Source organism: Sus scrofa, chromosome 15 (genome assembly GCF_000003025.6).
Source record: "Sus scrofa isolate TJ Tabasco breed Duroc chromosome 15, Sscrofa11.1, whole genome shotgun sequence".
Taxonomy (NCBI): Eukaryota; Metazoa; Chordata; class Mammalia; order Artiodactyla; family Suidae; genus Sus; species Sus scrofa.
Window position 1 is genome coordinate 8,815,312 of NC_010457.5, and position 288,358 is coordinate 9,103,669.

The 288,358-nt window shown below is 35.9% G+C and overlaps 1 protein-coding gene, 2 long non-coding RNA genes and 1 pseudogene across 16 annotated transcripts in view; 2 read left to right on the forward strand and 2 right to left on the reverse strand.

Annotated features, from left to right (window-relative positions):
• The window catches only part of LOC110257184, a 27,955-nt gene extending 7,814 nt beyond the window's left edge, over positions 1–20,141 (forward strand). The window contains exons 2-3 of the long non-coding RNA XR_002339459.1: positions 16,028–16,098; positions 17,580–20,141. This is a non-coding gene — a long non-coding RNA (uncharacterized LOC110257184). The remainder of the gene's footprint in view (positions 1–16,027; positions 16,099–17,579) is intronic.
• On the reverse strand, positions 32,024–167,640 carry KYNU (kynureninase). Of its 13 annotated transcripts, XR_002339334.1 has the most exons (18): positions 167,386–167,639; positions 162,006–162,182; positions 135,135–135,255; positions 127,274–127,356; positions 114,648–114,709; positions 112,715–112,786; positions 111,482–111,556; positions 107,727–107,873; positions 78,328–78,426; positions 77,226–77,299; positions 76,845–76,908; positions 76,064–76,092; positions 75,918–75,960; positions 48,467–48,519; positions 45,921–46,006; positions 41,934–42,112; positions 40,568–40,798; positions 32,024–39,313 (listed from the first exon to the last, which is right to left on the reverse strand). XR_002339334.1 is itself a non-coding variant. In XM_021075833.1 (17 exons), exons 3-17 carry the CDS (start codon positions 162,172–162,174, stop codon positions 39,188–39,190), a joined length of 1,491 nt encoding a protein of 496 aa, XP_020931492.1. In that variant the 5' UTR covers positions 162,175–162,182; positions 164,873–164,947; positions 167,386–167,637; the 3' UTR covers positions 32,024–39,187. The 13 variants fall into 13 exon arrangements, 8 of the variants coding, with proteins under 8 accessions (XP_020931492.1, XP_020931493.1, XP_020931491.1 ...); XR_002339332.1 differs by lacking the exon at positions 75,918–75,960 and having other exon boundaries at positions 167,386–167,640; XR_002339333.1 differs by lacking the exon at positions 41,934–42,112.
• On the reverse strand, positions 212,117–215,463 carry LOC110257095 (annotated as a pseudogene).
• On the forward strand, positions 218,055–240,923 carry LOC110257033. 2 transcript variants are annotated; one of them, XR_002339189.1, is made up of 4 exons: positions 218,055–218,173; positions 219,031–219,151; positions 238,062–238,125; positions 240,608–240,923. It is a non-coding gene; the product is annotated as an uncharacterized LOC110257033 (long non-coding RNA). The 2 variants fall into 2 exon arrangements; XR_002339190.1 differs by lacking the exons at positions 218,055–218,173; positions 219,031–219,151 and adding an exon at positions 235,930–236,294.

Genomic DNA, 288,358 nt, shown 5'->3' on the forward strand with positions numbered 1-288,358 from the left:
AAGTTGACTGATTACAGTCTTGGTACATGTAGTTCAGGTAATATTTACTTGTATTGTATTTGTGTGTTTGTGTATGATTGGGGGGAAAAAGCAGAAGTTTCTAAGGACTCTGAAGAGATGTTATGAGTTGGACACTAACAGAGGATAGAACAGAGAACAAAAGTTTGACTTAGACTGAGAAAGCATTAGAAATAATGAGACAGGTGGGTTTTCCTCATTGGAGGAGAGCTTGCTCCACTTGCCAGAAGCTGCTGAGCACTGGCAAACACTTTTATCTGGAAGCAGTAGCTATTCATCTATTAAACACTTATTATGTGCTAAGCAATATAGTAGGCTTTAGGTATACTGTATATTAGAAAAAAAAGATAATTGAAATATGTAATATATTTGGTAGTAATCATTGATAAAGAGAGAAAATAAAAGCAGTGAAGTGGCACAAAAAATGTTCAGAAGACGAATGAAAAGATAAAGAGGATGTACATATGCACAGTAGTATATTACTCAGCCATAAAAAAGAATGAAATAATACTACTTTCGGCAATATGGATGGACCTAGAGATTATCATCGTAAGCAAAGTGAGCCAGAGAAAGACAAATACCATATGATATCACTTACATGTGGAATCTAAAATATGACACAAATAAACTTATCTACAAAACGGAAACAGACTCAGAGATACAGAGAAAAGATATGTAGTTGCCAAGAAGTGGGTAGGGAAGGATTGGGAGTTTGGGATTAGCAGAGGCAAATTAGTACATATAGAATGGATAAACAACAAGGTCCTACTGTATAGCACAGAAAACTATATTCAATATCCTGTGATAAACCTATAATGAAAAAAAGTATGACAAAGTGTATGTGTGTGTGTGTGTGTGTGTGTGTGTATGTACACACGCTATATGTATATACACATATATATGTGTATATATATATAAACCGAATCAATTTGTTGTACAGCAGAAAATTAACATGATATTGTAAATTAACTATACTTCAATAAAGTATGTTTAACATGATATTGTAAATTAACTATACTTCAATAAAGTATTTATAAAAGTTTAAAAATTCTTAAAAATGTTCAGAAGGTAAAAGATTTTAGGTCAGATGAGAAATAAGGTTTCACCAAAAAAAGTAAAGATTTAAAGAAAGTGACAAATATAGCTATGTGGATTTAGAGGTGGGAAGCGGGTATTCCAGGCAGAGGGAATAGCAAATGCAGGAGCACTGGATGAGGACCATGTCTAGGATGGTTGGAAAGCTGCATGAAGGTCAATATGGCTGTGGAGTACTGAGAGAGAGAGAGGGGAGTATAGGGGACAGTGCCAGAGAAGTAATAGAGGCCTAGACTACGTAGACTCCCCTGCTTTTCTTGAACAATATGTGTGAGAAGGAGAAACATGAAAATAATTTGACTCAAGTTTTACAAGGTCTTTCTGTCTGTTGTAGGAAAAATGGAGTGGGGGAGGTAGGAATAGAACCAGGGAAACCAGTCAGCAAGCTTTTGCAATAATCCATGGTGGAGATGATTGAGATTTGGACCAAGGTAGCAAGTATAATGGAGAAAGGGTCAAATTCCGGATTTGTTCTAAAAATGGATCCAACAGTCATTTTCCCTTTGAAAAGCCTAAATGACTGAAGAATGGAGTTACTATTAACTGAAAGAAAAATTAAGAATATATGGTATGTTGAGTGAGGAATGATGGTTTGAGTACACGGTAACTGAGATGCTTATTTGTTATCTCAATGGAGTTGACTCTTTTGCAGTTAGACATGAAAATCTGGAGGTCAAGGAATGAATCTAGGTTAAATATAAATTTGGAACTCATCAACATATAAATGGCATTTAAGAGAGGATTAAGGATCCACATTATTACTGTAGCAGCTTGGTCGCTGCTGTGATGTGGGTTTTATCCATGGCCCAGCATCTTCCACATGCCATGGGTGTGGCCAAAAAATGACATTTATTGCCATGAGACTGGATGGTATAGCCTATATAGTGAGTATATGTAGAAAAGAGAAAAGTTTCAAGGGAAGTGTCTATACTTAATTTAAGATTAGAAGAAGAAGTTCCCATCATAGCTCAGTGGTTAGTGAATCCGAGTAGGAACCATGAGGTTGTGGGTTCGATTCCTGGCCTTGCTCAGTGGGTTAAGGATCCGGTGTTGCTGTGAGCTGTGGTGTAGGTTGTAGACGTGGCTCAGATCCTGCATTGCTGTGGCTCTGGTGTTGCTCGGCAGCTACAGCTCCGACTGGACCTCTAGCCGCGGGTGCGGCCCTAGAAAAAGACAAAAAAAAAAAAAAAAAAAAAAAAAGAAAGAAAAAAGAGAGAGAGAGAATGAGATTAGAAAAGAAAGGAGTTCCTACTGTGGTGCAATGGGATTGGCGTAGTCTCTAGAGTTCTAGGATGCATGTTTGATCCCCAGCCTGAGGTTGCAACTGTGGCTTGGATCTGATTCCTGGCCTGGGAACTTCATATGCTGCTGAGCAGCCAGAAAGAAAAAAAGAAAGAAAGAGAGAAAGATGTCCTGGAAGCCAAGTGAAAACATTTTAACATTTTTTTTAAGGCTGAGAGATTTATAAATTGTCAAATGCCCCTGACAATTTAGGTAAAATAAAAGTGGCAAAATTGCCTTTAGATATAGCAGCATGAAGGTAATTGTGACCTTGATAAAAGCAATTTTAGTGCTATAGGAATGAGAAAATTGTTTATCAATAGAGTGAAGATAGCAGGTACAGATATCTTTTAGGAGTTTTAGTCTCTTGGAAAGAGTAGAAGTGGAAGAAGTAGTGTGGCTTTTTGAGGGAGAGATAGAGTCAGAGTTTTATTTTTGTTCTTGGTATGTTTGTTTTTAAATGGGAGATTAGCAGCATGTGTGTATGCCCTTGGGAAAGGAAATAAAAATTGATGATGCCAGATAGAAAGGAAAGTGTGGGATGCTGTCCTCAAGCAGAGGAGCAGGAATGTGATCTCAGCAAAGGTAACTTTATGGCTTAAGCCTTGACTAAAAGCATGGAGAGTTCTTTTCATTGTAACAAGTGAAACCAGAGTATACAGGCAGGGTAAAAATATGCAGGATTTGAGGGTGGTGGTAGGTCTCTTCTGCAACAATATTGTCAGTAAAGTAGGAAGACGGGAATGAGGGAAAATGAGGTGAAGAGTCAGAGGTTTTAAGAGATAGAATAAAATTTGAAATAGTCCAACATTGTGAGGCTTCTGGGGTGAAGTATGGATGCACCTCCATATCCTCCATTTTGCCGGGAGGATCAGGTTCAATTTTCAAATTTTGCCCCTGAACTTGGACACAAAGTATTTGAGTATTATTCAGAATGGCCTGAGGAGCTTCCCTGAGGACTATGGAAGCATCAGGAAATTCTGTATAGTTTCAGGAGCTGGAAGTTGGATGTAGAACTGGTGGGCGAAGCATGATGGAAATTTAATTTTTTCACCAAAGAAAGTAGGTAAGAATAAGACTTGACCCTAGATTAGTTATATGAAGGGAAATAAAATAAATGTGAAATTTCTTACAACCAAGTGTTATACTGTTAATAGAAAAAACATGTCCATTCAGTTACTTATTCATTCAACAGGTATTCGTTCAATACCTATATGTATTTACTTTACTCTCGGCACAACACAAAGCTCCAAAGATACAATTTCTTGAACTTATTTTAATTCATTGGATGAGGTGATAGAGAAAATGAACAAATAAGAATAAAACCACACTAATTAATGTCCAAGGACAGTAAGAGCTATGGAGAAAGTGAAGCAATATTAGCAAATAGTAAATACATGCAACTCTTTAAAGAAATCATAATCATAAATCATCTTAGATATATGTTAGATATGCAGTATCTTGAGGGGAAGGAGGTGACAAAATGTTTTTCAGATCAGAGAATAGTAATAAATAGCTTGATACTACATTTTGGTTGGAATGATGCAGCAGAAGGAAAATTTGTTGATTTAACACATGAAAGCAGTGGTCCCTGAAACAATGACCCTGAATAGGTGAAAGGGAAGGAATTGGCCTTGGCACTAAGTCATAGATGATTCATAGAAACAGGAGAAAAAGGAGAGCATCTGGATAAATGTGGAAAGGTACAGGGTTTTCTGACAAGGTGACTTTTGACACAAGACATGAAAAAAGTCAAGGAGGAGCCTGATGTATATGGAGAACAGTGGTCCAGGCAGGAGAAAGAGTAAATGTAAAGTTAGGGCAAGTTTGGCAATTTGAAGACTATCAAAAATACTTGTGGCTGCTTGATGAGAGAGGGAGGGAGTAGGAGGGATTGGGAGCTTGGGCCTATCAGACACAACTTAGAATAGATTTATAAGGAGATCCTTCTAAGTAGCATTGAGAACTATGTCTAGATACTCATATTGCAACAGAACAAAGGGTGGGGGAAAAATGTATACATGTAAGGATAACTTGATCCCCTTGCTGTACAGTGGGGAAAAAATAAATTAAATACATGTGTGCCTAGAAAGCAGGCGATGAGGGCAAGATTTTGTAGGGCAGTGAATGCCAAGTAAAAACAATAGTTTTTAATGCACATTTTGTAAGTTACTATGCTTGGAAATGAAAATTTAAAGACAAATGTCTTCACCTCCCTTCTGTCCCCTTCACTTCTGTCAAGGCACTGTCATCACTTATTGGCTTATTTTCATTTTACACATTTGGTTACTGTAAGCACCATAAGGACTAGCCTCTTTTCGTTGACTTAAGTGGCCAGAAGGAGAAGTCTCAAGGCTCCTGGCTCAGGAATGTACCTTGGAGACTTAAGATTCTGGGTACCTATATATAGTCAGGTCCCAGGAACACAGGCTATACCGCCTGGCCTCTGGCTCTATTTGAAGGCACCAGAGTATATTACTCTAATTAAGGAAAGAGGAAAGGAAACAAGCTAGTTACAAAGTGTGCAGTTAATGCTGTAGGAGTATGTGAAAGATGGAAAGACTTACTGTGCTAGCAGCATTGTCTGCTGAGCTGTTAGGGTTCTTCCATATCATGGGAAACACTTACACATGCAGAAAAAGCTGTGAATTAACAAAATATTGAACACATAGCTAAGTATCCCAGAAAAGCCAATAAAACTCACTGAAAGACAGGATTAAACAGGAAATCTGAAGTAAAGAAATAAACTTGCAGGTGCTGCTATGGCAGATTGAGAAGGCAGGTAGGGCCTGGGGTCAGATTTTTATGATCAAGAAAATGAAGAGATGGCACTGGGCTTGCCCAAAGACAACAGTTAGATTCCTACTTAAAGATAGGACCCTAGAACAGCTACAACTACCACAAAATATTAACTAAAGTAGATAAAAATGAGAGAGCTTGTTAGTACTAGAATCCTTGGTTTAAAAAAAAAAATCTTTTGTAAGAAATTAAAAACTGAGTCATGTTGAAGACCCAAATACATAAGGTCTTCTCCAATACTGGAAACTCCAAATCTATACATTCATGTAAAATTGCTTTTAGACCAATGAAATCAAGTAGCCTGTGAAAGAAGTAAATGCAAAACTACCGTCAGAGTGCATGGAAATCCAACTCCATCCACATAAGGTGCTTTTCCAATGAAAATGACACTGCATATCAACAGATCATCAACCATTTGCAAAAGTCAGCATAACTCAGAATTTGAGATTATAGGAAATCTTAAAAAAATCTACAAAATGAGTCTATTTCAGTTGAATGCGAAGATTAGAAATGAAATAAATTCAACCAGAAATCTTAAAAACTGAAAAAATGACTGACATGTTTTCATAAGAACCAAATAAATGTTTAAAATACATACTAAGGACTTATAATATGTTCTTGCTTACCAGAGGATTTTTTTAGAGTAGAAAGATGACCCTCTCTTAATCGTACCATTGTAAGTATTTCTCTCTTGCATCATGAATTAGAATGGAAGTACTGTATTATTATGCCTTCTAACTGAAATATTCCACTAGTGTTTGGTTTTCCTTGATTAAATACATAAGCATATCATTATAAATCAAAGGTCGAATCATTTATGTAGTTATTTTCTGGATGTAAGTTTTATACAGTAGGTTTGACCAGCAAGGATATTTTTTTTTCTTTTTTCTTTTCTATTTTTTGCTTTTTAGGGCTGCACCTGTGGCAAATGGAGGTTCCCAGGCTAGGGGTTGAATGGGAGCTACAGCTGCCTGCCTATACCACAGCCACAGCAATGCAGGATCCAAGCCATGTCTGCAGCCTACACCACAGCTTACAGCAATGCCAAATCCTTAACTCACTTAGGGAGGCCAGGGATTGAACCCACAACCTCATGGTTACTAGTTGGATTCGTTTCCGCTGCACCATAACATGACCTCCTCTCTTTCATGTCTGAATAATGGCCTTGCTGGGTAGAATATTATTGGCTGTAGGTATTTTGTTTTGTTTTGTTTTGTTTTCTGTTTGTTTTTTAAATTCCTTTAATCATTTAAAATATATAGTGCCACTCCCTTCTGGCCTAGAAGGTTTCTGCTGAAAGACAGCTAACAGTCTTATGGAAGTTCCCTTGTATATAACTATTTGTTTTTTTCTTTCTGCTTTTAAGATTCTCTCTTTAATTTTTGACATTTTGGTTATAAAGTGTTTCTGTGTAGATTTCATTGGGTTCATCTTGTTTAGGATTATGTGCTTCCTGGATTTACATGTCTGTTTCCTTCTTCAGCTTAAGAAAGTTTTCAGGTATTATTTGTCCAAATAAGTTCTCTTCCTCTTTGTTTCTCTTTTTTCCTTTTGGGACACCTATAATGCAAATGTTAGTAAGCTTGAGGTTGCCCAGCCCTCTTTTAAACTGTCCTAATTTTTAAAAATTCCTTTTTTTTTCTTTTTTCTGTTTAGGTTAGTTGATTCCACTACTTTGTCTTCTAGATCACCTATATTCCTCTCTGTCACCAGAGCTTTATGTTCTAGGGGTATGCCCTATGTGGGCTGTGTGTGCTTCTGTTGTGGCAAGGTTGACTACGATGGGCATACTGGTGGGTGGGCTGGCCCCCCGCCCAATTCACTGTGAGACTGTGCCTTGTGTTGTGGCCCTGGACTACTGGGAGGTGGGATAGGTTTCCCATGCAGTTGCCTGCCTAGCCAGAGGCAGCTTGTGGGTGGTAACAGGTAGCTGTGCGAGTAGCCCAAGGGTGGTACAGGGCTGGTGCTGTCCCACTGGAGGGTAGGTATTCCTGAAGGGCTGTCTCTGTAGCCAGGAGGCACTTGGGCCTAGTGCCACCCTGCTGGATGGCAGGGCTGTAACCAGGTACCAGTAAGCTAGAAGGAGGAGTCCAAGTTAGCACTTGACAGTGCTGGTGTTATCATAGTAGAATGACATCCTAAAAAGGACTGCTACCAGTGTCTCTGTTCTTCCAGGGAGTCCCAGTTGCCGCACACCTCTCCAAGAGACTCTCTAAGATCAGAAAACCCCTCTTTGTCTACTCTCCATGCACTGATACTCAGATCTTGTGAGATTTTCATATACCCTTCAAGAGTGTAGTCTCTGAGAATTTCTTTGTGGTTCAGTGGGTTAAGGGTCCATGTTGTCACTACCGTGGCTCACATTGCTCTTATGGAAAGGGTTTGATCCCTGGGCTGGGAACATCCACATGCCTGGGCCCAGCCCAAAACAAAACAAAAAAAAAAACAAACAAAAAAAGAATGTAGGCTAGGAGTTCCTGTTGTGACTCAGATGTAAGGAACCCTGCTGGTATCCTTGAGGACACAGGTTTAATCCCTAGCCTCACTCAGTGGATTAAGGATCTGGCATTGCCATGAGCTGCAGTGTAGACTGCAGATGCAGCTCGGATTTGGCACTGCTGTGGTTTTGACATAGGCTGGTAGCTGCAGCTCTGATTCAACCCGTAGCTTGGGAACTTCCATATGTTGTGGCTACAACCCTAAAAAGGAAAAAAAAAAAAAAAAAAAAGAATGTAGTCTCTGTTTCTGATAACCCTCCAGCTCTCCTGAAAATAAGCCCTGCTGGTTTCCAAAGGCAGATGTTCTGGAGGCTCATCCCCAGTTCAGGACCCTTGGGCTGGGGAACACAGTATGGTGGGGGACTCAGACCACCTTGCTTATAACAGAAAATCTGTACGATTGTGATAATTCTTTCGTTTGTAGATTACCAACCCAGGGGTGTGGGTCCTGACTATCCTGCATCTTTGCCCCTTTGACCCATCCTGCTGCACTTCTTTCTTTATGTCTTTTAGTTGTGGAAATTTTTTTCTGTTGGTCTTCAAGTCATTCTCATAGATAGTTTCTCTGTAAGTAATTGTAACTTTGGTGTGTACACAGGAGGAGGTAATTTCAGTTTCTTCCCACTCTCCCATCTTGGCCATCTCCCTCCAGGTTATGTAAATTATCAGAAGCAGAGTTTAGGTTATTATTTCAAGATTTTAGATTACAATAAATCACTACTGTGATCCATGCTGAAACACAATAAAAAGCATTCCTGTCTTATTAGGTTCAAATGTACTGTTACCGCCTCTGTGAAAGAACACACTAATGAGACTGAAGTGCCTTGTTTTTGTTCCCTGCCAGAAATGAGAATGATCAGGACATGGAGAAAATTATAAAAAGCAGCTTAAATCTGCTAGACTTGGCAAACACCACAATGATATATTTTCCTCTAAAAAAGTGACAACAATAAGAATAAATAAAAACAATTAATTAGAATCCTTTAAAATGACTTTTAAAACATGGATGATGAGAAAACGTAAAAATTGTTTTTATACATTTGTTGTGGACCATATACACCTGTGTGTGTTATAAATAAGCAAGACATTTCTGCTTGCTCTGTTCAGGAAGAACTCAGCTGAGCAAAGTTGTTAAAGATCATATGGAAGAAAATTTATGCCAATAACATTTTGGTCTAATGAAGAAGTCTATTAAGATGTAAAATGGTAGAATGTTGTAAAATGCTAGTTGAAATTGCTGTACATTCTGCATCCTCTTGGGAGATAGATTTCCAGGGATCTCTTGTATTTCTGCCATCTATAAGCCTACCTTTAGAAGGTATACTCTGTTCCTCTGGAGTAGAGGGGAGTTTCGTTCATTGCTCAGAATAATGAAGATTATATCTCTCTTTGGGGCAAAGGTTGGTTGAGTAGGTTTGTCTTTATACAATTCATATTTTCTAACTTTAAGGCTCCTCAGCTGTGATGCAAACCCCATTGTATGTACTTTATCCATTCAAGCCCATCCTCATGTTGCCTCCAGGGAATCTGCAGAGCAAGGGAAACTGATGTGGCCATGAAGCACACTCTGCTTGCTGTGCAGTGAGTAAACGTTCTTTGTCTCTGACCCAGGAATCTCCTGTCTTTTGCCATCTATGAAACTGCAGCATGCTGATTTGTTAGCTTGTTAAGTAGTACAAAATCTCAGACCCTTTGCAGTTCTTAACATATCAGTCTTTCCAATTTTGGCTTGTTTTTTTTTTTCTTGCACAGTTCATCATTTCGGTCTCTGTTCATCTCATCCCTTTCTTCCTCCTTATATTCTGCATCACCTTATTTCTCATTATTCCTTGTTTATTCAAACTAATCTCGTCCGCTATATGTGAAAATATCACTTAGTACAGAACTTGGCTCATGATATATATCTGTTAAATGAACCAGTACATTTATAAGTTTCTATTTCTGAAGAGCATTTCTCACTTGGCTTATCATTGACAACTTGAATTAGATGTGCATAATGTTAATTCAATTTTGAGTTTCAGTTGTTAATTTCCCTTTAAATTGTAGGATGTTGAATTGATCATAGGAATTCTATGAACTATATTTTTCAAATGTTTGCTGCACTATTTTCTTCTTTCTAGGGGATTTTTTTTCTCTCTTTCTCTCTCTTCCTTTTGATGTACAGGGCCATTTAAGTCCTACATGCATTTCTGGAAAACTAAAACCCCAAATCTAAGCCTGTTGAACCTCTTGTCACACAAGTATTTGAAAGAATGATACTTAAGGGAAATAGAAAATGACACTTTTTCCCTCGTCTTTTGAAGACGAAATGATCCACCCCCCTTCAATTCTACCAAAAGAGATCCCCAGCTCATTTTCCTTAGCAAGAGCTTTAAAGTGTAAAAAACTCATCAAACATCTTTTCCTCTGAGACAATGTCATCTGAGTTCAAAGGATGTACACAGCTCTGCAAAACTGCTGTCTTGTTTCAGTGATAAGGCCTTGGCTTTCATTTTATATTTGATTCCAAGAAAATCAAATCTGTTTTTATGTACACTATGACTATAACTAAATCAGGAAATTAGTAAGAAATAATCTATTTCCACAGACATTGGGGGGAGGAGTTTCCAGTTTTTTTTTACAAAAATCCTAAAATGACTCTTCAGTTAGGTTACATTTTCACTCTCAAGATATACTCAGTTATTAAAACTAAATATATATATATTTATCCTTCCACACAGTGGACAAAACCTATACTGTTACTCTTAAGAAACAATATTGTCTTCTTCCGTGAGGTTAACTCTTTGGAAAACCCTTACTGGCTAACTAGAAGATTGAGGATAATGCTTTGTTTGCTTATTTTCTCCTAAATATGGTCAAAACTTCTGCACCATGATGATGATTATTTTTTAAATAAACATTTTAATGTTTATTCAGTGACTTAACTGAATCAGCTTCTGGACACGGGGCACTGAAAATCTAAATAAAAAAAATCCTAGGACATGCGATTTGATCACAGCATATTCAGATCCATTCAATAGAGACAGAGTAGGGAGTTCTTGTCACCTTGTCGCGGATCAGCAGTTAACGAATCCGGCTAGCATCCCTGAGTGTGCAGGTTTGATCCCTGGCCTTGTTCAGTGTGTTGGGGATCCAACATTGCCACGAACTGTGGTGTGGGTCAAGAGACATGGATCGGATCCAGGGTTTCTGTGGCTGTGGCATAGGCCAGCAGCTTTAGCTCTGATTTAACCCTAGCCTGGGGTCAAAAAAAAAACAGAGACAGAGTAATACTCATTATAATGCTTGAGCTATATTAGGTTAACTTTCTTATACATTAAAAAATAATTTCAGACATTATGAAATAAACTTACCTCAATAATCAAAATGTGAAGAATTAATAACCTCACTAATATTTGGTTATAAACATTCACTTGTGAAAATTGGGCAAAATAAAGATGTAGTTGTAAATATTTTGTCTCCTCAAGTTCATGTATCATGGATAAATTAAAAATACTAGGACGATCTAAAATATATGAGTTAAAATAGTCACCAAAATGACATATTTGGAGTAACTTTGTTTTAGGTGAAAGATTCTATCATTTTTAACCTCAAATATCAAATCAAATATTTAGAAATTTTATGGAGTATATGCGCTGATCAAAAAGAAGTGGATACTACACCTTGATTTCTCAAGAAAGTTCCCCTACCCCAACAAACTTCATAAAACCTTTTCAGCATCTGTTGGGACATGACCATGCCCAGAGCAAAGTGAAGAAAAAATTGAAAATTAACTTGATTACTTTTGTTACTCTCATGCCTTTCAAACTCATTTATAGATTCTGATGAGTTTTGTGCACACTTTAATAAATGAATTAGGAGTTCCCGTCATGGCTCAGTGGTTAATGAATCTGACTAGGAACCATGAGGTTGCAGGTTCGATACCTGGCCTCGCTCAGTGGATTAAGGATCCGGCATTGCCATGAGCTGTGGCGTAGGTGACAGATGTGGCTCGGATCCAGTGTTGCTGTGGCTGTGGCATAGGCTGGCATCTACAGCTCCGATTAGACCCCTAGCCTGGGAAACTCCATATGCCGCAGGAAGCGGCCCTAGAAAAGGCAAAAAGACAAAAAAAATAAAATAAAATAAAATAAAATAAAATAAATGAATTAATACAAACAGTACTCAAAAGGTGAAGTAAAGTGTGAGAAAATATTACCAGAATCTGTGTTATCAGTGAGCTCCTCTACTGTTACCTAGTTATTATATTTTAGTTTGTAATAAGGAGAGTATTATTGGTAAACCATAAGCTATAGACTCAAGTTTAAATATTGAGCTATTTTAACATATTTTTTTTCAGTTCAGTCCTAATTATAATAGATTAATTATATGGATAGAATTACTTCATTGTAGATTTTTAATAAATATTTCTTGAGCATTTATGACATGTTAGGAACATTCTGTTTTGTGTATTACTTCATCCCCATTAATCTTCCCGTTCCTTGAAAGTGCTAAATTTTCTCTTTCTAATGGCATTGTTCTAGCTGTCTGCTCTGCTTCAGAGGCCCTGCACCCCATCCTCATGCCTACCTTCTGTTGTTCCCATAGCTAGTTTCTCCTGACCTCAGCTTGAAATGCCATCTCTCTGTTGATCTCATCCTGTTCCACATTTCTAAATCTTGGCCTCCTATTTCTTTTTTATTGTACTGGATTTTTAAAAAATTCTATTTATTCATTTTACCTTCTTCAAGAATATGAGCTCCGTTTCTTCGAACAGGATTTTATGTAGCTTACTATGTACTTCAAGCACTTGCTTCAGGGCCTGGTACATAGTTAATGGCTAATAAATAATGATTGAATTACTTGCAGTTTTGCAGTATTCAAATAAGATAATATACGTTAACTCAGTTTATAAATAGTAAAAAAAAACCTGTAGAATATTAGTTTGATCCATTTCAATAAATACTTATTGAGTACTTCATGTTGAGTTTCAGAACACCTGTATGCTCATGACAGGTTAAAAATGCTGGCTGTTTTCCTTCTATATAAGTCAGGATTAATTCAGTTACATATTTTTTAAAAAGATGTAGTGGCAGTGGTTGGACACATAAGGGTTAATTTAATCTAGAAGTAAGGGGTTGCTGGCACTGATTCAGTAGCTCAAGATGGTCAAGGTCTAGATACCTGTGACACTTTTAGCTTTGCCATTATAGTCTTAAGATGGTTGTCTTAGCTTCTGCCTTCATGTCTGAGTTCCATGAAGCACAAGACAGATGACCAAAAATGTGCTCTTCCAAATGTTCCATGTAACAATTATGCTTATACGTTGTTGGCCACTACTGGCCAGAAAAATAAATTTATAACTGTAATCTTTTAGCTGAACACACATAGACAACCAAAAAGAAAATTACTGTTCTCTTTCTTAGGAAGAAAGGGAAAATGGTCATTGGATAAACTTGTTTTTGGTCTTTAAAATCAGAGTTAAGCTAAAGAGCATTTGAGATGATGAATATGATTGCTTTTAGTTTTTTCTGTACAGGTCGCACGATTTAGCAAGATTCAGAATCTAGCAAGATACCCTATCTTTAGAAATTAAGATTTTAGTACATAATTAATGAAAAAAAATTTCTCTTTCTCTAGTGTGTGTGTCTGTGTGTCTGTGTCTATATATAGAGAGAGAGACATGCATACATGCACATGTTAAGAAATCAAAAGAAGGCCAGGATCCAGTTTGAGAATAGGTTATCTTAGATGTTCACCTTATATTCTTAAAGGGGAGCCATCAAATGTTTATTATACGGTCTGTAGATATGTTGTAACTACTTTTATTATTCCATTTAGATCAGGGAAATATTTCTTGAGATATTGGCCAATACAGGGCATTGTCATACAGTAAGAAAATGCTGCCCATGTGGGAAATCGTAACTGGGTTCTTCTCCAGTTTTTAGAATTGCATGTAGTCATTTTTCAGAGATAGTAGACATTCTGCTGTCCAAACTCAAAGTTCTTATGTCTCTTTCAACTCTTATTATGTGCAAAACTTTCCTAAGTTGCCTTTACTGACTGATTGATGTCTTCAGCTCCTCTCCTTGTTTTATTTACCTGTGGACTAAAATCCCTTTAAGTCAAGATGAATAGAATCAAATAATAATAAATAATCCAAACAATAATAAATCATGCAGAACCGAGGATTGTATTGTTATGAGGTTAATGAAATGACAGGGACTGTCCTGTCATCCAGCCAGCTGGAAATCCATTTACCTTCAGAGTGCAGTTCATGTCTGTTTCATCCATGGTTTGGTGCCACCTTGTGGAACTTGTTTATTTTAAATATAGGTGAGAACCATTCTTAGTTTCCTGGCTGCCTGAAAGTTTTTGCATGGAGACTGTAAATTCAGAAATCTCAGTTACATGGTTCTGTAGTTAGTTGAAGGCTACCTTAGTTCTGTCAGACAAATCAGGTGAGATTTGGGCAGAAAATTACTGGAAAGGTAGAAGGTATTCTGTCTCCTTAGTCTCCTTTCTGCCTACCCTCCTGAAAAGATTTTTAAAAACCCACTTTCTTATGAAAGGTTGAATATTGGAGGACCAATAGCACTCTTTTTATCTCTGATTCTGATTTATTACAAGCTCTTACTGTATTTAGAATACATTTCTTAGTTTCTGGCATACAGCTTATTTGAGATCACATTTCAGGTCATTTATTTGATTTGCCCCAAAAACAGTGAACAGATCCGAAAAGCAGGGATGGTATAGAAAATGTCCAAATAGTAGTAAGGCATAGATATTGACTAGATGACTATTGCCCATAAATATCAGATATAGCCTTGGATCCATGCTGGCTGGATGCCAGCCATACCCAAAGACAGTGCTCCGAGTTCATACTGACAAAACAATATATAAGACCAACACCTTGCTCTTTAAGTTCTTTTCTTGAATTACAGTGTTACGTGAGTTAAGGAGACTCTGATCTGCATAGTCCCAGAATACTGACAACTACATGATAAAAAGTTGTAACCAAGAGACTTCAAATTGTATAACAGATTACAATTAACTAAAAGACTTCTTGATTTATTTTTCTTTGTTTTATGTTTTTATATATAATTTTACTAACCAATGTTGTGAGACTAGTGTCGTCTCTCTCTCTCCCATTTTTCAATAGTGTGCCTACTATACTGCAAACTAAGTAGGCCTTGGCTGACCCATATGACAATAGTATTCCAAGTTTTAAACAACCGCATTATAGGTGGATCTTTAAAATTCAAAGTTGATGACCTCATTTATTTCAGAAGTAAGAGTCCGTATCACCTGCATTGAAAGATTGGTATCCTTAACCATGCACATAATAATATGAACATTGACCATGCATGTAATAATATGAATGACCTTAGTTTGCCCTTCCCTAACATGTGATTGAGACTGCAAGAGCCATGCCTTGAGATGAAGTCCACATTTCAGAGGACTTGGCGGAAGGTTCCTGCCCCGGTTCTCTTCCAGCAGTGCTCCTCCCCACATGTGAAGAATATGAGGACTGGGGGCTTTTGCCCATCTTGAATCAGTCTCTCTGATCCCCTATATATAGGTACCAAAACTTTGGGAACTTTCTGCCCAAAGAGCTCTGAGCCTGTCTCCAGACCTTGTGAAAGCTTCTTCTCTGTTTCCATTTTTCTAAGGGTAGGCCAAACTGCCAGCTTTATGCATCACTAACCCTAAGCCTTGGCTGAGGAAAAAACTGTTTTAAGGAAGGGTTTAGAAGTAGCCAGACATACATACAAATGAAGTTTTTTCAGCTGTGGGCCAGAGTCTGGGGTGGGAAGATAGGGTAGGGCTCAAACTGAAGACCAAGGTCAAGGTGTTGGATTCCCTGCACCCTATTTCTGGGTGGACTCCAAGAACATAGAATCTGGTTTTCCAGGTCATTATAAATGAATATATTTCAAGGTAGAAAGATAAAACTAAGTTTTATTTACTAACTTATTTACAATATATTTTACAACTTTGAAATATTTGGTTGCTATTTGTCATCCTGCCCTGAGCTCTGTAAATATTAGGAGGCAGTAGAGAAAACCAGTGTTATTTTAGTGCTGGAGCACTATGTGGTCAAGGTGGTTTTTCAGTGGAGGGTTTTAGAAATATAAAGGCTTGTACACTAGAGTTGAAAGACATGGGAGAATGTGTCCAGAATTTGAGTTGGGTTCAGAAATTAAGTTGTAAATGTGCCATGGAAACAGTTTCCATTATAATACTTTGCTAGATCTATGAAATCAGATATCCTTTTCTGGGTTTAGGCACAGAGAGGCAAATGAACTTTCATACATTTCCATACAATTCTTCATTTTCCCTCTTGCCATCTCTAGAATCTGCCAACTGCTGCCAACATTTACTCATAAGTGCCTTGAGCTTTTTCAAAGAAAGAAGCTTGACTGAGGTAAGTTGGAAAATGGAGATTTGAATCATGGTAAATTTAAACAGGTGATTAGAATTAATGAATCATTTTGAAGCCACTCGATCAAATTCAATTCAAAGATAAAATGTACCAAACTAAGCTCGTTTTAATGCAGTCAGGAATCTAAAACTATTGAAAACGGATTGGGAGGGCAGTGTATGAAATGAAACATGGAAGTATTTCCTGAAAATAACCAGTAGTCAGTAACGTTTTTCTGTGTATAGGTTTTTCCATGGTGTGCTATAAAATATCTTTTTCTTAAATTGTAAACTCATCCTCAAGACAGAGAAGTCTTTGGTGGTTTCTTTAAAAGTCTTCAACATAAAGAAAAGTTGACTGGCTGCGTAAATAGAATTCTCAATCTCACTTTCCCCCTAGAGCTCAGATGACACAGAACACCCTGAGAGTTAACCAGCATTAAATGCAACAAGCAAGGTTTTAGAATTTGAACATATTCCACTAACACATCTATGCAATTAGAGAAAGAGCAGGTGTTTTGCCTAACTCTGAGATGCTTCATAGTGTTCTATGATCTTTTATTAAAAAAATCTAATGATGTTCTTCTTATTAGACGAGAAACTGATATTTACTGGATTTTATTACTTTATACAATTAGTGTTAGTATGATATACAATTTTTATGACACACAATTTTATTCTGTGTAATTTCATTCTTAAAGAAAGGTGTTGACTTATTAGGAGTATCAACTTGCTTTGATAAATGGCTCCAAAAAATCCCCCTTAAAATGGGGTCTTTCTGGAATTTCACATGGGAGCCATTTTCATGTTCACATTATGCACTGTAATCATTTACAAATATTTCCTCTCTGTATGTAATTTCATATACCCCGAGTTATGTTAAGTATGGGTTTCATGGTTTTTATTTATTCTATTTGCATTTCATGCCACTGTATATTGAGGTCCTAAAAAACTTTTGATGCCACATTGGTAGGAATATAGTGTCTTAGTCAGGAAATGAAAGTGTTGTATGTGTAAATCAACTACTGCAAAGTGTATTAGCCATATTTAATAAAATTTTAAATGCAGAATCATTTTTTACCTTTGCATATTATCTGATTCATTACTTAAAATTAAATACAAAGACAAAGAGAACTTTGAAATGCATACCTTACAGTCTTAACAAGTACTCAGTTCTTGATATAAATGTCAAAGAAAAAAAGCAAAAGATCTGATGAACCCTCTTGGTGGAATACTGAATTGTTGCTGAATAGAATTATAAATGCCATGGAGATAATGTTTCATCCTGAAGCAAAATAATTGTAGTGCCATTTACTTGCTATGTTATTTTTGGCTCAATAGTTATGCAGTATTGTTCTAGAAGTAATTTAGGAAGGTGGGACCATCATCTAACTGGCCAGTTTACTCTTGTGTTATAATGTCTTAGGTTAGAAATTGTCCAGGAAATAATATTTTTTTAATTATTGTATTCTTTTTTTTTCCCAGCAAATTATAAGACCATAAGTTTTCATTTTCCCCAGTGTCTTTTCTGCCGTGGTAATGGCTTGAGGACTTAAATCCTATGCTGTTATTGTGACTTCAAAGCCTTAAAAATGCAATTGAATGAGGCAGTTCATCTGTCATTATTCAAATATGAAGCAATTATGATGAAATAAAGATAAAACTCTATTGGGAAATAGTCCTGTCAGTTTTCACTTATATTTAATTCAAAACATAAAATGATACTTAGAATAGTAAGTTGAGGTAATAAAATTGAAGAATAAAAAAACATGGATTACTGATCTAAAACTGGGTCATTTGTGGAAGTTTCGGGGCATGTAAATAAAATGTGTCACCAAGATCAAATGAGAGTTTGGTGCATGATAAAAACAAAACAAAAGCCATTCCCCTCCCCCCGCCAAAAAAAAACCCTACTAATCATTTAACTTGTCAAAACATACCTAAACAAGTGTTACCCACTAGAAGTTTGAAAATCCTTCAAGATCTTGGGTCTTTAGATCTTAAATGAAGTCATGTTAAAATAGAAAGAAATGAAAAACCAAATTTAATTCCTTAGTAAGGATTACAGATCTTGTTTCATTAAAAAATTTGGTAGTGATATAACTCAAGTCTAAGAACATGGTCCAAATGTCCACTCATTTTAAGTTAGAAAGACTGTTGGATCCTCTTTATATACAATGGGAAGTCCATCAGAATCCCAGGTAAGAACCCATTGGTTTTTGGTCAATGTATTCTGATCTCTAAGAGCCAGAAAAGTGAAAGGCAATTCTAAAAAGCTCATGGAAGGTAACCCCCAAAACTGTATTGGGTGACATAATCATTTCAGTACCTGCAACATTTTTTTTACACCTGGTGGCAGTTGTGGCTTAGATCCTCAGTTGCTGTGGCTGTGGCATAGTCCAAGGTTGTGAAAGACCTGTATATTGGAAACTATAAAATATAATAAATTTATGAAAGAAATAAATGAAAGAAATGGAAGAAGACACAAAGTTCATGAAGTAGAAGAATTCACGTTGCTAAAGTATTCATAATATGCAAAACAATGTATGGATTCAACACAATCCTTATCAAAATTGCAATGATGTTTTTCATAGAAATAGAATGAACAATCGTAAAATTTCTATGGGACAACAAAAGACCTCAAATAGGAAAGCAATCTTGAGAAAGAAGAACAAAGCTGGAGGCATCAAGCACTCTTATTTCAAACTATGTTACGAAGCTATGGTAGTTAGAATGATATTAACATAAAAACACATAAATTAGTGGACCAGAACAGAAAGCCTAGAAATAAACCCATGCATACATATATCAGTTAGTTTACATCAGTGGTGCCAAAGGGTATTCAATGAGAAAAGAGCATCTCTTCAATAAATGGTGATGGGTAAATTGGACCACCATATTCTAAAGAATGCAGCAGGACCACTATCTTATACCATACAGATGACCATTTAAAACATTGTTTACATTTACTTTGAAATTTTAGAAAAAGTACTTTTCTGAAAAGTATATAGCTGCTAAGAAGGAAGTAATACCCCAATTAAAGTAGACAAGTTACACCTGTGAGAATGTTGGGTAAAAGTTATGAGAAGGCATTGTTTCTTGAATTTCTAATATTAATTAGAATAATAATCTATTATAGGTTAGATAAAAATTTGTGCATAGAGTGCAATTACTCTCTTTCCACTAATTTCCTACCTGTGTGTTCATTTCAAAATTTGGGCTAGAAGGAAAAAACTGGTATATGTCTAAAGGCTGAGAGACTTTTGACCTAGAGAACTAAGGATCAGGGTGGTTGTGGTATTCAGAAAATATCTCCCTTTCTCCATAGGTTTCAAGAGGTAGGATTAGGTTAGTATCAAGTATTTTGAGTGGCAAAATGCTAGGATTATGTTCAAAGCCACTGTGAGAGTTTGAAACAGGTATGAAAGAATGAACCAAGCATTCACACAGGTGATACCACCTCCTCTTGGCTGGGGTGGAATCAAGTGCATGGAAAGAGTTGCTCACGCACTTCTTACAAGTCAATGAATAGATCTTGCTCTTCATGCTAAATTTCCCGTATTTGAAATGTGTGTAGCAGTTGAAGCCAGATAATCCTCTAAGGTGCTATTCAGTTTTCTAACAGTAGAGAAGCAGGTTTATGAGGACACTTGACCTGAAAACAGAAACATCAGCAAGGCCTATTTGTTATCTCCACTGAGAGGGTTGTGTATCAGTTGAGAATTGCAGAATCTTCACAGAAAGAGTATAGAAATAGGAAAAGTAACATTCAAAGAATGAGAACTTTAGAGTTCTGGTAATTGACCGTGCTGGTCCTGAGTTTCTGCATCTGTAAAATGTGCGGATTAGGATGGATGTAAGGGCCCAGGTGACCCCTAAACAAACCGCAGATCCACAAAGAAGGTGACATTGAAGACCTATATTCCTTAATTAAGTTCAATGTGAATATGTTTTCCTCCCTCCATTATGGGATGCTATTGTTGACTTCTAGATAAAGTTCATGGCTTATATTTTGTAAAAATAAATATTTGGAAATATTTATTTATTCATTTATTTATTTGCTTTTTAGGGCTGCATCTGCAGTATATGGAGGTTTCCAGGCTAGGGGTCGAGTTGGAACCATAGCCACTGGCCTGCACCACAGCCGCAGCAATGTAAGATCCAAGCCACATTTTCAACCTACAATTCTCACAGCACACTGGATCCTTAACCCACTGAACGAGGCTGGGGACTGAACCTGCGTCCTCATGGATCCTAGTCAGATTTGTTTCCTCTACACCATGAAGAAAACTCCTGGAAATATTTATTTAAAAATAGTCCTCATCTTTAAGCACTGATCTGGGGACATGCTTGTGTCCTGAGAGGCATCTGGAAAGTGAGGAGTAATTGGGGTCAACCTTGTCACATTCTTTCTGGGTCCTAAGCTCATTCAGTAAAATATAAAATATATTTAAAAACTCTGGTGACTCAGAGGGTCAAGGATCTGGGTTGTCACTGCAGTGGCTAGAGTTGCTGCTCTGTTATGGGTTCAATCCCTGGCCCTGGAAATTCCAAACATGTGGGCAAGGCCACAAAAAAAAAAAAAAAAAAAAAAAATCTAAAGCAATTTCTAATGATAGCATTATTAAACTACTCTCTTATAGTTATACATTTTTTATTCCAGTTTTCTATCTTTGTAAGTAATACTTAGATAAGCTTACCTGAAGATAATGTTTTTTGAATACATCTGAAATCAGTTGTTATCCCCATTTGGCAAATGGGTAAATTAAGGTGCAGAAAAAATAAGTAACTTGCCCATGATCATATACTCGTAACTGACAGTTGAAAATGGAGCCCAATGGTCTGACTCTAAAATAACATGTTTAACTGCTACATAATATAGGCTGTCAACACTTCATTTTAAACTTTTGGGCTACTTGCAATTTAGAATTGAGAATTTTTCTGAGTTTACAAAGTAATATAATACATACATCATATAATGCATAATACTTTCAGTAGAGCCTAGGACAGTATCATTGGAGTGCTTTAATATAACTGTAGCCAAATATATGTATATTTACACTAAGTGTAGTAAATAAAAGCAATATATAGGCTTATGTAAATTCACATCAAATGAGTTCATACCAGATCAAGTTTTGGCATCAAGTGAGTTAATATTCTTAATTAGGAAGTTTGAGTCCCCTCCAACCCTACTTTTAAGCAGAGCTTTTAAGCAACATCCTTATTGGGAGTAGAGGGGTAAGAATGTTACGTTTTTTTCTTAATGTTTAAATTCTTACTCTTTTATTTTTCCACCAGCAGTGTAAAACATTGCGAATTGTCTGTTCTAATTATCTTTTTGTGCCTAACAAATTACCCCAAAATTTAGAGGCTAAAATTAATACACCTCATGAATGTTTGGTCCAAAATTTGAAAGAGCTTCTATTTTTTGTGACATCAACTGAGGACACAGTTCTATTCCTTGGCAAATGAACTGGTGTAGCGGAGCCAGATTTTAATGAGTTTTAAAATTCTTCCTTGGTAGATATCATAAAGAACATTATTAAAATATAGAAACAAAAAAACGTAAGCATTTTAACAAAGTTGAAATTTTCCAGTGAAAATGCTGTCTGTAATAATATACTTTTTCATTGACACACTCTAAATAATATGTAAAATACTGACACCTAATGTTAACTCTATGTATTATAATTTCAGAAAAGTTTTTCAGTATCTTAAAATAGAATTTAGAAAGCTATCAAAAATTAATATTAAAAATCATTAGTTTTTCTCAATAAAATTATTTGATTGGCGTGCTAAAAAGTAAAGGCAGAAAAAGCAATCATTCACATTTAAAGCTTAAAATAAAAGTCATGGATACACAACTGAATTGAAGATGGGTGGCGTGAATATGCTAATGATAACACCTCAACAAACCAATGTTTTAAAGTAAAGGTTGGTAAACATTTTCTATAAAGGACCAGAGAGTAAATATTTTAGGCTTCGTGGATGGTAACATCTCTGTCACAAATACACAACTCTGACCTGGAGAGTGAAAGAAGCCACAGAGAGCACATGAACAAATGAATATGACTGAGCTCCACCCCCCTAAAAAAAGTTGGTAATAAAATTTGAATTTTATATAATTATCATGTGTCATGAAATATTATTCTGTAATGAAAAATTTTAGCCATTTGAAAATGTAAAAAACTTTGCTAGCTTACAGGCTGAACGAGAAGAGATGTTGGACTACATTTGGCTGGCCCATAGGCCATAGTTTGCTGACCCTGTTATAATGAGCTGTAGTTGAATGATCAGTGTATGACAATTTAGAGAAACACTTTTCTCCCTTAAAAACATTAAATAAAAACATTATTTATATAATGAACTGTAGCTGAATGATCAGTGTATGACAATTTAGAGAAACACTCTTCTCCCTTAAAAGCATTAAATAAAAGGAACATTCAAAGATCAAATACATGTTTCAGTTCATAAAGATAACTACTCACCTAGATTGATGTTGCCCTATGGGCTGTTATATAATCACTGGATTAGCCATAGGAACATTCAAACTAACTTTTAAAACTACATTCATAAATTAATTTTTTCATTATTTCGTCAAACTATATAACAGTCAAACTGGAAAAAAAAAAACTTAGAAAACTTCAAAAAAAGTTTTTGAACTTTTAAATAGGAAATCTTGCCTTATATGTGTTTCTCAGAATATCTAAACTTATTTCCACATGAAGCCCTTTTGAAGCACGTTCAGAAAGCTCTATCCCTGTGCTGTGTTCCCTGTGTCTCATCGTCCACGTCTTGGTTAATCACTTCCTCAATGGAGGCCTTTCCTGACCAGGTGAAAATTTCTCCAGGTCAGTCTTCCAAGGTGCATGTTGCCCTTTTTCTCTACAACTCTTACAAAAACTCAACTCCTTTAATATTTGCAAGGTGTTTATATTATAGCTTTCTCCCCAAGACTCTGATCTTTCTGCAGCTGGCATGGCTGTGCCTTTTTTGCTCATCTTTGAGCATGGCATGGGGAAGTGTCTGTAGCCAGGGCTCAGTTAGTATAGGCAAACTTTGGTTCCATTCTAGATTACAGCAATAAGGTTAATATTACAATAAAGCAAGTTATATAAATTTATTGGTTTCCCAGTGCATATAAAAGTTATGTTTCTACTATAGTGTAGCCTAGTAAGTCTGCAGTATCGTTATGCCCCCCCAAATACATATTTTAATTTAAAAGTGTTTATTGCTAAAAATTGCTAACCATCACCTGACCCTTCAGTGAGTCATAGTAGTAACATCATGAATCACTGGTCATATCCATGAGGATGCAGGTTTGACCCCTGGCCTTACTCAGTGGGTTAGGGATCCAGCATTGTGAGCTGTGGTGTAGGTCACAGATGCAGCTTGGATCCCACATTGCTATTGCTGTGGCCCGCAGCGGGATCTCCAATTCTTCAACCCCTAGCCTAGCCTGGGAATTCCCATATACCATGAATGAGGCACTAAAAAGCAAAAAATAAAAATAAAGAAGGAAGACTCACTGGTCAAAGATCACCATAACAAATACAATAACGATGAAATGTTTCGAAGTATTATGAGATTGCCAAAATGTAATCAGACACAAAATGAGCAAAAACTATTGGAAAAACAGTACCAATAGATTTGTTCAAAGCAGGGTTGCCACCAAATTTCATTTTGTGGGGGGGAAAAATTGCAGTATTTGCTAAGCACAATGAAGTGAAGTGCAATAAAATAAGGTATGCCTGTATTTCTGAAGGATGAGTGTGTGAATCAGATGAAATCATTGTCTTTGGTTGAAGTGCATCTTCTTTTAGGTTGATGGAGTCTGGAAAACTTAATGTAATTAAGACTACAGTAAGAAATAAAAAGATGACAGTTGAAAAGGTATAAGGTAGGGGAGTGGCAAGATACTTTGAGACAGAAAATAAATCATGGATATTATTGCCTGTGGCAAAGGCCTTGTGATAGAACCTCAGAATTTAAAAATGCTTCCTTGTGTATTTTTCTGAGAGGTGAATGGAGTAGTTATTTTATCTGATTTTACATCTGAAGAAATGACATGCAAAGTTGGTATTTTATAAGTTTACTGTGCATTATATTATATGTCCATGAAAAGTGAGGGCGGTGAGCAATTAAACCAAATTAACAGTGTGCTTCAAGAGAGAGAATATTGCATGTTGATAAAATAAGTGAGCTCTAGAGACAGACTGCCAGATTTGTATCCCAACTCTACCATTTTCTGGTTGTTGGATCTTAGACACATTACTTAACCTCTTCTGCTTTATCTTTAATATGAACAAAATAATAGTATTTATCTCATTGGTTGTAATAGGGCTTAAATAAAGAGGTTTTGGACAATGCCTGGCACATATTAAGCAGTTAACTTTGGCCTTCATTGAGCTATTATTTATCATGTTATCCATTAGATTCCTATTACATAAAACAGTGAAACCTGTTATAAAACACTTGAGGTTTTTAACTTCTAAGAACTCAACTTAAATGAATAAGAAAGAAAAAAGTAATTGGACAATAGCTTATTTTCACTAATGGAATTCTCATTTTTTCAAATATTTTCCATATCTCAGAGATTGATCACTTGTTGTACAAGGATTTATTCATTCATTTATTTAATGTGTTAAGCCTGATGTTAAAGATATTCCCAAGTGAAAAACTTCCCAAGTGGAAAATACTCAATTTGGACTAGAAGGAGAATCTTCTAGGCAAAATAAAGTTTATTGGTTGGAGAAAGTTAATTGAAATTAACTAAAGAGATAAAGGTGAAAGAGTAGTATTCCATGGTATGAATGTACCAAAATTTGTTTAACTTTCATCCATTAAAGACATTTGAGTTGTTTTCACTTTTTATATATTATGGATGTAATAAAGTATGATTGATAAAAGTACAACATGTTAAATGACAACAATAAAATCATTTTGTATTCGTTAACATGAAAATTGTTATATATATTTTTGTCCATATCTTTGCATTAACATAAATTTTAATTTTTCTGGTATAAATTCCCCAAAGTCCCATTACTGGGTTGTATTATAAGAACGTTTTTGGTTTTGGAAGAAACTGTTAAACTATTTTTCATAATAGATGTACCATTTTACATTCTAACCAGCAATGTATAGTTGTTTTTCAGCATCCTCACCAGCATTTGATATTATCTCTATTTTTTACTTTAGCTATTCTGTACATGTTTTTGCATTAACATAGGTTACACAGCTTAGGCGTTCAATACATAGTGTATTTTATACAAATACCTGTATTTGCAGAGTTCTGTATTAAGAGATGATTCACTACTAAATTTCTAAAAATTGTAAATGAAGTGAATTGAAATTTATGACAAATGTTTCAAAAGAAAAGAAGCATAGCCACAGCAATGCTGGATCCTTAACCCACTGAGCAAGACCAGGGATCGAACCCACATCCTCATGGATATTAGTCAGCAAAACTCATCATATCTATCTGCCAAACCCAAATTCAAAAAGACTTTCAACTCATTCCAACACAAAGGCAATTATGTACTTTCTTGTACTGGAGAGTCCTCCAACAACATCATGCTAACCAGTTTTCATCAACTGAATAAAGTTGGGAAATGTAAAATCAAGGAAAGATTTTTGGAGCAAAATGACATTTAGAGCAAAAAGTCAGTGAAGAAATAATGTTCAATATTCCATGGAATTTTCTGATCTAGAAGTCTGGGAATTAAGTGAGATTTCAGAGAGAAAAAGAAAAGAAGCAATATGCTTTATCAGTCCTTTAATCCATTCCTCCTTTCTTTTTTTTCCTATGTTATTCTTTTCTGTCTTTATTCATTTTTTCTGTGTAATGAAACTATTCATATAATTTTAAAATATTCACTAAGCTATAAATAACTAAATGCAATATGAGTTGAATGAACAGAGGACTATGAAGATTATTTTTTTATGATATAGTTTTACTGTAACTCCAAGTTTCCTTACTAGAAATGTCTTTAAATATTACTTTATATTTGATAAGAATGACTGGATTAAGTATTGTCCTTAGATAACTTCTGTCTTTCTCTTAGCACACACAATATATATACACTAACTCGATTTAATCTTTTTCATAAAATGTATATTATTCAAAGTTTTCAGGATGTACCTAGTTTGAAGAGATAAATATGTCTCACTGTGATTCTTCCTTGAGTTTCTGATATTCAGAATAAAAACACTTCTATTTCTGCACTAGCTGTATGATGTTGTACATTATCATTCCATATCTCTCCTCTTGTTCAGATTATGTATGTTAAACACAGAGAGGGAAGAGCAGGTTTCTATTTATATGACACCATTCCTCCTCAGCTTGCTCAAGCCTGGATTACAGTATGTTGTCTAGCTTCTCCAGAAATACTCCTTTTTCGTTTACAATAATAAAAATTCAATTTTTTTTGTCCACATGTTTAAAATGTTTTAAAGCTGCCATTCAGTAACAGCCTTAGTTTAGTTACACACAAACTGTTTGAATGCCATCACTTCTTAAGTTACAGCTTTCTTCCTAATTATGAGCCATACATTATTGTCTATATCATCTATGGAATAAACAGCTTTTGTGCTTGCCAAAAGAATATCTGGAGGTGTTCTTATTTACATTTTATGTTGAAAATATAAATAAAAACAAAAACACGGTTTATTGCATGTTATAATTAATAAAGCCACAGCAATCAAACATTACCTGTTTTTTACCCAATTAATAGCATCTCTTTAAACTGTTAATTTTTGAAAAAGAAGAGTGTGTCCTTCTAATGAGAAGGAAAAAAGACATTTAGTATAAATTTCGTTGAAATTTTGGACTCCTATATGTACATGAAAGAATAGTGGCATATCTTAAAATGTATTGAGAATTTAGGATTTTCTTAATATTAAATTGAAGCATAGAGGCATACCTGCAATTGTGTAATCATAGCAAAGCAAACATAGTACTGGTGTTCAGCAGAAAAGAAGGAAACACTGGGGGAGGGAAGAATTGGGAGGGTGGGAATAACACATACACACTACTGTATAAAATAGATGATTAATGAGAACCTGGTACACAGCACAGAAAATCTACTCAATAGTCTGTAATAACCTGTATGGGAAAAGACAATGGACCTGTGTATATGTATGACATACACTTTGCTGTACACCTGAAACTAACACAACAATGGAAATCAGCTATACGTCAATAAAATTAAATTAAAAAAATACATTAGCATAAGTATTAGCCTTCTGACAAACATTGCTAGTTTTAAATCACTTTCACTTGTCTTCATCTCTTTCAGTGAATGAGATTCTGATTTTCTAGAAGCCAATTTTAATTCATATCTTAGGCAACCTGTCCATATGCTGATGGTTACAGTGGACAGAAATTAATTTTTCATGGTTAAGCATAACTAGTGAAATGCTCTTGTTTAGATGTAAAATAATAAGAAACATGCTTTAGTAGTTTAAAATAGCTTTGTTTCATCAATGGCAATTCATCAATTTTTAGTTTTTAAATCTCATGATTCTTATTGACTTATTTCTATGTATTACACAATGTGTTATGTTTTGCTTTTAATTATTTTATCAAAGTAACTCATGTAGATACTTAATAGTTATGTAGAACTTCCAGCGCTAGTAATGTTTGCCCCGTACTATTTAAATGCTTCTTGTACTAAAGTACTTAATCTATAAGATAACCCTATGAGGTAGTACTGTTGTTATCTAATTTTATAAAAGGGAAATGAAGGCATTGAGCATTTATGCCACAAGATTACATAACTAGTAGGTGGTAGGCCCAATATATGAACCCTCTCTCTTGGATTCAGAGTCTATGAAATTCTTTTGTTTTTAAAAATTTTTAGGGTCACACCCATGGCATATGGAAGTTCCCAGGCTAGGGGTTTGAATTGGAGTTGCAGCTGCCCTCCTACACCACAGCTGCAGCAATGCTAGATCCAAGCCACATCTGTTACCTCTATCACAGCTCATGGCAATGTCAGGTCCTTAACCCACTGATCGAGGCCAGAGATGGAACCCACATCCTCGTGGATACTAGTCAGGTTCTTAATCCACCGAGCCACAATGGGAACTCCCAGTGACATTAGTTCTTAACAATGTATTTATTTGCATGCTTCAACTTTTATCCTAAAACTATAATCCTCTGACCCATCCACACCCACCTTTAATTCCTGCCAACCAAAAGGTGACAGCTCTAAACTGTTTTACATATTTTTGATTTTATTTATTACTTTTAAAGAAATTATTAGTATTTTTTACAGCTGTACCCACAGCATGTGGAAGTTTCAGGGCTAGGGGTGAAATTGGAGCTGCAGCTGCCGGCCTACACCACACCCACAGCAGTGCAGGAGCCCAGCTGGGTTTGCAACCTATATAGTTCACAGCAATGCCAGATCCCTAACCTCCTGAGCAAGGCCAGGGATCAAACCCAGGTGCTCATAGATACTTATCAGGTTCATTAACCACTGAGCCACGAGGGGACCTCCACTAATCGTATTCTTAACCCACTGAGCCACAATAGGAACTCCATAAATGTTTTTACTTACATTTAGTTCCATATTTTTAAATAATATGAATTTATAACTATTCCTTTATCTTCAAATTTGCAACATTATCTTTTTCCAACTGTGGAAATTGAAGATTTAATTATTATAGATTTCCTCTTACCCATGGCCCACAGACTTATACACGCAAATATACTTTCTCTTCCCTCATCCTCTGAATATAGTGGAATCATGATTTAGATTATATCAGTATTCATTGTTTGCATGTTTGTGACTACACAAATATTATTTACAGCTGGTGTTGTGTGCATATGAAATAATCCAGACATATGTTAAAATATATTGAGAACATGGCATTTTTGTATATTAAACTGAGAAAAAGAGGGCATATCTTCTACACCACATGGTTTACTCTGATAATGTTTCTTATATTGTAAAATCTTATTTTTTAGAGTTAATAATTGCCTTCTTTTATATTTGCTCAATATTGTCTTTGCACTAATTTGGATTTTCAAATTAGTTCTAACAGAACTTAAACTCTTCTCAGAATAGTGAAATATGTGAGGCATACCCCCTGCCTGCTCCCCCACCCTCACCCCCAAATCCCGAGCAAGCCCTCTGAGCTTTTATTCTGGTCTAGAGTGGTTCTGCTCTAGGAACATGTTGTCATGAGAACTCTTTTCATGCTCCTTTTGGGAATCCCATTCCGTGTGTGTGTGTGTGTGTCTCAGTCTTTTCCAGTAGACTCTGAGAAGCAGTACATGGAAAGAAAACATTTTAGGACCTTGTTCACCTGAAAACATCTTTATTCTATCTTCATATTTACTCACTGGTTTGGTTTGCAATCAATTTCTTAATTGGAAATAATTTTCCATCCAAATATCAGAAGTATTCTCCATTGTTCCCTATCTTTTAGATTTGGTAGAAAGAATTTCTGTGTCATGATTGCTGATATTTTTAATGTAACAGTTTTTTCTGTAATAGTTTTTAGAAACTTCTTTATATTCCCAGTGTCTTACGTTTTTCCCATAATGTGATTTACATTTAAAAAAACAAAAATATTTTATTTATTTATTATTTTTAAATTAATTATTTATTTTAAATTACTCAAATGAATTTATCACATCTGTAGTTGTATAATGATCATAGCAATCTGATTTCACAGGAGTTCCATAAAAATATGGAATGCTTCACGAATTTGCATGTCATCCTTGCACAAGGGCCATGCTAATCTTCTCTGTATCGTTCCAATTTTAGTATATGTGCTGCCGAAGCGAGCACACACAAAAATATTTAGTATTTATTGAGTTTCTTCTTTCTGAAAGCACATCTTTATTTTGGGAAAAGTTCTTGAGAGTTTTCTTTTTTGATAATTTTTATCCTTTCTATTTTCTCTGCTCTCTTATTTTACAACCACTGTTAGAAGGTTGTTGACCTCTAGTATTAATCCTTTAATTATCTAACCTATTTGTTCTACTTTTGAGATGGTTCCTCAATTTTATATTCCAAAATTCCTTTGAATTTCTTCTTTTTTTAATTTTCAAGAGCTTTTCTTCTTACAAACTTGTAATTGTATAATTTTCTTGTTGAAAGTTTTTTTTCTCTTTGAAGCTTTTAATTATACCTTTTTGTCCTCTTCTTTTTCCATTTTATTACTTGTTTTCTATTCTTTCAAATTCTGTCCAGAATTTTAAATATTATTTTTGAATGTCCGGTGATATTTCATGTCCATTCATTTAAACCTGGAACTCTAAACACCAGGTGCAAACATTTTATGCAGGGGCAGAAGATTTTGATTGGTAGGTGGCACCATACCACAACAAGAATCTTGTAAGGTTTTGTAGTTCATGTCAATTGGACTAGACAGTTTTCCCAGAGAGAGCTCTATAATCATATTCCTAGGGTAGGCTGGAGAAGAAGTGAACATGACCCTGGCTGCAATACATAATTTCTTGAGAGCCTGGTGGGGAAGGGAATAAGTGCTTTCACCATTTAAAATGCAAAATTTTGCTAAGTATTCAACGTGTAGTCAAATGACATCTCCTCAGCTGTCCTCATGCCCCTAAGTCTAGTACTACACCAATTCATCCTCTCTAGAAAGTGAACTCTTGTCTTTGTGGGTGTGGGAAAGGTATAGTATTCCAGTTGCACAGGCTGTGGAAGGGATCATGGCCCAGCTGTGACTTACATAGACTTTCAGTCATTTATTTCTCATCCTCTCTGCCTCCTGGTCTTTAGTGATAATGGCTGTCTCCAGTTCCTCAATGTTTCAGTGGTTCTTTGACCTGAATTAGAGTAGTACTCTTTGATAGCCTCCTTTTTCACATTGTCAGTTGTACTTCAGTTTTCTTCATCCTAATAAGTTAGTTTACTTTCCAGTTTTGAAAAAGTGTTTTGACATCTTCCATGAATCTTACCCCTTATCATTTTGGGGGTATTTCTGTGTTTATGCCACAGTTATTCATTTACTATCATTTTTTGTAAGATAGATGACTAATATTACCTGGAAATATAGATTAGTATACAGTAATTTTGCTCCCCTAAAATGATAATGTTACCCAACTTTCCCAGAGAAGTTAATTTAAAACATTTAGTTTTCTTTTTGTCTTATTTTATTTTTACATTTTTTGGCACAATATACATTGAAATCTTGGAAGAAGATGAAATTTTCTGATAGATAGGTAATCACACAGGTACTAGATATTGAACTGCACAGAAGTGCATGAGATAATCACAACAAATGTACTAGCTTTGGTTGCATTGAAAGCCATTCAGAGGAATTGTTTTCTAATTTTTAATATGCTTTTCTTCAATCCTGCTAAGTATTATCTTGAAAGAAACACATAAGAAAAGAAAGATAACAAAGTTTATAAAATATATAATAAGTTTGTTATAAAATAAATTAATATGGCCATCAATACGACCAAATAACAGTTATAAAATAGCAATATTACTTAGAATTCAGTGCAAAATGCGACATGTGGAGTCAGTTACCAGTTTCAAACAGTCTGGTTCTGTTGTTGCCACCTAAAAAAAGACTGTCTGTGATTTTCTCTTTCTGTTCTTTTTTCTCCTCTTAATTGCAATTTTTTTCCTATACCAGCTGTAGCATCTATGTCCTGACTTTGATCCAACTACTTACTTTAACCCATAGAGAAAATGTCTCCCATAGACTCTGCATATATCACTGCAGTGTCTCCATTCTTGACAAGCTTGCTGTTTTAGCACAATAGAGTGCAAGGGGAACTGCATGAAATGAAGCTCCCACACACTGGGAAAGAGTAAATTAAGACCTCTGTTTAGTAAATATTGGCATTCAAATGCAGTTCATTTCACCTAAAATAATATTATGAGTATATGTGATTGAAATTTCAACTGAGGCCCAGGAATCCAGTGTTTGTTAGGATCTTTTTTTTTTTTTTTTTTAATGGCAAGTTGTGCTTTAAATCATTATTCTTATTTTGTTTAGGACGTTACACTAGTGAGAAAATATGTAAACACAAATATCATGTCAGATACAATGTTCCTTTCAAAATCCATCATAAAGAAACTATGGAAATGATTTGATATGTGGAGACAGAAGGGATTGTTTTCATCATATATGTGATGGGAAAGATTATATACATGATCTTATTAAAATCATGAATTTTGAGGCTGGTGTCCTGAATTCTCATCTAAGTCATTTCCATTGATTGTTTTGTCCTTAATTTTCAAACATTAACAAAATTAGGGAGAATTCCAAATGTTGTCATCCAGTTTTCAATGTGTCAAGATTTTATCACACTCTTTTTTTCTTCTTTCCTTTTCTTCCTTTTTCTTCCTTTCATCCATCCATCATTACTTCTTACAATAGAGGAATAATGACCCGCAAAGATATTCATGTCTTAATTGCCAGAATGTGTATATTTTACATTATATGGGAGAGTAGAATTATTATTGTAGATGGAATTAAGGTTGCTAATCTGTTGGCCTAAAAATAGGGAAATAATCTGGCTTATCCATTGAGCCCATTGCAGTCACAGAGGCCCATAAAAGTGGAAGAGCAAGTCAGAAGAATTAGGAGGTGTGATTATAAAAGAGCCATCAGAGAGATGCAACATTGGTGACTTTGAAGACAGAGGAAGGGGACAGAATCAAGGAATGGGGCAGCCTCTAGAAGCTGGGAAAGTCGAGGAAAGGTATTTTTCCCACAGAGCCTTCAGAACTGAATGTAACTTGGCCAAAACCTTGAGTTTGGTCTAATGAGACCCATTCTGAATTTCTAATCTGCAAAATTGTAAGATGATAAAAGTTTGTTGTTTAAAGTCATTAAGTTTATAACAACTTGTTTGCCATCATCCTATTTTTTTCAGAGGGACAGAGGAATTTTAAAGCAAATTCCAGACTTTGTATCATTTTATTCCTATGTACTTTGTATATATACTAGATGTATTAACATTTTCTTACAATCACAGTAGTTATCACAGCTAACAATGAAATATTGTTTTCTCATTCAAATGTTTTCCGTTTTGTATGTTTTTATAGTTGTTATATATTGTTATATACTGGCAATATGTTTTTATAGTTTTTTTTTTTAATAAAGAGCCAAACTAAGTCCACATGTTTCATTTGCTTGCTTGTCTCTTCAGTCTCATAATCCAGAATAGTTCCTTCTCCCTCACCTCTTCCCTGTTTTATTCATACTGTTCATTTGTTGAAGAAACCCAATCAGCTGATGTATAGAATGTCCCATATTTGCCTCTCTGTGGGGTGTTTTAGTGTGTTCTTCCATTCCTCATGTTGTTATAAACTGGAAAATAGCCCTAAAAGTTTAATTAGATTCAGGTTTATTATTCCTTAATATATAGCCTAGGTGGTGCTTTCTATTTCATATTTTATCACGCGGCACATAGTTACAGGTTATTCCATTTTTAGTGGTACTAAAATGGAATCAGTGAATTTAAGTGATCATAGTCTGATCCCCCCACTATGTACTTTCTCCTCAACTTTTCCATTAATTTTGCTCTTTGCCTAAATCAATTATTCTAGTAAGAATTGAAAATGAATTGTTTTCTATTATTCCTTAAGTGTTAACTATAATTTTCTATAAAGTAATATTTTTCCAAAGTGGAAAGTATTTGTAACATGATGCTGTATTATATATAAAAAAGAGAAAATATATACAAATATTTACCCATATTTTATATATAGGCATTACTTTTTACATAGGTATTACGCATTTTATATATATGAGGTAGATAGGATAAATCAACACATGAAAAAATTAAAAATATGTGTAGATAGTGGGAGGAAATAGGGCTAAGGGAATAGGGACAGAATCTAGGCTTTTCTGAGTATATCATGCTTATAGATTTGAAGTTGAAATTATCCAAGTATTTTACACAATTATGAAATAATTTTTAAATTTAAAAGGAAATTTATAAAGATTGAAAATCTAAATCAAAAGCAGTAAATCAAAAGTACTGAACCTGTGTATACAATTGGTGATGTAATCATAGAGAGAAGAGTTATTACAAATGCCTTTGAAACACAGTAATCTGAATTATACTCTTCCTGTATTCTAAGATATATTCTAAATGAGATATATTCTAAGGACAAAAAGAAAAGTTTCCAAGAGATCTTAAACTGTTTTAATCATATTATTTATAATCGCCTTGTACTAGTAATTCTATATGATAGTATATATTATAAAAGTAATTAATATTATTAGAACCAACATTTTCAGCATAAGAGATAAAAATATAAAATAGGTTAAGTTAGGTAAAAAATTCCATTATCCTAAATTAAATTGAAAATATGAATATGAAATAAAGTTATGAGTTCTCTTAAAAATATGTATTTCCTAACTCTTTTAACTGAATATCCTGGAAATAATGATCAACTCAATTATAATGAGCACTCTGGCTATTAAGATTACAGTTTCTAAATACCATTTTTCCCCAAAAGGAACTAAATAGTCAAAGAAATGAATGATGCCAGATTCGAAGTAGGAATATATTACTAGGCAAGCCTATACCTTCTTGGATCAAAAGCAATGAAGCTCTCAAAAAAATAGTTGAGGTAATGTTGAAAGGACTCAGGAACTACTTTAAAGAGTCAAAAATTGGAAAACTAGAACATTAATATTAAAATAAGAATTGCAATAAGCCAGAACCACAACAGAAATGTTAAAATCCATTTTATAATGATCCTCTTTATTATTTTATTCTTTGTTAATATGTCTTGATGATTTCAAAAATAATATTACTAGGGGGCTTGGAGTATATCCTGTATCTTTTTCAAACTCATAATGGGGATGCTAATGGCTCACACAAACATCAAATCCATCATCTGAGTAACAGTGCCCTAATTCAGTGATTACCATGTGGTGTTTTATGATGTGCTTTCAGTGTGCTTGCAGATTTCTTTCTTAAGATTATACAAAAATCCATTTACTTAAAATTAGTGCTCTAGCAACTCAATTTATGAGACAAAGACATGACAAAGTTTAAATGTAAACCTAATAATTTTGAACTTAAAAGTAATTAGAAAGTTATTGAGCAGAGAATAGCTGTAGAAAAAGTTTTTGAAATTTGAAAATAAGTTACTGACCCCACATGCAGCATTTTTTCTGGTAAGTTTTGTATAATTATAATTTATTATTGCACAGACAGATCTATGTATAGCACCCAAGGGCATCACTATGAAATAATTGATATTTATATAAATGTGCATGAGTTATTAAGAAAGCATAATTCATTTTTCACATATTTTACTCAAGAAAACAGGAAGTATATAATGTACTTGTTTTCAGTCATAAACTATTAAATGACAGTTTAGCATGTTGTGGGGAGTGGATATAAGGAAAAAAAAAAAGAAAAGCAACAACAAAAAACTTTAAAATTAAATGGCATGATACAACAGAAATTGGCATAGTATTGTAAATCAACTATAATTAAAAAAATGAAATGGCATGAAAGTGAGAAATTCTCAGAACCCCAAAATAAAATAAAAGCAGGAACCTGGGAAGTAAACAAAGATCAAAGTAATCTAGCTTCTGCCAGATCCTAGAGTCATTGAGCTTTGGGGTTGATAACTAAATAGAACATGGGACAAGCCTAGAATTGGCTGAGGTAAATAAGCTGATAGGATAGCCAGTATAATACTATTGACAAGCCAAGAATACATAAAAAATCAGCAGGAAGAAGTATCTTCTGAGAATTTATAACTATTAATTGGTCCTCACATGGATTAATATATCAAGTTTCATGCTGTGCATGTGATTTGAAAAACCTGAAAACAGTTCAAAGTGTTCTTGGGAGTTTCTGTCATGGCGCAGTGGAAACGAATCCGACTAGGAACCCTGAGTTTGCTGGTTCGACCCCTGGCCTTGCTCAATGGTGTTACCGTGAGCTGTGGTATAGGTCACAGATGCAGCTTGTGGCTGTGGTGTAGGCCGGGAGCTACAGCTCCGATTAGACCCCTAGCCTGGGAACCTCCTTATGCCACAGGTGCGGCCCTAAAATGACAAAAGACAATAAGTAAATAAATAAATAAAGTGTTCTTGTGTCAGAAGTGACTCTAGACAACAGGCAGAAGCAAACATGAATATCTTTCAGATAACACTTTAACCCAATCCTCGAAGAATTCCAAAAGAGTCAAGGTAAATGAGCACTTTAAAGTCAACAGTTACAATATATTTACAAGGAAACGAGCATTATGTTTGAAAACCAAAAGAAAAAGATACAATCTATGATATATTAGATGTAGAATATAAAATACTTATGATTAAGACTTGATAAAGGAAATACTGTCTTAGATTGGGTTCCCTAGGAATTGAACTTGAGACAGGCATTTGGATAAATATGTTTTACTGAAGGAATTATGACCAAAAACTTGTGAAGGAGAAAATAGAAAGGCGACGAAGTAATGTTAAATTCAGGTAAAATTCCAGTTTTGGCTTGATCCATGAATTAAGTGTAGTGTCTGAAGTAGGCTTCTGGTATGTTTATGTGTGTGTGAATGTCTTCGTTATTTTTCTCAGTTTGCCCGTGTGGAATTTATGTATTTATTCTCTGTTATTTTATTATCACCTGGCTATTTTAACATGGATTCAGGACAAAGGCAATCAGTAGTGATTACTAACAAGGATGAGGAACAAGGGAACTCTCACATCCTACTGGTTGGCATGGAAACTAGTATAACTCTTCGGAAAAGTTTGATAGTACATAGCAAATTGAACATGTGTGTAGCCTCCAACCCAGTGCTTGCACATTTGTACGTCCAGCACAAACTTTTGAATGTCTGCAGTAAGAATGTTAATAGCAGCATTATTGCGGTATTACAGATATTCGGAACAACTCTTCATCAGTAGTAGAATGAATTAATAATGCCAATTATATAATAAAATACTGAGAAGCAGTGAAAATGGATGAAAAGGTATGTGTGACAAATGGGTGAATCTCAAAAAAATAAAATATTGAGCAAAACAAGCAGAAGAATATATATATATACATATACATATATACACATATACATATGTATATATACACACACACACACACAGTAGGATTACAGTTACATAAAGTTCTCACACAGGCAGATTTAGCTAATATATTTTTATGGGTTCATACATAGTTATAAAATTTTAAAGAAAGTAAGGGAATGATTAACACAAAATATAATTTGATGATTATTTCTGGAATTGGGGGAGGAGGGGAATGCAAGTGCAGAAAGTGAATTTCTAATGTTGTTTCTTTATCTGGATGATGAAGACAGAGTGCTGATTATGCTTTGAATGGTTTGTATACATAATTTGATGTGATTTTAATGTGATTAGCATGAAATATTTTAGAACTTAAACTTGTAGGCAGCTTTGTACACCTTCCGTTACTCAACCATCTAATTAATACCCCTGAGATTTTCTCTCATAGTATCATCTTTTATCTTTCATAGAAGTTATAATTATGTATTTACTTGAGTGTTTATAGGTTTACCATCTGTTTCCCCACTGAGCTACCTGTTCCCTGAGAGCTGAAACCATGTCTTTTTTTATCACTGTGAGGCTCAAAAACAGTTTCTTTTACATGAAGTCATTTATGGTCAGATTTTAAGGTTTTGAGACTCTTTCCATCTACAAAGATGAGTTTTGTCAAAAGTAGGGGTGGTAAGATTTTCTAAAAATTATACAACCAGTCAAATTAGTGAGATAACGTATAAATAGAATAGCACAGTACATGGTATGTAGGAAGTACTCAATAAATATCTGTAGTTGCCAGCTGGCATTGATGTCAGAATTCCACAACTTTTTAACTCTACCATTCAAAGGGGTTGGCTAAGTTAATTTCATTCCAATTTGCTTCATTAGGGGCAATAATTACCTTGTAGTCACTCTTTGTTTCTGCTCAAGTATACAAATGTAAAATATTTTGCCATTAATGAATAGTGGTTATAGCATCAAAAGCTGAAAACTAGGGGAATCTTTAAAAGGCTGAGTGTAACTGTAGTTTTTTCACAGTGGATGAGAAAGGTCCTTACACTTAGGATAGAGGTTGAGAGATGAAGTACTCATTTCCTAATTCTAATCCTCAATCACAAATATCTTGGGTAATTTATTTCACTATTGTAAAGTCATAGTAACATCTGAAGTCTTTTATCAAGAAGTTCCCTTTAAGCAAACTCTAGAGATTATGATAACATTAAATATAGGGACATCCTTGAAAATGGATTCAGAGCTAAGAGTGAGTAAAGAAATCAATTTAATGAGCTTTAACCAGCATTTGCTGTAATGAAATAAAATAGAATAATAAATATGAGAGCACAAGCAAATTTTTATGCAACTTTTGTTTTTTCTAGATCTGCAATTTTCAGAATCAGATCTAGGATGATATCTACTCACTATGAAATGATGGTAATGTCAGGGATGGTGACGTGAAAGAATGGCCAGTGGCAGTTGTAGGAAGCTGTTGAATGAAAGTTGAAGACATTTCCTCTTATCAAATGTTAAAATACTATAAAAATTGCACTGTAAATCAATGAAATAAGGCTTACACACAAATAAATACTTTGATATTAAATGTATTTCTTAGTGTGGGTTGTATCCAAAATATTTGAAAGTCATTGCCCTGGAAAATGTGTTTTCTGTTCCTTAGAGTTGAAGTTAGATGGAACATTGCAAATTTCATACATATGTCACACTATATTCAACTACAATGCCAATAAGAAACTCTTTGGTAAATTAAAACTGAAGTAATATTTCTAAAACTGACACCAAAATTTCCCCATATATGTAATTCGAAGTTTTTAGTCAAATTATAAATTAAGCCAACATAAAACATTTCACTGATCATGAAATGTAATAGCTAAAGACTGTGTACATAATACTTACACCAGTAAACATCTGATCTGCCAAGCAGCAAGAAATTGGACAGCAATATAGATTTCTCAAGGCCACAGACTCTTAGAAATTTTTCATATTTTTCTGTATTGCCAGTTATGTGTAACCAGTTTTGAAAATACTTCAGATAATTAAAACAAATAATAATAGTAACAGCAGCTTTCCATTATTTGCTTATTTTGCTGTGGAAAGCATTGCTATTTTTTTGATTCTGCAGAATCAAGTACAGAAGTGAGCAGATTGATAAATTTATAGACGTCATGGAAAGAATTGTAGAGAGGAACTGGAGCCACTCGAATGCCATTTGGCTCACGTTTGTCACACTGTAGGGGAAACAAAACACAGTAATGTTAGCATTATTCACACAGTAGAAGTGTACATTAAAGATAAATTTACACACAGCATTCATACTGATTTTCCTGAAACTTAATATGTGAGCAATCTTTTCACTTTAAGTAAAATATGGTATTTCTGTATTATTTGAAACTCTCCTCTTAACAATAAAAATATTAAGCGGGTGGTACGTGAATATCCAAAATACTTTCCTGAACCCAGTCAGCAATCATCTTTTTTAAGCATCCAACAGATCGAGTATAAAATTTATCTGTGGGGAGACCCTAGAGATACTGAAACCCTTGGACACATTCCAGTGAATGGGAAACTCACTGAGATCTGGAGAGTTTTAGTCAATTATACTTCCACTGAATTCAAATACCCCTAATCTCACAAATTGGGCTCAGGTAATTGAGTTTAATCTGAGATCAGTATGATTAAGAAACATCTGTTTTAGGTTAGACAATATAATAAATGGTGTATATGTGCTGGACATTTAATTCCACAACAACTTTTGAGATAAGTATTTTTGTGCCCAGAACTTGCCCAGGAGCTCATGGGTGGTAAATGGTAATGCTTGATTTAGAAAACTGATATTCTGATTTGTGTCTCTGGAATCTGGGGTAGCCTCTCTTAAAGGTTTGGAAGACTGCATGAGTGCAGTAGTTCCTAAATTACATCATCACTGGAAGTAGACATGTCATCACCATTTTTTCCCCTGAAATTACTCAGTAAAAACTTACTAGTTCTCTTTAAGAGACTAAAAGGGCTACTTAGGCCCAATGATTAAAAAAAAAAATTACATACAGTGTTACATTCCTCAAATGTGTCTACATGTCTTTCTTGACTTAAGTGACAAGGTTGAAAACAACTTAGTTCAATCAACAACTAAATAAGAATGATTTCCTTTTTCTCCCTCTACTATATTGACACTCTCTTTAATTCTATTTATTCAATAAATATGTATTGGAGTTTTCACTAATTTTTTTTGCCCATACTGTAATGAAAAAAATGGATAAGTTATGCAAAACTGTTCCCTATAACCAAAATTTTGTGGTGTCTTCCCTTTTATGAGAAATGACAGATTTCTGTCCCCTTCAGTTAGGACAATGCTGAATTCTTAATTGACATCAACTAATTGATGTGAAATATTGTGAAACAATTGATAAGCCAGAGAATCCAAATTTTATCCTCACATGAAACCCAGAGAGAAAACCTGGTAGCAAAGTAAGAGATATGCTTACAACCACTCCTCTTTTTTCTAGTTCTTGGAAAACCTGTTTCATTGGAACAGAAAATGTTAGGGTTAGCTGGCAGCCACGATCCTCTATACTGGATGGAGTAATTATGTTCACAACTGTTTTCTTGGTTTCTGCTTTGTCCTGGCTGTAGTATTGCTTGATCATGTATTCCAGATAACCAGTTAGCAAAATAGATTTTCTTCTTAATGCTTTCATAGTTGCTTGTTTAAAGATCTGCAGAATGAGAGACAATTAACAGTGTCTTGCTGATTTATAAAAAAGAAAAATTTAACCATAAATCACACATAAAAAAGAAAAATCTCACTTTTGACCTTTCCAATAAAGCATCCCATTTTAGATAATCTTTTTGTAAAAAAAAATTATCTTTCAAGTGCGTTGCCTTTAAAAATTGAATGCAAAATTTCCATGACAGGGAACCTGTACAAATGTCATTTAAACAATAGTTGTAAAAGCAGAAATAATTAAGTTAACATAATGTTCCTTTAGAGTTTTATTAAAGGAGCTTCATATAATTAATATAATATACATTCCTTAATAAATGCATTTAAATGTTATAAATTTCAAAAAAATACCCCAAACCATTTTTTATAATCATAGAAGTTTTTTTTTTCTATTGTGATATAAAGTTTTGTTAGTCCACAAAAAAAAAAATCTAAAAGCTTATGTGGAAGGCAGTGTTTTCAATATTATTTATAATTGTTTTACCAATTCCTAAGTCTCCTCCAGTTTAACTGTAAGGAAAACAAGCAGTTAAATAATAATGCTCTTTTGTCAGACAGAGACACAAATGTTAGATAATACATTAATTAGTACAGAAGCATTTAGTCTTTCTTTCTCTTTTTTTCTTTTTCATCATTTTTTCCCCTGCTAAACTCTAACACTGGTGTGAAAATACTGCCAGTTGCTGCCTGAGGTGTCTTATATTAAGATGAGTGACAAGGGCACACAATAACTGGTGTTGGAACATTAGGGGTCAGAAAAGATATGCTTTTCTAGCTTATCTCTTAAGGTCAAGTAGAGTTTAAAAATATATCCTACATATAAGAACTTCATGAACTGCAAACAGAGAATGATGCACTGGCATGCCTCTTAATGTCCCTTTTCTATATCATGTTATGCCACAGAGCAAAAATAGGGTCATTTGGTGATATCTATTCTTTATGAAGTCTATGAAAATAGCCCCTTCTCTGTATACACGTGGCATGTGTGGGCAGGCATTCTAATAGGACTCAAACCATTCAAGCATGGATTTTCTTGACCTATTCCATGGAGGCTAAGGAGAGGATGCAAGTTGTACGAAGGCAGTAGTGTCAAAGGAAGAGAGGAGAATCAGAGCATAGAAAGGTACCTGCCTCTCTCCCCAACCAGACCTCACGGGTTTATGGCTACAGCCTGGGAAGATAGCTGCAAGTTCAAGCAGATGTCTTTGAATCAGAAGGGATCTGATGTCTTCAGAGCAAATAATACTGCTTTAGCACTCAGGTGACCCGGTTACACGGAGTTTAGTAGGAGGCATCTCTTCATTTCCTTGTGTGAAATAAAATTGTCAGTAGATCTGGCACTATGAGGACTCAAGGGAACAATTCCAAGTTTTGTGTCTAGAACTGAATTCAAGAATCAACATTCTCACACAGCATAGGAGCAGGGACAGGTAAGCCAGGTTTGGAAATTTTAGAAAATGACAGAAATCTTTCCAAGCTTCTCTTTGGAGATTAATAATTTGAGGATATAATTATTTAAATAATTTTTGAGCAGCTTTGAGCCCCATAAGATGAAGATGGGAACAATGTGTAAAGTAGAACTTTTAATGATATGTCATTTGTATCCAAAGAAGTAAGACTTTGGAATAGTCTTTAAGTTCATAGTTTTTTTAAAAGGAAGTTTTGCCCTTGCAAATTTTTTTGGTTGTTCCTATGCTATGTGTAAGTTCCTAGGCCAGGGATCAAACCTGCACCACAATTCTGAGCTGTGGTAGCACCAGATCCTTAACCTGCTGCACCACAAGGGAATATTCTGCCCTTGCATATTTGATAAGAGGAAGTCAATTTTTATGAAAAACATCTCAAATTTAACATATCATTCATTACTCTTTGTTAATAATAGAATAACTTTTAAATGTAGAAGTATTTTCCACATTTTAACCACAAGAGAAGCTGCTTTCTGAGTCATTGTGGAGTTCTTCTCATACAGTGTAAAAGGCTCTTCTGAGGCCTCACGTGAAAATATTAAGAGAGGCTAATAAGAGTTAACAGGAAATATGATAAATGTCTTCTTTTATCCCTTTTTCATTATTTCTGTGCTTTCAGAACTGAAATAATATATTTTAAATTAGGAAAAATGAAAATTATAGTTTGAAAATATTCAGCTTATAACAATTTTTGGCAGAGTTTCCACTACTGAGATTATTTTTCTTACTAAATAAGTAAATGTAAAGCTAGAAAAGTTAAGTAAGTTTAAACAGGAAAAATAAGTATAGCATGATATTTTCAATTTTTAAATTCTTAAAATTGGCTCCTTAATAACTTTCTGAGGAAATACAGAGTACATTTCTTCTGACTGGCCCTGTCTTTTAGTTGAATGCTCCAAATTTTTATTTTGAAGCTGTTTATTTAATTACATATTCATGTACTGAAAGGGTCTAAAGTTGCTACATACAAATATGACACTTCAAGATAGAACATAGGAATTGTTTAATTTCAAGTTAACTGGAAGATTGAGGGGTATACTGAAGTAATCTGATCCAAACATCTTCATTCAAAAATTGAGGCAGATGAATTAAAGAGTAGTTTTCACATGTGTTAAGTTACACTTAGTGTTCCAATAAGGAATTAAGTATTTGTCTTCCACTTCCTATATTATTGCTCTTTCTCTTGATCTCACAGTATTTTAAAGTTTATTATATAAATGATTAAATAGGCAACAATATAAAGAAACAGTATTTGAAACTAAAAAGGTGCTGTTTTCATGGTATCAATCAAATACCTATTAATTGTAAACAAAGCTATAATATTTTTAACAAAGTCTTTGCATTGCAGATCTGAAATAATATCTATTTACATTGATTCTTGAGTATAGACTCTCCTTAGGTTAGCATTGGACTATGTAATGTATGTTTTGAGATAGAAGTACAGACAACAAAGAAAGGTAGTTTGACTCATACCTATCTCCTGTATGCATAACTTATAAATAAATAAGTACTGAACTGGTTAATTCACTGAAGTTTACTCACATGGAAAACTAAGAAACATCTAAAAACTACATTTTAACATAGTTAAGTAGAGAATGGGAAGCACTGAAATTTTTTTGTTGTTTCAGAATTTTGCAATGTATAATGGGGAGCAAGAATTTATAAAATACTTTTTTCAACATAAGATTTGATTACTTAAAGATAATTTTGGTTAGAACATAGCTTCAACAGTGAATGGCTTAATAAGGTATTTCCAAGAAGCTACAGAGAAATATGTAAGTGATAAGCTCCAGAGAAGTGTATAGCCCTCTTCTGTGGCCTCTAGGGTTCTTTTGCTAGGTTTAAGTTTAGATGATAAAGAAGAAGATAAATCAGTCTTTTTAGATCCCAGCTGAGAAAAAAACAATGTCTAGGTAATTATAATACAGTTTGGAAGGAAACTATTGGTAGAGAAAAGAATCTGACTTTTCTTGTGGCAGAACAGGTGAATACCAAAAATGAATCAGTGTGCTGCAGGGAACATACCACAGTGACAATGTCTAAAAGGAATTTTCTAGATATGGCTGGGGAGTCATATGCAAAGATAAGGATATAGACTTATGAAGTATTTTCTTTTAAAATGTTTGACAGAAGTGTTCCTCATGTCAGATATTTTAAAAACAGGTCAAGTATCATTATTTGATTCACCAAGCATATTTGCCACCCTCCCCCCAGAAAAGTCAAAACTTTAAAATATGTATCACTACCTGAGAAATCTTATTAGTGGGTCTATTTTAACTTAAAAATAAAACCCAAAAAAAAACAAAAAAAAAGCCTGCTCAGTGAAAACAGCACAAGCTCCATCTAGTGGTCACACTGAGTAGGTGCTCTTTAAATTGGTATGAGATGAAACAATCTAGTGGTGAAGCTATATAAAAACAAAGGAACTTGATGCTGCCGTCCAGTGGCCAAAATGAGAAACTGCTTTGAGTGTTCACAGAACTAGAATTTTGGAAGTCTATCCAGTCACTCATGCTGGAATACACCACACAGAATTTCCTAAATTAGGTGATTTTAAAAGTCTTTCAATTGAAAAAAAATCAAAATTTTATTTGACTACCTATAAACTTAAAGTCTCTACTAGAAAAATATGTATATTTACTTAAAATACATTTTATGTAAATGTGTGTATATAAAATATATTTACTTAATGTATGTATTAATGCTATTATTATATAGTATGTAATTATTAACAGTGTTATCTACTTAAATAAATTTAGTCTCACTCAGAAATTAATGAATATCCAAATAATTAGGAAATATATAAAAATGTTCACTTTATAGTGTGTATGAATGAATAGATATAGGATTTGGTAAGTACTTAGATACATAGAAATTATGGACATATTCATGTCCAGAAAATTACACTGATTCCTTGGATATTATTATTTAGTGTGAGACTTATTTTAAGTAAAAATAGGAATGAACTTAAAAATATTGAGCCAGTAATAGTAGAGATAACATATGGATATAATGTCATTGAAACCCCAATGGGGGGAAATAATCCACCCTACCTCATGGGACAACCTTATTCAATCTTTGTTTTACTCTGACTCTTCATACTCTCCACACACCCCCTAAAGTAAATCATTATTATTTTGTCACATAGAACTTTGTTGTTTCATTGACTCTCAGAACTAAAAGAAACAGAGTCCTCAGTAATCACAATGTTGTCCAACACACACTAATTTCTTAATAGGTATGTATTTGAATGAGTGAATAAATCAGGAATTAAATATTGCATGCTTATTTTGTATATAGAAAGACTAATAGAAGATTAAGTAGCTTAGGTTCACACTGATGTTAGGTAGAACTTAAAGTATATCACCCCAGGTAAGTTCCATAGAACATCTATAAAGCACCAGCAATGTGCCAGTTGCCAACAATGTTGCCAACAATGTTGCCAGCGATGTGCCAACAATTGTGCTGGGGGCTGGAGATACAAATAAAAGTATCAGTCACTATCATAAAGGAATGACCCTGCCCTTTGTCCCTTGTTTATGCTTTGTGCATAATAATCTAGCCAATTAGGAAAGTACTACAACATGTGTCACAATCAGGTAAAGAGAAAGGTAAAGATGAGGGAAGGTTGAAGCAAAGATCACTTACCTCTAAACTGGCGTGTAAAGGACAGACCAACAGAATGGGAGGATTTGAAATTCGAAATCCAGTGACCCCAGGGATCAACTGCAATTCTGAAAAATTGATATCACATGATTTTTATTTAATGTGCCTAAAAAAGTGCCCTAAGCATTTTTTATGACAGTAGAGAGAAACATATAGTACTTAAAAAACTTTTATTCCTAAGATTTCTGAGAAATCTGAGAGGCATAGATCACAGCTGTGGCTCAAATTTGATCCCTGGCCCAGGAACTTCCATTCACATGTCTTTGCTGCTGCCATAATTAAACGAGTGAGAGAGAGAGAGAGACACTCCATGGACCTAAAAAACTGGCATGTTTCTCCTTTACCTGCAATTTCTATCTCCTCTACCCCTACCTTCATAACAGCCTACCATAAATTAGAGCCCTTAAACAGAAGACAAACATAACCTCACCTAGACCCATCTTCTCCCTCTCATCCCCAATCCATCATTCCTTGTCCTGTTCCGTATTTTGCTCTTCTATTATGAAGCCATGTCAATGAGAGGAAAACATCAAGATTTGAAGGCTTGTGATGACACCCAAAGGCAGAAATATGGATGAAACGACCTTCAAAGGTGACTTTAGCACTAGGATTATTAGGTCAAATGGCTTCTCTTAGGGGAAAAAATAAAAGCTTTTAAAAATGATCTGCCTAAGTGTGATATATTTAAAATGTAAATTAATAACAGATATTATCCTAGTTAGAATTAACTAGACTGAATAGTGGCAATTTAAATCCAGTAGAGTTAAAATTGCTATTATAGATCAAATTAAAAACTAAAACTGACTAAGAATGAGAGAATTATCTGGGTGTTTAGAAAGTCATCTAATAAGGGCTAGTCAAGCTATGTCCTGTGGGTCAAATCTGGCCCACCATTTGTTTTTGTCAATAAAGCTTTATTGGAACATAACCACATTCACTCTTTTATGTGTGTCTATGGCCATATTAACACCACAATGGCAAAGTTGCATTTTTGCCACAGAACAACATACCCCCGAAAACTTGATATATCTCCAGTCTGACCCTTCACAGAAAAACATAGCACACTTCTGGTGTAATTTAATTCCCTCATTTAGAGATAATAAAACTCATAGCAGACAATTATAAATAACTAGCATAATAGCAGAGCTCATGATTTCAGCAACCAAGATAAAACACAGGTGTCCTGATTTGACTGGAAGCACCCGTCTTGATCCTTTGCATCTTAGATGTTGCACAGAGGACTATATTTAAAATCATATCTCAGGGTTGGAAGGAGTCTGAAGGATCAAGTTGAAGTTAAACTTTCACATTTAGAAAGCATTCTGTATCCTATGTGATGAAAGAATAAAGCATTTAAGAAAAAGAAATAGGGCAGTTTGAGAAGGCCCTGTGCATGCTATGTTTTCACTACCCACTGGGGTTACTGGTTGATATGTGGTGAAAGCCATTAAAGGAGGAAAATTTGGGAAAAGAGAGGGATGAAAATGAACGTTTATTAAATATTACGCTACTTGGTTTACAGCTTTGAACTTACTTTACCCTGAAATAGACATTATTCACATTAGACATGTGAGGGGAAAAAAACTCAGATCCCAAGATGATAAAACCTGCGCAACATCACAGAACTGTTAAGAGCAGATTGATACTTAAGTCTCTCTGGGTCCAAATCCAAGCCAGCAGTTTCTTCCTGTCCTCCCTGCCTGATGTTTTAGGGACTTCATATTGATGAGATCTGAACAATGTAAGATTAAGTATTTTAGTATGATTTTGAGTGTTTTCCTTTGTAGGGAAATAAAGAGGAAGAGAAATAGAAAGGGAGGAATGTCATTTCTTATTTCTTTCTTTTTCTTTTTTTTTTTTTTTTTTTTTGCTTTTCAGGGCCTGCACCTGCAGCATATGGAAGTTCCTGGGTTAGGCTAGGGATTGAATCAGAACTGCAGCTGCAGGCCTACACCATAGCCATAGCACCATGGGATCTGAGCCACATCTGTGATCTACACCACAGCTCACAGCAGTGCCAGATCCTGAACCCATTGAGGGAAGCGGGGATCAAACCTGCATCCTCATGTATACTAGTTGGATTTGTTACTGCTGAACCACAATGGAAACTCCAAAATATCATTTCTTATATTAAGAATTCTCAGAGTTCCCATCTGGCTCAGCCGTTAACGAATCCGACTAGGAACCATGAAGTTGTGGGTTCGATCCCTGGCCTTTCTCAGTGGGTTAAAGATCTGGCGTTGCCGTGAGCTGTGGTGAAGGTCACAGATGCGGTTCATATCCCGCGTTGCTGTGGCTCTGGTGTAGGCCAGTGGCAACAGCTCCAATTGGACCCCTGGCCTGGGAACCTCCATATGCTGTGGGAGCAGCCCAAGAAATGGCCAAAAAAGACAAAAAAAAAAAAAAAAAAAAGAATTCTCAGTGGCTTTTTCAGAGTGCTCTTTCCATGAGGCATTCTTTTATGTATCATACAAAGACAGATAAAATTGAAAATTAAAATGATGTGATGTAAAATTGAATATACTTACTGTTATCCATTTTGAATCTGGTGCTTAGTTCGTGGCCAAACCATCCCACTAACCTAAAACATTAATAATAATATTAGCTGTTTTTGTCTATAAATATAATCACAATTAATACAGAACTCTAGGGCTTGAATATTAAAATTATTCGTGATGTGAATCATTAAATACTTAAGCATATAATGCTATATCACAAGGCAAATTTATAACTGTCTCAAGAATGAGATAAAATCAACATATTACTAATTATCTTTGAAAAGTCAAATTATCTGAGAAGCTATATTTAATGAATTTGTTCTTATTTAAAATAAAACATACAAAAAGTCTACTTATTTAAAGATTTTAAAACAAAGTGAAAACTCAAAAAAGACAAATAATTAATACAATAATGTATTCATTGGCAATAGAATCCCTGAAGAGAAATAGTATAAAATTAACCTATATAATTGTTGAAAATTTTAACAGTTTTTCTTTCTTTTTTTTTTTTTTTTTTTTTTGTTGGTCTTTTTGCCTTATTCTAGGGCCATACCCGAGGCATATGGAGGTTCCCAGGCTAGGGGTCTAATCGGAGCTGTAGCCTCTGGCCTACGCCAGAGCCATAGCAAGGCTGAGTCTGTGACCTACCCCACGCTATACCACAGCTCACTGCAACGCCGGATCTTTAACCCACTGAGCAAGGCCAGGGATCGAACCTAAAACCTCATGGTTCCTAGTCAGATTCGTTAACCACTGACCGTGACGGGAACTCCCAACAATTTTCCAAAGAAAATGGTTACTTTCAGATTTTAGAAAGAATGTTAATTGACCAGAAATAAAATATCAAACATATGGGAAAAATCATGTGTATGTGTGCTTATTAGATGAAGAAAATAAGGATAGTATAAAGAAAAATAGATTTGAAGAGAAATACAATATTCTTTTTTTTTTTTTTTTTTTTTTTTTTTGTCTTTTGTCCTTTTAGGGCGGAACCCATGGCACATGGAGGTTCCCAGGCTAGGGGTCTAATCGGAGCTGTAGCTGCTGGCCTCTGCCAGAACCACAGCAATGCGGGATCCAAGCCGCATCTGCTACCGACACCACAGCTCGTGGCAATGCCAGATCCTTATCCCACTGAGCAAGGCCAGGGATTGAACCCGCAGTCTCATGGTTCCTAGTCAGATTTGTTTCCCCTGCGCCATGATGGGAACTCCCGAAATACAATATTCTTGATAATCAGTTCTCCCAAAATAAATTTCTAGTATTTTTTGTTTTGTTATGTTTTTGTTAGGGCTGCAAGTGTGACATACGGACGTTCCCAGCCCAGGAGTTGAATTGGAGCTACAACTGCCAGCCTACACCACAGCCACAGCCACATGGAAACTGAGCTGCGCATGTGACCTACACCACAGTTCACGCAATGCCAGATCCTTAACCCACTGAACAAGGCCAGGGATCAAACCTGCATCCTCATGGATGCTAGTCAGGTTCATAACGGCTGAACCACAAGGAGAAATCTTCAATTGCTAGTTTTAATACTGCCAAAACTAAAAATTTCCAAGGCACTTTTTTTCTTGGAATTTGGCAGAAAGTTTTTAAACTTATACAGAATATACAAGTATAAGTAATACATTTTGACATAGAGGGGTATAAAGGTGAATATTTACAAAATTAAATGAATGAGCACAGTACTCATACACATTTAAAATTTTGTATTTAAAATGAAAGATAAAAGATTTTATCTTTATTTTTGATTGGAACAAGGAAACTGTTTACCACATTTAAAAGAGTTTTCATGAAGAGTTTTTTTCATCAGAGAAAGGACAGTGCCCTCAAAGATACACAACCACAGAGCAGGGATGGGGCATTTATAAAAGGAGAAATGCAAATGCCCCATGAATTTGGGAAGCTGGGGAGGAAACTCAATTTCAATAATAATTAAAAATATGAAACAACATAAAGATGAGACCATACTTCACATATCAAATTGACAAAGTCATTTAAAATTTAGATTCCTTTTTCATCAAGGATTCAGTAAAAAGAAAATAAGCTCTATGTCAAATAGTGATAAAAACTTTATAGGGTACAGTTTGAAAATATAAATTAAAAATAGGTATAGTTCTGTGTCCTGATTTATCCAAAGGACTTGTTCCAGTTTATCCAAAGGACTGTTTGGATTATACTATTTGGAGTGCACTAAGATGTATGTGCCAGGACAATGAATACAAATGCTGTTTACAGTGTCACAACAACTTTGTAATAGAGAAATAATAAATATGCAAACTTTATATAATGGAATATTCTGTGCCACTATAAAAATTATATTTTAAAGAATATGTATTCAAAAATAATAAAAAGGGAGATAACAATATTTAGAGTATGTTTCCAATTTCAGATAAAATAAGACTTATTCATTTATATGTAATTATGGCTAGAATGTTAAAAATTTTATTTTCTGCTTTATTCATATACAAGTCAAACTTGGACTTAATAGAAAAACACCAAAGGAGCTTTCATTAATACTAAGATTTTGCAGTTAGAAAAACTGGAAAAAGAGTTCCCTGGTGGCCCACCCAGTTAAGGGTCCAGTGTTGTCATTGTTGTGTCTCAGGTTGCCACTGTGGCACAGGTTCGATCCCTGGCCCTAGAATTTCCACATCCTCTGAGTGTGGCCAAAAACTTGGAAAAGAAGTAGTAAATTATTACTACTTTCAAATTGTATGATTTTTTTTATCTGGTATGAACAAAAAGGTAATTTAGCATGGCAGTCTGGTACAAAATTTTAAGATGAGAAATATCTGAAATTTAAAATTGCAAAAAACTGATATATTAACAGTGTTACAGACCTGAGATAAAAATATTTAAATTCTCCAGAATCTTAACAAGCAGCTTGAATAATATTCAACATCAAGAACATAGAGTTCCCATTGTGGCTCAGTGGTAACAAACCTGAGTAGTGTCCATTAGGATGCAGGTTTGATCCCTGGCTGCCCTCAGTGGGTTAATGATCCAACTTATCCAGCCAATAAGCTGTTCTGTAGGTCACAGATACAGCTGTGATCCCACATTGCTGTGGCTGTGGTGTAGCCCAGCAGCTGTAGCTCCGATATGACCCCTAGTTTGGGAACTTCTATATGCCATGGGTGCGGCTCAAAAAAGACAAAAAAAAAAAAAAAAAGAAGAAAAAATCAATTCTCTTCAAATTGATGTATAAATTTACATAATCTCAATACAATATACAATTAGATTTTATTTGTCTTCACTTGGTACTTGCAAGCTGATTCTAATGCCCTGTGGAAAAACAAACAAATGATACTAAAATATCCCTAAAAAATAACAGCAACAAAGTTGAATATTTCTACAAAATTATATTATCAAACTTCAAAATGAAAACGTGTTACTGTGTTAACAAATTAGTATATAATTCATCATATTAATAAAGCTGATAAAGTTACAGGATCCTCTCCATAGACTGTTGAAACATAAGAGGAGGTTCTATCAAGTAACAATGTATTAAAAAAATCATCTGCAGTTTACATCACAATAGGTCAATCTTTCTAGTATAAAAATATATAGAGATCAATAATGCAAAAATAACAACCCAAGAAAATGACCAACATATATGATTAGATTATATAGAAAAGGAAAATGGCTCTTAAATTTTAAAAAAAGCTTTTCTACTTAATAAGAAAACTACAAATAAAACTACATTAAGATTTTTGCTCACCTCTTAGATTGGCAAAAAATCAAAAGTTCTTTTAAGCACTTTTTTATTTACATGTTTTATAAGTAATTCTCATGTATTATTGTGAGACTATGTATTATTGATGCACCTTCTAAAGAACAAATAAATAAAAGCTATAAAGTTTACAAATATGTGTACTCTTTGATCTGGCAAATTTACTTCTGAGAGTTGACTCTCCAGAACTTGTACCTGTACGAAGTGAATTATGTATAAATATAGCCATTACATACCTTTTCGCAATAGTCCAAGATTGAAATTAACCTAAAACTCCTTCAATTAAAGACTAACTTTATAAATTATAAGTTTACATTATAAAATATCATATAGTTGTTACATCAAAAGTGAATGAAGGAGAGTTCTTGTACTGAGAGTGAATGATTACAAGAGAACAAGAGAAAAGAAACCAAAAAATAAAGACATAGGATAGAACATAGAGTATCTTTTTTTTTTTTTTTTTTTTCCTTTTTAGGGCCATACCACGGCAGATGAAAGTTCCCAGGCTAAGGGTTGAATTGGAACTGCAGCTGCTGCACTATACCACAACAATGGCAATGCTAGATCCAAGCCACATCTGTGACCTATACCACAGCTCACAATAATGACAGATCCTTTATACTACTGAGCGAGGCCAAGGATGGAACCCACATCCTCATGGATACTAGTTGGGTTCGTTAACCCTGAGCCATGAGGGAACTCCCATGTAGTATCTTTTATGAACTGAGTAATTAACTTGCTTATTTTGGGTTTTCTTCCCCAACTAGAATGTAAGCTCATGAGATCAGGGACTTGTCTCTTAAAGTTTCTGGAAGAGCATTTTTATGTGGATGATATATCTTTAGTGAAAGATAGGGAAATTGTGGGTTAGGGCAAGTGACCAGTGTGGTGATTGTCAGGGGAGGTTCTCACAAGCAGAAGAATGAGTATATTTCAGCAAAAGAGGAAGAGTGTTCCAGAAAGTCAAAGCAAAATGTTCAAAGGCTCAACATGTATGGGAGCCTAGAGGCTCTACAAGACTCCGAGGGCCAATTTCCTGCCATCATTCTTCCCCACTTTTATTTCTCTTTTTTGTGTTATACTGTTTGACATTAAATGAATCCCAATTTGTTAAGTTTACTAAATTCCTAGGTGTACAATTAATATTCAACTTAAGAATTATTGTCAGGTGATTTTTCCAGAAAAAAGCACTAAAACTTTTTAGTAAAGTTTGGGTCTGCTTCTGCCGCTTATATTTTTAATCACATATTAATTGCTGATTTCCCTTGACTTGAAAAATCTATGGCTTCAGGGATAACTACTGACATAATATTGTTTGGGAAAAATGTTTGGGGTGGTTAAAAACAAACAAACAAACTTTGAAGGTATTAATTCAAAACGTTCTCATCATTTACAGATGGTTTCCTAAAACTTTCTTCTCCACAGTGAATTAAGGAATTTTATTGCTTCAGGGTCATTTGTTAAGTGGAGAGCACCAAAAGATGTATGCAGTGATAAAACTCATTTTAGCTTTCATTTCCAAAATGGGCTTTTGAAACTTATAGCAGAGTCAGTCATCTATAGAATCGAAGTATTTTGACTTGCAGTAGATAGACATTTTGGAATGCTAGACATCACATGTCTCATATAATAGCCAAATATAAAATTTTGCTGTGAACAGCAAAGAGAAAATAAAAAACAATAAACCTAACACATGAATACAGTAACATTTGTGAGTGCTGAGGAATGAGAAGCTTCAGAAAGGGAAGATGAAGATTGCATTCATATTCCTTATACAAAGCTGGTTGCACCCCCGTACCCCTTGTTGAGTTGTTGGGGATGGGAATTGGGATGGTTGAGAGATAAATGGAAGTTCTAGATATGTTTGGGAGGCTCTAAGAAGAGAAGTTGCCTGAGCCATGTGCCCTCAGCCCTGGGAGGCAATCCAAAGGGTTTGTAAGAATTCCTTTATGCCAGCTTGGTACCATGGTCTTCATATCCAAATGCTGGCAGAATGGACCTGTGATAGCACCTCAGTTTATAACATAGGATTGTGCTAAACCAAGACCAAGAGAATATCCTGAAATTCCTGTGTCCCCAGAGAAGGGGGTTTAAGTGACTGAGGGATTCACTATCCCCACTGGAGCTGGAGGGTTGAAATAAAGGGCATTGGGTTATGGTAGACCACAGACATCATGGAGGATACAGCAGTAACGGAAGCAGAGTTGCCAGGTATATTTTAATAGATTCCAGGAGACGACTGTGAACCAGATGCCTCTCCTTTATCTATGCCTGGATTCTCTGTATATCGCCTACCCTTGCAGCCTTAGATGCCATCCTAAGGAAAAAAGGATAAGAAAAGAACTCTGAACTGACACCTAAACTCTGAATTTACTGAGAAAAATAGCAAAAGTCATTAAGTATATCTCAGAGTTACACGATTGAATTTCCTTCATCAAATGAGTCGATGGATGAAAATAAAGAAAATTATTTGTCCGTTTAAGTTTATGGCCTGATGATATTTATACTTACATAATTTTTTTAAAAAAATTATCAAATTTCCTATGACAACTAGAATTCTATAATCAAATGAAAAATATATTTATCAAAGTACTCATATGTTTTTGCACTAAAAATCCAGAATCAGAACCTATCTTAAATTAATTTGAAAACATAACTGAATAATATCAATGAGTTAAATTGAGTGGGAAAACAAAATCATTGTACAAGGTAATTGTTTATTTGAGGTACTTATGTTTATCATGATGTATATTTATTGAAAACCCATTCTTTCAGCAGAAACTGTACTGGGTCCTGAGGGGAACTCAGTGTCTTCCCTTCTAGTGAGGCTACGATTATGTTTGCATAAAAATAGAGGAATTAAGAAAGGAGTTATAATCTGAATGAATTAGACTTATTCATTCACTATCATTTGGTACAGAGGCATTGACTCTTGTTTTATGTTATTTTTATGTTTTGAAGAGAAGGAAAATACTGCAGTTTGTTGAAGAGAATGTTTTCTTCTGTAGTTACATATCAAAAAATAATTTTTGAGTCCTTTTGCACATTTTGCTTTCTGTGGAAACAAATTCAAAGTTTTTCTTTTAGCATTTTCTTTTTTAAAAAATATGAGGCAAATACAGTGGCTAAAGAGGAAATTAAAAAATACAGAGCAGCAAATGACAACAAAGATATGACACTCCAAAACCTATGGGATGCAGTAAAAAGCCGTTCTAAGAGGAAAGTTTATACCAATACAAGCCCACCTCAGGAAACAAGAAAAAGCCCAAATAAACGAGATAACGTTACATCTAAAGCAGCTTGAGAGAGAAGAACAGACAAGACCTAAAGTTAGTATAAGGAAAGAAATCATAAAGATCAGAGCAGAAATCAATTCAATAGAAACAAAGAAAACCATAGAAAAGATCAAACGAAAAGCTGGTTCTTGGAAAGATCAACAAAATTGATAAACCCCTAGCCAGTCTTATCAAGAAAAAAAGAGAGGACTCAAATCAATAAAATTAGAAATGAAAAAGGAGAAGTAACAACGGACACCACAGAAATACAAAGGATCATAAGAGACTACTACATGCAACTATATGCCAATAAAATGGAAAACCTAGAAAAAATGGACAAATTCTCAGAAAAGTACAATCTTCCAAGACTAAACCAAGATGAAATAGAAAAGGTGAATGGACCCATCACAGCTACTGAAATTGAAACTGTGATTAAAAAACTTCCAACAAAAGTCCAGGACCAGATGGCTTCACAGGTGAATTCTATCAAACATTTAGAGAGGAGCTAACACCTCTGATTTCAAAACTATTTCAAAAAATTGCAGAGAAAGGGATACTCCCAAACTCATTCTATGAGGCCACCATCACCCTGGTACCAAAACCAGACAAAGATTCCACAAAAAAAGAAAACTACAGGCCAATATCACTGATGAGCATTGATGCAAAAATCCTCAACAAAATACTAGAAAACCGCATCCAACAATACATTAAAAGGATTGTACATCATGATCAATTGGGATTTATCCCAGGGATGCAAGGGTTCTTCAATATCTGCAAATCCATCAGTGTGATACACCACATTAACAAACTGAAGAATAAAAACCATATGATCCTCTCAATAGATGCAGAAAAAGCCTTTGACAAAATCCAACACCCATTTCTGATAAAAACCCTTCAGAAAGTGGGCATAACAGGAACCTACCTCAACGTGATAAAGGCCATATATGACAAACCCACAGTGAACATCATTCTCAATGGTGAAAAGCTGAAAGAATTCCCGCTGAGATCAGAAACAAGACAAGGATATCCGCTCTCGCCACTACTCTTCAACATAGTTCTGGAAGTCCTAGCAACAGCATCAGAGAAGTAAAAGAAATAAAAGGAATCCAAATTGGAAAGGAAGAAGTAAAACTATCATTATTTGCAGATGACATGATACTATACCTAGAGAAGTCTAAAGACTCTACCAGAAAACTGTTGGAGCTCATCCACGATTTGGCAAAGTCGCAGGATACAAATCAATACACAGAAATCCACGGCATTTCTATACACTAACAATGAAAGAGCAGAAAAGGAAATTAGGGAAGCAATCCCATTTACCATCACATCCAAAAGCATAAAATACCTAGGAGTAAACCTACCTAAAGAGACAAAAGACCGGTACTCTGACAACTGCAAGCCACTGATGAAAGAAATCAAAGATGACACAAATAGATGGAAAGATACACCATGCTCATGGGTTGGAAGAGTTAATGTTATCAACATGATTATACTACCTAAGGCAATCTACAGATTCAATGCAATCCCTATCAAACTACCAAGGACATTTTTCACAGAACTCGAACAAAATAGTTTAAAGTTTGTTTGGAAGCCCAAAAGACCCAGACTAGCCAAAGACATCCTGAAAAAGAAAAATGGAACTGGAAGGAATCAGGCTCCAGGACTTCAGACTACACTACAAACCAACAGTCATCAGAACCATATGGTACTGGCACAAAGACAGACATACAGATCAGTGGAACAGGACAGAAAGCCCAGAATTACACCCACGCACCTACAGCCAACTCATCTATGACAAAGGAGGCAAGACTATACAATGGAGAAAGGACAGCTTGTTCAATAAGTGGTGCTGGGAATACTGGACAGCCACAGGGAAAAGAATGAAATTAGAACACTCCCTAACACCATACACAAAAACCAACTCCAAATGGATGAAAGACCTAGGTATAAGACCAGACACTATCAAACTCTTAGAGGAAAACATAGGCCGAACACTCTCTGACATAAACGACAGCAACATCTTCTCAGATCCACCTATCAGAGTATTGGCAAGAAAAAGAAAAATAAACAAATGGGACCTAATTAAACTTCAAAGTTTCTCCACAGCAAAGGAAACCCTGAACAACACAAAAAGACAACCCACAGAATGGGAGAAAATCTTTGCAAGTGAATCGACGGACAAGGGATTCACCTCCAAAATTTATAAACACCTTCTACAGCTCCATACCAAAAAAACAAACAACCCCATCCAAAAAATGGGCAGAAGATCTAAACAGACAGTTTTCCAACGAAGACATACAGATGGCCAAGAAACACATGAAAGGATGTCCAACATCACTCATTATTAGAGAGATGCAAATCGAAACCACTAGGAGGGACCACCTTACACCAGCCAGAATGGCCATCATCCAAAAGGCTATAAACAATAAGTGCTGGAGAGGATGTAGAGAAAAAGGAACCCTATACACTGTTGGTGGGATTGTAAATTGGTGCAGCCACTGTGGAAAGCAGTATGGAGATGCCTCAGAAAACTAAACATAGAACTACCATTTGATCCAGCAATCCCACTCCTGGGCATCTACCCAGAGAAAACCATGACTCGCAAAGACACATGTACTCCAATGTTCATTGCAGCACTATTTACAACAGCCAAGACATGGAAACAACCTAAATGTCCATCGACAGAGGAGTGGATCCAGAAAAGGTGGTACATATACACAATGGAATACTACTCAGCCATCAAAAAGAACGAAATACCAGCATTTGTAGCAACATGGATGGACCTAGAAACTATCATGCTAAGTGAAGTCAGCCATACAATGAGACTCCAACATCCAATGCTTTCACTGACATGTGGAATCTGAAAAAAGGACAGACTGAACTTCTTTGCAGAACAGATGCTGACTCACAGACATTGAAAAACTTATGGTCTCCGGAGGAGACAGTTTGGGGGGTGGGGAGATATGCTTGGGTTATGGAATGGAAATCCTGTGAAATCAGATTGTTATGATCATTATACAACTACAGATGTGATAAATTCTTATGAGTAATAAAAAAAATGAAAAAAAATATGAGGCAAATACAGTGGCTATGAGACAGAGTAATGGAAAACAATTGCAATTTTTTTTTCAATGGATTCAAAATACAGATTGGGGTCCAATCATGGCTCAGCAGAAATAAGTCTGACCTAGCACCCATGAGGATGCAATTTCAATCCCTGGCCTTGCCCAATGGGCTAAGGATCCGACGTTGCCATGAGCTGTGGTGGGGGTCACAGACACAGCTCATATCTGTCATTGCTGTGGCTGTGGTGTAGGCCAGTGGGTGCAGCTCCAATTCGACCCCTAGCCTGGGAACCTCCATGTTTCTCGGGCGTGGCCCTAAAAAGACAAAAGACAAAAAAAAATGTGAGATATTCAATACTTTTTTCTTATTTAGAAACTTTTGTTTTTGCATATTTGTTAAAAGACTAGGAATTTGTCATTTCTGTTTATGGAGTGATATTAAAAACATCTAGAGTATGAGTTATGATGGTTGCTGGATGTATCTGACAGAAACATCGAAGACCTGGTGTGTGAGCATGGTATCAGGAGGAAATATAGCTTATGCTTAAAAGTACTAATGGCATGTTCATCACCCAAATAGGAAAGAAACAAGTGACTACGCAAAGGGAAAATATGTTCTTTTGCTGAGGAGAGAAAGAAAAAAACTTGAACTTGATTCCACAACTGAGGTCACAGCATTATTTTCATGCTTTACTTAATGAATCCATAAAAGTACTATAACATTTTATCTGGAAAAGTACAAATACGGTATTGTAATTGTTTCTAAGATTGCCTTATTATTGAATGATGATATGCCTCTTTTTGAATTTATTCATCAAGGAAATATTTGGCTATCCACTGGGTTACTACAAATGATACTGGGAGACTAGCCCAGAAACAGCCCCACTGGAGATTTTAATTGTTTGCCATCCATAACCCTCAGCCATTACATCCATGTCACCCTTGGAGGAAAATTACATAATCCAATAGAACATTCAAGAGTGGTCCATCTAACAAAATTAATTGTTCTTATGCCAACAGGAAATCCTATTCAAAAGGCATGGTCGAGCAAAGCTTTTGTATAGTGAACTGCTAAGAAGAAAGGGGCAGAAACAGACATGTTTGCTGGAAAATGGGCAAGATAGTTTCATGTCATCTTAATCTTTGCAGCAACACTCTGAGGTGGGTATTATTTCTATCATTTCATATTTGAGAAAAGAAAAGCTTAGAGTTTGATCATCTAAAGGAACAAAGCTAGTTAGGCCCATATCCTGCTCAATAAGTAAATAGGAACACTGACCCAAAGCAAGAAGCTGTGGCATTATCAGGAGGAAGTTGAAAGAGGGTGTTCAAATCAAGTATCTTTAACAAACTGTTCACTAAAATAATACACAACCTGAAAGTTGAAAGTTAAGTTTTATTTGGGGTGAAATTAGGACTTAAGTCCGGAAGGCAGCATCTCAGGTAGCCCTGAAAAACTGCTCCAAGGAGGTGAGGTGGGGAGCCAGGATATATGAGTTTTGGAACAAAGGGAAGGTGGTAGGAACAAAAGATATATAGATAATCAGATTTGTAGAAGAAGATGTAAAGGTCTGGGCCTATAGGAATCACTCCTTTGATATGTACCTCAGCTGTGAACCAGTCTTTTATGCTTCTTTCCTGATTTCCCTCAGGGTTCACTGGCCCACCCGTGAGAGTGGCTGTTGTGAAAGTTGGCCATGACATCCCCTGTTTTGTCCACTAACTACAGCCCAGGAGACAGTATTTCAGAGCTATCTGAAAGGGGGAATATCAAGATATAAGTCATAAAAGTGAAGGGGGAGGTGCATGCAGCCATGTGCCCATTTTACAGAAGTTTGCTGCTGGTCCCTTGAAGGTTACTAGTACTCAGAGACATAAGTCATCATTGAGGGATTTTAGTGTTTTTCTGATAAGAGAAGACATAAGAACTGGGCTCATAAAATCTTCTAAAAATATCTAACTATCTCAACACCTGTTGTTCCAGTTTTCCCAGAGCACAGAGTGCCTCACTCCTGGTCTCCACCCTATGTTTTGCTCAGGGGGTGCTGTGGGTCAGCAGCTGCAGTAGCTTATGTTTTACTCTATGTAGAAGCTGATGACAAGTGCCAAACTTCAGTTCACAAAACCAGTAAGCAAGTAGAAGCTGAGATAGTTCCTTGAAACTAAGTGAAAAAAACAGAAACTAAAAGTGGATTCATGTAAAGGAAAATAGTTTAATGGAAGTTAGAGTTGATGCTTGTTACAGCTGACTTTATTTCTACCCTGTGTGTTACTAATTATCTTTCTTTGGTCAGGATTTTAGAGTTTTTCTATATTTCAATCATTAATTCTTCAAAAGAGGTTGAGACACTGCTAGAAGCAAGTACAGTAAGCTAAAACAGAAATGTTTCCTGCCTGCAAAGTGTTTATTGAGTGTGACTAGGGGTTAGAAAGTAGTTAAACAAATGTTAATTTAACAGAGTGGATGGGTGACACCCTGTCTCTGCCTCCTGGTATTCATGTGTTTGTGCAACCCCTTCCCTCTTAACTATGGGTGGGACTTATGACACTTCATCAAGAAGAGTGGAATCAGGGGACATAGCAAAGTGGAAAGAATTGAGGGAAAAAGGACTCCAACCTGGATGTTTGATATTAAACAGGAGCTAAGAAAGACAGATTTGCTGACAGATTCTGTTAGGAATGAGACATTAAGTGGATTGAAACCCTGAATGAAATGAAATTAGAGACTCGGAAAAGTAAGAAGTTTCAGTTTTGTCAACATGGATATTGAACTTATTAAAAGAAGGAAGAGAAACAGAGCAAAGGAAACCATTCTTTAGAGTGACTATTTATTCCCTAAGAGTTGTAATAAATTGGGTCAGAGTATTCCAGAGCAAGAGGATAGCATATATGGCACTAAAGTCTAACATGTACATATGAAAGTGACATCATTGAATTCTGTTATCAAAGCAGTTACATGAAGAAAATATTCATTAAAACAGCTCAACAAAACACTCTTTACAGTTTTTAAAAGAGCGGATGGAGGAGATATTCCATGTTGTACGTGCTTCAAAATCCTGAGGCCAGTGGTGATTGTTTCAAACTGTTACTGAATTTTCATACAATGTTTTTCTTCCTTTGTGTCTTTAATCTGACATAAAGTATTAATAATTTCCATATTCTTTTAATCATTTGTGGTATCTATCTCCAATCTTAATGAAATTCTAAATGTTATTCCTTCTGGAAATAATCGCAACTTTATAAAATTAATTGCTCTATACTTTAATTTGATAAAAAATAATTGTTTAAATGGGATATTACAACAAGAGAATGACATTGTTATCCTACTTTTTTTTTTTTTTTTTTTTTTTTGTCCCTTTAGGGCCATACCCAAGGCATATGGAGGTTCTGAGGCTAGGTCTTTAATTGGAGCTGTAGCTGCCGGCCTACACCACAGCCCAGCAATGCAGGATCGGAGCCACGTGTCTGTGACCTACACCACAGCTCATGGCAGCACCCAATCCTTAACCTACTGAGTGCAGCCAGGGAAAGAACCCGTGTCCTCATGGATCCTAGTCAGGTTTGTTAACTGCTGAGCCATGATGGGAACTCCAGACATTTTCAATCTCATTAAAGATTTTTACCCACAATTTCTTGTGAAGGAAAAAAGTCTTCAAATCTCTTAATTTCTCACAGTTTTCAGGTTATTTTGGATATTTTCATGAAAAACAGCATAAATGATATATTTTAAATATAAGAACCCATACTAATATAACTTTCACCATAACTGGATTAAAATCTTGGAAATCATTGTTAATTTAACTAAGAAAAAGAAAAAGAATTCTGTTTACTAAAATAACATGTTCAAGAGATAAAGTGTGATCTGTGTGTTATCTTTCAATTAATGGGAACTGAACAATGTGAAATCAGATGATTAACTCCTCAAACATTTAGCAGAGGTATTGTAAAAAATGTCAAAAAATGCTTGACTTAGGATGTGTGGGTTCTTCCTTATTTAGGTTCTTATAGTTGTCTTATTAATTTTGAGAGCAATGAAACAAAAGTTATTTGAGATATCTTTATGAGTCAGAAATTGTTCTAAACAATTACATAGTCATCAAAAGAATTCTGCGATATAGATACTATTATCATCTTCATTATACACATGAGAAAATTGAGGTTCCAAGACACTGGATAAATAGCAGAAGATAATACAATTATTAGTCCTTGTATCTCAAATGTAGATACACACCATCATGACCACATATATTCACAAACATATGCAAAATCACCTGGAGTGGATTTTTTTTTTTTTTTAATGCATCAGAAATTCTAAAAAAAGTAACATTCCCTAGATTTCTTTAATACTACACTTAGGGTTCTGACCTAGCAAAACACCAGGCTAAATGACAGCCACATTCTTTTTATATACAATGCTTTTTTTTTCCTCCTTCTAATAAAAACTGTTCTTTTGACTTTCTCTTCTTTTGTAATCTCTGTAGCCAGTTTCCCTTCTTTAGAATGCATAGACCTAAGCATCTAGTGAATCTAAGTAAGCATATCATTGGTATATTATACCTTGAAGCTTTGATAAGTGGAATGGGAACTGGTTAATGTCAAATAAATAATTGATTATTTCAAAAAATATTTATTCAAACTCAAAATACATTTCAAAGAACCTAGGGGAAAGTTAGATTCCTTTTAAGATCTCACCACTTGGAATGCAAGAAAAATAAAATCAAAATTAAAAAAAGAAACATAATATAAATGAAATCTTAGCATGAAATCCAATAAACAGATATTCTAAAGCTAATGAAGTAAAATTAAAAAACATTAAGTTAGTTTATAAGTAGATATTATCACAAAAAGCTTATATATCATTTCTGTGGACTGAATATGAACAATAACAATTAAGATAAAATTTCATCATACTTGGACTAGAAATTTGAAACTTTTGCCATCAAAAATTAAAAATCAAGCAGGGAGTTAATTGACTTAAAATAAAGCTATTAACAATTTTGAGAGAAGGTGTTGGAAGAGATCCAATAAATAATGAAAAGTAAAGATTTTAATATGCTTTTTGTTCTTTGAACATGATAAATTTCCTAAAAGGAGTTTCAAATAAGTATTATCAAATGGAAACCATCACTTATTATAAAGGCATCTTTGAGGCGTAATATTTAGATTCAGTAAGAAGAAGCCACCAGGGATCCACTGAATATGATTTTGGATGCTAAGAGTTATGAAATGAAATATCCAAACGCTCCTTGATCTCCTTAGCAAGCCTGTAATAGCAGAATTTCCAGTATGAATCCTTAAATATTTCATGCACTGAATTAATTTAACTTATTCTGCAAATCCCTTACCTCTCTTCACCTCATACCTCACCAAAACTAAACAACTTATCCCGGTTTTCTTAGCTCACGTTAAAAATGCAGTTAATCATTGGAGCAAAATCTAACATAAAGAAATTAGATCACAATCTTTTCCAGGAAAGTGCATTTGCATTAAGGACTGCTTTCGTGATGTCCTTTAATTTGGCAGTTTATCACCACACATTTAATAAGTTAAGTCTGTGCTTGGGAATATAATTATAATTGGGAGTAAGCTTCTTTTTTGTCCCTTTTCCTCTTTTCCCCCCTCTTCCTCTTCCCTTCCTCTTTCCCTCCTTTCTTCCTCTCCTCTTCTCTTTATCTCTCTCTTAAGGTCTAGAGTTAAATACAGTTGTCTTACTGCATCACGGCATCAAAAATGTGCTGAATCAAAAAAAAAAAAAAGTGGGAGTTCATGTTGTGGCTCAGTGGAAATGAATCTGACTAGCATCCATGATGATGAAGGTTTGATCCGTGGCCTCACTCAGTGGGTTAAGGATCCAGCGTTGCCACAAGCTCTGGTGTAGGTCGCCGACGTGGCTCTCTGGCATTGCTGTGGCCATGGAGTAGGCTGGCAGCTGCAGCTCAGATTCGACCCCTATCCTGGGATCTCCATGTGCCACGGGTGCAGCCCCCCCCCAAAAAAAAGGAGAAGAAGAAAACTGCTACAGCATTATAAAAAGTGCAAAATTTGGGATACACTGTAATTGTTTATTCTTAAACAAAATATGTAATAGCAATTGCAAATAAGTTTGAATGTCCACCATCTCACATCCTAATGTCCTGATGTCCTGTCTAACCTAACCTCAAGTGAAAGAATATTCCTTAAAATCCTTAACAAGTAATCGAGTTTCACAGAATCAAAAGTTCCTCAAAAGTTGTTTCAGGAAATAATGAGAAATTTATTTATTCAAATAGCTTTTATGTAGTCTAGTTTTCATAATAAATTTTTGGCAACTGAACTTTAAGAAATGAGAACATAGTACTCTTTTATACTTGAGAAAAGCAAAAAGAAGAGAAAGTTATAGTAAAATTTTTTACCGATTTGTCTGAACTTACTGGGCTTTAACCACCTATTACAAAAAAAAGTGGAGTGGAAGAAGGTCATCAAAGTCATTAATAGACTCGATTATGCACAGATTTCCATCAAATTGTTTTAGTTTCTGAGTTATTTCTACCAGCAATTTACTTTATTCTGATGCTTCATGTTTATTATTTGAAAATCAGTTTAAAAACTGGAAGGGAATTTTAGAAATCCCCCAGAACTGTTTATTTTCCCATAATCAAAATAAGAACTAGGGGAGTGATAAGACTTGAATTTTCAGTCTTGTTGCTTGTGAGTAGTTGATAGCCATAAAATGAGATACTTTGTGATAAAATGAGAACTCCTTGCTTGCAACACAAAGGACCTCAAAGATTATGCCTGGAACACCCCACCCCTGCCTTTCCCCCTTCAGTCTGATTAAGAATTAGGAGGATTTCTCCAGTCAGCTCAAATATCACCTTTTCTGCAAAGGTTTTTATCTAACCTGTCTCATTTTTTTCCCCTCTCACACTGAATGATAAATTTCAGGAAAATAGAGCTTACTCATGTCTGTATCCTCAGTGTTTGCATACTGCTTTGCCTCTAGTAAATGCTCAAGAATTTTTTTAAATTAAAAAATAAGATAATTGCATGACTTTTGGGTTTTGACTATTGGTTGAATAGGCATCAAATTAATCTTTGATTCTCCCCTCATTATTTTCCTTCTGTCCAAACTTTTTTCTATGTCTTCTTGATTTGGTTTCCTAATAAATTTTTTTTTTTTTGTCTTTTTTTGCCTTTTCTAGAACCACTCCTGCGGCATATGGAGGTTCCCAGGCTAGGGGTCGAATCAGAGCTGTAGCCACCGGCCTACGCCAGAGCCACAGCGATGCGGGATCCAAGCCGCGTCTGCAACCTACACCACAGCTCACGGCAACGCCGGATCCTCGGCCCACTGAGCAAGGCCAGGGATGGAACCCACAACCTCATGGTTCCTAGTCGGATTCGTTAACCATTGCGCCACGACAGGAACTCCTCCTAATAACTTTTAACACTGTCCTACTTTCTTTATCCCATTTTCTATTACTACATTTTAGATAATAAAGTGAATAACTTGTGTATGATTACAAATGTCTCTTGACTGACATTCACGTCTCAGTTCTTGACTTCCTTTAGAATACTGCCACTTATCTTTTATAATAGATCTAGAAGCCTTCAAATTCTCATCACCTCCACTGCTATTCTCTTGCTTTGAATTGTTGTCACCTCTTGTCTGTTTCCCGTAATGGTTCCCCAGCAGGTTTTCCAACAGAGTGATCATTTTAAAAGTTGCTATGTCATGGTCAATTTTCTGGCAACATGGGCATTGGATCCCAATTCTTTATATTGCTTTCTTTTCCCCCTTTTTTTTTTTTTTTTTTTTTTAAATGGCTCCTGAGGCATATGGAAGTTCCCAGGCTAAGGGTTGACTCAGAGCTGCAGCTGAGGCCTACGCCACAGCCACACCAGATCTGAGCCACAGGCAGCACTGGATCTGAGCTACATCTGCAACATATGCTGCAGCTTATGGCAACATTGGATCCTTAACCTACTGAGCCAGGTCGGGAATAGAACCATATCCTCACACAGAGACAAGTTGTGTCCTTAATTTACTGAGCCACAACAGGAAGTCCCCACAGAGTATTCTTTCCTTTTTCTGCTATTCTCATTTCCCATGGGACTTAACAACTTCAGACATGTTATACAATTTGCTTTTTATTATGTGCATAGTCTGTCTTTCCTTAATGGAATGTAAGCTCTACATGGGCAGAGTTCTTTGCTTTATTAATCTATAAACAATAGATTTTTTTAAGTGCCTGAAATATAATAGATGTTCAAATAAATATTCCTTTAATGAGTGTAAATGTGGTATAGGGACATTATGCAGCTGTTTCTTCAATATTATAAGTCAAAATTCTTCCACAGTGTTCTGTGAAAATATTACTTCTGGAACAGTTATACACTTTTTTTTTTCCTTCTTCTTTTTGGTTATTCCAAGCTTTGTTTTTGTTCATCTATAATTATCCAAAGAGTTTCTTCCAACCTCCATTGACTCCATTGACAGTCTTTTCTAAGCAGGCAGTCCAGTAGGATAACCAAATGCAAAAAAAAAGTGGTTTTGAGCATAATAAAACCCTGCCTTCAGGGAAGTAAGACCTGTTGAGTGGGATATGGGCATAGTTCCATGGGTACTTACGTATCCCAGTCACGTTTTTAGGCCATCCCTCACAACAGGGCATTGATGTACTAAATTACCATGAGGAGTGAGAAGAAAAGCTTGGGAAACAGAAACACAATTGCTACAGTTCCAGTTGATGCTGGAATTCAGAAATAACAGTAGTTCAAGCACATATATGAAAAGTGAAGCTACTGCATAGGAATAGGATCAGATAAAATAATAGATTTAAACTGTAGCAAAAGGTGGAGTTTCCGTTGTGGCACAGTGGTTAAAAAACCTGACTTATATCCATGAGGATGCAGATTCAATCCCTGGCCGCACTCAGTGGGTTAAGGATCAGGCGTTGCTGTGAGCTGTGGTGTAGGTCGCAGATGCAGCTCCGATCCTGCATTGCTGTGGCTGTAGAGTAGCTCCAATTCGATCAGTAGCCTAGGAACCTCCATATGCCGCGGGTGCAGCCCTAAAAAGACAAAAAAAAAAAAAAAATACAAAACTATAACAAAAGGCAAAAAACAAAAGCTCAACTGAAAATGAGAGGAGCAAGGAGAATCTAAATCCAGGAAGTTGGTGACCAAGTACACTGGAAGGGAAAGTAAATGTATGGCTAAGTTATGGAAGCAGATTCATTGGTGCTAAAAAAAAAAAAAAATCTTGACAAAGTAATTTGTTTCAGCCTGTGAATTGTTCATTCATCCTTTGATGTCAGCAACTAGTCCCTGGGCATGACTATTATAAGGTCTGACAGGACCATGACATTAGACAGATAAAGTATTACCAACTTACTCTCAATTAGGGAAGAAGGTCTTCATCAGTTCCTATTTTCTAAAAATGTATGTATCTATGTATACACTTGCTCTGCTCTGTTCCAAATCAACTAATTTAATGCTGTTTTAGAAAGAAGTTTTAGGAGGTATCAGGGGATTCAATTCCTTTTCCTCCAATCATTTTCCCAATCATCTTTAAATATTGTTAAAATAGAGTGCTTCACTAGGTTCTGTCGCATATTCAATTACATCTTTAAATCTTAGTCAAAAGGAGGCTTGTTAAAATATGTCCAGAGAGCTAACAGTATGATAAGCATAGTTATAAGAATGTAAGTTTTGGTTAATGAAAACTGTTTCCTGAAGATTGATAACAGTATGTTGTCCTTAGAAGAGCTAAGTCAGTACATTTTTGGTGTGAAAGTTTTATTAACAAAAAAATTTTTCCGTATACTTTCTTGAAATATATTATTTTGAAATGTTGGTTTATAATTGTCTGAGGTAATATTGATGCTAAAAGCATAAAAAACAGCAAGAAGATTTTTGAATTTAGGACTTTAGAAAGAACTGTTTGCAGTGTTGATTAAAATACCCATGAAAAATTTTTAAGTTGTCTATAGCTGGTTTTCATGGATATATTTGGTCTTTGTAGAGGCATATGGAAATGCATATTTAATTTGACAGTATTTTGCAAATCATACCCACTTCAGAATAACTTGCAAAGTAGAAATGCTTCCATATGCCAGAAAATGGTTTGTCTATTATACTGAAAGTAAAGAAAGAGTTGTAGATTCAACAACAAAATTAAAAAATGTTTTCTTGGGCATTGTGGATTCTGAAAGTAAAGGAAGATCAAAAGGACAGTGTCCTTGTACTTTAACATGTAGAGTTAATTTATAGTCAGTTAAAATAATCACATCAGACATACTAAGATGAATTCTCACAATCACAGCTCCCTTAGAAAAAGGGGGTTGGTCAAATGGCCAGTTTTTGCCTGGCTTTCCATGCCTGTGCCAAATCTTCTGAGACTGAAAAATCTGATTAGAGCAGATATTTATAAGAGAAAAAAGGCAGACTAAATCTACATGGACCTTCTCATGATGGAGGCAGACCTCAATTCTAGAGAAAACTAGGTGATTCCCATTCAATCAAATCCTGTCCTTTGGAATGGAACTACAAACAAGTGACCAAAGAGGCAGTGGATCACAGGAATTCAGACCTTTGTTCTGAGTAGTGCATTACACATATTCTTGTGGCCTGTGAAGTTACCCCAACCAGCCTTGGAAGCACCAGGACCTGCTGGGTCTGTATGTGATGAGCAGTTTCCCACTCTGCCCTACACAGCATATATCATTGCACCACAGTTTTGCAGGATCAGATGGGTACACGTGTTTTCTCAACAAGAACAAATAAAAGTTTAGCAATAGCTTTTCACAGTTTATAGTTAAAACCCTTACAGATTCCAAAGGTCACTTTAGGGACAAAACTTGAAGTAATTAAAACAAGAGCTGAAGCTCTTTGACAAGTTTTACTTTTTGTGTCTAAAAGGTTCACTGACCTCATATATCTTCAGAGACACTAGACTGCAATTTTCAAAGAGAAAATAAATTTTGATGTTTCAAAGGACTTCAATTTTCTCAAGTTAATGATTATGTCATCATTATCTGAAAGTAGTGATTTGCAAGCAACAATGACTTTAATGTATCTTTCTATACTGATAATTATTATTTCAGTTTTCTTTTAAGAGCCAGGATTACTTTATCTCTTGAGTTGAGAAAAATCAGATTATTTATTGCACTTCCTTTTAACTATAATTATGCCTCAGTATATAAATGTTATTTTTATGATCACAGCTCAAACTCATAACATGTGAAAATTATCTAGATGATTTTACATAGCAAAAAATGCCAAGCCAAGAAGACAAGGGATCTTCTTAGAGTTATTGATCTGAAATAGTTTCTGAATGAAGATAGGTGTAGATTATATGTCATGAGTCCATGGGTGAGTTTTCTTCAATCAAATTATGTTCTTTTGGATACCTTACCATGAGGATTTGAGGACTAGGATTTATAATAGGTATAACCCATGTAGGCATGGCTCTGGGGCTAAGTAAGAGTATGAAGCACACTTGATTTTACCACTGTTTATAATTTCTAAAATATTGTATAATAGGAATAAAGAGCAATTTTATGATAATAAGCAGGCTTTAAATGTTAAGTCAATAACTCATATTCCATAAAAATTCTAGTAAAGTGTATAAAAGAGAAAAAGATCACTTGACATATCTCTTAAAGAAATGTCATTTAAGTAATCCTTCCTTCCTCTTTATACTTCCTTAAATGTATAAAATTAACCCATGAAATCTCTCTCATAGGCACAATTTCATCTTTCAAAGTAACGGAGTAAATTTACTCACTTAGTTAACATAGCATTCCATTTGCAGAGGAATTCTATCTCTAAGTTTCCCCACCAACTTGTTGAAGCTTTTCCAAAGTGGCTCTGAGTTAAAGTCATCTATCCCTCCACTGCTTCTATGGTGATGTCTGACAATTCACTGAGCAATTATTAAGATGTTGCCTTGTGACACATAGTCTGACCTATCTTACTCATCATTTAAATTGTTCATTCAGCTATTGAAATGGTATCTCTCAAACAGATAAATTTGTACAATTTAAAAATTAAAGGCAATATCCTCTATTTTTGTGTAAGTTTCTTGTACAAAATATAGGTTGGTTATATTTCCTTATTGCTCCTCAATTGATTCAGGATTAGTTTCTTTACTTGATAAAGCAATGAGGCTCTTAGAAAGGATACTTGTGGTGGAATAGGAAAAAAATGGAAGCTTCACCATGTTTAATTCTTAAGATTAAAAAGATGTATGGATATATTGGACATCCTCATTATTTGATTACAAATATAATATTGGGAAAGGCCATTTAAAATAAATCTATTTTAGGGAGTTCCCATCGTGGCTCAGTAGTAATGAGCCCGTCTAATATCCATGAGGATGTGGGTTTGATTCCTGGCCTTGCTCAGTGGGTTAAGGATCCACCATTACTGTGAGCTGTGGTGTAGGTCGCCGACGTGGCTCAGATCCCTCATTTCCGTGGTTGTGGGGTAGCCCAGCGGCAGCTGTAGCTCCTGTTTGACTCCTAGCCTTGGAACTTCCATATGCTGCAGGTGTGGCCATAAAAAGATAAAAAACAAAACAAAACTATTTTTGGAGCTCCCTGGTGGCTCAGTGGGTTAAGGATCCAGCCTGATCTCTGTTGTGACTCAGGTCACAGCTGTGGCATGGGTTCAGTGCCTGACCCACAGAACTTCTGCATGCCATGAGTATAGCTAAATAAATAAATAAATAAATAAATCTAATTTAAGCCAGTCCTCCTTTTCTAGTAAATAATGGAGGGGAAAAAAAAAATCAAAGATTTGATTGAGATGCTTTCAAAAAACAAAGTTTAAAATTATATAACAGGAGTTCCCGTCGTGGCGCAGTGGTTAACGAATCCGACTAGGAACCATGACGTTGCGGGTTCGGTCCCTGCCCTTGCTCAGTGGCTTAACGATCCGGCGTTGCTGTGAGCTGTGGTGCAGGTTGCAGACGCGGCTCGGATCACGCATTGCTGTGGCTATGGTGTAGGCTGGTGGCTACGCTCCGATTAGACCCCTAGCCTGGGAATCTCCATATGCCGCGGGAGCGGCCCAAGAAATAGCAAAAAGACAAAATAAATAAATTAATTAAATAAAATAAAATTATATAAAAATTTAATTTACAGTTTGATAAAGAAGATTAGAATTATAATTATTAAAAGAATAAATAATAAATTAAGTATTGATTGGGAGCATATTTTGACAAATGTTATGATGGCAAATCAGAATCTTTTTCATATTTAAGTTTTTAGCATGAACATTAAAATGATAATTTCCACATTTCTAAAGTATTCATAATTTACTTTTAATCCCTGATATTCACATCATTTGATTTTGAAGTATCATGTCTAGTTTCCTCTACTTTATCTTTTTAATGGTTCTGATTCTGACATATTCTCATTGCCCATGATTTTGTGATTCAGCTGTTCATCTCTATCACTTGCATCATTAAATTCTGAATCTCTTGAAAATTTTACTTTATAATCCATTTTCATTAAGTTTGTATGGTGTTATACTTCTTCCACAATCAGCAAGAGACCAAACGTTTTTATAATAATGCATATAAATCAATGCTAATACTAATTGGAAAGGATTTTAGGAAGGGCTAATTTTAAAAGTGGGTAGTTCATCAGTGACAATTTTCTGTAGTGACAGTTTTTGCTTTTCTACATTGTCATGTGTCTTTGGGGACTGGGATAATTTTTTGACAATCAGGAACTCTTGCAATTTGCAGTCAGATGACAGTAAGGGCTAAAAAATAAGCAAATGCTAAAGCTGGAAATGCAAATTGGTATCTTCTACAGTGTCAGTTGTTGACATCAAGACTGTGGATAAGATAGCCCTGTACAAGAGGACCAGGGATTGAGGCATTGAGAGAATCAGTGAAAAAGAGAAAGAGTAAACTTTGCAAAATATAGAAGAGTAATCACATACGCTGGAGCAGAAGTAAGAGAAAATGGCACACTGGAGAAGGGGTACGTGAGGTAAACATTAAGGACAAAGGGTATGGCCCAGTATACCAAGTATAGCTGGTTGACAGGGCACGAAGTTGTGCCTGAGAAGTTACCCGTATTAGGTCATAATAAACAACTAACTCTAGGAACAGGCTAAATGGTAAAACAGATACCCTGGGAGGTCTAGGTCATCATTCAACTAGAGATTCTGTGAAAACTCTCACTGATTGTATTTGCCCATCCCATTTGAGAGCATCTGGAATTTTGTGAATTCATATATCATATGTTGGTACTGCCACTTACATTTCTTTACTCTCTCTTAATGAGACTTTATGCAGGTACTAAGCAAGGTGTGATAAGAGGTAAGTCAGAAAATATCACAGAGAACACAAAACAAGGTTTAAATCATAGATAAGTTTTGGGCTCTGTTATTCTCTGGTGTGTAGAATCAAATATATCAAGTCAGCACTCCTTGGAACAAATGTGCATTAGCTGATCTCAGAGTTCCTATCATGGCTCAGTGGTAACGAACCTGACTAGTATCCATGAAGATGTGGGTTCAATCCCTGGCCCTTCTCAGTGGGTTAAGGGTTTGGAGTTGCTGTGAGCTGTGGTGTAGGTCGAAGGTGCGGTTTGGGTTTGGATCCGGTGTTGCTATAGTCTTGGCATAGGCCAGAGGCTGCAGCTCTGATTTGACCCCTAGCCTGGGAACTTTCATATGCCATAGATACAGCCCTAAAAAGACAAAAAAAAAAAAAAAAAAAAAAAAGAGAAGATCTCACATATAACATTACTTGTACAGTTGGGTCAGGCACAACATATGCTTGTAATATTCTAAGTTTTTCCCCTAAATTTTCTTGCTGCTTTTTTTTTTAATTTTCTTAGACTTTCTTGTACATTGTTTTATATGTCTTCCTCTTTTTTAAGTTCCCCAATAATAGTAATAGTAACATACATCTTTGAGCTATAAAATTTGCCTTAACCATGCACTGATGACAGCCAGCCTCTTCTGATGATTCTTTTTAATCTTCAGATTACTTATTACAATAAAGGAGATGACTCAAACCCTTAATAAAGCCTTAAAAATGTCACCTCTACTTAAAGCCTCCAATCAAATACTTCTAGCTGTTTATGGAAATGTGTTGGCACGATTCAAAATCTAGCATTTTCGAAGAATTATCAGTAGGCCTCATTGTCATAAAACTAAAAAAAAAAAAAAATACATGGGGAAAACAAGCATTTCAAGAGCTGTAATACATGGGAGAATTTAGAGGTTTTATACCAGTATGGAAAGTGAGGAACAGCAGTCTTCCAATATGTCTAATTTCACTGTACAGGGTACAAAAGTAACCCATAAAAGCAGTCTTAATAGCTCACATAATCCACTCCTGTTTTTATACTAGAGTCCCTCTTAACAAGAGGTATGGGTCGTTGTCTTGAATTGTAGTCCATGGGCTCTTATAGAAGAATCTTTTTTATGGGCTTATGATATATTTGAAATTCCTAAAACCAAAAGATCAAGTGTTGATCTAAAGACTGTCAGAAATATCAGCTTATAGAATTTAACTTAAAGAGAAAAAAATTAAGATTCTTTGTTTTAAAGTGGTTCATTTATGATTGGTAAATTCTTATAATTAAAGGTATTTCACTTTGTATTTCAGAGCAATATGTATTAACTATTTAGGCTAAATTAAAATCAGCACTGAAGGGAAAAAAAAAAAAAAAAACCAAAACACATAAGTTGACATTTACTCACAGCCAGTCCTAATTTAGTGTAATTCTTATCTACAGACAAGGTTTAGAATATGACACTGGAATGAGAAAAAGGGATGCTAAACTAGGAAAAGGTCAGGTTCTAGTTGAGGATAATAACTTGAGTTATAATGCTTAATTCAGTGGATTGACTCTGGCCTCTTCTCACTCTCTCTATTGGAAAAGGGTTCTTGGAAAAAAGTCTTAGGTCATCAGTATTGAACAATGGCCAAAATGCCTGTTTAAAGAAAAAAAGGAAGTAGAATTTCTTGGTACGGATGTATTTTAACAGTTGTTAATGGCAGCATCATAGAAAAGGTATTTTAAAATTATATACTGAATATTAAATTTTTAGAGCATAGGTTTATATATTCCAGGATTCATTCTCTATATTAGGTGGAGATGATAACCACTCCCGTAATGCCCTTCTCAGCCTTGATAAATATTTATGCATTATGTTTAACCATATACCTAGAACACCCCTCACCTTAACTTCCACCTTTATCCTATCCTATCTTACTTCTTTATCCAAGGCTTTGACTACACAACTATTGCACTGTAAATGTATAGTCACATGATCTAAAAGAAAAATAATTTAAATATGTATTTTAAAAAACACTTGATTAAAAAAAAAAAAAAGAATGGGCCAGAAAGTTGCTTGTACTATGTACTTGAAATCACGTGTCTAGCCACTAGATGTCACCCTTTTTTAAGTGACAAAGTTTACTTCAAAAAGTTTGCAACGTCAATAGCAGTTATGTTCCACTATTGGGTAGAAGTTAGGACCACTGGAAGCAGTCACTCTGGTATACCATAAAAAGAAACTTTAATAACAAACAAATAACAATAACCGTGGTTTCCTGTAAGGAGGGCTTCCTGAGTCAGACTGATTTGAATCTTGTCTCCAAAGCCAGATATTTAAAATGCAATAAGGGGTAATAACATATAATTTTCAAAAAGGCTAAAAGTACAGCCCTCATACAAACATAGTGAACACAAATAAAGATCTCATTCAACTCGTTAATTAGCAAGGGAGCCAGTAAGATGGTAAGGAGAGTGCAAGAAAGAATTGAAGGAATAGAGACTTATAGAGTCAGTCTGAGTTTGGCAATAGGTACAAAACTGTTTCATATTTCAAAGGTCACAAGCCATAACCTTTAAGGCTATATTTCCTGTGTGAGAGAAATGATCTCTACTAGGCAAAATTCTACAAGTTAAGAGGGAACTTCACAGTAAGGCAACAAAATACTTAGCCTACATATGGATCACTTATCATGCTTCAGTGTCTGTGCTAAGTGCTTTACATGCATCATCCCATTTTAATCTCACCATAATTGCCTATAAGGTAGATGCTGATGTTATCTTCATTTAGAGGCTAGAACACTGAGAGGTCAAGGAACATTCTTCAGCTTGTGGACCAGCATGTGATCAAGCTGAAATGTAAATCTCATCTGTTTGCATGATCTTTCTTCTGGGAGTGTAGACTGAACAGTTAACTTACTGGCTCTAGAGAATGTTGGGTCTACAAAATAAGACACGTGTAAGCACACTATAGTCCCTTCACCCTCTCCTGTTCCTCATCCATGAAAGGCAAATAATGGTGAAAGAAATCCAAAGTGCAAGAGAGATGCTGTAAAATCAGAGCTTAACTGATAACACTTGCATTCTCTAGAATGTGTGTAGATTACTTACCACATCCCTGCTGCCTGCACTGGCTTGCCCTTTGCCAATTCCTCTATTGAAATTTAATTAAATGGAGAGTTGGAAATAATCAGATAATGAGCGTTCACACAAGAGCAAGTAATATCTTCCATACTCTCTATATGGAAAACACTTACTGTAGGTAAAATGTCATCAATGGGATTTGCTAAAAAAGAAAAAGAGATCTTCTGAAACATGCATAGTACTTACTTATAATAAGATACATGCTTTAGATTCTTCTCAGAGAATTTGGAGCATGGGGAGAGATCTAATGTACTGACAATATATTCAAGAAAGATGTCTGCCTAACAAATTATCTGTTTGAAGAAAATGCTGTATTTAATTCTAAAATTTTAAAATATTGAAGAAATTTTAGATATAATTAAATGAACTGTAGAAAATCATCTTAAATTTGTAGGATTTATATGCACAGAACCTCAAAAATGTTAGATGCTCTAAGCTTTATTACTAATTCAGTTTCAGTTCTTACAAAGTTTATACCACTCAGCCAGTGGCTGGAAAGATTCAAAAAACTAATCAAACATTATTATATTACCTATTAGGAGTCTAGACAGTCTCATCACACACACTCTGATACAACTTTGAAAGGATCTTTTTCCCAGAATATTATTTCTTTATCTTCACACCAGATAAAAATAAAAAGTTCCCCAGTCAAATAAAAAGGTGTAAATTTGTTGGTGTATCATATTTGCATTTATACTTGCTCTAAAAAATGAAGAGTGCTATCTATATAAAATTGAAAAGTATTGCTTTTTATGTAGTCAGTCTGTTGTTCAGTGTTCAGCTTCTTCAGTTTTCATGGATTATAAAATCTTTTAGGACAGAAGATATTCCTTACAAGACTATCTTATAATGTTTCTATCTTTAAAGGTAGATGTAATTTTAATAATCACATACCATATTTAAGGGTCGATTAGGCACAGCTCTGGTTGCCTTTGATTTATTCATCACCACGAGAAACCTGAAATTTTCTAAAGTATAATTTTTGAAAAAAAAATTTAAGTAGTCTCTTCACACTAAACTATCTGCTCTACATGATTACAAGGACTCATTTTTAGCATTGAAGCTTCCCTATTTATGATTAAATTTCTTCCTCATCCGAGTGAACGCTTTGGAAACTATTTATTTCTGATAAAGCATATCATTGTTCATAAAGTAGCAAAATAACTATAATAAATCCAGATTCTTTTTGGATAGCATCTTAAAGAACTCATGTAAATTAAACTCATGCAAATTAATATACTCATCACCAAAGAAAAATCTGAAAATAGTACTTACGTAGGTTTAATTGTATAGGCATGCTTTTCGTGGACAAAGGCACCAGCAAGACCTCCTGCTCCTGAATTTAAATACTGGATTAAGAATAAATTAAACTTTATGAATTTACCTAAATATGTATGCCAAAAGTAAACAATGTAATCATTTGACTCTCTATGAAACGAACTTTTGACAAGGTTGAAATATGTGATCATTTGAACTTTTATAATAAAACAATTTGGGGTTAACTAGTTCAAAGAAAGAAATGAAACAGCATTATTAACTGAGAATAAATAGCTATGACTTTTTGGCCAAATTTCACCCCAACTAGTAGACAATAGCTCCACTGACATTTTTCTGATTTCAGAGCTCATCCATTTCAAATTATTTTGTCACAAAAATATTTAAATGACAATAAAAGATTATATTTTTAAAACATATAAAATAAAATTAGTTTTATTTCCTTGCTCCCTGTCAATTAAATTGTCTTCAGATGTCAATAACAAGTTGATTCCATAAGAATTATCTTTACCTATATAGAAATTTCACAACGTATCAACAGAAATCTAAGAACCTAATCAATTTAAATTAAGTTCTAAATGTGGAGCTTTTTCCCAGAACCCTTGCCTTTTTCATAGTAACCAGGGAATTAAAGGAATAAATATTCTATAATGGATGGAAATATCAGAATTTAATAATGTATCATCCTATTCTATAATTCATTCTATCTATAATTAGCTTGAGTCAAAAATACAATAATAAAAGAAATAGAGGAAAGTAATTCAAGTACTTAAAATTGGCCACAGATCCTGTAGTTCCTGCTGTGGTTCAGCAGTAACAAACCCAACTAGGATGCATGATGATGTGGGTTCAGTCCCTGGCCTTGTTCAGTGGGTTATGGATCCAGCGTTGCCATGAGCTTCAGTGTAGGTCCAGAGGTCGCTCAGATCTGGCATTGCTGTGGCTGTGGCATAGGCTGGTTATGATTCATCCCCTAGCCTGGGAACTTCCATGTGTCGCAGTGTGGCCATAAAAAACAATTGGCCACAGATCTAGGTTTTCATTTTTGTTAATATCAATGTGGAATAAAACGATATAAATATGTTAACGAAAGTGTTGATACCTTGTAGGAGCACCAGCAGGCAAAATCAACTCCCCAGTCATGTAAATAGAGTTCAACGTTTCCAACTGCATGTGCTAGATCAAAGCCAACAAAACAACCCTGGGGAAGAACATAATAATTTTTTTTGAATTTTCTTAATGATTCAAAATAGTAAGAACAAATATATTTAAGGAAATATTTGACAAACTGCTGTACAATAAATGGTTCACCCTTTGGTACAGTGACTAAGTGTGAACAACAAAATGCTGGGTATTCCCAAGACCCTTTCAGGTCAAAACAATTTTCGTACTATGAAGAAGGCATCCTTTGCCTTGCAATTTGCACTGGTAATGCAAAAGAAGTGATTGGTGAAATTACTGGCACCTTAGCACAAATCAAGGTAGTGGAACATTATACTGTTATTGTGTGTCAAAGCCATTCACATACAGCAGTGAAAAGTTAATTTCACTTATATATGTCTTTGATAGAAGTGTAAAAATAGTATGTTTATATTAAGTTTTACTACTTTAATTTTACTATTTTTAAGGTTTAGTGTGGGAATTATGCATAAAATATTTGTATCCTGAGGTAGAATGGTTGTCCCAAAGTAATGCATTTATGCAGTTTTTTGAGTTGCAAGCTGAATTAGCCACTTTAACTTCATAAAGAACCATTTTTTTCATGAAAGAGCAAGTTATAGACAAACAATAGTAATTCATTTGAAACCATTTAACAGAATATTTTGGGAAATGAAGTGAGTCTGTCACTTTAAGGAAAATAACTCATAGGACTTATTGCCATTGAAAAAAGAAGAGAAATTAGCATTTTGTAAAACTTGTATCCACATCTATGAATATGACCATTTACTAGTATTTAAAGGTATTTCTGATGAGTTTATAAGTAATCTATAATTTAAAAAATATATCATTAAACACATAAATACTTGGATAATATGCTTAACTTCATGAACCAATATTTTCCAAATGACCGTTGCTTATTTTTACATATTATGCAGTTAAAAGATCTATTCAAAGTGAAAAATCGAAATGGATATTAATGTTAGCAAAGCATAAGCAGATCAGTGATTTGGTTTCACATTTCACGTAACAACTCCCAAGAAGTTCTCGCTTGTCAAATTCTGGTGTGGTATCAAAGAATATTCACAATTAACTGAAAAAGCTGTTAAACTACTTCTGCTTTTTCTGACTACATATCTACACAGGGACTGATTTTATTCATATAGTTCACAAAGAAAAAAATCAAGGGTGGGGAGAGGGATAAATTTGAAGTATGGGATTAACATATATACACTATTATATATAAAATAGATAAACAAGAAGCACCTATTAAATAACACAGGGAACTATACTCACTATTTGATAATACACACACACATATATATATATAAAATCAAAACATTTATAACTAATACATTATAAATCAACTATATTTCAATAAAAAAGTTAAGATGTGGTATATATACACAATGGAATACTACTCAGCTATAAAAAAGATGACATAATGCCATTTGCAGCAACATGGATGGAACTAGAGAATCTCATACTGAGTGAAATGAGCCAGAAAGACAAAGACAAATACCATATGATATCACTTATAACTGGAATCTAATATCCAGCACAAATGAACATCTCCTCAGAAAAGAAAATCATGGACTTGGAGAAGAGACTTGTGGTTGCCTGATGGGAGGGGGAGGGAGTGGGAGGGATCGGGAGCTTGGGCTTATCAGACATAGCCTAGAATAGATTTACAAGGAGATCCTGCTGAATAGCATTGAGAACTATGTCTAGATACTCATGTTGCAACAGAAGAAAGGGTGGGGAAAAAACTGTAATTGTAATGTATACATGTAAGGATAACCTGACCCCCTTGCTGTACAGTGGGAAAATTAAAAAAAAAAAAAAAAAAAGTTAAGAAAAAACAAGATTGAATGCAGAGAATATATGAAACCAGCTGCCTTCTATTAAGCCAAACAGTAAAGATCTGTGTCTGTGTATTTGTGTATATATATATATATATATGTAAAAACTGCCAACTAGAAAACATTCCTTTTTTGTTTTTTTAGAAACTATTGTTTTGCTTCCTAACAGTCTATTATTTATGTTAATGTAATGGGTTTATTACTTTTTTCCTAAAATAAATAAATAAATGTATTTTAAAATCCTGTTTTAACTACAAATACAGTAAATGGAGATATTTATAAACAATATTAAAACCTCTTTGAGGATCTCAATGATTTTTAAGAGTGAAAAATTTGCATTACTAAAGAGTTTGAGAACTACTGTTTGAGTATAATAACCTGAAGGAGTTAATAAAATCTTAAGTTTATTATTTAATCACACATCATGTCTACATTTAATTCAATCAGTACCACATGCTGTGGTAAATTGACTTAGAGATTCTGATTCTTTGTCTTTTCCGGTATTCATGTCTTCTGAGATATAACATTTCAGTTCCTTCACTGTGGACAGAATGCAGTTTTCTGCCACTGGGATTTGATTTGAGCAGTGGAACATTAGTACATGTAATGCAGTCTCCAAATCACTTGAGTGATTCAGCTTGCTCTCTCTTGCCCACTGCCACCTCTATGAGGAGGACTTGCTTGGGTCAACCTGCTGACCCAGATGGAAGATGAAAAAATTGCAAATGGGAGTCATCCTCCCTTGGGCTCAGCCTGGATCAGCTACTCTCCCCACTTCCCCTTAATGGTCAAGATGCATGAGTGCCCTCAGTTAAGTTTAATAGGATCCCTACCACCAAGGCTCACCTAGATCAGCTGACAAAGGTAATCCATAAAAATGATATTTTTTTAATTCTGTACTGGGTTCTTCCTAAACATTGTCTTGAGACACTAACAGTGTCTTACTCTCTGTATCTACTTTATCTCAGTTACTTACTTGTATTGTCTCAAATGTTCTTTACGTCTTCATGCAGAATTCAGTATTTTAGAAACTGAGCCTCTCTTTCCACTAAGTTCCCAGAACAATATGGAGTAGGTGTTTTGTTGTTTTGTTCTTCATGTTTTATATGTATCTTCAGTTGACAAATAGCCTCACAATTATTACTGTATAAAAAACTAAAAATTACAGGAGTTCCCTTCGTGGCTCAGCGGTTAAGGAACCCAACTAGGATCCATGAGGATGCAGGTTCGATCCCTGGCCACGCTCAGTGGGTTAAGGATCCATCATTGCCATGAGCTGTGGTGTAGGTCACAGATGTGGCTCGGATCCCGCGTTGCTGTGGCTGTGGAATAGGTCAGCAGCTGTAGCTCCGATTTGACCCCTAGCCTGGGAACTTCCATATGCCGTGGGTGTGGCCCTAAAAAGTAAAAAAGAAAAATTAAAATAAAAAATCGCCATGGAAGCTAAGGCCTAATTTCTTATTCCAGTTGTTCCCTTCTGTTTCTATTTGAGACATTAGAAATTAAATTCCAGTATCTCAAAAAGATAAATAAATAAAAAGGTCTACATTATTTACATACAGTATGGAAAATAAAGGCTACATTTTGGCTAAGTTAGATTGCTTTTACCAGCATTATTTACATTGTAAATGTTAGGAGAAAAATACTATCCAAATTTTACTCGTGGTAATTTTCTAATTTAATGGCTTACCATCAAGCCCATATATCTTTCTGCATATCAAAATGTGAAAACATTAAGCTAGAGACGATAGGGATTCTTTCTCTATAAGATGTGTTAAGATAACTATACATGAACATGAATTTTTAAAAAAATGATCATTAAATGATAGTTCACTTTGCACATGTCTTCTGAATTCTGTTGTTAGCTTATTAAGAGCATACATAATCACATTCTAAAAACTGAAGACATCCTGCAACTTTGAAGAAATACATCTATAGATTGAGGTTTTTGAGGTAAATGATTTCAGAGGGACCAATTTTATATTGCTCTAACACCTCTTAAGAATAAATAATCCCAACAGCTATTACAGGTATTTTCCTGAGAATAGAGGGTGTGAACTATGACCTGTTTTTAATGATTGAAGTTATACTTGATCACAACCAGTTTCATCCAGTCTTATTTGTTTAAATAGTGTCTGTGGCTGCTTTGGCAAGCACAAGTGAATCATTGCAACAGAGATCACATAAATGAAAAAGTCTAAAGTATTTACTAATTTTCCCATTACGAAAAACACTGTCTGACCTCTAACCTATAGCATTGATTACCATAGCAGAAACAATATATTGGAGACTCGGTTAATTAGAAACCTTACTCATTTTAATGTGGTCACAATTAGAATTTGATAAAATAAAAGGTGCTTACAGGTGTTTTGTTTCTCAAACACAAAAAATGAGCAACACATTTTGTAAAAATTATGATAGATCCTTTATGCTATGTAAGTTTTTGGAGCAACTGGAAGGAAAATACAATTAATCTCTATCAAGATTTAGAGGTTATTAAAACCTAGGTATGCAAACTAATATTTAGGTTCAGTAAATATATACAGATACACACACAAATTGAATTTTAAGATGCACTTTTAATACTGAAACTAAGTTTTGGGGAAAATGGTTCTGAACTTAAAATTCTGTTTTTTCTCACCAACACTTCTATTTAAAGTGATTTTTTTAACCACGAGATATTTACAAGTTAACTTTTTATAGGCAGGTTTTTACAACTTAACTTTTCTTAGAAAACTCAAGGACTAAAAAGGCCACACTTTTATTTTATCATCAGTTATTTATAAAGAATGGCACAATGAAGAAACCATGAAACTTCACTTACTTCATCCTGTTATTAAAAGCCCTGTGGTCACATCTGTGGCACCATATGAAAAAATCACCTGCGGCTCAAACAATACGTTTTAATGGAGGTACAATTTTTTCCGCATGGATGGCAGAGAACATAAATTATTAAAATGTAACTGTTTTGAGAAAATGACCTTAAGATACAAACTTGAATGAGATCACAAAGTGATTTTATAAAAGTTTCACTAGATGGCAGCATCTTAAAAACAAAACAATTGTGTGTGTGTGTGTATCTGTGTCACTTTGCTGTACAGTAGAAATTGACAGGACATTGTAAACTCACTATAATGGAAAAAACAAAAATCATTTAAAAAAACCCAAAACTATTAGTTCTCCAAAACCTCTGTATAGCCATCAGTTTTTTCATTATTTTACCAATAAAAATAGGTAAAACAGTATGAGTATGTGAAAACATAAACTGCATGCTTGAGTGCACACTTTATGCAATTTAAAAAATAGAAGTAAAATATTTTTGAACAGATTTTTATTAAAATTAACCACAGTTTTGAACGCTTTTATTGATAAAACTACATACAAGCATAGCACCTTGTCACCCACCTCTTATACTCAATCCCCAAACTATGGCAGCAGTTTTCCAACCTTTCTGACTACTTCTAGCCTACCTTCTTCCAATGAACTTTCTAAATCGTACATTTGATTATAAACTGTGCCCCTTCAAAGATCCTTCCATTAACTTCAGAATGTAACTAATTTTCCTAGGCATGACTTTTACACACCTTTATGATCTAGTTCTTTATGGCTTTCCTGTCTCAGGTGCCCTACACCCAACTCCTCTATTTACATAAACCTCATTTGCCTGGTAGCTCATATTTTGATCACAAGATTACTTCCTTGGGAAGATTCCAAACTCTCTGTTTTCTTTCTCACCTTATAGCCCTGGTTGCATAAATTTCCTGTAGCAATGTTTCAGTTTACTGTCCTCTACTATTACATAATATGAACTCAATGTTGAATAAATGAATGAATGAACAAATAATGAAGTCATGCAATTGTCAATAAATACTCTGTAAACTGAAGTTAAATGGTGAAAGAGTATTATTTGAGATCCTTTATTTCTGTTGCATTATTGCATAAACAGTTTATTCAGACTTGGCATCTTTTGAAATGATGTTCCTTGAACAGTCAATAATAGTTTAAAATATATTTAAAATCCCTTTCAATAAAACAAGGAATGCCCTGTGTTTTTGTCTTTGCCATATGCCCTAGCACAATACTGAAAATGTTTCTAACCAGTGGAATAATAGTATACATAGGGCTGTGCTGAGCTTTTCAGGTGAAGCGCTAGCTCACTATCTCTCAAATTTAGTTCATCTTTTGTTAATTAAAATGAAACATGGAATATTACAGCTTAATTTTTTCCCTTGTAGCACTGCAGTCCTGATAACTTTATATATTCACATTATAACACAATGGCTTTTTAAAAAATTATTTCCCCAATACATTTTTTTTCTACGGTACAGCATGGTGACCCAGCAACACATACATGTATACATTCTTTTTTCTCACATTGTCATGCTCCATCATAAGTGACTAGACATAGTTCCCAGTGCTACACAGCAGGATCTCATTGCTAATCCATTCCAAAGGCAATAGTCTACATCCATTAACTCCAAGCTCCCAATACCCCACTCCCTCCCCCTCCCCCTTGGCAACTACAAGTCTATTCTCCAAGTCCATGATTTTCTTTTCTGAGGAAAGGTTCATTTGTGCCTTACAGTAGATTCCAGGTATAAGTGATATCATATGGCATTTGTATTTCTCTTTCTGACTTACTTCACTCAGTGTGAGAATCTCTAGTTCCATCCATGTTGCTGCAAATGGCATTATTTCATTCTTTTTTTAAGGCTGAGTAGTATTCCATTGTGTATATATACCACATCTTCCTAATCCAATTGTCTGTCAATAGACATTTGGGTTGTTTCCATGTCTTGGCTATTGTGAGTAGTGCTCCAATGAACATCTGAGTGCATGTGTGGTTTTTAAGGAAAGTTTTGTCTGGATATAAGCCCAAGAGTGGGATTGCTGGGTCAGGTGATAGTTCTGTGTATAGAATTCTAAGACACCTCCATACTGTTCTCCATAGTGTTTGTAACAATTTATATTCCCACTAACAGTGTAGGAGGGTTCCCTTTTCTCCACATCCCCTCCAGCATTTGTTATTTGTGGACTTATTATTGATGGCCATTCTGACTGGAGTGAGTTGGTATCTCGTGGTAGTTTTGATTTGCATTTCTTTAATAATGAGTGATGTTGAGCATTTTTCCCTGTGCTTGTTGGCCATCTATACATCTTCCTTGGAAAAATGTCTATTCAAGTCTTTTGCCCATTTTTCCATTGGTTGATTGGCTTTTTTGCTGTTGAGTTGTGTAAGTTGCTTATATATTCTAGAGATTAAGCCCTTGTCCATTGCATCATTTGAAACTATTTTCTCCCATTCTGTAAGTTGTCTTTTTGTTTTCTTTTGGGTTTCCTTTGCTGTGCAGAAGCTTGTCAGTTTGATTAGCTCCTATTGGTTTATTTTTGCTTTTATTTCTCTTGCTTTGGGAGACCGACCTGAGAAACTTTGGCTTCCCCAAATTCGCAGAAAAAGAAAAACACAAGTACAATGAAGAAGCTCAGAAACTATTCCTAGTTAAAGCAACAGGAGAATTCACCTAAAGCAATCTACAATGAAACCGATTTCTGCAGTCTGAGAGACATTGAGTTCAAAAGGGAGATGGTAAAAATACTGAAGGAATTAAGAGAGGATATGAACAGTAATGCAGATTCCCTCAGAAAGGAGCTAGAAAATATAAGGAAGAGCTAAAATAAACTAGAAAATTCATTTGCAGAGATACAAAGTGAACTAAGGGCAATAAAGACCTGAATGAATAATGCAGAGGAACAATTAGTGACATGGAAGATAAAATAATGGAAATCAGCCAATCAGGACAGCAGACAGAAAACCCAATGAAAAAACATGAAAGCAATAGAAGAGACCTATGGGATAATATAAAGCATCCCAATCTATGCATAATAGGAATCCCAGAAGGAGAAGAAAAAGAAAAGGGGATTGAAAATATATTTGAAGAAATTATGGCTGAAAACTTTCCAAATCTAAAGGATACTGTTATCAAGAAACAGGAAGCACAGAGGGCCCCAAACAAGCTGAACCCAAACAGGCCCACACCAAGACATATTATAACAAAAATGGTAAAAGTTAAGATAAAGAGAGGATTCTAAAGGCAGCAAGAGAAAGGCAAAGTGTTAATTATAAGGGAACCCCCATAAGGCTATCAGCTGATTTCTCCACAGAAACACTACAGGCCAGAAAGGGGTGGCAAGATATATTTAAAGTGCTAAAAAAAAAATATGCAACCTGGAATACTCTATCCAGCAAGAATATCGTTTAAAACAGAAGGGGAAATAAAAAATTTCTCCAACAAACAAAAGCTGAAAGAGTACAGCACTACAAAACCCATTCTAAAAGAAATATTGAAAGGGCTTCTTTAAAAAAAGAAAAAAAAAATGAAGAGCTAGGATGGAGGAAACCACAATTGGAAAGCAGTCACTCAAATAAGCCAGCATACGGATTGAAACATGAAGCTGTTTAAAACAAAACAAAACAAACCAAAAAAAGGAAGACATCAAAATCATACAACGTGGGTAAGGGAAATAAGAAAAAATAGATTCCTTTTTTCATTTAATGATGTGTTTGAGCCTATACGATTATCAGGCTAAAGTAAGCAGATATAGGAAGGGGTTAACATACTTAAAAAAACAGGGCAACTACAAATCAAAACTGAACATTACATTCACAAAAAAAAAAAGTACTCAAGTATAAAATAAAGGGAGACCATCCAACCAAAAAAAGAAAAGAAGAAGGGAGAAACATAGAGTCGACTGGAAAACAAGGCTTACAATGGCAATGAATAAATATCTATCAATAGTCACCTTAAATGTCAATGGACTGAACGCTCCAATCAAAAGACACAGAGTGGCAGATTGGATAAAAAAAGCAAAGACCTTGTATCTGCTGTCTATAAGAAACTCACCTTAGGGCAAAGGATACATATACAGATTGAAAGTGAGGGGATGGGAAAAGATATTTCACGCCAATGGACAAGACAGGAAAGCAGGAGTTGCAATACTCATATCAGACAAAATAGACTTTAAAACGGAGGCCATAAAGACAGAAAAGAAGGACACTATTCAATGGTTAAAGGATGCATTCAAGAAGAGGATATTATAATCATCGTCTATGCCTCTAATATAGGAGCACCTAGATACCTCCAACAAATACTAACAGACATAAAAGGAGAAATTGATGGGAATACAATCATAGTAGGAGACTTTAACATCACCTTTAAATCAATGGACAGATCCTCTAGACAGAAAATCAATAAAGCAACAGAGATCCTAAAGGAAACAATAGAAAAGTTAGACCTAATCGACATTTTCAGGACATTACATCCAAAAAAGTCAGAATACACATTTTTCTCAAGTGCACATGGACCATTCTCAAGAATTGATCACATATTGGGGCACAAAGCTAACCTCAGCAAATTTAAGAGTATAAATTATTTCACATTGGCTTTTACTGATTGTATAGTTTGTTATTTCTTTACCAAAAAAAAAAACCTAAAATCTATAAATTATGTAGACTATCAATATGTAGCGAATTTGTTGTGAAAGGGTTAATTATATAAGATAGTTGTGGCTATACACAGAACTGAAAGCCAGCTCATATGCGTTTGTATATTCATGTAATTGTTAAAATAATAAACTACTTAAGATAGGTAAAATGTCTTTGAGACACTTGAAAACCACCCATGTTGCTTGGGAAGTACTTGCAAAGGATACTTGCCACATAGCTTGTGGCCATTCATACATACCAGCATTTGCATTTTTCCAGCTCAGTGCAGGTCTAGACTTTACTTGCAAAGGATACTTGCCACATAGCTTGTGGCCATTCATACATACCAGCATTTGCATTTTTCCAGCTCAGTGCAGGTCTAGACTTTATTGGATTCCCTTGGCAGTGGCATTAGCATCATGGCAGGTAGATTACTGGTGCCTACAAGTCCCTTCAAGGCTACTAATGGGTATTAGTAGTAGGACTGTGACCTCTCCTGGCTGTTGATGGGAACTACAACTTCCTCACCATGCCAATCAAATCTAGTATCACTCCTGGTTTGATTTGAAGTCATAGGAAACAACTGAATAACTACATTACTCTTTTTTCATAAACTTATTAGAAAGAAAAACTGATGGGAAAATTAGAAGAGAGTGAATAAAAATATCATTGGAGTGTGTGCGTGCGTGCATGTATGTGCGCATGTGCTGTTCAATTCTATGTAGACAGTATGGACAAATTGTGGATTAACAATTAGCAGATTGGTTAGTTAGCTTTGATCTTGAGATTTCCTGAAGAAGCTCATTAAAGAGGTGTTGATTTATACTGGGGGTGAGAATGAAGAAGAGGTAGATAAAGGTGGTAGGGTTTTTGCTATAGTCTTGAAGCATTAAACTTTCTAAAATTCATTTAATTGCTTTGATTCAAAAGAATGCGTGCTGGGAGAGGGGTTAATTGGGGGTTGGAATTGACATATACACACTATTATATATACAATAAGTAACGACCTACTGTATAGTACAGGGTATCCTTTTCAATACTGTGTAATAACCTATATGGGAAAATAATCTGAAAAGGAATGGATATGTAATATATATAACTGATTTACTTTGCTGTACACCTGAAAACTAACACAACTTTGTAAGTCAACTATACTCCAATAAGATTTATTTTAAAAAATGATGCAGTTGCTGAATTAAAAAGAAAATACCCAGTAAAGAACTCTATAAGAGGGACCCTACCATTTATGTAAATATAGTATATCATTTCAGAGAGAATTTTTGTTTTGAAAGTCTTTCCCTTCATACAGCCTAAATTTATTATGATCTTCAAATATCTGTCTCACTTATTATCTATTCATCCAACTCTGGTTGTAATTAAGAACTATACATTATTTCTTGTGTTTATTCTGTACTTAAAGTCAATACATAATTTGTATCACAATTTCCATCCCCAAATTATTTAATACAGCTACCTACTATATTTTGAAGTGGTATATAGTAAGCCTTCACTTATTTATCCCAATAGTTTGATGAGAATAACTGTTCCTCACTATTAAAACATTAAAGCAATACAAAATGAGAATAAACACACAGGTTAAAAAGGACACAACATAATCTTCCAAGTGGAGCTGGAGGTAATATTTTAGATATTAAGTAGCTTAGCAACTGAAATCAAAGCTTAAAATTTTCTTTTGGGCAGAACCTGAATGTTACACAAAGTTATTTTAATTCTGAAGCTCTTATAGGTAATATATAGACCAGAAAAATACACACAATATTCCATCCAACAACAAAACCACATGATGACTCTGAACACTCATATTGAAGGTTAGCAGCAAACAGGAACAGAAAAAGAAATTGAGAGGGTTCAAGATTTTACCCTCGATCTTATGATGAATTACTCTAAGATCAATGCCTAATAATTTCAAATGTATTTTCTAACAAAATAATTTTTTTAATTTTTTTGCCTGTTTATCTGTCATATTTTCTTTTTTTATTATTCAAATGAATTTATCACACCTGTAGTTATATAATGGTCGTAACAATCCAGTTTCACAGGATTTCCATCCCATAACCCAAGCATATCTCCCCACCCCCCAAACTGTTCCTCCGGAGACCATAAGTTTTTCAATGTCTGTGAGTCAGCATCTGTTCTGCAAAGAAGTTCAGTCTGTCCTTTTTTCAGATTCCACATGTCAGTGAAAGCATTGGATGTTGGTGTCTCATTGTATGGCTGACTTCACTTAGCATGATAGTTTCTAGGTCCATCCATGTTGCTACAAATGCTGGTATTTCGTTCTTTTTGATGGCTGAGTAGTATTCCATTGTGTATATGTACCACCTTTCTGGATCCACTCCTCTGTCGATGGACATTTAGGTTGTTTCCATGTCTTGGCTGTTGTAAATAGTGCTGCAATGAACATTGGAGTACATGTGTCTTTGCGAGTCATGGTTTTCTCTGGGTAGATGCCCAGGAGTGGGATTGCTGGGTCAAATGGAAGTTCTATGTTTAGTTTTCTGAGGCATCTCCATACTGCTTTCCACAGTGGCTATACCAATTTACAATCCCACCAACAGTGTATAGGGTTCCTTTTTCTCTACATCCTCTCCAGCACTTATTGTTTATAGCCTTTTGGATGATGGCCATTCTGGCTGGTGTAAGGTGGTCCCTCCTAGTGGTTTCGATTTGCATCTCTCTAATAATGAGTGATGTTGGACATCCTTTCATGTGTTTCTTGGCCATCTGTATGTCTTCTTTGGAAAACTGTCTGTTTAGATCTTCTGCCCATTTTTTGGATGGGGTTGTTTGTTTTTTTGGTATGGAGCTGTAGAAGGTGTTTATAAATTTTGGAGGTGAATCCCTTGTCCGTCGATTCACTTGCAAAGATTTTCTCCCATTCTGTGGGTTGTCTTTTTGTGTTGTTTAGGGTTTCCTTTGCTGTGCAGAAACTTTGAAGTTTAATTAGGTCCCATTTGTTTATTTTTCTTTTTCTTGCCAATACTCTGATAGGTGGATCTGAGAAGATGTTGCTGTCGTTTATGTCAGAGAGTGTTCGGCCTATGTTTTCCTCTAAGAGTTTGATAGTGTCTGGTCTTATACCTAGGTCTTTCATCCATTTGGAGTTGGTTTTTGTGTATGGTGTTAGGGAGTGTTCTAATTTCATTCTTTTCCATGTGGCTGTCCAGTATTCCCAGCACCACTTATTGAACAAGCTGTCCTTTCTCCATTGTATAGTCTTGCCTCCTTTGTCATAGATGAGTTGGCTGTAGGTGCGTGGGTGTAATTCTGGGCTTTCTGTCCTGTTCCACTGATCTATATGTCTGTCTTTGTGCCAGTACCATATGGTTCTGATGACTGTTGGTTTGTAGTGTAGTCTGAAGTCCTGGAGCCTGATTCCTCCAGCTCCATTTTTCTTTTTCAGGATGTCTTTGGCTAGTCTGGGTCTTTTGGGCTTCCAAACAAACTTTAAACTATTTTGTTGGAGTTCTGTGAAAAATGTTCTTGGTAGTTTGATAGCGATTGCATTGAATCTGTAGATTGCCTTAGGTAGTATAGTCATGTTGATAACATTAACTCTTCCAACCCATGAGCATGGTGTATCTTTCCATCTATTTGTGTCATCTTTGATTTCTTTCATCAGTGGCTTGCAGTTGTCAGAGTACCGGTCTTTTGTCTCTTTAGGTAGGTTTACTCCTAGGTATTTTATGCTTTTGGATGCGATGGTAAACGGGATTGCTTCCCTAATTTCCTTTTCTGCTCTCTCATTGTTAGTGTATAGAAATGCCGTGGATTTCTGTGTATTGATTTGTATCCTGCGACTTTGCCAAATTCGTGGATGAGCTCTAACAGTTTTCTGGTAGAGTCTTTAGGATTCTCTAGGTGTAGTATCATGTCATCGGCAAATAGGGATAGTTTTACTTCTTCCTTTCCAATTTGGATTCCTTTTATTTCTTTTACTTCTCTGATTGCCGTGGCTAGGACTTCCAAAATTATGTTGAAGAGTACTGGCATAGAAGAGTAGTGGCGAGAGCGGACATCCTTGTTTGTTCCTGATCTCAGTGGGAATTCTTTCAGCTTTTCACCATTGAGAATGATGTTCACTGTGGGTTTGTCATATATGGCCTTTATCATGTTGAAGAAGGTTCCCACGATGCCCACTTTCTGAAGGGTTTTTTATCAGAAATGGGTTTTGGATTTTGTCAAAGTCTTGTTCTGCATCTATTGAGAGGATCATATGGTTTTTATTCTTCATTTTTTTAATGTGGTACATCACACTGATGGATTTGTGGATATTGAAGAGCCCTTGCATCCCTGGGATAAATCCCACTTGATCATGATGTACAATCCTTTTAATGTATTGTTGGATGTGGTTTGGTAGTATTTTGTTGAGGATTTTTGCATCGATGTTCATCAGTGATATTGGCCTGTAGTTTTCTTTTTTTGTGGAATCTTTGTCTGGTTTTGGTACCAGGGTGATGGTGGCCTTATATATTGTGGTGAAGCTAGTTCGGTGCATAGATATTTAAAATTGTTTTATCTTCTTCTTGGATATATCCGTTTATCATTATGTAATGTCGTTCTTGTCCCTTAAAATATTCTTCATTTTAAAGTCTATTTTGTCTGATATGAGCATTGCTACTCCAGCTTTCTTTTGATCCCCATTTGCATGAAATATTTTCTTCCATCCTCTCACTTTCAATTTGTATGTGTCCCTAGAAGTGAAGTGGGTCTCTTGAAGACAGCATATATATGGGTCTTCTTTTTGTATCCATTCAGCCAGTCTATATGTTTTGGTTGGGGCATTTAGTCCATTAATATTTAAGGTAATTATTGATAAGTATGTTCTTATTGCCATTTTATTAATCGCTTTGGATTTGTTTTTATTGCTCTTTTTCCTTTCCTTCTTCTCTTGTTCATATCTGGCTATAGAAGTTCCTTTAGTATTTGTTGTAAGGCTGGTTTAGTGTTGCTGAATTCTCTCAGCTTTTGCTTATCTGTGAAGGTTTTGATTTCTCCTTCAAATCTGAATGAGAGTCTTGCTGGGTAGTAATCTTGGTTGGAGGTTTTTTCTCCTTTCATCATGTTAAGTATATCATGCCACTCCTTCTGGCCTGCAGAGTTTCTGTTGGAAAATCTGCCAATAACCTTATCAGGGTTCCCTTGTATGTTATTTGTTTCTTTTCCCTAGCTGCTTTCAAGATTTTCTCTTTGTCTTTAATTTTGGTCAGTTTGATTAATATGTGTCTTGGGGTGTTCCTCCTTGGGTTTATTTTATATGGTACTCATTGTGCTTCCTGGATTTGAGTGAGTGATTCCTTCCCCATGTTAGGGAAGTTTTTGGCTATTATCTCCTGGAATATTTTTTCTGTCCCCATCTCTCTCTCTTCTCCTTCTGGCATCCCTATAATACGGATGTTGGTACGTTTAACATTGTCCCAGAGTTCTCTGAGACTCTCTTCATTTGTTTTCAATCTTTTTTCTCTTTTCTGTTCTGCATCTGTAATTCCTACTAATCTGTCCTCCACCTTGCTTATTCCTTCTTCTGCCTCCTGTATTCTGCTGTTAGCTGCCTCTAGTGAATTTTTTATTTCAGTTATTGTATATTGCATCACTTCTTGTTTAAGTTTTATATCTTATATCTCTTTGCTGAGTGTTTCTTGTAAGTTATCCATCTTTGCCTCCAGTTTATTTCCAATGTCTTGCATCATCTTCAGCATCAACAGTCTAAAGTCTTTTTCCTGGAGGCTGAGAATCTCATCACTTAGCTGATTTTCTGGGGTTTTTCTTTCTCCCTCATTTGAGTTATAGTTCTCTGTCTTTTCATTTTTATAGGTTTTTGGTGTGGTGAACTTTTTACAGATAATATAGTTTTAGCCTTTCTTACTTCTGGTGTCTGCCCCCCATGTGGCTGAAGTCAGTATGGGGGCTTGCTGTAGGCTTCCTGATGGAGGGGCTGATGCCTGCCCACTGGTAGGTGGAGCTCATTCTAATCCCTCTGGTGGGTGGGGCTTAGTCTCTGGATGGGATCAGAGGCAACTGTGTGCCTGAGGGTCTTTAGGTAGCCTGTTTACTGAGGGGTGGGGCTGTGATCCCACCTGGCTTATTGTTTGCCCTGGGGTTTCTCAGTGCTGGCTGACGGGTGGGGCCAGATTTTCCCAAAATGGCCACCTCCAGAGAAAGGCACACTGCTGAGTGTTCCCAAGAGCTGTGCTTTCAATGTCCTTCCCTCACAACAAGCCACATTCAGCCCTGTTTTCCCAGGATGTCCTCCAAGAACTGCAGTCAGGTTTGACCCAGATTCCTATGGAGACCACACTCTGCCCTAGGACCCAGTGCACGTTAAATTCTGTGTGCACCTTTTAACAATGGGGTCTCTGTTTCCCCCAGTCCCATGGAGCTCCTGTGCACAAGCCCCACTGGCCTTCAATGCCAGATGCTCCAGGGGCTCTTTCTCCCAGTGCCAGATCCCTGCACATGAGGGTTTGATGTGGGGCTCAGAGCACTCACTCCTGTAGGTGAATCTCTGTGAACCAGTTAGTTTCCAGTCTGTGGGGCTTCCCACATGGGAGGTAAGTGGTTGTTTATATCATGAAATCGCCCCTCCTACCTCTTGATGTGGCCTCCTCTTTTTCTTCTGGAGTAGGATATCTTTTTTAAGGTTTCTGGTCCATTTGGGTGGAGATTGCTCAGCCTTTAGTTGTGAATTTTGTTGTTTTTAGGAGATAAGTTGAGCTCCAGTCCTTATATTCTGCCATCTTAATCTCTTCCATCTAGACGAGCTCCCAAAATACTTATTTTAAAATGCAAGTGTATACAGAAGAATGATATCACAAATAACTTTTACTGTACATAAGTTGAGTAAGAAAGTTACTCCATTGCCCCAGAGCCAGTGGTTGATGATATTTACACAAAAATGTGTATACAAAGAAGATGGTACATCCTGAAAAGTTAACATTTTTTTCTTTGCTTCTCATATGGACTGTTGCTAGGGATTTCAGGAGCCATGACTAATTTGGGGTTTCCAGAGATCTTAATTTTAAAGAAAGATATCCAATAAAGAAGAGTTTTGAATCAAGAAAGAATCTTGCATGAGAAAACCTTTATATAGATATTGAGGAATTAATTAAGTATTTTTAACTTGAAATCAAAATGAAATCAGAATGAATGCTTACACTTGGTGACCTAAAAACTCTAGTTTGGATTCATAGGTAAGTGAAAAAATGAAAACAGAATCCATTCTGAAACATTCATTTATTTGTCAACCTGTGTAAGTTAGAGTAGTAGAGTTTTAGGATTATATTACACAGTAATATTAAGCCACACTTTCATATTTTCAGAAAGTGTGGTAGCTTATAGTTATAGTTACCCAAAAGAATATGTGAAAGAAGTATCCTGTTGGAAAAGTAAATTGATGGGGTAGAATGTTTGGAAGAAGAGAGTGGATATGGGCAAGTTAAGGAGCTTGTCCTTGGATGGAAACTCTGGAGGCCTGAATGGAGGTTGTATAACTCTACTGAGGTGCTGAAAAATGGCCAGTCTGTTTTATTTTTGAGGCCTTTCTGGGCTCTATTTATGTCACAGTAAAGTGATCCTTTACATTTTTTGGAAATTAATATGTAACTCAAGGTGCTCTTTGTTTAAGTTCCAGAACTGTTTTAGCTCTGTGATTTTACATGGCTGGCCAGGTAGCCATGGGGAACACTGGTAACAAGAATCTGGAATAATAGCTGTGTCCCCTAGTTCTATGAATAGATGTCTAGAGGAAATGATAGCTTCTGAACTTGAGTGAGAATGCATCTCCTACACTGTCTGACTTCCTCTTGAGTCAATTGACAGTATGTAGTTTTGACCGAGTCTTAAGGTAAAGTGAATTAGAGCATGCATAACTCTGCTTTTTGTGATATTAGACTGAATTGATTTTCTAAGACATTTTCATGGATTTGTTTTTACCTTTGTCAGGCACTATCATAGTCTAAAGCAAATCCCATTTATATGTCTTTATGCTTCATACAAGGGTTTTTTTCCTTAACCGATACCCCCTCCCTTGCTTCCCCCTCCCTCTCTCCCTCTCTCCCCCACCCCAAACTCTTTCTCTCTCTTAAATCCCAGAGCTTGGCATTTAAGTAAGGGTCAGTATATCTATGAAACAAGGTTGTTAGGGTTGTTGGGAAGATTGGAAATTCCTCATGCCAGGATCCTGATGCACAGTAGGCCAACAGCACCATCTAGTATTATTCACATTTGTGCAAAGCACTATTTGCAGAAACTATATTCTTCTTTTATCCTGTTTTTTTAAAAGTAGATATTGATGAGAATGGCACATCCAGAAATGAGAAATAGAAGGTGAGGAGCACTGAGAACATTTTGCTAATGAAATTTAAGGGGGTGGGGAGTGTCAGTTAAGAAGGTTTGAGACAGGGATAAGTGCTAACAGCTACAGGAAGCAAAAGAGTAAAGGATTTGAGAGAAAGGAAGGGAAAAAAGATCTTGCCACCCTAAAGCGTTGTGTAATTTGCAGGTAAAAATGTCTAGCTATCTAATAGATTGTGCTTTCAAGACAAAATTTCACCTATTTATTTTACCAGAAAAAAAAAAGTGACTGTCTCCTCTATTTATTATCAGAAGTAAGTGCAAAACCAAAGAGGAGAAATAAAGCAAATTGACTAATACTGTTCTCTTCTGGAGTCTCCAGCTGGCAAGTATCTTACACAAAATATAGTTTGTTTGATTTATTTCAGATACTCAAAATGGGAAAAATGGCTCCAGGTAATTTTTCAAGCTTATTTTAGTTCATTTAATATTTAATAACTTAATGGAGTAGTCTGTGTGCCCTAAGTATGTCAAAAAGTAGAATTGAAATTTGAAAAGGAACTCAAATTTTACAAGTTTTTTTTATTTTTAGAGTAATTAACTATTATAAGTAATTCTTCAGATTTTTCTGATTCTAATTAAATGGGAGAACAGTTGTGTTTTTATATAATATATGATCCATAAAATCAGCCTAATCCATTCTTGCTTATGAATCCTTATCCATTCACTGACCAAGCAACTATGCATTTAAAGTTAAGTGACTGTTTTTGTAAAGCACTGGCATGAGCCTGTGAAGTCTGTAGGCTCCACCCTTAATCAGTCATTAATACTCTACCAACATGAGCTTTCTAAATTTTAGGGTTAAGATAGGCATAGAAATAATTACAAAATGGTGCACAAAGGGGCTAAGAATACATTTTACATCATGCTATGGAAATACAATGGAAGATAGATTCAGCCTGACACAGAAGAGGAAGAAATTTTTATGACAAATGTCAAGAATTGTGCCCTCATGTTTCTGCAGGAGTTAATCAAGAAATATGAGTTGAGCCTATAAGAAATACTCTACTCTTTTTTGTAAGAATGCTGCAATGTAAGTATAAATATATACATCGGCTGTCTCTCTGCTTCAGTGCCGAGGTTGGTAGGTCGAAGTGAGTGTTGTGTTGAAGAGCTCAAGTCCCATCTAATGGGCAGCATTGTGACTCAGCCTTGGCACTTGTCATCCAGCAGGAAAGATAGCCTCGTGTTGCCAAACATAATTTTTCAGAAGATATTTGAAACTAAGACTTTTTATATGAAATATATTGATCTGTTATTATTGGCTTGTGATTGAAAATTTTTATATATACCATGTTTGCATATACAAAGAGGAGCAAACAAAACAAATCTCTAGAATAGGTTATAACCTGTGAAGCAAGTACTGTTTGAGCTGGGGTGGAGGAACAGAATCTGCACATGTAGGAATTCTAGGAGATAGGAAAGCTAATAAAGGCAGGGAGAGAAAGTATGACATCTGGACAGAGAACATGTGAAATGTTTGGTTTAGTTTAAATGTAAGTATGTGTTAGAGTTCCCTTTGTAGTTCAGCAGATTGAGGACCTGATGTTTTCTGTGAGGATGGGGGTTCGATCCCTGGCCTTGCTTTAAGGATCCAGTGTTGCAACAAAGGTGCACCCTAGGTCACAGACGCCACTCTGATGCAGTGTTGCCATGGCTGTGGTGTAGGCCATGACTGCAGTTCCAATTCATCCCCTAGCCCGGGAACTTTCATATGCCCCTCATGCATCCATAAAGAGAAAATATATTTTTTTAAATAAATAGAAGTATGTGAAGGAGAGCAGAGGAAGATGCTACATTGATTATTTAGGTATATACACAATCAAGTTGTTGAATTCAGCACTTAGATGCCTGCACCCCTGGATCTAGGCAGTTTGCTCCACCTAATTTATACAGCCATTAACTTTTTTTTTCTGGCCATAATTGCAGCATATGGAAGTTCCTGGGCTAGAGGTCAAATTGGAGCTGCAGCTGCAGGCCTGTGCCACCATAGCAAGGCTGCATCTGCAAGCTATGCCACAGCTTAGGGCAATGCTGGATCCTACCCCACTGAGCAAGGACAGGGACGGAACCCACAACCTCACAAAGATTACATCAGCTGCTAACCTGCTGAGCTACAAGAACTACATATATGCACGGTCTTAAAGGATTAGAGTGGTTTGGACTCTGTTCCACAAATGTTAGAAGAGTGATGGTCATCATGCGGGAGAAACATGAGGCAAGGGATCATACAGGAGATCGATGGAGAAACATGAGGCAAGGGATCATACAGGAGATCGATGGAGAAACATGAGGCAAGGGATCATACAGGAGATCGATGGAGAAACATGAGGCAAGGGATCATACAGGAGATCGATGGAGAAACATGAGGCAAGGGATCATACAGGAGATTGATGGGCCTAATCACAACCTTCCCCAAAATGGGCAGTCACCCTTTGTAGGAGTGGTGAGTTTTAATCTTTACTTATCTATTTTAATCTATCTATCCTGTTATAAAGTGTATTTAAAGCAATTATTCAATTTATCTTATCACATGGTGATGATACCTTTATCTTTGGGGACCCCATTTAGATGGGAAGTTAAAGTATACTTTTCTATAAGATATTTTTCTATTGATTACTACCTCAGTCCAAATGGTCATTCTTGCAACCAGGTTTGATTATATTTTTAAATTTACTTCCATACTGAACTTAATAACATTGTAAAAAAGCTTATAGGATAATTTTTGAATACATCACTCTTAAATTTCTTCCCTTAAATCTAGTTTTTACAGACAATGTGAAAGTTATCTTCTTTGTTCACCACCTTACTTAATAAGATAGATTATTTGCTAGGAAAATAAACATTGTCTCTTAAACTCAACTAAACTTTGGTATCCCCAATCTTGTTTGCATAAATAATGTAACCAATTAAAGAAGCGGATCTTGAAGAAGAACACTGAGAGAAAGCTCTCGCATTTTATTTGTTTTTTTTTTTTTCTTTTCTGCTCAAAGATATTTTGAAATTACACTTTGTCACGAGACACAAACTTCCCTTTCCATTCTTATGGTGGTTGGTGAATAAATTAAAAATGGTGTGAACATTTCATGTAGGAATACTTTCATTTTTCAGTTTAACAAACACTTTAATCAGCCTTCCTTTGTTCCTTTGGCTGGTGAAGTGACATGAAAAGTAGAATACTGGATAAAACAGCATGGTTCGCAGACAACCTAAGTATTTTATAAAATGCATATCATCTAAAAAACCCTAAGTGTAATATTTCATTTAGGGGACCCTGGGTTTGGATGAGGATAGATCAGGAGAAATAATTATCCGCCGTGGCAGTGAAGAGAGTGGTTGCCAAAGCAACAATCCTGATTGACAACCAGGACACTTGCTTTACTCAAATCTCTAATCCTAAAACATCTTGAGTGCAAATTTCTCTTCTATGGAGAATTAAAAAAAATCTTTCTCACATGGCCCATTTAATGAAAAGCTTAAATTAAATAAAACATCTGATAAAAACTTAGAGACAGCTCAAAATTTTTAGATTCTTGAGCACTGATCCTCAACAACATATTTTGACTTATTGACTATAGGCTTCTATTTGGATAAACTGCAAATAGTTTATATTTCTAAAAAGAGCAATCTTTCATTATTCCCAGAGTAAAAGACATTTAGTTAATGGGACATTCCATCTAAAGTTTAGGTCATTTTTCTTTCTCTGCCTGTCTCTGTCTCAGTTTATCTATCTTATCTATCTATATCTAATCTATCTCAGTCTCTCTCTCTATAGATAGGTAGATAGAGAGATTTTAAAATTTGCATATATATAAATTTTAAATCTTTGGATTCAGCAGCTAGAACCCAATCTGGGTGAAACACCAAGGGTTTCTGTATAGAGTCATTATTTTTGATGCCCATACAAAATCTGCCTTTATTATCATTAAGATAATGAGGTTAAATAAGAACAATCTCTTAAGAGATCAAAAAAATTTTCATATAGTATGACATGTGTGTTCTCTGGTATCTTTTGAACTGTATCATGATAGAGAGTATTAAAATTCTTGCATAGACACTGCAATTGACTTTACTTTTGCTCACTCATCTTTTTCCTATGCATTCCTGTAGGTAAGGACTATCTTTTTAAAACTAAAACAAATCTCAGTTCTTTGACTGCCTAAAAGCTTTCAGTGGCTCCCCATGTCCTTAAAAAGAAGCTTAAGATGTATAATATAGCTTAGTGGCCCCTTTTTTACCCAACCTCTGTCTGTTTTATAGACTCATTTCTTGTAATACCTTTTCTAACTATCAAATTATTCAGTCTTTTCTTCAATCAAATTATATTGAAATATTTACTTCCTTGCAATTCTACCATTTCTGTAAACTGTCTAGAATGGCCCCGCCATACTGCCTGCCCTCCAGAGAGGATTTTACCTAGTTAACTCCTACTCATAATTGTAGAATTGGCTCAGATCTCATCTTCTCTAAGAAAGTCAGTCTGATATTCCAGACTAAATTAGGTGCTCCTATTTAAAATTATATTATTATAATTTACTACTCAAATATTTACTGATAGAAAGGATGAATAAAACATTCAAATGCATGTCGCTCTGCTACAGAGAATATAGAGATAAGATTCTTCTTATGCACTAATGATAAGATCCTGTTGGGTGAACTGGCACTGACTAGCTATCTTCCCTATGATTTCTAGTAAAGATTACTTAATAGTGAATATTTCAATATTAAAACTTTTCAGGGATGGTTAATTTTTATGCATAAATAATTCATACAACATGCCAGCTTATATTATAGTTATATACAAAAGTGTTTGGTGCTAATTTTTCCTAGCTGATTCATCGCTCAAATCCTGACCTCTCATGCCAAGAATTATTGATATTATTCTATTATAGTAGTCCATGAAAGTTGACTCACGGTCTTCAGTACTAGAAACATCTCAGCCAAGTTTTCTGTTGAATTTTGAGGCTTGATAAATCATTTGCTTCCTATAAGAGTCTTGAAGAATATATATTTATGTATGGCTCTGTCTCTGTGCTATACAGCAGAAATGGACACAACACTGTAAAGCAACTATACTTTAAAGAAAATGAAATTTAAAAAATTGTTTTTAACAATACTTTAAACCTTCTCAAGATAAATTAATAGATTAGTGAAGTGACCATTTATCTATGAGTATTATTTAGATACTTTGGTTTTTATTAAATGATGTTGAAACTTAAATATCCTTCTTTGTTATAATGATGTCTTTATTCATATTTATGCTTTTGTATTATTCCAGATCTGAATTAATTCATTTTTTATTCAATGCAGTCTATAGTTATGATTATTTTTTATTAATCATTAAGGCAGCTTTTAATTGGTGTATGTAGTCAGTAGAGAGCGCCACATGGCAAGATAGAAGCTGATAAAGCGAAGCACAGGTTTGCAAGATGTAGTCTTTTCAGCTGTCATTTGCATTTCAGTTTTCAGTGGGCTATAAGAAAAGTAACATACCAGCATCTATATAAGGTAAAGTAGTGTAAACTATGTGATAAATAATGGAATAAACCATTCATTCATTCTAAATCTGTTTATATTTGGCAACATTGTGTGCCATGTACCACAAGTTCCAGAGTGCCGCAGGCTGCTGTACATGGCATAGGAGCAGGAGGGTGGAATACAGTTGGCACTGAGTTTTTTTATGGATAAGATTTTATTAGTTCACTACCCATACTTTTAAAATTTCAGCCTAGTCTGTTGAGCCCTAACCACAGTGCTAAGATTATTGTTTTCTTTTATAATCTAGTGTAAAAGTGTCCAGTAAGAGTCTTTGGTTTAAGGTTCTGAATATTTCACTTTCTAAGGATTCATTATTTCTTTTTTTTGTAGGTCGGATATGCTAATGTGATTTTTCTTATATCTATAATGTTTACTGATTACTTACACTGCACTAAATAACTGCTAAGTATTTTAGAAATATACCTTGTTTGTATCTCCTTAAAAAAGCCCATGCATTAACAGTATTACCTTCCCCATTTGTTAAGCAGAGAAATAAATTCACATTGGTAAATGAATTAAGCCATTAAAGTATGCTAGAAACTAATGAAAAGACATAGGTTCAAGGCCTGATCTGTCTCTGTCTCCACCATCTAAACATTTTATCAGTGCATAAGTACACTACATTTCAGAATAAATGTCCTACTCCCTCAGCAACAAATAATACCTGAATTCCAGGTGTGGCAAGACTAAAAGCTCTGCTTCTCAAGCATACAAATACACTTCATTTCCCAGAAATGACCATGTATTAGTCAACGGAATATGCGTGGAAATGAATTTTTCCATTGTTAAGCTAATGCTTTTAAGATGTTAGTATGCCCCTTTATATCCCTTTATCCCATTCCTTAAGGTGAACAGTGACAGAAGCTCTTGGATATGAAAGCCATAGGATTCAACCTGAACCACTGGGAACCTGAGTCACTGCATTGGATTAAGCTAATTCTTGGCTGCTGCATGAGCAAGAAATAAACATTTATCACAGTGAAAGCATTTATGGCTCCATTTAATTGTTAGCAAGACTTAGTCCACCCTCTACACCAAGAATTTCCATTTAAAATAATTTGTTTGTTACCTATTCTTATCATAATCCAAGTTGAGGAATTATAATTTGTGGGGAGTCTATTCCATTTCACCAGATGATTCAGATTTTCTCTTCTTTTCTCTCTCTTTAAATTTCATTATGTTGCCTGACCAATTCTCCATGAATTATTTTTAAATGTTTTGTGAAATGAGGTAAAAGAGAAAATAGAGGAAAGAAAAAATAAAGGAAAGGATAAGGGGGAAAAGAAGAAGAAAAAAAAAAAAAGAATGAAAGAGGAGGAGAGGAGGAGTTCCTGTCATAGCTCAGTGGTTAACAAACCTGACCAGCACCCATGAGTATGCGGGTTTGATCCCTGGCCTCACTCAGTGAGTAAGGATCTGGTGTTGCCATGAGCTGTGGTGTAGGTCACAGATGCATCTCAGATCTGGTGTTGCTGTGGCTCTGGCATAGGATGTCAGATTTAGCTCCAATTAGACCCTTAGCCTGGGAACCTATATATGCCGTGGGTGCAGCCCTAAAAAAAAAGAGTGTAAATAAATAAATAAATAAATAAATAAATTCCTAATTTTGATGACTTTTTCTCTGGGATTTCTTGCAGCTGAAAACCTTCATAATTGCTTCAGAAATACTAAAAGAAAGACTAATCTTAGAGGGCAGAATTAAGAAGTGATTGGTTGAATAAGTAAAGAACAGGAAAGTGTCAGAGTTGAGTCTGAAGGTCTATAAGGCTGGTGGAGTGAAACAGTAGGGATATTTTTTAGGGATAGAAGTCCGGCGCCTACTTATAGCAAGGTGCATATAGGACTTCCAGATGTAATAGGCAGATGGTCATAAATAACAATTTTCAAATATGGGAGTAGCCTGAAGTTTTCACTTGGCAGTGAGAGTTGAATTGTGGCAATGGTTAAAATCTCTAGGGTAATAATTACAAAGACAATGGAGAACATTGAGTGAGTGTAGATAAGGAGAAATTATTGTTGGAAATAAGTAACAGAATATGAAAAACATATAAATATGGAAGTAAGGCAGAGCTCCAAGATTGGGTTGGCCAATAATATAAAGTCAAGTAGATGACTTCAAAGGCAAAATATGAAAATGTGTCTTCAAACTGACAAGGTTTCACATGCTGCTCTTTCCTTATAATATGGTTCTCTAACCTGACCTTATGCTTATTTTTCCTTGGCCTCTTCCACATTTCACCATCCCAGGCTTTCTCATTAAGAGAAGCCTCAGCATTCTCTAAATTCATTATGTAAATCAAAGCCACACTACCAATTTTTCTTATATTAAATATTTTCCCTTTAGATGATCACTGGAAATCTTATATCTCCTATTTCTATCAAAGTTAATTTCTATACCACTTAAAATCAAAAGACAGACAACCAAATACAAAATTGGGCAAGACACTTGAACAAGCATTTCATAAAGATACTTAGACAGCTAGTACAGATTTGAAAGATCCTCAGCCCCATCAATAGTCGGGGAAGTGCATATTAAAACTACAATGCATCATTGTTACAAACTAATCAGATTTGCTATTGGTGAGAATGTAGAGCAGCAGAAACTCTCATATATGCTAGTGGGTGTATATGAGATTGATACAAACGTTTTTTTTTGGGGGTTTTTTTTGTTTTGTTTTTTTAGGGCCACACCCCATGGCATATGGAGATTGCTAGGCTAGGGTCTAATCAGAGCTGTTGCTGCTGGCCTATGCCACAGCCACAGCATCTAGCGATCCAAGCTACATCTGCGACCTACACCACAGCTCACGACAATGCCAGATCCTTAACCCACTGAGCGAGGCCAGGGATCAAACTCACAACCTCATGGTTTCTAGTCGGATTTGTTTCTGCTGCGCCATGATGGGAACTCCAATACAAACCTTTGGAAAGTTGGCATTATTGATTAGGATTTAATATATACTTACTTTATGTTTCAAGAACTCCAATTCTAAGTGTACACTTAACAGAAATGGATATGAAGCATAACCAAAGACATTTGTAAGAATACTCAGAGTAGGGAGTTCCTGTCATGGCTCAGCAGAAACGAATCTGACTAGCATCCATGAGTATGCAGGTTTGATCCCTGGCTTTGCTCAGTGGGTTAAGGATCCGACATTGCTGTGAGCTGTGACTTCGGTTGCAGACTCGGCTCAGATCCCGTGTTGTTGTGGCTGTGGTGTAGGCCAGCAGCTACAGCTCTGATGTGACCCCCTAACCTGGGAACTTGCATATGCTGCAGGTGCAGCCCTCAAAAAAAAAAAAAAAACACCCCACCCCCAAAAAAGAATAGAATGTATTGTATCAGTTCTTAAATGGAAATGAAACGTAAATATCTATTCTGATTAGGTTGGATTAAATATAAATTTATCTCATACACTGTAATAATATACTGAAATGAAAAGAAAAACAGGTAAAACTACTTCTACATACAACATGGGTGAACTTCACAAATATAATAATGAGCAAATAAGTGAAACACAAAAGATCGTATGTTAAACCATTTAAATAAAGTTCAAAGATGAACTAAGATAAAATTAAATATATGGTTAGAAGTCAGGAGAGTGATACTTTGGAGGGGAGGTAACAGTCAGTATTTGGGAGAAGGTACCCTGGAGGACTTTGAGTGTTATAAATGCTCAAGAAGTTTCTTGGTGTGGGTGATGGTTATAAGGGTTCAGTATAACACATCAAGTCACTTATGACTTGTGGTCTTACTGGTATACATGTATTTCTTTAATTAATATATTTCTCAAACTTCCTATCCTTCCCTTTTATATGTGTTTGTAGTTTCTATTCAAAATCTTCAAAAGTAGTTTCTACTTTCAAAAAAGTTTCTACTTCAAAGTCAATCTTGTTGACTTTTCTTAATCCATCATTTTTGGTTCCAACCATACCTGTGGAAATTTTCCTTTTTTTTAATCTAACTTAACCATTTCTAACAGCGACTCTTTTAGAGCTTTTCCCCACTTCAAATTTCCGACTCTTTCTTGATTGACACCTTTAATTTTCTCTTTGCCTCACTCTTCAGCTTTATCTTCATAGACCATACAAGAGAGCTAAAATTTTGAAGAATTTTTCTAAATCTTCCTTGAGAACAGGAGGATTATATAGCAAGACTATAAATGTTTATTAAATAATTTTGATAACAGATAAACTGAAGTTCACTAGATCACCATTTCACTTCCATAGTATCCATCACTTCTGTGCAGTTACATTTATATGGAACTGCTCATTCCTATCTTCCTTCTTTGACTGAAAGCTCAATAAGAGTTTAACATGATATGCATATATATATATATATATATATATATATATATATATGTTGTCTTTTTGCCATTTCTTGGGCCGCTCCCACGGCATATGGAGGTTCCCAGGTTAAGGGTCAAATCCGAGCTGTAGCTGCCAGCCTACACCAGAGCCACAGCAACGCAGGATCGTTAACCCACTGAGCAAGGGCAGGGATCAAACCCACAACCTCATGGTTCCTAGTCAGATTCGTCAACCACTGTGCCACGACGGGAACTCCTGCTTACTATATTTTTAAGTGAAAGGAAGCCTGCAAAATATTGAAAGAATGGTTTCAGCAGCCAAAGTAGTTAAGAATTAGAATTAATGTAATATCTAAGTAAATAAATTTATTTTGCTTTTTAATGGGAAATGGAAGAAAATTTATATTTTGGCCACTTTCTATAACTTCATATTTGTTGAGGACAGTAGAAGTGAGAAGGAACCACCATTTAACAGTAGAGTATGTATCATCCAGTAGTTATTTTATATTCTTCGTTTTCAGCACTGCATTTTTGAAGTGGGTCTTGTTATCTCAATAACACTTTTGAAAACAGAGACTCAGAAAAGTCAAGTAAGTAACTTGCTGAAGATCGTGTAAAAATTAAATGACCTACCCAAGATTCAAACCTTTTGGCTGATTCCAAAACCCATGATCTTTCTTCTCTATCTTCCTTATTTCAATGAAGGTTAATAACACATGCTTATATGTATTAAGGCTATCAGGGCCTTCAGATTACTTGTGTAGCATTTTAAAATATGACATTCTATTGGCTCCCCTTTACTTTGGTGCTTAACATTTAATATCTAAATTAAAAAGGCATTATCTTTCTATCTTTTATAAAGCACCATTTTCACAGTTATCCATCAAACCAGTTGGAAGTCGTGGTTGGAAATTCCTAGAGACTGCTGATAATGGTGCTAAATTTCTTTTCATTAGTTCCAGTCATTAGCTTCAATAACTGAATATATTAACTAGATCTCACACATATATTAATCCTGTAACTTAGTAATATTAAGAATATAATTCAGTTGTAACCTTTTGAAATACATGACTTGATTGCTGAATCAAAATTGTTATTTAAAGATTTTAAATACACATTGTAACTACTGAATTTTGTTTCTCTGATTTCCTTTTTTCTGGCAACCAAATACTAAAACCACTTTTTACAAGTATATATATATATAAAGTGACTTTTTCGAAATAGTAAACTATGTAAGTTTTGTTTAGTACTATTTAGGGAAAATTGCTCACTACAGGCAGTATAGTGATTCTCGGTTGGAGGGGGGGCCCTTTCTTGAAGTAAACTGGATAAAGCTCCATTTACGTTAAACTTCTATTCTGTATCGCCCTTCTTCAGGTACATGTGGTTAGTGATCATGAGTTACATTTTGAATGAGCTATAGTATGACAAAATACCAGAGTTGTATGTATGTAGTTTACCATCCCAGTATTGTCTGCTTCCTGCTGACCAAGCAGCTCTGTACCAATGACACCCACCTATAAGAAGCTCACTGGTTCTGCTAATTAGCAATAAACATTGGAATGTCAGATGTTAATAAAAGAGGTAAGACCACAATTTGACAAAGTTTAAATAGAGATGCCTAAAGCAATAGCTATATACATAAATATATATTATCTTTTTTTAAACTCATCTTTAAAGTAATTTTACACAAAGATATTTTACTAGAAGTGCAATTGAATATTCTTCAGTAGAGTGATGTTCTAGACAAGGGAGGATGGAGGGAATATGTGCATACCTTTGCTTGTCCAGCTTTTGTGATGGCAGGTATATTAAAGAGCTGTCCAGTGTAAAAATGCACCCCACTGAACAGGATCACGGCAATTGAGTCACCTTCATTCTCAATTACTTCAATGATATCCTCCATTCTCAATGTTTCTTCCCCCTAACATCAAGTTAGGCACAAGTTACATCACATCCACAAGAGCAAATTTGTTCTTTATATTTCCCAATGTAAAAATCACTGTGAGAACTTGTAATAAAATCAAAGGAAAAAAGAAAAAGTAAAGGAAAATTTTTTTAGATTAATAATCTTCAAAAATCTGGCAAGAGAGAAGAATTTAAACATTTTTTGTTATTAAGAAATGATAATAAACTAGTAAAGGGGGCTTATAAAGTGTAAATCTTTGCAAAACCCTATTGCTTGACTTTATTCTTCAGTTTTTCAATTAACCGTTACTATTTACATAATTACAAATCATTTCCTTCTTATTTTTTTTTTTTTTTTTTTTTTTGCCATTTCTTGGGCTGCTATGCGGCATATGGAGGTTCCCAGGCTAGGGGTCGAATCAGAGCTGTAGTCGCGGGCCTACACCAGGGCCACAGCAACACGGGATCCGAGCTGCGCCTGCGACCTACACCACAGCTCACGGCAATGCCAGATCCTAACCCACTGAGCAAGGGCAGGGATCGAACCCGCAACCTCATGGTTCCTAGTCAGATTCGTTAACCACTGCGCCACGACGGGAACTCCCCCTTCTTATTCTTAAACGATAAAATATCCAAGCACAAGAAGTCCATAAAATATTAAACGTCAAGACAAATTTTTTAGAAATTAGTATTTTACCAATCTCATGCCATTTTTTCCAGGAAAAGAACGCATATACATCATTCATATGAATGTAATTTAACCAATATTTTCTATTAATTTAATAGTAGGATTATTATTCTAAAGATCAAGATCAAAGCATGAAGAAAATAGCAATCAAACTCAATGTTGTCAAGGTTACTTCCCCCCACAGCTCTCCACCTAAGACTAATGATTAGTTACTTTGTGAATACAGTGAATGAAATTAGATTTGGTTTTGCAAAAACTTGAGCTAAAAGGACTCAGCTAGATACAAATTATATATTTGCATCCTAACAATTCTGATATATTTATGAAGTCTTCATGAGTTTCCTCCAGTGCTAAATACAACATGATTTTGAAGTCAAAGCATCAACTACATTAATATGTAATTAAAATATTCATAAATTTTCTTTCAGTTATTTATATTTTTTGTGATTCTTACTATTTGCCAATTACTGTGTCCAATGTTAGGTGTGTATAATATGTATCACAAATATTATACATACTCTAATTGCTAGAAATCTTGGACTTGCTTACAAAGTGATAATCTATAAAAAAACAGGGTTGACAATGAGTCTCTGAATTTTTTTTTTTTTTTTTTTTTTTTTTTTGTCTTTTTGCCTTTTCTAGGGTCACACCTGTGGCATATGGAGATTCCCAAGCTAGGGTCTAATCGAAGCTGTAGCCGGCCACAGCCACAACCACAGCAACTCCAGATCCGAGCCATGTCTGGGACCTACACCACAGCTCACTGGCAACGCTGGATCCTTAATCCCCTGAGCAAGGCCAGGGATCAAACCCGGAACCTCATGGTTCCTAGTCGGATTCGTTAACCACTGTGCCACAACACGAACTCCAGATTCTTTTCTCTGAATTCTGGTTATAGAGGAATTCACTATTTTTTTTCTAGTGCTTGCAAGATTTCATATTTTACTTTTAGATATCTGATCCACTTGAGTTTACTTTTACCCATGGAATGACTCACGGATCTAATTTCAGCTTTTGCTAATAGGTTAAGTAGCTATCCCAGAACCATTTCTTTTTCTATTATTATTTTTTTTTCTTCTTTTTTTTTTCCTTTTTCTTTTTTTGGCTTTTCTAGGGCTGAACTTGCGGCATATGGAGGTTCCCAGCCTACGGGTCTATTGGAGCTGTAGCGCTGGCCTAAGCCACAGCCACAGCAACAAAGGATCCAAGCCGCGTCTGTGACCTACACCACAGTTCACAGCAACGCTGGATCCTTAACCCACTGAGCGAGGCCAGGGATCGAACCCGCAAACTCATGGTTCCTAGTCAGATTCATTAATCACTGAGCCATGATGGGAACTCCTGAAGTCTCTGAATTATTAAGTGATACATACTTTATAGAGAATGATTTCAGTAATTCTAAGAAAAAATTCTAAGTAAAATTAAATAACATGATAACCCCAAACTTTTTTTTTTCCCTTAGAGGAAGCTAATACCATTTCTCCATCATAATTTCAAAAGAAGAGTAAGAAAGTGTTATATACACTAATACTTTATTTTTTTATAGAATCAGTATTAAGCAAATAAGGAGTATAATTTCTTAATGATAGGATATAGTTCTCTCTGATGTTGATCTGATGGTAATGTTAAAGAGTGATCTCAAAATTATGATTAACTCATATAGCTTCACAACACTTGTCACTTTTAAAATAAAAACTTGTGATATGTTAGTGACTACATTCATTTTTGCTTCAAATAAGCACTTTCATATAATATATGAAACAGAAAACATCCCAAAGCTGTGAGAACTTTCTATTCCATTAATTTATTGCATGTTGACAAATAGAAGTGAATAGAGTAGATCTTTAATTTCACAAATTAGTTCTAGGCTGAAAGAAATAATTGTTTAAACATTGGCTTAACAGCCTGGGAGCATCATACATATGTGAAACTTAAATTTTATTTGGTGTGGATCTCTTGCTGCGAAATTATACAAGCCGTAGTGTTTATATTTGAAACATGTACAGCTTAGTCTTATTATCTTTATTAATGTGAAAGATACAGTAATTTAGATTTAGAACTTTTTTTTTTTTGTCTTTTTTTCTAGGGCTGCACCCACAGCATATAGAGGTTCCCAGGCTAGGGGTCCAATCAGAGCTGTAGCCGCTGGCCTACGCCACAGCACCTCAGGATCCGAGCCATGTTTGCAACCTACACCATAGCTCACGGCAACGCCAGATCCTTAACCCACTGAGCAAGGCCAGGGATCGAACTGCAATCTCATGGTTCCTAGTCGGATTCGTTAACCACTGAGCCACGATGGGAACGCTTAGATTTTGAACTTATGATTAATTCTGATTAAGTGTTTCCTTTGTTATTTGTTTAAATATAAAGGAATCCAGAGATAAAATAACTATTCCAAAGCCACATACCCAGTTGTAGGTCTGGGATTTCTCTGGGGAATAGTAGCCGGTTATAAATCTACTGTTTCTTCTATACCACGTCCCTTTCTATACCCCAGACAAAGCTCGGAAGAAAACATTTGATACTTAGATTGAGGGGCATGAATGATAGGTATCATGCAATTACAACAAATATAACAAATTTTAACATGATTTTAATGTCACCCACAGTCAATGGTATTTAAAATTTAAAATGATATATGCAATTTGCCATCTCATCCTATCTCGCTGAGGAATAAGTCAGACTACAGTGGTTTTAATAGGAAAATAGTTTGCTTGTAATATAACTAACTCTTGAAAAATTAAAATAAATACACTTTTGAGTTAATTCTCTATTTTAAGCAAAATGACCTAACAGTAACAGAATATAGATCTTTTATACTTTCTTAAAAGTTCCATTAAGTAATGAAGATAATAAACTTTTAAAGAAAATGAAGAAAAAAGGTCAATACTAAATAGAAACATGATGAATATTTATTACTCTTTTTCATATACCTCTCTTGGTTCTATTATCCTCATACTTTTCTCAACCTGAAGTCCATGAAGTTGAAGCTGCGACTCAACAGCATACTGGAAAAGAAGAATGATTTATTAAATCAAGTTCAGTGCACAGAAATACATTGAAATAACCCAGAAAAGAAGTAACAAAATAACAATAAAAGCATATTATTCTATTTAATTGAAAGTCAAGGTTAAAAGTGACTAAACAGAATATATCAGAGAATTACTTAATATAGTTTATGTGCAGCAATCTGAACATTCTTTGAAACACAAAATATTAGAAATGGATGGAAAAGTAAATCATATAATCTATGTCATAACAGTTTACAAAACAACTGAAATGAGCAGTGAAGATTGTGAGGCTCCAACACAGGATACAGAAATGGCTTACTTTAGAAATAAGTAGGCTAGTGAGAGAAAAAGACATCAAAATTTCCCTTCTTTGAGGGTCCAAGCTATAAATGGGAAGAAGAAATTTTAGGAACCCTGAATTTTTTCAAGATACTAGGATCTTGATCCTTTTTAGTAAAATAATGTAATTAATTTGGAATGATTAAGTGCCACAAAATTATAAAATGTGGGCTAAAATACTTAACAGTGATAACATAAAGACAGAAGTCAAGTTTCTCCAACACCAAAACTGAAATATAATGCTAAAACTGCAGTATACTTTTATCTGTGTCTGTGTCTGGAATAATCATATTTCTCATCAAACTGAGATTATGAAAAGTAGCATTTTTTTTCTTGAACTGCAAGAAATACTTTTATTCTGTAATAAATATTTTTAATTATAAAGCACCAAAATTAGGCTAGTGTGCTATGAAAACAAATGGACAAATACATGTTTACATTCCTACTATGTAACCAAAGGGTTAAGTAAGTACTTGGGTATGTATGGATTTAATTTAATAAAGTAAAACAGCAATAAGAATTAACAAAACATTTATAACTGCACTTGATTTAGACCAGTGGTTTGCTCAGAGTCTTTAAAAATACTAATAAATCAATGTTTCTATTAAATTCTTTTCTCCCTTAACACATGTTTTACTTGAACAAAAGAAATAAAGCTACAATCTATTAAAAATGCATAAATCAAAAGCACTTGACAGATCTCTTTATCGTAAGGTTACTTGGAAAAGACTAGTGAATAAACATTCAAGTCAGACAAATGATATGCTCCTTTAGGATGGGTAGAAAGAATATAAATATAATTTGAAGAAGTCTTACATGATCTGAAGGGAAGGCTTTGGCTTCTAGGAGAATTTTATACCGTTTGGTTGTAGGCTTGAAAAATGATAACTGCAATGAAATGAATTTATTGAGAAAAGCATTAATGCACAATTTAAACATTTGTTCATTTTATACCATGCTTTCAATTTTATAATCTTAAACATTTTAAAGCATTAATTAATTACACATGTAGATGTTTGTCAAGGGTACCTTTTCCAATTAGCCTCACTTCTAATGAATTCTAAAAAGGAAGAAATGTTTGCTCATTACATTTATCAATAGAAAAGCAAATTGGGGAGAAAATGTGAATCAGATAAAAACAAATTCTCAAGCTTTATTTAAAGTTTAATTGAAAAATTAACTTCCTAATGTGTTTAATGAATTTCTCTATTATAAGACTGGAAATATGTTCTCTGTATGTCTTATACTGATTTGTCTTGCCTGCTGATTTGGTTTCTAGTACATAATATTTCAGTGTTTTATGATTTTATGAAACTTAATTTTAGTTTCAACTAAAAGTATGTTTGCCCTAAGGAAACATTTGGCGTTTCTAGAGGCACCAGGGAGAAGCGGCTCATGTGTTCAGTGGGGCTTTTTCACTTCTCCACACAGTTCCTGGAAAAGAAATACTGACACGATAACAATGAGGATGATTGCTGCTGTTCATTAGAGGTTGACCACTGGCCGGAGTGCCAAAGCAATTTTCACATGTTACTACATTTCATACATGTGCATACCTGTGAGGTAGGTATTATCATCCTCATTTTTACAGAAGAGAAAAGGATTTAGAAGTGTCAAATCCCTTGTCCAAAGTCAAACATGCATTAAGTAACCTAGCTGGCAGCCAAATCCAGAGCTGTGTGCACTAAAAACTATGCTGTTTACCATCATACTTAACATACTCCACAGACATGTTCCTTCAAGCATATTTAGTAATTATGTCTATTTTTTTTTTTTTTTGTCTTTTTTGTCTTTTGCCATTTATTGGGCCGCTCTCACGGCATATAGAGTTCCCAGGCTAGGGATCTAATCAGAGCTGTAGCCACTGGCCTACACCAGAGCCACAGCAACACAGGATCCGAGCCGCGTCTGCAACCTACACCACAGCTCACAGCAATGCCGGATCGTCAACCCACTGAGCAAGGGCAGGGACCGAACCCGCAACCTCATGGTTCCTAGTCGGATTCGTTATCTACTGTGCCACGACTGGAACTCCTAATTATGTCTATATTTTATCAAAATAAAATATCGATATCTTAATTTTTCATTTTGTCATGTAGGCATGTTTTCAAAAACTCACTTAAAAATGAAATACAAGATTTTCATAGCATCAGGCAATTACTATAGGCACCATATTCCAAATCAAGAATATATTTATTTTAAGGTGTGTATATATATATATATATATATATACACAATTAAATACGATATAAGAAACACTTTAAACAAGTGACTCATATAAGGTACTATATCCTTTTTCTCCAATTTAGTTTTACTTTCTGATACTTTTTTAACCTACTCTCCCAGAATTAATCATAAAAACACAAATCCATAGTCCGACCCTATTAGAGTCGGTACATTGGAAAACTATTTTCCTGAAAAGCTCACTGTTTGCTACCATTTGTACATCGCTGTTTGTGTGATTCATTGTTTTGTGGCATTCTTTGCTTTTCATCTATTGTGGCTTTTATTCCTTATGTTCTGAGATAAAGAGCTATTCATTATTCTAAAGCTTTTTGTAAGAGTCAATTCTCACATGATTATAAAGAAGCCATTCTATCATCGTCCAGCATTTCCTGGCAGAAATGAAAATAACCTTACAACTTATTTTTAAATAAGCAAACCTCCAGATGCTCATGAATTAAAGATAGAAAAATGTCAGATTCTGTAAATGAGTGTATATTAAACATTGGTGGGAAAGAAAACTTACCAGTAGAAGATGTAAATTCAGAGTCAGACCATTCATTAGGGCTATTTCTTTTTCATTGGCTCCTGCAAAATAAAGATATCATAATTTAGATTTTTCTTTTAGTTCTATGGATAGTTGGAAAAATAAAGTATCATTTATCCTTAATGTTTTTAGAGATAAGGGGGTATTTGATGTGTCATAACAAAGACATGGAAATTTTTCCATCTGACTCATTTTATCAAATAATATCTTGACTCACATGCACATAACCAGCTAAAATTTATATTTACTTTTTGATATACTAAATAATAACAATATAGTAATGATGCATTTTCTTTCTCCTGTAAACAAAAAAAATGATTTATCCTATTATCAGCTAGTTTGCCAAATTCTCACAGAGCACATTTTTGTCATAAGTGTATCTCCAAAAGGAATCTAAAAGAAATCAAGACCGATCACATTTTTAAAGCTGGTTATTTCTAATGTCAAATTAAAACACACCTTCAATAAAAGAAGGCTGTGTTGCCAAACATAACTCACTGTTATTATAGTGAGATATGTAATAGTTTATAAGACAAAAGAGGTAGGAGAGAAATGCAAAGAGCTGAATAGCTTTTGGATTTATCCATATACACTGATATAACTGACATAGATATGTATTGTTTGATGGAGAAAACATGCAAAATTAGGTTATCTACTACACAATCGTAATCTGATCTAATTCCTATTAAAAAGGGTTTTGGCACTAGAAACAGACCCAGAGACAAATCATACATTGAATACTTAAGAACTCAGAACATAATAACAAAGATAATAATACTTTCCCTATTTTAGTTCTTATGATGTCTCTTAAAAGCAATTAGAACTGTGTATTAGGAACAATGTCTCTACCATCAACTGAGGAAAATGGGCTATGAGCTTTAATGTTTGTAAGACTGCCTCATGCAAGTCCTGCATTCTGTATACAGTGAGATACTCCTGATAGAGTCCCAGTTTAAAAGAATACATAGTAAGTGGAATATCTAACTTGTAGATAGATTTTAAGTTGAGTTCATTTGAGAGGAGGCCACTGGAAATAAGTGTATTCTTAGGAATTTGCATTTCAACACAGCCATTTAAGGAAAGGCCTTTGCCTACATATAGTCAAGAAAAAGTTTTTGTTACATTTGAATGATGGATTTCCCCATTTGACATGTAAGGTTGTTAATCAAGTTGTGGGTGTTAAAAGATGTATCCCTGGTCTTTGTACAGTGAAGAGAGTCTGAAGTCAAAGGGCAACAAGAGCAGGCTCATTCTGCATTCCTAGCACTTAAACATTGTGGATAACTTACCTTGTATATAGTGACATATGTCTTGCCCTATAATAAGAAAATGTTTTTTAAATATGGTAAAAGAAATGCTGCCAGCTTTATTTGTTTCTTTGAATTATGGTATGAGTTTTTACCATTAATTTCTAAAAAAATCCAAGATATCAATATGATACTATCCTTAACTTCCTGTTAGCTATTTATAAGCATCTTTTGTGAAAACTATTTATTACAATAAAAAATATTCTGGCAGGGATAGAAGGATAAAAAGAAGAAAAAATAATGCATTTGGCCCTGCTTATCTGTGGATGTGAAACCCGTGGATATGGAGGGCAAGTCATATTCAGGGCATGACTCATGTTACATGTGGGACCTGAGCATCCTTCTATTTTGGTACCTGTGGGGGCTCCTGGATCCAGTCTGCTGGGGATACTGAGGGACGACTGTATAAAGAAAGAATAGAAATAGTAGGAAGAGAAGTATTTGAAAGAGTGTAATGAGAAGAAAACAAGAAAAGAATTTTCAAATTTTGTCACAAAATGTAAACAAAGAAATGGAAGAGGCAGGAAGGGAGGGAGACTTTCTATACCAGGGTAGACATTACATTTTTTTCTCAACAATTACAATTAAACCTTCTAATTAAAATGATTATCATTTCCTCAAAAATGTTAGTTCTTCAAAGAATACAGTGTTCATTTTGGACCACCTAAAATTGGTCTTTCATGGAATGTGATGAGTCAGAATTGTTAGGCTGAATTAATCTAGACATACATGTGGCCCTGTGATTTCCTCCCCTGGCTTTCAAAGGCATGCTAACACTTGGATCAATTCTTTGTAAATAATCCCTCACTGATTTGAATAATTTGTCTGCCCACAAGCACAAAAGTTATCCCACATTGGCATCCTTCACATTCAACCAAGCTTTTCACAAAATGTCCTCCTCACCTGCTAATGAACTTTGTCAAGGGAAGGAAGGGTCAGTGTTTTAACATGTGAGCAGCAGACCCATATATATCTGAGAATGGTGTAAATATTAAACTACAGAACATTAGCAGAGATGTTTATTTCGGAGTTCTGCTGTGGTGCAGAGGAAACAAATCCAACTAGCATCCCTGAGGATGCAGATTCCATCCCTGGCCTCACCTAGTGGGTGGGGGATCCAATGTGATCTGCAGTGTAGGTCACAGACGTGGCTTGGATCCCGCATTGCTGTGGCTCTGGCTCTGATTCTGCCCTTAGCCTGAGAACTTCCATGTGCTGCAAGTGCAGCCCTAATAAGAAAGAAAGAAAGGAAGGAAGGAAGGAGGAAGGAAGGAGGGAGGGAGGGAAGAAAGAAAGAAAGAAAGAAAGAAAGAAAGAAAGAAAGAAAGAAAGAAAGAAAGAAAGAAAGAAAGAAAGAAAGGAAGAAAGAAAGGAAGGAAGAAGGAAGAAAGAAGAAAGAAAGAAAGAAAGAAATGTTTATTCCAAATATGACCTACAGGCACTGAAGTATCAAGTGTTCCTAACATCAAAGGGCCACAAATCAGACTGATTTTTTTAGCTTATTTCAAAATTTACCTAGTTGACCTATCTCTTGGTTTAGATTGTATTTCTGAAACCAAATTTGTTCTAAGATATTTCAATATCATCAGAATTCCATAAGAAAATCTTTCTTAAAGCAAACTGAAATTCTATCAAGTTGCTTTCTTTTGTTCCTTTTTTTCTTAAGAGCTTTTTGTGAATTAGTGTTGAAATAGCAAGAACTATAAGTATTTGCTGTAATTTTTGTGCTATACAATAAATCCTTGCTGCCTATCTATTTTTGTACGTAATAGTTGTATCTCCTCTTATTTGGTCCTACCCCTTTTCCTCTCGCTTTTGGACACTGCTGGTTGTTTTCTACATCTGTGAGTCTTGCATATACAGTCACTTGTATTATTTTTCAGCTTTTACATATGAGTGATATCATACAGTATTTGTCTTTCTCTGTCTGGTTTATTTTACTAGGCATAATATTCTCTAGGTCCATCCACATTGTTGCAAATGGCAGAATTTTATTCTTTTTATGGCTGAGTAATATTCCATTTGTGTGTGTGTGTGTGTGTGTGTGTATCAAATACATCTTCTATCCATTCCTCTGACTATATGCCTCAATTTAATTTTTTTTTAATTTAAAAAAGAGCTACAAGTATTAAGGACAAATTTATTGGGGGCCAAAAGTTTTTTAAAAACTTCCTTAAAAATTATCAGGATTTGAAAGAATCTTTACTGTAGAAGATCATATACAAATCACTTCAGTAAATGTAAAAATTTCAATTACTTCATCTAAGATGGGTGAGAGCCAGAATTCTCATTTGAAGAGTACTTTCCAGCTTGTTTATTTATTGACCATATTTTTTTTTTTTTTTTTTTTTTGCTTTACCAGAAGGTGAAATTTAGTTATATGCAAGCACTGTCTTTTTATTCTCAGTGCCTGGCATGCTAACGTTTCTTGAGCCCTTATTATGTGCCAGCACTTCTAATGTGACTTGTATTATCTCAGTCTTCACAGTAACTCAATAAGATATCTACTTTGAATTTCCGCATTTATCAGTGAGGAAACTGACATGCAAAGCAATGAACTAACTTCTTAAAGTCTCACCGATAGGAAGTAAGGGACAAAATCTTACCCTCACCTTGGGGAAAAAAAAAACAGTTAAAATCTTTGTTTAGGATTACATCTGAAAGTTTTGTCTCCATTATCAACTCCCAATAAGTTAAATATAGGAGGCCCATATTCATTAACAATATCCCTCTGCATCATTCTAATCCTAATTTAATTTCAAATATTTTGCAAAGTAAGGGTGACAGGATGCTTAATGTTTGATAAGATTCAAGATGGATCTCTAGCTGCCACACCATGTTCTTTATATTTTATTAAGCAGATACAGATGTTATTGTGGATTTTGTTGTAAGGTTTGTAGTTAGGCTAAGTCTGAGAACTTTCCACTCTGTTTTTTAGCTAGCAAATTCCTGTGGCCTCCAGAGGTGGCTAGCATGGCTGTTGAGGATTCATGTCTATTTGGAGAGAGCTTTCAGGGATTATTGCTTCTGTGAGGGTCAGCCACAAGTTTCATAAAGCAAATTTATGTTCACATTACAACATTTTTATAAGCTGGAATGCATCTATGGAGCCCTTTGTTAGGTTTATATACCCAGGGAAAAGTAGGCTTAATAATAATACTAATTATATTCATAAGTAATTCTATTTCTAGCATCTTGATAATATGACTTTACTTATACAGGAAAGTTATCCCATGTTTTTCAGAACAGTTCACTCTATGTAAAATGTTTTATTAGTAGTTTTTCTTCTAGGAGTTCCTATCGTGGCTCAGCGGTAATGAACCCTACTGGTATCCATGAGGATGCAGGTTCAATCTCTTGTCTCGCTCAGTGGGTTAAGGATCCGACGTTGCCTTGAGCTGTGGTGTAGGGCACAGACGTAGCTCAGGTCCCGCATTGCTGTGGTTGTGGTGCAAACCGGCAGCTGCGGCTCTTTTGACCCCTAACCTGGGAAACTCCATATGCCACAGGTGCAGCCCTAAAAAGCACAAAAAAATAGTTTTTCTTCTAATCTGAAATGGAAATTCTTATATATGTCTATGAACGAATATGGCTGCTCATTGTATCCTCCTCAGGCTATCCACTAATCAATTTGTGTATATAATAATTTTTATTATTCTCTCATTAACTGCTTTTTGAGAAACTTTATGGAAAAATAAAAGCTGTTGTTTTAAGAACCTAGAAGATTCAATCATAGTGCCAAATATACGATTTGTCTGTTTGCTCATAACATTTAGATAGCCCATAAGTAGCAAAAATCAGTTTGACTTCTGCTGCTTTTTTGAAATTCTTTTTCCGTTTTCTTTTTTTTGAATTGCTCAAATGAATTTATCACACCTGTAGTTATATAATGATCATAACAATCCAGTTTCACAGGATTTCCATCCCATAACCCAAGCATATCTCCCCACCCCCCAAACTGTCTCCTCTGGAGACCATAAGCTTATCAATGTCTGTGAGTCAGCATCTGATCTGCAAAGAAGTTCAATCTGTCCTTTTTTCAGATTACACATGTCAGTGAAAGCATTGGATGTTGGTGTCTCATTGTATGGCTGACTTCACTTAGCACGATAGTTTCTAGGTCCATCCATGTTGCTACAAATGCTGGTATTTTGTTCTTTTTGATGGCTGAGTAATATTCCATTGTGTATATGTACCACCTCTTCTGGATCCACTCCTCTGTCAATGGACATTTAGATTGTTTCCATGTCTTGGCTATTGAAAAGAGTGCTGCAATGAACATTGGAGTACATGTGTCTTTGCGAGTCATGGTTTTCTCTGGGTAGATGCCCAGGAGTGGGATTGCTGGATCAAATGGAAGTTCTATGTTTAGTTTTCTGAGGCATCTCCATACTGCTTTCCACAGTGGCTGCACCAATTTACACTCCCACCAACAGTGTATAGGGTTCCTTTTTCTCCACACCCTCTCCAGCACTTATTGTTTATAGCCTTTTGGATGATGGCCATTCTGGCTGGTGTAAGGTGGTCCCTCCTAGTGGTTTCGATTTGCATCTCTCTAATAATGAGTGATGTTGGACATCCTTTCATGTGTTTCTCGGCCATTTGTATGTCTTCTTTGGAGAATTGTCTGTTTAGATCTTCTGCCCATTTTTTGGATGGGGTTGTGTGTTTTTTTGGTATGGAGCTGTAGAAGGTGTTTATAAATTTTGGAGGTGAATCCCTTGTCCGTCGATTCACTTGCAAAGATTTTCTCCCATTCTGTGGGTTGTCTTTTTGTGTTATTCAGGGTTTCCTTTGCTGTGGAGAAACTTTGAAGTTTGAGTAGGTCCCAGTTGTTTATTTTTTTTTTATTGCCAATACTCTGATAGGTGGATCTGAGAAGATGTTGCTGTCGTTTATGTCAGAGAGAGTTTGGCCTATGTTTTCCTCTAAGAGTTTGATAGTGTCTGGTCTTATACCTAGGTCTTTCATCCATTTGGAGTTGGTTTTTGTGTATGGTGTTAGGGAGTGTTCTAATTTCATTCTTTTCCATGTGGCTGTCCAGTGTTCCCAGCACCACTTATTGAACAAGCTGTCCTTTCTCCATTGTGTATTCTTGCCTCCTTTGTCATAGATGAGTTGGCTGTAGGTGCGTGGGTGTAATTCTGGGCTTTCTGTCCTGTTCCACTGATCTGTATGTCTGTCTTTGTGCCAGTACCATATGGTTCTGATGACTGTTGGTTTGGAGTGTAGTCTGAAGTCCTGGAGCCTGATTCCTTCCAGCTCCATTTTTCTTTTTCAGGATGTCTTTGGCTAGTCTGGGTCTTTTGGGCTTCCAAACAAACTTTAAACTATTTTGTTCGAGTTCTGTGAAAAATGTTCTTGGTAGTTTGATAGGGATTGCATTGAATCTGTAGATTGCCTTGGGTAGTATAGTCATGTTGATAACATTAACTCTTCCAACCCATGAGCATGGTGTATCTTTCCATCTATTTGTGTCATCTTTGATTTCTTTCATCAGTGGCTTGCAGTTGTCAGAGTACCGGTCTTTTGTCTCTTTAGGTAGGTTTACTCCTAGGTATTTTATGCTTTTGGATGTGATGGTAAACGGGATTGCTTCCCTAATTTCCTTTTCTGCTCTCTCATTGTTAGTGTATAGAAATGCCGTGGATTTCTGTGTATTGATTTGTATCCTGCGACTTTGCCAAATTCGTGGATGAGCTCTAACAGTTTTCTGCTAGAGTCTTTAGGATTCTCTAGGTATAGTATCATGTCATCGGCAAATAGGGATAGTTTTACTTCTTCCTTTCCAATTTGGATTCCTTTTATTTCTTTTACTTCTCTGATTGCCGTGGCTAGGACTTCCAGAACTATGTTGAAGAGTAGTGGCGAGAGCAGACATCCTTGTCTTGTTTCTGATCTCAGCGGGAATTCTTTCAGCTTTTCACCATTGAGAATGATGTTCGCTGTGGGTTTGTCATATATTTCTGCTGCTTTTTTGAGGTTACCACATAATTTTAAAAGCTATTTTGTGATTTACACAATACCCACTTCCAAAGAAGTCTTGAGGTTTCTTGTATTACAATGTGAGAAAGAATAATTTTTAAAAATTGCAACAGAGAACAATATATGCAGATAAGAAACAAATCAGAAACTATTCATTGTTTTTACTTATTTAAACTCTACCAGATTTTCTGAGAACCTAGGCAAACCCAGGCAAATGGGGAACCTTCATGGGATTCAAAGTAAACAAGATAAACACGAACACATGTACAAATACCTTCTAAAAGAATCAGTTCCTACTGAAGTGAATAGGATGAATTAATTCATTTTTCAACTTAAAAGAAATTTCTTTGACTAATATATACAAGTATAAAGGTAAAAAAATTTGAGTGAAATTTTACAAAGAGCTTTTAAAATTTTTCTCTTAATACGCTTTTGCACACTATCAATTCATATTCATTTGGTAAACAAAAAAAGTTACGAATATTTCTCCTGATATAACATGTACTATAGAGAACAAAATAGAAATTTAATAAAATAATAATTAAAATAATTCATTTAGTTCAGTGATTCTCTAACAATATTCTAAATAAAATTTGATAATGCATTTTTCATAGTAAGGTTTGTGACTATATAGATAGACATAGTTACTGAGTTTCATGTATACAAAAGTGACTTTTCCTATTTCAAAGGATAATTTTTTTATATTCCATAGTATTTATCGAATGATTGTAATTCAATTAATATAACATTCAGGGACAAAAAAAAACAGAACACAATAAAGTTTGTCCCATAACTTTGTATGTTATTTCAAAAAACACACACAAAAAAACCCTAAAGCTAGAGCTGGTAAATATTCTTTAAAACATTTTTAGTAAGTTCAATCTGAATATTTAGTTTTTTTTTTTTTTTAATTTTCCTTAATAACAACAATGAGAGGTAGGCTGGTTTAAAATATCAGTGATCACTGTGACACATCTGTATTTTCTGGGCAGAAAAACACATGCACATTTAATAAGTTGCAGTAGAGCTATAAACTTTTAAATGGTCAAAGGAAATCTTTTTTTGGTTTTATGGGCTTCATAAATAAATCTCACTAACTGATATTGCCTTACCACTTCCCTGGCTTGTATATAAACCTCCTAACTCCTCTTTAGAGGATAATAAATATTAACCACAAAATAACAGGATTGGAATGCAGTTTATGTTCTGAAAGCAAATCTAGCAAGAAAAAAACAAACACTACATCTAAGGAAAACATATATGCTCAGATCAAATTAATTCAGGATTTTTTTTTTCAGTTTAAAAAAAAAAATTCATGTTCGACTTTTGAGTGAATTCCCGCCGTGAGAATATATATTCTTTTGGATAAGGCTGGCAATCTGATCAAGTCCTCTGTGGTTACAAGATCCTGACTGTTTTGCCAGGAGATGCTATATTCTCACCTTTACTTGCCATTGCTGACAAAATTCTGGTCTTGGGTCTGAACCCTAGGCGTCCAGAGCTGTATAGATTCTCCCTGGGACTTCCTGTGAGATTCCTGGACTTAGGCCCTACACACTCATCCTAGCTTCATGCACTGCCCCCAATTATTTGCTTCCAGCTTCTTCTTTCCTCAGTCATGACTATATTTCTGGTCAGTAAAGACTTCTATTTAATTATTTTAGTGCTGCTATCCACATGTTTGTTAATCTAAAATTTTTTTTTTCTTTTTAGGGCTGCACCTGCAACATATGGAGATTCCCAGGTCAAATAGGAGCTGTAGCAGCTAGCCTACACCACAGCCAGAGCAACATGGGATCTGAGTCATGTCTGTGACCTACACACAGCTCACAGCATGCTGGATCCTTAACCCCCTGAGCGAGGCCAGGGATCAAACCTGCATCCTCTGGATGCCAGTCAGATTCGTTTCTGCTGAGCCACAATGGGAACTCCTAAATATTTTCTATAATTTCTCTGTATTTGCAAAGAAAGGAGCATTATCATTTTTTACTTATTCTGTTATCTTAAACTAGAAGCCAATGTTTTGATCCTATAATTAAACTGCATAAACAGATATAAATGTGTGTAGTGTTTAAAAAATGCATAGTGTAATGATTACCCAATAATAACTAATAGCAAACAGAGCTTGCTTTTGCTTGCAACTCTTCTATGGAGGTTTTGTTTGTTTGTTTTTTAATTTTTGAATAGGTTATACATTCATGTGGTTCACAAACTAAAATCATATTTTCCTTAAAACTCTGGTAGTTCAAGCTGTATTAAATGTGAGTGTGTTCTCTACTATGCATGTGGTTGGATTTGTTTTAAAGTGACCCTGTTGGGCCACTGTACTGTGAAAACCAATGTCAGAACCTTTAGGTTATCCAGATATTGCAGGGAAGACTTTTCTAGTCTTCTGCATGGATACTAGGAGCTAAGTTAGAGTAGAAGTGAATAAACATTTATTTAACTCTCGTTTTCACCAGGGTATATATTATGGACTGGACTATGTCCTCTCTGCCTTTACCAGTGATACTTTGATCCAACAGAGAATTCTAAAGGTTAATTTGACTGAATACCTAAAATTTGAGGAGTGATCCAGTGGCCTATACTGGGCCACCTAGGGCTAATCTTGGTTCTCTATCATGTTGAGGCTTTCTGGAAATCCAGCCACTTTAGGAAGGAGTAAAATGCAAAGTTATGTACTGAGGATATACTTTTGGGGGAGTATTTTATTTATTTATTTATTTATTTATTTATTTATTTATTGCCTTTTAGGGCTGCATGTGTGACATATGGAAGTTCCTAGGCCAGGGGTCGAATTGGAGCTGCAACTGCCAGCCTATGCCACAGCCACAACAACCTGGGATCTGAGCCGCATCTGAAACCTACACCACAGCTCATGGTAATGCTGGATCCTTAATTAATGGAGCAAGGTCAGGGATTGAACCCACATCCTCATGGATATTTGTTGGGTTCATTACTGCTGAGCAACAACAGGATCTCCTAGGGGGAGTATTTAAGGCAAAACACTGTATTTATGCTGAACGAGCCCTAGAAATACATAGAGAAGCTAGAAAAACAATGTCCCTAAGTTATTTGTGGTACATTTGCCAGCTAACTTAACCTAGATTATTTTGACTATTTTTCATCTGAATCTCTTCCTTCTCCTTGAAGGCAACTCCCCAAGTAAACATCTAACATAAGAAATGCTTTCTTCCCCCTCTACCCACATGTGGTTACCAGCAAAGTCAACAGGATCACTACTTAGAAAGAGTAATGACTTCTGCAAATGCAAGGGTGTTCTTTCTCCCAGTCTCTCCTTTTTCATTCTCTTATAAATTATCTACTGTAGACAACATCCGCCCTACCCCCAGCTGATCTCTGCTTACCCTTCTAGTGTGGTCTGATAATATCACCACCTTTAATGTGAATTGCTATACTTATTGCCCATATTAAAGAAGAGTCAGCTGGTATGTTGTCAGGAAGCACTATTTAAAATGTGAATTGTGACTGAGTTGCTTTGCTATACAGCAGAAATTGGCACGACATTGTAAATCAAATATAACAACAAAAATGTGAATTATTACAGAACAAATGACTGTGTATAGGAGCATAAAATATTTTTTTCCTTTCATAATGTTTATGTTTCTAGTTTTGGCCTTTTCTTTCCCACCCACTTAGAGAAGTCCTAAACCTTTTTTGTAAAGCAGGTTTACTGCTGCTGAACTCTTTTAGATTTTGCTTATTTCTAAAACTCTTTCTCCTTCAAATCTGAATGATAGATTTGTCAAATAGAGTATTCTTGATTGTAGGTTTTTTTTTTTTTTTCTTTTCATCACTTGAAATTTATGATGCCACTCCCTTCTGACCTACAACATTTTTGCTGATAAGTCAGTTGATTGTTTCATGGGAGTTCCCTTGCATGTAATTGCTTGCTTTTTTTCCCTTGCTGCTTTTACGATTTTTTCTCTTTCTCTTTATTTATTGACAATTTTAATTATAGTTTGCCTTGGTGTGGACCTTTTTGGGTTGTTCTTATTTGGAATTCTCTGTGATTCCTAGACTTGGAGGTCTGTTTCCTTTCCCAGGTTAGGAAATCTTTAAGCTATTATCATTTCAAATAACTTCTCTGCCCCTTTCTCTCTTTCTGGGACCCTTATAATATGAATGTTAGTACCCTTGATGTTATCACAGAGGTTTCTTAAAGTGCCCTCAATTTAATTTTTTTATTTTTTATTTTTTTTCCTGTTTAGCTTGAGTGGTTTCTACTACTCTGTCTGCCACTTCACTGATGCATTCCTCTGTGTCATCTAATCTACTGCTGATTGCTTCTTGTGTATTTTTATTTCAATTAGTGTATTCTTCAGCTTTGGTTCTTCTTTAAGGTTTATAACTCTTTGCTTAACTTCTCACTGTTTTCATCAATTCTCCTGGATTCATTGAGCATCTTTATAATCATTATCTTGAATTTTTATTGAGATAATGTTATACTTATTAATACTTCACTTAGTTCTTCCCAGTTTTATGAGGTTCACTATTTGAAATATATCTCTTTTGCCTCACTTTGCCTAATTCTCTGTGTTTATTTGAACATTTGAGGAAAAATTGTTACATTTCCTGATCTTAAAGAAGTGTCTCTATGTAGGTAATATACAATGGGACTCAGCAGCATATTCTTCTCTGGTTATATGTATATATATATATATGCACACACACACACACGTGTGTGTATATGTGTGTGTGTGTGTGTGTATTGTTTAATGCCCTAAATTTCATATGAGGTTTTAGGCAATGCTGAATAATCAATCTAATTAAATAAATAACTTTTTTCGAAACATTAATACCTTTACCATCTAAAACTAACTTGAATACTGCTAAGAGTAGATAGAATTCACCTTAAGGAATACATAATAGACCAATTAAAAGCATCACCTATATTGTTTTCAACAAAACTCAGCTTACTTCTAAAATGTTATCATGGATTAAATTGAAATGAAACAAAATATGATTGGTATTTTAGACCTTTAGCATGTGTAGGTTAATGTTTATTTTACCATATAATGAAATCAGAAAATTCATTTAAGTTGAATTTTATGCTATTTAACTATAAAAGCATATATTTTTCATTGGTAAGTAAATAGTAATCTTAGAATGTATAAGAAAATAACAACATTAGCAATCAAGTCTAAATTAAAGGTATGCTTATTCTTTAGTATTGCGGATTAAAATAGAAAATAAGGGTGATGTTCAAAAAATTTTACCTTATAACCTATGTATATAACTAAATGATTATATTTTTATGATTCTTTTGGAAAAAAATCATTTTGTACTTACCTACAATGTCAGTCATAAGTCCTAAAATAACTTCATCTCCTATAATCCAAGGACGTTTCCCTACTTCATGACCGTAAGCCCCCCTGAAATTGAAAAGGGATGTAAACAATATCAGTTTATGTGTATGGTGTATATCTATGTGTGTGTTTGTGTGTAAAATATATCACTATTATTTGAGGGTAGAGAGTAAAATGATTATTAATTAAATTTGAAATGTAATTAAAGGAGTTCCTGTTGTGGCTTAGCAGGTTACAAACCCAACTAGTATCCATGAGGATACAGATTTGATCCCTGGCCTCACTCAGTGGTTAAGGATACAGCGTTGCCATGAGCTGTGATGAGGTCACAGACACAGCTCAGATCCCACATTGCTATGGCTGTGGCATAGGCTGGTGGCTGCAGCTCTCAATAGACCCCTAGCCTGGGAACTGCCACCACAGTAGTGGCCCTAAAAAGCAAAAATAAAATAAAATATAATTACAACCTGTAAATTAAATAGAAGTGTATAAAATGTGACTAAACTCATGGTGACATTTGAGTAGATAGTGAAACTTGGCAGTAATCAAAGCCAATGCTATATATTGACATATTTTCTAGCAATTTCATATATCATATTCTATCTCAATTTTTTTATTCTAGTAAGGACCATAGTAGGCATAATAGAAAAACACAAAATACATAAGAAAACTTCAAATCCCAAGTATCAAATGAGAGAGGCAAATACGTTTGAAAAAATGTAGAAGAAATTAAAACAAAGGATCAAGAAAGAAGTGACTTTGTGTGCTGTTACAAACTTATATCTTAGAAAGCTCTGAATCAGATTGTTCTTAATTCTTTTGGAATCCAAAGATTGTATAAACTTGGAAGAAAGGAATGAGCATGCTCTATGTACAGTGCTCTGTGTGTAGTGTGAATTGTATTTGAACACACACTCTGAAATTCAGTGAGCTGGCAGTGGTGAGATGATAGAACCTCTCTCAGAGGTGAAGGGTAGCAGAACATGAAACCTTAAAATATATCATTGTGATATATTGACCATCTTGAGCTGAAAGAACTTGAAAAACAGAAAATGCAGGAGTGCTTTCTCTGAACGTCCCTCTCTACCTAAAGACTGATCTTTCAAAAGGAACTCAATGGTCATAAATGCCCTCTTCAGGCGTTTCATCAACCAGGGATGAAACAGAAGACTCTGAGCACAGAAGAGACTAGAAGTCAGTCCCACTCCCATACTAACTTTGTCACAAACTATATCTCCTATCTATTCCTCAAAGACTCAAGCATCTTTCATAGAAATCTTTCACTATCCCTTAAGAGGCCTCCAATTCCCCTCCTCTTTCCCTGTTAAATTGGGATTTACGCTTGAATTCTCAGCCACCTCTGGGAGTTACTTGTTTTTCTCTGGATATTTCCTATGTATACATGAGGCATTCATGTTAATAAACTTCTGCAATAATCTATCTTTTATTACGGAGGTCTCAGCTAAAAACTCAGAAGGATAGAGGGAAAATTATTTTTTCTCCCCTACAAAGCAGTGAGGGAACTGGAAGAAAGAAGCCCTGTTTTTCAGCCTTTGTCATTTTTGTGGTGTGACTACCCCCTGTGACCAATTTCATGGTATCAACAAAAATCCTGAATATTTAGCAACAGGCTTAGATCACCTGGGATGAACCCGTTCTAGGTCACAACTGGTTATGAGGCTACATTTATTAGAAGCTTATAGGGTCTGATTTTCCACTTTCATAACAGTAAATGGATTACAATATGGACCTTAAAGGATCACTGTGAAAAATAAATAATATGTAAAAAATATTTGTACTCCCTTTCTGATTCTTCTTTGCCAATGCAAATCTAATGTTAAAACTTACTTCATCAACATGTAGTGTAAAACATGACTTTTAAACTAATATTTCAATTACCATATAAACCGAGATGTAGGAAAAAGACTGAGAAAAAACAGACTAAGGAGGGAGGGGAATTGTTAGTTCATGTTATTCATATTATTGTTAGATAGCCTGCAGCTTGCCTCTTTCTTGACTTCCAATATAAATGCTGAAGATAAAAATCATTATCATTAAATAATAGTTAAAGGCAGATACTTGGATCCTTTTTTATTTTAATCACATACAGCTCCATGGCCTTACTGATAGCACGATACATCTTAGTACATTTAGGTAATAAAATTCTATGTTCTGCCTCTGAGCATTTATATCTCAGAATATTATGCCACCTACTTCTCACTCTGGTAGACACCATGATAATAATCTTTAAGGATATGTTTCTTCCTGCAGTGCTCTTGGCATCTCCCTCCCTTTAAAATATCATACACAGAGTCTCCATCTTCATTTTTTCAGTCTACTAGCCTGGGGTAGTAAATTGTGTTTAGAAAGTGTTACCCAAATAAACTCAAAGTAAAGGGGCCTGTCATTAGAAAGAGTTGATGTGGATCACAGTGCAATTATAAACATACATATTTGAGTTTAGAAAAAGATTATGTTCCAGTTCCTGTTGTGGCTCAGCAGTAATGAACCTGACTAGTATCCATGAGGATGTGAGTTTGATCCCTGGCCTCGCTCAGTGGGTTAAAGGATCTGGCATTGCCGTGAGCTGCTGTGTAGGTCACAGACATGGCTCGGATCTGGCACTGCTGTGGCTGTGGCATAGGCTGGTAACTACGGCTCTAATTCAACCCCTAGCCTGGGAATTTCCATATGCCTCCAATGTGGCCCTAAAAAGACAAAAAAGAAAAAGAGATTAGGTTCTCATTCAAAACTGCTTAAAATAGTTGCTCTGTAGTTGCACTCTTCTTTTACAAATGCTGTAAAAGAAAAGAGAATAAAGAGTTAACTCACTACCATGGCATCAATGATTGCCATGAGTGGGCTGTCCTCTGAGATGTCTGCAGAGCAGTATTTACTCATGAAATTAGATTTCAGGATATAAAATCCAATTAGAAAGTTAATAGAAATGTGGATCCTCTTTGAAATAGGACTCTGCTTTAACCATCCTACAAAATGAAAAGTGGCCCTGCTTTTAAAATCTCCCCTAAATAAGTGAATAAATAAGACTTCACAGTCTTCCTTAAAGACATCACAACTTTCTTTTTTTTCTGTGACCCAATTGATGATTAGCCAACAGAGATGTCAGAAAAATTTCTATAACTTATTCACACTGAAGGGTAGTAGAATAAGCCATAGTAAAATTGGCCTCTTTGGCATAAGGGTTATTTTAAACTGAAGGCACTTGCAAAATAGAAAATGCATGGGGAGGATATCTCTGAACTCCCCTTATCTGCCTGAAGACAGATCCTCCAAAAAGAACTCAGTTGTCACAAATTCCCTCTTTAGAGTTTCATCAACCAAAGAAAATTGACTGGTCACCGGAGAGGATACTGGAAGTCAGTACCACATCCAGACACACTTTGTCACAAACCATCACATCTCCCATCTATTCTTTTTTTTTTTTTTTTTTTTTTGTCTTTTGTCTTTTTTTCTCTTTTTTTGGTCTTTTGTTGTTGTTGTTGTTGTTGCTACTTCTTGGGCCGCTCCCGCGGCATATGGAGGTTCCCAGGCTAGGGGTTGAATCGGAGCTGTAGCCACCGGCCTACGCCAGAGCCACAGCAACACAGGATCCAAGCCGAGTCTGCAACCTACACCACAGCTCATGGCAATGCCGGATCGTTAACCCACTGAGCAAGGCCAGGGACCAAACCCGCAACCTCATGGTTCCTAGTTGGATTCGTTAACCACTGCGCCACGACGGGAACTCCCTCCCATCTATTCTTCTAAAGGCCCATTCATCTTTCCTAAAAATCATTTACTTTCCCCAAAGTGGCCCATATTGCCCCTCCTATCTCCTATCGAGATGACATATAAGCTCTCAAATCTCATTACTTTTTTGGATATTCACTTTTCGCCCCCTGTGATGCCTTCATGCTTATAATATTTAAAAAATAACAAATTTTAATGCATTTTATCCTATTAATCTGCCTACTATTAGTTTATTTCATAGACCCAGAAAATGGACCTAGTACAGTAGAGGGAAAGTCCTTCTTCTTCTACAATACCTTTTTTTTTTTTTTTAAAGAAAGAAACACTTAAATTGAACTAGGTTGCGGGGCCTGCAGGAACACACATGGAGCCATGTGCTTCACAAGTGCCCTTTCTGTACACATATTGCTCTGTAAGCTAAGTCATTGTCTGCAAACTAGGCAGTTTGTTACTGATGTGTAATTCAGTGGGCTATTTTTCTCTTTAAATAAATATATCTAAAATGCCTAAGTTTTTAGAAGAATTCCTATTAAGACATAACCATCACAAGTTTTTGCTCCTATGAAAAGGAAAAAAAATATTTATGAGCAAATATGACAACCCAGAAGATCTAAGATATAGTGATATCTTAGGGACACACTATGCAACTTACAGTGTGCTCTTTAGGACTGACCAATCTTTTCCTTCTAGCTGAACTTCATCACTGTGAGTTTTAACCCATGTCATTCTCCTTTAAATAGTCTATCAGTAAATACTTAATTTAAAATTTTCTCAAAAATTATGTAAGTTTATTACGTATCCATTCTAGCAGACCCACAGGGAACAAGCATATGATATTGACGCTTCTTATTGTTATGGTACATTCTTGCTGATAACTAATTATATCAGAGTGAGGTCACCCTAAAAATTGTATGCTACAGAATATTGACATTCTTCTAAATATTATCTTTTCACAAAATAACTATATTCTCCAAGGTAAAGTGTCACTAACTACTTTAGAAATCACATACAATTGAAAATGAATTTGTGGAGTTCCCGTTGTGGAGCAGTGTTTAACGAATCCAACTAGTGAACCAAATTCACTTGCCATCCATCTTTCTCTCAGGGAGCTTCTAGCCAAGCAAGATACTGCACATTATCATCAGGATGGAAATTCCAATAGAATCTTGTACACTTTCCTTTTGAAGCCCTAAAACTACCCCCTTTTGTTAAGTTGGTTTAAACCCTTGCTCTGACTGCTGTGAATCACTCCTTAACAGAATGCTTCACAGGCATGGGAACTAAACTTTTCTCCTGTTAACCTGTCTGTTGTCAATTCTTAGGTCTCCAACCACTACAATGTAAGTTGGTAGAGGAAAAGTTTTCCTCCCAGCACAACCCTAGCTGGAAAAGGTCAGAGTGGAATTTTAAGCTAAAGATTTAGGAGTAAAAAAAAAACAATGAACACACGCCTTGAGATCAAAGATCAGGGATTGGAGAGGAGGGACCAGGTTTGCGATCAAATACCTCAAACAGCACTGATATTGTCAGGTTTTCAGGGCCACCACAGTTTATAGCACAAAGACTAAAACCAAACTAGCTACATAATTTTTTTCTCAGAAGAAGGCTTTAAAATTTAGTCTGCATTGCATATAGCATTAAAATGCATCTCTGGAGTTTCCATCATGGCTCAATGGAATCAAATCTGACTAGCATCCATGAGGACGCAGGTTTGATCCCTGGTCTCTCTCAGTGGGTTAAGGATCTGGCATTGCTGTGAGCTGTGGTGTAGGTCACAGATGTGGCTTGGATCCCATGTTGCTGAGGCTGTGGTGTAGGCCCGCAGCTACAGCTCTGACTCAACCCCCAGCATGGCAACCTCCTTTTTAGGATGGGTGTGGCCCTAAAGAAAAAAAAAAAAAAAAGACATCTCCTTTATGAATTGTCTGTCTGATGAAAAATAGGTAGAAGGGTTTAAGGTTATGTAATGTTCTGTTGTCACAAGGTAAAATATAAAATTGAAAGGTAACAACAATAGAGGGGTGTTTTGACAGAGAGGCACTTTACTGGAATATAACTGGAATACAAGTCTTGAAAATAATTAACCAGTCTTTTAATAAAGTGGGATGTTCATAAGAATATGAATAGGATATCAGAGCAGCATCCTTTCTAAAATGCCTAAAGGATAGAGATGCACAGTTTTGCTGAATGAGTATCCAAGAGGCAAGAACACTCTCCAGAATTCAAATTCAATCAAATTCTCTGCTTTCTTTTACATTAAGGACAAAAATGAATAATAACTGCTTTTATTAACTTTGATGTTCATTTTGTTGTTGTTGTTGCCTTTTATAGCTGTATCTGTGGCATATGGAAGTTCCCAGGCTAGAACTGCAACTCATATCTATGCCACCGCTATGGCAACACCAGATCTGAGCCATGCCTGCAACCTATGCCACCAGATTTTTAACCCACTGAGCGAGGCCAGATATCGAACATGCATCCTGATGGATACCAGTTGGGTTTGTAACTCCGATGCTCATTTTTTAAATATTAAAACCTGCTAGTGAAAAATGCTTCCAAATGTGGTGATATTTTTCAACTCATACATAAATGTTATGCAGATGGTTATAATAGATCTAATAATTATATAAATCTTTATTCTTGCAGTGAAGTGTGAACTTATATTCTTCACCAGTAAAATTAAGAACTTTACAATGTTATCTAATAACCTTTAGGTTTAGTGTACCTCTAATATCTATTTTTCAGAGTCTAGGAATCAAAAATATTTTAAAATATTTATATATTTTAATATTGTAAATCTTATAAATGATACAAAATTTTAAATAGTTTAAAATATTTCCGTGAATTCTCTTGAGGCACAGTGGGTTGAGGATCTGGTGTTGTCCCTGCAGTGGCTCGGGTTGCTGCTGCGGCATGAGTTCAATCCCTGGCCCAGGAATTTGCACATGCTACAGGCATGGCCAAAAACTATCTATATATCTATATACTTGTGTGGATATATAGATATATTTCTAGTTTCAGCTTTATCAGTAAATACTGGGGAAGAATAAGTAGTACATAAAATTAGGTTGTTTTCCTTAAAGGATTTATAATAGTATAGCTACAGATATAAAACTACTGAAAGCCAAAACCTCTAAACCGACTGTTGTAGATCAGTGATTATTAATGCAGTGGACATTCAGAGAAGGGTAATCAGTGGTTGAGAAAGTTAATATTAAAGAGGCCAGGCATTCAGGTAGTCAGAAAATGTGAAGGATTTAATAAGCAGAAGAGTAAAAGCAGAATAGAAAAGATGGAGGAAAAAATGAATCCCGATTTAAGATTCCTGCATGATTGTAGTGAACGTGCTTGCTAAGCCCAAATGGAGAATCTTCTCAATAATTATCTTCAGTTTGGGGATGGAAGTACCTTCTATTGTACTCATCCACCCAACAATTTTTATTTTTTTATTTATAAAAATTATCATGGTAGAGTTTGGCCAAGAACTAATCATGAAAACACTAAATTTAATCCTAAATATTAATTCCCTCGTCAGTAATTTAAAAAATAAAACAGTGGCATATGATATAAATGTGTCAATTCAGGGAAAGAACTTAAATTTTTAAATATTTTAAAAGATCTAATGATTCTGCCGCTAGCTTGCCATATGACCTTATTTATTGATCCTCAGTTATTTCATCAATAAAAGGACAGTATTGAATAACATGATCCTTTGAGTTCCTCTCTGACCTGAAATTCTAAATTCTGTTATATATCTCTCCAAATAGTAAACAACCTAGATTTATTTTTAAAAAAATTTTTTTTGGCTTTTTATGTCCTCACCCGTGGCATATAGAAGCTCCCAGTCTAGGGGTCTAATCAGAGCTACAGCTGCTGGCCTATGCCACAGCCATAGCAACAGCAGGATCTAAGCCATGTCTGTGACCTACACCAAAGCTCACAGCAATGCCAGATACTTAACCCACTAAGCGAGGCCAGGGATCGAACCCACATCCTCATGGATACTAGTCAGATTCGTTTCTGCTGCATTTTGATGGAAACTCCTAAAATTCTTGAATGAGATGTTAAATGATAGCTTTTGAAATAATACTTACATTTTGGCCCACTTATCTAGTTCTTCTTCCAGATATGTTTTAACCATTTTTGGTTGAAGGCCAAGAGAATTTCCCAAGAAATAGATGGCATCTTCATCCTTATCCACTAAAGATAAATCAACTGGAATAGAAGAAAATGTAAAAAAATACTTATTCAATTAATTAACATTCTTCCATGCAACATTGTTAATCCACTACAAACAATTAATGTAGTTAGCTCCAAGAAGGATAATATCATACAGATATCCCAAAGATAACATCAAGTTCTCTGGAAAATGATCTTCTACATTATATTTTGAAATATAATTTAAACATATAGATGCTTTTTGGTTTAGATCGCTCATGTTTATTGTTCTCTAAGGGGAAGTCTAGATTAGCAACTATTCCCAGTCAGAATAAGCCAAAGGCAATAGGAAGGAGTTAAAACCAGAATTTTTATAGGAATTACATCAGCCTATCTAGTCACAGCAGAAGGTCACCAGAATTTAGTCAAGTACTAATCCCTGCATTAACTGGTGTAGTAGATAAGGCAAGTAAAAAAAAGATCTAAATGATTATTTACGAATGTGAAGTAGATATATTAAATTTATACATTTTATTCTCTATATATACACACATATATTATAAATACATATATAAGCAAAGATTATTCTCTAAATTTACTTCTTATTCAAATAGTACTTTAATGATTTGTTTTATAATTCTTTCCTGTTTGCAAAAAATGCAATTTTGTTAGTAAACCTGCAGGGAGCTGAAAAGATACAAGGAGCCGAGGAAGGGAGTTTGCCTGAATGGTACAATTCCGAGGGCTAGCTCCTGATCAGGATAAAGACCTGTCTGAACAGTGTAATTCCAAGGGCAGGTTCCTGAACAAGGAAATGCCTGCCTGTACAGCGCAATTCCAAGGACAGGCCCTAGAAGACAATAAGGCTCACCTGCTGACCTAACAAAAACAAAATGAAGGGGCTGCTTAGCAGTGCAAGAATGGAAACTATTTCTTGGATAATTCAGTCTTTCCTGTTATTTGTTTGTATTTTTATTTTCCTATATTGATTTGTGACTCAACAAATTGGAACAATAATAGAACAATAAGAGTTTCACCCTGGTAGAATTCCCCCCATTCAAATCTAATTTAGTTAAAATAAAAAATTATATTCATTAGTTTGTTATAAGTAACAATAGGTCTTAGAGTTAGGTATTTTAGAGTACACAATAGGTCAAAAATAGTTTAAGTATACATTATTCATGGTAAAAAACATAATAATAATAAATCTTCTTTTTAATTTCCTGGGAAGCTTTTAAGTTTTAATAAATTGGTTGATTTAGAAATAAAAATAATTTCTTATTCTGTCCCCTTGCCATAATACTTTGAAGTTTTTACCCTAGGTTTTAATCTAAAAATGAACTTTGTTAATGTCAGATTCTTATGTCTAGACCTTTCTGGCTATTAATGATTAACTTAACATAATAATAGGTAGTAGCCACAAGATGCTTTGTACTGAATCTCCTTATTTTCACATGATGTTTTTTCCACATAATGTTTTGTATCCACTTACAACATGATGTTTTGTGCCTATTAATTTTGGTTTGTTAAAAAAATTTTTAGAACATAATGTATACCTATTGTACTGTAAAATCTGGAAACTGTGATGTAATCTACAACTAAACTGTATAAATAATCACCTATGCCAATAAAATTTGAGCAGTCCAGCACCCTGAGAGAAGGGACAAAGAGGCTGTATCCGTGTGCATCTGCCAACACCGTCCATCCCTGACAGGGTGTGCACTCCCTTGCTGCTGGAGCTGGACTCTGGTATAAACCAATCCATAAGCTTAAAGTATTTTCTAGAAATGCACAAGTTTATAATTGTGTTATTCTAAAATTTTTCTTAATTCTATAGCAAAACAGATTAGGCTTCTTGTTGAAATTTTATTGTAATCATTTGGTAGTATACTTGTCTTTATTTGGAATACTTAATCAAACCTTTACAGACTTTCTAAAGGCATACATACCATCTACCTCAAGCTGATCGCTTTTATACATACCGTGTATTTTTTCCATTGGCATCTCTTAAGCCTGACCCAATAAAAGAGGTATAAATATTGTTCAGACATTTAAATGGGGTTAATTAAGAGTTCTTTGTTGATATAAAGAACAAATATTTAAGGATTTTATTTAGAATTAAGAGGTTTCAGTTGGTGTATCATGGCTCAAATTTTACCTAAGCATTCAAATAAGTAGTTTAAATACTAAACATGTTCTGTATTTATCAACCCCATCAATGACCCAAGATCTCTGTTCCCATTGTCTTGTCCTATTCCTTCATCATTGATGCTTTTACAGACAAATAAGTATTGGATTACTTTTATTTAGAAGGTCATTTTTAAAGTGTGTTCAATTTTGGAGAAAATTAGAATTGTAAACTAAATCATCTCATTTCATGCCAGCTCAAAGTGAGGTTCCCTATCTCTTTTAACTATTTTCCTTTTATTTTGTTGAGTTTTGTTGTTGTTTTTTAAAGTCTCAAAGCACATCAGATCACACCATGGGAGCATTCAGTTGGCACTACGTAAAAAGTAGGATAGAACATTAATAAAGTGCTTTTGGTAATTACCCATAAGAATGAAGAAATAACTACCACTTTCCAGGTCAATCCTGACTAATTTTTACACCATGAAAGACAAGCAGGATTTTAAGCTATGGGTACCTAGGCTTCTTTTGTGCCAGAGGAATGATAAGAAAATTTGTTACTATAATTTGATGCTTTTGTTAGTCATAGATGTTAGGAAATGCTACTCCAAAATATGGCACTTTGACATATTAAATGTGTTAAAGCTAAAAAAAAAATTGAGAAATGGCATGTGTAGGAAGAACTTTCAGATCTTTGTCTAATAAAGTCATAAGGACCTCATATCATTAGATAGCTGGCAGTATACCCTGAGGGAAGGTGCGATTAGTATCCATATCACATCCAGCCCTCCCACCAAAAGCACTGGGCAAACACAGTCTGCACAGAGACATTCCCACATAAGAACATTCCTTCAAGACCACAATAAGTAGCTATTTCACATTAATTCGTAGAGACAAAAAAACACTAGAAGGGATGAATAACCCCCCTAATGATACAAAAGAATGCATAACGTGATCAGGAAAAAGGAATAATGAAAATCACCCTGTTGTATCAGCAGGAAGGAAAATAAATTTTTTAAAATGAAAGCAATTTAAGAGATATCTTGGATAACATTAAACATTCCAATATTCATATTGTAAGGATTCTAGAAGAAGAGAGGTAAAGGTGGATCAAAAATGTATTTGAAAAAATTATACATGAAAATGTCTATGGGATGCAGAAAGAGCACTTCTAAGAAGGAAGTTCAGGCAATACAGGCCTTCCTCAAGAAATAAGAAAATTCTCAAATAAACTATCACGTAAGATATATGAAACGAACAAACAAAGCCAAAAGTCAGCAAAGGAAAGGAAGTAATAAAGGTCAGAAAAGAAAAGAATGAAATACAGATTACAAAATAATAGAAAAGATTAGTGAAATCAAGAGCTTGTTCTTTGAAAAGATGAACAAAATCAATCAACCTTTATTAAGGCTCACCAGGAAGAAAAGAGAGACAACCCAAATAATCAAAATAAGAAATTAAAGAGGAGATACAACAACCAATACCACAGAGATACAAAAAAAAAAAAAAATCACAAGACTATGAACAGTTACATGCCAACAAATTTAACAGCTTAGAAGAAATGGACTAATTTCTACAAACATACAACCTCCCATGACTGAATCAAGAAGAAATAGATAACTTGAATAGACTGATCATTAGCAGTAAAATTTAGTACGTAATTAAAACAAAGCAAAAACAAAACAAGAACTCCCAGCAGTTAAAATCCAAAACTGGATGGCTTCACAGAGTAATCCTACCAAACACGAAGAATTAATACCTATCCTTCTCAAACTATCTCAAAAATTGAAGAGGATGGAACACTCCAGATTACTTTTATCAGGCCAAATTACCCACAATTAAGTACACTACAAGAAAAAAATACAGGCCAAAATTTTTGATGATTATAGATGCAAAAATGCTGAACACAGTATCAACAAACTGAATGCAGCAATGTATTGAAAAGATCACACACCATGATCAAGTTCCAAAGTCACAAACATGATTCAGCATTCACAAATCAATGTGATGCACCACATTAACAATAGAAAAAATAAATATCACATGATCATCTCAACAAATGCAACAAAATCCTTTGACACAACATCCATTCATGATAAAAAAAAAAAGCCTTCCATCTAATTGGGTATAGAGGGAGCATATCTCAACATAATAAAGATCATTTATGACAAACCCACAGCCAACCTCATAACCAGTGGTGAAAGCTGAAAGCTTTTCCTCTAAATTCAGGAACAAGGAAAGGAGGTCCATTTTTACCACTTTTATTTAACATAGTTTTGGAAGTCTTAGGCACATCAGTTTGACACGAAAAATAAAAGGCAACCAAGTTGGAAGGAAAAAGATAAACTGTCACTATTTGAAGATGATATGATACTTTACGTAGAAAATCCTAAAGTGTCCTCCCGAAAACTATTAGAACTTATAAATGAATCCAGAAATGTAGCAGCACACAAAATGAATATACAGAAATCTGTTGCATTTCTGTATAGAGAAAGTGAAAAGAAAATTCTTCAGTTACAGAATTCTTAACATGTTCCTTCAGTGTCTGTAGTTGTTATTCATTTTTGCCAAGAAGCCCCTTGGTTAAGATGTCTGTTATTTGCTGGACCTCAGAGTCAATTATGACTTGTTGTTTCCCATCCTTAAGTTGTAAATTGTCATGTCAGTAGTTCTTGATTGTTGCATTGACCATTAACGATAATTATGTGCTGCTTCCTTATATAACTTGAGTCCAAGTCTAGTTTTCCAGAATAAATCCATGAGAATTTATGGGCTCTAGGTAAGAACTCAGTTCCTATTCTTTCAGCATAGTTACCTGGCTGTTACACAGCTCCATGTCTTGTGGGTTCTATTGGCCACCTTGTTTAATTACTCCATGTTTGTGGCCTGGAGAGAGTTCCCTTTCTGAAAACATTCATTACATTTATTCTTTCTTCCAGAGTCAAGTCAGAATTACCATAAATCAGCCATTCTTGTTCTTTAGTTTTATAATTTTTTTAGCATATTGAAAATTTAGCTTATAATTTTTTTAGCATACTAAAAATTTGGCATTCTGCTAAAATATGTATTTTAGAAATAATATATTCATATTACTTTTCTTTCAAGTAGGAGTTAATAATTGGGCATAAAGTTTAATTTCTCAATAGTCCCCTTGCATGTCTTCTTGTTGATCTCCAGGTTTCCCCCTTTTAGAAGTCATTTTGGACCGGGGCCCATCTTAATGAGCTCATTTTTTTAAGTTTTATTGAAGTATAATTAATTTACAAGGTTGTGATAATTTCTGCTGTATAACAAAGTCATACATATACATATATCCATTCTCTCTCAAGATTCTTTTCCCTCATAGATTATCATAGAATACTGGGTAGAGTTCTCTGTGCTATGCAGCAGGTCCCCATTGGTTAATCATTCCATGTACCTCAGTGTGCATATGCCAATCCCAGACACCTAGTCTGTCCCTCCCACCCACACCTTCACCTGTCTCCTTTGGTAACTATAAGTTTTTCAAAGTTTGTTTCTCTTCTGCAAATAATTTCATATATATATATATTTAATTTAAGATTCCATATGCAGGTGATATATAATTTTTGTCTTTCATGTCTAACTTTCTTTAGTGTGAAAGTTTCTAGGTCCACCCATGTTCTTCAAATGGCGTTGTTTCATTATTTTTTATGGCTGAGTAATATCCCATTGTATATATCTACCACATCTGCTTTACCCACTCCTCTGTTGATAGAAATTTAGGTTGCTTCCATGTCTTGGATATTGTAAATAGTGCTGTGGTGAACATTGGGGTGCATGCATCTTTTTGAATTATGGTTTTCTCTGGATAGATGCCCGGGAGTGAGCTTGCTGGATCATATGTAGTTCTATTTTTAGTTTTTTGAGGAACATCTATACTGTTTTCGTAGTGGTTGCACCAATGTAAATTCCCACCAACAATGTAAGAGGGTTCCCTTTTCTCCACACCCTGTCCAGACATTTATTATTTGTAGACTTTTGGATGATGGCCATTCTTGCTGATGTAAAATGGTACCTTATAGTAGTTTTGATTTGTATTTCTGTGATAATTAGTGAGGTTGAGCACCTTTTCATGTGTTTTCTTGCCATCCATGTGTCTTCTTTGAGAAATGTTTATTTAGATCTTCTGCCCAGTTTTTGATTGAGTTGTTTGGTTTTTTTTGATATTAAACTGTAGGAGATGTTCGTATCTTTTGAAGATTAATCCCTTGTCAGTTGCTTAGTTTCCAAATATTTTCTCCCATCATGTGCGTTGTCTTTTTGTTTTGTTTATAGTTTTCTTTTCAAAATTAAACTTAAAGTGCAAAAACTTTAATTAGGTCCCATGTGTTTACTTTTGTTTTTATTGTCATTCCACCCTAGGAGGTGGAATTAGACGATATTGCTGCAATTTATGTCAGAGAGTGGTCAGCCTATGTGTTCCTCTAAGAGTCTTATAATTTAGGTCTCTAATCCATTTTGAGATTGTTTTCGTGTATGGTATTAGCAAATGTTTTCATTTCATTCTTTTGCATGTAGCTGTCCAGTTTTCCCAGCACCACTTATTGAAGAGACTCTCTTTTCTCCATTGTATATTCTTGCTTCCTTTCTCATAGATTAATTGACCATAGATGCCTGGGTTTATTTCTGGGCTTTCTGTTCCATTCCATTGATCTATATTTCTGTTTCTGTACCAGTACCATACCATTCGAATCAGTATAGCTTTGTAGCATAGTCTTAAGTCTGGAAACCTGATTCCCCTAGCTCCACTTTTCTTTCTCAGGAAGGTTTTGGCTATTCAGGGTCTTTTGTGTTTCCATACATATTTTAAAATGTTTTTATCTAGTTCTGTGGAAAATGCCATTAGTAATTTGTTAGGGATTGTGTTGAAACTGTAGATCACATTGGGTAGTATGGTTATTGTGACAGTATTGATTTTTACAATCCAGAAACATGGTATATATGTTTGTATCATCTTTGATTTCTTTCATCAGTGTCTAATAGTTTTCAGAGTACAGCTCTTTTGTCTCCTTAGGTAGGTTTATTCTCTTTAGATATTTTATTCTTTTTGATGTGATGGTAAATGGCATTGTTGCCCTAATTTCTCTCTTTGATTTTAATTGTTAATATATAGAAATGCAGTTGATTTCTGTGTATTAAATTTATATCCTGCAACTTTACCAAATTTATTGATGAGCTCTAACAGTTTTCTGGTAGTGTCTTTAGGATTTTCTATGTATAGTATCACGTCATCTGCAAACAGTGATGGTTTTACTTCTTCCTTTCCATTTGGATTTCTTTTATTTATCTTTCTTCTCTGATTTCCATGGATAGGACTTCCAAAATTATGTTGGCTAGAAGTGGCAAGAGCATACATCCTTGTCTTGTCCTGATCTTAGTGGGAATTTTTTCAGCTTTTTACCATTGAGATGTTAGCTGTGGGTTTGTCACATATGGACTTTATTAGATTGAGATATGTTCCCTCTGTGCTTACTTTCTGAAGGGTTTTTATCAGAAGTGGTTGTTGGATTTTGTCAAAAGCTTCTTCTGTGTCTATTGAGAAGATCATATAGTTTTTATTCTTCAATTTGTTAATGTGGTGTATTACACTGATTGCTTTGTGGATATCGAAAAATCCTTGCATCCCTGAGGTAAATCCCACTTGATCATGGTGTACGATCCTTTTAATATATTGTTGAATTCAGTTTGCTAGTATATTGTTGAGGATTTTTGCGTCTATGTTCATCAGTGATATTGGCCTGTTTTATATATATATATATTTCTTATTGTGGTATCTTTGTATGGCTTTAACATCAGGGTGTTAATGAGTTTGGGATTGTTACTTCTTTGCAATTTTTTGGAATAGTTTTAGAAGGATAGGTGTTAACTCCTCTAAATTTTTGATGGAATAAGCCTCTGAAGCCATCTGGTCCTGGACTTTTGTTTGTTAGAAGTTTCTTAATCACAGTTTCAATTTCAGTACCTGTGATTGGTCCATTCATCTTTTCTGTTTCTTTCTGATTTAGTCTTGGAAGATTGTACCTTTCTAAGAATTTATCTATTTCTTTGAGATTGTCCATTTTATTAGCATTTAGTTGCTTATAGTAGTCTCTTACGATACTTTGTATTTTTGTGACATTTAATGAGCTGATTTTAACTTTATTACACCTGCATATGCCATCTCCAAATAAAGTCACATTCTTTGGTACTGGGGGTTAAGACTTCAACAGTACATTTTTAGATGACACAATTAATGTAACATCCTCCTTAAAGGTTTAAGTGCTGAAGAATTTCAGCTTTCTCCAGACCTCACCTCATTTGTTTGAAAGTCTCTTCTCTCACCAAAGGTTGTGATATGGGGTTTCTGAATCTGGAAATTCACCTGTTTGCTTCTTAGTAATTTCAGTGCATCATTAATGTGCATCACTCTAGACCTTATTGGCTTATTCTTTTAGTTTATCTATATATTCCAAATATAACCCAAGATCCAGTTGATTTTTGCTTCTTAAATATGAATTAAAATTTCACTGTTACTTCAGATTCAAACCTTTTCCCCATCTCCAGCTTTGGGCTGATCTAATTCAGAAAATTATACTTTGGAATAGAGAAATATGTCTGTTATTGTTTGTTCTTATTCCTCACTGCTCTGCTTTTAATTCCTTCAATGGAGTAAGGAAATAAAGATAAGAAAACCTTAATCTGGCTTTAGAGACTTTATATTAGTAGATTTTTCCATTATGGGGTACTTTTTTGTGGGTCCTTTAGATCCTTTCTCACTGGATACTTCCTATATCAGTTGCCTAAAGTAGCAAGTGCACACTTTAGCTGATGTCTTTTGATCCTATCCACTACCACTATACAGCACACCTCTTGTAGTATATTTCTAGACTCCTTCTGTTGAAGTTAAAATAACCCAATAAGCAGCCTTCTCAGGTCAGGTGCTTTGGAAGTGATTTAAATTCTGCTACATTTCACTGTGTTCATTTAACTAAAAGCAAATGTACCTATTTAATATATTAATTATTGGCATGCTAATGAAAATATAGATTTTAACTTGCAACTATTTTAAAGTCTTTGAGTAGAATTTTATGTCTTTGATATATAAATTGTCTACTATAATGCTTCCACAAAAAAAGCACTCAGTGTGTTTGTAGCATCTAATTAATATTATCAAGGTCAGCCAAACATGATCCTAATTACAAATAATATTGTTAAATGCCAGATATTCTGTTTTTGAAAGAAAGAGATAAACATTTATTCTAAAATCATAAATATGTAGTATAATACTTTTTAAAGTAGTTATGATAATTTATTCATGAAATGTTAATTTTTAAAAATTATATGTATAATATATCCTTATGATCTTTATATATTTCACTTGAATTTATGTGCTAGCCTGTCATATCAGGATCTTAAAAAAATACCATGCCAGAGCTTGACTAAGAGACTCAAACTTAATTGTTTTAGTGTGAGATGTAGATATAGATATTACATTAAAATATATCCAACTAATTCCTTATATAGTCATATTTCAGAAAGTCTGGAATAATCATCTTATTAAAAGCAAAACAAAGCAAAACAAAAGCTGAGATTCCTCACATTTAATTGAATTACTCAAGGTCACAGAAGGTAGATTACTTTCAACTTAATATAGCTGCAGTTATTATAATATATGATTTAATTAGTCTGTTTAAAATATTTTAAGACAGAAATAAAACACATGTGAAATAATTCTAAAGCAAGATTAATACAGGCATCATAAAATAACTCTAGGTTGGTTTTTTTTTCCTTTTATTACAAATTAAAGAGGAAACCTGGAAGTAATCCTGTGATTTGACTGAAAAATAAAGGTAAGTTCCAAAGTTTTTTTTAAATGACTTGCCTACATAATGAATATTTTCTAAAATAAAATTGTTGTAAAAAGGAACTCAGATGTTAAGTCTAAATATTTCATCACTGCAAATTTTTAAAAATTTAGTCCATATGTTTAATGTTTATTGTCAGTACACTATTAGCTAGATATTTATTTGTTAGAATATAATATCAGTTTGCTAATAACATTGTTCTGCTCTGTTTTTTAAAGTAAATGTTTATTGTTTTTAAATACAGTTAATTTTAATTGATTTTTTTTTCCTTGAGTGAGAGTTCTACTTCCTGCCTGTTATACTTCAGAAGTCTAATGTACAAGTTGATGTAAAGAAGCAAGGCTGAACTGAAGCCTTGGTCTATAAGGTAAGGGAAAGCATGATTGCTCAAGAGCTGCTTTGGTAAAGCAGTGTCCTGAGATTGGTTGGTATGACTGCTGGGCTTTCGTGACAATTTTACTGCCTATAGGTATAGGGAAAGAAATCTCTCAGTGGAGTTAACTCCCGCAAGAAATGTATTTATTTGTTTTGAAATAATTTATATTTAAGAGTACTTTTCCACCATATGTCTATGAAATGAAGAAACCCACAGCCCCATTAAAAGGACATTGATAGGTAGGTTTAAGGGCATTATTACAGCACTCTACCAATGAGGAATTCTAGGCTAAAATTTCAGCATACTGTGCTTATTCATTTTAGAAATCTGAGCTAAGTTTTTAAAAATAAACAATGAAAAAACAGGAATTCCCCTTGAGGTGCACTGGAAATGAATCTGACTAAGGACCATGAGGTTGTGGGTTCAATCCCTGGCCTCACTCAGTGGGTTAAGGATCCAGCATTGCCATGAGCTGTGGTGTAGGTTGCAGACACACCTCAGATCTGGTGTTGCTATGGCTGTGGTGTAGGCCAGCAGCTGTAGCTCCAATTGGACCCTTAACCTGGGAACCTCCATATGAGGCAGGTGCAGCCCTAAAAAGACCAAAAAAAAAAAAAAAACCAAAAACCAAAAACCAAAAACAAAAAAACAAAACCCCAAATAACAACGAATTCTGTTCTCAAATTGAAGAAGAAAAATAAAAGAAAAAAAAAGAAAGGAAAGGAAAATAAAAGCAAAGACCCTCCTCAGAGATATACAGTGCTTTTGCAGATTGGTGAATGTGAAATGTAAGTGTTCCTGATTGTATTATAATCAGTAATAGAAAGCATAGAGATTCCAGCAGTGAAACTATAGAACTGGAAAACACTGTCAAAAAATAAATTGAATTGACATTTATATAACACTCCAGGAAACAATAGTTGAATAAACATTCTTTTAAATGTACATGGAGAATGCACCAAGACAGACTATTATTCTAGCTCAAAAACAAACCTAAACAGGAGTTCTCTTGTGGCTCAGTGGGTTAAGGATCTAGTGTTGTCACTGCAGTGGCTCAGGTCACTACTATGGTGTGGGTTCAATCCCTGGCCCAGGAAATTCTGCATACTGTGGGTGCAGCAAAATAGAAAATGAAAGTTCTGTGGCCATAACAGCATTAAACTAAAGATCAGTAATAAAAAGAAAAATTTTTAATGTCCAAACACTTGGAAATTTAACACCACATTTCTAAATAAAACGTGGGTCAAAGAAGTCTGACTTTCAAACCTTTGGGATCTACATTTAGGCAAGGAGTTCTTTGATGTGGTACTAAAAACATTAAGTCATAAAAGAAAAAAATTAGCATGTTAAATATCCTCAAAATTAAAAACCTTTGCTCTGTGAAAGATACTATAAGGAGAATTAAAATATAGGCTACAGACATGGAAAAAATGTTTTCATATCATTTTTCCAACAAATGACTTATTGAATATATAAAGAATTGTTAAAATTCAGCAATAAGAAAAGCTCGGTTTAAAAAAATGGTCAATGAGTTCCTGTTTTGGCTTGGTGGAAACGAAACCGACCAGTATCCTTGAGTATGCAGATTTGATCCCTGGCCTGGCTCAGTGGGTCAAGGATCTAGCGTTGCCATGAGCTGTGGTGTAGGTCACAGACACGGCTTGGATCCCACATTGCTGTGGCTGTGGCATGGGCAAGTAGCTGTGGCCTAGACTGAATCCCTAGCTTGGGAATTTTCATATGCTGCAGGTGCAGCCTAAAAAGCAAAAAGTAAATAAATAAATAAAGTCAAAAGATTTGAGCAGATATATTTTAAAGAACATATATGAACACATGAAAAGATAAATCTTAGGTTTATTAGTCATATGAATACCCAAGCAAGATATTACTGCATACATTAGAATGGCTAAAAACTAAATGAAACAACAAAAATCTGACAATACCAACTGCTGGTAAAAATGAGTGACAAAAGTTATTCCCATATATTGCTGAAAGGAATGTACAATTCAAAATGATACAGCCTCTCTGGAAAACAGTTTGGCATTTCAATAAAAAGTTAAAAATACACTCAAAGTATGACCCCACACTCAACTTATAGTATGCTAAAACAGGAATTGACAAACTATGGTTTCTGTGCCAATTCCTCTCCGTGGCCTGTTTTCCTATGGCCTGCAAACTGTAAATAGCTTTTACATTTTTAAATTAAATAAGGAAAAAAAAAGGAAGAGAAAATGAATGTGTGTGGCCTGCCAAGAGGAAAATATTTATTATCTCTCCTTTCACACACAGGCAATAATTTTGATAAACAATTTACTTTCATGCAAGACCCTATGCATGAAGATGTATAGCAGCTATTCATAATCACCAAAACTAGAAACAACTCAAATGTTCTTTAATAGATGAGTGAATAAACAATGGTGCCACATCCCTAAAATAGAATAGTACACAGCAAGAGGAGGGAACACATTTTGGTACAACTTTGATGGATTCAGAGACATCATCGGGGAGGAATACTATTCTTGAAAGATTGCATACAGTGTATGATTCCTTTTATATGACATTCTAGAAAAGGCAAAACTATATGGATGGAAAATACGTCATCAGTCTTCAGAGCTTAGTGGTATAGAGAAAGGATTACGAAGGGCTAAAATGAAGGAGTTTTTTTGAGGGGTTAAGAAAGCATTCTCTATACTGATAGGAGATATGCTTGTATGATTCTATGTGAGAGTTAACACTCAGATTGTACGTCAAAAAATAGTTTACTGAATATACATTTAAATGATAGCAATATTAATAATAAACTCTCCTGATGAACAAGTAATTTATTTTGTGTTGTGGTAATTAAAAAAAAATATTCCACATTCCCTCTTGAGCAGGGGACAGGTTATTAGGTGGATGAATGAAAGCAGATCTTAGGATGGAATGGTCCAGCAGCACTTTGTTAAAGAGAAGCTTAAGTAAGAACAGGAGAATTAAAGAAGTTTATCCGTGTCTGGCTTAAATTAGTAAACTATGGCATTAGTTAAAAAGAAAAAAATGTATATAGAAGGGTAGAAAGTATGTTTAAGTTATGGCTATCATATAAATTATCCCAGATCTGTATGTTGAGTCCTGGAAAAATAAGAGTTTGGAGTAGATTTCTGACAAAACTTGAAAAGTCACTATTCAAATACTGACTATAGAAATAGTGATTTGAGTTCCTGCTTTGGTGCAGTGGGTTAAGAATCCAACTACAATGTGGCCATAATAAACAAATAAATTAATAAATAAGAAGAAATAGAAATTAATCCCAAGGTATTGCACGTAAAAAGGTACTGAGGCAAAATATTAACTCAGGTAGTCAGTATAGGAACATGGGCTTCGATGCATTCTTTGATATGGCCATTGATTAACATTTGTGGTTTAAGGGCTCCAGGGCGTAACATCCCCATAGGCCTTGTTTACTACGGGAGCTCACCTATACCCAGATGGACATTAATCCCTAATACCCTATGACTTACTTTATGGGAAGACAAGGGCAAAGAAACTATGAGACTTAGGAGACTTACGGGACATTCCCACCCCTAAGACGCTATTTGACAAGGACTGATATAGGTAATTGAACAAGGCCAATGGGAGAAAACCACATCTTTCTGCAACCCACATTGGTAAACCTCCTGATCTTTTAAGGAATAAAAACCCCTATAGGACAATAGAGAAAGGGGGTTCGTCTCACCCTTCCCAGCAGCCCTGGGAGCTATTTGCTTTTCTTCAATAAAGATTTTGCTTGTTTGCTTGCTTGCTACCTTTGTGTTCATGGAGTTCATTCTTTGACTGCCGTGAACCAGAACCCAGATTCTGGTATCAGGTATCATCTTTCCAGTACAAGACAGTTTTCTTAGGTGCTGGGAATGTTCTGTTTATTGGTCTAAAATCTCGTTATTTAGGTACGCTTACATTATGCAATTCAGATTTATTTGAGTTGTTCATTTTATTAAAGAAGAGGTCTATATTTTTCCATTCACTATTATTCAGAAAGTAATGAGCGGAGGCTTCTTTGTGTTGTTGTGTGCCTTAAAAAATTAAAGTCCCTGGCATTGTCCTAAGAGAATATTGCTGTCCTTTTTCTTTACAGAGATTCAATGCTATGGTCCCAACAAGCTCCTTGGACTTTGAATATACTTATAGGAAGAAGATTGAGAAAAACCCTATGGTCACTACGGTCCACTTGCCTATACTCCTTATATACCCTTGGCTAATTGTAGGTCTTATAGTCCTTTATCACATCTGAAATGGTAAGTGGAAGCTCCCTCTGTCTTTTGTGTATTTTAAGAGGAATTTTATACACACTTGAGGGTAAAACTCCCTAAGGAAAAGAGTTCCCAGAACCACGTAAGATCGTACATCACCAGAGGCAAAGTTCAGAGTCTAAACTCTCTTTTTGGAAATCTTTTCTATTCTCAGATCTTTGTCCTCAGGCTGTGGGATTGTGATAAGACATTGTCAGGAGGATGGAATGGTTGGATGAAGATTTGAGATTTCTTCATGAATGCCTTTAGCAATTTACACTACCTTAAAGTCTTGGGTTTCATGAGGTGAAAAAGGTGGGGGCAGACAATGGATCCAAAATAGCTTCTAGCTGGCTTTAAATCACACTCATCTCTCTCCCTCTCTGTCTGTATCATAACTTCTTTTTCTTAATGTGAAAGTAAAATCAAGCCTCTACCTTCCTTTAAAAAAAAATGCTCTCCTTGTCATTTCAATGAGTAAAGTTAAAGAGATTTAATAATGTTCTTTTAAGTGCTTTAGAACACCACATTTTCCTTGTTCTTCAGTAGTTCTCTTCCTAGATTTCTTCCTTTGTCAGTGCTTTAAATTTTACTTTTACTAATGTCTTCTAAAGCTAAATATGATACCTACATAATACAGTCACACCAAGAGCTTTAACTGTGCCGATGACGCTCAACGTTATATTTTCAAATTAAATTCAATTGCTAGCTGTGCCCTAAATTTCATACTATTCCTCCTCTGCACTAATAGAATTGATAGCTTTGCATTCAGCTTCCAAGTGACACTGAGGGTTGTCACCAGTCAGAGCCATTAAACTTAAACTTGCTTAATGACTAATAAACTAAACCTGCCTTCACTAATCAAGCCAGCTTTGTTTTTAAACAAACATTTGCATATTCTCTAAGTAGCATGCAGCCTAAATAAGAAAAAATCACACAGTCTTTACTCTCAGGGAGCAGATATTCTAATACAAAAGAAAAGAGAAGTTTAGAAATAAGTCTACAAAAGAGAGTTCCCATTGTAGCTCAGCGGATTAAGACTCAAAAATAGTGTCCAGGAGGATGCAGATTTGATCTCTGGCCTCTCTCCACATGTTAAGGACCAGGTGTTGCCACAACCTGCACTATAGGTCACAGATATGGCTGTGATCAGTGGTGGCTGTGGCTATGGTTGGCAGTTACAGCCCTCTGATTCCACCCAGAGCCTGGGAACCCTGGCACCGTGGCCATTAAAAAAAATTTTGGAGAAGGAGGCAAGATGGCGGAAGAGTAGGGGGACACACTCAACCTCTCCCATAAACACACACAAAAAAACACATCTACAGGATAAACGACTCACACAGAACAGCAACCAATCGCTGGCAGAAGAACCTAAGCTCCAATAACAGCAAGAATTACATGACATTACTAGGTAAAACAAGGGAAAAGAGGAGAGTGAGAGAAGGGGAATCCAAGCTGGATGGACACTCCTGAAAGGGAACTGCGGAGGAGAAAGAGATCGTGAACCCTGGAAAGTCACCTAGATCAACGGAAAATCAACTGAACTGGAGGAATCTCCAGAGGCAGAGAGGAGTGTAGCAGTAAGCTGGAGTTCTGAAAAGCAGAGCGTGAACCAAACAGATCATTTGAACTATGGGCACAGTCACCAAAAATTGAGACGCCTGGTCGGGGGGTGGGGGGTGCTGAGCACTGAGACCTCGGCTCTGGAGGTTAGTCCCCAGGAAAGGGCTGGGGGGCGGGGAGTGGAGTGGAGACTGCTTGGGAGGTCTAGAAACCAGTCTGTCAAGTTTGATGGGGCAGAGACTGCCTGGGAGACTAGAAAGCAGAGCATCGCAAGGGGGAGGGAGCAATACACTAAGGGCAGAGAAGTGGAAAGCCACATCAGAGGGAACCTGGGAGAAGAACCAGGTCTGTGCCCATGCTGGGGAGGGGAGAGAAGAAGGGCGGGGCCCCCATAGAATACTCCCCATGCCACAGGGAGCTTACTGGCCCACTAGCCATCAGAAAGCTGGCTTCCCAGTGCATTCCCCCCTCCCCTGGCACCCCTTATGCACACACCAGACCTGAGGCTGCCTGCCTTCCAGGAGGGGTGGCCTCAACAATTGCTGGAAGCGACCACCACAGGGGCTGTCCCTGCCTGGGCCTGCTTGCCCTTCCCAGGGGCTACACCCCTGTGGAGCAGCACCAAACACCACCAGTCCCCGGGAAAAGGCCTGCAGCCCAGAAAAGCTAGAACAAGCTTGGCCAGGCTGTGAAAAGATCTGCCTAATACTTGGACAGTCCTTCTGAGTCAGGCTGCTCTGCGGAGGAGACTCTTGGGTTCACAGCGACCCAGCTAGCCACTCCAGCCCTTGGGGGGTGCCGCACTCCTGGCGAACAGCTGCTGAGCACACCCTGTAGCCCAGAAAAAGCTAGAACAAGCTCGGCCAGGCCATGTAAAGATCTGCCTAAATTCTCAGACAGTCCTTCTGAGTCAGGTTGCCCTGGGGAAGAGCCTCTGGGGTTCGCAGTGACCCAGGTAGCTGCTCCACCCTTAGGGGGTGCTGCACTCCCGTGGAACAGCTGCCCGGCACCTCCAGCCCCCTGAAAGAGCCCCACAGCCCAAAAACACCAGAGCAAGCTCTGCCCGGCCGAGTGAAATCTGCTCCCATCGTGGTGTGGATCTCCCAGTCCTGTCTGCCCTCAGGAAGTCCTCCTTTGCTTCAGAGAGGCCCTGTTAGCCCCGCCAACACTCCAGAAAAGCTACACTGCCTCAAAAAAGACTGACCAACAACGCCAGCCCTCAGGAAACATTCCACGGCAGTGACAAGGCAAACACTGCCCAGCCACGGAGAGTACAACTCCACCAGGAAAAAGAAAACAACAAGCAAGATGAAGAAGCTGAGAAACCACCCCCAGTTAAACCAACAGGAGAACTCACCTAAAGCAGTCAACAATGAAACAGATCTCTGCAGTCTGACAGACCTGGAGGCCAAAAGAGAAATAGTGAAAGTACTGAAGGAAGAAAGAGAAGATATGAACAGTAATGCAGACACCCTCAGAAAGGAACTAGAAAATATAAGGAGGAGCCAAGAAAAACAAGAAAATTCATTTGCAGAGATACAAACAGAACTAAGGGCAGTAAAAACCAGAATGAATAATGCAGAAGAACAAATCGGTGATATGGAAGATAGGATAATGGAAATCACCCAATCAGGTCAGCAGACAGAAAAACCAAATCAAAAAACATGAAAGCAATATAAGAGACCTACGGGATAATATAACGCGGGCCAACCTACACATAATAGGAATTCCAGAAGGAGTAGAAAAAGATAAGGGGATGGAAAATATATTTGAAGAAATTATCCCTGGAAACTTCCCAAATCTAAGGGATACTGAGTTCAGGATACAGGAAGCACAGAGGGCCCCAAACAAGTTGAACCCAAATACACCCACACCAAGACACATTATAATAAAACTGGAAAAAGTTAGCGATAAAGAGAGGATCCTAAGGGCAGCAAGAGAAAAGCAGAATGTTACCTACAAGGGAACCCCCATAAGATTATCAGCTGATTTCTCTACGGAAACTCTACAGGCCAGGAGGGAATGGCAAGAGATATTTAAAGTGCTAAAAGGAAAAAATATGCAACCTAGAATACTCTGTCCAGCAAGAATATCATTTAAAATAGAAGGAGAAATAAAAAATGTTTTCCAACAAACAAACGCTAAAAGAATACAGCAATACAAAACCCAGGCTAAAAGAAATACTGAAAGGGCTTCTCTAAACCAAAAAGAAAGGAAGAAAAGAAAGGGAGGAAAAAGGAAAAAAAAAAAAATGAGGAAGAACTAAGATTGAGGAAACCACAATCAGAGAGCAGTCACTCAAATAAGCCAGCATACAGATTTAATCATGAACATGTCTCAAACAACATACATTTAAAAGGAAAAAAAAAAGAGTCATCAAAATCATAAAATGTGGGCAAGGGATGTTAGGAAATAAATAGACCCTTTTTGTTTGTTTGTTTGTCTCTCTTCTTAATTTTAATATCGTAATGAAGTGTTTGAACCTACAGGACCATCAGTCTAAAACACACAATTATAGGAAGGGGTTAGCATACTTAGAAAACAGGGCAACCACAAGCCAAAACCAAATATTGCATTCTCAAAAAAATGAAAAAAAAAAAAAAAAAAAAAAAAAACCACTCAAACAGATAATAACCGGAGACCATCCAACCAAAAAGAGAAAGGAAGAATGGAGAACCATAGAATCAACTAGAACACAAGGTTCAAAATGGCAATAAATAGTCATCTATCAATTATCACTTTAAATGTCAATGGACTGAATGCTCCAATCAAAAGACACAGAGTGGCTGAGTGGATAAAAAGGCAAAAACCTTCAATATGCTGCCTACAAGAAACTCACCTTAGGACAAAGGATACATATAGATTGAAAGCAAAGGGGTGGGAAAGAATATTTCATGCCAATAGACGTGACAGGAAAGCAGGAGTTGCAATACTCGTATCAGACAAAATAGACTTTAAAACAAAAGACATAAAGACAAAGAAGGACACTATTTAATGATTAAGGGATCCATCCAAGGAGAGGCTGTTACTATCATCAACATGTGCCCCAAATACAGGAGCACTCCGATACATACAACAAATATTAACAGACATAAAGGGAGAAATCGATGGGAATACAGTCAGAGTAGGAGATATTAATACCCCACTCACTCCAATGGACAGATCCTCTAGACAGAAAACCAGTAAAACAATAGAGATCTTGAAGGAAACAATAGAAAAGTTAGACTTAATCGATATCTTCAGGACACTACATCCAAAAAAATCAGAATACACACTCTTCTCAAATGCACATCGAACATTCTCAAGAATCGACCACATATTGGGACACAAAGCGAACCTCAGCAAATTTAGGAGCATAGAAATTATCTCAAGTATCTTCTCTGACCACAATGCCATGAAATTAGAAATCAACCATGGGAAAAGAAATGAGAAAAAAACCTCCTACATGGAGATTAAACAACATGCTACTAAAAAAACCAATGGGTCAGTGAGGCAATCAAGAAGGAAATTAAAAACTACCTTGACACAAATGACAATGAAGACACAACCTCTCAAAATCTATGGGATGCTGTGAAAGCAGTGCTCAGAGGGAAATTTATAGCGATACAGGCCTTTCTCAAAAAAGAAGAAAGATCCCAAATTGACAACTTAACCCTCCACCTAAATGAATTAGAAAAAAGAACAAAAAAGACCTAAAGTCAGCAGAAGGAAGGAAATTATAAAGATCAAAGAAGAAATCAATAAAATACAGATTCAAAAAACAATGGAGAAAATTAATAAAACCAAGAGCTGGTTCTTTGAAAAGGTAAACCAAATTGACAAACCCCTGGCCAGCCTCACTAAAAAGAGGAGAGAAAGAACTCAAATAACCAAATTTCTAAATGAAAAAGGAGAAATCACAATGGATACTGCAAAAATACAAAAAACAATAAGAGAATACTATGAACAACTATATGCCAACAAGTTTGACAATCTGGAAGAAATGGACAACTTTCTAGAATCTTACAGCCTGCCAAAACTGAATCAAGAAGAAACAGACCGACTGAACAGACTGATCACTAGAAATGAAATTGAAGAGGTCATAAAAACACTCCCTACTAATAAAAGTCCAGGACCAGATGGCCTCACAGGCAAATTCTACCAAACCTATAAAGAGGAACTGCTGCCCATCCTCCTTAAACTCTTTCAAAAGGTTGAAGAAGAAGGAACACTCCCAAAGACATTCTAGGATGCCACCATCACCCTCATTCCAAAACCAGACAGAGATACCACCAAAAAAGAAAACTATCGGCCAATATCTTTGACGAATATGGATGCAAAAATTCTCAACAAAATCTTAGCCAACCGAATCCAGCAGCATATCAAAAACATCATACACCATGACCAGGTAGGGTTCATCCCAGGTTCACAAGGATGGTTCAACATATGCAAATCAATCAACGTCATACACCACATTCGCAAAAGAAAATTCAAAAATCATATGATCATCTCAATAGTCACAGAAAAAGCATTTGACAAAGTCCAACATCCATTCATGATCAAGACCCTCGCCAAAGTGGTATAGAGGGAACATTCCTGAACATAATCAAAGCCATTTATGACAAACCCACAGCAGCTATAATACTCACTGGGGAAAAACTGAAAGCCTTCTCACTCAAATCTGGAACAAGACAGGGATGCCCACTCTCATCACTGCTCTTCAACATCGTTTTGAAAGTCCTAGCCACAGCAATTAGACAATCAAAAGAAATAAAAGGCATCCATATAGGAAGAGAGGAGATAAAACCGTCTCTGTACGCAGATGACCTGATACTATACATAGAAAACCCTAAGGACTCAACCCAAAAACTCCTTGAACTGATTAATAAATTCAGCAAAGTAGCAGGCTATGAGATGAACATTCAGAAGTCAGGTGCATTTCTGTATACCAGCAATGAAACATTAGAAAAGGAATACAATAATACGATACCTTTTAAAATTGCACCTCACAACATCAAATACCTCGGAATACACCTGACCAAGGAGGTAAAGGACTGATATGCTGAGAATGATAAAACTATAATCAAAGAAATCAAAGAAGATATAAAGAAATGGAAAGATATTCCATGTTCCTGGATTGGAAAATTCAGTAGTGTAAAAATGGCCATACTCCCCAAAGCAATCTACAGATTCAATGCAGTCCCTATCAAATGACCCATGACATTTTTCACAGAACTAGAACAAACAATCCAAACATTTATATGGAACCACAAAAGACCCAGAATCGCCAAAGCAATCCTGAGAAACAAAAACCAAGCAGGAGGCATCACTCTCCCAGACTTCAACAAATACTACAAAGCCACAGTCATCAAAACAGTGTGGTACTGCTATCAAAACAGGCAGACAGACAGACAGACCAATGGAACAGAATAGAGAATCCGGAAATAAACCCTGACACCTATGGTCAATTAATCTTTGACAAGGGAGGCAAGAACATCAAATGGGAAAAAGACAGTCTATTCAGCAAGCATTGCTGGGAAACCTGGACAGCTGCATGCAAAGCAATGAAACAAGAACACACCCTCACACCATGCACAAAAATAAACTCAAAATGGCTGAAAGACTTAAACGTAAGACAGGACACCATCAAACTCCTAGACGAGAACATAGGCAAAACACTCTCTGACCTCAACATCATGAAATATTTCCTCAGGTCAGTCTCCCAAAGCATTAGAAATAAGAGCAAAAATAAACCCATGGGACCTCATCAAACTGAAAAGCTTTTGCACAGAAAGGGAAACCCAAAAGAAACCAAAAAGACAACTTTCAGAATCGGAGAAAATAGTTTCAAATGATGCAACCGACAAGGGCTTAATCTCTAGAATATACAAGCAACTTATACAACTCAACAGCAAAAAAGCCCATCAACCAATGGAAAAGTGGGCAAAAGACCCGAATAGGCTGTTCTCCAAGGAAGCTATACAGATGGCCAGCAAACACATGAAAAAATGCTCAACATCGCTGATTATAAGAGAAATGCAAATGAAAACTACCATGAGATACCACCTCACACCAGTCAGAATGGCCCTCATTAATAAGTCCACAAATAACAAGTGCTGGAGGGGGTGTGGAGAAAAGGGAACCCTCCTGCACTGTTGGTGGGAATGTAAACTGGTACAGCCACTATGGAGAACAGTTTGGAGATACCTTAGAAATCTATACATAGACCTTCCATATGACCCCGCAATCCCACTCTTGGGCATCTATCCGGACAAAACTCTCCTTAAAAGAGACACGTGCACCCGCATGTTCATTGCAGCACTTTTCACAATAGCCAGGACATGGAGACAACCCAAATGTCCATCGACAGATGATTGGATTAGGAAGGTGTGGTGTATATATACACAATGGAATACTACTCAGCCATAAAAAAGAACGACATAATGCCATTTGCAGCAACATGGATGGAACTAGAGACTCTCATACTGAGTGAAATGAGCCAGAAAGACAAAGACAAATACCATATGATATCACTTATAACTGGAATCTAATATCCAGCACAAGTGAACATCTCCACAGAAAAGAAAATCATGGACTTGGAAAAATAGACTTGTGGCTGCCTGATGGGAGAGGGAGGGAGTGGGAGGGATCAGGAGCTTGGGCTTATCAGACACAACTTAGAATAGATTTACAAGGAGATCCTGCTGAGTAGCATTGAGAACTATGTCTAGATTCTCATATTGCAACAGAACAAAGGGTGGGGGAAAAAATGTATACATGTAAGGATAACTTGATCCCCTTGCTGTACAGTGGGAAAAAAATAAATTATAAAAAAATTGTGGAATGCAACTGCCATGAGAAGTTCAAAGTATCTATAAAATTAAGCTTTTAATTAAGAAATACTCCCTTGTTTTTCTTGTGGATATTAGATATTTGAGTCAAAAATCACCTAGTCATAAATATAGCTTTTCTAGTTTATGCCTTTGTTTAACATAGCACTAGCTATTGTTGAATGAAGAATTCTAGTTTATGTTGAAAATCACACTTTCCCATATTTTGTTTACTGATACCTCATACTTGTCACTGTCTTCTGAGACTAACAATAGTTGAACTGAAAAGGCTCCATTATGTTATAAGGAATCCCGGATACAAACTCAAGAGTGGCAATTTTCTATGTCAATCTTAAAAACCCAGGTTAAATATCACAAAGTCAGAATAATAGTCGAACTTTTTTGGATAGCTTAATTTTTTTTTTTTTTGTCACTTGTCTTTTTAAGGCTGCACCCATGGTATATGGCGGTTCCCAGGCTAGGAGTCGAATCAGAGCTACAGCTGCTGGCCTACGCCAGAGCCACAGCAACTTGGGATCCGAGCTGTGTCTGTGACCTACACCACAGTACGCGGCAACGCCAGATCCTTAACCCACTGAGCAAAGCCAGGGATATTGGGCATATATCCGGACAAAACTCTACTAGTCGGGTTTGTTAACCACTGAGTCTCGAAGGGAACTCCTGGATAGCTTAAATTTAGCTTTACTAAAGATGGTTGGCAGTGTGAACTTGAATAGCCACCAGGCTTATCTTCACCTCTATATCCTTGATGCTCACTTGCTCACTTTATTCTTATCACAAATGTTATCTTATCAGTGTTTCCTTCCTGAGTAAAATAACACTCTTCCCACCCTCCCAGACCTCAGGACACTTAGAGCACTACCCCACAAGGTATACATTACATTGTTTGTAATTTTGATTATCTGTCTCTTCACATTAGCATGACAGTTCAGGTTTGTTGCTCTTTAGTTCACTGATAAACTGATCTGAGAACAGTGTCTTGAGCAGAGTAAGTGCTTAATATTTATCTGTTGAAAGGATGAACCTTCAGAGAGTAAGGAACTCCTAGACTGAGAATAATGAGAATAAGAATTAACAGATTCAGTTCTATATGATACCCCCCTAAGTGCCATCTTGAATCAGAGTTTCTGATTTAGTAATTCTGGGGTGGTGACCAAGAACTTGCTAGTTTTGGTAAATTCCCTGGTGGTCTATATGTGCTGGTTAAGAGACCACACACTTTGACAATAACTAATTTAGAAAAACTCTTGGGGTTAATGAAGTACATTGTTTTTATCATTCAAAACTTTTATTGAATCAATTCATCTTCTTTCCCTTTATATTTCTTTAAGAATTAGCAACAATTTAACCTAGATTATAATTTTTAAGTTATTTCCTATTAGATATATAATTAAAACAAATGTGATACCTATAGTCAGAATGCTAGAGTCAACTCTTAAGTATAATAAAGTGATTAGATGTACTTTACTCTTGCTACCTGAGTTGTTTTTTGTTTGTTTGTTTGTTTGTTTGGGGCTGCCCTGCAGCACATGGAATTCCTGGGAGGGCCAGTGACAAGATCTGGTGCAGCAACACCAGATCCTGTAACCCACTGTTCCAGCCAGGTATTAAATCTCTGTCCTGGCACTGCAGAGACACCAACAATCCTGTTCCACCACAGTGGTAACTCCATTACCTGAATTCTGTTTAAATTATCTCAAAGTTTAATATAAGGGTCCTCTGTTGATATGGTATTAAAATCAGACCACAGTGCCTCCCAGGACAAACACTGTGAATTTCATCAGTGCTTTATACCACAAATTCATTGAGCTGGGAATGGAAAAGTTGGATTCGAAAGCAAGTTTCAGAGATTGGGGGATGGGTAGGGAGGTGTGTAAAGGTAACTAACAAATATTTGTTGAATGCAAGTGATTCAATATGAGAATGAAAGGTAAGTTAGTTAATGAGGCTTAGGTTCAGTAACAGAAAAAGTGATGAATTCAAAATAGCATGTTAACACTCTGTATACTCATTCATTTCAATAAGTTTTTGTACCTAGAAACTCAAAATTAGGTCCTACCTCAAATCCCTAATGGTATTATGTAGAAGAACACATCTTAAGAAAAGAACGACCTCAGTGTTCAGGAAGTACTCTATTGCTTATATATGGGTGTCTAGATGTGGCTATTATTTAGTGTTATTTCCTAAGAAAGCTCAGTCCAGGCTGCAGCCACAGTGTACCACTGGCCACTTTCTCTCTTCAGTGCTTCTGCCATGTTCTTCTTTCTCTCTGTAATACCATCATCTGCCCTCAGTGGAAAGGTTTTTTTAGTATATTTATTTGGTTACTTTATTGTATCTGTTTTTCTTATCACTCCTGAACAGGAATAATTTTTTTTAATCCTGAGGAAATGACAGCTTTTAATAAATGGCATAAAGCTCTAGAGCCCTGATCCCCAAATTATAGTTTTGTGTTTTGTGAAGAGAAGGCAACCTTAATCTGTGGCACTCCAGAGTTCTGCTGTCATCCCTGAGCTGGGGGCTCATCAAAGCCCCTAGGAGGCTGGAAAGCCCATGGGTTCAGGGTCACCAAAGCCAGATTAAGTGGGTGCTGAGTATTTTGGAGGACTTATACACTATGTTTTGTATGTCACTAGATCCCTTCCTTCCCATAACTGATATAATACTCCTAGATTTAATTTCATCATTTTTCACACATTAATAATTCTTTCTATCCCTTAAGTTTTGAACCAAATCGTCCTTTAATTCTAGATTCTAGAAAGACATAGTTTTTTCCTGTGATCTCAGAGCACTTCCTTTACAACTGAATTTTATCTGGTCTCATCAATGTCTTCCTCAATTGATATTAAGCAACTTTAAATTGGATATAGAGCTTCCTCTTATTTTATCCTTCTATAATTCTACAGGGTGCCATTGTATGTTACATAATAAAAATGAGCCAAATAAGACAGTTATGTCACCCTGTCTCATAAATCATGTCTTAAAATCATATTAGCTTGGACTATGAGTATCTAAAATTGTACCTGCCTTACTTAACCTGAAGGAAAAAGGAAATTAGACTGAGTTATAAAGTATGTGAAACTCATTTGTATGGAGCAATTCCATTCAACTGAGTAGCCTTTTGATCAGTGTAAAATGGAGCAAAGCCAGATACGAAACATTTTGTTTAATACCTGTGCTACCTGTGTTCTTTTTCTTAAACAGACCATCCCTCATATCCCTCCCAAAAACAAGAACAGAGTCAGTCTAGTGATATGCATTTCTTAGGCATTGATTTTAGTTTATTTTCTGGAAAGTCTTATATATGCCACAGCACACAAAGATGGCTATTTATGTGACACCCCTGCTAATATACCCAAGTTCCAAAATAATATTTCCTCTTAGACAAACATGCTGTCATAAACTAGGTGCCATAAAATAATAGATATCCCAATACTATATTGAAAAGGAATTGTTTTGAGCTCTAAGTGCTTACAGAACAAGTAAATGTATCTGCCTATAATTTTCAATCAGGCACTCTATTGTTCAGAGAACTAGATGACAGTATAAGAACTCTGTATGTATTTTGTTCAGGAGAGAGGAGGAGACAAAGAATCTGAGACTAAGGTAGGGTGACAGGTTGATTTAGCACCACCAGGAACCTGCTGTTTTTCAGATACAATTGCAGTGACTCTATTATGTAACAGAACAATGATTCTCAAAGATTTATGATAAACATACACAGTGGCAAATAAAAGTTAATAAATTGATTAAGTAAAAATCCTTCCACTATTCTTACTTGGAGGAAGATCCTGCTTTTTGGGAATATAAAAACACTCCCTGAAGTGCTTCATCTCATCTTCCTCATCGAGGCGGAGGGCGACCCTCTCATCTGTTGGGTGACATCTAAGTTCAGATGCAATGCGTTGTAGTGTGTCAGCTGGTAACTCAAGAGGTGAAGATTCCATTACGAGTTCTTTAAAAATAAATTTAAAAAAATTAAAAATAATCTAGCCACCATCATTCTTTTCCTGTAGAAAATTAGCCTTTTATGTTAAACACTTTGTTTTAACTAAGATGTTCATTTTACCAGTCTCACAAGTAATATAATTAACAATCAGCATTAAACCCCATGCCTGAGTTTTTCTCATGTATATCATAATGAAATTAATAGTAGCTTAGGGATGTTGAAAAGACTGAGTTAGGTGGTGGTGCTCAAAACAAAATAAGCTCTCAATAAATGTTGGCTTTTTCCATTTTTATTTTTGGGAAATGGTCCAAATTAGTGATTTTCGAACATATGTAATATCATCACATTTTACCTTAGGTGTCTTTCCGGGGGTAACAGTAAAGATGCTTTTGTCAAAGTGTAGAATAAAAGTGCCCCACCTGCCTTATCCTTCTCCCTAGCCCACCTCCACTACCCATCCCCAGTGATTCTTGTATAATAGTTTTAAAAATATGGACATTTATACAATAGAATCTTAACAAATTCTTTACTGTGAATAAAAACAGTATTGATGAAGAAGTATTTAAATACCCTAAATAATGTTAGTTATTTTTGCCTTATGAAGACCAAAGAGATCCTATTGCTGATAATAAGAAACTGCTCTTTCACAATCATATATAACATCTTTGAACAAAGCAGGACCCTGTGGTGTTTCTTGAAACTGCATTCTGTTTCACTTAATCATCATTTAACACTTCCCATCTTTTTGGAAAGAAAATTTAAATTTCTGAAAGGGACAATAATGGAAATTTACATTTATTTGTATTAATTTCCCAAAGTTTCAGTTTTTTGAAATTGAGCAAGGTTTCCTGTTCAAGATGGAAGAGCAGGAAGACTGTAAACTCACCCACACCACAGACATACTGAGTCTACAGCTACAGGTGGAACAGTTTCCTCAGGAAAAAACCAAAAGGCTCACTGAGCATTAACTACACATTAGAAAAATAAGGAAACCACATTGAAGTGAGGAGGGGAGGCTGGGACCTTCACACCCACCTCTTGCCTGTGTGGCAACCCACAATCAGGAGGGAATCAAAATCTGAAGCTTCTCCCAGAGGAGCAAAGGGTCCAAACTACACATCAGATACCTCAACTCTTAAGGTATTTATGAGACAAGAGCCTGAAACATCAAATTTTGAAAATCAGTAGGTCTGGACTCCTAAGACCAGTAGGGATGAGTGTAAGAGGACAGTAATACCTCTTAATGAGCTTGTGTGCTCAGATTCACCTGTCCCAGGACAGCCAATGATGCTCATAGGCATACCAATCATGCTTAGCCTTAAAGTAAACTCACCTGCTTATATTAAAACTTCTATTAGAGAAGTAGACATCTAATTTATTTTATTTTATTTTATTTTATTTTATTTTTTTATTTTATTTTATTTTATTTTATTTTATTTTATTTATGTTTGGCTTTTTAGGGCCACACCAGCAGCATGTGGAAGTTACCAGACTAGGGGTCTAAAGAGAGCTACAGCTGCCGGCCTACACCTCAACCACAGCAACTCAGGATCTAAGCTGCATCTGCTACCTACACCACGGCTCAGGGCAACGCCAGATCCCTGACCTGCAGGGTGCATGCCAGGAATTGAACCTGCACCCTCATGGATACTAGTTGAATTTGTTTCTGCTGTGCCACAGTGGGAACCTCCTGGACATCTGATTTAACACACACATCTAGAAGCCTGCTGGAAAATGCCCTGGGGACAGAGACTGGTGGGTGTTAGGAAATATTATCAGACTAGCTTTCTTCACATATTTAATGCTTTGTTGACTCCATATATACTGTCCTCTATTTATTTACTCTTTGAACAGATATTTATTGAGCAACTCCAGTGTGGTTTCAGCCACTCTGCTGGACTCTTGATTCACCAAAGACAGCACACCGTTTTGTCAATGCTCTGTCAGTGACTTGCTATACAAGCTCTAACTCTAGCCCAACAGTCATTACGGTGTTTAGCTGAGCATATAATCCACTTTTTTTCAGGAATCTGAGCTGTGAAATATAGCTATTCATTTGTTAGAAACAGAAGCAAAAATTTGAAAGAATTGTAGAAAGAAGCAGTAAAATGGTAGGGTCTAGAAGGTGTATTGTCATGAGTGATTCATTTTTCAGAGTCAAATGGAACCACTGACTGTTAAAACATGAAGTGATTCCAACAGCGAGTAAGAATCACTTAGTTACAGGATTGCAAGAGATAAACTAGCTATGGCTTCTGAAAAAGTGCTAGACAAGCCAGTCAGGAAAGTCACTGAATCCTTCCATGCAACAAACTATGTGCAGGACTTGGGAGGCCACTAGGGAGGCTGTTCCAAAAAGCTCATGAGCTGTTTTTCTGCCTGTCAAGTGTGTTCTTGCTATAAACCCACTACGTGTAGTAGCTTGATTGACTTGCTGGTCCATCCTACTGAACTGTATTCTACCAGAGGTCTTGAATTTTGTTTAATTTGTCTTTGTAGCCACCTCATCCCTGGGCAGTGTCTTTTAGATAGAGTGTTTCCTCAAAATGGCAATTTTGAATGAGATACACAAAATATCTTGGTGAGCTACCTGACAAGATTAATGACTGTTAGTAAAGGAATACCCTCCTCATTCCAACCAAAGGAGAAATAAAGGTATATTTTCAATGGACTTCAATCAAGAGAGCATGACTTACATTTGAGACTTCCTTTGGAAAATCAGCATTTTCAGCATTTTCATTGAGGTTGACTCTAAACTCTAAATAGGTTACCTAAGTAAACAGATTAATTTGCTACTGTCACATTCCCAGTAAAATTCCATTTCCTTTATTAAAAAAAAAAAAAAAGATATTCAGAAGTTCTCGTTATGGCACACTGGAAACAAACCTGACTAGTGTCTGCGAGGACTTGGGTTTGATCCCTGGCCTTGCTCAGTGGGTCAAGGATCTGGGCATTGCTGTGAGCTGTGGTGTAGGTATCAGACTCGGCTCAGATCTGGCATTGCAGTAACTGTGGTGTAGGCCAGCAGTTGCAGCTGTGATTCTACCACTAGCCTGGGAACTTACATTGCCACAAATGCAGCCCCAAAAAGCAGAAAAAAAAAAAAAAAGAAAAGAAAGATATTCATACTAACTATTAAGCCTCTTTATATTTGTTTCTTATTTAATCCTTGCAACAATTCTAAGAGTTCAGAGTCAATTTCTCCTGTTTCAAGAGCAAAATCTGTAATCAGAGTAGAAACAAAAGTTACAGGGGAAGATAATAGAACTCACAATTTGGGAATGCACTTTGCCTGAGAAGCTAAGTCAGCTGTGCTTGTCTGACAGGGCATTTGGGTGGAATGTGCATTCCTGACCTGAGACTTGAATTTTCTTTAATCTTGTTCCCCTGATTTTTTTTCTCCAATATTTCTTTGGCTCTTTCTCTCCCTTCATTTCTTTTTTAAGCCCTGTACTGTCTGCAAAGCACCACAGGCTATAAATCCATCTACTCTTTTAAATCAATCCTTCCAAGTCTCAGCCAGGCAAAAGTTAAGGTAGCTGGTCCTACTGATGGGCCTGTTATAGCCCAGGTGTCAGAACCTCACCTGCACTGACAAGATACCTGCTGGCGAAACAGTCTTTCCAGAAGAACGTACTTGGTCTCACCCTGCCATCATGCACCGCCTTCAACAGAAGTATATATAATCCTGAGTGCCCAACACAGTGCCCTCACTCCAAGAAAGCAATTTATTAATTTTTATAAAGCAAGACTTATAACAATTCCTACTTAATTCTACACTTACCCCACCATTAAGAAAATTCGTACTTCAAATCATAATTTTTTGCCTGATTGGGTTTACCATTTGCAGGTAAATGGACATGCTCTTATAAGGAAATAAAGAAATTCATCAAGTTTAAAGAACTGCACATTTTATATTTCACTTATTTAGTGTTAATTTTATTAAGAAAGTGGGCGTATACACATATAATCTTAGTCATGTCGCCTAACATTTCTGTGTTGCACTGTTATATAAAACTAATTTAAATTCTACTTTAGAAGATTATGGTTAGGATCAAATAAAATTAAGTATATTCCTTTATAAAGAGATCAAAGATAATCTCATGTTTTCATATTAATACCTTGTGATGAAACCTGCCATTTTATCCTCAGTATAGCTTTTGAAATTTTGTAAATTGCATTTTCAGTTTTATTTACACAGCTAAAACTAAAGCAGAAACTTTTATAATCGTAAAAACTTTTTTATGGGATCATGGAATTCAGGAGCTTCTAATCACCCACAGGTCTAAGGTTAAATAGTTAAATAGTACTGTGAGTATCCAGTGGTTAATGTTTACACAGCTTCAGGTTTCATGCCTGAAATGACCAACTTATTCACATGAGTTCAAAGTTTAGAACCTGGTAAAGCAAATTAGAAAGAAAATGTGTAGCTTTTCATTGAGAAAGAAAATATTGTTTAACATATATGCACAGAGCAATGCTCTTTAAGGATATCATTTTTTGATAAATGAGTGACATCACTGTCACAACTGCATATTTGATATCTAAGATTATATGAATTACATGCTGAGTTTTACATGAAAAATACAATGCATTTGCACCAATATCACTACTTAAAAAACACCACTTCCTCCTCAAAATAAAAGCAAGAAAGAAAAAAAGAAACTCTTAGTTATATTAAAAAAAGTGTATCAACTCTCCATTCTTAGGCAAACATTTCACAAAGTGAAAGGGGAAGAAGTCCTGCTCAAGAAGCAGACATTTTTCACTTCTCTAAATAAATATTTCATATGACTAATAGAACCGTAAGACAACTGGAGTTACCAGAAAACACAGAACCCAAAGCTTATTTAATTGTCTGAATTTTGATTTTAAATCTTACCATTTAATAAGTACTAAGATTATCTTTACTCAATTATAACCATCTTTTATAGATGAATTGAAGGGTACTATTGATAGTAATTCTTTCTTTCTTTTCTTTTTTTTTAACTATATTGGTAAAAGTCTCCTAATTTAAACCACACTTTGGAAAGTGGGGATTGCACCATTTTTATGAAAATAATTTGGAGGGAAAAAAAAGTATAAGAAACTGGCAAAAAGAACCTCTAAAGCATTATGACAAAGATTTTAGTAGAGAGACTCTCCTTTTTGGAAAAGTCACTGAATATATATTTGTGTACACAGTGTGTATCAGTCTCTAAGGACTTACCAGCTAGGATTCCAGTGGGGTCCACAGCTCCCGTGTCTCTTCTTTAACGAAAATAAAACTTCTCAAAGTTCCTTATAAATTTATCGTCAGACTTCTGACTGAGAAATTGAAAGCACTTTTGCTCAGACTCCACCCTTTGGGGAATTTGTGACCTAACTTTAGTTCCTCTCACTCTATGTATTTGGTTTACAAGTCTCCTGTCACTGATAGGCATCTAAATAAAATGCTGCTCCTGCTATTTCAAACACTAGAGGCTCTGTTTAGGGAATTGTCCCCTAGGAGCTTTGCACTTTAGACTTAGGCAAACACTTCTTTTTCCGCCAACTAAGATCTCTGGGAATTTGAGCTATATCCTATAATAATGCTATAGTAAGTAGATTATCCTCATTTTAATGTAAACTGAACCAATGAGTTTATCCAGGAACTAACCCCCCCAAATTTGCACCTCTTCATTGTTATGGGTTCTGGCATACATCAAGAACTAGAAAAAGTTATTCCCCAACTCTGGGAGACAAGGAAAACTTGGATGTTGAGGCAGTACCCCATTGCCAAATATATTGTGAGTTTCAATATAAAAAGCCAGAGTTTGAGGTTTAGTGAATTAACATTTTAGTCAAAAGTTTAACGTTGGCCCGCAATTCTAGAATATATTTTATTGCCCCATATGTGCATTTTTAAAACTCCTAGATCATAAATCTAGACAGTTATCAAATCAATTAAGAAAGAAAGTTTGAAGATCAACTGGAAACTAATCTAGGAAACTTCATGAATGGAAACTGTTCCTGTAAGCCTGTGGGATATCTCTTGTTCGATCGTCCTTAGCCCTTTATGCTTATTCAGGAGCTTAGGTCTTTTGGTGAATATCCTGTTAGGTATTAAAAACTAAGAGCAAAGAGTTTCAGAAGTAAAGTCAAACATAAAGACTGGGCCTGAATAATTGAATCACTTGTACATCTTCACCTTGTTGAGCCTCCACAATACACCAGGTATAGCATAATTTGATTCAATCATCTTTCCCATTCTCTGTCATGTAACTCTGGACAAGTTTCCTAACCTGTACTGAGGCTCAGTATTCCCTCCATCAAATGGAGACATAAAAGTACATTTCCTTCATGATTAGTGAGATATAAAAGAAAGCATGTAGAAAGCCAGTGCAACAAGACACATAAGTTAAATAAGAAACATATCTTTTTTTCTTTTATTTTTTTCATCAATTAACCAGACCAAAGGTACTACCCCACAGTGTCCAAGAGTTGGGGATAAAATACATGAAATTACTTTCATCAAGTAAAATGAACAGTAAAAATAAAATATATTTTATCTCATCAATCCTATCATTATGATAATACTATATAATAAGTAGATGGTCTTAATTTTATTAAATTAGTTCATTTTTTTTCTATTTTTTTTCCACTGTACAGCAAGGAGATCAAGTTATCCTAACATGTATACATTTTTCCCCCACCCTTTGTTCTGTTGCAATATGAGAATCTAGACATAGTTCTCAATGCTACTCAGCAGAATCTCCTTGTAAATCTATTCTAAGTTGTGTCTGATAAGCCCAAGCTCCTGATCCCTCCCACTCCCTCCCTCTCCCATCAGGCAGCCACAAGTCTGTTTTCCAAGTCCATGATTTTCTTTTCTGTGGAGTTGTTCACTTGTGCTGGATATTAGATTCCAGTTATAAGTGATATCATATGGTATTTGTCTTTGTCTTTCTGGCTCATTTCACTCAGTATGAGAGTCTCTAGTTCCATCCATGTTGCTGCAAATGGCATTATTTTGTTCTTTTTTATGGCTGAGTAGTATTCCATTGTGTACATATACACCACACCTTCCTAATCCAATCATCTGTCGATGGACATTTGGGTTGTTTCCATGTCCTGGCTATTGTGAAAAGTGCTGCAATGAACATGCGGGTGCATGTGTCTCTTTTAAGTAGAGCTTTGTCCGGATAGATGCCCAAGAGTGGGACTGCGGGGTCATATGGAAGGTCTATGTATAGATTTCTAAGGTATCTCCAAACTGTTCTCCATAGTGGCTGTACCAGTTTACATTCCCACCAACAGTGCAGGAGGGTTCCCTTTTCTCCACACCCCCTCCAGCACTTGTTATTTGTGGACTTATTAATGAGGGCCATTCTGACTGGTGTGAGGTGGTATCTCATGGTAGTTTTGATTTGCATTTCTCTTATGATCAGCGATGTTGAGCATTTTTTCATGTGTTTGCTGGCCATCTGTATAGCTTCCTTGGAGAACAGTCTATTCGGGTCTTTTGCCCATTTTTCCATTGGTTGATGGGCTTTTTTGCTGTTGAGTTGTATAAGTTGCTTATATATTCTAGAGATTAAGCCCTTGTCGGTTGCATCATTTGAAACTATTTTCTCCGATTCTGAAAGTTGTCTTTTTGGTTTCTTTTGGGTTTCCCTTTCTGTGCAAAAGCTTTTCAGTTTGATGAGGTCCCATGGGTTTATTTTTGCTCTTATTTCTAATGCTTTGGGAGACTGACCTGAGGAAATATTTCATGATGTTGAGGTCAGAGAGTGTTTTGCCTATGTTCTCGTCTAGGAGTTTGATGGTGTCCTGTCTTATATTTAAGCCTTTCAGCCATTTTGAGTTTATTTTTGTGCATGGTGTGAGGGTGTGTTCTTGTTTCATTGCTTTGCATGCAGCTGTCCAGGTTTCCCAGCAATGCTTGCTGAATAGACTGTCTTTTTCCCATTTGATGTTCTTGCCTCCCTTGTCAAAGATTAATTGACCATAGGTGTCAGGGTTTATTTCTGGGTTCTCTATTCTGTTCCATTGGTCTGTCTGTCTGTCTGTCTGTTTTGATAGCAGTACCACACTGTTTTGATGACTGTGGCTTTGTAGTATTTGTTGAAGTCTGGGAGAGTGATGCCTCCTGCTTGGTTTTTGTTTCTCAGGATTGCTTTGGCGATTCTGGGTCTTGTGTGGTTCCATATAAATGTTTGGATTGTTTGTTCTAGTTCTGTGAAAAATGTCCTAGGTCATTTGATAGGGACTGCATTGAATCTGTAGCTTGCTTTGGGTAGTATGGCCATTTTTACAGTATTGAATTTTCCAACCCATGAACATGGAATATCTTTCCATTTCTTTACATCTTCTTTGATTTCTTTGAGTATAGTTTTATAGTTCTCAGCATATCAGACCTTTACCTCCTTGGTCAGGTGTATTCCGAGGTATTTGATGTTGTGAGGTGCAATTTTAAAAGGTATCGTATTATTGTATTCCTTTTCTAATGTTTCATTGCTGGTATACAGAAATGCATCTGACTTCTGAATGTTCATCTCATAGCCTGCTACTTTGCTGAATTTATTAATCAGTTCAAGGAGTTTTGGGGTTGAGTCCTTAAGGTTTTCTATGTATAGTATCAGGTCATCTGCGTAAAGAGACGGTTTTATCTCCTCTCTTCCTATATGGATGCCTTTTATTTCTTTTGATTGTCTAATTGCTGTGGCTAGGACTTCCAAAACTATGTTGAAGAGCAGTGGTGAGAGTGGGCATCCCTGTCTTGTTCCAGATTTGAGTGAGAAGGCTTTCAGTTTTTCCCCAGTGAGTATTATATTTGTGTGGGTTTGTCATAAATGGCTTTGATTATGTTCAGGAATGTTCCCTCTATACCCACTTTGGCAAGGGTCTTGATCAGGAATGGATGTTGGACTTTGTCAAATGCTTTTTCTGTGACTATTGAGATGATCATATGTTTTTTGACTTTTCTTTTGTGAATGTGGTGTATGACGTTGATTGATTTGCGTATGTTGAACCCCCTTGTGAATCTGGGATGAACCCTACCTGGTCATGGTGTAGGATGTTTTTGATATGTTGCTGGATTCGGTTGGCTAAGATTTTGTTGAGAATTTTTGCATCCATATTCGTCAAAGATATTGGCCGATAGTTTTCTTTTTTGGTGGTATCTCTGTCTGGTTTTGGAATGAGGGTGATGGTGGCATCCTAGAATGTCTTTGGGAGTGTTCCTTCTTCTTCAACCTTTTGAAAGAGTTTAAGGAGGATGGGCAGCAGTTCCTCTTTATAGGTTTGGTAGAATTTGCCTGTGAAGCCATCTGGTCCTGGACTTTTATTAGTAGGGAGTGTTTTTATGACCTCTTCAATTTCATTTCTAGTGATCAGTCTGTTCAGTTGGTCTGTTTCTTCTTGATTCAGTTTTGGCAGGCTGTAAGATTCTAGAAAGTTGTCCATTTCTTCCAGATTGTCAAACTTGTTGGCATATAGTTGTTCATAGTATTCTCTTATGGTTTTTTGTATTTCTGCAGTATCCGTTGTGATTTCTCCTTTTTCATTTAGAATTTTGGTTATTTGAGTTCTTTCTCTCCTCTTTTTCGTGAGGCTGGCCAGGGGTTTGTCAATTTGGTTTACCTTTTCAAAAAACCAGCTCTTAGTTTTATTAATTTTCTCCATTGTTTTTGAATCTCTATTTTATTGATTTCTTCTTTGATCTTTATAATTTCCTTCCTTCTGCTGACTTTAGGTCTTTTTTGTTCTTCTTTTTTCTAATTCATTTAGGTGGAGGGTTAAGTTGTCAATTTGGGATCTTTCTTCTTTTTTGAGAAAGGCCTGTATCGCTATAAATTTCCCTCTGAGCACTGCTTTCACAGCATCCCATAGATTTTGAGAGGTTGTGTCTTCATTGTCATTTGTTTCAAGGTAGTTTTTAATTTCCTTCTTGATTGCCTCATTGACCCATTGGTTTTTTAGTAGCATGTTGTTTAATCTCCATGTAGGAGGTTTTTTCTCGTTTCTTTTCCCATGGTTGATTTCTACTTTCATGGCATTGTGGTCAGAGAAGATACTTGAGATAATTTCTATGCTCCTAAATTTGCTGAGGTTCGCTTTGTGTCCCAATATGTGGTCGATTCTTGAGAATGTTCGATGTGCATTTGAGAAGAATGTGTATTCTGATTTTTTTGGATGTAGTGTCCTGAAGATATCGATTAAGTCTAACTTTCCTATTGTTTCCTTCAAGATCTCTATTGTTTTACTGGTTTTCTGTCTAGAGGATCTGTCCATTGGCGTGAGTGGGGTATTAAAGTCTCCTACTATGACTTATTCCCATCGATTTCTCCCTTTATGTCTGTTAATATTTGTTGTATGTATCGGGGTGCTCCTGTATTTGGGGCATATATGTTGACGATAGTAACAGCCTCTCCTTGGATGGATCCCTTAATCATTAAATAGTGTCCTTCTTTGTCTTTCTTTATGTCTTTTGTTTTAAAGTCTATTTTGTCTGATACGAGTATTGCAACTCCTGCTTTCCTGTCACGTCTATTGGCATGAAATATTCTTTCCCACCCCTTTGCTTTCAATCTATATGTATCCTTTGTCCTAAGGTGAGTTTCTTGTAGGCAGCATATTGAAGGTTTTTGCCTTTTTATCCACTCAGCCACTCTGTGTCTTTTGATTGGAGCATTCAGTCCATTGACATTTAAAGTGATAATTGATAGATGACTATTTATTGCCATTTTGAACATCGTGTTCCAGTTGATTCTATGGTTCTGCAGTCTTCCTTTCTCTTTTTGGTTGGATGGTCTCCGGTTATTATCTGTTTGAGTGGTTTGTGTTTTTTATTTTCATTTTTTTGCGAATGCAATATTTGGTTTTGGCTTGTGGTTGCCCTGTTTTTTAAGTATGCTAACCCCTTCCTATAATTGTGTGTTTTAGACTGATGGTCCTGTAGGTTCAAACACTTCATTACTGTATTAAAATTAAGGAGAGAAACAAACAAACAAGCAAAAAAGGTCTATTTATTTCCTAACATCCCTTGCCCAGATTTTATGATTTTGATGACTCTTTTTTTTTCTTTTTAAATGTATGTTGTTTGAGACATGTTCATGATTAAATCTGTATGCTGGCTTATTTGAGTGACTGCTCTCTGATTGTGGTTTCCTCAATCTTAGTTCTTCCTCATTTTTTTTTTCCTTTTTCCTCCCTTTCTTTTCTTCCTTTCTTTTTGGTTTAGAGAAGCCCTTTCAGTATTTCTTTTAGCCTGGGTTTTGTATTGCTGTATTCTTTTAGCGTTTGTTTGTTGGAAAACATTTTTTATTTCTCCTTCTATTTTAAATGATATTCTTGCTGGACAGAGTATTCTAGGTTGCATATTTTTTCCTTTTAGCACTTTAAATATCTCTTGCCATTCCCTCCTGGCCTGTAGAGTTTCCGTAGAGAAATCAGCTGATAATCTTATGGGGGTTCCCTTGTAGGTAACATTCTGCTTTTCTCTTGCTGCCCTTAGGATCCTCTCTTTATCACTAACTTTTTCCAGTTTTATTATAATGTGTCTTGGTGTGGGTGTATTTGGGTTCAACTTGTTTGGGGCCCTCTGTGCTTCCTGTATCCTGAACTCAGTATCCCTTAGATTTGGGAAGTTTCCAGCGATAATTTCTTCAAATATATTTTCCATCCCCTTATCTTTTTCTACTCCTTCTGGAATTCCTATTATGTGTAGGTTGGCCCGCTTTATATTATCCCATAGGTCTCTTATATTGCTTTCATGTTTTTTGATTAGGTTTTTCTGTCTGCTGACTTGATTGGGTGATTGCCATTATTCTATCTTCCATATCACCGATTTGTTCTTCTGCATTATTCGTTCTGGTTTTTACTGCCCTTAGTTCTGTTTGTATCTCTGCAAATGAATTTTCTAGTTTTTCTTGGCTGGTTTTTACTGCCCTTAGTTCTGTTTATATCTCTGCAAATGTATTTTCTAGTTTTTCTTGGCTCCTCCTTATATTTTCTAGTTCCTTTCTGAGGGTATCTGCATTACTGTTCATATCTTCTCTTAATTCCTTCAGTATTTTCACTATTTCTCTTTTGGCCTCCAGGTCTGTCAGACTGCAGAGATCTGTTTCATTGTTGACTGCTTTAGGTGAGTTCTCCTGTTGGTTTAACTGGGGGTGGTTTCTCAGCTTCTTCATCTTGCTTGTTGTTTTCTTTTTCCTGGTGGAGTTGTACTCTCCATGGCTGGGCAGTGTTTGCCTTGTCACTGCCGTGGAATGTTTCCTGAGGGCTGGCGTTGTTGGTCAGTCTTTTTTGAGGCAGTGTGGCTTTTCTGGAGTGTTGGCGGGGCTAACAGGGCCTCTCTGAAGCAAAGGAGGACTTCCTGAAGGCAGACAGGACTGGGAGATCCACACCACGATGGGAGCAGATTTCACTCGGCCGGGCAGAGCTTGCTCTGGTGTTTTTGGGCTGTGGAGCTCTTTCAGGGGGCTGGAGGTGCCAGGCAGCTGTTCCACGGGAGTGCAACAGGGCTGGAGCAGCTACCTGGGTCACTGCAAACCCAAGAGGCTCTTCCCCAGGGCAGCCTGACTCAGAAGGACTGTCCAAGAATTAGGCAGATCTTTTCACGGCCTGGCCAAGTTTGTTCTAGCTTTTCTGGGCTGCAGGCCTTTTCCCGGGGACTGGTGGTGTTTGGTGCTGCTCCACAGGGGTGTAGCCCCTGGGAAGGGCAAGCAGGCCCAGGCAGGGACAGCCCCTGTGGTGGTCGCTTCCAGCAATTGTTGAAGCCAGCCCTCCTGGAAGGCAGGCAACCTCAGGTCTGGTGTGTGCGTAAGGGGTGCCAGGGGAGGGAGGGAATGCACTGGGAAGCACAGCTTTCTGATAGCTAGTGGGCCGGTAAGCTCACTGTGGCATGGGGAGTATTCTCTGGGGGCCCAGCCCTTCTTCTCTCCCCACCCCAGCATGGGCACAGACCCGGCTCTTCTCCCAGGTTCCCTCTGATGTGGCTTTCCACTTCTCTGCCCTTAGTGTATTGCTCCCTCCCCCTTGCGATGCTCTGCTTTCTAGTCTCCCAGGCAGTCTCTGCCCCATCAAACTTGACAGACTGGTTTCTAGACCTCCCAAGCAGTCTCCACTCCACTCTGCCCCCCAGCCCTTTCCCGGGGACTAACCTCTGGAGCCGAGGTCTCAGTGCCCAGCACCCCCCCCAGGCATTTCAATTTTTGGTGACTGTGCCCATAGTTCAAATGATCTGTTTGTTTCTCACTCTGCTTTTCAGAACTCCAGCTTACTGCTACACTCCTCTCTACCTCTGGAGATTCCTCCAGTTCAGTTGATTTTCCGTTGATCTAGGTGACTTTCCAGGGTTTGCAATCTCTTTCTCCTCCGCAGTTCCCTTTCAGGAGTGTCCATCCAGCTCGGATTCCCCTTCTCTCACTCTCCTCTTTTCCCTTGTTTTACCTAGTAATGTCATGTAATTCTTGCTGTTATTGGAGCTTAGGTTCTTCTGCCAGCGATTGGTTGCTGTTCTGTGTGAGTCGTGTATCCTGTAGATGTGTTTTTTTTGTGTGTGTTTGTGGGAGAGGTTGAGTGTGTCCCCCTACTCTTCCGCCATCTTGCCTCCTCCCCAGTTTTCTTAAATTAGAAGTGTAAAACTTTGATCCAAGTAGAGTGTCTCAGTTTGTTTTTTTCCTGTTTTGCTTATTCCTTGTGCTATAAGAATTGTTAAACAGTTTGCCAATTTCTAATATCTTAGAAGTGGGACTCAGGATGAAGTCTGTGTCATTTTTCTTAGTAGAATTATAGTTCTTTAACTAAGACAGATACAGACAAATATAGCAGTCAAGATATAGATGGCATATCAAAGTATTGCTTCCACACTGCTTTTTTCTAAAATCTGTTGATATTGTTAAAGTTCATTCCATCAAAATATTGCCTTAAAAAACTATTCTGTAACATTGCCACTTGATTGGAGGTCTTAGCTATAATCTTATTTCTTATATTTAATAAATCTTTCATTTTAATTTGTTGCTTTCATTCATTTGTTAAAAAGAAGCATATTTCTTGTACCCGAGAATGTCATAGTTATCCATTATAAAATTTTTATAGCATTAATATAAGCCTCTAATAATTTAAAGGAATTTTGAGATAATAAGTATAGGAGGAGTGGTGAAAGCAAGATCCACTGCAGGGCCAGCTGTGAAGGGAAAAGAAAATACAGAGTGATTTTCCATTTCTTCTTTTTTGGAAACAGAAAGAAGAAACATGTTGCCAGGTAAATTGTACCAATTCAGAGATGTCTGTTGTATTTCCATGTATGCCATCTCCCCTAGAATATATCTCAGTTGCAGAAAATTTGATTTTATCTTCTCCAGAGCTCTGCCCATGAATGAAGCTAAGAAAATACCTGTTGAAATAGATTTTTTTTTTCCAAAGGAAAGACTCCATTCCCTTCAACACAATTGATGACTGGGGATAGAAGGGAATTTCTAATTCTTAAACTGTGAACTTTATTTTTCAGGCTGGGCCTGTGCCTGGCATTAAGTAGAATTCAGGAAGTGCTTGCTGTATTATTAACCAAACTAAATTTAGAGTAGCAAATTGTTTATGTAAAAATCTAAGCATACAGATCCAGCTATGAAGCTCTAATGCTGAATGTTCAATAAGTAAAAGCAAATATGAGATTAAAGACAAAAATACTGGTTGGTGGCCAATTCAGATCTGACTATTAAAAGTGTTCTGTAGAAGTGAAAGAGAAACTTTGGGGGTCAGTGTGGAAGAACTGATAAAAACAAAACAAACAAAAACACAGCAGTCTCCAACTTGAGTGGTGAAAGGTAGCAGAATGAGTCACCCAGAAATATGACTGTAGGAGTTTAGGATATGTCACCACAAAACATGTCACTGTGGTTATGTTTATTATTTTGAGTTGTTGGCACTGGAAAAACAGCAAATGCAGGGAGAGTCTGTCTCTGAACTTCCCTTACCTGCCAAAAGACAAATCCAAAAGGAACTCAGTTGGTATAAATCCCCTCCTCAGGAGTTTCACTAACCAGCGAAGATAGATTCTTATCACAGAAGAGACTAGAAGTCTGTACTGCACACAGACAAAGCTTGTCACAAAGTATCATATCTCTCACCTTTAATTCTAAGGGCCCACTCATCTTACTAAAAGTATTTTACCTTCCAGGAATGGCATACAATGCCCCCTTCCCTTTCCCTATTAAGGTGGAAATTTAGCCTAAATTCTAAGCCATCTATGGGAGTTACTTTGTTTTCCCCTGGGCATTTTCTATGTATACATGAGGTACTCATGTTAATAAACTTCTGTTTGTTTTCTCTTGTTCATCTGTCTTTCATACAGGGATTCCGGCTAAGAACTCATAAGGTAGAGGGAAAGTAATTTTCCCTCCCCTATCTTACATAGAAACTGTCACATGAATCTTTTTTCTAATTAAATAAAAACTTTTTAGGTACTCACTTCTGTGGAGGGAAATTTAATCTGAGTCATTAATGGGATTTTCCTTCCTTCTTCTTCCAAGGGAGTATTGGACATATCTCAGATGTTTTACTCCCAGCAGATACTCTGGGGCCAGCTTCCTAGCTTCCTTTGGTCTCTTCCCTTCTACCTCTTCCTTCTCAGCCCCATACCCTTCACACTTTCCCCTTCCCCTTGGGGTTAACTAATACAACATAAGCTTTTGCAAAAGCTGTTAGGAGGTTCTTGTCAAGAAATTTCTGTCGAAAGCCAAGAAATGCAGAATCATCTCTATATGGGTAGGGAAAAATATAAAGAACTGAGAACACATACACAATTCTCCCCTCTGTTCTTCTCTGCCTCTTTTCTTTTCTCCCTCTTCTCCTCCCCCTCCCTGTCTTCTACCCTAGTCTTCCCTTCTCTCCCCTCCTCCTCCTTTTCCCCTTCCCTCCTCTCCTCTCCCTCTTCTTTCCCTAATCCTCCTCCCCTGCCTTTTCTCTCTCTTGCAGCATCTACTTTTCTTCTTTCTTCTTTCATATTCTTTCCCCCTGTGCACTCCCTTTCTCTCACCTTCTTTCCTTCTCCTCCACTTTCTTCACTCTTCTCCCTCTCCCTCACATCTAACAGGGAAAGCAAAGCAAATTAACATAACAGTAAATCTCTAGGCTAAATAGATCATCTGTTGTCTCTTTCCTATGAAGTATATATTCTGGTTCTTAGAAAAATTCCCCAGTAATAGGCAGCGACTTTCCCATCCTTTACATGTAGTATTTTCAGGTGTTTTTGAGAAAAACAAAAAACAAGGGCTTATTATAAGCAAATAATATTTTGCCAATTGCTGAAGTTAATTTATAAACTAAAGTTCCTGTAACCCCCATTTTATTTCTATAACAAAATTTCTCCCTCACTGTTAAATTCACAGAGGCATATAAGACAATCTCTATGTTGTACTCTAGGTAAACTTGAATATTTTCTATTACATATGTTTGTGTATTGATTTGCCCAAATGTCTGATTGTTTGCATGAAGAACTAGAATTAACAAAATTATTTTTTCCTCTGTATTCAAAGAATAAATAGATAAAAGAATCTAAGCTGAGCTTCAAAGAGTTTTTAAAATAATTTTGAAATAGACAAATGCTTTTAATATTACTGACCCTATTTCAATGAGTTACCACACCTGAATAGAGGAAACTATGATGAATTAGTAAATGACTATTAAAGATTTTAAAACTCCCGCTGTAGAGCAAGGATTTGCTTTCAAATAAAGTATTTTGTAGTAGTATTGCTTTTACTGTTTATTTAATAACAGAGATTTTCTCAAAGTGATTGTTACTGCTAATGTTAGGCTTCAGGTCCCCTTCATTAAACCTAAAGCCTCTGGCCAAGACAAGAATTACCAGACCCTTATCATCTCCCCACCTGTTTCATTGTAATGCCCCTTCCCCCACCTTGGGCAACCTGACCTAGCAGGCATAATAACATCAAGGGACTCTCTGCAGAAATTTCCCTATAACCTTTCCCCCATGCAAATAAGGTACCCTGCAGGAGACCATATGCCCTCATTCAGAGACCAATCAACATTCAGCCCTTATGCTGAAACAGTGGGCTAGGATTGGAAAAATCAGGTCCCCATTCAGGTCCACAACATGGGGCTATAAGAAAATGTCAATTGTTTAAGCAGGCCTGTCCCTACTCCCAGGGTGGCCCCCTCTTCCTGAGAGCGTACCTTTTGCTTTAAATAAATCTGCTGCACACTTCCATTCTGGGGAATTTGATCTGACTCCAAGGAATTTGATTTGGCTCCAAGCCTACCCTCAGCAGCAGTGTGAAAACAGATTGGGTGATGCTCCCTTAAAGCACCCCAACAAAAGCTGTAAATCTCTACCTATGACGTTGTTGCTTTATGGGGGTTCCCTTTAGTTCCCACTGGCTGCCATCTGGATCCCAACACAGTGCTTCTGCCTAGAGATCTTGCCTTCATCTCTGAAGCCTGCTGCCTCAATTCTTTGTTGTGCTGCAGGTGGGGATTGAGGGATAATGCAATGCCCTAACATTCTGGTGCCAAGGACTGGCCCCTGCTTTAACAATTAATTGACTTTATCTTATATCCCCATGCTGTGGACCTAAGCGGGGACCTGATTCTTTCCATCCCAGCCCACTGCTGAGTGTTGATAAGGGCTGAATGTTGCTTGGTCTCTGAATGGGCATATTTGATCTTCTGATCGGTTTCCTGCAGGATACCTTATTGGCATGGGGGAAAGGTTATAGGGAAATTTCCCCAGAGGGTCCCTCCTTGATGTTATGCCTGCTAGGCCCTGTTTCTCAAGGTAGAGAAAGGAGCATTTCAATGAGACAAGTGGATGATGATAAGGGTTTGGTAATTCTTGTCTTGGCCAAAGGCTTTGGGTTTAATCTCTTTGAAGGGGACTTGAAGCCTAACACTGTCATCATCCTCTTGATAAGGAGAGGCTCCTCGAGGTTTCTGTAAAACAGAAAACAGAGTAATGAGTAAATTGACATCATTAACTCCAGGACAGTAGCATTGCCACTGTGAAAAATGCAGTGGGAACAGACAATGCAAAAATTACTTTTTCTTTCTTTTCTTCCCCTTTCTTTTTCTTTCTTTCTTTCTTTCCTTCTTCTTTTTCTTTTTCTCCTTTTTTTTTCTAATTTTATTGTGATAACATTGGTTTGTAACATGTTTCATGTGTACAACATTATATTTCAGCCTCTGTATAAACTGCAGTATGCTTGCCACCAAAACTTTAGTTACCATATGTTACCACACAGTTGACCCTCTTTTACCCATTTTGTCCTTCATTCACACTCCTTCCCCTCTGGTAACTACTTTTCTGCTCTCTTTATCTATATGTTTGTTTATGTTTGGTTTACTTTCTTCGTTTTGATTTTAGGTTTGTTGTTTCTCATATTCCACATATGAGTGAAATCATGTTATTTGTCTTTCTCCATCTCACTTATTTCGCTTAGTATAATACCTTCTAGGTCCATCCAAGTTGTTGAAAATGGCAAATTTTTTTTTATGGCTGAGTTGTATTCCTTTGTGTATATATATATATATGCCACATATTTATCTATTCATGTATAATGGGTACTTAGGTTGTTTCCATATCTTGGCTGTCGTAAATAATGCTCTGATGAACATAGGCGTGCATATATCTTTTTGAATTGATGTTTTCTCTTTCTTCAGATAAATGCCTAGACATGGATTAGTTGAATTATATAATAGTTCTATTCTTATTTTTTTAGGAATATCCATATTGTCTTCCATAGTGGCTGCATCAATTTACACTCCCACCAGCAGGGCGCAAGGGTTCCCTTTCCTGCACATTCTCTCCAGTACTTCTTATTTCTTGCATTTTAGTTAATAGTCATTCTAATGGGCATAAGGTGATGCTGTGGTTTTGATATGCTTTTTCCTAATAATTAGTGCTTTTGAACATCTTTTTATGTGTCTATTGGTCATTTGTATGTCTTCTTTGGAAAAATGTCTCTTCAGGTCCTCTTCATGTTTTTGACTGGGTTGTTGTTTGTTGTTGTTGAGTTGAATGACTGTTTCATATTATTTGGATATTAGCCCTTATCAGATAAATGATTTATAAATGTCCCATTCAGTAGGTTGTCTTTTCATTTTGTTCATGGTTGCTGTTGATGTGAAGAAGCTTTTTAGTTTGATGTAATCTCACTTGTTTATTTTTGCTTTTGTTTCCCTTGCCTGAAGAGACAGGTCCAGAAAGATATTACTGAGACTGCCACCAAAGATTATATACTTCCTCTGTTTTCTTTTAGGAGTTCTATGGTGTTGAGTCTTACACTGAAGTTTCAGTCCATTTTGACTTTTATGTATGGTGTGAGACAGAGGTCTAGTTTCATTCTTTCAAACATGGCCGTCCAATTTTCCTTACATCATTTATTGAAGAGACTATCCCTTCTGCATTTGTATATTCTTTGCTTTTTTGTATGTGTGTATTTATTTTTGGGCTCTCAATTCTATTGGTCCATTGATCTGTGTGACTGTTTTTGTGCCAGTATCATGCTGTTTTGATTACAATAGCTTTATAATATTGTTTGAAATCAGGGGTGTGATACCTCCAGCTTTGTTCTTTTTTCTCCAGATTTCTTTGTCTCTTTGGGGTCTTTTGTGGTTTCATATTAATTTTAGGACTTTTTGTCCTATTTCTGTGAAAAAAAAATATCCTTGAGATTTTGATAAGGATTGTATTGAATCTATAGATTGCTTTAGGTAATATGGACATTTTTTAACAATGTTAATTCTTCCAAACCATTAGCATGAAAAGTATGTCCATTTATTCATGTGTTCAATTTCTTTTAACAATGTCATGTAGTCTTCAGTAAATAGATCTTTTACCTATTTGGTTATATTTATTCCTAGGTATATTATTCTTTTTGTTGTGATTGTAAATGAGATATTTTTTGTATAATTATGGGTGTATGCTTATCCCTAAACTCATTAAGTTGTATATATTAAATATGTACATCTTTTAATATGTCACTAAAACCCCAATAAAATGATTTAAAATTACTTTTAGCTATTCCTAGCATATCATCATTAATTTGTAGGAAGCATTAGAATTACATAATAACATGTTTATAGAGCCTCTGTTAGCTTACATAAGTGAAGCTATAATTCTATTTTTATTTTTTTTTAGGGTCACATCCATGGCATATGAAAGATCCTGGGCTAGGGATTGAATCTGAGCCATAGCTGCAAACTATACCACAGCTACAGCAATGCTGCACTGTGCCAGGCCAGGCCATGCACCCTGTGCCAGGCCAGGAGTTGAACCTGTGTCTCTACAGCAACCTGAGCCACTGCATTCAGATTCTTAATCCACTGCACTACAGCGGGAACTCTGAGATTGTTTTCTTAATTGCTCTTTGTGGTGGCTCATTGTTATTATGCAGAAACAGAACAGATTTTTCAATATTGATTTGTGCTTTGCAACTTTACTGCATTGGTTTTTTATTTTTGTAGTTGGTTTATGTGGAATCCTTAAGTTTTTCTATTTATGTAATCATGTCATCCACAAATAGTGATAGTTTTATTTCTTCCTTTCCAATTTGAATGCATTTTATTTCTTTTCCTTGCCAAGTTTCTCTGTCTAGAACTTCTGGTATTATGTTGAATAAGAGTGATGAGAGTGGGCATCATTGTCTTGTTTCTAATATTAGAGGAGTAGCTTTCAGTATTTTTTACCATTTAGTATGATAGCTGTGAGTTTGTCATATATGGCTATTATGATGTGTTACACGTCTTCTATACCCATTTTATTGAGAGTTTTTTCTTGTCAGATAGTTTTTCCACATCTGTTGAGATGAACGTATAATTTTTATCCTTCATTCTGTTAATAGTTTTTTTTTTTCTTTTTTTGCCTGCCCCACAACATATGGAGATCCTGGGCCAGGGATCAGATTCAAGCCACAGTTGTGGCCTATGCTGCAGCTGCAGCAGTGCCAGATCCTTTAATCAACTGTGTCAAGCTGGGGTTTCAACTTGTGTCCTGGTGCTACAGAGACACCACCTATCACAAAGCAGGGACTCCCATTTGGTTAATGTTTTGAATTTTGATGATAAATTTATGGATGTTGAACCATCTATACATCCTAGAATAAATGCCACGTTATCATGGTGTATGATCCTTTGAATATATGGTTAAGTTTACTAATATTTTGTTGAAGGTATTTCTATCTATGTTCATCAGAGATATTGGGCTGTAATTTTCTCTTTTTGTGTTCTCCTTGACTGGTTTTAATATCAGGATAATGATGGCCTCAGAAAATGAGTTAGGAAGCATACCCTTTTCATCAACTTTTTGGAAGAATTTATAAAGTATATGTATTAAATATTTTTTGAAATATTTGTAGAATTCACCTGTGAAGCCATCTGGCCTTGGAGTTTTGGGTTTTTTTGGGGGGAAGGGGTGGTTGAATACTGTTTTAATCCACTTACAAATGATTGGTCTATTCAGATTTTCTATTTTTTCGTGATTCAGTTTTGGAAGATTCTAATAATTTTTCCATTTCTTCTACGTTGTCCAGTTTGTTGGCAATATTAACAGTCTTTTGTATTTTGTGATATCTATTGTTCTCTTCTTTCATTTCTGATTTTATTTATCAGCATCATCTTTCTTCTTTTCTCCTTGAGTTTAGCTCAAGGTTTGTCAATTTTACCTATCTTTTTCAAAAAACCGGCCCTTAGTTTCACTAATCTCTTCTACTGTCTTTTTAGTTTTTATTTCATTTATTTCCAATATAGTCTTTATTATTTCCTACCTTCTACTGATTTTGGCTTTGTTCTTCTTTTTCTAGTTCCTTTAGGTGTAACATTAGATTGTTTATTTAAGAATTGTTTATTTTAAGAATTTTCTTGTCTCTTGAAGTAGAACTGTATTACTATACACTTCCCTCTTAGAACCACTTTTGCTGCATTCCATAGATTTTGATATATTTTGATTTTCATTTATCCTTAGGTACCTTTTGGTTGCTCTTTTGACTTATTTATTGACCCAGTAGTTTTTCAGTAACATGTTGTTAAGTCTCCACAAATTTGTGATTTTTACAGATTTCTTCTTGTTAATTGCTAGTGTCATTTGTGATAGGAAAAAATGGTTGATATGATTTCAATCTTCTTAAATTCTTGAACCTAGTTTTTCATCCTAAATTCAGTCTATACTTGAGAAGTTCCTATTACTGTTAATTTCTCCCTTTAGCTTTGTTAATGATTGTTTTATGTATATATTGGAGCTCCTATTTTAGGTACATATATATTAATAATGATTAGAGTTCTGGCTGTGGCACAGTGGGTTAATGATCCAGCTTGTATCTTAAGTAGTACCAGTTTAATCCCTGGCCAGGCACAGGAGGCTAAGGATCCAGTGTTGCTGCAGCTGTGGCGTAGGTCATAGCTGCAGTTCAGGTTCAATCCCTGGCCTGAGAATTTCCTCATGCTGTGGATGTGGCCAAAAAAGAAAAACGTTTTAATAACTATTATGTCTCTTGATGAATTTTCTCCTTTATTATTACAATATAATACTCATCTCTGTCTCTCATTAGCTTTTTTGGCCTAAAGTCTACTTTATCCTGTATGAATATGGCTGTGCCCACTTTATTTGGCTGCCATTTACTTGGAGTATCATCCTCCATCCCTTCACTGTTCTTTTTTTTTTTTGTCTTTTTAGGGCCACACCCACAGCATATGGAGGTTCTCAGACTAGAGGTTGAATCAGAACTGTAGCTGCTGGCCTACACCATACCCACAGCAATGCCAGATCTGAGCTATGGCTGTGACTCACACCACAGCTCATGGCAATGCTGGATCCTTAACCCATTGAGCAAGGCTAGGGATTGAACCTGTGTCATGGATGCTAGTCATATTCATTGCCACTGAGCCATGACCAGAACTCTGGTCCATCCTTTCACTTTGAGCCTTTGTTTCTCTTTAGGACTGAGGTGAGTATCCTGGAGGCAGCATGTAATTGGGTCTTGTTTTTTTTTAAATTAACTTTTAATTAATTAATTAATTTATTTATTTATTTTGGCTACCTGTGGCATGCCAAGGATCAACCCTGAGCTACAGCAGTGACAACATTGAAGTCTTCTTACATGCTAGGCCACCAGGGAACTCCTGGTTCTTGTTCTTTTCAATCTATCCACTCTGGGTCTTTTGATTGGTGAATTTACTTCATTTGTATTTAGATGATTATTAATAAATGAGGACTTGGTATTGTCATTTTTTTCTTGATTTCTGTTTGTTCTATTTATCCATTGTTTATTTTTTCTTCTGTTGCTGTCAACCATTTTGGGTTTCTTATTTCTCTATGATATTTTTCTCTGTGTTTTGTGTCTCTGCTCTAGATTTGTTTTGTGGTTCTCATGAGGTTTGAATAAAGTGTCTCATAGATGAAATAGTTCTTTTTTTTGTTAACGTCTTTCTCATTTGCCCCACATTTTCCCTTTTTATTTTGTGAGTGTATCACCAAATTGAAGTGGCTTAAATTTTTAAGGCTTTTTTCTTTTAACCTTTATACTGTAATAAAGCATTTAAAAACCTATTCTGATATAGTTTCAGTTTTCTGATTCTGTCTATTCAGTACCTTGCTCAAAATTTTGTATATTTTGCCTTTTTTTTTTTTTTTTTTTTTTTTTTTTTTTTTGAGAAGAGCTCCTTTCAATATTTCCTATAAGGCAATCTACTGTTGATGAACTTCTTCATCTTTTGCTGGACTGGGAAAGTCTTATTTCTTCTTCTTCATATCTGAAGGATAACTTTGCTAGATAGAGTATTATTGACTGACAGTATTAACCTTTCAGTATAGAGTATGTTATTCTACTCTCTCCTGACTTAGAGAGTTTCTGATGAGAAATCTATTGATAGCTTAAAGGGGCTTCCTTTGTACTTTACTATCCTTTTTTTTCCCCTGGCTGCCTTCAAAAATCATTGTCATTGACTTTTGCTAGTTTTAATATAATGTGTCTTGGAGTTCCTATTGTGGCACAGCGGAAACCAATCTGACTAGCATACATGAGGAGCAGGTTCGAGCCCTAGCCTTGCTCAGTGGGTAAAGGATCTGGCATTACCCTGAGCTGTGGTGTGTTTCAAAGACATGACTTGGATCTGGCATTCCTGTGGTTGTGGTATAGGCTGGCAGCTGCAGCTCCAATTTTACTCCTAGCCTGGGAACCTCCATATGCTGCAGGTGTGGCCCTAAAAAGACAAGTATATATATATATATAAAATGGGTCTTAGAAAAGCTCTTTTTGTGTTGAGGTAGTTAGGTATTCTCTTAGCTTCATGGACTTGTATATCCAGTTCCTTCCCTATATTTGGAAATTTCTTAGCTCTTATTTCTTTTCCTTTTTTTTTTTTTTGTCTTTTTAGGGTCACAGCCACAGTATATGGAAATTCCTAGGCCAGGGGTTGAAACAGAGCTGTAGCTGCCAGCCTATATCTCAGCCACAGCAACATGGGATCTGAGCGGCATCTGTGACCTAGGCCATAGCTCATGGCAACACCAGATCCTTAACCCACTGAATGAGGCCAGGGATTGAACCAGTGTCCTCATGGATACTAGTCAAGTTTGTTACGGCTAAGCTACATCACGAACTCTCTATTATTTCTTTAAATGAGCTTTTTACTCCCCTCTCCCTTTCTTCTTCTGGAATACCCATTATCCTTATATTGCCTTTTCTAATGAAGTCAGGTAGTTCTCATAGAGTTTATTCATTTTAAAAAAATTTAGTTCTCACTCCTCTTCTACCGAAATCATTTCTAGCTTTCTGTCTTCACGCTTTCTAATTATTTTCCATATGGTCTTCTCTATTTCCAATGCCCCATCTCATTTATTCAGTTCTTCAGCTCCAGAATTTCTATTTGATTCCTTCTTAGAGTCTCAGTCTCTTTGGTAAAGTATTCTGTCTGCCCATTAATTTTATTCCTGGACTGGCTTTGAACTGGTTTTCCAAGTTTCTTAACAACTATTTTTAATTTTAGAGTCTGACTTTATGCTTGTTTTCTGGAGAATTGTCATTTTCTTTTTGTGATACAGTGTTAACTATGTTTCTTCATGGTTCTTGATTACTTGTTCCTCTTCATGCACATTGGAAGTAGTAACATATTTCTTCTTTAGGTAAAGCTATTTTTTCCTCAATTCTAAGGATTCAACACATTTGAAATTAGAGGCTTTTCTTTTGTTTTCCTCTCGATGGCCCTGTGGCACATATTTTTGGTTTCTTTTACCTTAGCTGCCTCTGGTTATGTTTGAGAATGGGCACTTTCCACTCTTTACCACCTCTGCCAGAAGTGTCGCCCAGTGCTTTCATTGTTTCTTCTTGTGCCTCTGGGGTTGCTGGTACCTTGTTATTGCCATTGTTGATGGCATCACCACCTAAGACATTGGGATGGTGGGTTTTTCTGCCATCTCCAGGATGTGCTGAGCTGGAGGTTCTGCCTCTGTAGGCGGAATGGAAGAGTGGGAAGGAGCTGGGCTTGTGAGCGCTTTTACTGTGTTGGTGTTGTCAGGCTCACAGGCTCCACTGCTGAGGTGGGAGGGTGGAGTCCAGATTGTGTGTACCTCTGGAGATACAGGGTCACTGCCCCTATTGCTGCTGTTTCACAGTTCCCTGTGGGTATGATGTCACTGCAGCCAGGAGGTCAGAGCTGTGTGTGCAGCTTCCCCTGATGCTGAGCTCTCTAGAAGTACAGGCTCAGGTGCTATGACTAAGGGTCTGGGATCACAGGCACCATCTTTGCTGTTGTTCCAGTTCCACTTCCTTGATGTATTCCAGTCCATCCACCTTTATATGTATAGATGTGTGAAATTATCCAGCATCTTGGTGTGTTGAGCAGAGAAACCTTTGTTGAGCTAACGGATGTTCCAATGGTTTCAGACTGAAAGGGGAGAAACAGAGTGTCTTCTGCCATCATACTGACACTCCTGCAAAAATTTCCGTTTAAAGGCAAAGCTTTTATACACTAGAATTTTTTTTCACAGTACAAATAAAATACAAATGCTCTCCTTTTACCTTAGTAATTCACTTCTCCTTAAAAGAATTTTTTAACTATCAAAAAGGATTACCAAGAGACAGCGAAGTGTGGATATTTGGAGGTGACTCTTCAAGATCTTTCTCTGGCATTTGACTTTTCTTCCTATGATGCTCTGGCCAAATGGTTTCTAGCATCCCTAGTCAACACTGTAAAAGTTCTCTTTGTGCAGGTGTCCATTATCTAGACACAATTTTTGCTAGTTCTTGCTCATTTACTTACCACAGCCTAGAGTACACATCCATAAAAATATAACAATTTCCGAAATCTTACACTGAAGATTGGAGAGATTTTATTAGCTAGGATCCAAAGAATATTAGACTAAGTTCCTAAAAGACAATGGGAAATGTTTCTAAAGGGCTCTTCTTTAGATATGGAATGTATATTATATTAGAGAAGATTAAGGGCTAGTAAGAAGTGGAAAAGAACATTTATAAACCTGAAATTTAACTTGCATTTATATATGAGAATAGTATCCAGTGCTATATAAATATTTTTATAATCTGGAAAAAAATGATTATTTTTAACAAAATTCACATTTTTAAAATTGACTGAATTAGAGGAATACTTTAAAAGAACAATTCCTTTAAAGGAGATGGGAAATGTGTTTAAAGTGTTGATATACAGAATGCAGGAGTTCATATTGTGGGTCAGTGGAAACGAATCCAACTAGGAACTATGGGGGTTGCAGGTTCTATCCCTGGCCTTGCTCAATGGGTTAAGGATCCGGCATTGCCATGAGCTGTCTAGCTCCGATTAGACCCCTAGCCTGGAACCTCCATATGCTGTAGGTGCGACCCTAAAAAGCAAAAAAAAAAAAAAAAAAAGAAAAAAAATGTTGATATACAGAATGCAATATGAAGTTTGAAGAGTTTTGTACAACTGTTGTTGAGTTATAGCTCAGCTTAAAAGAACAGGAGACTGCCACATTATTCAAACAATTCCAGACCATGGGGGGGAAAAACGAGATTTCCTGTTCATTTCCTGAAGTGTTCCTAATAATTTCAGTTCCAAACTTGATAAGGGTAGGAGTCTAAGCTACAAAAGGCTGTCTTTATTTTTTTTTTTTAAAGCGGTGATAAAGAATCATGTTGCTTAGCTGTTTTCACTGGAATCATTTATTTATAATATATTAATTATGTTTAAAATAAATCGTAGGTATTTTCTACTGCATTGTTTTAGCATATTTTGTTCTTCCTTATATGGCTTTTAATTGTTTTTTTCTTCTTTTTCCACTTATTTATTCTTTTTTATTTTCTTATATAGGCTTTACTTTTCAGAGCAGTTTTAGATGCACATCAAAAATTGGCAGAAAATACAGAGAATTCCCATAAACTCCTTCCTTTTCAACTTAGTTTTTAATATTAATTTTTCCAATCAAATTTCTTACCTTGACTTTTCACTTTGGTCCAATCGGACCCTTATGTTTTCTTCTTAATATTTATTACTCTAACATTTATTCTTTATTAATTTAACTCCTTTTTACTTTTAAAATTTTTTCCTTGGTTATTTCATAACTCACTTTTACATTTTCAGTTTTTTTTAGTTTAATATTTGTTATCTTAAATTATCTTAAGGAATTTGGATCTCATAGAAGTCCACTTTGTTTTTCTGCTTCATTATGACTTGAGTGGATTAAAAGGAGAAGAACCATGAACTTCACTTTATATATATTTTATTTCAAAGCATGATTTTGCTTTGCAAAATTATAGGAGAAATATAATTCAGATATTTTTTTGAGAAATCATGAAGAATTGTGCTACTCTTTGCTTTGGCTGCTAAGGAGGTTAAAATTAACCTTTTATACTACCCTTAGCATCCTTGTGAAACTTTTTGTTCATATCACGGAGTTCTGTCTTTTTGTATTTACTGTAATCTTTCTGTGGCATCAATATATTTATTTATTTTTCAACCTACATGTGATCTTTTTCATTTTAATTTATAGTATAAATTCCCCACCCTGGTTAAATGGTAATGGATAAATAAAAAAATGAGGTGATTATTGCTCCCATACAAATCCATCTTCTCTCACTTTGACTAGTGCCTAACATGTCATTACTTTGTAACTCTCTTTTGACTTCCTTTGAAAAAGCTCTTGTTTCCCAGTCTCTGTATCTCCCCTCTAATCTAAACTGTATGTCACCTACAGATTAATCTTTCAAATCATGTCTACTTAAAGGCCTGTTAAAATTGCATCCAGAAAGGATGAAGTTATTGTCATGACACACAAAGCACTTTATGCTTTGGCCTGTGCCTACCTCTGGAGCCTCATTTTGGACCCTTCTTCTGTGTTACAATCCAGCTATGCTATACTCTTTTTTTTTTTTTTTTGTCTTTTTGCCTTTTCTAGGGCCACTCCCATGGTATATGGAGGTTCCCAGGCTAGGGGTCTAATTGGAGCTGTTGCCACTAGCCTAAGCCATAGCCACGGCAATGCAGGATCCAAGCCGCGTCTGCGACCCACACCACAGCTCATGGCAATGCTGGATCCTTAACCCACCGAGCAAGGCCAGGGATCAAACCCGCAACCTCATGGTTCCTAGTCAGACTCATTAACCACTGCACCACTACAGGAACTCCTATGCTGTACTCTTTATGAGAATTTGACTGCCCCAAACTCTCCACCCACTTCTCTTTTCCAATATGTAGTTACTTCCTTCTGGTGGAAATGTTCTTTTCTTTCTTGATTGTCTTCCAAAAATGAACTTAAATTTTTATCTAACCTTGAGAATTTTCTTTATTTTCCAATCACAGTTTATTGTCTCTTTTATAATGCTTCTTATGGTATTTTATTTGATTGATTATGTTCTGAGAGAGTTAAAGTTTTCTGTAATCATAAGCATGACTGAGGTAACCACCAGGTGGGAAGGGATTAATCTATCCAGTACGGTTCAATTCTTTTTTGTTGTTGAGACAATAAATCAGCATTGCTTAGGGTTTAGGTCCAGGTGACACAGGTTTTTTTGTGTTGTAAGATGACTTAGCTAACCCTTATCATTGTGTGTAAAGTGAACTACTTCTCCTCTTTCCTCCCACTACCATACAGATTGTAATTTCTTATGGTGATGGCTGGTCTGTGTGCTTTGTCCTCCACTCTTATGTCTCTTTTCTCTCTTTTTTTCTTTTTTTAATTTAAATGATTTTTATTTTTTGTATTATAGTTGGTTTACAGTGCTCTGTCAATTATCTGCTATACAGCAAAGTGACCCAGTCACACATATATATATATTTTCTTTTTCTCGCATTATCCTTCATCATGTTCCATCACAAGTGACCAGATATAGTTCCCAATGTTATACAGCAGGATCTCATTGCTTATCCATTCCAAATCCAATAGTTTGCATCTATTAACCCCAAATTGCCAGTCCATCCCACTCCCTCCCTTCCCCCTTGGCAACCACAAGTCTGTTCTCCAAGTCCATGAGTTTCTTTTCTGTGGAAAGGTTTATTTATGCCTTGTATTAGATTCCAGATATAAGTGATATCATATGGTATTTGTCTTTCTCTTTCTGACTTACTTTACTTAGTATGAGAGTCTCTAATTCCATCCATGTTGCTGCAAATGGCATTATCTTGTTTTTTTATGGCTGAGTAGTATTGCATTGTGTATATATACCACATCTTAATCCAATCATCTGTTGATGGACCTTTAGGTTGTTTCCATGTCTCAGCTATTGTGAATAGTCCTGCAATGAACATAGGGGTGAATCTACCATTTTCAGTGGGAATTTTGTTGGGATATATGCCCAGGAGTGGGATTTCTGGGTCATATGGTAGCTCTGTGTGTAGTTTTCTGATGCCAAATGGCTTTTCAGTTCTTTCTACAGCTCATCCCAGATGCAGAAAAACATATCAAGTTCTCTTCTAATATTGTTAGGACATCTAATGAATAGCAAATTCTTAATAAGAAGAGTCTCTCTTATCTTCCTACCCCTATTAATGCTTTGTCTCCAATTACAGAGAAAAGTCCTAACAGTAGAGGCTGGGAGTTGCTCAGAAATGGTCAGTTAAGGATGAAACAAGGAGACGCTACCTCTTCACAATAAGATATGGCAGTGTCATGAACAAAAAACTGCGTTAACCTTCTCAGTTCTTAGTAATCATGGATAATTTGGGTTGATGACAATAATGACGGCAATGATGGTGGTGGCAGCGGTAATAGTGGTGACAGGGATAGCTAACATTCATCGAGTGTTCACCCTGTGCCAAGACCTTAGTACTTGTAATAACTTATCCACCCAGCAACTCTGGGCATCCCATTTCACTGATGAGGAAATGGGTGCAGAGAGCAGCTAAGACATTTTCCCGGGGCCACACAGAGAAAAAGAAAGATGTGGGATTTGAATTCAGGCAGTTTAAATCTAGAGCATGTGCCCTTAATGATGTTCAGAGAAAGTACAAATTTTGAAATTTAGGGAAGAAAAAGAGTTGCTTCCTGAAACAGAATACCATCTCCAAAGTCAGAACAGAAAGAGCAGGACAGAAGCAACCAAGAGCCACAGTCCACTTTTGGAGATTCTAACCTGTCCAGGCTGTCTGGTCTCAAGTTTGTACCACCCCCAACACACACACACACACACACACACACAGTCATGCTGTACCATGACCAACAGAGAAGACTTGATGTTGGAACATGGGCTCAGGGGCTGATGTTGTTGGAAATGAAAAATGACTTCAGTACAGTTTGATCTGTTTTACAGTTGACAAAACAAGCCCAAGAGATGCAACAGTTTTTGAAACATAAAATTTATTCAATAACTTATTAAAGACTAACCACCTACAAGTCCTCCTGACAGTCATTTGGGAGTGAGGGAGACAGTGTTGAGCAAGACTTGATCCTTGCCACCAAGAAGAGTGTGGTCCATAGGAAAGGAGACAGGTTAATCAAATAAATATAAATCATAGAAGGATATACAAAGGACTGTTGTGAAAATAATAACTAATAATAATAATCACCAGTATTAAATGCTCACTCTATGCCAAGTATATTATATATATTATAGTTTTGATTTGTGTAAAAAATATTACTATCATACCCATTTTATAGACACAGAAACAAACTCAGAGAGGTTAAGTTATTTCTATTCATTTGTCGGCAAAAGGCAGAGGTAAGATGTTTAACTCAGCCATGTTGATGTCAAGACCAATGGTTTCAACATTATGAGAGGCACAGATTATAGCAGGAAAATAAAGAAGAGATAACACTTAGCTTAAGAGATCAGGGAAGGGAGTTCCCATTGTGGTACAGCAGAAACGAATCCAACTAGTATCCATGAGGATGTGGGTTCGATCCCTGGCTCAGGGATCCAGCATTGCTGTGATCTGTGGTGTAGGTCACAGACACGGCTCAGATCCCACATTGCTGTGGCTATGCTGTAGGCTATCAGCTACAGCTCTGATTCAACCTTAGCCTGGGGACTGGGGACTTGCATATGCCGCATGTGCAGCCCTAAAAAGCAAAAAAAAAAAAAAAAAAAAAAGATCAGCCAAGGCTGCCTGGAGGAGGGCACATGTGAATATGTGAGCTGGGCTGTTGAGGGTAAATAGGGTTTCAGCCAATAAATGGGATTCAATGTATTTGTTTCTTGTGACTGCAGTGACAAATTACCAAAACCTGGGTGGCTTAAAACAACAGAAATTTTTCTCTCACTCTTGTGGAGGCCAGAGGTCTGAAATCAGTCAGCCAAGCCATATTCCTTCTGGACGCTTGAAGGGAGAACCTACTTCTTGTCTTCTCCAGCTTCCATGGGCTGTCAGCATCCCTGAAATTCAGTCTCTGTTTTCTTCCCTTCTGTTTGTCAAATATCCCTTGGCTTTACTTTTATAAGGGCATTCATTATTGGGTTCAAGGCCCACTAGATAATATAGGATGATCTTATCTCAAAATCATGAATTAGTTGCAACTGAAAAGCCTTCATTAAAATCGGTGAAATTCACAGATTCTGGGATTAGGAAATGGATTTATCTTTTTTTTTTTCTTTTTGAGGTAGAGGGGTCACCATTCAGCTCACTAGACACAAGCCAAGTCAAGGGCAGCAAGAAAGCACAGAATGAGCCTTAGGAGTCAAAAGCAGTCTGATTGGGTTTCTGGAACAGCTTGAAGTCATGTAGTACCAGTCCTTCAACTCTGTGCCTCTCCTTCAATGTGGTGTGAGCTGTTTGGGGTCTTTGGCTTCTCTGCATAAACTTTAGGATTGGTTTGTTAACATCCACAAAACAACTTTACTGGGACTTTTATTGGGATTGCACAGCATCCATAGGTCAAGTTAGAAGACCTGGCATCTGGATGCTATTGACTCTTTTCTGCACGATTCTGCACGAGCTGATTGGTTTTCGGAAGGTGTAGTGGGAACCTATGCTGAAAAGGCTGGGAGAGGCCAGATATTGAGGACCTTCCAGGTGGTGCTGAGGAGGGTATACATTCTTCTGTGAAAGAGGAAGAATTGAAGAAATTTAGTCCAAGGAGTGATGACACCAGCAACTATTTACAATAGCTAAGACATGTAAACAAGCTAAATGTCCACCAATAAAGGAATGAAGATGTGGTACATATGTACAAGGGAGTATTACTCATCCATAAAAAAAGAATGAAATAATGCCATTTGCAGCAACATGGATGGACCTAGAAATGATACTAAATGAAGTTAGACAGTGAGAGAAAAACATCATATGATATCATTATATGTGGAATCTAATAAAAGGATACAAATGAACTTATTTGCAGAACAGAAACAGACTCAGACTTAGGAAGCAAACTTATGGTTACCAAAGGGGACAGGTGGGGGCAGAAGAGGGATGGATGGTTTGGAATTGGCATATGCACACTGTGGTATATGGAATTATTGGCCAGTGGGGACTTGCTGTATAGCACGGAGAACTCTACTCAGTATTCTGTGCTAATCTACATGGGGGAAAAAAATCTAAAAGAGAATGGGTGTGTGTACATGCATAACTAAATTTATCATTCTGCTGTACAGTTAACTTGTACAGCAGAAATTATCACATCGTAAATCAACTTTACTTCAATAAAACCTTAAGTGAAAAAAAAATTACTCCAGCAGCATGAGGTGGGATATCCAGGAGAGACAGAGGGAGGGGGACCATTTGGGAGCATTGGGATGGTCCAGTCCCAATGAAATAAAGCAGTGGCCATGGGAACTAAAGGAAGGCAGAGATGGGCATCGCAGAGGCAGTCATTCTGGTACCATACCTCCAGCTTCCTTCATCAGCCATCCTCTGAGAAAGGAGAGGCAGAGAGGTCCAAATTCACTTCCAAATGCCATTGCATTTATCCTTTCTGAGTAGAACTCTGTCACGAGACATGTTTCTACAATATTTTCCTAGCTTCTTTGCTTCTATTTTCTATGCTGAAAACTCCACCTTGTCCTGCCTTACTTTACTCCATATTTCTGCTTGAAAAATAGTCTCAGTGCTGGTAAATGACTTAAGCTTAAGAACAAAGACCTAAAGGCATAAGTTATTCATATGGTCAACTGAATGAGGACATAATGTGTTGGTCTAGGTTTGAACAGCATGATATGTCCTCTTAAGAATAAGAGAAAGAGGAACGTCATGGCCCAAGTGGTTTATGAGCAGTCGTTAGAATATGCATCAGCAAGGAGAACCAAGGTGCAAACCTAGGCACGCCGGGTTGCCACAGAATTCTAAAGGAGCACCGAGCTGACATTATCTTCCTCAACTGGGTCTTTCACCATGTGTGATGCCTCAGAAAAATCCCATTACTTCTGTCCACCAGTGCCCTGCTTGCCTAGTCTATGTTCAGTCTTCTTGGCACCTTTTCATTTACTAGGAATGTTAAATTAATTCTTATTAAGATATCCATGGCTAATCCACATATATCTCTATATACATATACACAAATCCATATATATATATATACAAATTTGTATATATTTTTCACATATATGCATTCAAGCACACACATACGTACACATGCACACACACAACTTTTTTTTTTTTTTTTTATGGCGGCACCCATAGCATATGGAAGTTCCCAGGCCAAGGAGTATATCCGAGCCACAGCTGCCATCTACGCTGGAGCTGCAGCAACTCCAGATCCTTTAACCTACTGCACCAGGTTGGGGATTGAACCTGTACCTCTGCAAGGATCTGAGCCACTGCAGTTTGGTTCTTAATCCATGGGAACTCTGCACACACACATTTTTTTATGAAAGAATTGGGTTTTTTTGCCTTAAATCTAAAGTATGACTATAACAGCAGCAACTCCATGTGTGTAGAACACTCTATTTGAATGGCTTTTGAAAATATGCTTAATATTAGACTGTATACATCTAAGGACACTCCAGTTAGATCTCCAACAATCCAACTGAGGATAAGTTATTAACAGAGACATATGTCAGAGACCTATTTTCCACAAAATAGTCCTTTTAAACTTTTCAAAAGGTCAAGTAAGATACTTGAATTCTGGTTTATGTCCAGCTTCTGAGTAATGTAAAAATCCTTTGCCTTAGCATCGTTGCCTTTTCCGTTCCTCTTTGTTCCAGAAAGCTGTTTGCCCATCATTCTGCATTCCACCTCTCCGCCGTTTTCCCTGCCTGGGCACGCTGATTTCATGGGCTGAACCAAATGGTTTTCTGGCTCTACAGCTTGTGGGGTTTGGCTAAGGGGAGCTTGGCAGGAGAGCAGAGGAGGGAAGGAGTCACTGTAAGCAGATCCCTTCCTCTACCTAGACAGAGTAACAGCCTGGGAAGTACTCTCCGTCTCTGAGATTTGGTAACTGCTGCTACCTTCCTTCCAGGGCTTTCCAGCTCCAGGTACTGTGTTACTGTGCTATGGTTTCCCTATACCCAGCCCCAGCCCCAGCCTTTGAAATAATCCCTTTATGAAATTCTCTTCAATCAGTGCCATTTTTCATTGCTGAGGCCCTGACAGTCATAGCAGTCATGACCTGCCTGCTCATTGGCTCACACCCCTCTAAGAGAAACAATTCTTTCTAACCCTGCCCCCACCCCCACAAACCAAGCACCCTTTTCCACCCACCCCAGCCACAGCTGACTAGACCAAGTGTGGTCACCCAAGAGAACATCCCATTGCAGGCTGGCTGGCTACCTATGACGTGCAGGGCCTCATTCCAACAGATGAGCTCAGCTAAGCAGACTCTTAGGAACTGAGAGTCAGAGATGACAGGGCAGCAAGCTGTGGTAAGCAACCAACTGGAATTATGAGACAAACCTGGAGAAGTATTTAGAGCCATGTGCAAATACATGGCAGGAGGTAGCTATGAGGAGAAAGGAGTTTGGGGTTAGTAGATGCAAACTATTACATTTAGAATGGATAAGCAATGAGGTCCTACTGTATAGCACAGGGAACTATATCAAATCTTTTGGGATAGACCATGATGGAAGATAATATAAGAAAGAGAATGTATAAATATGTATGACTGGGTCACTTTGCTGTACAGCAGAAAGTGGCACAACCTTGTAAATCAATTATACTTTAATAGAAAAATAATTTAAAAAAAAGAAAAGTAATTAGCAAGTGCACAGAGAAGCATGGATTAGCTGAGGGCGGAAAGGGACTGCTCCCTGATGCTGCCTCAGTTCCTTTCCTCTTGTGACAGTTTCACCTTCATGAAGCCCAGCCAGAAACTGTTCTTGAACTTGAACTCCCATGAAACCACTATATCAGTACAGACATCTGTTTCTTTGAGCCAGCCTGATTGCCTAGCATGTGTCAGGTACTCTACTAGGCACTGAAAATGGTGAACAAATCAGACAATGTCCCTGCCCTTAGGAGGTGTACACCTTGTGGGTTGTTGGTGACAAAATGGTGTGGGACAAGGTCATCGGTTCTAAAATGTAAAACCTGAATCTAATCCCTAGGAAACATTAGAAACAAATTGAAAGACTTTTTTTTCTTGTCTTTTAGGGTCATACCCATGGGATATGAAAGTTCCCAGGCTAGGGGTTGAATCAGAGCTGTAGCTGCCAGCTACAGCAATGCTGGATCTGAGTTGTGTCTGCAACCTATATCGCAGCTCACAGCAACACCAGATCCTTAACCCATTGAGCTGGGCTGGGGAATAGAACACGTGTCTTCATGGATACTAGTCGGGTTCATTTTCCTGAGCCACAACAGGAACTCCTTGAAAGACATTCTTTATAACAAATTCCCTGTGTTCCTCAAATTGTCAAAATCATCAAAACCAAGGAAAGATCGGAGTTCCCATTGTGGCACAGTGGTTAACGAATCTGACTAGGAACCGTGAGGTTGCAGGTTCGATCCCTGGCTTTGCTCAGTGGGTTAAGGATCTGGTGTTGCCGTGAGCTGTGGTGTAAGTCACAGATGCAGCTCAGATCCCACGTTGCTGTGGCTCCGGTGTAGGCTGGCGGCTATAGCTCTGATTAGACCCCTAGCCTGGGAACCTCCATATGCCACAGGAGTGGCCCTAGAAAAGGCAAAAAGACAAAAAACAAAAACAAAAACAAAAACAAAAAACCCAAAGGAAAGATGGAATAATCATTTCAGGTTAAATGAGATTAAGAGACTAAGACAAGAATATGTAACCTCATGCACATTAGAATGGCCATTATCAAAAAAGACGAGAAATAGCAGGTGTTTTGAGGATGTGGAAAAAAGAGAACCCTGTGCACAGTTGATGGAAATGTAAATTGGTACAGTCACTGTGGAAAACAGTATGGAAGTTCCTCAAAAATTTTAAGAATAAAACTACTATATGATCCAGCTATCCCATTTCTGAGTATTTATTCAAAGAAAACAAAAAAAAAATAATTCAAAAAAGATAATATGGAGTTTCCCTTGTGGCACAGTGGAAAGGAATACAACTAGTATCCATGGGGATGCGGGTCAATCCCTGGCCTTGCTCAGTGGGTTAAAGATCCGGCATTGTCATGAGCTGTGGTGTATGTCTCCTTTCAATATTCAGAGTGGAATGGAGTTTAGAGACTGCCCTCCAGCCTGTCCAATTTTTCAGAATTACTCTTCTTAATAAGGTAGTCTTTATGGTTTCCCAAAGGACCATGCCACCTGCCTTGAGAGATCTACAGGGCTCAAATGAGAGATGAGTGCACTCTCTGCACCCACACATGTAGGGTCTGAGGCTTCATTGTATCCAGCAATTATTCTTCATAATTTTTGGTGTGGAATTAGAGCCATTATCCATTTTATTAAATAAAGGCTTTTCTTCTGTTTTCTAAAAAGTTTTTCAGTTTTCTCCTGACTTCAAAGAGGAGAACAGAGTAGAAATGCCTTTAAATTACCTCCTTAACTGTGAGCTCCCCTTAAATCTTACTTCCACTTCTACTGTATTACTGAATCACTTCTCTGGTAAAGCTATAATGATTTCCTAATTGGCAAATCCAAACTGTCTTCTCTGCTGACAGCCTCTACATTGAAAGCCCTTGTTCCTATCAGTTCTTTTGTAGTGCAAATCTCAGTTTAATCTTTTTTCCGCATTCTCCTTTTGCCTCTTCTTTTCTAGTCTCATTCTACAGTCTTTTACAGTTTTTCCCTCTGTTACTAATAAAAATGCATGCCTTCATTTTTGTACCTGTAGCACTTTCTGTATTGCTGTTAATAGCTCTTAACATAGGTTGAGTTCTTAATGTATCTGTATGCCCAATCACCTTCCTTTCTAGAGTATATGTTACTTGACCACGAGGTTTTATCTTTCTTTGCTTCTTTTTACATATTGGGTAATCAAATGTTTCCTAAATTCAAATTATTAAATCATTTTATTAATTAGATTGGCTTTGCATTGTTTTTATTCACTATGATCTATTACTGACCAGTTAAATTGATAAAATTAAATATATTAAAATATCATTAATTATAATCAAGAGCAAAAGGAAAAAGCATTATGGAAATAGAATATGAACTTAAAACATTAAAACCACCATAAGGTACCACATTACACAGGCCAGAATTGTCATCATCAAAAAGGCTACAAATAATAAATGCTGGAGAGGGTGTGGAGAAAAGGGAACCCTATTACACTGTTGGTGGGAATGTAAATTGGTGCAACCACTGTGGAAAACAGTGTGGAGATTTCACAGAAAACTAAAAATATAATTATCATTTGATCCAGCAACCCCACTCCTGGGCATCTATCCAGAGAAAACCATGACTCAAAGAGACACATGTACTCCAATGTTCTTTGCTGCACTCTATACAATAGCCAAGACATGGAAACAACCTAAGTGTCCATCAACAGAAGAGTGGATAAAAAAGATACTGTAAATATACACAATGGAATATTACTCAGCCATTAAAAGAAAAGAAATAACAGCATTTGCAGCAACATGGATGGACCTAGGAATTATCATGCTAAGTAAAATCAGTCAGACAATGAGACACCAACATCATATGCTGTCACTTCCATGTGAAATCTAAAAAGGACACAATGAACTTCTTTGCAGACAGATACTCATAGACTGAAAAATTTAGGTTTTCCATATGAGACAGGTTGGGGGGTGGGGAGATGTGCTGGGCGTTTAGGATGGTAATGCTATAAAATTGGGTTGTGATGATTATTGTACAACCATAAATGTAATAAAATTCATTGAGTAATTTTAAAAAAGAAACTAAAGACAAAACAAAATCTGAACCGTAAGTCTGGGAATCAGTTTACCGTGTAGACACAGGATTATCAGAAATGAATACAGGTCTAAAGATAAGTAGGTACAAATCAAATTGACAAAGGTAAAAGCTATGTTTATCTTTAAAATATTAATTTTAAGGTTTTATAAGTATCTACTTTTGGTCTTCAAATAGAAAAGGTGAAATAATACCATGTTTTTGGTCAGTGTTCTCTGTAAAAACAATTTTAGTCTATATATTATTGTCATAAAAATTTATAAGTAAAACATGGTAGAAGTGTGCAATTTTAATTAAAATAAAGGAAAAACCCACCAATAAAACAAACATATTCTTTTTTTTAAATAAAATTTAATTTTTTAAAATTATTTCCCAAATACAAATTTTTTTTTCTACTGTACAGCATGGTGACCCAGTGACACATACAGGTACACATTCTATTTGCACACATTGTCATGTTCCATCATAAGTGACTAGACATAGTTCCCAGTGCTACACAGCAGGATCTCATTGCTTATCCATTCCAAATCCAATAGTTTGTATCTATTAACCCCAAGCTCCCAATCCACCACACTCCCTCCCCTTCCCCTATGGCAACCACTAATCTGTTCTCCAAGTCCATGATTTTCTTTCCTGTGGAAAGGTTCATTTGTGCCATATATTAGATTCTAGATATAAGTGATATCATGTGGTATTTGTCTTTCTCTTTCTGACTTACTTCACTTAGTATGAAAGTCTCTGGTTCCATCCATGTTGCTGCTAATGGCATTATTTCATTCTTTTTTAAGGCTGAGTAGTATTCCATTGTGTATATATACCACATCTTCCTAATCCAGTCATCTGTAGATTGACATGCCTCATGACAATTTATTTTTGTGCATGGTGTGAGGGTGTGTTCTTGTTTCATTGATTTGCATGCAGCTGTCCAGGTTTCCCAGCAATACTTGCTGAAAAGACTTTTTCCCATTTTATGTTCTTGCCTCCTTTGTCAAAGATTAATTGACCATAGTTGTCTGGGTTTATTTCTGGGTTCTTTATTCTGTTCCGTTGGCCTGTCTGTTTTGGTACCAGTACCACACTGTCTTGATGACTGGCTTTGTAATATTGCCTGAAGTCTGGGAGAGTTCTGCCTTCTGCTTGGTTTTTGTCAAAAGACATGTTTCTACAATATTTTCTTAGCCTCTTTGCTTCTATTTTCTATGTGGAAAACTTCCATCTTGTCCTGCTTTACTTTACCCAATATTCCTGCTTGAAAAACAGTCAAGGTGCGCACCTTGACTGTTTTTCAAGCAGGAATATTGGGTAAAGTAAAGTAAAGCACCTTGACTGACTTAAGCTTAGGAACAAAGACCTAAAGGCATAAGTTATTCATATGGTCAGCTGAATGTGGACATAGTGTGTTGGTCTAGGCATGCCAGACCTGTGCAGATTGGCACACCATTTGCACAGCATGATGTGTCCTGTTAAAATAAAGTTATTTTATGTGTCCTGTTAAAATAAGAGAATGAGGAACCTCATGGCCCCAAGAGGTTCATGAGCAATCAGTAGCAGAATATGCATCAGCAAGGAGAACCGAGGTGCAAACCTAGGCATACTGGATTGCCGGGTTGCTGCAGATAGGCTAGGTTTGCAGAAGCACAATGGTGATTCTCTAGATGCTATGCATAGACAGCTAATGCCAACCTTCCTCAAACTCTAGTGATTGTTAAATGCCTAAAGGTCAGAATAAAAGCTTAACCATCTACCAGCTATATGACTTTTAAAATAATAAAATAACTTTTTAAATAATAAAAAGAACTATATCCTGCACCTGCAATCCCCTCCTCACTTGACATAATCCTAAAGAGCACAATAAAAGCAGTGTGGTTTCTTGAGGTGCAGCTCTTGCTTGGTCCCTGAGACCTTGAGTCCCCCAGTTTCCACCTTTAATTAAGATAAATGTTTCTGTGTCTTGTTTTATGTTAACTTTTTTCTTATGTTCCACAGCACCTATTCTTAAGCCCTCACCTGCAGAGCTGGTCTCAGCAGTTTTTGTTCCTCAGAATTGCTTTGGCAATTCTGGGTCTTTTGTGGTTCCATATAAAATTTTGGATTGTTTGTTCTAGTTCTGTGGAAAATGTCATGGGTAATTGGATAGGGATTGCATTGAATCTGTAGATTGCTTTGGGTAGTATGGCCATTTTTACAATATTAATTTTTCCAACCCAGGAGAATGGACTATCTTTCCATTTCTTTACATCTTCTTTAATTTCCTTGATTAATGTTTTACAGTTCTCAATATATAAGTCCTTTACCTTCTTGGTCAGGTGTATTCCCAGATATTTGATTTTTTGGGGTGCAATTTTAAAAGGTATTGTATTTTTGTATTCCTTTTCTACTATTTCATTGTTAGTATACAGAAATGCAACTGGTTTCTGAATGTTAATCTTATATCCTGCTACTTTGCTGAATTTGTTGATCAGTTTGAGTCGTTTGGGGGTTGAGTCCTTAAGGTTTTCTAGATATAGTATCATGTCATCTGCAGAGAGTGACAGTTTCACCTCTTCTCTTCCTATTTGGATGCCTTTTATTTCTTTTGTTTGTCTAATTGCTGTGGCTAGGACTTCCAATACTCTGTTGAATAACACCGTGAGAGTGGGCATCCCTGTCTTGTTCCAGACTTTAGTGGGAAGGTTTTCAGTTTTTCTCCATTGAGTATTATATTTGCTGTGGATTTGTCATGAATGGCTTTAATTATGTTAAGGAATGTTCCCTCTGTACCCACTTTGTTAAGAGTTTTGATCATGAATGAATGTTGGACTTTGTCAAATGCCTTTTCTGCATCTCTTGAGATGATCATGTATTTTTTGACTTTTCTTTTGTGAATGTGGTGTATGACGTTGATTGATTTGCATATGTTGAACCATCCTTGTGAACCTGGGATGAATCCCACCTGATTGTGGTGTATGATCTTTTTGGTACGTTGTTGGATTCGGTTAGGTAAATTTTGTTGAGAATTTTTGTGTCTGTATTCACCAAAGCTTTTGGCCTATAGTTTTCTTTTTTGGTGGTATCTTTGTCTGGTTTTGGAATTAAGGTGATGGTGGCATCATAGAATGTCTTTGGGAGTGTTCCTTCTTCTTCAACCTTTTGAAAAAGTTTAAGGAGGATGGGTATAAGTTCCTCTTTGTTTGGTAGAATTTGCCTGTGAAGCCATCTGGTCCTGGACTTTTATTAGTAGGGAGTGTTTTTATGACCTCTTCAATTTCATTTCTAGTGATCGGTCTGTTCAGCTGATCTATTTCTTCTTTATTCAGTTTTGGCAGGGTGTAAGTCTCTAGAAAGTTATCCATTTCTTCTACGTTGTCAAATTTGCTGGCATACAATTGTTCATAGTATTCTCATATGATTTTTTGTACTTCTGTAGTATCCATTGTGATTTCTCCTTTTTCATTTCTGATTTTGGTTTTTTTTGGGTTTTTTGTTTCCTCTTGTTGGTGAGTCTAGCCAGAGGTTTGTCAATTTTGTTTACCTTTTCAAAGAACCAGCTCTTGGTTTTAGTGATTTTTCTATTGTTTTTTGAATCTCTAGTTTATTAATTTCCTCTTAGATCTTCATGATTTCCTTCTGCCGACTTTAGGTTTTGTTTGTCCTTCTTTTTCTAATTCATTTAGGTGTTGGGTTGTTGTCGATTTGAGATTTTTCTTCTTTTTTGAGGAAGGCCTGTATTGCTATGAACTTCCCTCTGAGCACTGCTTTTGTGTCGTCCCATAGATTTGGAGTGGTTGTGTCTTCATTATCATTTGTCTTCAGGTATTTTTTAATTTCCTTCTTGATTTCCTCATTGACCCATTGATATTTTTAGTAGTGTGTTGTTTAGTCTACATGTAGTAGGTTTTTTTCTCATTTCTTTCCCTGTGGCTGATTTCTAGTTTCATGCCATTGCGGTCAGAGAAGATACTTGAAAAAATTTCAATACTCTTAAATTTGTTGAGGTTAGCTTTGTGCCCCAATATGTGATCAATTCTTGAGAATGGTCCATGTGCACTTGAGAAAAATGTGTATTCTGACTTTTTTGGATGTAATGTCCTGAAAATGTCGATTAGGTCTAACTTTTCTATTGTTTCCTTTAGGATCTCTGTTGCTTTATTGATTTTCTGTCTAGAGGATCTGTCCATTGATTTAAAGGTGGTGTTAAAGTCTCCTACTATGATTGTATTCCCATCAATTTCTCCTTTTATGTCTGTTAGTATTTGTTGGAGGTATCTAGGTGCTCCTATATTAGGGGCATAGATGATGCTTATAATATTCTCTTCTTGAATGGATCCTTTAACCATTGAATAGTGTCCTTCTTTGTCTGTCTTTATGGCCTCCGTTTTAAAGTCTATTTTGTCTGATATGAGTATTGCAACTCCTGCTTTCCTGTCTTGTCCATTGGCGTGAAATATCTTTTCCCATCCCCTCACTTTCAATCTGTATATGTATCCTTTGCCCTAAGGTGAGTTTCTTGTAGACAACAGATACAAGGTCTTTGCTTTTTTATCCAATCTGCCACTCTGTGTCTTTTGATTGGAGCGTTCAGTCCATTGACATTTAAGGTGACTATTGATAGATATTTATTCATTGCCATTGTAAGCCTTGTTTTCCAGTCGACTCTATGTTTCTCCCTTCTTCTTTTCTTTTTTTGGTTGGATGGTCTCCCTTTATTTTGTACTTGAGTACTTTTCTTTTTTTGTGAATGTAATGTTCAGTTTTGATTTGTAGTTGCCCTGTTTTTTTAAGTATGTTAACCCCTTCCTATATCTGCTTACTTTAACCTGATAATCATATAGGCTCAAACACATCATTAAATGAAAAAAGGAATCTATTTTTTCTTATTTCCCTTACCCACGTTGTATGATTTTGATGTCTTCCTTTTTTTTTTTTTTTTTAATTAACATCTTCATGTTTCAATCCGTATGCTGGCTTATTTGAGTGATTGCTTTCCAATTGTCGTTTCCTCCATCCTAGCTCTTCATTTTTTTTTTTTTTAAATTTAAAGAAGCCTTTTCAATATTTCTTTTAGAATGGGTTTTGTAGTGCTGTACTCTTTCAGCTTTTGTTTGTTGGAGAAATTTTTTATTTCCCCTTCTATTTTAAATGATATTCTTGCTGGATAGAATATTCTAGGTTGCATATTTTTTCCTTTTAGCACTTTAAATATCTCTTGCCACCCCTTTCTGGCCTGTAGTGTTTCTGTGGAGAAATCAGCTGATATTCTTATGGGGGTTCCCTTATAATTAACACTTTGCCTTTCTCTTGCTGCCTTTAGAATCCTCTCTTTATCTTTAACTTTTACCATTTTTATTATAATATGTCTTGGTGTGGGCCTGTTTGGGTTCAGCTTGTGTGGGGCCCTCTGTGCTTCCTGTATCTTGATATCAGTATTCTTTAGATTTGGAAAGTTTTCAGCCATAATTTCTTCAAATATATTTTCAATCCCCTTTTCTTTTTCTTCTCCTTCTGGGATTCCTATTATGTGTAGATTGCCCTACTTCACATTATCCCATAGGTCTCTCCTATTGCTTTCATGTTTTTTCATTTGGTTTTGTGTCTGCTCTCCTGTTTGGGTGATTTCCATTATTCTATCTTTCATGTCACTAATTCGTTCCTCTGCATTATTCATTCAGGTCTTTATTGCCCTTTAGCTCACTTTGTATCTCTGCAAATGAATTTTCCAGTTTATCTTGGCTCCTCCTTATGTTTTCTAGCTCCTTTCTGAGGGAATCTGAATTACTGTTCATATCCTCTCTTAATTCCTCAGTATTTTCACTATCTCCCTTTTTAACTCAGAGTCTATCAGAGTGCAGAGGTCTGTTTCATTGTTGATTGCTTTGACTGGGAAAGGTTTCTGAGCTTCTCATTGTGCTTGTGTTTTTCTTTTTCTGTGAATTTGGGGAAGCCAAAGTGTAGTTTGGCACAGTCCAGGGACAGTTCTGTGAGGGTGGGGCGTGGGCACTGGGAGCGCCTGAGGATGCCAGAGGGGCTGGATCCACGTGGGCGGGGTGCAGCCAGGGAGGAGCACTCAGCTCTCTGAGATCCAGTTGGCAAGTGTGCACACTGGGGCCCAAGGTGTTTTCTATGGTGGCCTGCCCCTCATTCTCTCCCCTTCCCAACATGGTGCCTTGCCTCTCCTGTGGGTCCGGATCTTCTCCCAGGTTCTCTCAACCATGGCTTTCCACTACCCAGCCCTTAGCGTACCATTACCCCCTCCCCCCCATGAGCAGTGCACTGCTCCCTAGTCTCTTAGGCTGTCTCCACACCACCAACCCCAGCCCGCTCCTGGGGACTGACCTCTGTAGCCTAAGTCTCAGCACCCAGCCCCCACCAAGCATCTGTTTGTGGTGTCTGTGCCAGTGGTTTAGATGGTCTGTGCATCTCTCACTCTGCTTTTTAGATCTCAGACCTACTGCTGAGCTTTTCTCAGCTTCTTGAAGTTCCCTCCAACTCGGCTGATCTTTCCATTGGTTAGGCGGCTTCCCAGGGTGTGGGTTCCCTTTCTCCTTCACAGTTCTCTCACAGGAGTGTTGAACCCCTCCTGATTCCTCTTCTCTCTCTCTCTTTTTTTCTTTTGGTCTATGCAGTTTTGTCAAGAGTTTCTTGCCCTTTTTGGAGGTTTAAGTTCTGCCAGCATTCAGCTGATGTTCTGTGCAAATCATTTTACATGTAGATGTGTTTTTTTTTTGATGTGTTTGTGGGAGAGGCTGAGCAAGTCCTCTTACTCTTCCTCCATATTGCCTCTCCTCCATATTCTTTGAGAAGCCATCACTTTAATAAAAATACCCACCAGGTATTAAATTAACCATAGAGGCACTACAAAGAAAAATAATCCTTATCAGATCTTCTTTCTTCATTATCATAACCTCCCTACCAACTCTTTCAAAAATGAAATTGCCTTTATTATGATCAATCATAAGGATAGTTGGGGGAATATATACTCACATATCCAGAGTTAGAATCAATCATTTCCATTGTTTACACTTTCAGCTAAAGAAATTTTATGAATAGCTTATATTTTGCAACTCTGACACTTAGCCTAGGAGTTCACCCAAAGTCTTTGCTTATTAAAAGATTCCCTCTCATGACTTATGATCTATGCCTACAATTTTTATTATTATTACTCTGTGTGCTCTACATCTTAATTACAGTATAGTTACACAATAGCAGGAACACTGTGTTTCTGAAACTTGGGCCTGTTGCCATGGTTTACTGAATGGTGTGTAATACCTTCTTAATAAGCCAAACAGCATAAAAGCACATGTATATTTGCTCATTGAATTACATAGGAGAATTAGCTGAGTTTAGATAGCCCTAATTTATACACGGTCCTTGAAATACATGGTTTTTACCTGGTAATCCATGTGATTAATTAATCAAATTTATTGATTAATGTAATAAAAGCCCATAGTGGTCTAAAATCTTCCAGGAATAGTAGTTATTTCATATTTACATTTGATCTATTAAATCTCCGGGAGCATGAAACTGGGAAGAGGTAATGATGATTCTGCTTTGGAAAGTCAGAATATTCCAGACAAGTGTCTACACCCACCTGAGTCTACTTCTTTCTTCCATGCCTAGATGCAGTTTTTCATCTTCTTAGCAGGGTACTCTGGGAACTAATTTTAAAAGGGGTGGAATGTTTTTACCAACCTAGGCTGAGCATCTTAGACAAAACTGATATAGATAAGTGAATATAAAATGCTGCCCAGAACTTCTTGCTAGTAAAGAACCTGGCCAAGAACAGAATTATTGATCAAAGGAACCACAAAAGGGCACTGGACTAGGAATATATCAAACACTAACAATTTACTTTAATGATTGTTTCCTGAGACGTTCTGAAATGTTTTCAAAGTTCATAGAATTTGTTTAGTAACTAAACTTAGTAACTAATTTTCTACTAAGAGAAAACTCCATGCTCTTTTTAAGAACATTCCACTTGCCCCATTGTTTCTCATATCTAACTCTATTTGCCAATATCTATAATATAGATTTTAGAAAACGTATTTTGCCTCATAAATTTATGAATGATTCAATTTTCTACCATGACATTGCAGTGTATATTTTCCTTTCCTTTCCAGGTTTGTTTTTCAGTAAAGAAATAAGATACAGCTTTGACTTTGTATTTCATGATACCTTCGTCAAAATGGTTTGACCTCTTGGGTGACAGATCATGCACTAGGTTAAGAGTAATAGTGATGAAAATGATACAGTTTTGAAAATATAAATATATGGATTCAGTGGATACATTTGTGCTCAAATGAAAAGATGTGAGTTCCTTCATCATCAGCAGGTCAGTTGCTTGCTGCACAAAGTAGGTCAGCTATAGGGGCAAGGTCTGCTTCCCACACAGGCAGGAGTGCCATGCTAATGTGAGTTCAAGAACAGAGTAATGGCTCCTGATTTTCTAGCCACATCCTCCTCCATCTATCTAACATAGTCTGCATTCTCAGCTTCTTGTGTCTTTGAAACTTTGGTGAGAAATTAAATATAGGATGGGACAAATTATTCAATTTCAATTTAGATTGAAATTAAATTTAATTTTATATGTGTATATAGGTCCCTAAAAAGTATGAGTTCAGTTTGAAAAAGGCTTGAGAAATAACTAGCATGTATTTAATCCTAACTATGTGTTGAGTATTGTACTAGTGTTTCATCTGTATTATCTTGTTTAATCATTTTGAGGAAAATAAAAAAGAGTGATAAATACTATTTCACTTTACAGAGGAGGAAACTGAAGTAAGATGTAATAAATCCTGCTAACCAAGAAGTGACAAGTTAGGAAAAGATCAATATCAAGAATATTTAAGGAAGTTCTCAGAAAAAAATGAAAAAAAATTGAAAAAAGAGGCAAAGGATTAAAATATGACATTCACAAAGGGAATATCTGAATAGCTAATACATTCTGAAGAGATGCACAAATATTTTAGGAATCAGAGAAGTGCATGTTAAAGGAATGCTAAGCTACTTTTGTATATCAATCATAGTGACAGAAATTAAAAATTCAGATAATACCTAGAGTTGGAGGAATAAGGAAAAGAGGGATGTCCTATGCTCTTAGGTCTAATAAAGCCATTATAGAAACCTTATTTTTGCAATTTATTGAAATAGGCCTTGTCTTGGCAGGTTAAAGATCAGACATCCAGGCATCTTCTGAGATAAAAGTACAGCTCTTCCTGTTCAGCTGGAAATAAGCTCTAGCTCCTGTAGAAACATTTACAAAAAAAAAATGTATAATAGCTTAGCATGCTTTGTTTAGCAAGGATTTAGAAATTCTGTCAAGGAATGGAAATTATAGACAAAATGTGTGATATGCATAAGATGGAATCCTATGTAACAGTAGAAGTGCAAGATTTATCTATATCAACAAAGATAGATATCAAAAGTGAAATGTTCAGTAAAAACCAAAATTATGACATTTTCTTGAGATGTATTACACAATGAGCTGTATTGCATAATGCAGTTTATGAGAATACAACACATAGACACAAACTATATATTATTGAAAATCTACTTGGATGTGAATAAGTTATGGATGGTGATTTGGAAAGGATGCCAATTATGAATAAAAGAATAGGTGTTTATAGGGGTAATGAACTTGGATTAGGAATCACCAAAGGAAATAAAATTGTGTATGTGAGAGAGAAAGAAAAAGGAAATACTCCTGCAATAGAAACCCCCAAATCCACACTAATAGATACTATAATAAAAGAGAAAAATAAAAGAGTCCTAACTGGAATCAAAAAGTAAATAAAAATACAAATATTTCTGTCAATAAATAGAAAAACAACAACAACAAAATAAAAGAAGTGAGTTGGGCTGAAGTTATCCCTGCAGGGCTTTGGATCTAGATGAGAACAAGAAAGGCTACAAGTTGGACTCCTGTAGAAAACAAAAGTACCCATTACAAGTTGGGCTACTAAACTATGACTGCTGCTTTAGAAAAAAAGAGAAGGGTGAGCGGGCGGACATGATTTGGTAAGGTAATTCAAGTGGAGGAGGCAGAAAGTATAAATAATCACATGAAATTCTCAAAGTAAGTCTGTATACTGTATTTAGTATAGCACTAAGCAAGACATAATGATTAAATACTTGTAATAAATGTACTCTGCATAAAATTATAGTAGGAATATGTATTTTTCAATTATTTAATAAGTAAAACGCATGAAAATTGAAACAAGAAGATATGAATATAAAGAAGTATCAGTTAAAATCTTTGTAGTAAAAAGGTAGAAACACACAAAAAATCCATAGATATAGTAACTCCAGGTTCAACACAATTAAGTAGAGAATTAATATATAATAGGACTTTATTGCTCCCTAATGTAAGATGACAAAACAATATACCTACTATATTCTACAATTTCACTTCCAGTATCCCCAATCTTTCCTTCTAAATACATAATTCTATTCCTGTGCCCATAGATCCAATTCCACATGCAACTGAACCACAGGTACCCTGTTTCCAAAGAGAGATAATCACAAATCCACCCAAGTTGAAGTTTCCGTCTAAAAACAGGAACCTTAGGATATGTGCATTCTTCTTGCACTTTGTATCGTTTCTCATTATTCTGGCAATTATGGCTAATAATAGAAATTAATCCAGAAACCCATTCTTACTCTGAAGTAGTTGAGTAAAACCATGATAATGACAATACAAATGCCAGTGAAATGAGAGCAATATGCCCTTGGTATAAAACATGCACATATAGTGCAAGACAAGAATAACAAAACTCATTTTTCTTGCTTGATGGAACTCTCTTGCCCATCATCTTCCATAATGATAATGATTCTCTTCCATTTGTTTTTTGGTTTTATGTATAGTCTGAAGTATCTCCTGTTATGGGTATAGAATAATTTGGTTTTGAATAATTGCATATCAACAAATATGCTTCTTTTTCTGGTAGGTGAATGATACTGAGCTGTCTAATTGATTTTCTTTTGTAAAAAACAAACAAACAAGCAAAAAAAACCCAAGAAAACCTTATTCCTTTTATACGGAACCTTGTTAGATTTTTTTTTTTTTCTACTTTTAGAATTCAGCAATTTGGCCAAAACATTTCTATGTGTGTGTGTTCATGTCCACATACGTGCATGTGTACATGGCATGGGGAAATTCTTCTTCATCATTTCTTGAGTTATTTCTCTCCCCAACCACTCATGTTTCCTTTTTCTTTAATTCCTATATTTCCTGGATATGTCTTACAAGTTCTTCGTCAGTCTCTTCGCATTTCTACGTTTCAAAACTTCAGGATACTTATTTATTTATTTATTTATTTATTTATTTATTTATTTTGCTGTCCACTGCAGCTTTATTAAATCTGGAGACAATGTCTAAATGTCCAGGAGCAGGAAAGGGGAAGACTATAGTGAGCCACTCTGTGGCATGTCCCCGGGAGCAGGAACAGTGAGGAAGGGGGGCTGAGGCCTGGGTCTGGCTCGTGCAGCTGCAGCTTTGGGGGCAGATGCCTCGTGTGGCGCCTGCAGATGGCTGGTCCACGCACACACTCACTCACCCCTCCACAAACAAACGCTGACTGAGAATCGATGGGTTCCTGGCCTCTGGGACCAGCTGTGCCTCGCTGTCCCCAGAGCTTTGTCATGCGGTTCCCTTGCAGGCCTCCAAGTGCTGTGACGGGCAGTGTGGGGCTGCTGGGCCCCTGGAGGGCTCTGATCCTGCAGCAGGAGATAGGGTCAGGGAAGTGTCTTCAAAGTGACACAACCCCCTTCCCTTTAACGTAAAAAAATAAAACCTAGATTTCTCGGTCAAGAGTGTTACGAAAGCAATCAGATGACTACTCCAGCACTAATGTCATCGTCTGTTCTCAGGAAGTCTCACTCCTGCCTCACAGTTAGAACCTTGGGGTGCTGCCCTGAGGCAGCCTCTCCGCCTTAACCCCGTGCTCCTCCCTTCTCAACCAGCCTTCCTCTCTTGGGTGTGTTGGCTGTAGCGTACTTCAGACCACCTCTTAATCACATGCTCTGATGTTTGTCACATCCCTTGTTTTGGTAGCATAAGTAGTGCTGCAGTGAGCTTTTCACTTCCCACTTCCCCTTATCTTCTGCTAAGATAAAATCTCCACCAGCGGGGTTATCAGGTCCAGGGGAGGGAATGTTTCTCTGGCTCTTGAAACATAGGGTCAAATTGTTTCCCCAAGACCTCACACCAAGTTCTCTGTCTCCAGGAGCCCAGGTGGGCAGCGTTCTTTCGTGTGTGTCCTGAGCCTCGGCTCCACTCAGGATAGCACACCCTCCCCTTTTCCATGAGGGACAACCAGTGATATTCATGGGACCCGCCTCACTTACTCGTGTCTGCGGCTGCTTTGATTGGAGAGAATGGGCTGGGGCAGGGAGGCAGAGGTGGGAGCCACGGTGGGGAGTAGAGCCACTGGGTCTGATGCAGGGGGCAGCAGAGAGCTTGGAATCCTCACTGACCTTCTTTTCAGTGTTGCTTAGTTTGGACTTGAACTCCTTGGCTTTCTGAATCGCTTTTAGCACTTCCAATGTATCCAACTCCTTCTCTGTGGTCACTGTATTGTCCAGAGAGACCTCAGAAGCCACTCTCCAAACTGAACCAGCACCTTGGTGTGGTGTCAGGGATGGTGCTTAGAGGATTGTCCAGCAGAGCCACGTGCTCCAGACACTGGAGGCTGCCGATGCTCCTGAACTCCTCCATCTGTTTAATTCTGTTGTTGCTGAGATCCAAGTTGACCAGAGTGTAGAGCTTGTGCAGGCCACGCAGAGCTTGTTGTAGGACAGGTCCAGGTGCACAAAGTTATACAGGTGCTGCAGATTATCCATGACCAACACGCCATTGTGACTCAGATCCAGGAACTCAATCTTTGGAATATGTGTCAAAAATTCATTGATCTCAGAGATGCTGTTGTGACTCAAGTCCAGAGTGGTCAGCATCTTCCATGTGGGGATGATGGCAGTCACAGGGCCCTCTAGGACTTCCTCTGCTGGCTCCCACTCATCATATTCTAAGGCTTCAGGAACAAGGACTTCCTTGATGGAGGTTGCCGAGACATGGATGCTCATTGTGGCTAAGGTGTGTTCTGATGAGACTAGCCCCTGGATGTGCTTGGCATCACAGTGACTTATCTTCAATTGATGAAGAGACTTGAATATTGACAGATCAAAAGGCAGGTGCTCCTCCTGAATGTTGGTGGTCCCAAAAGGTCCTCTGTGCCAGAAACCTTAAGGTATTTAAGGTGACAGGTGAAGTCCAGGATGTTCCCCAGGTCAGTCTTGGCATCCTCACTGGTGCACGTGGGCTTTTCCTGCTGCAGCTTCTCAGTGTCCTCATAGAGCTGCAGGGGGATGGCAAAGACCTCACCGGCCCCCAGGAGCAGTTCTCCTTTTTCAAAGAGCTTTTCAGCCAGTGCTGCAGTGATGCCATTAATCTCATAGAAGTGAAAATGCAAGAAGTAGGCCAGCACTCAGGGGGTCATGTCAGGGAAGGTGTGTCTGGAGATAGACCTCCAGATCCTTCTTCTTTTCCACCAAGATCCTCAAGTTTTTCCCAATTATCTTTTTGGGCAGAAGCAGACTTTTATCAGTCTTCTCTGCAACAAGCTTTTCAGGAAATCATTGTAGCAGTGCTTGACTGACCACTTATGACTGCCATCAGTGACCTTGGTGATGTAAACCGTTTACATCTCCACGAGCTTAAAGCCCATGACGCGCACCTCCTTGGCCGACTGGGCCTCCTGTTCTGCCTGAAGCTGTGCGCCACCACTGCCATGTTCCGGGCTGGGTTGCTGCCACTGCCCTGCGCAGGGGGCAGGGTATTTTTAGCAGTCACCATCTACTTTTTCAGTATGTCTAATATTTTTTCAATTCAAAAATTATGTTTTCATACCTAAAAGCATGCTTATGATCTAATTGCACTAATTTCAGTTGTTAACAGAAACAGAATGGTTTCAGAAAATTTTTAATTTCTATTAACAGGTGTCACCAGTTTCTCCTTGATTCAATTTCATAGTTAGGTTTAAATTCAAATTCACTAGAAGAAACTACTGTTTGAATTGTTTTCCTGACTATTCTGTGCTATGTGCTAAATTTCCTTAAGTATATGTATATACTCTTGGGTTCATTTGCCTTCATGAGTCAAATCAAGCTATTGAGCTGTTTTGAGGATTACAAGTGGGAGGGGCTGCAGTAGCTGCAGCTGAGCAGTGGTGATACACTACCTGCAGTGTGTCCCTCTGCCAAATCTCCACTGATAACACTTCATACTTGATAGTCACCTTCATTAAAAAATGTGCTCTTCTCTGAAATCTAGACAAAGTATTTCCAATGGTATGATGCTCCAGCATTTCTTCCAAGGCTAGAATACTCCAAGCACTACACACCTGTCCAGATGTCACCCTTCTTCCCAGCAGTCTATGGATTTCTGCAGATCAAGCTTTCTCTAAGAACCTGAGTTTGATTCTCAACCCATGGCTATCTACACTCTGCCTCCAGGCATCTTTCTGGCCAAGAGAAGATAAACTTTCTGTGTATAGCTTCTCTTTCTTTCCAGATCCCAGTTTGGGATTGAGTTTGAGGGAAGGAGGTCTGTTTCTCTGGCCTTAAGCTTTCATATAGAGAAACTTCAGCTTGAGTTACTGTTTTGCCCCAGCTGCTTCTGAGTTTTCTGTATTTCAGGACTGATCATCTGTGAGAAAGTTGCATTCTGTGTGGCTCACTCATGTAATCAGCTTATCAGAACAAGGTTTAGTTCAAAAAATGTAAAAGCCTATGTTTTTATTGTGGGGAGGTATATTTGATATAGCGCAGGGGTTAGGAGCCCACTGCCTCTACACTTCAAACCAGCTTTGAACAGTAATAGAGCTATCCTGAACTTGAAGTTTAGCTAGGGGTACGCTTAGTTATTTCCAGTATGCTTAGTTACTTCCTCATTCCTAAGTACCCAACAAAGCCTGAGAATTTGATAATCTATTCAGTAGTTCTTCATGTAAGAGTTACATGATTGGAATTGAGGGTTGGATGGCCAGAATATCCATTCAGGCATCATTTTCCCAGAATTTCTTTTGTGTTATTACATTTTTACTTGATGTTTGTGGAATTTCAGCTCTTTCTCTAACAGTAACAATACATGATTTGTCCATTTTCCATGGATGTACTACACTGATGAATTCAACTACTTCCTTTGTTCATCACTGCATAGAGAGGTCGTTCTAGATGTACATTTCCAGATCTATCAGTTTTTCTTCTCCCAAGCCACCCTGTGTTCATTACAAAGGATCTATTGAAAATATAACCAGTGAAAATGTACCAACATCATGCCTCGTTTATCTACTTCGGAAATAGTTCCAGAAAAAAACCACATACCATTCTTCAGCACATTCTTGTAATTATAGATATTTACTCTGGCCCTAAAATGCTTTAACTTCAAACTGTGATTGAAAGCAACTTGTTCTTATACCGTTGGGCTTATTCTTTATTTCAGAGTTTGTGTAAAGGCCTCTGAGTTATAGTTATATTGGCCATCAATTTCAAAAGAGCCCTCTCCAGAGTTTTTTACATGTAATATCCATACTACTCTTAAATAAAGATAATCATAGACAGTGTTACTGAGAAGTCTTGATTACTAAGTCACTATGTGAAATTGTTTCAATATGCACTCTATACAGTGAGAATTTGATCTTACTTCTAAAATTCATTATTTACAGACTCTTTATTCTGGTAACTCACTTTGAATTCTTTGTTCAATTTCAATTCTTGGTATTTTCCTTACTATTTAAAACATAGCTAAATGCTTCTGTAGATAAAATCATATTAAGCCTACATAAAATGTTACAAAAAAAAGAAATTGCATAGGGAAATAGAAAAATCCCAGCTATAGTTTGTATAATTCTGCTTCCTTAAAGGCCAGATTTGTTACAAACATTGTGAAATATTTCATGCAACTCTCATTAGAGGAAGAAAATGAGTTTTACAACTCAGAAAAATAAAACAGAAACATATAATCCCTTTGCATCAGTATTCAATATAATACTTTCTCTTAAAAGAAAAAATTTACATTTAAAATACATAAACATCAAAGGCACCTGCTTTCTTCCCTGAAGAAATGTACTGCACTTTCTTCTAATCTGTGTTACAGTCTATTTTCTAGCTCCTGTTTGAAAACTACTTCAGTGTTATTATTTTAAAAATTAAACTATTATAATGTAGCTCAAGCAAATGATAGATCTTAAATTCAGTATTCAGTGTATAGTTCTCTACCAGCGAGGGAAATTAATTATTCTAAATCTCCAATGTCAGAACATATTCAGGGGGGAAAAAAACAAAACAAAACAACACAGTTTGACTTTTAAAGTGGCATATTTCATTCTGCCCAGACAGTAATTCTCTGGTATTATTTGGACATCTCTTATGTTCATACTGTCAACAGACCATCAGTAAGAAACACGATTTTAAAGCTGTTTTAATATTTCAAAAATTTTTCAAAACCTTTTATTCTTTGATCCCTTTGCCTGTGCTGAGTGAATCACAACATTTCCAACTGCTTAAGAGCTGGTTGTCTGTTACTTCTGGCTCTGTCTTGATGAAATCTTCTCTTAAGTGAAATCTCACTATTTTCAGACTATGCCACTTTTAGTCTTTCTTCACTTTCTCTGCTTGATTGATTCCCACTTCTTACAGTACCTTACATATTTGTTTCTGAAATTCCCTCATCTTAAATCTTACTACAAAGTCCTACCAAAAAAAAAACCATTCCCTAAATATTTCAGTCCAAATGAGTCCATATAACATTAATATTTAATTATTTTATTTAACCATTGGCTCTTATAATTTTCATTATTTAATAACTATTAGAATTTTAGAATATTGGAATAAATAATTTGTGGAAATGTTGAAATAAATATTGGGTCTCCAAATTGGACCTTCTAAGGCAAGGCCTGTGTTATCTCTTTTGATGCCAGGCATGGACTAGTAGGAACACCATATATCAATGCTGACTGATTAATTGGTTGTTTCTTCTATTTGTCATGCTATCTGTCATTCCCATTCTACTCACTGCACCGGAGCTCACTAGGTTCATTGCTCCTATCCATCTTTAGAGCCACACCATATGGTAAGGCTGGGTGCACAGAGAATTTGTCCAGCATTGTATGGATGGCACTCAAGGTTCTCATACTGAGTAGTATGACTAGGCATAGAATAAAATTATATAGCCACCAATATTTGCACAGAAACTCACTGAATTTTGGAATTAAGTGAAAGTCTCTTCTTCTTCCCATCTTAGGTTCTCTAGCTGGGGCCCTGTAATTTAGACTGGCCAAAAACAAGTTAACAAGAAAACAATGGGAAAAGAAGTTTAACGGGTACATCGTATATGTGGCACATGGGAGTACCTGAAGGTAACTCAAAGATTTGGTTAAAATTTGTACTTATACAGCATTTTAACAAAGAAATAATGTATTTATAGATAAGTGGAGAGCACCTGAATGTGTAAAGTCAGGAAATTGTAGAAATTGTGGAAGGGTAAACATATGAAAAACTAAAGGTAGAAAAAGTCTAATTAGTAAACATTGTGTAGATTCCTCTGATGCTGTCTCCAGGCTGTTAGAGTCTAAAGTTTTCTTTATTAACTTTTTTTTTAATTGAAGTAGAGTTTTTTTTAATTGAATATAGTTATAATATTATGTTAGTTTGAGGTGTAGAATGTAGTGGTTTAATATTTTTACAGATAATGCTCCATTAAAAGTTATTGCAAGATAATGTCTATACTTCCCCATGTTGTACAACATATCCTTGTTGCTTATCTATTAAGGGGGGGAGGGGCAAATTAGGGGTATGGATTAAGAGATACCAACTACCGCTAGTGATTAAATTTTGTCCTTCCTATTAGAGAGGGGAGGAGAGACACCTTTGTTGCTATTTCTCTAAAAGTATGTCCTACTTTTAGAGAAATAGTGGGAGGGCAGATAACTTTTTTGTATCTAATTCTTCTCAATTGATTTCAACTCAAAATAACTTTTATGCTAAAGTGGCATATTTGGGGGTGATACAGTCTGCCACCCTACAGTGATTAAGTACTATGCCCTGAACATTTATAAGACAGAGTTTAAAGTATACAAGTTTCTAAGATTGGAATGATTCAAAGGTAGGAATTCAACATGTATAAGAGGCATATAGGCTTTTTTCTTTTTAGATTGATGCTATTCACAAAATCCTACAGGAGAATTTTTAAAAATTCCTCTCTCTCTCTTTTCAGAACAATGCTATCCAAAGGACAAGACCACACATCCAGGGCACTCAAGTTAGAAAGGCAGAATGAAAGTTTCAAAAGTGATTGAAGGGATTAACAAGAGAATGTTAAGAACTCAACATATCTGGTAAGTAATGAGTCTTTAAGCAGGAGAGAGATACACAGGCAATAAATCCAAACAGACCATCAGACAAACTCTGGCTCATTGTTTCCACTCTTTTTTTTAACATGGGCAATTAAACGTTAAAACGTGTGGATGTTATAGGTCATTGCGTGTAAGGATTAGAGTAACATGTACTTGACTCATAACAGATATGTGTTCACCTATTTTCAACATATTCTTCCTTTCTCTTATATAATCCTTCCAGAAACACCTCAAAATTTTGCTGTAGAGTGTCCTGGTGTGACTTTCTGTTATGCAATACTAAATATCTATTATAATATACAGAAGAGGAACAAGCATGAAAGCCACAGCCTATAAAGAATGCTCACTTAAACATAATTAAATCTTTCTTGGTGTGCAATAAGTCCTACTGTGCTGAGATGTCAGATGCAATTGAAAAATAAATCTGAATTATGGTATTCAATAACTTCACTGAATTCTACAGTTTTAAAATGATCTCTTATTAGTTAGCAACATGTGAACTATTTTAGTCGGACTAATCTTTTAACTTTGCAAAACACCTCTCCTTTTTTCCTTCTACAACACGCAACCTCCTCCAAACACAGACACAGATGCTGTGTGGCTGCATTCTTTCTGTCCCTACTCTTTTTGGATAGCTTCTTCTTTTCTCTCAGCCTGTCTGTATCCTAACCATCCTTTGGAAGCTGAGGGTAAGGTGCCACTCACTTGACAATACTGATGCTTCTTTTCTCTAATTTCTTTTTATTGTTGTCAGTCAATTACATCAAACACAGTCAAGCAGATGTACATAGGACACACTCAGTCAACTTTATGATGATTTATTTCTCTGCAGATGGCATCATCAAAGCAGAGGCCATGCATATGAGCCAAAAATATGATATTTGTTATTCTGAGTCAGTTGGGCACTGCCCCTGTCAGAATCCTGCTTCTTCATAGGCACTAAAAAATCACTATGGGGAGAAGTGGTTGAACATGATGCTAGCCTGAAATGTTAAAAACAGCTCCCAGAACACCACTATTTTCCTTTAAAATCTGTATGGAACCATTATCAGTGCCTTTTTAAATAGTTATGGTGCTATTTATGTTTCTAACTAATACAATAATCTCTTGATTTATGGGCAAAGTATAATATAAAGAAATAGTGAAATGGAAAAGGCTCTTTATAGGTATCTTCCTTCATTCCCCTCTTTCTCCCACTTCCATTTCCCCAGTACTTCTATATTGCTTGCCTTTCCAGTTATGTAGGAAACTTAGGTGACACCAATTTCAGTGCCCTACTTGTTCCAGAGATTTTTGCAACTTGAAATATGAGACAGAAATGCCTAAAATGAATTAATGCATTAAGATTTGTGGAATTTGAAGCTTTTGGGGTAGGCCACTGGATAAGGTATGGAAACTTTAGAAATTTACATATATATGTGTGTGTGTATATATATATATATATGTAAGTTGTTATATATGTGTGTGTGTGTGTGTATACATATATATATAAAACCCCTTACTTTAATGGGTACAAGACTGATTCACAATGTAACTTTTTTTCTTTTTTTAAAGCAACAACTGATGCTGTATAATCTGGCCAAAAAATTTTACAGAGCAGAATAACAGAAGCCAGTAGTTCATTGTTCTTTTGGGTGTTGCTAGTTGTGCTACTAGCTTTAGGAGCTGCATCATGTGGAAGAGAGAATGTGGAATTTAAAGGCAGAACACACGGAATTCTTAGTGAGAAACTGCCCCTTTCTAGTTTGTAGCCTTTGGCAAAAGTCAACCTCTGTGAGTATCAGCCTCCTCATCTGTAATAATGTATCATGTCTCCCTTCCTCATAGGACTACTGTGAGGATTACATGAGATAATATTCACTAAGAATATTCCCATGGAAGGATCACTAGATGATCATGTCCTAGAAGTAGTATACACATAATAACATGATCAGGGAGTATTTCTTTCTTCATATTTCATCCATCTTTTAATGGATATAGAAGATGAGGAACTTCAGTCTGGATGGAAAGGGTTGTATCTGCAAAGAGCTTGCCTTCACAATGTGAGTAATTTTTACCTGTAGTTTTCTTTGAGCCAAAGGAAGTGTGCTGTTTCGTTTTTGACAGTGTGAAGACCACTTTGAGACAGGGCGCTGGGATGCCACCACCCCAATACTAGGCTATATTTATAAGCCAGTAGCAAAATGAGGGAAAGAGTAGGAAAAAAATACATATGCTTTTCACTATTTTTCTCAGTCTTTGGTGAATTGTGGCTTTCTCAAACCAACAAATTCCCCCAAATCCACTCATGACTTAAAATACACGAAATCATACAAGCAAACACACACTTATAATAACATAAATGTGAATATTGATAGGTGACAGGTAAATAGTGTTTCTAAGAACCATACACATCTCTGAGTGATTTATCACTTTTATCTTTTTGAATGTAAACTTAGAATTTCTATCAAAAGCAAATTTAAGTATTGTAAAATATTTTAAATTTAATCCAGTTAAAAAACATAATTTGTAACAGGTATGTGCATTTTTGATCATTGATACGTATAATCAAGGAATTCTCTGAATGAGTGATAACTATTACTGTATAAGGATTTTTTTTTAACTTAAGAAAGGTGAAAAGAGACAAATCAGTGTGTAAAAGTTCTGACAAACTTTAGTAGATACACTGGAGTAATTTTTTTTTTTTTAAGCCATATCCACAGTGTATGGTAGTTTCCTGGGCCAGGGGTTAAATCCAAGCCACACCTGCAACCTACACCACAGCTGAATCCTTAAACCACTGTGCAGGGCTGGGGTTTGAACTTGCACTGCCACTTAGACAGTGCCAGATCATTTATCCACTGTGCCACAGCAGGAACTCCTGAAGTAATTTTAGAGAAGAAAAAAAATAGATAATTAGGCCAAAATTAAACTTCAGTGCTAATACACTCAAAATCTTAGAGATGAATGAGTATAAGTGGAAAAGATAGAAAAGCAAAATGCTATAGAAGTCATCAAATAGAAAGAAGGCTATTTCTAACCAGAGGCTAGAGAGATGCAAACTACAATAAATATGGAAGAACATATGTAGAAATGTATTTAAAAACTGCAAATTTTACAACAGAAAGTATAAAGGCCAATAGATAAATACAAAAATAACTAAATTAATATTGATTAGTAGTTATTTCAGTCAGATATATTTGAATATCTTATGCCAAGGACAAAACACCCTGCACATTTTTCCTACAATCTTATTTATTGCATTTTCTGTTCTGGAAGTATGTCCCATTTGTCAAAATGACGATGCTATTACATAACTGTATTTTTGAGTGTGCGTGTCTTTTTAGGGCTGCACCCAGAGCTTATGGAAGTTCCCAGGCCATGGGTTGAATTGGAGCTGCAGCTGCCAGCCTACACCACAGCTATAGCAATGCAGAATTCAAACCACATCTGCGACCTACACTACAGCTCACGGCAACGCTGGATCCTTAACGCTGAGCAAGGTCAGGGATTGAACCTGCTCCTCATGAATACCAGTCAGGTTCATTACAAATAAACGTTACAGAAAATTTTTCAAAAAATCAAAACTTGTTTCTCTGAAAATTTCTCTTGAAATTTTAATCATCCAGTCAATCAAAACATGGGAGAAAAGCTATTAGTATTGTTTCAGCCTTCCACTTTATTTTTTTGTATATAGATCCTGGCTAAAGTTACCCATAACACATGGCTAATTGTCATGAAACCTGTCAGGAAGCTCAAATGCAGGGACAATATTAAATCCAAATCAAACTCCCCTAATTTGATTGGACACTAGTCACCAGCATGAAGACTTAGAGTTAATCCTGCACTTAAAGAGGTGACTAAAAATACATTAACAATATATTACACTTAATTGTGTTTGAGTCACACGTTGTATTACCTTCTTTGTGAGTCTGTCACTGAAAGCTCAGTGACCCCAATTCCAGCCCTCAGTATAATTAATGATGGCAGTTTTCCTATATCTACTTGCTGATGCCATCTACTGCCTATGATGTCTCACTAAGATAAATGACTTAGCCAGTTGCAGATAAAAATGTTTTCCATCAGAAGTACGCTGTGACACTACAATGGAGAACAAATTCAGCCTGACTTTATGAATGGTAACAATTTCCTTGCCAGAATGTGCTATGGTAAATTATATTGTTAATATAGATTTCTTTCCATACAAGGGTAGCAATGTCAACAAGATCAATTTTTTTAGTCGCATCTGTTGTTGTAGGATAAAAAATATCTACTAACTGACAAAACTGAATTTAATACAACATTGCAGTTTAGGTTTTAAATTTATTTTACCCCATCATGTTTTAGTTTTTTAGGAGGAGTAAGAAGTAAAATATTGATGATTTTACCCATTGTAATTCGCCAAAGTTGATGTGCAATTTCACTGAAAAAGACTGAAGTAAACCAAGATTTAGGAATACTTCTCTTAAAACTAATATCCTTGGACTGGAGTAATTTTCATTATTTTTTCCCCCACATTCTGAGGAACTTAGGTTAGTTCTAAAGTATTGGATGCCTTACAGACAAAAATTAATGTTCAATTAAAAATTTTTATATTTCTGGTGCACATGAATAAAATTGTAAAACTGTGCCTTTTAAAGCATGAAAAGCAAGATGTGTAGAGCTATGATAGTAATTCAACATACTATCTTTTCTCACTGAGAAAGTTCATAGGAAAATGAAAATTACACATGAAAAAGGTATTTTTCCCTACCAGTGCTGGCCTTTTCTATACGTAGCTAGGGATATTTTTTAAAGTACAAAATAAATAAAATCGTGTTACTTGCAGGATGAAACCTTCCAGCAGAGTATAACTGAACAAGAAACAAAGGCCAAACACTCTCCATGATCAACTAGCCCCAACATGATTGAATCCCTGAGAGTTTTCTGACTTCAGTGCACATCGTGTTCTTCTTTTCTAAGTGGCCACCAGTCATAAGGTCCTTCATTACTTTCTGCAGCTGTGCTCACATCGCCCATCCCTAGTCTCTCCTACTTATTCTCTCTGCCTTGAAACTCTGCTCTCCAATCTTCCCCTACCAAGTGCAGCCTCTCCATTCTGGTCTCAATTCTAAAGTCACCTCTGATGGAGATTCTCCCTGAACCTTGACCAAAAGCAAGATCCTCATCTCTTCCCCATTTTAAGTTTTGATTGCTTTTAGCACTCTCTGAAATAACTCAGTTTATTTACCTGTTTACATGTTTTTCCATGATGCCAGTAATATTGTCTTCCTTTTTCCAAGGTATACTCCCAATTCATAGTTAATACTCAGTATACATCTGTTGAACTGATGAATGAATATGTTGACCATCATATTAGAACATTTTAAAAATTGTTATACTTGCTCATATAATTTCCCCAGTGTTTTTTCACATTATTTTCTTATATTGTAATACAGTATATAAGTAATGAAAATTACTTATATGTAGAAAATGTACCAGGCTTCTATCAGAGAAAGGAAAAATAAGAACAATTAAATGGGACTAAGTCAGAATGCTTTAAAAAAAACAAAAACACAGAGTTCTCCTTGTGGCTCAGTGAGTTAAGGACCCCACGGTGTCTCTTCGAGGATGCTGATTCGATCCCTGACCTCTCAGTGGGTTAAGGATTTGGTGTTGCCAGAAGATACAGCTCAGATCTGGCATTACCATGGCTGTGGGGAAGGCTGGAAGCTGCAGTCCTAATTCAACCCCTGGCCCAGGAACTTCCACATGCCACAGGTGTGCACCCCCCAAAAAAAACAAGTTATTTTTAGAATTCATCCAATATTATTCATTTTGAAGTTATTAGATTTTTTTCTAGTTCATTTGTGCACTCATTTACTTACATAGTTCTTGATTTAACAAATATTTATTGAGCCCTGCTATGCATAAGGTACTATTCATGGTGCTTGAGATTCATTAGAGGAGAATACCCTGATATTGTGGAACTTAACAGTTTATGGGAATAAATGAGCAATAAACTGGGTAAATTAGAAACATATATAAAAGTTCTGGGAGTTCCCATCATGGCGCAGTGGTTAACGAATCCGACTAGGAACCATGAGGTTGCAGGTTCGGTCCCTGCCCTTGCTCAGTGGGTTAATGATCTGGCGTTGCCATGAGCTGTGGTGTAGGTTGCAGACACGGCTCGGATCCTGCGTTGCTGTGGCTCTGGCGTAGGCCGGTGGCTACAGCTCCGATTGGACCCCTAGCCTGGGAACCTCCATATGCCGCGGGAGCGGCCCAAGAAATAGCAAAAAGACAAAAAATAAAGTAAATTAAAAGTTCTGGATATTGGTTAAAACTCTGGAAAAATAGTAGTTGAGGATGAGGGAAAACCATGGACCACGCTTCTGGTTATTGACTTACCTGTAAGTACAGTATTGTTCACATGAAGTATACTTTATTAATTGTTCCTCAAAACTGATAGTGTTTTCAAAAGATTCATCCTCTACACATGCCAAATTTTCCATTTTCTTTACATAATTATTTTTATAGCTACCACTTTTAGTTTCACTATGGTGAAAACCTTTTTTTTTTTTTTTTAAACTAGTAATTTCAGTGTTTAACCCAGCTTCTGTACTTTTTAGGCTTGCTATGGACAATGATGATCTCAAAAACAAAATCATACCCAGAAAACATACTGTTGCTGAACAAACCACCCAGTGACTGAAAGGATGCCATATCATTGCTAATGCCATCTGCTGTTGTTTTGCACAGCTCCCTGATCCTTTCATAAAACTTACAGAAAGCTATAATAATATTTTGGTTTTTAGCTTATTATTTCTCTTAACACTAGATTTCTAGTTTCAGAACACAGGCTCACATTTAAATTTTTTAATTATTTTTATTTACCAATGCCAAACATATCACAAGGAGTTAAAGTGATTTTTGAAATAAATTAATGGCTACATCTGTATATGTTCATGATGTCACATAATGTACCCAACTGCTTAGTTCTATAAGAAGAATTGAAGTGCCCATTTACCTAAATGCAAGTGATTTAGAAAAAGCTGAATATTCAGTTTTGCAATACAAAATTGTGTATATTTGTTCAAGGGAGAGTTTCTGTCCCTGTTCATTTTGCTGCTCTATTTGCCTGGATGATAAGGTAGGAGGAAACAGATGGTAGAAATCCTCTTTTTCTTTAGGAGGTTTAGAATGGATTAAATGACATTAAACTGCATTGTTATTTTATAGAGTTGAGAGTCTCTGTTGAAACTGATAGAGAGGAAAAGTCAGATTCTGGGACAAGAAATGAGAAATTGAGAGACAACCCTTTGTTTGGGGTGATAGGAGAATTTTTCTCTCTGGGCCTGATGATTATTAAATGTAGAATCAGATGCTCCACTGAATTTTTGATAATAAGAGCTAAACTGACCTTGCTGCTTATAAGCAAGTTGTCTTCTAAGGAGTGCTAGACTATGAGGAAATCCATGAGGATCATCCTGGGCCAGTGGACTCTGAAATGAACTACATGGATTGCTGGTTGTAAATAACAGCTGATTGTATATCTTTTTGTTAAGCGGTAAACTTTCAGTTAAACCTTTTCAAAAATTGAAATTTACTCACAATCCTGCCAGGGAGGTTTAGGGGAGGACTTATTGTAACCTCTCCTGTCAAAATGTTAAAGTGGAGGGCTCTGCCTTCTCCATCACCATACCCTTACTCTGCCTTCAGGCTCATAGCTCATAGCTGCAATGGTCCAAAGGATCTGGGGCTGGAGAGGGAGTGGGAGGGTGAGGCAGCCATGCAGGCTGACGTTCAGTGCTGATAATTACAGGGACAACCACCATAGCAAGAAGCAAAAATGTAAAAATATTTGTTTATTGAATGCTCATTTTTTTTCTAGATGCTACAGTGTATCAATTCACTTAATTCTCCTAGTACTATCATCAATTTGAAATAAATAGACTGCCTGATATTTCTCCAGAAGAGATAGGTTAATTTGGAATCAGCAGATGATTACAATTTGGAGTCTGTAAAAGTGATAGGCCACATGCAAGTTCCCAACCCACAAGGAAAGGAGAACACTTTTATAAAGAGGAAAAGGCAAGTTGTGAAGGCTATAATAAAGAAAGAGTCTATGGCTTTTATTGACTGAGTCCTTGCCAGGAAAGAAGAGGAGTTTTTCTACCTCTTGGCCTCTCCTACCATCATAGGGCATGAGAGTTCCCCTTTCTGGCCCTGTATCTTTATTTACCTGAGATATCTCTTTATTAGTATCTTATACTGTAGAGTAATACTGCTCTTCTTCTTCTTCTTTTTTTTTTTTTGCTTTTTTTTTTTTTTTTTGCTTTTTAGGGCCATACCTGCAGCATATGGAAGTTATATGAAAGTTCCCATGTTAGGGATTGAATCCTATACCACACCTACATGGCTGTGGCCTACACCACAGGTATAGCACTGCTGGATTCCTAACCCACTGAGCTAGGACAGGGATTGAACCCAGGTCCTCATGGATGCTAGTTGGTTTCGATACTGCTGAGCCACAGTGGAAACTCCAGTAGTACTATTCTTAACATGACCAACATTGAATGGAGAAGGAAAAAACATTAAACAAGGGGCTGCCACTCTGTGGTTCAGAGTCATTACAATGTTGACAGTAACTGATAGACATCTAAGTTGATTCTCATTAACCAGTGAAGATCACCACACTTGTTGTAGTAGTCCTTTTTATTGAGGATTCCTTTGAAATAGCTTATAGACAAGGTTAAACTAGAACAGAAAACCATGGGGAAAAAATCTACTAAAATCTAAAAGTTGTGAACTATCTACCAGAGTTAGAACATGAGTTTTCCAAAGGGTTGAGAGGTCCAAAGGACTTTGCCTTACTTATTGGACACTGCATCTCCCATTCTCCTGGGAGATTCTTTGTGAACTGCTCAGAAAACAACTGTTAGTTTAAGACTATAACTTGTGAAAGGATTTGCAGGAACATAAATGCCTATTAGTTCACAGGGCCTTCCTGGAGAGCATGAAACTTGCTGACCAATTCACCCTGATAAGAAGAGAGAGTTGGGGGCTAGATGCCTTGGATACTCCATTTTCATCCATTACTATAAGTCACAACTGGGATGACATTACTGAGGGCACTTGAGCTTCCCTATGACCTTCATCTTGACCTGGATCTAGGAGAAAGGGAAGGAGAGGCCATTTTAGGTTTATATTAAACCTCTGGTGTCAAAACTGGGCTATATAAACCTATTTTCTATAAAATGTTTGTAGAAAAAGAGAATTAATGAAGGAGTCTGTGACAGCAAGTTCAGTACCTAGAACCATGGCTATCTAGCCTAAACAACTGAGCTAGGACACAATATAATTGGGGTTTATTCTGATTATCTTTCCTATTGACAGCAGTCGCTGTTGTTGAATGGATCTGGCAGTGATCTCCACCAATTATTAAGGTGGCTTTGTAAGCAGAATCAACTAAGCTTTAGGGATATTTTGGCATACATCCATAAATCCACCTATTTATTTTAATATTCTTGGCATTTTATCAGAGGGAAATATGTGTTTATTTTCCACATATTATGAACTAGTTTAACCCCTTCATAAGTTGCTTCAAATAAAAGTATTTATTGCTGAACAATATAAATATCAATCTACAGGCACTAAAAATACAGAGGCCTTCTGAGGTTATTGGGGTGAAGATTTAATGGAGCAGAGACTTCATAAACATTACAGGATAAAATATGAAATGTCATGCTTAAGTTGACATATCTGTTGTAAAGCTTTTTGTTTGGGATTTAGTTCTCCAAATAAACATAAAATATTAAAGACATTTTTAAGGACATATTATATACACACACTAAGAAAAATATCAGCAAGTATTTTGTGATTATTTAGGTTGTAGCCTCAGTAAAAAAATTTTGTTAGCTTGTTAACCGCTCTGCTTTTTTCTCGTATGTGTCTTGGCCCAGAGCACCAAAAGTCAAACCTGTTAAGGGCTTGATCTTTGTATATTTAAAAAAAAATATTTAAGTGCAGTCGATTTATGTTGTATTAATTTCTGTTTACAGCAAAGTGATTCAGTTATACATACATTTTTTTTCATATTATTTTCCACTATGGTTCATCACGAAATATTGAATATATTTCCCTGTGCTGTACTGAAGGACCTTGTTGTTTTTCCATGCTATATATAATAGTTTGCCTTTGCTAATCCCAAACTCCCAATCCTTCTCTCTCCCACCCCTCCTCTTCTTGGCAACCATAAGTCTGTTCTTTATATCTGTGAGATTGTTTTTGTTTTGTAGGCATGTTGATTTGTGTCATATCTTTTTGACTTTATTTAGTATGATAATGTCTAGCTGTATCCATCTTGCTGCAAGTGGCATTATTTCATTCTTTTTATGACTGAGTAGTATTCCACTGAATACATATATATCACCTCTTCTTTATTCATTCCTCTGTCCATGAGCATTTGGGTTGTTTCCATGTCTTAGTTATTATAAATAGTGCTTCTGTGGACATAGGGTGCTTGTATCTTTTTGAATTATAGTATTGTCTGGGTGTATGCTAAGAAGTGGGATTGCTGGATCACATAGTAACTCTATTTTTAGTTTTTTGATGAACCTCCATACTGTTTTCCATAATGACTGCATGATCTTTGTATTTTCATGACGATTTCTAATATCATGTTTACAGGCACAATGCACAGTGGGTTTAAATATATTTAATCCTTGTTTCCCTTATTTGCTTTTTTTTTTTTTTTAGTATGTGCTGTGATTATATTAATATGTAGTTAAGGAAAATAAATATGTAGAAAATAAATAACCTAAAAGTCTGGGTAGTACTGAAAACTGGAGAATACAGAACTGAATACATTTTTGTTGTTGTTTTAGGCCATGCCAATGGGCACGTGGAATCCCCTGGGCCAAGAACTGAACCACACTCATACTCACAGCAGTGGCAATGCCAGATCCTTAATGGCTAGGCTGCTAGATTCAATAACTGAATACTTATATTGGTATTCTCTGACAAGAACTCTAGTCTCTTAGCTGGAAAAAGGATTTTTTAAAAAGAAAGTAAATAAAAATAAAAAAGAAAGGAAAATAAATGCATACTATGTGTAAATAGTAAGAGATAATCATGTTTTACTTTTTTCTAGTCAAATATATTTTCAAGAATTCCATCTAAAATAATTGGCATAGGATTCGTGAAGTAACATCAGATCCTTTAAACCACTGTGCTGGTCCAGGGATTGAACCTGTGTCCTGGCACTGTAGAAGCACAGCTGACTGTGTTGCATCACAGCAGGAAATCCAGAGTCTACTTGTTTCATAGGAATAGTTCATCAAAGCTCTCAAATCAGGATTTCTGAGTACTAAAAGGGAGAATCTTTGCTGTGCTGATGTTTTTTTTCCCTTGCCTATTGTTTTGTATCTAAGGGGGAAGGCCATCCATCCTTCTATAGCCTTCTGTAGGGTAAACTATGAGATTCCAGACCTTACAAACTTCCTTTCCTTCCTTCCCTTAAGAATTTTTAATTTTCTTCTAATGGTTAAATGCACATTACATGTGTCTCCATTTTATTGCAAACTCTTTCAAACAAGAGACTCATTTCATCTTTTACCCCTTTGTATATACCATGATAACAATTGAGACTTCCATAAGTAGCCAATAAACCTGTATTACTTGTTAATTCAAGCTGGCTGAAACTCATGTCTCATAAAATTATAAAGGGGAATTTTTTTATCTGTGTAATTTTATTTGTACAGCTTGGACAAATAGCTCACATTTGAAATGACTTCAAATATGTTTTTAAATCAATCAATAAATATTTACTGAAAGGTTTCTGTGTACTCAGTAAGGTATTGGATGAATCATAATAAGGTTGAGCAAATCTTTGAAATCTAGTTTTATCCCAGTTTTGTAGAAAAAGTTTCTCTCAATATATTTATACCAGTCTCCATATGACTGGTTTTTGTTTTTTTTTTCTATTAAATGTGACATTTTTCTAATGTGGTTTGAGAGAATCATTTAATATTGTACTATTTTTAAGAATAAATGAAGTGAAATATTCAAGAACTTTTGAAGACAAGGGTAAAGAATGGTGCTTTGTCTTAGAATATACTAAATATATATGTAAAGTTGAGATATTTGATTATTTAATTTGGTTCCTAAATAAATATTAAAAATTTAATGGCTAATGTAATATGTAATTTAATTATATTTATTTAACAAATAATCATAAGAATATTATAAAAATTAATGCAGAAATTCCTGTTGTGGCTCAGTAGGTTAAGAACCCAACATGGTGTCCATGAGGATGCGGGTTTGATCCCTGGCCTCGTTCAGTGGGTTAAGGGTCCAACAATGACACAAGCTGTGGGGTAGGTCACAAATGTGGCTCCTATCTGGTGTTGCTGTGGCTGTAGTGTGGGCCTGTAGCTCCAGTTTAACCCCTAGCCGCAGGAACTTCCATATGCCACAGGTAGGGCCATTTAAAAAAAAAAGTTAATGGATGTATAAATTAAGCAGAGCAAAATGCCTAGATCTAGAGGTGCCTGTGTATGTACTGAATTCATACATATTCATATATTCGTATGTATATATGAAGTAAGTATTTTATTGTTGACTTCTTAAAATCATGGGAAAATGTTGTATAATATATAATGATGATTGTCTGACATTTAGGAAATGATAACTTAGATTCTCTATTTACCATGTAAATCAAAATAAATTCTAATGTATTTAATGCATGTTAACAATAAAATTTTGTGATGACTTAAAAATTAAATGCATCTTAGGGTAGGGAGTACTTTCTAAGTGTAGACCTTAAGAAGAATCATAAAGGAAAAGACGTAGATTTAACTGCAAAAATTAAAACTTTCATATGGCAAAAAATTTAAAAGTCATAACATTACAACATATGTAATAAATACTTACTAATCTTCCTGAAAAATGAATGCATAAAATAGTTCGAAGACAGTTTATAGTAGAGAACAAAATCCCCATTAATTGTATGAGAGAGCTGAGAACCAAAAACACCGCTGATGTTAATTTTCTTTATTTGAATACAAAGAGATGAGGACACACAAAGCAAATTAATCTGAATATTGATAAAAATAAAATAATTTCATGTTTGTTAGTTTTTCATTTCAGAAGTCAATCAAAACTTGCAATAATATGCAAAAAGTGATTTGAATTTCATAAAAAATACATACTCACTTCCTTTTTGTCATTTCCCTTCCTCAGACTTAAATATTATCACTAGTCTCTGCATGTAAGTGACTTTGCAGATGTTGTAATTATATTCTTTTTTCTGCTTATCTAAATCCTACTTATTTCTCCTTAAATTTCTCCATTTCTTTTAGTATGATTTTGCTCTGTAGTTTATTACATTGTGATACACATGGAAAGAGAGAAGTGAAAAAGAGTTTACAGAAATAGTGAATAATAAGGGAGTATGAAATTACATAATGTGGTCAAAGAAGGCCTCTTTCAGAAGGTTGCATTGAAGTCAATCATGGGGATCAGAAGAAATAAGCTAATAAAAGAGAGAAGATTGTTTCAAGCAGAGATGAGAGGGTAGCAAAAAATACTGTTGTAGGAGCGTAGCCATAAAGACCTGCCGTGGATGGAATAAATGCTGAATAATAGATTACCCAGAGGATAATGACTCAGGAAGAAGGAAGAAGGAAGTTTATGGAATGAAAGTTCAAATTTGATTTTCCCAGTAGTGGGATTATGCAAGATTCATTAAAACTAAATACATAAACAGTATTTTTGGCTAGCTCCTAAGTGTGCACTCAGTCTTGGCTTGGAATGAGAATTTACTCTATTATTTTCTGTATTTGAGGTATGTATTAATCAGTGTTTTCTAGCGAAAAACTAAAATGTATGTTTTCTTATATGTTTACATATGTAATAAAGGGAGAGAAAGAGAACTTATTATAAGGAATTGGCTTACGCAATTATGGAGGCTGGCAAGTCCAAAATTTTGCAGCATAGGCCGGCAACCTGGAGACCCAGGAGAGCCAATGGTGCAGGAAAGTCTGACAGCAGTGGGCTAGAGAAATTGCTATTGCTCAGGGAGGTCAGTCTTTTATTCTATTCAGGCCTTCACCTGATTGAATGAGGTCTACCCATATTATAGAGGGCAACCTGCTTTACTCAAACCACCAATTTAAATGTTAATCTCATGCATAAACACCTTCCAAGCTGACACATAAACTTAATTATCACAGGGTATAATTTGAATAAAATGCATAGAAGTTTTCAGTGGAATGAGTTTTGACAAATATATGTTTCTATGTGACCACACTACAGTGAAAAACATTTCCATCACCTCATGCACCTTTACATTCAGTTTCTTACATTCAGTTTCTCCCCTTGCAAAGCAATCATTGATTAGTTTCTACCAGTTTTTCCTGTTCTATAGCTGTATGTGCCTGGCTTCATTTACCTGAAATGATTTCTGGGGAATTAATCCATGCTACCAAGTGCCTTGACTGTACTTTTATTTTTGTTTATTCTTTTGCTGTGCCTGTGGCATGTGGAAGTTTCTGGGCCAGCGATTGAACCTATGCCACAGAAGTGACCTAAGCCACAGCAGTGACAATGTTGGATTCTTAACTGCTAGGCCACCAGGCAATTCCAGTTGTACTTTTGTTTATGCTTTATTCTGTTTTATAAACGGATTTTTTTACTCAGTCACATTTTGTTTCTAATTTTTAGTAAATAAAAGTGTGATAAACATTCTTGTACAAGTATTTTTCAGAGCACAATTTTTTATTTCTCTTGGGAAAAGTATTTTGGAGTGAATTTTTGGATTGTGAGATAAGTATATTTTAACCTTATACTGAACTACCAAGTAGTTTTCCAGGTGGTGGTACCAGTTGCTCTTTTACCAGCGGTATATGGAAGTTGCAATGGCTCCACATGCTTGTTAACACTCTGTATTGTCGTTTTTGAAAAATTATAGTGATTCTAGTGGTGTGGTTTTTACTTGCATTTACATGTTAAGTAATAATGCCAAATACCTTTAATCTGTTTATCGGACAGTTGTATGTTCTTAGGGGAACTGTCAAGTTTGCACATTTATATTATCCTTATTTTTTTATTATTGAGTTTAAGAGATTTTAAAATATATACACATATACACATTTATATATACATATATAAAGTATATATTTATATATATATTTATTCTTGATGTAAATTTTTTTGTCTTTTTTTTTTAAGGGCTGCACCCATGGCATATGGTTCTCTTCCCCATCTTTGTGTAGATTTGGTGTTCCACTGGCAGTATTTGTCTTCTGCTTAAGGATTTTTTTTTTAACTGTTTCTCCTAGTACAGATCTGTTAGATTTAAATGTCTCAAAATACCTTTATTTCACCTTTTTTCATGAAATATATTTGTCTTTTGTCTTTTTAAGGCCACACCCACGGCATATGGAGGTTCCCAGGCTAGGGGTCTAATCGGAGCTGTAGTCACCGGCCTACGCCACAGCCACAGAAACACAGGATCCGAGCCGCGTCTGCAACCTACACCACAGCTCACGGCAATGCTGGATCCTTAACTCACTGAGCGAGGCCAGGGATGAACCTGCAACCTCATGGTTCCTAGTCGGATTTGTTTCTGCTGTGCCGTGATGAGAACTCTGTGGAATATATTTTTAATCAGAATAGATTGAGAGAGAGAGGGAGAGAGATGGATATACATACACATACCTATATTTATAATATATACACATACATACATGCAAAATACATATATTCACACACATATATCTATCTTTTTTCTCCCAGAGGGAGCAAGAGTGGGGGTGTGGGGGAGGGTGAACAGGCAGAAGCATGGTAGGCAGAGAGGTGCCGTGAATCCGGACAGCCTCTCACCTTCACAGAACTTTTTCTGGGCACAGGGTCCGCCCCTCGAGAGGACATTCAGGAAGATGTTTCCTCCTCGTGCCCTGGGGTGCCATGTCTGTGAAACCGTCTACGATCCCCTAAGTCTTCTGTTTTGAAGTAAAAGGCTGACTTTTCCTTTGGCCTCCCAGGCCTCCCCTCAGTCTCAAAAGGCTGACTCAGGAGTTAATGATTAGAAAATACTGATATAGCTAAAAACTAGTTAAAACAGTCTCCATGGTGATATGCCCTGCCTTGGCCCACAAAGTTACTCTAACTGGCTTTTCACAAATGATTTCTTCCTTGCTTAATTGCTTTATTTTACCAGTATTTACTTTTAGAGTTATATTGCACCTTGTGTTTTCTTTTGTAATTGAAACACTTCCTAACACCCCTTCCCTGTAAGCAATCTTAGTTCCAGAGAAAGATGAAGGAATGATAACCCTGAAAATAATCAGAAACTGTCATCAGACTGACTGACTCCGGACTTGATGACTGGAATGATCTATGGAGGGAGAATAATATAGACACCTTAATCAATAACCCTGTCTTCAGAGCTAAACTTATAGGACCCCTAACTGCCCCCTCTCAAGGAGGACACGGTTTTGAGGCATTAGCTGCTGTGGCCTCCTCTGCCTGACAAAGCAATAAAGCTGTTCTTTCTGCTTCATCACAGACTCTGTCTCTGAGACTTAATGGGTGTGTACGGAGGCTGCTTTTCGGCACATCACCAGCAGCCACTGGGAAGGATCCCCGTGGTTTGGGAGAAACCGGGCGGGCCACTGCTGCTTTCGACAAAGCTGATGCGGGCTCCGTGGTGGGCGGGGGGAGGCGGCGCGCGGCTGAGGGCTTCCTTCTGATTGGACGGCTTCCCCTGGGGGTGCAGCCATTTTGGTGAGCGACTTCCCCAGAGACGGAGGCTGTCGTGGGCCCTACCGGGGCCAGGGGGCAACACTAACTGGACAGAAAGTGCGTCTGGGTGATAGTGGCGGGTGATAGCGGCCGTGTCTGAGTGCCAACACGTGACCTCCACACCAGAGGCGCCATAGATCTTGTCTGGCTCGAAAATGGTGCAGATGGCCATGATTCGAAGCTAGGGTCTGAGAACCGCGCCCTGGGCAGGTCACGGGAGTCGAGCGCCTCCATCTTGTGGAAGGTGAAGAGCACCTCCTTGAGCTTCGCGGCTGCCCTGGCTGGGGGCCCCTGTGGACTGTGGAACGGAAACGTCCTCATCTTGCGCCCAGCCACCTACCCTGCCACATGCCCCCTCGTGTGTATATTTTTGCATTTATGTAAATATTAAGCTTTGGGGATTCAGATAAGTTACTTGGGGAAAAGTTTCATCCTTTCAGGTGTTTTATGTTTTTATTTTCCTTTTTTTTTAATTTGTTGGGTGTGCCTCAGAGAGTGCTCCGTTTATGGAAAATTACACTCCACTACTGCGATAAACATTTTCTGAGTAGTCTGTCAGGGGAATTAAGAGTTTACGCAGGCGGAGTCAGACACCATTCCAGCCATGAATGTGTTCCAACTCCTGTTCACTCTAATTCTTAGGTTGGCATTTCTTCAGCCTCAGGTAGTTTTCTCACCAGCAGGTCTCTAGAGCTCTAGGTCTGTGCCCCTGCTTTTTCCTTTTCAGGACTATCGCTGCCGTGTTCTCTGCAAATTCTGTATTGTCACCTCACCTCAGTGAGTTCTCCAGTTGATGCCTCCTTTCTGCCTCACTGTGTTGTGGCCTGAAAATTCTCTCAAAGCGTTAAATTAGAAAAATTCTAGGACTGGTTTTAATTGTTTCTTGTCTGTCAGGAATGACTCACCTTCATCCTTCAGCTAAGCTAACCTTCATTCCTTGATATCTGTTGTTTTGAAAACTATTTTTCAAGAGGATGTTTTTCTGGGTTTTGTAGGTTTTTTTTTTTTTTTTTAATGTCAGTTTGGTAAATCTTGGCCAGGGTAGAAGTGTAAGAAGTTCTGTTTAACAACCACAATTTATTAGTTCCCAAATGCTGCTTTAACAAATTATTATAAATTAGTAGCGTAAAAGAACATGAATTCCTTCTCTTATATTTCTAGAGGTCTAAAATCGAGGTGTTGGCAGGACTGTTTGTTCAGCAGACTTTAGAGAATGTTTCCCTTCAATCTCCTCTAGTAGAAGCTCCCTGCATTTCTTTGCTCATGGCTCCTTTCTTTGTCTGCAGAGTGCTTTACTCCAGCCGCTGTTAACCATTTTCACATCTCCTTTTCCTGACTTTGAGCCTCCTGCCTCCCTCCTTTAGGCAAGCATACTCAGATAATTCAGTGTAATCTCTCCATCTGAAGATCTTAAACTTAATCACATCTGCAAAGTTCCTTTTATCATATAAGGTACATATATCCAGAGATTAAGACAAGGACATCTTTGAGGAGGGTTATTCAGTTTACTATACATGTCAAATTCATTTCAAGATAATTGCAGAGCTAACATAGGTATTTCATAGGCATTTATACCTTATCTCCAGTTTTTCTGAATAATTATTTTTTTATATTTATGTTATTACTACTTTTTAAATTAAAAATATCCAGTAAATGTTTATTACATGGAAAAATGTTATGATCCACAGGACAGAATATGTTCTGCAGTTTACTTTGAATGAACCTATGTTGAAATATGTTTAGATAGTGTGACAAATTATAAGGTAAATAAATAATAATTTTTAAAAATATGGGCCAAAGGAATCATTTATGTTAAAATTTTTGAGCCAAATTCTGATGTTTAAAGATAAAATGTGAGGTTTTTTAGAATAGCAAGTGAAGATATTGGAGATCTCCTTATTCAACTTAAAGATCTGCATATTTTAGTAGCTAATATACCTTGGTATTTTCTCAAATATAACATCAAATTAAGTCCTCTCAAGGAAAGTGGTTTGAGACATAGGACTAATAGGAATAACTATTGCAATAGTTTTAACCAGCCACATTTCATTGTAATAAAATTTTTTATGTAATTGGCAAATTTGTGCTTTATAAGAATTAATTATTTCATGGTATTTCTTTATAGCACTATGGTCAAGATTTGGAATCTAGAGTTGGAAAGACCTGTGTTTAAAGCCCTTTAATCTGAGGTAAGACTCTTTACCTCTTGTGAGTTAATAGAATATGGGTTTGTGCTCCCAGTTGTTTAAACAGAGATCTTAAAACCTTTGTAATTTCTTAAGTAATAGCACTAGGAACACATTTTGTTCTATTGAGGTGACTCTTGGTGGGCTCCTGGATGGCTCTTGGATGGGAGCTAGTCACCAGAAAGACAAACCATGATTGGAAACTTGGGATTTTTAGTACTGTCCCCATCCTCCAAAGAAGGGAATGGGGCTAGAAATGTACTTAATAGTTGATTACACCTAAATGAAGAAGACTCTATAAAATTCCAAGAGAAGGGGATTCTGGGAGCTTCCAGGTTGATGAATACATCTATATACAGGGTGATGTAGGCCAACTTCACAAGGCCAAAAACTCCTGGGTTTGGGACCCTCCCAGATTATGTGTTATTTAATCTGACTGTTCATTTGTATCATCTGTCATTTACTAAACTGGTAAATGTAAATAAATGTTTCTCTGACCAGTGTGAGCTGTTCTAGCAAATTAATATAACCCAAGGAGAATACCATCAAAAACTCCAATTTGTAGCCAAGTTGGATGAAAGTTGTGGGTAAACTTGTGACCTATTGCTTCCAGTTAGTATCTAAGGTGTGATGGGAATGAGCTCTTGCAGTATCCGATGCCATTTCCAGGTAGAAAGTGTCGGAACTGAATTAAATTTTAGGACGCCCAGCTGAAACCATGAATTGCTTTGGTGTGGGAAATCCCGCCTCCCCCCAGCACACATACATTTGGTGGCAAGTACTTAGTGGCAAGTACTTAGGATATAAAAATGAAGTGTTAGTAATAAAATATTCTGTGTTAAAGGCTTATATGTCAATTACATCTCAATAAAAATAAAGTAACGTAAAGGAGAAGCATGCAGTAGGGGTTTTTTCAGTATACCTCTCCATATTGCTTTACCTAGATTGTATTGTCTACTTCATAGGGTTGCTTTCAGATTAAATGAAGTAATATGTGTAGAGTACTGAGTGCTTTAGTTATGCATAGTTGTGTTAGTGCTTAGTGGCAAGTACTAGGATATAAAAATGTTAGTTGCTGCAGTACTATTTTAATGGACTGAATAGTTTTAGACTTTTGATGAGAGAAGAGAAAGCATTCAATTTTTGTTAAATCATTATGGAATATGCTTAGTGTATTAATGTTTACCTCAGTGGAAGTAATCTGAGACCTTGAAGTTAAATTTTGAAAATTTTAAAGATTAACTGACAGACCTGCTTAATGTTCCCTATGCATTAGCTTGTATAATCAGGAGAGAAAACAAGAAAAATGGTTGTCTGACATTTTAAAACTTTAACCAATTCTGTAACTGTGATTAGATATCTATCTAGAAGTGAAACATCATTACTTGGTATTTATTGCAAACAAAACAAAAATAAACAAACAAAAAAACTGCAAAGATTAATTTTCTATAAATGTCCATATTTGCGCATTGTTTATTCATTAACTATTTTTTGCAAAATTGTTTAGGATCAAACATGTACTGTAAACACAAGGACATATAACATTATTGATAACTATTTATATGTATATACATACATTTAAATATAAAGAAAAAAGTTAAATAGCCTGTTCAAATTAAATTGTTTAGAAAATAGATTAGTAATTTCACTGATAACTAAATTGTATTCAAAATTTAAGCAAGAAGCAGAACTACAGAGAGTAAAAAAAAAAGCTCTTTTTGAGAGTTTATAACAGAAATATATAACCATAGCAATTTAAAAGAAAACAGAGTAATTTAAATTTCAGTAAGTATGATATAAAAATTACTCTCAAGATTCTTCTTAAAGCCATCACTAAATTGTACCATGTCATAGAATAATATATGACACTAAAATTTCTCTTAAGCCATGTCAGAAAGCGATGGAAAACAAGAGAAGGCAGAAAATAGAAAAAAGATCAAGTTTGATTTTTTTTTTTAACTCTTGCCTTATCTTTTTGATTGAAAACATATCTCCTGTACATCTCACGCAAGTGGACTTGTCCCCAAGTAAATAAATATGCTCTTTAAATATGTGCCTTTGAAAATACAGGTTAAGGTTCATGCTGTTCTTTGTCTCATTGCCAACAATATATTGTATTGATATAGTGCTTGGTATTTTTTGCTTAAAGATATTTCCAAACACCTAATTTATTAAATCACTACACACAACTTTTTTTAATTGAAAATGTCCTATATATCAGACACTCCATATAAGAAAAGATTATAGCAGTAAAGAAACCTAACCAGTCTTTTGCTCTCATTTTGCTCTTGAGAGTGAAAAGTACCATAATAAAGAAATAATATAAAACCTTAATGTAATATGTGCTGTGATCACAATAAGGCAGAAGCAGTGACAGAGAATGTCTAGGATGCACTTCTTATGTGATAGACAAGGAATTGGCAGGACTCAGAGTTTTTACTCAAATAGTGTTTTGTTTTTCTATCAAATATGTTTGTCTTTGTAGATTTTCCAGAAGGATCATATTATCTCTGGTCCCTGAAGAGATGGCTTCACCCACTGACTTAAGAATTGATGCTATGTTTGAGCATTTATGTAATACTTAATTCTAAAGTTGCTGTTTTCAAATGCACTGCCATATCTTTGGTAAAAGCCCTGCTATAACATGTGCCATGTGGATTATCATTTTGTATATAAGAAGCCATGAGAATGTTTGGAACACTGAGGGAATTTGCACAATTACTTCTGCCAGATAATTTATTTCCTAACATTCATTTCCATTTTTGCATTAATATCCAGTAAAATAAAGCAAAACTTCATTGTCACCTAATGTCTCCCACCAAGTTAATGTCAAAATTAGACCTCTTGATTACTATGCAATGTTTTTCCTGGGTTATAACAATTTCTTTTTAAAATTTTATTGCAGTATAGTTGACTTTCAAGGTTGTGTTTCTTTCAGTTGTACAGCAAAGTGAATCAGTTAAATGTGTGTATGTATGCATATGTGTGTGTGTGTGTGTGTGTGTGTATGTATATATCTCCATGTGTCACTGCAGAATATTGAATAGATTTTCCTGTGCTGTACAGTATATTGTCACTTATCCATTCCATACTTGTGAAGTATGTATATTTAAATTTCATTTTTGAAAGAGATTACTGTTAGCCAATTGGTCAGCTCGTGTAGCATTGATCATTAGTGATATTAAGTATTCCAGTCCAGGAATGGATTTTTTGTTTTTGTTTTTGTTTGTTTTATTTTAATCTTCTCTAGTTATTTCCAGCAATATTATACTTTTTAATTTTTTAAAATTTTCATTGCCAAATGATGTCTTAAAATTGAAGTATAGTTGATTTACAGTTTTGTGCCAATTTCTGCTGTACAGAAAAGTGACCCAGGCATACATTTATCTGTATTTTTTTCTTATATTATCTTCCATCATGTTCTGTCCCAAGGTATTGCATATAGTTCCCTGGGCTAGACAGCAAGACCTCCTTGCCTATCCTTTCTAAATGTAAGAGTTTGATTCTGCTCACCCCAAACTCCCAGTCTATTCTATTCCCTCCCTTGACCCCTTCGCATCCACAAGTCTGTTCTCTATGTCTGTGAGTCTGTTTCCATTTTGTGCCATATTTTAGGTTCCGGATATAACTGATATCATATGGTGTTTGTCTTTCTCTTTCTGACTTACCTAGTGTGAGAATCTCTACTTGCATCCATGTTCCTACAAATGGCATTAATCCCTTCTTTTTTTTTTTTTGTTTTTTTGTTTTGTTTTGTTTTTTTTTGTTTTTGTCTTTTTGTCGTTGTTGCTATTTCTTGGGCCGCTCCCGTGGCATATGGAGGTTCCCAGGCTAGGGGTCAAATCGGAGCTGTAGCCACCGGCCTACGCCAGAGCCACAGCAACTCGGGATCCGAGCCGCGTCTGCAACCTACACCACAGCTCACGGCAACGCCGGATCGTTAACCCACTGAGCAAGGGCAGGGACCGAACCCACAACCTCATGGTTCCTAGTCGGATTCGTTAACCACTGTGCCACGACGGGAACTCCAATCCCTTCTTTTTTATGGCTGAGTAGTATTCCATTGTATACATGTACCATATCTTAACCCATTCATCTGTTGAGGGACATATACGTTGTTTCCAGGTCTTGGACATTGTGAATGGGGTTGCAAAAAACATAGGAGTGCATGTATCCTTTTAAATTATAGTTTTGTCTGGATATAGTCCCAGGAGTAGGATTGCTGCATCATATGGTAGTTCTAGTTTTAGTTTTCTGAGGAAATTCCATACTGTTTTCCATAGTGGTATACCAAATTACAGTCCCACCAACAGTGTAGGAGAGTTCCCTTTTCTCTGCATCCCCTCCAGCATTTGTTATTTATAGACTTATTCATGTTGGACATTCTGACTGATGTGAGGTGGTACCTTGTTGTAGTTTTGATTTGCATTTCTATAATTAGTGATGTTGAGCAGCTTTTCATGTGCTTATTGCATATCTGTATGTCTTTGTAGAAATATCTGTTTAGGTGTTCTGCCCATTTTTTGGTTGGGTTATTCATTTTTTTTTTTTGTTACTGTAGAGTTGTATAAATTGTTTGTATATTTTAGAGATTAAGCCCCTGTTGGTTGCATCCTTTGCCAAGATTTTTCCCATTCTTTGGGTTGCCTTTTTTTATGGTTTCCACATTGGTTTATTTATTCATTTTTTTGGTAAGATTTTTATTTTTTTAAATTATAATTGATTTACAATGTTCTGTCAGTTTCTGCTGTAGAGCAAAGTGACCCAGTCACACATACATATACACATTCTTTTTCGTGCATTATCTTCCACCATGTTCCATCACAAGTGACTAGGTATAGTTTCCTGTGCTATACAGCAGATCTCATTGCTTATCCACTTCAAATGCAATAGTTTACATCTACTAACCCCAAACTCCCAATCCATCCCACTCCCTCCCCCTTTCCCTTGCAATCACAAGTCTGTTCTCTAAGTCCATGAGTTTGTTTCTTTTCTGTAAAAAGGTTCATTTGTGCTGTTTATTAGATTCCAGATATAAGTGATATCATATGGTATTTGTCTTTTTCTTTCTGACTTACTTCACTTAGTATGAGAGTCTCTAGTTCCATCCATGTTGCTGCAAATGGCATTATTTTGTTCTGTTTTATGGCTGAGTCATAGTCCATTGTGTATATATACCACATTTTCTTAATCCATTAATCTGCTGATGGACATTTAGGTTGTTTCCATGTCTAAGCTATTGTGAATAGTGCTGCAGTGAATATACGGGCACATGTATCTTTTTCAGTGAAAGTATTGTCAGGATACATGCCCAGGAGTGGGGTTGCTAGGTCAGATGGTAGTTCTATATTTGGTTTTCTGAGGTACCTCCATACTGTTTTCCAAATAGTTGTACCAATTTACATTCCCACCAACAGTGAAGGAGGGTACACTTTTCTCCACACCCTCTCCACCACTTGTTTGTTGACTTGTTAATGATGGCTATTATGAATGGTGTAAGGTGGTACCTCATTGTAGTTTTGATTTGCATTTCTCGAATAATTAGTGATGTTGATCATTTTTTCATGTCCCTGATGGCAACATGTATATCTTCTTTAGAAAAATGTCTGTTTAGGTCTTCTGCCCATTTTTCATTGTGTTGTTTGGTTTTTGCTGCTGGCTTACACAAGTAGTTTGTATATTTTAGAGATTAAGCCCTTGTCAGTTGCATCATTTGAAACTGCTATTTATTTACTTATTTACTTTTGTCTTTTTAGGACTGTACCTGTGGCATATGGAAGTTCTCAGGCTAAGCGTTGAATTGGAGGTGTAGCTGCCATATCTATGACCTTTACCACAGCTCATGGCAATGCCAGAGCCTTAACTCACTGAGCAAGGCCAGCCATCAAACCCTCATCTTCATGGATACTAGTCAGGTTTGTTACTACTGAGCCACAACGGAAACTCCCCATTGTTTTATTTTTGTTTTTATTGTGATTATTCTAGGAGGTGTTCAGATAACATATTGCTCTAATTTATGTCAAAGAACGTTCTGCCTATTTTTTCCTCTAGGAGTTTTATAGTATCTGGCCTTATGTTTAGGTCTTTAATGCATTTTGAGTTTGTTTTCATGTATGGTGTTAGAGAATGTTCTAATTTCATTCTTTTACATGTAGCTGTCCAGTTTCCCAGTGCCGCTTATTGAAGAGGCTGTCTTTCCTCCACTGTATGATCATGCCTCCTTTGTTGTGTATTAGTTGGCCATAGGTGCTTGGTTTTATTTCTGGGTTTTCTATCCTGTTACACTGATCTGTATTTCTGTTTTTGTGTGTGTGTGTGCCAGTACAATACTATTTTGATTACTGTAGCTTTGTGGTATAGTCTGAAGTCAAGAAGCCTAATTCTTCCAGTTTTGTTTCTCTTTTTCAATATTTCTCTGGCTAATCGGGGTCTTTTGTGTTTCCATACAAATTTTGAAATATTTTATTCTTGGTCTTTTGCCGCATCCAGTGTTGCAGGGAAACAGAGAATCCTGGAAGAGGGATGTTACGGTATAACAAAACACAGAAGACTCTTACATTTAGAAAGTGGGGGACAAGGAGGCACTCTGTTCCTTAGAACAAAGGCACCCCCAGGCTTTAGCCCACATGACTTTTATTAAGGAAGGTGATGAGATTATTATTAGTGGGATTAAGGAAGGTGACAAGATTAGTTTGCAGGAACAGGCATAGATAATAATAAGGTTATCTTCTTAGTGATATCAAAGGGAGTATCCTTAGGATATATTGCAGCTGTTTATAGAATAACATGGTTAATGCATAAGTCCTTTATCTTGTCTTTGAAGGAGACTCTGTACTTTAGAACTCTGTGTCCATAATCCATAGATATTTGCTTTCTGCAGAGTTCATCTGTTCTATGGTCTCCAACAATCTTTGAAGAATGTCATTGTTAATTTGACAGGGATTGCATTAAATAAGTAGATTGCCTTGGGTAATATAGTCATTTTGACAATATTACCTCTTCCAGTCGGAAAGCATGATATATCTTTCCATCTGTTTCATCTTTGATGTCTATCATAAGTGTCTTATAGTTTTGAATATAGGCTTTTGGTCCCTTTAGGTAGGTTTATTCTTAGGTATTTTACTCTTTTTAATGCAATGGTAAATGGGAATGTTTCCCTAAGTTCTCTTTCCCATCTTTCTTTGTTAGTATATAGAAATGCAGTTTATTTTGTGTATTAATTTTGTATCCTGCCACCTTGCCAAATTCATTGATGAGCTCTAACAGTTTTCTGGTAGCGTCTTTAGGATTTTCTAGGTATAGTATCCTGTCATCTGCAAAGTGATAGTTTTACAGATATAACAATTTCTAAAGATAACTTGATCGTCTGATAAAAAGCCATTACTTTAAACCACATGCTATATACATTTCATTGCCTCTAAGTTACTCTTGGTGCTAAGATATGCTGTTACCTGTAAAATAGATGCTGCCAATTAAACTGTAATTCAGTGTTTATTGTCACCTAGATTCAGCTTGTATACTTTTATATTGAAAGACCTTTCCTAGACTTAATTAACTATAGGTTTTTATCTTTTATAAATCTCATACATGCATTTAAACAGAGTGTAATTGAAGTAAATTGCTTGAGTTGTTCCTGAAAACTTTATATAGGCTATAAGTTTTCTAGAAATTTTTAAATCCAGTCATTAATAACTTGAAGATGACACAGCATTTCTTCAAACCTTACACAAGAGAATTAAAATCTTTTAGTAATGTGCCCTTAAGACAACTTTGTAATTATGAAGATCTAGCTTACTTTTAAATACCATGTCAGGAGTTTTGCTAAACATTCTCTGACTCAGTGTCTTTACTGATGATGTCTAAGAGTTTAAAAGAATGCTCCAAAATTATTCCTGGGCCTTCCTACAAACAATTGGCATCCTTCCTGTGTTTTTGATGTGGTATTTTGATGGTTGCTCATGTACAGGCAGTGACACTTGTGACATAGTCACTAACTGGCTGACTGCTGTTTGGTAACATTATTGATTTCAGCATACATCCATCGCAAAGATTAAATGCAAAGTTAAAATGCAAAAATAAAATCAGTGTCTTGTGATTTTTGAAACAATCATATAGTAAGTATATTGTTTTTGTAGTTCCACAAGTTAAATTAACAAAGATCTTTCGTGAAGCTCTTTTTCTAAAATAAAATAAATTACTAATTTGTCCCTGGTATAAAATTTGTCCAAGGTATAAAATTACTAGTGAAATTTGCATTTTCTAGAGAAAAATTTACTGTGCTTATTTACTTCTTCCCTATCTTCTTCTTTTTTTTTTTTTTAATCTGTGAAAGTTTTAGAAAACAAAATCTTCAGTAGCAACTATTATAGCTAACTGTATTTCAGTCTGGGATAAACTTCCTTGGCAAAAGAAGCTTTGTTTAGCATTTTCTTTTTCTTTTTTTTTTCTTTTTATTTATTTATTTATTTTTGGTCATGCTCACAGCATGTGGAAATTCCAGGGCCAGGGGGAAGAACCCTTGGCACCACAGTAGCGACAACACCACATCTTTAACCCAGGAGCCACCACGGACTCCAAATGAACATTCTTGAGCCTATATTGGACCCCAGGAATTCAGAAGGAACAATGGAAGGTGTGAGAGTAATACCCAAAGTCTTGAGGTTCTTGGGAAACACTCGTGTGTGTACATGACTGAATTTGCTGAGTTCACAAGGAGGATGCATTCACTCTGGACGGCTGGAAATCCCAGATGACTGCTCACATCTTGAGTGGCTTCTTAGGCAGTGGAGAGAGAAATGGACAGCCGGCTCATTGTGGGACCACTCATTAGCAAGGCTTGAAGAGGAATTTCATTGCTTTTCCTATCTGGGCTTTCTGATCATGATGGCATCTGGAATAACCAGGCTGATGCAGAAGTGAAAAGAAATTGATGTGATCAGAGGTTCAGTGGATTCAGATGTCTGAGAACCTACCTTTATAGCCATAGCATTTTCTTTGCTAGAGCTTTTGAAGCAATAAAGAAGATGAAGTGTTCTAGGATATACGGAAATTCAGCTGAAGTCAACTGAATTTGGTAAGACTGCTTCATTATGTTTCAACCCTCTAGAAGATGTATGTGAAAAGCAGTCAACCATAGCCAAATCCATAGTTCTTCTTTTGCTAATTGTTCCTTTTTGCTCAGTACATCTTAGTGAATAAATACCCTTGGGAAAGGCAGCCCATGCCCTTGGCCCCCTTCCTCTTCTCAGTTAATGGTAGATTAGGTTCATCAGATTTCAGTTACATATTATTTCCACCATAGTCTGAAATTTGAAAGCAGGTATATGTTGAAGTTTAGATGTCCCTATAAAATGTCACATGGCAGACTGACTAGCTAACTGCCAATGGGTAAAACCCCAAACACAAAAACCTCACCAAAAAACTGTCATTTCTTCTTCTTTGTAGTTTAAATTCATGATCACTCCTGTGTATTGAGTGTGGTGCTATGTTCTTTTTAAAATAACACCTAAAAGCAATGATATCTTAACCAGAATTGCTGTTACTAGTTTACAGTGTGAATTAGAGCAGTTATATATTAAGAAATATCTGACTCAATTTTAAAATGTTCAAATCCAATCTTCTACCCAAATCTTCTCCTACTTCGGTCTTATCCATTTCAGTTAATTGTCACTGGATCTTTATAATGTAAAATAAAAGGCTTGGTCTCATCTTTGACCTCCTTGTTTCTCTAAATCTTCACAGTCATCCTATAGAAAATCATGTGGACTCTGCATTAAAAACACATTTGAATATTTCGTGTCATCCTCTTATTATCACATTTGTCCAAACCACCATCTTCTCTTGTGTATATTATTGTAGTAACTTATTAAAAAGTCTCATTATTTCCACCTTGCTCTTTTTTAGTGTATTCCCACCAGAATCCCTCCAATAATCCTAATAAAATTTCATTTGCTTAAAGCCCACCAAATACTTCTTTTCTAACTCAGAGTAAGATTCAAAATCTTGAGGATAGCCTACAACAACCTGATGACGCTTGTGCCCAACTCTCATTCCCAATTACTTCTTCAAATTTTGTGTCCCCATTTTATTTAACTTTTTCCACATCATTTATTCCCATGTAATATCTTTATATGTTACTGTTATAAGGTCCACAGGACAATAAATATAGCTGGTTTTGTCACTATTATGGTCCCTTTAGGTTGAATAGTGACTGTTGCATGATAAACATATAGTAGTTGCTGAACAAATGAATTTATTTTTTTAAAGCCTAGCATATCCTTTCCTTAGATAAATATCAAATATAAGATGCTAGGTGAACACATACTCAAAGGAAGAGCAATTATTTGCCTGTTCCATCTTATACTTGTCTAGTGCATCTATTTTCATGAGGATATAAAATAGTTTACATTTAGAATCCGAGTGTGTGAGTCAAGCTTCCATGTCCCTGAAAGTTCCTCCTTGATCTTATTTAATATCTTTATTTTAAAAAATTAATTACACAAATAATGTAGTATTGCAGTGGTTTTAAAAACATAATAAGAATGGTATATTTTAAGCTAAGTCCATGTGGATCACCATGCTCTTTTCTCCTCATCCTTGTAAGAATTTGGCTTCTTGTATCCTTTTAGTAGAAAGTAAAAATATTATTTATATATCCAAATACATGGATGGGAAATATATAAACATTTTAGTGTAGGCTTTTGTTTTTATTTTTATCTGTTAAATATATGTTCAGTCTGTCTATGCTAACTCACATAGCTGAAGTTGATCCTTTATAGATGCTATATATTATTCCATCAAACTATTTGGTGGGTATGTAAGCTGCTACAACCACTGTGGAGAACAGTATGGAGGTACCTTAGAAAACCATATATAGAACTACCATATGACCCAGCAATCCCACTCTTGGGCATATATCCAGACAAAACTTTCCTTAAAAAAGACGCATGCACCTGCATGTTCATTGCAGCACTATTCACAATAGCCAAGACATGGAATCAACCCAAATGTCCACTGACAGATGACTGGATTAGGAAGATGTGGTATATATACATAGTGGAATACTATTTAGCCATAAAAATGAACAAAATAATGCCTTTTGCAGCAACATGGATCGAACTAGAGACTCTCATACTGAGTGAAGTAAGTCAGAAAGACAAATACCATATGATATCACTTATATCTAGAATCTGATAGACAGCACAAATGAGCCTTTCTAAGGAAAAGAAAATCATGGACTTGGAGAATAGACTTGTGGTTGCCAAGGGGTGGGGGAGGGAGTGGGATGGACTGGGAACTTGGGGATAATAGATGCAGACTCTTGCCTTTGGGATGGATTAGCAGTGGGATCCTGCTGTGTAGCAATGGAAACTCTTGTGTAGTCACTTATGATGGAACATGTAATGTGAGAAAAAAGAATGTATACGTGTATGTGTAACTGGGTCACCATTGCTGTACAGTAGGAAAAATAATAATGAAAGGTTTAAAAAAGTTAGCTTTAACTTTTTTTAAAAAATTTTCAACTGTGGTTGTTTCAGTTTTTAATTTTGGCAAGCAAGTCTTTATTGAACACCTTAAAATGTCTCCATTATGCTTATGTGAATTTGCTTTTTCTTAGATATTTAATATTAAAATTGCTGAATCACAGTATATGTACATTTTAAGGGTTAACGTATATTGCCAAATTCCTCATCAAATTTCCTCTACTACTTTATAAACTTATCAAGAATGAAAGAAATTTCATTTCCTCACAATTTGTCAATGTGTTGCTGCCATAATATTATTGCTTTTTTCATTTTTTTCTGATTTAATGAATGATAAAGTAACATGATTTCTATAAATTTAAATTCCTATGATTACTGCTCATTAGTCAGTTTTCGTATATGTATATAATAGGTCATTTGAGTTTCCTTTTTTTTTTTTTTTTTTTTGTCTTTTTGAATTTTTCTAGGGCCACGCTCACAGCATATGGAGGCTCCCAGGCTAGGGTTCTAATTGGAGCTGTAGCTGCAGGCCTATGCCACAGCTCACGGCAACGCCAGATCCTTAATGCACTGAGCGAGTCCAGGGATTGAACCCTCAACCTCATGGTTCCTAGTCGGATTCGTTTACCACTGAGCCATGACAGGAACTCTGACTTTCCTCTTTTATATACTGCTTATTCATATTCGTTGTGACTTTCATTTTACGTTTATTGTCATGTTTTACCAATTATGCATATAGGTAATAAGTTACATACCTAAACAGTATATCTTTTAAGAGTGTTTTTCCTACTTTTAAAATCAAAACATACATTTGCTATCATTTATCAATCTTTTCTTTTGACATATTCATATATGGTAAAATCCATTTTTTAATGAAAAAAATGGCAAAAAATCAAGGTAGTGATAATATCAAATAAGAGCACACAGATATGAAATGTTCTAGTTATACTATTGATGAATTCAGGGATTATTTTTAAATGCAAGTGACTTTTTGTATGTTTTAAATATTACACAGTATTTAAGGAAAAAAACCTCACTGTCTTCACTTTTTTTTCCATTTCAGTTTTCAGTTTTTCAACCACCTTTTAATTTTCACTGTTTTCTTTATGCACCTTGATGTAAAATAATGTTCACATCCTGTTTGATTTTTCTCCCTGTCTCTGCCATGAGAACATTCTTTCTGTGTTGGCTTCTCCAGGAAACTAGTCTTGATACTCTTTTATTTACTCTATTATTCTAAGAACAAATATACTTTTGTCTTACTTCCTGTTGTTTCTTTTAGCATTTGATAGTTAGAAAACAGAAGCAAAGGTACTGAACTACAGTGAACAGATTTTGAACTCAAATCAAATAAGTTATTTTGTGCCTTATGAGTATTTAACACAAAAGATTGATTCTTCCTACCCTTGGAAGGTTTACTTTTCCATCAATATAAAATTAGTCCTGTCTCTCCCATTTCTGTTTTATCTGCATATTAACTGCCTAGGAACTGTATTTATGACTTTTGCTCTCCATCGGGTCACTCAAGTTAGTTTCATTAAAGCAAAATAAGTGTTCTCAGGTAGTAATCTCTTGAAAGACAAAAGGTATGCCTTGCAGTTTTCTTTGTTCAGTGCCTGTGACAGCATTATGGTGGTGAGGATTTTCCTTAATTTCTACTTCATCAAAGTAAATGGTTGTTATTAAGTCGCCAGAATTTTCTCCTCTCCTTCTACTGTGGTATACTCAAATACCAAGATATCTATTCTTACTTTTACTGGAAAATATTCTGAATTCTGAAAGGTAATACTTTTAAATCTCATTGCTACCTTTATGAATTTAATACTAACGTAGCGTGTAAGGATGTCAGAGAAAAGACTTTATGAATGTCGAATAGCTTTATCCAATATTTATGAACTCTATTGTGTTGGGATTCCCATGGAATTATTCAGCCATCAGACTGCCCTAAAAACAATATTTATGCTAGTTTAAAATCCCAAACTCAATACAGTACAAATTCAAATACTCCTCTTTTTGTGAGGAGCCATATAAATAAAATTATTTTCAATATCTTTGGAACTTATCCATATGAAAAAAAGATAAGAGCACACATTTCTTGTATTTCAACTTACTTAAATACCCAGAACAAAATTGTTATATTTAATGGAAGGGATTTCTATTAATAAAAATAGAATGGAAGTTCCATTGTGGTGCAGTGGGTTAAGGATCTAGCATTGCCACAGCTGTTATGCAGCACAGATTTGATCTCTGGCCCAGGAACTTCTACATGCCATAAGTGTGTCCAGAAAAATCCAGCATAATTCTAAGGTGGAGAGAAACCCATGAATGTCCAGAAGGGAACAATATGTGAGAAGGATTCTAGGAAATGTATGAAGGGAATTAATCATTTCTTCTGTATTCCATATTTTCTCTTTTAAAGAAATTTGTCTTTACTACTCATTCCCCACTTCACCTGGTGGGTCATAAAAATGACATAGTTTTATTTTATGAACTAAACAATCTACCTAGAGATAATTTCACCAGTGCTACAGATGCAGCATGGAAGAGTGGTGATCAGTATTTAGTATGCATTAAAATAACCTGAAAAGCTTATTTGTAAAGACACAGATTTCTAATTGTCACCTCAGAGGTTCTTCTAATTTGGTAAATCTGGGGCTAGGTCTGATAATTTTCATCTTTAATAGATTCTCAGGCGATGCTGCTGTTACCAGTCCAGGAACCCCACTGGCAATCACTGATGTTGATAAATACTGAGCTTGGGCAAGGATAATAAGATTCTCATTACTAAAAATTTGGAATTGGCTAATGTTACCAGTTATCTTTTTGTAAAGTCTATGAATTTGGGGCTGAAGTGGCCAGGTTGAATCATGTGAAATTGGAAAAGTTATTTTGTACAGAAAGGAATAAATCGTATATTCATCAAGCAGAGAACAAAGACACAAAAAGACAGTATAGCTTCAGAAGAAAGAGAAATGAATAAATCAGCTTTTTGGATAGTTTTCTAATTTCTTGTTCCAAAGACTTGCTTGTCTGGTTGCAGTTTTTATTGTTGGGTTCTGAAAGATGCCCTTTGTAACTTTATAATATATGCCTACTTTTTAAAAATCATTTAACAAAATTAGGAACTGCAAGGCATAGAAACTCATTTAACAAAATTATTGCTGAATGAAACTAAAGAATTTATATATTTTTGGACTGACCTTATAAAGAGAATCATTTATCACATATGTATAATAACAGAGACATAAGCTCTGCTCATATTTATCTCAACTCTGGCAGAAGACCAAAGGTCTTTGCTGATTACCCTGCCTAAAACAGCCAGGGGCAGTATATAGATTTGTGTGTTTATATTTTGAATGAGAACAGGGAACTTAGTTTGGTTTGTTACTATATTCCCTATAACTGAAACAGTGATGAATGAATGAATGGATGGATAAAGGATAATACACTTTTAGTTTAAGTAGGATACACAGTACCTTCTTTTTTTTTTTGAGAAATATTACTTCTTAAAAATGTTGGCTAAGCCTGTAGTTAGTTGGTTTCAGTGTTACACAATTCCTGAAATGTTAATCGCATTTTCAATTTTCTCAGGGTTCTAAGAGAGTGCACCAGATGTTACGTAGCAGGTAACAACAGATCAGAATGATCAGGCCAGAGTTTCACAGGTATTAACTGCAGGGATTATCTATGTCACAATTACCTCATAAGTTAGAAAAAACACGGTAGAAATCTATGGCATTAGTAGCTTTGTACACATATCGACCAGTTGCAAAATCTCAGTGGCAACAGATAGCTTTTAATCTCATGCTCATGGGACTGTAGTTTGGCAAAGATGACTCCATTTCATGCTGCCAGTCCACATGCGTGTTGGCAAGGTTCTGCTCCATAAATGTGTGTGCTGAGTTGCTAGGCTAGTGGGGCAGAAGCCAAGTGGGGGATGATTTTCTTCTAGTATCCGTCAGGAGTTCTGCAAGGGGCTGGCGGCAATATGTGGATGCTCAATAGGCATAGACCTATTTCTTTAATGCTGTTACTCATGTCACATCCCATGGGTCAAAAGAAATGATATGGCCATACCAAACTTTTATGGAGTGAAGAAATATACTCCCTATGAGGAGGTCACAGGTGAATAAATTTTTGTTGAAAATATTCCAATCTGATCCAGGAACATGGAATCTACTTCAAGTACTTTTGGTTTAAAAAAAAGTTACTAAAATGACTAAAAAAACCCAAGGCAAAATGACTCCCTTGATTAGTCATAGACTAAACCAGAGCTGGAACTGAGATTCTTCTGAGAAGTGTTTTTCGGTGACATGTGTCTCCTATCCCCAGTTGCAATGAAGGATTTTAACATATATGGGGTTTTTAGTTAGCGTTTTACTAGGAATACAAATCAACTCTAGTAATAGAAAGGAAATTTATTCTGGAGATTGGTTATGGAAGTGTTGAAAGGATATAAAGAGTAGAAGGGAAAAAGGTAGTGTTGTATAGAGAAGTAAAAAAGAAAAAGATGTGATATATAAATATCAAAAGCTGTAAAAGTCCTTGTGCTGGAGGAGTCCATGAGCTTATGCTGATGCTTAGTTGTTGGAAACTGTTTTAGTTGCTGTTTTTGTTTTTTTTTTTCTTTTTTTTTTTATTACTCAAATGAATTTATCACATCTGTAGTTGTATAATGATCATAACAATCCAGTTTCACAGGATTTCCATCCCACAGCCCAAGCACATCCCCCCACCCCCCAAACTGTCTCCTCCGGAGACCATAAGTTTTTCAATGTCTGTGAGTCAGCATCTGATCTGCAAAGAAGTTTAATCTGTCCTTTTTTCAGATTCCACATGTCAGTGAAAGCATTGGATGTTGGTGTCTCATTGTATGGCTGACTTCACTTAGCATGATAGTTTCTAGGTCCATCCATGTTGCTACAAATGCTGGTATTTCGTTCTTTTTGATGGCTGAGTAATATTCCATTGTGTATATGTACCACATCTTCTTGATTCACTCCTCTGTTGATGGACATTTAGGTTATTTCCATGTCTTGGCTATTGAAAAGAGTGCTGCAATGAACATTGGAGTACATGTGTCTTTGCGAGTCGTGGTTTTCTCTGGATAGATGCCCAGGAGTGGGATCGCTGGATCAAATGGTAGTTCTATGTTTAGTTTTCTGAGGCATCTCCATACCGCTTTCCACAGTGGTTGCACCAATTTACAATCCCACCAAGAGTGTACTAGGGTTCCTTTTTCTCCACACCCTCTCTAGCACTTATTGTTTGTAGACTTTTGGGTGATGGCCATTCTGGCTGGTGTAAGGTGGTATCTCATCGTGGTTTTGATTTGCATTTCTCTAATAATGAGTGACGCTGAACATCTTTTCATGTGTTTCTCGGCCATCTGTATGTAGTTGCTGTTTTATCCAACAAAAAATTGGATAAATCTCAACCAAGATTGAATCTGAAAAGTTGATCTCCTATGCCAGATTGCTTAAGTCCAACCTCATATCCCTTCTCTGCATCTCTAGCAATTTTCAACAGCTACCAAACTGTAGGAACCAGAAGCTAGAAGCTTCTTTCTTCCTCCTACTTTTTGACTGTCTGTTTGACCTACAAATGATAAGCACTCATCAAAAAGCCGGCTATCAAAAGAGACCTGGGATATATGTGTTGACTCCAAAACTCCTAAACTATACAGCAGAGCCAGAAAGTGTAGCGTTTGGAATGCCAGAAGAAAATAGACAAATGAACTACACAAAGACTTTTATCTTTTGGCTGGAGGAACAGGAAGGGATTCTTAAGGCAAGAGAAGTGGCAAAATATGAAAGTGGTAACATCTTTTGCCCTCTCAGCCGTTTGAACAAGGTTAAAAAACAAAACAAAACACAAAGTTCAGAGAATTCAGTTTATGAGTTGAGCTATAAGGTCCTAGGAATGATCCCTGTTATTTGAGGTCAGCACAGTACTCTGCCTGAAATACAGCATTAGCAAATATTTCAAGGACTGGCAATGTGTCTGAGGACAGATATGCCTCAATGCCTAGAAAATAACTGCAAATTAGAAAAATTATACTAGAAAGGTCATGACACATGTGAGATACTACCAACCTTCATATTCTCTACAAAAACGTTGGAAGAACAGGGATTATAGCAGAGAATTTTTTTGTTTAAACTCATGAATGTTGAAAGCCAGTGTAGATTAATGTTTAATGTGAAACAGTGTTGAAACAGCATGATGAAATCTGAGACAGTTTACAAGACTACAGACCTTAAGAGATGGAATGAAACTAGTCAATCTAAGTTTTACATATTTTGATCCACAAAAGAAATATATGTTATGATGGATAACATATGCAAATATACACATGCACCTTAAAAAAAAGTTTCATGAATCAACACTTGCACTATGTGATGCACTTTGAAATTTTATAAATTATCTATTCTATACTATTTTATAAAAGAATGCTGGTTGTGACCCATTTAATTGATTTCATGCCCACTAATGGGGGGGGGGAATAATTCCTTTTAAGCATGAAAAACACTGATTATATCCAATTCTTGCCCTACGGTTAAAAAAACTGAGACTCAGTTTGATCAATAACTACCAGTTTCCTAATGTACCTTATGAACACAATTGCATCATGTTGTTTTCAGTCATAAAGTCCTTAAGAAGTGAGGCAATAGTTAAATTGTATTCAATGGCCCAAGATTTTTCATTTATATTCTTAGCAAATGTTTCACAGTGATTACAATTATGTATTTGAACCACACTTTTTTATAGGTTTATTTTATCTCTGCAATGAAATTGTTAGCCCTTTGAGGACAGAACTGTCTCTAGTAATTCTCTTTATCTCCTGCAGTAATAAAATGATTACAAGCAAAAAATTCTAGGTTTCAAAAAAAGTATATTTAATTGAATAATAGAGAAATAATTACAAAGAAGTTTTAAAATTCATACATCTTTGAGTGATAGCTGACAGGCTTGTGCAATCTTTCCAGCTTTCTGAACAACATGGAAAACCCAACATTTCATTTCTTTATGTTCAATATATACTGTTGGCACAGTGACTCAAAATGTTCTTGTTTTTTAATCCATTAGTATTAACCAAAAGCTTCTTTTAGGTTTATAAGAACAGAATTTGGACTAGGCAAGTCTTCAGACAGAATGGTCAGCTAACAGTTCCTCAAATTCGTAGACTGCTGATAAACTTTAACTGCCTAATAGTTATCCAAGGTTTGGGTTCTGCTAAAGTGTTTAGATGCCATGAAGAAAACAAACAGGTAGACTGGTTTTATGTGAAAGGGAAGAAAACAGTCTCCACAAAGACTTGCAATTCTGCCTTTCTGTCAGGTAGAATTTTTATGGCTTTGGCATAAACCCTTGGAAAGATTAGATTTTAATAGAAATGCCAATGTAGTTTTAAATATAGCACCCGTAGGCTGTGCTTGTATTACAAGGAAATTCAGTGTCCCTCACGGCAACCAGTTATTGGAAATCTCAATGGTGGTGTCCCATTCAATGTTTAGCAATTTGAAAATCTTTCTTTTGATAAGAAATGTATTTGCCACAAGTTAAATTTGTCAATATGGAATTTTAAAAATAGCTATTATCATTTTAGGCCTGCATATTTAAAACTACTGCTTTATAAATATAAATTTTAAAGTTCATACGTATGGTAAAATATATTTATTACCTATGAGATGTAATTGTTCATATCCTGTCAGCATGTTGTAATACAAAGAATATTCTGAAAAAGAAAACATGATTATTAGAACTAAATTTTACATTATCTGTGAGATATTGGCAAGTAACTTCAATTTAGGCCTCAGTCTTCTGTCAGCAAAGTAGAATAATTATGACATTTTAAAATCATTATTGTGAAAGTCAAATGAGATGTGAGATGTGTTTTAAGCATAGAAGGTGGTTTAACAAGGTATGTATTTTTATATATTTTTAAATTTTAAAGAATATAATCATAATTTATATAAATACTGTAATACATTATAAAACTAGAAAATATAAAAATTAGAGGGATCACTAATTATATGAAAAACATACAAATTCTTTAAATATTGCTAATTCCTTTTTTTTATGTAATCATTCTTTTTTTTTTCTTTTTCTGCTGCACTTGTGGCATATGGAAGTTCCCAGGCCAGGGACTGAATTTGACAGGCAGCTGTGACCTATATACCACAGCTGTAACAATGATGGATCGTTAACCACTGTATTGGGGATTGAATCTGTGCCTTTGCAAAGACAACACTAGATCCCCTTCTTATATATTAAAGTTACATCTAACTTTTTGTTTTGTCATCAGCATAGATACCTTTGTAAAAAGGTATACATATGCATATTATTATATATACACATATGTGTATACACACATATAATTATTTCATTAAGAAAATACCTGAATTAATTGACCTTAGTAAAAATATTTGCAGTCAGATGCCATCTATAGCTTTGTGCCAACTTTTGATCCTTAGGTACTTAGTTAGTTACAAGTCCTGGGTATTTATCACTTAAAAAATATATTTGCTACTTTGGTAGTTAAAAAATAATATTGATCCTTCAATAAATGTGTAACTAATAACTAAGAAAGTTAAATATTTCAAAATAATTATTCAGTATTCCATTATTCATTTTTCTGTTGCAGAAATTATCTCTTTTTAAATTAATTTGTATGCACTCTTCATTATTTGCTGAGCCTTAGTTTTCATATTTAGAACATGGGTAGAATAATAATTCAGGGATGGACTTTTTTTTGTGATGATTAAATGTAATATAACTAGAGTTTGGAGATACTTATTAATAGAATATTAAAGTATAGCTACAAGAAATAGAATTGTAGGTTGAATTACTCTGTTACACAGCCCATGTTCTTTTCAAAATAGACCTATATAAAACAAATAACAGCAGTTACTATATATCTTCTTATAAATTTTTCCATTTTTCTTCCCTGGAAATTGATCCAACCAATAACTGTTTATTAATCTCCATGTAGGCTACTCATATTCATAGGAGCTAAGACTTTAAGAGAAAACATGTGCTCTTTAACCTTTAAAATACATACACATAGCTTATGTGTCTCTTTAATATTATTACAAATCTATTATTAAATATTCTTCTGTGGGTAAATGTGTAAACAAATTGTGATACATCTATACAATAAAATACTACTCAGTAATAAGAAAAAGCAAACTATGGGGACATGTAACAACTTGAATAATCTCTAGGGCATTGTGCTGAATGAAAGAAGCCAATTTCAAGGTTATGTATTGTGAGTCCACTCATTCTGGAAATTATGAAATTGTGGTGATAAGAAACAGATCAGTGGTGGTTCAGGGTTGGTGTTGTGGGGAAGATGTGACAACAAAGTATAGCAAGAGGAATTTTGTTTGGAATAAGGGAATATTACTGTATCCTGATCATGGTGGTTATGCATCTATACATGTAATACAATTTTATAGAAATACATATCCATACAATGAATGACTATAAAACCTAGATAAATTTAAATAGATCTGTAGTTTATTTTATAGTATCATTCCAACATCATTTTCCTGTTTTTTTAAATTTTCGTATGATTGATATATAACATTGTGTTTTAGGTGTACTACATAAGGATTCAATATTTGCATATATTATAAAATGATCACCACAGTAAGTCTGTTTAGCATCTATCACATACAGAGTAACAAATTTATTCTTCCTATAATGATAACTTGTAAAATCTGCTCTCTTAGCAGCTTTCAAATATGTATTCACCATGCTATACATTATACCTCTGTGACATTTATTTCCTAACTGTGCTGTGATCCTCTTTATACATTTCACCCCTTGCCCCACTTGCCTCTGGCAACTACTAATATATATTCACCATGCTGTACATTATACCTATGTGACATTTATTTCCTAACTGTGCTTTGATCCCCTTTATACATTTCACCCCTTGCCCCACTTGCCTCTGGCAACTACTAATATTGCCTCTGTACCTTTGAGCTTGTTTCTCTTTTGTTTTATTTTTTGAATTCCACATGTAAGAGAGATCATATGGTATTTGTCTTTCTCCGTCTGATTTATTTCACTTAGTGTGATGCCCTCAACTCCGTTTATCCATTAGTGGACACTTGGGTTGTTTCCATATCTTGGCTATTGTAAATACTGTTGTGATTATCACAGAGGTGCATAAATATTTTTTGAGCTAGTGTTTTCATTTTCTTCAGATAAATACCCAGAAGTAGAATTGCTAGATTATATGGTAATTCCATTTTTAACTTTTTTGAGGCATCTCCGTATTGTTTTCCACAGTGGCTGCACTTATTTACATTCCTACCAACAGTGCACAAGAGTTCCCTTTTCTTCATATCCTTCTAAAGTTTTCTTGTGTGTTGTCATTTTGATAATAGCCATTGTTTTTTGTGTTTTATGCAGTGTTTTTTCATCAGTGTCTTATTGTTTTCAGTGTATAGGTCTTTCACCTTTTTGGTGAAATACCTCAGTATTTTTATTCTGTTTCCTGGTTTTGACAGTTGTACTTTAGTTATGTAAAATTTTATCTTTAGGGGAAGCTGGGTGCAGGATGCATGAGAATGCTTTGCACAACATCTGCAATTTCTTTGTAAATTATTTTTAAGTCAGTAACTGAATAATTCATAGATACTGTTCTATGCACTTATACAGCTTTCAAGAGTGTTACAATTGATGATGACTATTTTGTAGTTAATTCCAATAAGACAGGAACCATGAATAAATTTTCACTACTTTATTTCCAACACTTAGAACATTTTCTGGAATAGAGAAGGCACTTAGTAAATGCTTGCTAAATGTATAAATTGATACAAAAAAAATTATCACGTAGGTGTAGCTGAAGTATCAAGCTATTTGCATATTAGTGGAATTTTAGATTGTTTCCAGCATCTGCCAGTACAAATGTTGTCACTACAAATAACATCTTCATTTATACAGTTATCTCCCAGTCTTTATGGATTTTCTGTTTTCTTTAAGAATCGGTTTTTAAGAATGAGATGACTAGGTTTAAAATATGTAATTTTCTTTAGAGCGTGAAATTCTTTTTTATCAATTTACTTTCTTAAATATAATTTACTATAATCATTTTATTGAAACTGTCTCATCTCCTATTTTATCTTGAAATCATTCTTTATATGAGTCTTAAAATATATCTGCTATTCAGCTATTTTTTTCAATTCCTTACCCAAATCTGAATCTCATTTCAGCACCATACATCATGATAAAAGACATGATGAGGAGCTCTGGCATGAAGATTACATTGCTGTGTTTGTGTTTCTGCGTGTTTGCTCCTGTATAGCACATATGGGTCAGGAACTAGACAGATAACAGTAAAATTCCTTTATGAAGTAAACTTTAGGAATATTTCAATTGAACTATATATTAAACAATTTACTTTGTGTATTTGCTTACATAGTGTTGTTAACACTGACAAGTTCAAATTTAAAATTCTGAGTAAGTCCTAAGTATGAATGTTTTTGGTGGTATTAATTAAAATGTAGAGGCATTGTCTATTTTAGATAATTCACTAACCAAGTGTCAACAAGATTAGGAAAATATTGTTCTTTTCAGCATTTGCTCTTTTTTCTACATTGCCTAACTGCTTAAATTAGAATTTTTACATCATTTAGTATATTCCCTTTGCCAAAGAAAGCTTGCTGTGTAAATCAGTGCTTTAACATTCTTAGCAATTTTATGAAGAATCTGGTGTATAGTTGAAAAATTTAACTTTAAAGCCAGATTATATTTTTTTTAAAAACAAATATACCAATTTTTACCTTCTAGTAAAACCATTCTTTTTTTCTTTTATTTCCTTTCTTTTCTTTTCTTTTCCTTTTTTTTTTTTTTTTCCTTTTTAGGGCCACACCCGCAGCATATAGAGGTTCCCAGGTTAGGGGTCAAATTGGAGCTATAGCTGCCGGCCTACACCACAGCCATTGCAACGCAAGATCGGACCCATATCTGTGACCTACACCACAGCTCATGGCAAGGCCAGATCCTTAACCCACTAAGGCTAGGGCTTGAACCCACAACCTCACAGTTCCTAGTTGATTCGTTTCCACTCTGCCACAATGGGAATTCCTAAAACCATTCTTAATTGAATATGTTTTACATTAATTATAAAAACCTTTAATTATTGAGACTTTATTAACATCAGGAGTAAAATTGACTGGAAATTGTATTTAGCTTTGTGAGTCATGACCCTGCAGCGTCCAAGGTGATTTTTGTGGCCAGAACATTTCAATTAGTACCTTAAAGTGATAGATAGGCACACCAAAATGAATTTCCTAGTAACATATATTAATCCAGAAAGCAGATTTTAAGAGTTAAAGTTGATTTGTTTTATAATAACATTGTGTAAGAATTTCCTTTTATAAAAAATTCATTATTCATTTTAATGAGATTTTATGGAAAGTAAATTTAAAATCTATTTAGTTTCTAAATAGTCTATAGAAGATCCACCATTTGTCATTTATGTTAGAAAGATATTTAAAGAACAGTCGACTATTGGATAGCAGTCATGGAGTAGTTAAAAATTAAGCTCATTCACTTAGAGCATCAGGTTTGGAGGCAGTCTGGGCAGGCAAGATATATTTATTCAATGATAAAGTGCCCCAAAATGGGTTTACTAACTATATTCTCAATGTATGTACAACATTTAATGTTACAAAATGAGTCCAAAACTCATAGATTACTGTGGGAAATCATGATAATTATCTGCTCATTCTTAGCAAATCAGTGATTGTCAGTCTGTTAATGAATTACCTCAATTGATCAACATTGATAATTTCTTGCCACTTACTGTTTCTAATTCTGACAATTGGTCTTTCCAAATGTGCATTATTCTTCCAAATAAATACTACTAGTAGTATCTGTGGATAAACTTAAATTAATTGGTATAACAGTTATTATGCACTGTAATTAATGAAATTAAAATAGTGTCTCAAAACTTTTCTCTTTGGTTACATATTAGTTGTCATTTTTCTGTATGTAAAATGTGATATTAATTAAGTCTGAAAGGGATGACAGTATTATTTCGAAACAGTGTAACTAGAAGTATGTTACCTTGTAAGAAAGGTTTTATTAAATGGATAGTTTCTTCCTTACCAGATTTTCCCACTCAAAAAAAAAAAAAAAAAGACAAAAAAAACCTAAGGCATTTTGTTGTCTTATGAATTTAACTTTAAAGCAACTCAGGACCTGTGTACCTCACTGCTAAATTATATTTACTTCTGTTTAAGGGTAAATAGTTTTATCCTTTTGGATACCTGGGATTATGACAATTTTAAATTGCTCCTGCCTTACATAAAATTTGAGTAATACTGCTTATAATCTGACTGCCTTAGAGAGATATTATGAAGAAGGTTGATGAGTTACTTATAAGGACTTCTAAGCTTCATGGAAAAAAATCTTCACACACACACACACACACACACACACACATATATATTTGGTATTATAAAAATTGTTTAGCATTAAGTATGGTATAAAAGATGTGATGCTGGTAAAGTACTATAATGTTAAACTCTACATCTGTCATCTTAAACTTGTCCTTCTCTTTGAGGTCAGCTCTCCCTGGTTGTCAGGAAGTCATCCCACTGTGCCAGCAGCGTTTGTTCTCAATAAACTCTTTTCACCCCACTAAGAATCCGGAAATTCTTCTTCTGACCCTTGTGCACAGTGCACAGACCAAGACAATTGCAACTTTGGTTTGCCTCAAGGCCATGGAATTCAGTGTTCCTCTGCCTAGAATACTTTTTACTGAGTATTTCAGGTCTCTGTGTGAAAGTCATTCCTAAGAGGTTCAGTCCTTGACTAGGCTATATAAGAGATGTCACCATCAAGCAGTCATTTATTATTTATTAACTTATTATTCTAATCAGATTAATTGGCATCTGATTTTTTTGCATTATTTGTTGATTTTTAAACTGCTAACTCTATTTCTTTGATCTGTATATTAAAAGGTTAGCTTTATGGGAGACATGGTCTTACTTGTTAAGACTATTTTTCTCACAGGTTTCTTCCCCACATACAGAATATTATAGAGAGGGTGTGACAAACATTTACAGAATAGACAAGTGAATATTTTGTCTCTGAATGTGTTTTTCTCTCTTGCCTTGTCTCTCAAGCATGAACATGAACTTCCCCTTAATCCACCACTGAGGACATTCCAAATTAAAATATAATAGAAAAGAAACAAAACCCTTGATGTAATTTATAACTAGTACTGGATAGGTCAGCTCAAAGATAACACTTAATCTAAACTTACTATTAAGACATTTCTTTTTTTTTTTTTTTGTCTTTTTGCCTTTTCTATGGCCGCTCCCCTGGCATATGGAGGTTCCCAGGCTAGGGGTCTAACTGGAGCTATAGCTGCCAGTCTTTGCCAGAGCCACAGCAACGCAGGATCCAAGCCGTGTCTGCGACCCACAGCACAGCTCACGGCAATGCCAGATCCTCAACCCACTGAGCAAGGCCAGGGATCAAACCCGAAACCTCATGGTTCTTAGTCAGATTCATTAACCACTGTGCCACTACAGGAACTCCTGTTAAGGCATTTCTAACATGATGGCTTCTGGTTAGCTTCCAGCCTGTATCTGTGGTAATGGCCAATCTCCCTCCCTCTTAATTTCTTGCACACTTAAAGACGTGTTCTTGAGTTTGCCAATCCTACCACCCACAGACGGATAGACAATGTCTGTCTTTTCTTCTGATTTAAGACCTCCCACATTCATTTTCTGTCCTTAGTTTGACCTCTTCACAGGATGGTTTTCATGAGCATTTCTACTTCCTTAAAGAAGCTTCTTCCTCCAACCACAAAGGTACAGTTTGGCTCAATGCCTTCAAAAAAACAATTTTCTTGGAATTTAATAGTCGCACATCATCCACTTTCCTGACAAATTATTTTTCTTAAATAAACGTCAGCAGTTCAGTGCAACAGTCCATTGTTTAGCGAAGCCAAATTTATTTCCTATGTAGAGTTTCTCTTCAAGCCCAAGTTAATTGGGCTTTCCCATCTTTCATTAAGCTCTTAGAGGTCTTCATTGCTTACATCTTGTGGCCATTGTTTTCACAAGAATTTCCCCCAAGGGCTTGCTATAATTTTCAGAGACAGCACATTCTAAATCCCTACTTGGAAAAAAAAAATTCCTCTAAGGGAAGCAGAATCTGCAGATACGCAACTCTACTTGCAATATAGCCAGCCTTATTTTATTATCTGACAGCAGTTGTATCCCTAGGAGTCACATCTCTGCTTTACATCTTCAAAATTAAAAAGCACATTTTTAGTGCATGGTTTTCCTGGAACAATAGAACAGTTTCCATGAAAGTAGAAGACAATTCTTTAACAATTGGAAAGGAGAAAGTATCCTGACTGCTTTAAAAGAGCAGGTTTGTTTAGCTTAGCTTTTATTTGTTTGCTCCACAATGCCTTCAACTTTGCTTATCCAGATTTCAAAGATATTACCATGAGGTTTTCACTTAAGCCTGAATCAGAGTTTCTGGTATGCACATCCTCTACCAAGATTTCTATCAATGCAAGATTTATTAATGCCTTTAGTAAGCCTTTTCAGGGATCACTGCCTTTTCTTTCTTCCTACCTTTTCTTAGGTTGCAATCAGCTGTAACATTATATGAATGGAAAAGAAATGTGGGAAGACCATCAAGAGATTTTCATGCCAAAGTGAGATTTTTCAAGTGGAATAAAGTCCCAAACAAAACTGTTTTTACCAAAAAAGCCAGTATCTGTCTTACTATTCTTTAATAGGAGAAACTGCCTCACAGTTTTAGTTTTAGTTACCTTCTTCCAAGTTTATTGACTCATGACGTTTGGCAGAGTGACAGAGAGCTTTTTTTTTTTTTTGTGCATATCAAAAGGATTTTGAAACTGGTTGTCTGTGGTGAAGAATTTATTCAAATAATCAAGAGTTCTTGCTTGTATTTCTTGATAAACTTAAGTTTCTCTGAAAGAAATTGAAATGTTGCCTCACATGGAAATTATGAGGACAACTCTCCTTTGGGGAATTCAGAGTTGTTAAATGCTGGACCTGATATAATTTGGAGGTTAAACATAGAGGTAGATTTAAGAATAACTTTTCCTTAGGCTTTTAATGATAAAGGCCAATACTTGAACTTCAAGTTTGCCACTCTTTAAGATCAAAGGTCTTGAGAGAGAATGTTAATAGCTTAATGGAGACATTTGACAAAGGGAATTCATTTTAGTAACACTTTAATGAAGTGAGAATTTGGCAAAAGGAACTGAGAGGCTGACAAGTCAAAGGTTGAGGTAGTAATGGACTAGATGTCTCTTAAATTATTGGGACTTCAGTTTGGATGATTTAGTAAAAGATATACTTAAGGCCATTATGGATAGAGCACTCAATGCTGTCATTATCTCAATCCTCTCAGCCCTACTATTGCAGTACTTCTTGAAATCGTTAGTTCCTCTCACTTCTTATTGTCCTTGCCTGACTACTTGCATAGGCTATTATTATATTAGCTTCCAAATTAGCATCCCACTTATCACTGTTCTCTGCCATGGTCCTTCTTCCAAGTTTCACACAGAATCAGTTTTCTGAAACATAAATGCTTAAAATCATACATACTTGAAAATATAAATCGCTTCCACCATAATGGGCAACTATGTGACAATATTAATCAAAGCTTAAAAACTACATCACTTAAGCAATTTCACTTTTAGGAATTTATCTTATAACTGTATTCACCCATGCAAAATGTTGTATGTATAAGAATATGCATTACATTACATCAGAGACAAAAAATTGAGGGAAGCTAAATATCTGTCAGCAAAGATCTAGTAAAATCAGTTATGGTACTTTAATATGATATACTTTATATAGCCATTGAAAGAATGAAATGGTTTATATGTATAAAAATGCACTATATTGATTTATTTTGGGGGGGATAAAGTGTAGAATAGTGTGTGTGGGAAAATGTATAGAAAGTGTGGAAGGATAAACAAGTGTTTATCATAGTTACTTCCCAGGAGGGAGCTAGGAGGAGAAAGTAGGAGGGAGGCTTATTGGTCATTGAAAACATTTTGCTTATTTAAAAATTGAGCTTCATGCTTTAATGCTCATTAAAAGAAAATTGATTTTTAAGAATTATGCAATGGCTTTCAGTAATCTCTTGAATGATCTTCAGAATCATTGGTTTATGTATATATGTGTATGTGCTATATCTATTACAATAAAATTATTACATATAATGCCATATATATCTATAATGCCACATTATATCTATTGTATCTCATACATACATGATAAATGTCACATATATAATATCACAGAAGCCATATATACTTTATCTGTCTTTCTATCTATCCATCTAATCATTGTGGTCTGTGGGAACACTTATGTTGCAAGTTATCATTAAAATAATACTTATAAGTATCTATCAACAGAGCTTTCTTAGTTTCTTTTTTCTTTTCTTTTCTTTTTTTATGTCTTTTTGCCTTTTCTAGGGCCGCTCCCGCAGCATATGGAGGTTCCCAGGCTAGGGGTCCAATTGGAGCTGTAGCCGCCGGGCTATGCCATAGCCACAGCCACGAGGGATTCGAGCTGCATCTGCAACCTACACCACAAGAGCTTTCTTAGTTTCTTGCAGGTTATGTAGTTAGGGAGTTTGTTGGTCTTCATTATAAATTAGCTCTGTGTTACTCTGAAGATTTGCTTCAAATGATTCTTCTTTAGCAAATTATTGTCTATGTGGAGCTAATGTGCAGTTATATCATGTATCTTTTAAAATAATTTATTGTAAAATAATTTATTGTTGTATAATATACACACAGAAAATTACACAGACAGTAAGTACACAGCTAAATAAATAAATACCACAATGCTACCAATTTCATTTAACTACCAAAACACAAACAAAAACAACAAAAAAAGTATAACCAGAACAAAGAAAGCTACCTTGTGCCACTTCCCAGCCATTATAGTTTTGAAAGGAAATCACCTTCCCTGAATTTAAGAGCATAGATTAATTTTTCCTGTCTTAGAATTTATGTAACTAGATATATAGTATCATTTTGTTCTCATGAAATTCATTCAACATATGTTTGTAAGCTTTACATATGTAGTCACATATGTAGTTACAGATAGCAGTGGTTCTTTAATTACTATTAGCATACATCTGAGCAGTTTGAGGATGCGAGGCATTTGAAGATGCTGGTTTAATCCCTGGCCTCGCTCAGTGGGTTAAGGATCCAGCACTGCAGTGAGGTGTGGTGTAGGCCCTAAAAAAAATAAAAGTAAACATTTCTTTTGAAAAAATATACATATATGAAACTGCTGGGTCATATAATAGAATATACATATATTTTGTTTTATTAGATCCTGTGTTTTTTTATAGTGATTTTGTGAATTTACCTCCTACTAGCAGACTATGAGAGTTATAATTATTGTCAGTCCTTTTCAACAGTTGATTTTGTCAGTCTTTTAATTTGCAGTCACTCTAATGCATGTGTGTGTTTGTGTGTGTGTGTGAGAGAGAGAGAGAGATGGCTCTAACTTTTAATTTCTCTGATGATTAATGACGTTGAACATACTTTTGTGTTAACTGGACATTTAGTATTTTTTGTGAAGTCCCCATTAAGCCTTTTCCTTATTTTTTTCTATTAGGTTTACTGTCTTCTTATTGATTTTTAAGATTTCTTTAAATACATGCTCTTTAAATATTATTTGTTAGACATGTAATTAAAATATCTTCTAATGTTTGATGTGTTGTCTTTTTATTCTTAATGATATCTTTTGATCAACAAAAGTTTTTAATTTCAAGGCATTTCAGTTTATCATTTTAATTGCCTTAATAGCATTTCTCTTTTCCATTTAAAAAATCTTTGTTACCCCAACTCGTAAGGATATTTCTCCATTGTTTTCTTTAGAGCCAAGCTAACCAACAGGAATTTCCATGATGATGGAAATACTTTAATCTGTGCTAATTCAGTAGTAACTAAATACATGTGGGTATTAACATCTTGAAATGTGACTATTACTACTGATAAACTGAATTTTTAATTGAAACTTTAGTAGCCACATGTGACTTGAGGATATTGTATTGGATAACAAAAATTTATCTAGGATTATTTTCATTTTCCTTTTATGTTTTTTGTTTGTTTTTGCTTCTTAGGGCTGTACCCATGGCATATAGAAATTCCCAGGCTAGGGGTCTAATCCAAGTTACAGCTGCTGGCCTATGCCACATCCATAGCAACGCCAGATCTGAGCTGCATCTGCGGCCTACACCACAGCTCACGGCAAAGCTGGATCCCTAACCCCCTGAGCAAGGCCAGGGATTGAACTCACAACCTCATGGTTCCTAGTTGGATTTGTTTCCACGCCATGACAGGAACTCCCAAATATGTTTTTAAATGTAAACCTTTTCATGCATTTGCCACCGATATGAAAATGCAAATTTGGAGAAGTGTTCCAGACAGAAATGACCCATAATAAAAAATTCCGACTTTTGTATAAAATTCATCATATCTAAAATTTGTTTTCTCTTCCCATGTAGTTTATAACCTTTAGTAATATAATAAAATCATAAATAAGCATGAAGAACTACCAAATATTATATACAATGTGACAAATACTGTTTTCGTCATTTTACATGCATTATTTGTTTTGGTGTTGGTTTTGGTTTGGATTTTGAATTGTTGCTACAACTCTACTGTGGAGGTAAATGTACATTTACTTTACAAATGACAAACTGGTATCAGAATGGTTAGACAATCTGCTCAAATTCCTGCGCCTGAAAGTGACAGAGGCTGGATTCCTATACACATTTAACTAAGAAGACAGTGTATATTCTTTCCATGGTATCTCACTTCCTCTGAACCTTATTAATCCAGAGCAGATTTAAAAACTGCTGTTTTCTCTCCTTCCACCAGGAGCCAAATTAATATTGTAAATATATTTATTCATCTGTTTTTTCATGTTTTACATTTCTGTTTTGAAAATAAAAATGAATGTTTCCCACAAATAATTTCATTTTAATGCATTATCTTTCTACACAAGTCTATCTTGTGAAAATTGATGGTGTGATGAATTTGGCAGTGGAGGGAAAATGCATATATATCATAAACTCAAAATATGTCTCTGATGAGTGTCATTTCTTCTTGTATGTAGATTTCCATCTTTACATGTTTTACCAAATATTTACTCATTCAGTACCCATTTGGTGAGTGCTTCTAGAGTGTCAGATATTGTGCTGTATCTTGGGGATGTAAATCAGAAATTCTTCACTCAAGATGCTCAGAGTTTACCTGGAGAAATGCCTTTATCCAAATGAAAATGTTATGAAAGGATCATGACATCTTGAAAAGACTTTGTTTATTTGGTAAATTGTGTAGATAAAATCCAAGCCAGTTCTTCCTCTCAGCCCCATGCTTTTAGGAGGCTGTGGCTAATCAGAGGAAGATATGCCTGTTTTTTATTGCATAAAGATTATCAGCATACTAAGCTTGCTAAGGTGTGCCTGCCTGCATCTTGCTGGAAGGAAAGCCTTTCCTTAATTCATGAAAAGACCAAGAAAATGGAAGGATCAGCTAGTATATCACCACATAAAATAAACCTTTTCCTCATTCTGCATGGTTAAAGAAGCTTATCTCAAATAATGACTAATGATCTCATGTTTTCAGATAGTAAGTGTTCTCTAGTGAAAATGAATAAGATGCTTACATACATGTGGAAAGTCAAGGAAATGTATACAAATAAGTCAGGAATTTTGGAGTATAGTAAATAATATGGTGAAATGGCTGTAGGTATATGAAGGGAAACAGATCTTAAAGCTCTTATATTCCATAGCAAGATGTTATGAGTGTACATTTTGTATTAAAACAGTCTCTATCAGTAGGTAACCATACTATAAGTTAAAGATTTACTTAACATATTTTACCTTACTGAATAACCTGAAATATCACCTCCAGGACCAAGAAAGCAGCAGTGATGCAGAGAAGAAATAGTCACCATTCTCAAGATCAAACTAGAATTTGTAATTTTGATGTTGTAAAATAAAATGTGTCATAACGTGGAAAGAACTGAAAGTCTCAACCACTTGTTGAGTTTTGGTATAGCATCAAAGAATATTCATACTTATCCATAAGGGCTATTAAAATACTCCTGTTATTTCCAACTGTTCATCTATGTGAGGGTGTGTTTTCTTGAGGTAAATCAATCAATACAACAATTAGCAATAAAAAGTTAAAGCATATGAAATCTAGTTCTCTTGTTAGATGTAATAGAAGATTTATAAAAATGTAAAATATTATCCCTATTTTCACAAACTTTTTATCTTGGAAAATATTTTTTTAATTAAAATGTTAGCATGTAGTTATAAAAATTTTAAATGAATAACTAAAAAATATTTTAAAATTTTCTCAGTTTTAATTACCTATTCAATAATATTGGTAGATGTAATTGATATGAACAAAGACCTTTGGATTCCTCAGTAATTTATTTTAAGTGCTTTTTGGAGATACTACTGGTAAAAATAATTAGCAAATATTTATATAGATCAGTTTGACATAAGACTATACTTGTGAATCCACTACTACAATTGAGATAATACATATATCCATCACCATAAAAGTTTTTTCATGCCCCTTTATAATCCTTTCACCTCTTCGTAAGTCTTTCTATCCTAGATTAGTTCAGCCCTATTTTTTGCTTGTATTATACTAGCTCTAATTTCTTAAACAAACCTTTGACATCAGTGAATATAAGAATGAAGATAATGATTTCAGCTGTCTGCATCAGAGATGCTGTAAACATCAGATGATGCAAAATTATTTCTGTTTCAATTATTTGATAACTGGGAACAAATTAGACTCACTAATTTTATTTATCAAATATTCAGATGGCATGTGCTTGGCTGGAATTAGGGAATCACAGAATTGATGTGCAAGGAAAGTCAGTTAATCCTGGACTGTAGAGATCATCTTACCTATTCTGCTTTATTTTGATTCTACATAAAAATCTAAATTGTTTTTTCCGTATTAATAGTCAATGATTGTAGCATTTCAAATCACTGTTGTAAAAACCAATAAGAGAATCAAATCAACATTATGAAACTTAAAAGGAAAAAAATGCCAGCATCCACCTATAATAGTTAGGATCCAATAATTATGTAGATAAACACTGGAAAAAAAACTGATAGGATAGCATTTTTGAATAGAAAATTCATGTTTTTTGTTGGTTATGACAAGATCAACGTGTCAAAATTCTGATCATACCACTGGAAATATAATCATGACCTGGTATTAAATTGTGTTCATCAAAGTCTCATGTATAGATAAAGAAAGATATGTGTTCCATCTGCTCTGCTGTTTACACTTGGAATAATTTCTCTAACACTATATACAACAATCTAAAAGGAACATTGGCAGAACAGTGAGGTGTCTGAAAACTCTGACATATGAGGAAAGATGAAAGGAACTGGGGGATTTGAGTCTGAAGATAAAACAACTTAGAGCCACCTTAGATACTTTTAAAATATTTGAGTAGCTATTCTGTGGGAGAAAGAATAGATTCTATATATTCTATGTATCTTTCAGACATAATTTCTATGTATTAAAGTTTTAATGAAGCAGTTGCTGCTACTTACAAGGAAAATAGATGAATGCTCTGCAGTGAAAGAATAGGAAGAATGATTATATAGTGAGATCACCTTTATTTGAAACTTTTGAGTAGCAGGTAATTAATTCACTATGTGTAGAGAATGGTTGGTTGACACATGGGTTTAACAGTGGAGTATCTGTAATTCTGAGAAGGAATTTAGAAAAATACCAAAATGAAATTGATAAAAATTAGTCATTTGCTGCAGCTACACAAATGACTGTCCATTAATATTACATGAAATAAAAGGATGTGCAGTCTTAATCAAAGCTTGACTGGAGTATGATTCTTGCTGAAGAATCTAAATAAATCTGAGACTTCTGCTTAATATAGGCTCCCTGTTGAGTGCAACCAAATTTACTTGACTGCAACATTTTGGGGGAGCTTGGAAACTAGATAATTTTAGATCAGCGTTAGCAATTAATGAATCATTTAAGGAAGGTACACACATGGAGAAAAGATAAAACACATGAGAAGAAGGAAGTATTATGTGAAGCTGGATCATGGGAATGTCTAAGGAAAAAAAGGTGCAGACCCTCTGTTTGATAACTGAGAATATATTCACTTTTTGAAAAAAAAAAAGTGTCTTTCATTTTCAGGCAGTATGCTCAATGGTAGAATTACAAAGATGAATAAGATATGTTTCCAGTCCTGGGCAACAGTAATTGAGGTATTAGGAAAACAATCAGTGGTAGTATAAATTAATATATGAACAACTTAAGTTTTTGTTGTTGTTTTTTTGAGTTCTATGGGGAAACCTAACGACAGTAACAAGCGAAGGGAGAGATTCTGTAGTTGGAGTGAGGAGGCAGTGTTGTTGTCACTTCAGTTAAGATAATACTATTTTTATCTTTCATTCCCTACCAAACTTAAGAATTAGCAACACCCTTATTTAAAAGATGAGTGAATAGGAGTTCTCATCGTGGCACAGTTGTTAATGAATCTGACTAGGAACCATGAGGTTGCAGGTTCGATCCCTGGCCTTGCTCAGTGGGTTAAGGATCCGGCGTTGCCGTGAGCTGTGGTGTAGGTTGCAGACACGGCTCGGATCCTGTGTTGCTGTGGTTCTGGAGTAGGCCGGTGGCTACAGCTCTGATTATACCCATAGCCTGGAAACCTCCATGTGTCATGGGAGCGGCCCTAGAAAAGGCAAAAAAAAAAAAAACAAAAAAAACCCCAAAAAAGATGAGTGAATAGGTTTAGCTAGATTGTCATTTGCCAAAGTTAATTTTCAAGTTTCTATTATAGGTTAAAAGTCATTTCTTTGTTATCTAAATATTGGTGTGTGCCAAGTCTGAGTCTTTAACCCTCTCTCCTCTCCATCTATACTTACTTCTTACATCAGCTTTTCTCACTTTTCGTGGTTTTAAGTATCATATCATCACTGTGATGACTCCTCTCAAATGAAATCTCCAGCTAAGATATCTGAGATATCTTCTCTGTTCTGCATACTCACATATCCAACTGCCTAGTTGACATTCACACTTGAATGCATAATATACACTTAAACTTAATACATCCAAAATTGAACTTTTGATATCTCTCATCTCTCAAGCCATCTCCTCCTGGAGAAGTAAGTAGTCCTTGTTTGATTAAATAATAACTCCATCTTCCTAGTTTCTCAGGTTCAAACCTTGAATCATTACTTTTGATTTCATTTTTTTCTCTTAGAACCCACATCCAAACTCCTTTGTCTCCTGAAAATGTATTCACATTTTGATCACTTCTTATCACATTTTCTCTCTAATGTTCCTTTTACCTCTTAAAGAAGCCTTCCCAAGATCCACCTATACCTACCTATCTATCTGTCTACCTACCTACCTATCTATTTAACCATTCTATCTACCTATGAAATTAGGGCTGGCTTCTTGTATGTGCAATCTGTATAATCTCACATGGTCCCAGGTTTAAGAGGACTTATGTTTAGTTTAATATTCTGCTGTTACCATCTTGGAATTCTTCCTACTTTTATGTTTGAACTTGTATTTCGTAAATGAAGTCCAGTAGGAGAACTGAACATACACATTAGTAGAGGAAAATAAGTGAAATATATATATATATATATATTCAGTGCCATTTCCTGCCCTCTTATTCACAAATGATGCCCTGAGAGCACAGAATTCTGGTGTGTTTACCATGCATGTAAATTCAACAAGACTCAAAGTAAGTACAAAGGAAGCATACTGTCTTTGACTGAGTAAGTGGCAGTGCTGACAGCGCTGAGAGGTCACACTTTTATTTAAACCAGAATTTGCTTCCAATACTGAAAGAAGGCAGCGGTGTTCTGTGATACCTAAGACAACTAAGGAACTGAAACATGTTATTTCTTAGTTGTGTTCTTTGCTGTCTTAGCAACCACTTAAGAGCATGATGTCACTAAATAGGAAAGGTTGGAAAGAATTGCTGAAGGTAGAGAATGTTGGTTTTTTGGGAAGAATGCATTTTTCTTTTGTTGTTGATGCTTCTTTCTTTCTTTCTTTTTTTCCTCCTTCCTTCATTCCCCCAGCCCTTCCTTCCTTCCCTTCCTTCCTTCTTTCCTCTCTTTTTCGTTCTTGCTCTTAAGAAAATTAAAAAAATAGGTTATTAATGAAATCAAAGTCTAGTAAATATCAAAAACTTAAAGATCATAGTGTTCACAATCTCTTCTTTGTATTAATATTATATTACTAAAAAAATTTTTTTCAAAATAAAACAAATCTCAAAACCAGCACATGCCAGTGGTGCTCCTTATTTAAGCAACTGGCGTTAGTCTATGCTTTTGAGGTATTTCTTCCAGAGCAGTACAAAGTCATCTTCTTTATCTTAAATATTAAAAATTAAAATAAAAGGTTGAGTTGGGCATTTTTCCAGTGTTCTGGAAAATAACAAAATATATATGCTTATCTCAATTATGAAATATAAAAAGTGTAATCTTTTTTTTTTTTTCTCTTTCTAGGGCTGCACCTGCGGCATATGGAGGTTCCCAGGCTAGGGGTCAAATCAGAGCTGTAGCCTCGGGCCTATGCCAGAGCCACAACAACTCAGGATCTGAGCCATTTATATGATCTACACCACAGCTCACGGCAACGCTGGATCGTTAACCCACTGAGCGAGGCCAGGGATCAAATCCATGTCTTCAAGGACGCTAGTCGGGTTCGTTAACCCCTGAGCCACAACGAGAACTCCTAAAAAGTGTAAGTGTAATCTCTTGATATCTACCAAAAAACAATTGTATTCTCATCTCGACACTTAGAATGTTCAACAAAAAGAGTTTTACATAAAAGTTATTTATTTACCTGAGAGGTTAAGGATTGTAGACTCTGAAGTCTAGCCGTGAATGGATAACTTACAGTTACACATGACAGCCATTTTTTTTCCCTGAGAATAGTAAGATTTTAGCTGATACCATTACTTAGGAGATGCTTTGTTACCCGGGATAGATATCTGCATAATAAATAGAAAAAAATATATATATATTTGCTTCAGAAATCCCCTCCATAAAAATGTTTATTTTTGATTCAAACTGGTTATTAAATAAGCTTTTAAGGATGATAACCAGTAAGTCTCACAGGAACAAAAGCATTTTCCTTTAGCCATAGGAGAAATGTGTAATAAATTAATTAATCCATTCAATGAAATGTGAACTCAGAATGTAACTATTAGCATCACCATTTACATGATAACCTTGTTGGGCATTTTACTGGAAATTTATTGTTTTAGCAAGCATTGCCAACACAAGTTCAGATTATGGGATTTTAAATGTATATCTTGCACCTGGATGATTATATTCATTAAATGAGTCACACACTTTCTCATTTTGTATCTGGCAAAATTTCTTGAATTGGCTGCTTATAAGTTTCATATTTGAGGTATCTGATATATTTTTATATTCCTTAGAAATCACATTTTATCTCTAGTGTTTTCTTTTTATTGTTTTACCATAGTTTCATTTTGAGAAACTATGAATTTTGCTCATATTGATTTGTTAATTAGGATATTATAGTCATGAAAATCTTGAGCTGCAGAATCAAACATTATATTTTTTTTGTTCTTATAATTTTCTTGGCTACTTCCAGATTTTTATTTCTCAGCACATCTAATTATAAATCATTTAAATCTTTTTTTAAAGACTTTTATTGTTTCTGTTATAGTTGATTTACAGTGTTCTGTCATTTTCTGCTGTACAGCAAAGTGACCCAGAAAATATATATATATTCATTCTTTTTCTCACATTATCTTCCATCATGTTGCATCACAAGTAACTAGATATAGCTCCCTATGCTATAGAGAAGGATCTCATTCCTTAACCACTCCAAATATAATAGGTTGCATCTATTAACCCCAAACTTCCAGTCCACCCCTCTCTCCTTGCCCCCTTGGCAATCATAAGTCTGTTCTCCAGTCCTTGAGTTTGTTTCTTTTTTGTAGAAAGGTTCATTTGTGTCATATATTAGATTCACTTAGTAGTTCCATCCATGTAGCTGCAAATGGCATTATTTTGTTCTTTTTTATGGTTGAGTAGTATTCTAGTGTGTATATATACCACATCTTCTTAATCCATTCATCTGTTGATGGACGTTTAGGTAGTTTCCATGTCTTGGCTATTGTGAACAGTGAGTCAGTGAACACAGGGGTGCATGTATCTTTTTCAATGAAAGTTCTGTCCAGATATATGTTCAGGAGTGGTATTGCTAGGTCATATGGTAGTTTTCTGAGGTACCTCCATACTGTTTTCTATAGTGGTTGTGCCATTTACATTCCCACCAACAGTGAAGGAGGGTTCCATTTTCTCCATACCCTCTCCAGCATTTTTTATTTGTTGACTTGTTAATGATGGCCATTCTGACTGGTATGAGGTAGTACCTCATTGTAGTTTTGATTTGCATTTCTCTAATAATTAGTGATGTTGAGCATTTTTTTATGTGCCTGTTAGCTATCTGTATATCTTCTTTAGAGAAATGTCTATTCATGTTTTCTGTCCATTTATTGCTTGGGTTGTTGGTCTTTTTCCTGTTAAGGTGTATAAGTTCTTTGTATGTTTTATAGATTAACCCCTTGTCAATTGCATCATTTGAAACTATTTTCTCCCATTCCATAGGTTGTCTTTTTTTTTTTTTTTTTTTTTTTTTTTGGTTCCCTTTGCTGTGCAAAAGCTTGTAAGCTTGATTAGGGCCCATTGGTTTATTTTTGTTTCTGTTTCTTCTGCCTTGGGAGAGTGACCTAAGAAAACATTTATATGGTTGATGTCAGAGAATGTTTTGCCTATGTTCTCTTTTAGGAGTTTTATGGTGTCATTGATTTCCATGCAGCTTTCCCAGCACCAATTGCTGAAGAGACTGTCTTTTCCCAATTTTATATTCTTGCCTCCTTTGTTGAAGATTGGTTGACCATAGGTATCTGGGTATATTTTTGGGTTATCTATTCTGTTCCTTTGGTCTGTATATCTGTCAAACATTAGATTTAAATTTCAAGTTTGTTATCTCCTAGCTTTATATACTGGGCAAGTGATTTAACTTTCTACAACTCAGTTTTCTGATCTACAAAATAAAGATACCAAATATGCTTATTTTTTGAAATATTCTGCAGTTAAATAAACTAACTTTAAGTACATCCATACTAAATTAGTTTTTAGTTTCCCTCTACATTTAATGTAGCATCTATAGACTGCCTTAACTGAGGGAAAAGAAATAATAAATTTTATCATTCTTATGGTTCATTCTTATAACTTATTTTTAAAATATTTTTCTCTTTTGATAACAGAGTTTAGTTTTGAGTAAAGATTCAATTCCCCAATAAATATAATACTTAAGAAAATTTCCCCATCAAGATCAAATGCTAGGAAAACATACTAAAAGTACATTAATAAATTTAATCCTGATCAGCTCCTAAAGAAGAGTTAATAAATTTAAGGACATTTTTACATTTTGTGAAATTGTCACCATTATTGCCCTTAAATATGTGATATGTCAGTGTGGATTGTCTAGAGCTAGTCTGTGGACAATGGTCATTGAGCCTCTTGCCTTAGTGATGGGTTGTAACATAGCCCATTGAGTCATACAGATTTCTGCTTAGGTATCTTTGGGCCATGATTTTACAGCTAACTAGATGAAAAATGTGCTGTTAAAAACATAATTCTGGAATTCCCCTTTTGGCACAGTGGAAACAAATCCAACTGGGAACCATGAGGTTGCGGGTTCAATCCCTGGCCTCGCTCAGTGGGTTAAGGATCCGTAGTTGCTGTGAACTGTGGTGTAGGTCACAGACACAGCTCGGATCTGGCATTGCTGTGGCTGTGGCATATGCTGGCAGCTGTAGCTCCGATTAGACCCCTAGCCTGGAAACCTCCATAGGCCATGAGTGTGGCCCCAGAAAACACACACGCACACACAGACACACACAAAATATCAGTTTTTTTTGAGGGTTCTCTTCTTGACTTGTAGATAGCTGCCTACTTTTAGTGTCCTCATATTGCCTTTTCTCTGTATACATGGAGAAAGAGAGAGATGAGATTTCTGGTGCTGCTGCTGCTGCTTCTTCCTTTTTTTTTTTTTTTGGCTGTGCCACAGCATGTGGGAGTTCCCAGGCCAGACATTGAACCAGAGCCACATCAGTTGCAAAGCCAAATCCTTAACCAGTAGGCCACCAAGGAACTTGTAATAAGGACATTTGTCCTGTGAGATTGAGGTCTCACCCTTATGACCTTAATTACCTCATTAGAAGCCTCATCTCCAGATATAATCACAGTAGGTATTTGAATTTCAACATATGAATATGGGAAAGGTCAGGATTCAGTCAATAACACTGGCCTAATTAATTTAGCAGTGACTGTAGGCTCTCTGTAGAGAATTTATGCTACTAAGAGAAGAGAGAGTATATCAAATGTGGCTTGACTCAACAATAAAATTTAAGATTTGGAGAGAGTGGATCATCATAATGGTTACATTGTTTTGGCTTACAAAGTAATGGTTACATTACTTCTGTCCAATACCAGTTTGTCCTGGGTGTTTATCTTGGAGAAAGAGCCAGTGTATTTTTAAAGCCTAATGGAACTGTAATAGCTCCAGGGTCCACCAACCCTGCTCTGAAACATGGAGAAGAGCCCACATTCAGAAAGAGAAGTTGTCTCTCTACCATTTTGCAGTACAACATCTCAGAAAAGCCTGAATAGGGGAGCCATTGGTGATAGCATCATGGATTTGTGTAGCAGTCTTCAAAAATCAAGGAGAGAATGCTCCAGGGAAGCATAGCAAATAGAGTAGCTGCTTAATTGTAGCTATTTCCAGTAGTCCTGGTGCAGTAAGTAACCCATAGGTGGTTTGAGCAGAATTCTTGCTATGATCCTGATACAGCGCTGTAGGCATCCATAGCTTGCAGGTGATATCAGTCCACTGAAAGGAACATAGATGTGAATTGGGTTGATTTGTGAATATGGTGTTGTCGAGAACTATGAAGGGTCTATGATTTTATACTTCTTACCAATTAATAGTTTAGGTCACCACAGTTTTATGAGTACAGAAGACATGACCCCTGATTCAGAAACAAAAGACCTTATTACTAATGGCACAACAGTCATCATGAGCTTCACAGACACATGCGTTCCCCTAAGTCCTACACAATTAAGCAGTTTGACGCATGTGATGCAGTGGATTTGCATCACAGATGAGTACTCCCAGTTTAGAAACCTTAATCTTTTCAAGGTGGCTAATAGTCAACCTGCCCAACTTTGTTCCAGAGGGAGACATTATTTCTATTATCCCTGTCAGAAACAGATCTGCTCACTGCCCTAGAGAGAGACACTGTATCTTCCAAGTCCTTTATGTACTAACATCCTTGATAAGATATTTGGGAGCACAGCTTTCAATACCTTTGCTCACAAAGCATGCAGAAATATTAGAGACCATAGAGAATTGTCTCCTAAGTGGTATGACACCCATGGGGACTGGCTTAGTTATGGGTTATGGGCAGGAGAGGCTGGAAATATTAGTGTGACCTCATTTGTATCCATAAGCTTGAGACTGCTCTACCACTTAGAAAGGTAACTGTGCAAAACAGTTTTTAAAATTTTCATCTTTTTGGATTAATACTGTTTTTAATTCTCTTAATATAGAATCAATCCTTTATATAAGTATTGTCAATATGGTAATATATGGAGGAAAGTGAGCAAATACATTGATAATATAGTATGTTCTATGGGTTTATTTTTGCTCTAATTTCTATTGCTTTGGGAGACTGACCTGAGAAAATATTCATAATGTTGATGTCAGAGAGTGTTTTGCCTATGTTTTCTTCTAGGAGTTTGATGGTGTCCTGTCGTATATTTAAGTCTTTCAGCCATTTTGAGTTTATTTTTGTGCATGGTGTGAGAGTGTGTTCTAGTTTCATTGCTTTGCATGCAGCTGTCCAGGTTTCCCAGCAGTGCTTGCTGAATAGACTTCTTTTTCCCATTTGATGTTCTTGCCTCCCTTGTCAAAGATTAATTGACCATAGGTGTCAGGGTTTATTTCCGGGTTCTCTATTCTGTGCCATTGGTCTGTCTGTCTGTTTTGATAGCAGTACCACACTGTTTTGATGACTGTGGCTTTGTAGTATTTCTTGAAGTCTGGGAGAGTTATGCCTCCTGCTTGGTTTTTGTTTCTCAGGATTGCTTTGGCGATTCTGGGTCTTGTGTGGTTCCATATAAATGTTTGGATTATTTGTTCTAGTTCTGTGAAAAATGTCCTGGGTCATTTGATAGGGACTGCATTGAATCTATAGATTGCTTTGGGTAGTATGGCCATTTTTACAGTATTGATTTTTCCAACCCATGAACACGGAATATCTTTCCATTTCTTTACATCTTCTTTGATTTCTTTGATTAAAGTTTTACAGTTCTCGGCATATAGGTCCTTTACCTCTTTGGTCAGGTGTATTTCGAGGTATTTGATGTTGTGAGGTGCAATTTTAAAAGGTATCGTATTATTGTATTCCTTTTCTACTCTTTCATTGCTGGTATACAGAAATGCAACTGACTTCTGAATGTTAATCTTATATCCTGCTACTTTGCTGAATTTATTAATCAGTTCAAGGAGTTTTGGGGTTGAGTCCTTAGGGTTTTCTATGTATAGTATCATGTCTGAAAAGCTTTTTCACAGCAAAGGAAATGAAAAAGAAAACAAAAAGACAACTTTCAGAATGGGAGAAAATAGTTTCAAATGATGCAACCGACAAGGGCTTAATTTCTAGAATATATAAGCAACATATACAACTCAACAGCAAAAAAGCCCATCAACCAATGGAAAAATGGGCAAAAGACCTGAAGAGACTGTTCTCCAAGGAAGCTATACAGATGGCCAGCAAACACATGAAAAAATGCTCAACATCGCTGATCATAAGAGAAATGCAAATCAAAACAACCATGAGATACCACCTCACACCACTCAGAATGGCCCTCATTAATAAGTCCACAAATAACAAGTGCTGGAGGGGGTGTGGAGAAAAGGGAACCCTCCTGCACTGTTGGTGGGAATGTAAACTGGTACAGCCACTATGGAGAACAGTTTGGAGATACCTTAGAAATCTATACATAGACCTTCCATATGACCCCGCAATCCCACTCTTGGGCATCTATCCGGACAAAACTCTCCTTAAAAGAGACACGTGCACCCGCATGTTCATTGCAGCACTTTTCACAATAGCCAGGACATGGAAACAACCCAAATGTCCATCGACAGATGATTGGATTAGGAAGGTGTGGTGTATATAAACACAATGGAATACTACTCAGCCATAAAAAGGAATGGCATAGTGCCATTTGCAGCAACATGGATGGAACTAGAGACTCTCATACTGAGTGAAATGAGCCAGAAAGACAAAGACAAATACCATATGATATCACTTATAACTGGAATCTAATATCCAGCACAAGTGAACATCTCCTCAGAAAAGAAAATCGTGGACTTGGAAAAAAGTCTTGTGGCTGCCTGATGGGAGAGGGAGGGAGTGGGAGGGATCAGGAACTTGGGCTTAACAGACACAATTTAGAATAGATTTACAAGGAGATCCTACTTAGTAGCATTGAGAACTTTGTCTAGATACTCATGTTGCAACAGAACAAAGGGTGGGGAAAAAATGTAATTGTATTGTATACATTTAAGGATAACTTGATCCCCTTTCTGTACAGTGGGAAAATCAAAAAAAAAAGAAAAAAAAAGAAAAAAAAAGTGTGCATCATAAGTGTTAAAAATCATCTTTACTGATATGCTTTTGTTTAGATGAAAATGTATTAAGAACTTTATTTACTGTTTAATTGGATTTATTTTTAAAAGTGGAACTTAAACAGCATTTAAACAGCTGGAGATGCTCTTTTTAAAATAAGAATAAATTTCAACTGCTAGCCAAAAGTAACTCAGAAATCAAAACTTATCATTTTGCATTAATAATAAAAGTTTTTCAGACCAGTAAAAAAAAAAATATATATATAGTATGTTCTTTTGTCTTTTGAACAGTTAGTATTCCTAGTGACTAAAGAGACATTAGGTAACCAAAAGTAACAGTTTGAAAAGAAATTTCAAGTAGGAGATGCATTTTCTAGTATTTAATCCTCTCTTTTTTGGGATAACTGCAGAGCAAGGAAGGAAAACACTAGTATTTGGTAGCAGAGTCTTTGTTAAAAAGCATACCTGGAACTGGGGAGAGTGGCAAGGAATACTCTAAATGTAAAATTTCCACAGGCCTTTGAGAAGCCAAAGATGGATAGCAAATCTCTCTCAGAGAGATGGTTCTTCTATTTGTGTTAAAAGAAAATAGGAAAGAAAAAAGCATTGGTTTCGTAAAGAGAAGTTATGATTTGGTTCAAATCAGTGAGTAAGTAGCAAAAATATCTCTGCCTGCTAATTATTGTTTTAGTGAATTGATTGTTCAGTTTTAAGGATTTGTGAATTATTTTGGAGAGATTAGGAAGACAGGAGTTTGGGGATCCTGCAAATAGAACACAAGATTAAGAGGAACTAGAATTTCTGCTTTTAGAGTGAGTCAGCAAGGAAGGGCTATGTGGAAAGAGAACTAAGAATATCCCTTAAAGATGTATACAAGTGATATTAAAAATAATATTGCACAACATCCATTCTTTCGAAAGTTAAGTTTATGAGGTATAATTTACATATAGTAAAATTCTCCTTTTTTACAAGTGTATTTCTATGAATTTTGACAAATATATAGGCAGGTAAATACCACCATAATTAAAGTGTCTGACAGTTCTTTCACTCCATAAATTTTCTTCATGCCTTTGTAGTCTGTTCCTTTCTTCTGCTCCTGATAACCACTGATTTGTTTCTTCTCCTATAGTCTCTTATGGATCTTTGCTTGTAATATAAATTGGATCATGCTGTTTGAGTCTGGATTCTTTTTCTTAATATAAGTCTCTTGAAGTTCATCTCTGTGGTTGTACATGTTCATAGTACATGACCTTTTATGTACCGTCTCCTTTTTGGTTGTTTTCTATTCCATGATGTGGTTTCCTTCACCAGCTTCCCACCCCATCTGCCAAAACTTAAAAAATTATTAACTTATAAATTTAGCTTAGCCTGGTCATTGCTCTTCTTTGAAAAACCAGACATACTTTTTCCATATTTTGTAGTTACTGAAAACTGGAGTAAGCTGATACAGCACTGTGAGACATGATCAAAGAGTTTTTGAGAAGAGAAGTTGGCATTGAGATATAAGGAAACAGCTGTTTACATTTCCTCCCTTAGCCCATCTTTATGAATTTTCAAAAGCAGGACTCTAATTTCTGCAACCACGTGGAATCCAGCTTGAGTTATTTTATTTACACATTAAAGGAAAGAGTAATTTCAGCTAGAGAACTTGAGTCTTCTCTGGTTATATATGCAATTGAATGTTTCTTAAAATTGAAAAATAATATCCCAAATCAGATCCAAAGCATGGCATTAATCTCTATCCTATGTAATGAGATACAGAGAGAGTAATGTCTAAATTTTATTTCTGCTTTTTTTTTAGTACTAACATTAAAACATGGCTTTTATGTTTATAAACAACACAGTAATAAATTATAGTTTTTAATGACAAAATTCATTTTAGATTTGCCTTCAGAATTTTTTATAGAAAATTCATTCTTCTTCTATGTGAAATTTAATATAAGGAAGATAATTTTTCCCATAGAAAAAAATGAAAAATATTAAGAAGTTCATCCAAATGATTTTTATCAATTATCATATGCATCTCCCAAGTTTGGAATAGCTTTATGCCAAATAAAAAGAAAATATATGGCACTGAAATTCTTGGAAAGAACCTAGTAGTCAGTTTGAGGAAACATTTTGCTTATATTTATGACATAACCTTATTTAATAAAAGTTGTTTTCCTAGACATTGAATTAGTGAATACTCCTCACAAATTCATACTTCACTTCTAACTGAAGATTTGAGAATGGACAGGAAAGATTAATTAATATGGCATATATAATAAAATGGAAGTGCTAATTCTGAAGTTTTAATATTTTAAATGAGTTATAAAAACTTTAAGCTCTTTTTATGGAGTAAGTAGATACTCTGTGAATTGTTTGAAATGCATACGATTTTTCTACAGTAACAACTGATTCTATCATTTTAGAATACTTTATAAAAATAATATGTTGTTGACAAATGAGTATCAGAAACAAAGAGTTGTGCCTTTCAAAAATAAAATTACAACAGTTACTCATGATAACATCGACTATGCAAAGAAAAGTTTTAAGAGATCTTAGTTTTTCTATTTACACTTCATTAAATAATAAAAATCTACTTCCCAGATGCCACTCTTTTTCTTTTAAACCAGAATGATGTATTGATTTGATTAGAGTACCTAATTTTTAAAGCATTTTCTTTCTGAGAAGTTAGTTTTCTGTTAACTCCTTCACTATACACAGTTGGAATTCATAACATTCCACCTAAAATACTTAACTTTCATCTTTTATTTCATGGTCTTCAGCTGTAAGAAAAGCTACAGCTTGTTTTTCTTTTCAATCATTCCATTCCGAATAAGATCTTTTCTTTATCTTTATAGTATTTAGTAAGTATTATACCTCTACTGTATTTTTTCAGTCTATTCTGTTTTGCTTCATTGGTTTTCTGTAAAGGTCATATAACATAGTCATTAGCAAATGTGTTGCTCTGTGTTCCACAGGGTAGCCTTGACTCAGATTAGGTAAGGGATAGACTTTGAAATACTCTTTCCAAAGCAGGCCTGCATTTTCTTTGATGCTGCTATTGTACCTTTTCACCTAGGTCTCATATGACTATGAGTCATTTGCTATTTTTTTGTTTGTTTGTTTTTTTCAGGGTTCAAAGTGTAGATAGAAAGTGGAGGCAAATTTTCTGTGGCAGGTCAAGACTATGACCTTGTCAACATTATCTTCTATAAGTGTTTTTTTTTTTTTTTTTTTTTTGTCCTTTCTAGGGCCAGACCTGCAGCATATGGAGGCTCCCAGGCTAGGGGTCTAATTGGAGCTGTAGCCGCTGGCCTATGCCAGAGCCACAGCAACGCGTGATCCAAGCCGAGTCTGCAACCTACACCACAGCTCACGGCAATTCGGGATCCTTAACCCACTGAGCAAGGCCAGGGATCAAATCCACAACCTCATGGTTCCTAGTCGAGTTCGTTAACCACTGAGCTAGGACGGGAACTCCTCTCAGTGTTGTTTGTTTTTTGTTTGTTTTTTTTTAATTTTTTTTGCCAGATATTCACTAAAAAGTTGATTACTTTCCAAGAAACACTTTGCCAAGAGAATACTGGACTATTTTTTATGTATCATTGATTTAATCTTTAAGACTCCAGTGATCATCCCCAATTTACAAATGAGCATAATAAACTCTAGAGAGCTTAAACATCATCTCCAAGGTTGCATAGTTAAGAAATAGCAGATTATGGATTCATCCATGTCAGTTGACTTTAAGCTTGTATTGCTTTTAAATTTCTTTTTAGGGCCGCACCTGCAGCATATGAAAGTTCCCCAGCTAGGGGTCGAAACAGAGCTGCTGCTGCCAAACTAGCCACTCTCACAGCAACACAGGATCTGAGCCACATCTGCAAACTACACTGTAGTTTATGGCAATGCTGGATCGTAAACCTTCATCCTCACAGACACTATGTCTGGTTCTTAACCCATTGAGGCACAATGGGATCTCCTTTACTATATTTAAAAAATCCGGAGTGGCTCAATGGTAACAAACCTGACTAGTATCCTTGAGGACACAGGTTCAATCCCTGGCCTTGCTCAGTGGATTAAGGATCCAGCATTGCCATAAACTGTGGTGTAAGTTGCTGACACAGCTTGGATCTGGCATTGCTATGGCTGTGGTGTAGACTGGCAGCTAAAGCTCTTATTCAACCCCTAGCCTGGGAACTTGCATATGCTGCAGGCACGGCCCTTAAAAAAAAAAAATTAAATTGCTTACAAAGTAAATTGAAGAACAATGTCTTTTTATGTAGGTGGTTGAATTTTAAATGCCACAAATTCAGTTATACAAACAAAATGAGAAAATTTTTGTATCTAATAAAATTTTACTTAGGTTTTGTATAACATTTTTTCTATTGGTGGATAAATCATCTGTTATCTTTAAAGGAACTCATAACTTCTAAGGTATTTTGTGTAAATATTTAATCAGTTCAGTAATTTCTACCTTCACCCTTTCTTCTTTTTTTGCCAGTGGGTATAATGCAAGATCAGGTGATAAATGGCATGCTCGAAGGAGTAAAAGAGAGTGTGAAGGCAAAGTTATTTATAGACCTATGGACAAACTTAAGAAATATCCATAAGGGGTGGTGAGTCACTTAAGGATTTGAAAACAGGAGACATTGTTACTATCCCTGTATATAAAGAGGCAATAGGAGAAGCAACATTGAACTCAGTGAGAATAAATAGTTTTTAGGTTATAAAGTGGAAGGTAGCCACTGCCAAAATTTGTCTTGGCAGGGGCAGATGGAGAGGTTGAGGTATGGAGAGAAAGGGTAGATGGGGCATATAAATAAATACTTTGACCTGTTTTTCCTCTCTCTTTTATCTTTTTCCAGTGATTTTTATTATCTAAACCCAACCATGATCCAGGTGGCAACAGAGCCTGCCCATGTGAGGCAGTACATATAAGTAAACCTCTAAGTCCAAAAGAAGGCAGAAAAGAGTAGCTCTGATGGATAAATCAGGAATATCAGTCAAAGGCTGAAGCATTATTCTCAAGTTGAGGAAAAATGTCTCATCTTTGTATCATTAAGCATCTTCCTGGCTTTCACTGTGGTGTATAATACCCATTGATTTTCAACCATGGGCTCCTCTTTGCTCAAGTTTTGGGTTCTATGGCCTCTATTGCTATGAACATTTGGACTTTCTGCTCCCTCCACATCCCAGATATTTAGCCTATAGCTATTTCTATCCTTGCTGGGATGGAAATGAAAGAATATTAAAATTCTTGTGATTCTCTTAAAACAAGGAAAATCTGGAGGCATAAAGATCTATTTCTGCCAGTTCATGCTATGATATTATTCTTGGAACTTTCTCCTTGCAAGCTCCAGTATAAGAATGTGAGACATCAATCCTTGTGCAGTTAGGTTCCTTTTAACTGTTGGTTGCTTGTTACTCACAACCCTAGTGGGCATGTTGGGACAGTGAAGACCAGTGGGAAAAGGTTTGAAGACTTTGTGACCTTCAGCGTTATTTAATTTTCTTAATTTTCTTTCAAAGCTCTCCTCTCATTTCAAACCATGTATCTTTATCTAGTTTGGAACAAGAAATTATTCTTATCATTATCTATTTTTAACTTATCATTTATGGTATAAACTGTATGCTTTGATTTTTGAAGAAGAAAATAGAAGACCGTGATAAAACATCAGAACTTCTTTCAAACAGTTCAGCTATTCAAATTCAAAATTGCCTTGGTTTAACACGATGGTATGAGCTATGAGCTCTGATAAAACATCAGAACTTCTTTCAAACAGTTCAGCTATTCAAATTCAAAAGTGCCTTAGTTCAACACTATGGTATGAACTATGAGTTTCAGAAGTTTGCTTAGTTATTTTGCTTTTACTTGTACCCCACCACCTAAATTCCACCTGCCCAGGCAGTAGATGCTATTAAGCTAATGAGTAACAGATCGAGG

Bases quoted from the DNA above. Each gene is read 5' to 3' on its own strand.
- KYNU (XM_021075832.1), bottom strand. From the start codon at position 162,174: ATGGAATCTTCACCTCTTGAGTTACCAGCTGACACACTACAACGCATT. The intron at 107,874-111,481 runs GTATATGAAAAA...ACTTGATGTTAG, and splicing joins GGATAATAGAACCAAGAGAG to GGGGAAGAAACATTGAGAAT. The intron at 77,300-78,327 runs GTATCAACACTT...TTCTTAATCCAG, and splicing joins CCTGCTGGTGCTCCTACAAG to TATTTAAATTCAGGAGCAGG.